Source organism: Phyllostomus discolor, chromosome 2, assembly GCF_004126475.2.
Source record: "Phyllostomus discolor isolate MPI-MPIP mPhyDis1 chromosome 2, mPhyDis1.pri.v3, whole genome shotgun sequence".
In the NCBI taxonomy this organism is placed as follows: domain Eukaryota; kingdom Metazoa; phylum Chordata; class Mammalia; order Chiroptera; family Phyllostomidae; genus Phyllostomus; species Phyllostomus discolor.
In genome coordinates this window covers 169,797,116-170,085,473 of record NC_040904.2, presented here as the reverse complement: position 1 = coordinate 170,085,473, position 288,358 = coordinate 169,797,116, and the positions used below count along the sequence as shown (strand labels likewise).

At 41.1% G+C, this 288,358-nt stretch overlaps 1 protein-coding gene and 1 pseudogene across 4 annotated transcripts; both read left to right on the top strand.

Moving 5' to 3' along the window:
- Positions 1 to 52,952: 52,952 nt before the first annotated feature.
- On the top strand, positions 52,953 to 243,539 carry ANO6 (anoctamin 6). Of its 4 annotated transcripts, XM_036019148.1 has the most exons (21): positions 52,953 to 53,164; positions 100,257 to 100,316; positions 131,547 to 131,626; positions 169,529 to 169,657; positions 187,283 to 187,348; positions 188,267 to 188,551; positions 188,760 to 188,873; positions 190,918 to 191,033; positions 194,191 to 194,325; positions 195,882 to 195,984; positions 200,468 to 200,528; positions 208,745 to 208,887; positions 211,055 to 211,132; positions 216,809 to 217,034; positions 218,006 to 218,175; positions 218,376 to 218,473; positions 222,156 to 222,286; positions 227,487 to 227,692; positions 231,733 to 231,935; positions 232,966 to 233,071; positions 240,701 to 243,539. In XM_036019148.1, exons 1-21 carry the CDS (start codon positions 53,098 to 53,100, stop codon positions 240,908 to 240,910), a joined length of 2,787 nt encoding a protein of 928 aa, XP_035875041.1. In that variant the 5' UTR covers positions 52,953 to 53,097; the 3' UTR covers positions 240,911 to 243,539. The 4 variants fall into 4 exon arrangements, with proteins under 4 accessions (XP_035875041.1, XP_035875042.1, XP_035875043.1 ...); XM_036019149.1 differs by lacking the exon at positions 100,257 to 100,316 and having other exon boundaries at positions 240,701 to 240,910; XM_036019150.1 differs by lacking the exons at positions 52,953 to 53,164; positions 100,257 to 100,316 and adding an exon at positions 115,082 to 115,791 and having other exon boundaries at positions 240,701 to 240,910.
- A 19,976-nt stretch (positions 243,540 to 263,515) lies between these two features.
- LOC114513804 lies at positions 263,516 to 264,805 on the top strand (annotated as a pseudogene).
- Positions 264,806 to 288,358: the final 23,553 nt, after the last annotated feature.

Below are 288,358 nucleotides of genomic sequence, written 5' to 3'. Positions count from 1 at the left end.
AATACCCAATACATTGTTTCATTTAATTCCTCACAGTAACACTATGGAAGGAAATGACTTCGCCACGTCTCGGGTCTCAGATGCAGAGGTGGGATTCAAATTCAGATCTACCTGGTTTAAAATCCCAGTCTTTCCACATTTAACAATGCAACAATGCAAAAATAAAAACTAAAAGTAAAAGAAAATGTAAGCCCCAGTAGAATCATTTTATGCCAGAAAAAGATGACTCAAGCACCTAACAGAGAAAATGTCCAGCTGAAAAACATTCCCACTTAACCCAACTCTTTTGTGTAGCTCTATAAAGTGTCATAGATTTGTGGGTATTTTCAGGAAATTGACAACTTGTAGACGGAGCATAACTTTTTGTTTATCTGTAGACTTCCCCTATTCCAGTGAGAAAACAATTTGAAATGCCTTCTATTTCTCTACCTCTGAATCGGAGGTCCTCTATTATTTTCTGTTGTCAAAACTCAGACAAACCTTATTACTTTATTAGGTCATTGGCTATGATTTATATGTCTCCTAAGAGGAGTGGTTATAGACAGGGAGAGTGATAGGACTTATCAGCCCCGCTTGGACTGAGGACTGAGATCACCCATTAAGTTAGCCTGTCTGCCCTGCTTGTGACAGTTATTAATGCTTCCACTTCCCGCTGCTCCCAGTGCTTTTTCTTCTGGGGCGTGAATTCCAGGTGCTGTTGTTACACTGTGGCCGCGCTGATAGCCCAGATGTGCCAGTGGTTCTGTGTCTTGGGCATGGTCCTGCTGTAACCGTTCCCTGGGTGGCCCCCTTCCTGGGCATTATCCAGGGAGCGCAAGATGACCAGCATGAGCCAGTCAGAGTCCCTGAAACAACCAGCATATCTTTGCTCAGGACACTTTCAAGTTGAAGTTGTTTCTCAGTAAAGAAAGCATTGCATGTTGCTAACTCCCCGGCCTTCATTGTGTTTATAACCTCAGTGGCTCAAGAGCCCTGCAAGCTGGCTCTTTGCTCACAGGAACAGCTGTTTCCTGTTGTAGGCTGGGTGAATAGGGACAGGGAGAGAGGCGATTGTCCTGTATTAGTCAGATATACTCAGTTATGCTGTGGTAACAAATGATCCCCAAATCTCAGTGGCTCATAATAATAATAAATAGCTCCATTCTGCATGTATAGTTATATCCATTGTGGGTTGGCCTCAGCCCCACTCTATGTTGTCTTCACTCCAGGACCCAGGCTAATGGAGCAGCCTCTCTGGGGAACAGTAAGTCTGTGGCAGAGACAAATGAAGCATGACAAAACCCAAGCTTGTTCCTAAAGCTCCTGTCCCTACTTCATCAACAAAGCAAGTCATATGGCCATTCCTGATACCAACAATGAAGCAACGTGAACTCCTTCTTCAGGGAGCAGTAGCCCCAGGGAGGGGCGGCCAACAGCTTGAGCATTAATACAGCCTACCACCCTCACTTCAGTGGACACCTCTCAATACATCGCCCAGTTGCCTTAAACAGAGCCCCATCTATGGAGCCCAAGTCTCAAGACCTCATAAGATTCTGCCAGGGGAGGGGAGACCTGCTCAGTTTCTCAGACATACCTGCCATGTTGCATTGAGCTTCTTGGGCATTGACAGATGGTGCTGGTGTCCGGAGACTCCCTGAGGTGAGTCAAGGTGTTGCTCCTGGTTTTTGCAATTCCTAGGCTGTGCGATCCCAATGCCTGAAGAAGCAGACCTCAGCCCTTGCCCAGCCCCTGGGGCAGGGCAGGGAGAGAAAGCCTTCCATCAGAGCCCACATATGTGTCAGTGAAGGACACTCTACTCTGAGTCACTTATTTTTACAGTCTGTCAGAGACCAAATTAGATCACTTTGAAGGAATACATTATGACCCATCTGCCCATTCAAATAAATCATTGACCTTCCTTTTTCTTTTGCCCTAGCAGTAGGGTGTTCAAAACAGTTGTCTCTGTGATAAATCTTTACCAGTTTCATAGTATAAATGTTGTTGTGCTTGATGTTTTATTCTATGATTATCTCTGTTTTGAAATATGTAGGACTTAGGGAGATAATGCAGTCTTCAACATTGTGAGATACACATGAAATAAATATGATTTAAAGATCTGAATTATGTTAATATGCATAAAATGCCTCACATGAAGTTCTTCTAAATACAGTTACTCAAAATCTAGTTGAAAGTAATTTCAAAAGTGTTAATAATAGCCGTGGCCAATTTGGATGGGTTGGTTGAAGGATCATTCCAGTTACCAGAAGGTTCCTGGTTCAATTCCTAGTCAGAGCACATACCTGGTTTGCAGGTTCAATCCCTAGTCAGGGCACATATGGTAGTCAACCAATCGATGCTTCTCTCTCAAATAAATCTCTCTCTCTCTCTCTCTCCCTCTCCCCCCCCCCAAAAAAAAATCAGTGAACATGATCTCGGAAGAGAATGTAAAAAAAAGTTTTTCATGTTAATAATACAGCAATTGGCAAATATATCATTTTGGGGCTAGGCATATGCAGGCACACAAACATATCTATCTTTATATATAAAATTTATTGAGTATCAAGCATTTATTATTCACATAAGTCAGGAAGACAAAGAGAACCAAGGTAAAAAGTGTCTCCCATGATGATATAAATAGCTTATAATTACTACACCACTGTTGGCTTCTTTAAACTCACATTAAAACGACTGATATTTCTTCACTCCCAAAAAACATTTTGATGGAGCACCAGTCATGAGCCAGGCACCTGGCACACAGAAGAGAATGAAGCAGATGAAAAGCCCCGCCCTTGTGGAATGTAGGTTTTAGCTGGAGGAGGAAGACGGCAAAGGGAACCCAGTGGCCATCTCCTGTATGCCCCTGACCCGCTCCCCAGCCTTCACCACCCAAGCAGTGCCTCTCTGTGGCCCACACCAACGAGCTCCCTTGGGTTCTTAACTCCAGTGGGGCTTGGCCCACGGGAGGCACTTGAGGCACAGGAGGAGAATCAGGCTGTGGTGTTTGTTAAAAGGCAGCCCTCTCCATGCCTCTATGCTCTCCAGGCTCCTCTCTCAATCCCAGCCACTGCTCTTTGACTCTTCTCCCGCAGGCCCGGGCTGTCGATGTTTCCCCACCATCACCGCCATTGCTGCTGCCCCCTGGGCACTGCGCTAGCCCCTGCGGGTCTCCCTAACCCTTGCCCACACCTTCATTAATCGTCTGTTTAGTGCATTGTCTTGAGATCACCCAGTTCAAGGATACTGTTTCCTCTTCTAACCTCCACCAACACAAAAATAAATAAATTACATGGTAACTTAGATCTTGGTAACTGCTAGTAGGAAAAACTGTCTCCTGTAGGAGACAGGGAAAGAGGGTAAAGCATGCTGGATCAGGGCAGGGAGCTGCTTTTTAAACACCGTGGTCAGAGAAGGCTTCATCTGTAAAAGTATGTAACACTAACATTTGCATACCTCCTAGCAGCACTTTGCTTTCAAAGGAAAGGAAAAGGAAGCAAGCCCAACATGTAAAACCTAGCATGGAGGAGCATCACTGGCTGAAGCAGAGGCAGGAGCAGAGGCGGAGGCTCAGGGGCCTCCCGCTCTGGCCGCTGAGTCCTCCTGCTGCCCCAGACGCTGCACGGTCGCCCTCCGCCCCACCCGTCGCTTCTGACGCACCCTTGCTGCCCGAGGGCTCTGCCACACACAGAGCCCAGGCTGGTACCCAATATTCAGTCGTAATCCCCTCCAAGTTCTGTGCCACATTGTTCCAGAGAAACATAAAACTCTTCCTCTCACCCTCAGAAACAGCTTTTATAGAACCATGATTTAATGCTATGTCCTCATCTTTCACCTACTGCTAAAAAAAAAAAAAAAGATGTGGCCCTATATATATTTGTCTTTTCATTGTTAGTTGTAAAATTGACATTAAGGATCGTCCCATTTTTTTTCAGTGTCTTCTTTACAAAGGTCCACATGATAAATGATCTCAGGTCCCAGGGCCAGGAAAATGTTTCCTTCTCCTGATGGACTTAGATGTTCCTTCTACTGGACAATGAGAAGTTTGTATTCCTTCATGTCTTCCTCTTGGCACTGACAAGCAGAAACTTGGAGCTACCACATTTTTTGGACCATAAGACACACCTAGGTTTTAGAGGAAGAAAATAGGGAAAAAAATTTTGAAGCAAAAAATGTGGTAAATATTTAATAACATAAATAACATAATACTTCACCAATGTAAATATAGAAAGAACTCAACAGCAGCATTAACAACCATTATTCCTCCCAAATTGGAGGTGGGGGAGTGTGTCTTATAGTCCAAAAAATACGGTAAGTGTCATGCTAAATGGCTGTGACTTTTCTCAAAAATGTTTTCTTAATGTAATTTTTTCTTTTCTAGTTTCTCTTCTATTTTTTTTTGTTATATGTCTTATTTTATTGTATGTATGATTTTCTTATAAAAGTAGGTAGACTAAATAAATATTATAATGGCCCTGACCACGTGGCTTAGTTGGTTGGATCATTATCCTGTAAACCAAAAAGTTTTGGGTGTGACCCCTGGTCAGGGCACATACAGGAGACAACCAGTCATTGTTTCTCTCTCATATCACTGTTTCTCTCTCCTTCTCTCAGGACTCCTCCCCCCTCCCTTTACCTCTCTCTAAAATCAACAGACATATCCTCAGGTGAGGATTAAGATAAACAAACAGATATTATAATGCAATTAAAATATTTTATTTTGATTTTGGTTAACTATTTTTCCTAACTATATCTATATCAAAATAATCTATAAATTATGAAAACTTTAGCCAATTAATAATTTTTGTTTGTATGCTAAACAAAATTACCAATTTGACTGAGTTTTTCTTTTCCAATCTAGAGACTGTGCTTCTTCATTCAAGAAAGGAAAAGCAAGACTTCTGGGTAATTTTTTATTTCCAGGATCAGTGCTCTGTCCTGAGGGCTCAAAGATGAACATGATACAGACCCTGTCCTCAGGGAATTTACTGTCTAGAATTAAAGTTATTTTTCTCAAACTTCCCATTTAGAACCAGTACTTATTTGTAATTAAAAACTAATTTGCAAAAGGTTGCACTTTTGAAAGCAACATTAGTTTTCCCACTTAGTTCTCTCATGCCAACAGAGAGGGAGGTAAAAGAAATAAAAATTCTAAACCTTCTGCAACTGTAGCTTGGCCCCACAGAAGCGTGAGACTGTGTTTAAAATACTTCCTGCACTAAGGATTTATGGAGGCCGGCCAAGGCTCCTGACAAGCCCCTGGGGGCCATGCCGCTTCTGCTCCTGATCCATCCTACTCCTTCAACATCAAATCCTCTTAAAACATTTAAAATCAATATTTGGCTTTGAAAGCCTGAAATGTATCTGCCTAACAAATCAAGCTACATTTTTATATCAATCATAATTCCTAGCAAGTTCTGTACCTTTCCAAGTTTGACAAATCACTTTATGCCATTAACAATGCAAAAACTAATGACCAAGGTACTTCACGACCTCCAGGTTACCCATATGATCAGCCCCAGCACGCCTCCAGTTTCTATACCATTCTTTCATTTGACGAATATTTGCTAAGCACCTACAGTGTTCCAGGCTCAACACTATATGCTGGGATAAAGACAATAAACAAGATGGGTGTGCCCTCTGCCCTCCTGGAGCTGCATTTACTAGAAAACACAAACAGTGAAGAAATAACTCCAAGTGCGATGAGGGCAAGGATTTTTGTCTGATGTCATCACTGCTGTATCTCTCACGCACATAAGAATGCCAGACTCATTAAGTGTTTGCTTGATGAACAGGGGAAAAGAAGAAGCAGAGGGATGCACAGGGACATGTGCTGGTGGGGCTGGGGGCCTCATCCAGTCTGGATTGCTGAGGCAGATCATCCTAAAGAAGTAGCATTTCATCCAATATTTAAATGATGAATGGAAGAGGCAAAGGAAGAGTGATGGAAGGTGGAAGAAGACTTTGTTCAAAGGTCCAGATGTAAAGGAACTGAAGTTTTATAAGTACATACAAACATACATACACAAAGTGGCTAATGTGGGAAGAACTTAGTCCAGAGTGACAAGAGATGGGCTTGAAAAGTTTTGTGGGGGGCTCTGCCAGAAGGGCCCCCACAGCTGCCACAGATGAGAATAAGTCTACCAAGACACAATCTGCTTGGGGAGGAGAGGCGGTCAATCTCTCAAAGGAGAAGGGCCGGGAGCCTGTTCCTCAATGGGCTTTTATTGGGTTTATTTGCATAGGAATACAGGGTGTACACATAAAGCTTATCAGTCATTGTCAGGCAGTAATGATGAAACAATAGATAACATTCAAAGAACTATGAGGGCTTATTTTGAGTCAGGGTCTGCTAGCTAAAGGGCCATAAAACTTTGGGGAAATAAATTCCCTTATCATTTAAATTGAGGGTATTGGCAAAGCAGGATTTTATTCATTCTTTCTTAGGCCTGATCACCCTGGAGAACCTGCCTTTTCCAGCACAGGGCTGCACCCACCTCCAGCATTGTTTCAGGCTTAAATCAGGCAGAAGAAGTCAGGCAGCCAAGAGATTAGGAGACTACTTGAAAATAGAATGAGGACTCAGGCTATGTCAAAGCCCAGGGGTGAGGGACCATCACCTCCTTTTTCTATAGCTCCCCAAGTCCTTCCCTGAGGAAGGACTTGTGACTGTGCCTGTCTTAGGTTGTCCCTCCTTTGAGGAATCTTACCCATCATTGGCTAACCAGTCATCCACCTGGGGCCAAGCAGGGTGAAGTAAAAGAGGGCAGAGGTGGTGCCCCTACAAGGAAGATAAGCTTTGTCTCCTTAATGGTTTATGGTCCCAAGGTCTTTTTACTCAGCCTTAGCCATGAGGGGTTATAGTTTCTGAAACCAGGCAGGGTGGTTCCCAACAAAGTTTCATGTAAGTGGCAGCTCAGACGATCTCACCAGGCAAGTTACAAATTCTGTACTTTATCTTATAGGCAATGGGAGGCTACTGAAGTGCTTCAAGTAGATGGGTGGTCAGATGTATTATTATTATTATTATTATTATTTTAAAGATTTTATTTATTTTTAGAGAGAGGGGAAGGGAGGGAGAAAGAGAGGGAGAGAAGCATTAATGCGTGGTTGCCTCTTTCATGCCCCCTACTGGGGACCTGGCCTGCAACGCAGGCATATGCCCTGACTGGGAATCCAATCTGCGACCCTTTGGTTTGCAGGGCGATGCTCAGTCCACTGAGCCACACCAGCCAGGGCAGATTTATTATTTTTAAAGATCCCACTATGTATAGAGAGAAGTCCTTGTAGTTGATGTTAGAAAGTTCTGTGATTATTCTTATCATCTCCCTGTTGATCTACAGTCTATTTCCCCTTACTTCCTGCTTTGTAGTGTTCAGTTTATAAAACATCTTGGTAGGATGACTGGTTAGCCAATGATGGGTTGTGTCCCCAGCTTCTCCCTCCAAGAGGGCAGCATCACTGTCTCCCAGACAGAGGCCTAGCTCACTCTTCCATGACTTTGTACTCCACGCACCCTTTCAATCATACATATCACATGTTGATCTCCAGTACCATACACCTGTAACTGTATCCCAAGGTTCTCCTTTCTTCTGTGAAGACTCAGTATCTATAATATACAAACCAGTAAGTTTGAACTCCTCTGCCTCAGAAAACATGGAGCCCTGAACAGCTATGAGAGTACCCAGAAAACACTCCCATTCTTCTGTTGTACTTTGTTCTCTCGTTCCAATCTGCTGCTCCCCAGATTTCCCTGATCATTTTTGGTGGCTATTCATCATTTTGAATGTTATCCCAAAATTCTTTCAGCTGCAGGGGCACATTTCCCCCAAACACAGACCTCTCTTCATCCCCCCAAAGCACAGCGGAAGACTCAGGGACAGAGGAGAGCTTCAGGGAAGAAAGACAGAGCCAGCACTTGGTAATCGGCTCACTGTCACCATGCCCTTGGAGTGGGGGCCCACCTTTGGCATTCTCCTTCACACTCCCAAGCTGGCTCTCTCCTGCTGGAACCACTGTCAGTTCAAATGAGTCTGGCTGTTGCCCAACCTCTCCCCATGTGTCTAAAGCCCAAACATTCTTTTTTCTTAACCACAACCAGTGGGGGCTAAACCAGGAAGCCTATAATAACCTGCAAGAGTTGCCAACCTATGCAGAATGACGATAGCTATTAACCTTGCTAAAGGAAGGAGTTCCACTCCTCTGAGACTCAACATTTCCCTTCCAGACTTGCCCTGGGATTTACTTAACTTGGCAAACCAAAGGCCTACCAAAGTGTTTCCTTCCAAACTGAGAGACAATCTTCCACTGACAGATGCCTCTGCTTACATCCCCCTACAACACAGACAGGGGCACTGTTAAAATAACATTTTTATTTACTTTATAGATGTACAAATATGTTTATATATCAAAGTATACATACCCCCATACAATGTTTCTCAAATTTTCCAAGCTAATTATTGCTAACAAGTGAAAATTCCCAGAGGAACAGGGAATGTTATCTCAAAGCAGCTTATGGCAAACATATTATTTATCTTTTAAAATTTACATTCTGCATGTTATTATAGTATGTTCATTTATATTTCAGTATATAACAATAGAAGGAAACACATTTAAACCCAGCCATAGTATTATAAGCAAGATCCACAAAATTATATTAAGAGTAACAAGGAGAAACCACACATTAGAGTAGTTGATGGGAGAGAGAAGAGAGAGAATTGGTCTGTTCCCTGTCTTACAGGTTTATTTCACAGGGATCTAACTCCTTCACCTCCATTGTCTGAGCAACTGCTCAGGACAATAGAGTCCATGCTCTATAGCGAGGGGCTTTTATGAAGTCCAAACTGGATGGAACCCCAGTGTATGTGGAATGCTGAGCAAGAAAAAGAAGGAAACTCTGAGAAGTGTCACAGGGTGTGTGTCCCCAACAAGCAAGTTATACAAAAAGGTCAAAGTTCTACCATATTCAGTGGGATGAAGAGGTAAGTTCTACCCTTATAAGATGTCCAACATAAACGATTATCATCTTGATCCTAAAATGAATGGACCTCACATCAAGCCCACATTGTTGTTTCTATAATTTGAATTCTCCAATTTATACAATTTTGTAGCAGTTTCTAGACTGCAACTCCCAAACTTAGTATTTAAATATGTTTTCCTATATAGTTTTCTGAGAGTTTGTGTAATACTTTCCCTTCCCATCATATTTTTGGATGTTCTATGTCAGAGACCAAAATAATACAGGGTCCGGCAGAAGTAACACCTGCTTGAGGGTGGTTGGCATGGTAATAATATAGGTGTGATCATTTATAGTTTTAATTTGAACATTTCACCTAAAATGTCATATGATGTGCTTGAGTGTGATATTGTTATGTCACAGAATTACATGCTTATAATTTTGTAATAAAAGATTTTATAATAAAAAGTGGGCATTATTTATGCTGGACCCTGTATAATAGTTAAGAAAATGGACACTGGACAATTTACTAACCATTACAAGTCTCAATTTCTTCATAAATCCCTTCTTTTATAATTAATAAATGAGATAATGCATTAAAAATGTCTTTTTGGCCCTGGCTCAGTGGATTGAACAGCAATCTGTGAACCAAAGGGTTACTGGTTCGATTCCCAGTCAGGGCACATGCCTGGGCTGCAGGCCAGGTCCCCAGTAGGGGTGCCTGAGAGGCAACCACACATTAATAGTCCTCTCCCTCTCTTTCTCTCTCCATTCACCTCTGTCTAAAAATAAATAAATAAATAAATAAATAAATAAATAATTTTTTTTGGTAAATGCCTGACACATAGCACTTAAGAAATATTTTATATTGTACTGTCATAATTGTTATTATTATTTATTCTTCATGCCACAAATCAATTAATAAAGTATGGGACATACCATAAATGTTTAATAAGAAATTTACTGAGTGATCCATATAGTCTGTGCTTTGGAAAATAATGCTTTATACATAAGGAATACTTCTCTGGGTCTTTTTTGATTTATTTGTCAACAAAAGGGATTTGACTCAATTATCTCAAAATTCATAATGTTATTTGCATTAAAGTTATTGTTTTGTTGAAAAATCTACGTGCAGCTCCTTCTAGTTACTAGCAGACATAAATACAACAGCACATACTATTATGGAGAAATTATGAAAATAAGCACTGGGTGTGTAAGATATGATTCACAGTCATGACACAGATGATGCTCGCGTAGCTATCTAACTGCGTAACTGCCTTACCAAAATTGTATAGACAAAACTAAATCATCCTCTTCCCCCATAAAACTTCTCTTTTTGTTTCTATCCCAGTGACTAGTACATCCATCCATGGCAAACACCAGGGTGTTGGTCTTATCATTTTTGTTAATCTCAATGCATCTTGTTATTTCTATCATATATGTGTATCAGAATCCATCTAATTAGTCTCCCTTAGTACCACCTAGCTCAAGCTACCATCATATTTGTCTTATAAGAACACAATAATCTCCTTACTTGTTTCCCTACAATTATTCTTGAACCCTTTAATCCATTTTCCAAACACCATGATATGCCCATTTTAAAACTAAATCTATCTCCCCCACTTCTGGGTTATAATCCCTCAGTGTCTTCTATGGTCCATTAGATTATGGAAGAAAGAGTGCTCCCTCCCTCCCCCACTTGCTCCGTGAGAAGATTATCCTTCTGTGCCCTCCCCGCATGCTGGGCACGGCCATGTGACTTGCTTTGATCAATGGGATGTTAGTTCATCTGACCCAAGCAGAAGCTGTGCCTGTTGCTTGCTATCAGGCTTGATCTTTTGTGCTCCTGCTATCAGAGTGAGAAGAGCTTCCTTGGACAGCCCCTGGCCCTTAGGCCTGTGCTCCAGGGTGGTACAGGTGGGGCAGATCCTCTTCAGCCCACCCTCAGACCTGCAGCCTGAAGCCAAGCCAATCCATTTGACTTGTGTAGCCAAGAAATAAATGCTCATTGTCTGGTGCTCTTGAGATTTGGTGGTTGCTTGTTATGCAGCAATAGCCAACTCATATAGTTTCATGTAAAGGCAACTTAAAAATTCCTAATGTGACCTAAAATCCCATGATGGGTTTCCAGCCTGACCAAGCAGCATGCTTTCTCTTCTTCGTCCCCATACGAGACTCTAACCACTCCCTCGGTTCTTAAATATGCAGAGCCCATTCCCAGCCTGGACTCTTTACATACATTGTTTTGTGGGCCTGGGGGTTATTTGTCTGTCTCTTGGCCTAGCCAACTTCCGATTCACATTCTACCTCTCCTTCTATGTCCCTGCCTCGGGGAAACCAGCCCTAAAACTTCCCTTCACCCAAATACCAGACAAGGAAACATCCCTATATTTCCTATTTCCACCTTCCTCTATATCTTTCTTTCATAGTGTTCATAAAAATTATAATTTACGAACTTGGGAAAACATAATACTTACTTAATGGTTCGTACACTAAATACTTCACTCCATCACGTCAGGACAGTGTCAATCTTATTTGCTTCTGCACCTTTATGACTAGCACATGCCTGACATGATAAGTGCTCAAATAAACAATTTGAGTCACTCATATTTCCTTGACTGGAACAGACTAAAATAGTTTTTACACACTGTTTATCTTATATCAAGTGATGCTGATAAAACTATTATATTTTAGAGCCCGTCAGCGTCAGGTTGTTTTGGTTGAGCAGACAATTTTCTTCTCTTTCTATAATCCAGTCTATTTCTCATATTCTTGTTATTACAATATGTTTAAGTATGCCACCAGTCTGAAATGACAGCTAACAATCTACCTTTTCCTTGTTCTACCGCTAGCAGAACATTTGACAAATTGAAGTGTGGTATCCCATATGTATACAAAAATAGTAAAAGAAATTATAACATGCCAGAACTTATTTTTTAATGTTAAGGGAATTTTCAAATTAAAATGTTGCTAAGGGAAAAGGGTAAAGTGAAAATATCTTGAGTCCAGAATTGTGATAGAGGAGAAAAGGGCATATCAGGTAACTTTTAAAAAAAATCAACCTGTTATCCCATATGTGCAAGAAATCATCATTGTGAGAAAAAGAAAGAAGGAGGTGGGAACAGAAAGAAGGAAGGTGGGAAGAAAGGGGGGAAAAGGAAGGGGGAAGGGAAGAGGAGGGAGAAAGAAAGAGGAAAAAAGGCAGGGAAAAAAAGAAGACGACTTTCAGTGTCATCGCGCCCACTGGTTAAAACTGAATCGGAACAGAAGCTCCTGTCTATAAAATAATATCCCGCACAGGCCTCTAAAATAGCTGTTAAGGGGTTAACAAACAGTCTGAAGGCTGGAACGCTGCCACCAGGGCCAGCCGGCTCTCTGCTAAAGCAGCTGTGTAAGCAACAGAGTCTGTAACCTTCAGAGCAGCTGCTAGGAGCAGCAGAGGATGAGGGTCAGCCCACATGGGGAGAAGAGGTCAGATCAGCATTTTTATGCAGAAAAAGCCAAGGTAAACCTTCTCACAGAGTTTTTTTGATAGGACCTTCTATAGTATCTAAAAATCTGTCTTCCTCTCACTATAAATAATTAGAAAACAAGACCAGGGAGGTAAATTTTATCAGGCTTCTTTTCAAGAATGACCCACTTAAATGTGCCCCAAAGCACCTGAGTTTCTATATGTGGGGACAAAGCCACTGGATGATAAACTAAGCTGAATCTTAAGGATTATTTGCATACTATGGCCAGATTTTTTTTAAGATTTTATTTTTAGAGAGAGGTAAAGGGAGGGAGAAACAGAGGGTAGAAATATCCACGTGTGGTTGTCTTTTGCACATCCCCTACCAAGGACGTGGCCCACATCCCAGGCACGTGCCCTGACTGGGAATTGAACCAGTGACCCTTTGGTTCGCAGGACTGCATTCAATCCATTGAGCTACACCAGCCAGGGCTGACCAGATTCTTTTAAGTAATACATGTAAGATACTTAACATTGCACCTATGTAGTGAACACTTATGGTCTGGTCCACCCAAAATAACATCTGTTCCTGGGATGTGTTATTGTCTCTCCTTAGCCATAAGATTAAAAGAGAAATTGCCATTTTCTTAAAATTCTCCACTAGTCATCACCACTGATTAGCCCAAAGTTGTTTATCCAACAGAAACAAGGTTAGTAAACATCCCACATCCTGTACTCAAGTTATTGGTCTGGGGTAGGGTGGCCTGACATCTGTTGAAGTCATTTAAAATTCACCTTAGGCTACAGTTTTTGTTTGTTTGTTTCTTTGTTAACTTGAGACAAGAGAGAGAGTTTTGGTCCCTCTTCAGTGGCACATTGAGAAGAGAAGAGGAGAGAAGCCACGACATCTGTTTCCTGTTACGCAGTGAAAGCCGGTGTGGGAGAATGAAAGCAGCACACCAAGGAAAGCCCAGAGAAGAAAGACGGACCGACCAGTGGCTTTCCAGTCCACGTCCCAGCTGCCTCTAACACCAGCTGGGTCCCGGTTTCTGTCCCTTGCAACCCGAAGCTCTGACTAACACACACTGATATCTAGTAATGACTCAGTAAATGATGAATACTCTTGTTGAGTCTACTGACCATATTTTATTTTTTTTAATGTTTTCAGTGTCAACATTTCATTAATTAACCACTTACTTATTTATTAATGTTTGTTGTCGATGCTATTATAGTTGTCCCAATTTTCCTCACTTTGCCCTCCTCCACCCAGCCCACCCCACTTCCATAGGCAATTCCTCACGCCTTTGTCCATGTCCATGGGTCCTTTATGTATGTTCCTTGACTAATCCCTTCACCTTCTCTCAAACAGTCCCCACCACCTCCGTCCTCCTCTCTTACACCTGTCAGTCTGTTCCGTGATTCTATGCCTCTGGTTCTATTTTGTTTGCCAGTTTATCTTGTTCTTTAGATTCCACATGTAAGTGAGATCATATGGTATTTGTCCCTCACTGACTGGCTTATTTCACTTAGCATAATAGTCTACAGTTCTATCCATGCTGTCTTGGGAAGAATTCCTTTTGTGTAAACATACCACAGTTTTTTAATCTGCTCATCTACTGATGGGCACTTAGGCTGTTTCCAAATCTTGGCTATTGTAAATTGTGCTGCTACGAACATTGGGGTGCATAAATTCTTTTGAATTGGTGTTTCAGGGTTCTTAGGGTATATTCTCAGCAGTGGAATTGCTGGGTCAAAAGGTAATTCCATTTTTCATTTTTTGAGGAAATTTCATACAGTATTCCAAAATTAAATGACAGAGACTAACAAAGCAATTCAATGGATCAATGAATCAAGGAGCTGGTGCTTTGAAGAGATAAACAAAATGGACAAACCTTTAACTGGGCTCATCAAGAAAAAAGAGAGGACCCAAATAAATAAAATGAGAAATAAAAAAGGACAAGTAACAACTGATACCACAGAAATATAAAGGGCTGTAAGAAATTACTATCTATATGCCAAGAAATTGGACAACCTGGGCAAAATGAGTAAGATTCTAGAAATGTACAATCTTCCAAAACTGAATTAGGAAGAAGCAGAAAACTCAAAAAGATGGGCAACAACTGGTGAAATTGAAGCAGTAATCAAAAAACTCCCAGCACACAAAAGCCCTGGACGAGATAGCTTCACAGGAGAATTTTACCAAAACATTCAAAGAACTAACACCTCTCCTTCTCAAACTATTCCAAAAATTCAAGAGAGGCAGGACTCTCAGACTTTTTTTATGACACCAGTATTATCCTAATTCCAAAACCAGGTAAAGACACAACAAGGAAAGAAAAGTACAGGCCAGTATCTCTGATGAACACAGAAGCTAAAATCCTCAACAAAACATTAGCAAACTGGATCCAGAAATACATGAAAAAGATCATACACCATGGTCAAGGGGGCTTTATTCCAGGGATGCAAGGATGGTACGATATTTGCAAACCAGTAAACGTGATACATCACATAAACAAAAGGAAATACGAAAATCATATGATCTTATCACGGGTGCAAAAAAGCATTTGATAAGGTACAGCACCCATTTATAATAAAAACACTCAGCAAAGGGGGAATCGAGGGAGCATTCCTCAACATAATAAAGGACAAGCATGAAAAACCTACTGACCTTAGAGAGCCCCCATCAAGACTCTTAGTTTGAAAAAGGTTTCCCACATTTGTGATTTTTCTATATTGAATTCTTACAAATGTATAAATGGCCAGTGATACTTCATGAAATATTTAATATAGCATCTTTTTTCAAAGGAATATATTTATATGCCTGGAATATCTAGTAAGTATGGGTACCATAATCTGGGGCGATTATAGACATAATATGAGAAGACACAAATTGGACTACTTCATAAATGACAACAATTCTGAATTGAAAAAAATGAGTTACAGTGCCTGAACTTTGGAGTGAGATTGTTATTATATCCCTACAAGTGCCAGGACAAGTTATTTATTATCTGATTATGCCTGTGGAGAATTTCACATACAGAACTGTGAAGAAAGAATATTTATATATGGCACATATGATATTAAAATGCATCTAAATGCTTTCAAGCTCTAAGCAAAATAGCTTTGGTAGCTAAGAGTCCAAAAGTGTTCCTCCACTGAGGCTGGGACTAATCAAAAGTGTGAAAGAGACAAAACTTATCTTTAGTGTTTTTCTCGTGAGTACTAACTAGATACATGCATCTCCCAGATCTAACTGTGAACGTATTTCTCAGGGAACTCTACTGTCAAAATTAATTGCTTCCTGCCCTGGACCCCTGTGAGACTGCATTCCCATCCTGCACAGGACTTGCACCTTCCCTGCTAGAGCACAAGCCTTTCAAGAGGAAAGATTTCTTTAAAAAACAATGTGTTAACCAAACTGATTGTTCTCCCCTCTAAAGAACTGAACTGAAACGAGTGAAAATTCAATAGCCAAAAAAAAAAATCACATTTAGATAAGCTCCTTGTATTTCTGTTCCCTGAGGACAAAAGCAGTTGCTGTTTTTGACCATGACCTAAAGTAAGAAACACATTTCACTTGATAACACAGTAACATGTACATAGACACATAAAACTGAAACAGAAATTTCACAAAAAATATTTATTCTTAAAACAAGTGACAAGCTCTAACATCTAGTCATTTTTAAATCTTTAATAATAATGGTTCTAATCCATTCAATTAAATTTATGGCCCCTAATGAGTCACGCCCCATAGTTTGAATACATTGTGCTAATGAGAACGTATGGCTTGGGGCATCTTTATCAGAGAAGGTGGGGCTATTGAATGGAATCCTCAAACCAGGAGAAGCCTCAAAAATGACCATTATGTCTCTTTGCTTACTTAACATACAGGTTGTGGGATCATAAAGTCATAGAGATATCAGCCCAGAAGCAAAATTTAGAGGAGTCAATTACTCCCTCTCAAAATATTTTTCTTCTACAGATTACAAGATCTGTGTAAGGTAAACAAAATCTTGAAGGATTTATTTATTTCTTCCATAGTTTATTGAGCACTGTGTTTAGGTGTTGGAGCTACAGAGGTAAGTAAAACATGCAAAGTCCTTGCTCTCATGGAGTTTACATTATAGTGAGGGGCAGTGAGAATAAACATAGACACATCTAACACAACTTCAGATAGTGGTAGGTGTTGTGAAAGAAAAACAAAACATGGGAGGGGGCAAGGAAGTAACGGGGAAGGGGAAGGGCTGTTTTAGGCAGGGGGTCCTGGGAGACTTCTCTGCAAAGGTGGTATCTGAACAGAATCTGAGTTTGCCACTTGAATGTCTAGAAAGATGTATGAAGCAGAGGGAGCAGCAAGTGCCATAAGTATTTTTACTAAAGTGAGGGGCTGTTAGGCAGGTGGCATGGTCAGTAGACTTAGAAATCATATTTATGATATGGATGAGCCCAAGCATAGCCCCTTCCAAGGGAAGCCACCTTGAACGTGATCACTGGCCATCTGGTGGACATAGGTGGCTATGAGTGTAATGTGTCCCACACTCCCCTTCCAGCACACCAGCCACAGCTATTTGGACCAGGTATGGTACATCAGGAATTGGTTTCAATAACTGAATAGAAAATAGGGGTAATCGTTTGTTATGGCTTGAACTGTGTCCCCTTCCAAATTCACATGTTGAAATCCTAACCTCCAATACCTCAGAATGTGACCTTATTTGGAAATAGTGTCGTTGAAAATGTAATTCATTTAGATGAGGACCTGCTGGAGTTGAGTGGGCCCCTAATCCAATATCAATGGTGTGCCTTTGACCAAGGGGGACATTTGGACAGGGTATGCATCCAAGGAAGACACCATGTGAACATGAAGACCATCAGCTGCAAACCAAGGAGGCAGACCTGGAACAATTCGTTCCCTCATAGCCTTTGGAAGGGACTCACTCTACCAACACCTTGATCTTGGCCTCCAGAACTGTGAGATAATAAATGTCTGTTGTTTAAGCCACCCAGCTGTGGTACTTCGTTACAGCAGGCCTAGCAAACTAATACTTCTCCCTTGGGGAGGAGTGGAGTGCATTCTGTGTGTAGTAGGATGGCTAACACGTAGATGAATTATGGACATGTGGCACTGCTAGTTCACCTACCTCTGTAACAATATAGCCCAACTTTTTAGCTGAGCCAAATAACATTGTTTACTCTAGTACAACTGTGTGTGGCTGAGTCACTGAGTTCTGGCTAATGAGCTGTAATCACATGTATCTGGTGGCAGCCTCCAGCAGCCTTCCCTAAAAGACAGCTGGCAGCTGTCTTTTGCCCCTTTTTTCTGCACCCTCTCCTCCTTCCTGGTGGCTATAGTACAGATGTGACACTGGGAGTGGGTGCCATGAGGGATGAAGAGCCAGAATGTAAGGGCTGTGGGTCATTGAAAGCTTTGTGGAGCCAAGACATCATACCAACACTAGACTGCCCACATCTGGACCTCAACAGGAGCAAGAAATGGCCTTGTCGCTTGTCCAAACCACATTTTTGTTTTTGTTTTGTTTTGTTTTGTTTTTGTGGGGGGCTTAATTTTTGGTTGCTGTAGAATCTAATCTTAACCAATACAAGCATGCAAAGTGTGCACAGAAGAAAAACAGAACCCAAGGAAGTATATTAGTATAGAGACAGAAAAATCAGATTGAGAAGGAGTAATCAAAGAGACAGGAGGAAACCAGGAGAAAATTGAATCTGGAGAGTGAAAGAAATATCTAAAAGAAGAGAGAAATAAAGCATTAGGTATTACTGATTTGACTGGTATAAGGACCAAGAAATATCTAACGGCAGGCCTTTGTTTCTCAAACCTTCATGTGCACCAGAATCTAGTGTCTCGTGAACACACAGAATGAGATTCGGGAGGTCCGGGGTGCGGCAGTCCGAGAAAGCTCTCAGGTGATGTCCATGCTGCTGGTACACATAGAGTGGCAAAGGTCTAGACTGGAGTGTGTCTCGATGTGTGGCTCTTGACCAGCAGCATCCATGTCACCACGGAACTCATCAGACGTTCATATTCTCTGCCCGACCCCAGACCCAGGGTATGAGAATTCCTGGGGGCCGGGCCCAGCCGTTTGCTCACCAACTGCGGGCCAGGCCCAATGACACTATTCTTAATGTTATTTTGTTTGGTCCTCACAACCATCTCTTTATCAATGAGGAAACTAAAACTAAGAAGAAGTTAATGCATTGTCAAGGTTACACAATGAGCAAGTGGTGGATCCAAGAATCCACGTTAGTCTGACACCTAGGTCCATTCTCCAGCCTCTTTGCCAACTCACCCTTGAAGGTCAACAGTGATATTGCCATAAACAATGTCAGCAGAGTGTGAAGACAGAAGCCAGGCTGCAGTGGCTTTGGAAGGGAAGAAGTGGGGAAAGTGAGTGCAAAGTCCTTTTTTAAAAACTGACTTTGAAAGAGGAAAGAAAATGAAAACTAGAAGGTAATGAAGAGAGAAAGTATTTGTTAGCTTGCTTGTTTTAAGAAGGGAAACAGAAGAAGAAAAGGGTTTGAGGATACAGGAACATGTTTGAGATTTCAAAAGATCACATTTGAGCACAATCAAGGGAGGATGAATGAGGGAGGAAAGGTTATTGATTATGTTGTGCATGCTTTGAGGAAATAGGCTATGTATCCAGGAAAGGAAAGAGACTTACTTGGGCAGAATATAAGAGTGAACTTTGAAGAGCTAGTAGGCTATTCGATAGAAAGGGAACAAATATCATTTTATGGCTCCAGAGAGTAGGCCAGGGGATGGAAGTTAGAGGGGATAGATTTCACCTTAAAATGAGAAAGAATAGTCTAATGATTCAAGTTATTTGAAAACAGAATTACTTGCCCTTTGAGATGGTGGTTTTCTTATTACTGAAAGCAGTTGGGGAAAAACTATTTGACACCCACAAGGCAAGTTGTATAAGGAATTCCTATGAATTCACCAGGGGGTATTAACTCTGCTAAAATTCTGTGCTATGTTCCTCCACTCCTGTTCCGTTAGTAAACCAATGAAGGATAGTGCTGCTTACGGTAAAGGAGATTGTTCTTTGAGAAGTTTGCATAATGGAGTCTTCCTGTTATAATTTTGAAGCAATGGAGATGGAAAAATAGGTGATTGCCTACATTTCTGACATTATCAAAACACTTCATGTATTTGAAGCCATTTAAGTCACCATTTAGACTTCAAATCAGGGATTCTAATTTTTCACATTTTTATAGACCCTGTTTTCAAGCCTCCATTCACTTTTCCTAGATACTTCTGACCATGTAAACAAGTAACTGGATTTTTCTCTGCTGTACTTGAGCCTCTTCCTCATATATTTTCAGCATTTCTGCCTTTAGCAGACTTTGTTCAGAGCATTCTGCGAATACCGCTGTGACTTACTAGGTAGGATGTCTCCTCTCCCATGTAGAAGACCATTATTTCCAAATCAGAGGAAAGCATATTTTGATGAATTCATGCAAAGAAAACCACAAAACCCACAGATCCTAAAATCGAACCTGCAGAGGCTTAATCTGTTCCTCTTTTCTGTCCCACAGGCTGAAGACAGTGGTGTGGACTGCAAACTTCCTGCTACTTTCACTATGGACAACCAAGCCACTGGAGAAGAGCCACATCTAAAGTCCCCCACCCTCCCAGAAGATGAACACAACTCATCAAAGTACGTGGCAGCTTTTGTGCCCACTTGCAAAAGAGCAAGACAAAGGCACCTGGGGCAGGGCTGGAGAGCGGCACCATGGGCTGCACCTGGCGTGAAGAACAGTTGGCCCCCAGACCACGCTGTAGATCGCAATCAGGGGTCGACATCTACAGAGCTGCTATTTCCTCTTGGGTTCCCATGCACTGCTGCAGTGAGAGCGCTCTGTGAAACCTGACTTAAACTTAGATTTTGCAAAATTTTAAGGGACCAGAAACTGCCATCTCTCAGGGTAAACTGAAGAAACAGGGCATCAACCCTTTGTTCTTGGCTTGTGGACTTGGAGAGATGGTTTCTAAGGTTACACTGGGGTTTTTAACTTGAATCACAATATGTGGGTTTCCTTTTGAGACGAAGCTCCTTGCTTGCACATACCTTCATGATATTTGTTAGAATACAGCATACTTAATTGCATATACAAGTATACGTGTATATGTATAAGTGTGAATGTATTATATATGTGGAAAATTTGGACACTTATCTCTGAAGCTTCAGGTTGAAAGTGGGAATTCCATTTCATATATTGTCATGATATTTGCATGCAGAATATTATTAGGGATGTAGGAGAGAATGACAAGAACATGTGCCAAGCGCAGTCCACTCCTCTGAAAGACTTCAAAGAGAAATAATATTTTTAAATGGCAGTAATATATTGCCAATATGTGAGTTTTTCTCACAGACTTGAAGGTCAATAAAATTTACAAATAATATAGTCTAGAAAGGCAGAATTCTAGGATGTCCCTTGAAAATAATTGGTCAGCGGACACATACTGCAGGGTTCTCAAATGCTACTACACTTACTTTTTCATCGTTGGAAGCACCAAATAATCTTCAAATGGGCCTTTTAAATTTAATGCCATCGTGGAATTTTAGCTAAGTTAGAAGAATTTTTGATAAGGTCATTATTCCTAAAACATTTCAAAAGAAACTAGTTTGAAAACTAGTGTAAACTATATACAAGATTTCTTTCTGATTCGACTACTGAGTTGTTCTGTGAATCAGTTAGTTTAGGCATCCTGTTTCTTCTTCCGAAGAAAGGGAGAGAAGGAAACATTTCTGTGTCCTGCCTTTGGAAGTAGGGCTATTAACAGGAGACCAGTAGGCGGCAGCACTGAACTAGGAATCAGGAGACTTGGGTGTGGGCTGGCTGGTCAGCAGCTGTGCCTCCTGGAGTGTCATCTAAATCAGGGGCCCCCAACCTCCAGGCCATGGACTGGTACCATCAGGCCTGTTGGGAACCGGGCCACACAGCAGGAGGTAAGCTTGAATGTAATGTGCTTGAATCACCTCGAAACCATCTCCCTCACCTCGGTCTATGGAAAAATTGTCTTCCACTAACTGGTCCCTGGTGCCATAAGGGTTCGGGACCGCTGATCAAAACATTGAGCTTGAGTTTCTTCCTCATGGCCATGACAGACTTTTCATATATCTATTATTGTTGTTTTTAGGATTTTGCTGTGATATGACCCACTTGGAGGGCCTGAAGTGCTGGGGGACACGGGGTGGGAATCCAAGGGTGGGCCACCCCAAGTCTGTTTGTTTGAGAGCAAGTGGAGCCTCCTGGGAACGCTCCATTCTAAGGCACAATGGTTTGGCCCAAGTGCAGTGAGAGGCTCGGGAATGGGAGGGACTTTAAGTGCAGTCAGGGGTGTGCTACTTCCCCTTACGTATAACGCAGGATGTCATATGTTCAATTCTTAGGGCAGAGCATGTGAAGATAAATATCAGTCTGTTAATTTGTAAGAAAGAAGATGTTACTCTGTCAGGGATCAGAATACTCCTATCTCTGCAGTCAGAGCATTCTCTCCCTTTGGGCAGCCTGACTCGAAAAGCCAAACGACAGTCAGAAGGCTGCTGGGTGACAACTGGTGAATGGCATCTGGGTGCACCTATCTCCCCCAGACACAGCCTTGTCGGGGGAGACTTTTGAAGTAGGATAGCGAAAGCCCCCTCTCTGTTCTTGGTGTGGTGCGCACACGCCCACCACTGCTGTTTTGCGACATTAGTTTCATTCACACACTTTGGAAACCAATGGTCATGTGTCGTTAAAAATAACTTGAATCAATGATCCCTAATTTCTCTTCTGAGCAATTAGCTGGGATCCAGGAGTATCACCAAGCAATCACATGGATTAACAGAGCCAGATAGCCTGGGTTCAGCCAGGCCAGATGGGCAAATTGCTCAATCGTTCTGTGGCTCCGCCTTCTTCATCTCTCAAATGGTGAGAATAATAGTGTGTGTGTTCCAAAGTCATCATGAAGATTAAACGAGTTAACACATGGAGCATTTGACAAACTTCTTGCCACGTGATGAATACTTAGATTTTAGCTATTTTGAAAAGGTACTTGCCATTTTCTTTGCAATTTGTTGTGATTTTAATGAACTTGATATAAGTAATTATTTATTGTGTTTCACAGCAAGGAAGTTTTATAACACAGTCAAGTAGTTACTATTACATGCCAGTTCATGAGTTGATGGAGGCAATTTTTAACAGGGGTATTATTACCATTATCATTGTAATGAATCATCGTACTAAAACAAAACTTGTTAAAAAATTAACAAGCATGCAATTCTTAGGCACAAGGAAAAAACAGTAGTTCCCCCCACCCGCCCTTATTTGTGGTTTCCTTTTCTACGTGTTCAGTTACCCACAGTCAACTGCAGTCTGAAAATGGTAAGTGAAACAATTGCACAAACGAAGAATTCACAAGATTTAAATTTTGGGTCATTCTGAGTACATGACAACATCTTGTGTTGTCCGCTCCAGCCCCCACCCCACCCCCAGTGGTGACTCGGCCCTTTGTCCAGCATCCCCACGCCATAGGCACTCCTGCCCATTAGTGGCCATCTTGGTTTTCTGATCAGTTGCACTATTGAGTGTTTGTGCTCAAATAGCTCTTATTTTACTTCATAAATGACCCTATGTGCAAGAATAGTGATGTTGACAATTTGGAAACGCCGAAGAAGAGCCATGAAGTGCTCCCTTCAACTGAAAAGGTGGGTACAGCACAATGAGAGATTTTGAGGAGACCACCCCCACATTCACGTAACTTTTATTACAGTCCATTGTTATAATTGTTCTGTTTGATTATTAGTTATTGTTGTTAATCTCTTACTATGCCTAATCTAACAAATAACATTCTATTATAGGTGTGTATGTTTAAGAAAAAACATAGTCTATATAGGGTTCAATATTATCAATAGTTTCAGGCGTCCACTGGGGGTCTTGGAACGTACCCCCATGGATAATGGAGGACTACTGTACCTACACCTGTGTTGAGTCTTTTTCAACAAGAGTCATGGTCTTCAAAGGGAGACAATATATCGGTCACTGCCAGAGCTCTGCTGAGGGAAAAAAGCCCTGAGGACACGTGTTGCATGCATCAGCAAAGGCCAGGGTGAGCTTTTGTGCATAGGTGTGTCCAGGTGTGTTTGTGCTATCTTATCCCTATCCCCATTGTAGGGTCAGAGTACTTAGGGAAAAGAAATAGTTCCAAAGTACTGGGTGGAATTTACAAAATAAAAAGGGGACAATTTTAAGCCCCATAAATGGAACTTATTTAGCAATTTTAAGTAGATGCCATTGAATTTGCCTCTTTTGCAGTTGTTTTTGAATCATTTAATTCATATAAAATATATTATTCCAAGCAATTTTTAATCTCATCTTTTAAGGGTTTAAGACTTAATAAGCAGAAAGCTAAAAATGTAGTTAAATGTGTAAATCACTGGTACAAATAATCGATAACAGGATTTATTAGAGAATATAATAGCCAGCGTAACACTTAATCTTGAGTAACCGAATAATTTGTGAAGGACTTCATGACTTTTAAAGAAATTTATAATCACATGGTTAGATTTAGAGCATTGCCTTGGGTAATTTCAGGATATAAACTAATAAAAATATTATAGAATGAATTCTTGGTATTTGGAATATAAAGAGCTTGATTGATGCTGCAAAATCATTGTTTTAATTACACTTTATTTAGCTGTTAGATTATATCCATTGCCTTTTCCTGCCAAGTTTTGTAATTTGAGAAATCCTCTCCGCATTCACCTCTGCTCCTAGCACCCTCTCCTCGCTGTCCTGCCCGCCCAGAGCTGCACACGCATACCGCAGGGTGTGTCAGGGGCGGGTCAAGGGGCACTGCCACTAGAAACAAAACCAAAAATCAACATTTGTTTTCCACATTTTTCAAAACAAGGGTGTTTGGACAATGGTAAGTACGAATGGGTATAAGAACCGCTCCTTCCTGGGGAAAGGAATGTGAACGGGCTCGAGTTCCCCGAGAAACATGCCGGCTGAGCACCCGGAGGCAACGCCCAGGGTCACCGCGCCTTCGGTGCATCGCCACAGCGGACGGTTTGGCTCTTGGCTTAGCAGGTTCAGAAACCCAGTTTGGCCCAAGGATCTTATCAGTCTCTTAGGGGCTCACGTGAACCAAAGCATTTCAGACTGTTCCGTAAATCAAAATCTCAATGAATTAGGTTTCGGTGAAGAATCTGTAGCCTTTCCCTGCTACCGTAATATCTAAGCCAGCACAGGGTCTCGTTTTGCTCCCTGTTGGTGACCAAGGTGTCTAGCACAGTATTTGGCATATAGGTATTAAATTTAAAAAGAGAGAGAGGGAGTAAGACTAAGGAAGGGGTATCGTTCTGAGTGAAAGGTCATGCAGGTCATAAAAACTTAGTATTCCATCTAGTATCCTCAGAAATCATCATTGTGATACACTCGTTTATACTAGTTTCTCAGATTCCATTTTTCCCCTTGAGAAAAATAAAATTATTGAATTATTTTAGCCATTTGGCCTTGATCTTCGGCCTTCCTCATTCTCTTTATAACTCAGTCTCTCTTCAGAGAGACATCATGATAACTGATGAAGTCTCATCTTTTCCAGCCCTCCCTCTCAGGGAGTCAACCCTGGCCAGCTTGCTAAGACTTCCCAAACCTTCCTGGGAACTTGCTAATAGATAGTTCCCGTGCTCTTCCAATTTCAGGGTCCCCTTCCTCCCCTGTTTGTATAATCCACAAAAAGCATCTGAAGGAGGAGCTAAAGCTCCACTAGCAAATAATATACTTCAGCACATCCCCCCACCACACAATGGCAGTGATGGTACCGGCCAAAAAAAAGGGGGAGTGGGGTTTATATCCAATTTGTAAATTTCTGTATTTGAAAGAAATTGCTACTTGTTATTTCAGAATTATACACATGTATTAACAATACAAATCTTATCCTATCTGATTTTGGGGGTTCAGGGATGTGTAACAGTTTTCTATGTGAAAAAGTTAAAATTCTAACAATTCCCTTATTCTGATTCTTGGTCCAAATCAGAACTTTGCATACTTGAAACAAAGAGCCTCTTAACTAAGATCTCACGGCTTCCATTGGCTGATCAGTTTCCTGAATAGCTTTGAATTCTGCTCAGAAAGTGTGCAGGAGGCACAGACCAGATGGTGCCCCTGGGTGAGGCCAAGGAACCCTGCAGGCCCTTCCCTGCCCTGGGTCACAGCCTCAATCACAGTATGCGCTGAATTGGCAGGGAGCGTGCACTGAGTCAGACTTCTTCTCTTACCTTTCCTTCCCAGCAAATGCCTAGGGAACTTTTCCCTGTAATGGCTGTGAGTATTATTGCTATTGTTAATGCTAAAAGTTAGAAGGTAATGATGAGGATTATAACCATTGAGATGACACTCATAATGACTCATACTAATCAAAAGTCTGTTCTGGCCAAGACTTTTTCTAGAATTTTACAGACATTGTCTCATTTAATCTTCAGAACAACTCTGTGAAGTCTTTTTTTCTCATTAAACAGATGAGGAAATCGAGGCCCAGAGGGCTCATAAACTTGCTTCAGATCACGTGACAATAAGTGGCATCACAAGTAGTGTCTGACTGCAGAGCCTACTTTCTTCACTGGAACTTTTGGCCTCTCCTATCTTAATCTCAGGAAGGTAATTAGTTGCATGACACATACCAACAGGAGAAATCTGATTTCTAAAAATCTCATTAGATTGCTTTTTACATTCACCCTTTGGTTAACCTTGACTTATCTAAGGGGATCTATATCTACGTCTATATCATCTATACCTATATCTAAGACACACACACACACACACATTCACATTCTACCTTTATGCTCTGCTAAACTTTATCCCTTTAGGATTTATGTCCCATCTTATTAAAGGGAAAGACGAAAACTAAGAGAGGTAGGAGATAGATCAGTTACTTGTGCTACCATAACAGCTTTGAGTGCAGCTGAGAGCCTTTGAAACTGATGTATAAAATTAAGCTTCAGGATTATCTACTTCTTTAGTACTTCATCCATCTGGATATAATGAGATGAGCCAGCCAGTAGCCAAATCCAACTTACAATTGTTTGTAAGTATTAGGAAGAAAATCTTCATATATCCTACTACTGCCAGTTGCCTTAAGAACATTTGCTTTATCTTTTCTTTTTATGGTTGGAATTCTGTAAATAGAATTTATGAATAGCATTTAATCACTAGGAAATCATAGCTTTCCAATTTCTTATTATTGACTCAGTTTTTATAAATATTTATAAAGGCCCTGGCAGGTATGGCTTGGTTGGTTGAAGCATCCCCCCATGTACCAAAATGCTGTGGGTTTGATTCCCAGTCAGGGCACATACCTAGGCTGCAGGTTCAGTCCCCAGCTGGGGCTCATACAGGAGGCAAGTGATTGATGTTTCTCTCTCACATAGATATTTCTCTCTCTCTCCCCGCTCCCTTCCTCTCTCTCTAAAATCAATAAATATGTCCTTGGGTGACATATGATATAATACTTGTATAATATTAATAGTATTACATACAATATATAATATATTAAATGTACAAATTCTGTTTATATAATAATTATATAAATGATGTATTTATACATAAATATCATATATAATAATGTTATATATATCACCCAAGGATATGTTTATTGATTTATATATGCATATATTTATTGATATATATATCACCTTGATATATCAAGGATATATTTTTTGATTTTAGAGAGAAAGGAAGGGAGAGGGGGCAAGAGAGAGAAATACATATCTCACCCAAGGATGGAGGATGGAGATGTGTGTGTGTGTGTGTGTGTGTGTATCTATGATCTATTTTCTCCTATTTTCTTTCATGATCTATTTTCTCCTATTTTGCTTTTGTATGATTTTTCAGAAATGGTCAATATTAACAGAAAAATATGCAGTCAAATGAGGGTCTATCTATTTTTAATGATGCCTAGAGAAGATGATATCTCTTTCCCAAAATTTTCAGTGTTCGTTGAAGAAATTACTCTTTAATATCTAATCCCTATTCCTGTGGGTAAGTCGTATTTCCTCCTGCTTCATCCTCTTGGAGACGGAGAATAATTTGTCATAGGAACAGGGAAGGGTTAACCTACATGCTATGAAATATTCTGAGTTTTAGACATATGGAGAAGACCCAGAGTTAAATTTTAATAGGCCTCCAGATTTGGACAGCAATCAAAGATTTTCTCTATGGTAACAATTACACACACCAATGATCTGAGATCAAATATTTATGTCTTCCCCTACATGCTAGAGAACCAGCGTTTTGCTAGTTACTGTTATTACCAGGGCAATTCAATGGATGGCAAAAGATTCTAAAAATGTCATTTCACAGTGGAAACTGTAAGAGAAAGCAATAACAAGCCTGGAACAGATTAAATACAATTGGAAATGAGTCTAAACTGAAATAAAATACTGTATTTGAGTGAATTTCTTTTAGGGCTGTGATTTCAACTTCTACTGAAGAACTGTCATCTTGCCTATCACTGAAACACAACAGAAAAGACAAAGAAGGCTGATGCTGGCAGGAGACAAAAGCTCTTCTTCATTTCCTAAAAGTACTTTCTTTTCCAGAAGTATAGTTTGAAGAAGACTCTTTCATTATGCCTTAGGAGAAATGTAAGCATTTTAAAAAATAAAGTATAAATCATACTTTCCTTTGGAAAAACTTTGTTTCCTTTGTTGTTGCAACCTAGAAAGCACTAACAGTGACTTCTGCTCATGCAGGACCCCACCAAACACCACCAGTGTCTCATCCACCTTCAAGGACTGGAGCTGTCTTCACACTGCCATCACTAATCACCACCACTGTGGTCACCACATTACTGATTGCTATACTGTAATGTCTTTGGGGGTACAATCCTGCAGCCAATTCCCCCAAACCAGGTCCCTTTCAGGAACTGTTATAGAGATGCCCATGTTTTAAAGACTTCCATTAAAGTATTGTATAACCATTCTTTCATGACTTCATTTCCTTTCTATTCACATGTCTGGTGATTTTGTTTGGTTCCATGGAAGCTGTGAAATTCTGTTATTTCTCCCCATTTGGCTCCAAATATACAACCCAACAGACCTCTCCAGGATCTCTTCGATCTCTACTGGGGCCTCTAAACTGAGGATGACTTCAGTGAAGACATGGTCCCTTGGAAAAGTGCTTGTATAGTACAGAAGGGTGCATGGGACCAAAGACAAGAAAAGATAACTAGTAATAGAAGTCAGTTTTGAATGAATAGTGTGCCTGGACAGAGTTCAAAAGAAGGAGAGAATGCTAGGTCTACTGGAGTCTGGGGAGGCTTTGTAGAGAAGGCTCTTGTAGGGATAAGGTTCCCTGGTAGCAGAGGCTGGAGGAAAGTTGACCTCTACATGATGTAAATAGCTAATGTGAAGGCTGGGGGGATGGATGCAATAAGGATGCTCATGGATCAGTAAATAGATCTGTCTGTCTATGATGGGGTGTTTTTGAAGACAAGAAGTAGGGCATAAGGATGAAAAAGTTTACGGCAGGCCTTGAATGACAGGTCGGAAATTTGAACTGGATTCTCCACTCCTGTGGGAGTTGTTAAGATTTCTGGAATAGGGAAGTGACAGGATGAAGGTGGAATTTTAGGAAAATTGATGTGGGAGAAATATGCAACACAGATGTGAGAGGAACAGGAATTCCCTCCCTAGAATGGGGAGATACATTAGGAATTCCTATAAAGTGTCAGGCACCGTTCATTCATTAGCAAGCATTTCTTGAGTATTTATTTGCTGGGCACTATCCCTAGGGCCCAGAAATACAGTAATTAACAAGGTGGGTCCAGATTTAGTAGGGCCTGAAATTCATACAATTTGGGGAGCCTTCTTTTAGAAAAAAATACAAACAAAATTAAATATGGGGTTTTAAATTTTACTTTGAAGATGAAAAAATACATAAAACAAAAATTGCCACATTATAGAGACGGTGGTTTTAAATGGACATGATAGTTTTTATCCCTTTTAAAAATAAATCAATCACTATTCCTTTCTTTGCCAAGAATATGCAAACATGATTTATTCCTTTTTTATCCTAAGATACAATTTCAAGAATCTCTGTTTATAGGAGTGATGAAGGAAAAGAAACCTTTTTTTTAAAGACATTTCACTCTGTCTTCCTGATGAACTCTTCCTGCATTAGCCAATTTTAACCAAACCTATAGTTTGCTGCACTCTGCTGCCTCTTAAATATCTCCTCTGAAGGATTTGGCAAGGAGGTGGCATTTTTTTTCGAAGTGGCTGAATCACAAGATCAGGCTGCTAGAAGGTTGAGATATTCCCAGAAAAACTGGTGTGGGGTAAATATTAGAATCTATAGGAAAAAAAGTTAAAAAATAATACCCCTGTGTTTCTGAAAAGTTGACACATAATTCAAATTGCTTACTCCTAAACTATTATAATAAAATATTGCTATTCTGTACTGCAGACAAATGGATGGAGAGCCAGAGCCAGAGTTCTTTATCTCTTGTGTCCAAGAGGCAGTGGCATGAAATTGGATTCAAGCAAATCTGAGTTTGAATTTCTGCTTCATCGTTTACTAGTTGTGCCAGAGACTACTAACTGCTCTACTCACTTATCACCAATTTATGGTTTAGCAGTGCACATGGCTGCCCAGGCATAGGCTACATTTATCAGCCTCCCTTGCAGCTAGATTTAGCCGCACAACCAGGTTCAGGTCAGTGAGATATAAGCAGAAAGGATTTCTGCATCTTCAAGCTGGAATATGCATATGGTAGTGACCAACCTTTGGCCATGCAGGGTATGTCAGTGGCAAGGTGAAGGGAACCTGGGTCCTGGAATGACTGCATGGAGTAGAGCTGCTCTGATAGCCTACAATGCTCACACTGGGATGGACACTAAGGGAAAAGCATCAATTTAATTAATTAAGCCACCATATTTCATGGTCTTGTTATTATCATAGTTTGAAACTATAACCTCAAAAATATGCTTGCTAAGTGCCCTCTTCATTTAACCCTTCTGGATCTCCATTTCTTTTCTTTTAAACTGAGCATAACATCTATTTCACATCCTTGTTGTGAGGGTTAAATGGGAAAATGCATGGGAGGACCACATGAGAAATCCATGATACATATTTATTGTCTTCCCTCCATTCATTTAGGAGTATGTGTTTTATGTTCCTTTTCAGTGGACATAGGAAATATAGAGATTTAATGTCAAGCTGCTGAATAATATGATTCACACTGTATAGGAGACACTCACTCTAAGACACTCCAAGTGTTCTTTGAATAAACTCAGGAGATAACCCATATTAATCAGATGAAATCCTGTTGATCCATCGGCAGTTTCTCAATTAAATCTGAAGTACATAGCACTGTGCCTGGTACAAAGTAGGTCTTTGATAAATATTTACTGAAAGAACTAGTTAACCATAAACCGTTGGGAGCGGAGGTTGGAACTGCTCAGGATTCTAAGTGATAACATTGCTATTGTGAGGGCTGGTTGACGTTAATCCACGTGAAAATACCTAACAAGTGCATGACATACATATAATGGCACTCAATAGTTTTGATGAGACTGCAAGGTTCTTATGGACAGTTCTATGTCTTGTTTCCTGCTATATTCCAAGTAACAGTACATCGTAAGACTAAGTGAGTATTTGTTGTGTGAGAAGAACATTAACATGAAATATGAGTTAGCCATTTTCACTTCCCCCTTCAACCCTTACCCCTGGCCCAGTGAATAAGGAACTGACATGCAAAAGTGAAGCAAGTTGCCCAAGATGGCCCAGTTAATAAGTAGCAGAATCAAGATCTGAAGCACACCCAGACTTTACTAGGTGCTCATTTTGAAGTCTTTCCACTTTAAACCTAGGTAGATACTCCTCTTAAGGGCAGACTTTGAAACTAGTAAGATATTTGTGTACCACTGGATGAAGAAAAGCAACTTGAAGGAGAAAGGGAAATTAGGTAGTTGGAATACTTTCTTTTCTTTCTTTCTTTCTTTCTTTCTTTCTTTCTTTCTTTCTTTCTTTCTTTCTTTCTTTCTTTTTCTTACAGATTTGCCTAGGTATTAGACAACATTGTAACAGTGGTCATTCTTTCATTCCTTGCCTCTTATTTAGTATAAACAGTTCTAAAGGACCCCCTCCCATTTTCTTCCACCAATCTATGGTATAACTAGAACTTTTGAATCCCTATTGGGAAAAAAAAACCCATTTCTGACAAGTGGCCAGATTAACAAGCCCCCAGCCTTCAGCCCTGGGTGGGATTTACGCTAGGGAGGAGAAAAAGGAGAAGCCACCAGCAGGGCTATCGTGTTCTAACTCTAGCTGATTTGCAGTGCCCTGGCTGCATTGCCACCAGCAGGGCTATCATGTTCTAACTCTAGCTGCATTGCATCACAGATATCAGAGCAACAGATGAGCCACTGATCCTGACAAGATAAGTCACTACTCTTCAGCAAGGGAATAAGCAGAACTAGTTCCCCTCTGCCTAAGTTGGCTGATGAGTTGATTATGAATGATTTGGTCAGGACTGACCTAAGATGAAATTCTAAAGAGGACAAGGTTTTTCTCCCCAGTGTACCTCCCCTCCCAATGTATTTACACTCCAACTGTTTTTAGAGACATATGTTTTTTAGCAACTATCTGATAAGATATTGGCCAACTAGGTTTTAGTTGGATGCTTTTGCAGGAACATTTGTATATTTAAAAAGCTGGTGAGGATAAAACATACCAGATGGGAGAGAAAGGGCCCTGTTATAGCCTTTTGTCTCTGTTTATATTCAGAAATGCTTCCTCCATGATATCTCTGGACTGTTGGCTAACTTGAAAAATAGAAATCTGTAATTGAGCATCCTTCCATATTTCTTCTCAGGACCTACTCACCCATAATAAGATAACTTAATAGTTATTTGTATTAAATTGTGCGTGTGTTCCCAGGTTTAGAAAATTTCTACAAGTATTTTGTATTTGTTTTAAGATATTCATGATGACATTTACTTAACTAATACTTTTTAAAATCCTCGCCTGAGGATCTATTAATTTTAGAGAAAGAAGATGTGGGGGGCAGGGAGAGAGAGAGAAAGAATGAAGTGAGAAACATTGATCGGCTGCCTCACATACACAATATGCACCCTGGCCAGGAAACCTGGGTATGTGCCCTGAATGGCAATAGAACTTACAGCCTTTTGGTATAGGGGATGATGCTCCAACCAAGTAAGCCACCTGGCCAGGGCTACTTAATTAATAATTTTAATTATTCATACATTTTTTCCTGACTTTATTCTTTCTTTTTAACCCCTTCTTTCTCCTGCCACTTGTTCTTCTTCTCTAACTTGAATCACAAAGGTGGACACTGTTCAGGGTTGGCATTTGGAAACCACATGAGTTCCCTTCCAATTCTGCCCCTGGATATGGAGAAGGAAGATGCTCTTAAGACTTTACTCCCCTGGGTCTAAACTTGTGGACACTGTTTTGTGAGAAGCTGTAGCCACAAAAGACAGTAGTAGAATCTGCCTTCAATCTAACTTGGTTCTCTGGGGCCATGATTATTCATGCACATGGGTGCTTTGCATCCACGTAGCAATCTAGGCCACCCCCACATCTTCCTCAGTGGTGGGGAAATGTACAAACAAGGAAGACTCTGCCCTTACTGAACTCTGTGTCTTTGAGGTTTGGATTAGATCCTGACAGGAAAAAAAAATGGTCTCAAATTAGAATTTATCAGGAAATATAATAAAGGAACACAAATGCATTTGGGGAGGGGGATAACTTGAGGTAGACTGAGGTTTATATTATTGACTTAGTGAACAAGGGAGAAAAATTATGAAGCCAGTGACATTTTGAAACTTGCAGGCCTTTGTTAAAAAGTGCTAAACCTCTTTTTTGTTTTCTTGCTGTCCTGTGTGTGGAAGACAGGAATGCGGGTAGCAGAGAAGGGTGGATTGGGCAGGTTGGCGGCATCTCAGGGGAAGGGAAGCAGACTTAGGTCACAGAAGTTGCTTGTAAAAAAGAAACTAGGTTACTTCTCTTCACACCCCATTTTAAAAACGTAGTCCACTTTCCATGTGGAGGGTGGAGTGGGTGTGGCAGCACCAAATGGCCACAGGGCCAGGCAAGGCTAAGTGCAGTACTCAACAGGTGTGCACGTCCCTAGTAAAATTATAACCACAGGTAGAAAGATAATGAACATTTGTGAAAGTTACTCAAAAGTATAAAAATAATGCATTTATAACTGTTTAGGAACACTATAACTTACATAAATTACTAGACACAAAACTTATTATTGATTTAAAACTCTTTATTATCATTATGGTGCTTAGCTGAGCTCTCATTTCCGGAATCCAAGAGATACCCAATAATCCTTTATTGACTACATTGTTCTTCCCCCAGTGTCAACAGCAGGTGGGAAGCCACAGCATGTCTCATGCCCCTCTGGCACAGCAGCCAGGGAGAGCTTCCCACGGGAGGGAGGGTCAGGTCATATCAAGAATGAGGCAGCTTCACTTTGCAATAAACACTGTCAGGCCAAACAGGAGAAAACACCTTCTGAGATATTTAGAGACTTTTTAATTGTTATGCATCTATATCTGTATATCTATAGAGATATAAATATATAGATACACACACATACAGATATCATAGTGTTTGTTTTATGCCTCTATTATTGGAGCATAGACTATAGAAAGATACTAGCACAGTGTTTTATATTCTCAAATTAAATGGAAAAGAGGATCCCATTTTCCAACACAGTTAAGGCATGCTTTGTGAAGTAAAGATAAGCAAAATTCATTTTAGGAGGGCTTCTGAGAGGCTTCGTGAATCTGCAGGAGGGAGCCCGGTATAGAACATCTCCCTAATGTATCTCACCACCACGCTCTATTCTCTTTTTCAATTTTTTTCTTTAATCAGGTCATAGCAAAGTCCTAAAACACTAAACTAAAAGACTTCCTTAGAGGCTGAATATGTCATTAATTGAACAAATATTTATGAAACCAGTCAAACAGCAATACTTAATAAGCACTTAATATGCACCATGCTCTGTCTTAGCTGTTGGGTGTATTGGGTTGAAAGACAAAACTCTTGTCTTCGGTAAGCTTACATTTACTGAAGAAAGACAGGCAACAAATGAGTGAACAAATAAGAAAGTATCGTACATGCAATGGAGAAAATAAAATAGCCCAATGTGACCCATTTGAGCTGAGAGCTGAATGAGAAGGAGGAGGGAGCCTTGTGAAGATTGGGTGGAATCGTTTGAGGAAGGAAGAAGAGCAAATGCAGATCTGGGTGTGGAAAACCATTTGGCTGTGTGATTCATAGAAGTGAGAGAAGATGGGAGGCTGGAGAGGCTCCGACAAGGGGATAGAATGGAGAGGGATGGAGGCAGGGGCCAGCAGAGCTGGAAGAAGGAGGACGCTTCCTCAAGCTACAGTCAGTGGTAAGCCACTGGAGCCTCTTGCTTGGTGTTTATATGTTTTCAATGTCTTGTTGTACTTTTTATTTTGAAGTACTTTCAAATTTAGAGAAGATGCAAGAATATAGAAAGAAGTCTCATATATCTTCTACCCAGGTTCCCCTACAAATCCATGGTACAAGCATATAAATTAGGAAATTAATATTGCTATCAGCTAAGAGATCCAATTCAACTTCTGCAATTACCCTAATAATATCCTTTATAGCAAGATGTTTTTTTTTTCTTTTGGCACAGGATCCAATATAGAATTATGGGTTACACAAATCCTATATCTTTTTAATCTACTTCAATCTGGAATAGTTCCTCAGTCTTTCCCTGTCTTCTGAGACCTAGACATTTCAAAAAATTGCAGGCGAATGATTTTGTAGAATGTCCTTCAGTTTGGGTTTCTTTGATGTCTCTTCATAATTAGATTTATTCTATGCCTTTTTGGTGGGAACTTCATGGGGGTTATGCTGTATTCTTCTTGGCATGACATCAAAAGTCACATGATATTAATTTGTCTCATTTGTGGTGATAGTAATTTTGACCTAGGCTATGTCTATGAGATTTCTCCACTATAAAGTTATTATTTTTTACCTTTGTAATAAGTTGTTTTGTGAGGGAGAAGCTTTGAGACTACATAAATACATAATTCCTCAATAAACTTTCACCCCTGGTTTCAGCATCCATGGATGCATCACATCTGAATCATTATCATGACGGTTGCCCAGTGGTGATTTCCTAGTTTCATCCTTCCCTCAACATTTATTAGTTCCATTCTAATGAAGGAAGCAGTTTTTCCCTTCTTCCCTATTCATTCATTCATTCATTCATTCACTCATTCATCTACTCATTCTTTCGTATCTGTGTGAACTCATGGATTCCTGTTATATTTAATGAGTTATAATTTGTTACTTCATTATTTCTTTGGATGCTCAAATTGCCCCAGGTCTGGCCAGTGGGAGCCCCTTCAGGACATGGCCTGAGTCCTTTTGACAGGTCTTCATCATTTTTAAGCTCTCCTTTACTTTATGCCCCCAAAGCTTTCCAGGTTTCTCTTGTGCTTCTTTCACTTCTACCCTGAATTCAGCCATTTCTCCCAGTATTTCTGGTTCCTTTTAGTGGGAAATGATACTTATAAACCAGGATCTTGGTGCTAAGTGTGATCATAGCTATTAGGACGTTATTGCTTCTAGACCCTCTCATTGGACTGAAGTAAAAACACACACACATGCACACTATATATATAACATATACATATAACATACACATATAACATATACCTTCATCTATTTCTATATCTAGCTAGCTGGGTATATACTTTAAAGTACTATGACTTCTCCGATATCTCCAATTCCAATCAAAACCACAAGATTCATTCTAGTCTTTCCTATTTCCACATTGTAACTTACTTACTCATTCCTCCTTTAGGTAGCCAATCTTTTGACCCCACCACCACCTTCTCAACTTGCAATGCTTCACCCACAGCCACCTCAGTTCTGATTGTCTCCTCAGTCCCACCTCTTCAGGCCCTGCCAGTCATGGCTACCACAAAGAAAAGGAAAAGGAAGAAAACCAATAAATATTTTTAAATAAAAAAATAAGGGAAAAGAAGGCAACAAAAGAGAGAGATACTTAAGCATTCTTTCCTGTTTTTTTTTTAAATAGCAACTAGTGCCAGTAGTTTTTTTTTAAGATTTTATTTATTTATTTTTTATAGAGGGAAAGGAGGGAGAAAGAGAGAGAGAGAGAAAAACATCAATATGTGGTTGCTGGGTTGGGGGTCATGGCCTGCAACCCAGGCATGTACCCTGACTGGGAATCGAACCTGCAACATTTTGATTCACAGCCCGCGCTCAATCCACTGAGCTACGCCAGCCAAGGCTTGCATCCTTTCCTTTTCAAAAAATGAAATTTAAAACATAAAAATAGAGAGAGAATAGTATACTGATCTCTCCCATCACCTAGCTTTGACAATCCTTAGTTCCTGACCAGCCTTGTTCAATCAATACCGCTATCATCATCTCCTTCTCCTCCTTCTTCTCCTTCTCCTTCTTCTTCTCCTCCTCTTCCTCCTCCTCCTCTTCTTTTTCTTCTCTCTCCTCTCTGGATTATTTTGAAACAATAATATTTGAAATCATAGTATTGCACTTACAAAGATTTCTATATGCATATCAAGAAAATTTTAACTACAATACTATTTATCATACTTTAAAAATTCACAATTACTTCTTAATATTTGAAACATCTAAGGAGTTTTCAAGTTTCCTTTAATCCTGAAAGGTTTTAAGCAGGAAAGGGACATATTCAGATAAAGACTTCTTTAAAATTTCTTCAGCCACTGATGGAGAACGGGCTTTAAAGGATAAAGAGGAAAGCCAGGAAGATCAGCTGGGAGTTTGCTGATTGCTTTAGCCATAGATAAAGGTTACTTGGATCAGGAGTATCATGGGAGATTTAAAAAAAGGGGAGGGGTATAAATGCATATGTGTTTTGGAGATAGGGTAAACCAGACTTCTTGAATAGACCAGATATTGATATGAGAGAAAAAGAGGAACAAAGAATGACTTTAAAATTTTTGACCTAAGCAAGTGATTAGTTGTTATCTAGTGCCATGTAACAAATTACCTCAAAACATAATCACTTATTATGTCTTGTGGTTCTTGTGAGTTAGGAATTCAGACAGGGTCACAGCAGAGATGACTTATTTCTGTCGCATGCCTGTAGTTTCCATTGGAAGGCTCAATGCTGGAGGGCTGAAACACACATGTGTAATGGTTAATGATGGCTGTCAGCTGATTACCTGTGGCAGTCAGCTGAAATGTACACATGGCCATTCCATGTGATCTGAGCCTTTTCATAACATGGTGTTTGGCTTCAAAAGGTGAGCATCTTGAGAGAGAGAGAGCCAAGCTCCACCCTTTCTATGGCTCAGTCTCAGAAGTCACATAGCATTGCTTCTTCTGTACTCTATTGAACATGGTGGTCACAAACCCTGGCCAGATGCAAGGAGGAAAAATGCAGAACCCACTTTTCAGTGGGAACATGTTAGCCACACTGTAAAAAGAGCATGGGAAGTGGGATAAGTATTTCAGTGCAACTATCTTTATAAAATACAATCTGCCCTAGGTGCCATACACTAAAAGAAGACAAAGTAGCTAATGGTGTTTGGATGGTGACAATAAGCCTGTTTTCACCAAAGTAAGAATGTAGGACTAGACATTTGGGTACTAAGGATCTGGAATCCCCATGAGATCTCCAGGTTAGGGATACGATTTAAAGATCATTAAGGTATAGATGATAGTTTTAAATCATGAGACTGGATAAACTAACCTTAAGAAAGGGTGTGGGACTGAACAGAGAGCTAGAGGGCTGGCAGAGGAGGGGTGCTGTAGAGCATGCAGGGAGTCAGCTGACTGAGATGTCCTGGAAGCTGAGAGAAGGGTTTCAAGAAGGAGGACATAGAATCATTTTTATGAAATACCTCCTATGCTAGATTTAAATTTTTTAATGAAATTTATTGTGGTGATATTAGGTTAATAAGATTATATAAGTTTCAGGTGTACAATTCTAGGATACTTCATCTGTAACTGCATTGTGTGCCCTCCACCCCAAGTCCCTCTGTCGCCATATATTTGACCCCCTTTACCTTTACTACCCACTACCCCTCTTCCCTCTGGTAACTGCCATACTGTTGTCTGTGCCTATGAGTTTTTTATTATTTTCTTGTTTGTTCATTTGTTGCTTTCAATTTTATATCCCACATGAGTAAAATCATATGGTTATTAACATTTCCTGTGACTTATTTTACTTAGTATGATAATCTCAAGGCCCATCCATGTTTTCAGAAATGGCAGTATCTCATCCATTCTCATGGCTGAGTAGTTTCCCACTGTGTATATACCACATCTTCTTTATCCAATCAGCTATAAAATGTCAGAGGCTTCATATATAGAGTAAGCTATCCATATAAGGTCCCTCTCCCAATAGAAAGTACAAATAATTAAAATATGACTAAATGATTAAACAAACATTAACAGTAAGGTATATTAAATGCTAGCATGGGAAAATACAGGATGCTTTGCAAGCATGCATCAGAGGCATTCAATATAGACTGGGGAACATCAAGGAAGCCTTCTGGGAGGAAGCAAAATTTAAGCTGACACCTGATGGATAAGTGAAAGCCAGTCTAATATGGGGGAGAAATGGTCCAAGCATGTGCAAAAGTCTGAAGGTATGATAGAGAGTGCAACCTCAACTGAAGGTCTGAAGATGTGAAGAAGTCTTGAGAATGAGGCTTAAGATATGAACAAGCTCAAGCGATTGATTTGAAAGGAGTCATTTCATCCACTTTCATGTCAACATCAGAGCAGGAAGAGTGGATTGGAAAGGATAAGAAAAGAAGTCAGGAGGCTTCAGTAGCAATCCAGGCGAGAAATAGCTCCAGTGAGCTCAGTAATTCCGCACCACCAGAATATACAGGCTTTCTGGTCTTACCACTTTTTTGAGTCATGTCCTACTGCTCTATCCTTGGATCTTGTTAAAAGCATCCTCTTGGCTTACACCATCAGCTCCCACCTTCTTCTTTCCCTCTGTTGAACTTACCTGATATAACTAGGGATACAACTTAGTTATAGCTATGCCTATCTCTTTAATATATGACCTGAGTAACAGAAGTGACTGGAAAAATATGTTACAATGCTGACAGGTTTCACTTTAAGTTCATTACCTCATATGGGTCCTTGGTGTGATCCTATATATTTCCCTAGAACCATTTACTTTCCAGCTGTCGTAGGTAACTATTCCAAACCTCCTTCTGCATAAACCTCCCTCCACATTCTCATCTCATACTAATGACCTTTGTTTTCTATTTTACTAACAAAATAGGAAATTATCCAAAGATAGTTTCTGGGCTTTGAGGACATTTTGTTAATAAAATAAGCCAGTCACAAAATACAAATACTGTATGATTTCACGTGTATGAGATATCTATCAACTCATAGAAACAGGAAGTAGGATGGTGGTCTTCCATGGGCTGAAGGGAGGGGAAATTGGCACTTGTTCAATGGGTAGAGAGTTTCAATTTTTCAAGATGAAAAAGTTCTAGAGTATCTAGTGCACAACAATGTGACTATATGTAACACTATGAACCATACATAGAAATAGTTAGAGGGTACATTTATGTTATATGTTTTTTGCCACAATTTAAAAAATAGTTTTCAGACTTCTGGCCAAATGGAGGCATAGGTAGATATGCTTTGCTTCCTTACACAACCAAAAGAAGGACAACAACAAATTAAAAACAAAAAACAAGTAGAACTGCCAGAAAATTGAGCTGTGTGGAAGCCTAAGAACCAAGGAGTTAAAGGAGAAACATTCATCCAGGCTGGTAGGGGGGCAGAGACAGGCAGCTAGGATGGAGAGGACCTGCTACAAGGTGGTCCAGGTGGTCCCACATTTGCATGCAGATAAGCCAGGAGGAACAATTGGGGAGCAAGACAGGACTGTGCAATTAAGGTTTCCAGTGTGGGACACTAAAGCCTCAGAACCTCTGGCTGTAAAAACCTGGGAGGGCTCAATTGCTTGTGGATAGCGGGGGAAGTGACTGAAAGTGGGTGAGAGCAAGCAAGTGGCATTGTTCCCTCTTTGACCCCTGCCCCACATACAGCACTATAAGACAGTCAAGTGGGTTGCCCTGCCCTGGTGAATACCTAAACTCTGCCCCTTACAATGTAAAAGGTGAGCTGATACAAAGAAATATGGCCCAAATGAAAGAACAGATAAAAACTCCAGAAAAAGAACTAAGAAACAAGGTGATAGACAACCTATCAGATGCAGAGTTCAAAACATTGGTAAGCAGGATGCTCACAGAAATTGAGTATGGCCACAAAATAAAGAAGTGAAGCTACACAAACTGAAATAATGAAAAATACACAGGAATCAACAGTGAGGGTAAGGAAACCAGGACTGAAATCAAAGGCTTGGAACAGAAGGAAGAAATAAACATTGAACCAGAAAGGATGAAGAACAGGAATTCAAAAAAAAATGAGGAGAGGCTTAGGAACCTCTGGGACAACTTTAAACATTCCAACATCCAAATCATAGGGGTGCCAGAAGGAGAAGAGGAAGAACAAGAAACTGAAAACTTATTCGAAAAATAATCAAAGAAAACTTCCCCATTTTGGTGAAGGAAATAGATTTGCAATCCAAGAAGTTCAGAGAGTCCCAAAGAAGTTGGACCCAAGGAGGAACACACCAAGGCACATCATAATTAAGCTACCCAAGATTAAAGATAAGGAGAGAATCTTAAAAGCAGCAAGAGAAAAGGAGATAGTTACCTTCAAAGGAGTTCCCATAAGACTATCAGCTGATTTCTCAAAAGAAACCTTACAGGCCAAGAAGGGAAAAGAAGTATTCAAAGTCATGAAAAGCAAGGACCTATATCCAAAGTTCCTCTATTCTGCAAACCTATCATTTAGAATGGAAGGACAGATAAAGTGCTTCCCAGATAAGGTGAAGTCAAAGGAGTTCATCAATCACCAAGCTCTTGTTATATGAAATGTTAAATGGGCTCCTCTAAGAAAAAGAGAAGATCAAGACTATGAATAGTAAATGACAACAAACTAACAACTATCAACAACTGAACCTAAAACACAAAACAAAAGCTAAGCAAACAACCAGGACAAGAACACAATTATAGAGATGGAGATCACATGGAGGGTTATCAGCAGGGATGGTGGGTCATGGGGGAAAAGGTACAGGGAATAAGAAGCATAACTGGTATGTACAAAATAGACAGGGGGAGGTTAAGAATAGTATAGGAAATGGAGAAGCCAAAGAACTTATATGTACAACCATGGCATGAACTAAGGGAGGGGGGAATGCTGGTTGGGGGGGCTGCAGGGCGGAGGGGGTAAGGGGAGAAAAAATGGGAGAACTGTAATAGCATAATTAATAAATATAGTTTAAATAAATAAATATATAAATAGCTTTCAATTTTTCAGTCTGTTCACCTTTAGCTAAGTGCACCATACCCTCCCCAGGTCCCCTGTCTCTGCTACTGCTTCCCCTGATGGTCATGGGGCCTGAAGCCCTTTCATATTCATGCAGAGGTGCCAATGAAAACAAGCCAGGGATTATGCTGATTTACTGCCCTAATAAAACCCCAAGCAGAAAAGAGTAGAGCATATCTAGTATAGAAAATTAGAGCTTCTAAAGTCTGCAGTCCAGAGCTGCAGAAGTTGCTATGTGAAGCCATCACCGATAGAAGCTGATGGTGTCCTGAACAAGGAGTGGTAGATACAGAACACACCGAAGGTGGACTGGCCCAACACTACATGCAGATAATGAAGATCAGTATCACCAGCCAGAATCTGTGCCAGGAAACTGAGTGAGTGGAGGAAAGGTGACATGCATGCTGCCAGGGTGGATAAGAACTGACCTGGTGGGACCCAATGCCCCAAGGCCTGAGGAAAGAGCAGAGACCAAGTACTTGGCCCTTTCACCTCAGAGTATTGAGTAGTCTCCGGGACAGTTTGGAAGAAAATTTTATGTTGAGCTGGACTCATAGCTCCATTCTCAGGCACCATTTTGTTTATGTTCTGACTCATCCAAAAGAATATGTCATAATTTGTAAAAAACATTCTGCCCTGGCCAGGTGGCTCAGTTGGTTGGAGCATTGTCCCAATATGCCAAGGTTGTGGCTTCAGTCCCCAGGCAGGGCACATACAGGAAGGAGTCAACCAAGAATGTGTGTAATAGCAGGTTGATGCTTCTCTTTCTTTCTCTCTCTCTCTCTCTCTCTCCAAATCAATGAATAAAACAGTTTTTCTTAATTTCAAAAAAACAAAAAATATTTCTATGAAACATTCACTTGGAGTGGACTGCTAATTCCATGAAATCTTTTGTGATTTCTCCCATGAAAATCTATAGGGGGGAAATGTGTAATTGCAGAAATAATGGATGAAAACCAACAATAAGTTATTCTTTATAAATACCCATTTGCACAGACGGTTTACCAGCTGAAACAGCTCCATCTCTGAAGTCTAATGTACTATTTAAAAGTTAGGTCAAGGGATAGTATTAACCCAGGGGTTGACAAACTTTTTTGGAAGGAGACAGACAGTAAATATTTTCATATTTTCAGGCCACACAACCTTATTAAATGAGACAAAATGTGCTAAGAGGGCCTCAATAACTTAGATAAAAGTTAGATAAGGCCTAAGATGACTACAGTCATAAAAACACCCTTCTTCTATTGATTAATCTACAATGTTCTAGAAAAGGAGATTTTATGTCACTTTGACTGACAAAGTTGTGAGTGAAATGCTAGGGAAACTGAAGACATTGTGGAGCATTAAAGCACAATGGGGAAGCAAGCCTGGATGTGGTTTGTCCACCTTCCCCAACCACTGCTTCTAGTTATTGCAGGGAGTTATTCTCATCTCTGGGTGGGTGTAAGACTTTGTGTCATTTTTCCCTGATAACTCACCTGCTTTGCAAAGTATATCTACTTTACAAATGGATTAAAATCAAAATAGTTTTGAGATTGTGTTATAGAAATCCACGCCGCTTTACCCACCAGTCTTAATCCCCAGCGATGACTCAGATTCCGTAATATAGAACAGGACACGTGAACATTGGAGGTTTTTGTTATTTCCTGTCTTGTATGGCAGTTCGAGGACCAGCTATTGGAAAAGCTGTGGCCTCCACTCAATTCTGTAAAAAGAATAAAAACAAACAAACAAACAAGATAGCCACGTAGGAAAGTCTCTTTATTAAAAGAACACTCTGCCCACAACAAACCTAGCTGTCCTGACACTGGTTCTAATCTAATCCAGCAGTATAGGTAGTTCTAATCCTAATTTTTCCATGATCTTTCTGCAAGAAAGTAAGGCAGCCATGCACCAGAGCATTGGAGACTGCTCTCAGAACAGGCACTTCATTTACTTGATTCCAAACTCTTCAACTGGAATTTGTTGCCAACCTTCCCTAACAAAGCAAAAAACAAAAACGAGAACAAAACACCTCTAACTCTGAAAATTTACTAACCAAAAAGTTATCTGGATTAGTTAATTGCTTTCAAACAGGGTTACAGGTAATCTGACCTAAATTCCTCTTTAAAAAGAAATTTTAATCTCAAATTTCTGCCGTCTCAATATTAGAACCCTCTTTCCTCAAAGCCCAGGTTATCACAGAATAAAATTGTTGAATGCCCACATCAAGGACCACTTTCCATTTCATTTATGCATTTTTCTGTGCATAAGAAAGAAAGATCTTGAGGAACTATCACGAATCAAAATGGGAACTGGAAAATCAACTATAATCTGGGTTATCTCCTTACTGTCCTTGGTACCAACTAATAAGGCAATAAATGCATTTTTCTCTTCCTCAATAAATAGATAACACAAGGAGTTTGCTGTCATCGGGAAGTGTAGCAAGTTCCAAGGGTCCTTTTTTATGATTCTGAACTGACAAGGAATCTTTATGTAGTGGGCAGAGCAATCAGCTTTTGAATTCTGGCAGTGGTGTTTGTGTATTGCTCTTGAGCCCTGTGCTCTTTCCCTGAGAGGGTATACAAGTGGTGAGAGGCACATTCCCAGGAGTCAGACTGCCCAGGTTCAAACCATAACCTAATGGAACGACCTGGTGCTCACCAGGGTAGCCTGGTGATCAAACTTAGCACCAGTAATGTGGGTACAGCCAGCCAGGGTACACTTCCTACTGTGATGCCACAGGAAAAACAGCATCTTCTATGATGGATTTTTTTTCTGTTCAAAATATTAACTTGAATCTGGCCTCTGGCTTAACATCCAGGTTACAGGAAATACTAGACATTGAACAACAACAGCATTATGGGAAAAATATCTCAGTGCATGAAATGTGGACTGTGGGCTTGTGTGAAAAGCCTTGGCCATTACAGACTCTGATTAGACATTAGTTGGTATGAGGGGAATATTATTGAATCTTTTTGATGTGAATATATTATTTATATAGGGATGACATGCCATGAGGTCTGCAACATTAACATTGGTCAATGAAATATGTACAGGGAACAAACAGATGAATCAAATATAGCAAAATATTCACAACTGTGAAGCTTGGTGATGGATGTGTAGGTTTCTGTTACATGTTCTTTCAATTTTTCTACATGTCTGAAAGCTTTTTAAAATAAACATTTGGGGGAAAAATTGTTTCCATAGCTCCTACCAATACATTTACCAATAGATCAGCATCTGTGCTATGTTTTCCCTACAGTTTTCATGATGGGAGATTTTGCCACCTTTTGATGGTCAGTATCTTCATGGTGTACTGGCGCTCATCCTTCCCCCGTAACTACCCAAGGACTTCCTGACGACGACATTCCCTTGTCTTTCCCTCATTGTAGCCTTTCCCTCTTTTGGCCCCCAACACCCTTCGATCTGCTATTTGCACTAACCTTTCTCCACTACCCTTAACCAAAAACCAAAATTCAAACAATAGTATTGAGTACCTACTGTGTGTTGGAGATGCCATTGTAAAGAAGACAGAAGCACTGCTCTCATGGAGCTCATCTTTTAGATGGTGAAAACAGATAATAAACAACGTAAACAAATGATGTCTTATGTAAAAGGGGCTAGATGATGAGGGAAAATAAGCAAAATAAGAGGGATGGGGGCTACATGAAGAGAGGTGGCCAGCCTTGCTAATGGCCTATAGGAGCCTTGTACAACAGAGCCATTGCCACAAGGTACATGGCTTGGGAAGAGGCGCCCAAGCTGGATTTCATGCCTCATTTCATTCCCCTGACCAGGCACCTGTGTAGAGTACAGGAGTATTAGGTGTTGGACACCTAATACAACAATGGGTTTGACTATGGTGATTGCACAACTTAAATAGGGTGGATTTGTACATACCTTAGATTTTCCTGTAGTTAAATAGGCAACTGTTTTAGTCAAGCAGAGAGTAGGATAATCTGACTTATGGTTGTAAAAAAATCACCTCGGTTGCTGTGGTGAGAATGAACTGTAAGGGGAACAAAGATGGAAGCAGGAAAACCAGATAAAAAATAATCCAAGTGAGAGAAGATGATTGTCACAGATGATGTGTTAGTGGTGAAGCTGGTGTATAGGGTCCACTTGTAGACACCCTGTTTAAACTGAGAAACGATCTGCTGATGATGTGGACTTGGAGGGTACACGAAAGAGAAAAGTCAAAGACAGCTCCAGGTTTGGGGCCTGAGCAATCATAAGGAAGGGGTTTGGATTACCCGAGATGAAAGGATCATGAGCAGACCCAGGTCTGGGAGGAAGATAAGCAGTTTGAATTTGGATGTTAAATTTTTGCTGCCCATTGGAATCTACATGGTGATGATCTAGTGGTCCAGAGTTCATGGGTCTCAGAGTTTTAGGTTTTCTCGGAAGAGTTATTTATAGTCATTGTCACCATTTCCTCCTCCTTCATTGTCCTGTGAACCTGTGGCCTAATAAGCAACATATTTGGCATTTGTCACCAGTTTCTGGCACAGACTCTTAGAATTTTCTGAGTGATAAGGAGTGTTTTTGTTTTCCATTAGGAATGCCTTTGAGCTTCTGCTAATAAGGTGACCTAAGTGGTACTGCTAGTTAGGCCCAGGATGAAGCTGGCCACCAGAGAGACCAAGTGATTAGAGGGTTGGAATTTCCAGCCCACTGACCTCTGAGAAGGGGAAGGGCAGGGAGTGCTGCAGGTTCGGCACTATAAAGGACTCTTGACTAGCAAGGTTTGATGAGTTTCTGACTGGTGAACATATCCACATGCTGGAAGGGGGGTGCACCCCAGTTCCATGGAGACAGAAGCTTCTGTACTCAGCATCCTTCCAGATCTCCCCCTATGTACCTCGTCATCTCAGTGTTCATCTGCATCCTTTATAATAAACTGGTCAGTTTAAGTAAAATGTTTCTTTGAACTCTGAATTCTTTGAATTCTGTGAAACTTATCTAGCAAATTAATCAAACCTGAGCTGAAGGTCATGGAATTCTCCAGTCTGTACTCAGTTGGTCGGAAGCACAGATGACAACCCAGATTTGTGATTGGTGTCTACAGTGGCGGAACGGGTACAGTTTTGTGAGACTGAGCCCTTAACTTGTGGGATCTGATGCTGGTCTGCTGGTGGATAGTGTCAGAACTGAGTTCAATGTAGGACACTCAGTCAGTGTCCACTAGGAACTGGAGAGTAGCTGGGTCATGTTGGGAAAAAACACGTTAGAGAACCCATTTCAGACTTCTGTCACCTACTACTCCTCTGAAACTGCTGATGTCAGCAATGACCTTCCATCGCTAAGTCCAGTGCCTAATTCTCTTCCTACTTGAAGAAAACTACTCAAGCTACAAGAAAATTTGAGGTCTTTACAAAGTCACCTTATTGGATTCATTTAACACAGGACATCATTTTCCTCCTTTTCTGAAAAATGTTTACTTAATCTCACCCTTTTCTGTTGTTTTTCATTCCTCACTGAAACACTCCTTCCTCCTCAGTTTCCTTTGCTGGTTTTTCCTTATTTCCCAATGCAAGTGTTGGAGTGGAGAGTCCTAGAGCTCAGCCTTTGTGCCTTATCGTTTTATACAGATCAAACTTTTCAAGGAATCTTATCCAGTCCTAAGTTTATATCTCCAGTGCTGATCTTCCCCCCAAACTCCAGACTCAGGACTACTGGACATCTGCACATGGATGTCTAATCTTGAATTCAAATGTATGGGTCCAAAAGCCAAAATCCCCTACTCCCTTACTCTCTTGTGTGCTTCCACATTTCAAAAATAGCAACTCTATTCTCCCAATTACTCAGGTCAAAGCCTTGGAGTCATTTTCAGCTCCCCTTTTTTCTCATTTTTCATACCCAGAACATCAGAAACTTTTTTCAGGTTATACTTCAAAACATAACAGATGCACATCTACCAATAGCACTCTGGTTCAAGTCCATCATCCCTTGTCTGAATGAAAAAAAATGAGTCTCTCAACTGGCCCCCTTCCTTCTACACTTGCTGTTCTACAGTCTAGTGTATTTATCATAAAATAGACAGACCATTTTAAAAAATGTTAAATTATGTCACCCACTTATTCAAAACTTTCCAAAGGCTTTCCATGTCATTCAGAGTAAAAGCCCAAGTCCTTCTGGTGGCCCACAGTGATGAGCAACACTCACCCTCCCTACCAACCCTGACCTCCTACCACTCTTCTCCTCCGTCTCAGGGCCGCACTAACCATGACCTCTCTGCTTTTCTTGAAGACCCCACACATGCTTGTTCTTGAGGCTTTTGCACTGTACTTCCCTCTTCTCAAAATTCTGTTCCCTCAAGGATTCCCTGTACTTGTCTTATTCCCTTACTTCTTTCAGATCTCCACTAAAATGTCACCTTATCAGAAAGGCTTTCCCTAACTACTCCCTATAAAGCCCCCCTGCCCCAACCACTGTTCTCTATTGCTCTCGCCCTGCTTCATTTTTCTCACTAGTACCTCCCATCATATCATGACATGCATTTATTTATTTGTCTCTCTCCACTAGAATAGAAAGTCATAAGGGCAGTATTTTCTATCTTTGTTCTTTGATTACTATTGAGTCCCCAACACCCAGAAAAGTGGCCAGTATAGTTTGTTTTTAGTAACTAAGAACAAAGAATGATGGTAGTGTTCAAGAGCAAAATTTAATCAAGTAGATTTGAAGATACAATTGGCTTTATTAAATAATTCACGAATTAGGGAACATCCTGATTCACCTTGCCAACAAGGAAAGTGCCCCAAAGGGTCGTACAAGACGAAGATTCTTACATGCAGGAAGAAGAAGGATACGAAGTTAAAAGAGTGGGTTATTTCAGGCAAGGACACCTTTTGTTAGAAGTCAGGGACTCTAATCAGGCAGGCTGCCTCACTAGTGTTGATCAGGAAATTACAAACTGGTTTAAAATTTCACTCCTAGAAGAGGCTAAAACTGCATTTGGGTTAGTTACTAAGTTTTGGTTTGGTGGTATGGCTTACCAAAGGTGACTCCATTCTGGCCTGTTGTTTACCAGTGCTGTGTATGGGAACAGTGATAGAGGAGACGTGAGGCAGCCAGCCTCCAAGACAGCTCCCAGTGATGTCTGCCTCTGGTATTCACATTCCTGTATAAGCCCCTCCCGCAGTGAATAGAGTTGCCTGACCTAGTAACCAAAGGCAGAAATGACAGTGTGTGACTTCCAAATCTAGGTCATAAAGAATGCTGTGGCTTCCACCTCACCCACTCTCCTGGATTGCTCCTTGTGGGGAAAGTCAGCACGGTGTCATGAGGATGCTCAAGCAGCCTGCAGACAGGAGCATGTAGAAGGAACCATGCTCCTGCTAACAAGAAGCACCACTTAAGAGTGAACTGACTTGAGAGTGAACTATCTCAGGAGCAGATTTCAAACCTATCAAGCTTTCAGCCAGAACCCCTTGACTATGCTGCTCCCAAATTCCTGACCCACAGAAACTGTGTGATATTTATGTTTACTATTGCTCCAAGCTGCTAAATTCTGAGGTAGCCTATTATGCTGCAGTTGCTATGACCTCTGCTTGTTCTCCTTGGGACTTTTGCATTTGCTTTCTCTTCTGCCTAAAACTCCATTCCTTCAGATAGTTGCATGTAACAATCTCTTCCTTCAGGTCTCCGCTAAAATGTCATGCTATGCAGTCTTACAGCAATGCAATAATAGATAACAAATACAGGATGTGTTTGAGATATCCAGGACCTAGACATAGCCAAATTTAGCAACTGATTTGATCTAAAAGATAAGAGAGAGCAGAAGGAGTCAAATGATTCTCAAATTATTGGTGTGGGCAACTAGTTCCTACCATTCCTGGATTTAGGGAAACAGGTTTTCTGAAGAGATAGATTATAAGCAAAGCTTGAAATGTCTAACAAATATCCAAGTGGAGGTGTCTAACATGCAGACAGATATACCATTTATTAACATGGAAGACAGATCTGGACTAGAAATAAAAATCTTTGAATCAGGGTCAGTTATACAATTTGCAGGGCCCAATGCAAAATGACAATGGGGGGTCCCTTGTTCAAAGACTGCATGATGTCCACCAGCTGCCAGGCCCCCTCCCACCATTTCATAGGACTGACAGACCATGCTCTGGTTAAGGGTGGGGAAGGTGAGCCAGGTATCTCCTTTCCCCATGGACTTCATGCTCCAGGCTACACTGGAGGGGCCAAGTCCAAGAGATTGCAACTTGGTCCCTGCCAGGGTGCACTGTAATAGGGGATGGGCAAGAGACTCATCCCCAGGGTCACCCACTGGGTGCACTGTGGCACTGCCAGTCTAGGGCAGGGACAATTGCCACCACGCCCTACCCTAAGATATCATGGGCACATACACATGATCCTGACCTTCCCTGTGCCCTTGTCCAGGTCCCCCAGGTCCTGGTCCTGAGGGGGACAGGGGGAAGATGGGCAGGGCTGAGATTCCAGGGAATGGGGGAGTTGGCACCAAGAACCTACCTACCCCAAGGAGGCAGGACTGCGTGTGAACTCAGACAAGCTCCACTGCCTCTTTGAACTTCACTTACAAAAGTTTGAAGGTAACATTATTAAGAATTTCAAGCCAGCAACCACAGAATGTTAAGACCTCAAGCACCCTGTGTGAATTAACTGTTTGAATGCCTATGAATCTGACCCTGTTTGGAACAGTTCGTGTAGTTATATGGGAGACGAAAGGAAGAGGCCCACAGACCGGAGTCAGAGAAGCACCCAGATTTAAGGGGTGGGCAGAGGAAGAACATCCTGTGGCCAGTCAAAGGTTGTAACTAATCAGAAGACAAATGAAGGGGAGAATACTTGGTCTGTGATCTCTGACTTGCTCACATGTTGTTAAGCACATTTTATTTCACAAACTATTCATGACATCAATGATAATTTTTCAGGGTCATAGGTGTGGTCCTTACAAAAGCCTATTTTCTTGATTTTTTTTTTGAAGCATATATTACGTAGTTGGGAAAAAATGCATGAGAGAAGCTGCAAGAAATAAAGTGGGTTAAATGAAATAATGGAGTTTACTAATAATAGACTCACAGCTACCAAAGTAAATAATTCATTTCCCTTCCAGCCACAGTCACCTTTTCACAAGGCCAGCAGTGTCTTTCTGCAACATTTATCAAGCAAGAAAAATGTAAGCTGTAAGATCTGTGAAGAATTTTAGATGACTCATTGAAACATTTTGCAAAATCAACCACAAAACTTTTCTAACTACTAATTAACTTTGAGCAAAGTCTTAGGCCATAAAAATCAGAACACTTGGTGAGAGAACTGTGGCAGGGAGTTGATGAGACTTGGAGAATTTAGAATTGGTAGGGGGGGGAGGTGTTTTTTTGTTGTTGTTGCTTTTAATGGATTCAGAAATGTCTCTCGAGGTGGTTTATCACGTGACTAAAAATACAGATTCTGGAACAAGCTGTTTGGGTTTGAATCCCAGCCCTGCCACTTACTTCCTGTGATTCTGGGTGTCACTCAACTGCCCATGCATGAGTAAAAGAGTGGTAATGACTCCTAGGGTTTTTATGAGAATTAAACAACTAAATGTAAAACATTTAAAACTGTGCCTGGCACATAAAAAGCACTGTGTACTTACTTGTTAAATGAAAATTGGGAAAAACGGGTCACATTACCAAAACAGCTCTGCAATTCTATTACAGTAGGTCCCATAAGCACTGGGGAGAGAGTTCACTGAAAGTTTTTTTCTCCCCTCATTTTTTTCTTCTGTATTATTCCATCTCCAGCCACACCCCCCACCTATCTTCAGAGCTCTGTGTTTTCTCTGTATATTAGAAGCAATATTCTTTATTCAGAAAGGTTCCTTAAGAAGTACATATAGTGTTTCCTGGATATTTTCTTAAAAGTAACTTCCTCAGGTTTTAAAATGCATATTCATGGCTGTTTCCCACTTATAATAAATCTCAATGTGTTATTTCTTTCACATAAAAACATCAAAAATATGTGTATGGGAAAATAAAATGCACAGCACCTTTAGTGTCATCTTAATTATCATAATAATTCTGGTACTTCAGTGGAAAATATATAAAAAGTTTCCATGAGAAGTGTTAGACAATGAATACAACAAGAATCTCAAATATACCTCTATCCCTTTTGAGGAGTAAAAACTGACCCATCTAAATTCACCAGCCTCTTTGAGAAAAGCTCTGCAGATGCACAATCCCAGGAGCCTGCAGTTCAAACTATCCCAAGTCTGTTGAATTTGTCCTATTGTTCCTTTTGGTCTTCAGGAATGCATTCTTTTACTCTGGGCCTCAATTTTATTTCAGTACTTTCTTTGTTTCGGTTTTATAGTTCTTCACAGAGGTTACACGGTGGAGGTCTTCGGTTTCTTTTGCCCTTCCGTAGCGTAGAACTAGGCTTTAGGAGGTCCGAACCGGCTGCGCACTCGGTGACCCTGATCGACCACTCCCTGTGCGCGCTCAGCCGCGGAGGGTAGGGGGCGCCTCTCTCTCTCTCTAACCTCACTTGATGCGGAAATCCTCCTGCCTTTTGTGAACGTGTTTCTTTAGATCTCGCTTTTTCTTTTATAAAAACTACATACGAGTTTTGCTTCATTTCTCTGTAATCTCCCTCCCCCTTTTCCCTACAGAATACTCGGTTCGCCCCTTAGAGTCAGAGAAATTGATATTTTTAATGTTCTACTTTGGCTCCCCGTCGCCTTTAAGCACGGTTCCGATGGGTCGTCCTCAGGGTTGTTAACGTGAGCCAGAGCAGCGTTTTCTCCTCTCCAGTAACAGATTTCAAAGAAAGCAAGCCTCATACATGTGTCTACACTGGTAGTGTAACAGGAAGCTGCCTCGGCCGGGGGCAGCACTTGGGGAGCCCCGTCCACTCCCACCCTCCCCTGCTCGCGCCTCGCCCTTCTGCGAGGTCACTCGCGTGCAGAAGGCGAGCGCCAAGCCCTGTCTTCACTCTCCCGACTTCCTTCGGAGCGGCCCGCGAGCCGGGGGAAGTCCATCGTTCCGCTGCCAGCCTCGCTGCGCACTGGGCATGCTCAGTGGCTAGTGGTAGCCCCGGGCGCCGGGTTTGGGTCCGCGGCTGCCTCGCCTGGGCTTCCCCGGACCCCGAACGCAGGCCGGGCCCAGCGGCCCCTAAGCCGGGAGCGAGACCCGCCCCGCGGTTCCCACCCGGCCGGCCGGCAGGCCCGCGAGAGCCGCGCCGTTCCGGACCCCGGGAGCCCCAACTTCGCGCCAAGTTCGAAGCCGCCTCCGGGAGAGCCGTGCAAATGATGACCAGGGACGTTCTGTTGGACATGGATCAGGAGGAGGAGGACGACGAGGATGGAGACATCGGTGAGCAAGGGGACCCCTGGGTTGGGCCGGCGCGGGTCCCCGCGTCCACACCCAAAGCCCCAGCCTTCGCGGGAGGAAGTTGGGGACTGCGCGTGGGTGCCGCCCTGGCCGCGGGGCAGGTTTGCGGGGACCCTCGGCCGCGCGAGGGCTCCCGGACCGGGAGGAGGAAGCCCCCGCCACGGTCCGGAGGCCGCAATGCGGACGCTGCGGGCGCGGACCCGCGCCGCCTCCCGGGCGGGGCTCGCCCCCGGGAAGGCCAGGGAGGCGCGGGGCGCGCGCGGGGGCGCGAGGACAGTGTCTGGACAGGGAGGGACGCAGACCCTGAACACTCTCTGCGGACAACTGGGTCGCCACCGCGGGGGAAGTCTTGACTCAGGCTACTCTTGGGTCATTTTCTCCCCCTCGAACCAGGGCTGGGGATGCCGGAGAGCGGGCGTGGGCGGCACGCCCGCGGGCTGGGTTGGGGGAGCCCGCAGAGGTGGAGAGCGGGGGTGCGACCCACCTGAATCCTCCCCAGGTGAAAGCGGCTCTGGGCGGCGCAGGATTGGGACCGGGTGGGGCGGCCCGGGGAACTGATTTGCGGCCGCGGGCCGGCAGCCTTTTTTCTTCCGCAGAGCCCGCGAGGTGGTGAGCGGAGGAGGAAGCCCTTAGGTAGGGTGGACCGCAGGCATTTCCTACGAGTCCAGAGGCCTCTGGAGCTTGGGGGTGGGGCAAGCCCACTCCTAATGAGAGTTAAAAAGACACAGAAATTGTAAAAGGAACGGAGGGAGAGATGTTTCACAGTAAAAAAGCAAACCAAAAAGGTGGGAGGGGGCCAGGAAAGGGAAAACAATTACAGGAGTAGTGAGAAAATTGGGCACTAAAGAGAACACTCTAAGGAGGAACAGAGGACATTGGGCCCTCCGCAAGACTGAAAATTAAATTACCACGCTGGTCTGTTTCACAGACTCCGCCTCAGTTTCCTGGGTGACAGAGCACTTTAAAATGTAACAGTTCCTGTCCATGTTCTAAAGCCCTATTCTTCTCTAATAACATTAGAAAGTAACTTACTTTTAGGGGTTAGGTGTGGTTTTTGTTCCTTTCACAGCCTAGGCACTGCTTATTTATTTAGTTACTTTTTCCTATCTCTGCTGAGATAGCGTTGACGTGCAACACTGTATAAGTTTCAAGTGTACAATGTGTTGATTGCTACTCTGATGTATCGCAAAGTGATTACTTCCGTAGCTTTAGCTATGTAGCCGTCTGTGTGTGGTGAGAACATTTAAGATCTGTTCTCTTAGCATCTTTAAAGTGTATGTGACACAGTTATTATAATCACTGTCCTGTGCATTAGATCCCCCAAACTTACTCATAACTAAAAGTTTGACCAACATTTCCCAATCCCCTCGTTCTATTTTTATGAGTTCATCTCTCTTACATTTCACATGTGAGATCATGCAGGATTTGTATTTCTATGTCTGAGTTATTTCACTTATCATAATGGCCTCAAGTCTCATCCATGGTGTCACAAATGGCAGGATTTCCTTCTTTGTTGTAGCTAAATACTGTTACACCAAATGTGTGTGTGTGTGTGTGTGTACACCAAATGTGTGTGTGTGTGTACATACATACATACATCTCATCTCATATCATATCTCTATCCATTCATCTGTAGCCAGACAATTAAGTTGTTTTTATATCTTTGCTATTATAGTTACGGCTCATTTAAATTCCTAGTACTTGATAACTTCTTTGTTGACCAGGGACAAATTGAATAGAGGGGATTTTACTCCATGATTCAGCTGTACTTGTCACTCGGTTAAGAATGACTTACTAGGTATCCATCCCTATGGAGGAAGCAAATACTGTTTTTATTTTGTATAGGAAGGAAAACTTAAGCTCACAGGTTGATCTGCCAGCTTCTCACACAGCTAGTTAAGGTTCAAACTCAGGTTTTCTGATTTGCAAGACCTGCACAGATTAATGCCCCTTCCACCCAGTGACTCCAGCTGTCAGGTAGTGCAAAATGCTATTGACAGGCTTTAGTAGGAAATCACAATTACATCAAAATAGAAATCATAGGAGCAAACTTAAAAAAGTTATGATAAAATTAGCAGTCTGTCTCATTTGAAAATAGTCTTGTCGGTGATGGTGAGGTGTCACTATTTATATTCAGTATGGTAAATAAATAATGGTAAAAACCCAAATGGAAATGTAACAGTCTGAGCTTTGTCTGTCTCCCTGTGCCTTCCATAGACCTCAGTTTAGAAAGAAAACTAGCTTGGTCTGGTCTGTGCTGACATGATGACGCATCATAAAAATTTTCTTAAGTGTGTGGCAATAGGCTCTTTTTGTTTATAATTACAGGTGTAATCTGTGGTGGTTCTATGAAGTCAAACAGTGTAGACATATTTAAGAAAAAATGAAATATCTCTGCTCCCCCTTTATCCTACACTTCATCGGCTACTGATATGAATGTTTTAGTGTGTCTAGGGGTCAGTTCAACATATTTTCTATCAGGCAACAAATATCTATGTTCAGCAATTTTTGGTTGTTGCATAAATTTAATGTGGGTTGCAGTGATTTTATATCAAGAGAAAATGTTTCCAATGCCAATGGAAAGTTCATGTCATTGTAACATTTTTGTAAAACCTTTTAAAAGGTTACCAGAAGTAGGCTGATGCTATATAGCCTTTTATGAAGTAATTATAATTTCCAACTATGGGAGAGGAAACTCTGGTGAAATGAAGATTATGATTTTAACCTCTGCCTCTAGTTTTGCAAGGCAGGGCTGTGTTAAAGCTGTTGACTAACATATTTCTCCTAGTACTTGGTGCTCACTACGAATAGTTGTGTAATCATTTAAAACCCACTCAGGTACTGAAGATTTCTATGAAATTTCTCTATAAATATTAACTTTATAATTCAGAGCAGGAGAGTTATTTTGACGTAAGTTCCAGGATAAAACATCTGTTACCAGCTAATTTGCAAGAGATAGAAAAGAAAAACCTTTTAAAGTAGACGTGGTTCCTGGTTGCATCATAGAGATGTTTTACATGCACATATGGAAGTGTGCCCTCTACTAGACTGGGATTTGGGGCTTTTTTTTTTTAACCTAGTGAGTTTCTGCCTACGTGTGAAGAACTGTTTAGTACTTTGAGCAAAAAGATTGCCTCCTTGTTTGGCACGAACCAGCCTAGAGAATCAAAGATGGTAAATCTCACCATGGGCATCTTTTCCATATTTGCTTAACTCAATGGCCACCAGAAATTATGCCCAAAGGTTTGTGAATGAGGCAACCTGTTGGCCTGAGAGCATTTTTGCAAAAGGCCGCTTATTTTCTCCATGAGCTTCAACAACCGACCACAGATGTATTTGCGGGAACTATTTGGCCTGCAGCCCTGTTGCAGTGGCGCTGGTGGAGATCTCATGCCCAGGCAGGTGCTGTGTGCCTGGTGTGCGAAAGAGGGTCCTTAGCTGCCTCCAGGAGCACACTCGGTCTCCCCCAAATTAATCAGTGCATTGCATTCAACATCTCTTCCTATTGAGGTACAAAGTGATGGAAACATCTTTTGTAGCCAGAATGTAGCTGTTATATTTAGTATGTTGTTTTATTTTGTTTCTTTCATTTCTATGTTCAGGCTTTAGTGAGTGAGGAAAAGTGTTCTTACAAAGAAGAGGGTTACAGAAACAAGTCAGTTCAGGCAAATAGCTTTTGGTTTAGGTGGTTGGTTGTTGCATTCCCAGCCTGTTTAGGAAAGAATTTATTGTCTGGTCCCCACAGCTCTTGGTCATATCACTGGGGTGGGGGAGTAAGAGTAGTCAGAAGCCTATTATCTCTTGAGAGATAACGGTTCAGCTGTACCTCTCAGTTGCTTTAATTTGCTCTCTTTCCACTGTCTTCCTGCACAGTCTCTATCACCTTACTACCTGCTTTATGTTTAATCACCTGCAAATCTTCTCCTAGCCCCAGCTTTGCTTTATCAACATTAATTGAGCAAATGTGCTGTGCCTGGTACAGGATTACGTGCTGGGCTGAGTGTTGGGTGACTGAGAATGAGTAAGATGCAGCTCTTGGCCATGGAGAGGTGGGTTCCATGGAACCAGGTGTTTGCAGTAAGCGCCATTATTGAGGTATGCACACAACCGTGGGCGGAGAATGGCAGGCAGCTTCTCAGAAGGGATTGAGTGGGCCAGATGTTGGAGGGCCAGACAAATGCAGTGAGATCAGGAGAATCTGGAATTCATCTGTGGTGGAAGGGCTGGGAAGGCAGGGAGGGCTTGTGCCGTGAAGACTGTTAGCATGATTTAAGGATTTTGGATTTTACTGCATAGTTGATTGGGAGCTCCTGAAAGATTTCAAGGAAAAGAGTGATAGGATTGAATTTGCTTTTGGAAGGATCTCCCTGACAGCATGTTGGAAAATAGGTTGAAGAGAGGAGATGGTGGAGGCGAGCCTTTCCAGTAGTCAGGCTCCGAAATGCCTGTAGTGGTCGGGGCTTAGAGATGCGTGAGTCTGAGAGCTTCTGAAAGAGTCAGCATCTGTGAGCTCCGAAGAGACTGACTGCTTCCAGGAAGCAAAGAGGAGTTCTGGGTGAGTCTGGAACTTGAACTGGGCGATTATTAGGTGGAAAGTGGTGGCTCAAGGAGAGCAGGTTTGCAGGAGGGGAGAATTTTCTGTTCTTCCAACAAGCCTTACACATTTCTCCTCTGCTTTGGCTCAGACCATTCCCCTTCCTTGTAATTCCAGACTCACTTCCTCTTTTCCCTAGCTTGTGCCAAACTCAGAAAGTTGTTCCTGATCTTCCGAGCCCAAAGTGCCCACCGATGAATTCTCTCGCCCCTTCTTTTCCTCTTCTACCCAATTAGCATTCACCTTGTATTTTGTCTTTGTTGTTCATTACCTTTGCATTAATTATCCCCACAACTAGAGTGTAAGTTTCTTGGGAACTGGAACTAGGCCATTTGGATCTTCTAGAAAACATGCAAAATAGCCCTAATGTTGTAGACATTTCATTGCTATAATTAAAAAACAAAACAAAACACCTCTCTTCCTCACTGTCCTCTAAAATGTCAGTTCCCTGCAGGCAGATGTCTTGTGTGCTTCCTATTCTGTGTCCCTTGTGCCTAGAATGGTGCCTGATACTCAGTAGCAGCCAAGCAAATCATTGTTGAAAGAATGAATAAACGAATTACTCTTTCTAAATTTTTTAAATTATATTTTACTGATTATGATATTACAGTTGTCCTGATTTTTCTCCATTTGCCCCCCTTCACCCAGCCCTCCCTATTCCATCTGGCAATCCCCCCACCATTGATCATGGCCATGGGTCATGCGTGTAAGTTCTTTGGCTACCCCATTAGCTATCCTGTACTTTACATCCCCATGGCTATTCTGTAACTACCTATTTGTACTTCTTAATCCCCTCACCTCTTCACCCATTCTCCCCTACCCCCTTCCATCTGGCAACCTTCCAGTAACTAACTTCTTTTCTCTTGCTTTTAAGAGTCTCTCTTTATCTTTAATCTTTGGCCTTTTAAAAATGATATGTCTTGGAGTGGGTCTCTTTTCATCCATCATAATTGGGATTCTCTGTGCTTCCTGGACTTGCATGTCTATTTCCTTCACCATTTTAGGGAAGTTTTCTTTCACTTTTTTCAAATAAATTTCCAGTTCCTTGTTCTTTCTCTTCTTCTGGTACCCCTATGATGTGAATGTTGGACTTTTTAAAGTTGTCCCAGAGGCTATTTATACTGTCCTCATTTTTTTTTGGATTCTTTTTTCTTCTTGTTGTTCTGAATGGTTGTTTTTGGTTCCTTGTGTTCCAAATAATTGACTTGATTGTTGGTTTCATCCACTCTACTGTTGTTGCTCTGTAAACTGTTCTTTATTTCAATTAATATATCCTTTGTTTCTGACTGGATGTTTTCTATGCTGCTGAGGTCCTTACTAGGTTCCTTGAACATCCTTATAACCAGTGTTTTGACCTCTGCATCTGATAGATTATTTCCATTTCATTTAGCTCTTTCTTTGGAGTTTTGATCTGTTATTTCATTTGGGCCATGTTTCTTTCTCTCTTCATTTTGGCAGCCCCTCTGTGCTTGTTTATATGTTTTAGGTAGAGCTGCTTTGACTACCTGTCTTGGTAGTGTGGCCTAATATAGTAGGTGTCCTGTAGGGTCCAGTGGCATAACCTCCCCTATCACCCAAGCTGGGTACTTGAGGTGTGCCCTTTGTGTGGGCTGAGTACACCCTTCTCTTGCAGTTGAGCCAGAGTTGCTGTTGGCAAATCAATGGGATGAGTTTACCCAGGCCACTCAGCAGCACCAACCTCTGCCCTCCATGGAGGGTCAGCTGTGCAGGGGCAGAGTGGTGGTGCTCTGACGTGGTCTGTAGCTGTCCAGTGGGTGTGCTAGCCCTGGGGTTTCCTGGGTGGTGCAGGCCAAGGTCAGCCCCCCACCTATGTTTTGCCCAGGGAACCCTGCCTGAGCTGTAAAGCAATCTTAGATGGCTGCTACTTGTGCTGGGCTTGGAGATTCCCAGGTGAAGCCAAGCTGTGACTCTAATCTGGCTGCTGCTAGGGCTCACTGAAGCCGGCTGTTTCTTTTTTGTTAAGATTTAGGAGACCAGCCATTCTTATGGAAAAGCAGCTTGGGTGGGCCCCTAAGTTGGGTGGGGTTGAGGCTCTGTGGGTTTTCAAGATGGGTCACACATTGTTATTCAGGTTGATGGAGTCTCAGACCTGGCATCAGACTACTGGCTCTCTGGGGGAGATGGCGCAGCAGAGGGACAAGGGCCTGCACTTGCCCCAGTGACACACACTTCATTTTCTCCCTGTACATCACTGGTGCCCTTCAAGATGCCAGCCTGGTGCTGGAGCTCAGACAGAGGGAGTCTGGGTTCCCCAAGAGGAACTGATTAGGGCTCTAGCAGCTTCCTCCACCAATCTATCTCTAGAAGTTGCCAGCCGGAAGTTGTGGGGACTTATCTTCCCAGCACTGGAATCCTGGGCTGGGGGGCCTGGTGTGGGGCTGGGACTCCTCACTCCTGAGATATCCCTCCTGGATTTTTATCCATGGGGTTGTGAGTCCAGCCTGTTCCACCTCTGCGCCCCTCCTACCAGTCTGGATGGATGTGGTTTCTTCAATTCTGTAGTTGTCAGACTTCCGTTCAACTCGATTTCTGATGTTCCTGAGTGATGGTTGTTCTACATTTTAGTTGTAATTTTGATGTGTTTGTGCAAAGAGGTGAACCATATCTGCCTACATTGCCATCTTGGCCAGAAGCCGAATTACTCTGTTAAAATAATTTGATTAACATAACGCTTAGTGGTTTTATGGCCCTAGCAGAATTCCCTTTTATGGCTTTTGAAATTCCCTCAGTTACTTGTTATAAAAATGTTGACTGTACTTACTCTATGAGGCACTCAGCTAGGTTCCAGTCCTAGCTGACCTCCAGTATCTTACTATCTAGGAAGGAGGCAGTAAATAGGGAATTGCAGTGATCTGTGATTAATGCTGTAATCAAGATGTGACCAGGGCCGGTCCTGGTACCAAGGGGAGTGCCTGTAACCTTGCTTTGGGGAGTCCAGCATGGTTCTAAAGAGGCAGTTCCTGAGCCAGCCTTGAAAGGGGTGAGGAGATAAGTGAAGGAATGGGGCTAGGACAAGGGAGTGTCCTGCACATATCAAAATGTGCCAGGGTTTCTCAGGGGATAAACCTTGATGCTGTCCTTGCCTTATTTGCTATGGCATGAGATATGGCATTCATATACATATCTCTATTCTATATCTATATTTATATCTATATCTAATCTATTTTTCTATGAGGGTGATGACAACTGAAAAACCAAGCAAACTGTCCTTAAAGTGTTTCTTTTTGAGCATAGTCAGTTTGGCCCTTTCCCAGAAACCTTCTGTTTTCAGTTTGAAATCCACAGGCACAATTTGTTTCCCAGATTCTAACTCACAGGTCAAATAATTACTTTCCAAAGGGTCCCCCAGTCTCCTCTTACAGTTCTCATCATTCTGTGGATCTAACACAAACTCAGCTTCGAAAGAGTAAGCAAGTTCCACACCCCTCTTTCTCTTTTCTTTTTTCTCAAATGGATGAAACAGTCACGTATGTTAATTGCTATACATTTTATTTGTCTTTTAGAAACCAAGAAATTCACATCAAGACCTCCTGTGAAGATTTACATCAGAGATATTACTTAAATTCTGAAATTATTGAGGGGAGATTAAATTACTAAGAATCCCACAATCTAGCTTTAAAGGAAGGTCTTGAACGCTCAAAGTGTTATTTGTAGCACGTTGAATTAAAATGATTGTATTTTAATAAAAGTTTTCACTCCAGCTGGTGATACTTTAGACTTTCTCCTGTTATCCTACTTCTCAGTTGTATTTCGTATTGTAGCCGATTGAAGACGTCTTGGAGTGTCAGTAGGCTTCTCATTGACCTCTGGACCCTCAGCCTGCATACGGCAATGCTTTCCACGCAGTAGATACTCAACAAACATTTGTTAAGGGACTGTGTTTTTAAATGTACGTAATTTTATTAAGAATTTTCTAAAAAACAAAATGCAACATTCCAAAAACACCCCAGAATTCACTGTTGGTGGTACTAATTCCTGTGAGTTGGCTGTGCTTCCACATGCAAGTCAAGAAATTAAGGAAACTGTGAAATATTCAGAATCATTTGACATCAGAAGCCTTAACATCTAACTGTAGTTACCCCTCAAAAAGCTACAACCTGCATTTTTTAAAAAGCACTTCCTCTCCCAAGAGTCTTATCAGCTGTACAACAATCTGTACAGTTTTTGTGCTGAAGCTAATCTGGAGCCGCACTTGAACTCACGTTCTAAGCAGAAACAACTGCCCGGGCGCACGTGCTACTCCACACACATCTTCCCAGGATGCCATTTAGTCTTCATTTTTATTCCCTTTCTGCTCCTCACCATCTTTGTATTCTCCCTCCTCTTCATCTTACATTGTAATGGAGGCTTTGCATGCTAGGACATTTAAGCTTCTTGATCTGCTTTTGATACAGTGCCTTCGGGGCTGGGTCTGTGGAAAAATCACTAGTTTTAGAACAGAAAAGCATCTTTCCCAGTTCCTTTCAACCAAGGAAATGTACTTCTTGGCTGATTGGTAACGCCTATGAAAAGATAGAGACTCTGAGAATTTAATACAATCCAGTGATTGTCTTAAGTCATTGTCACTACTCCCTTTCTTGTATAGTTTCCTCTTGCTTTTTAATACAGCAAGTAAAATTAATTAGCATCCATTTTAAGAAGCAGCCAGTGTAAAGAATACTAGCTGAAAAAGTCAACAATAAAATATTTTGGATATGTACCAAAGAGCAATTCAAATACTATTCAGCTGAAGCGTCAGATGGAATGTTTGCACAGAAGACGAATCGAAGGGTTAATAGGCACCTTTCTCTGCCATGGTACTTATTACTGCCCTGGCTACATCACTGAATGCTAATTGGAAAAACTTGCTGCAGTAAGTTATTCAGTAGCCAAAAATACAAATGAAAGAAAATATATTCTTTTGTGAAGTCCAGATGTTGCTTTTATATTTAATGCTTTCAATCTAGGACATTGAAACTCTACTATTTCCCACATTTTAAAATACAAATACTTGAAATTGGGGGAAAAAGGATATTGGTTTTTGAAATTCTCTTTTCTATAATTTTTATTTTAACTTTGGCAGAACTTTAGCCTTGGGTCAAAGTCATGTATATAGATGTTCTTTCACAAAGTATAATTATGCAAATTGTAGGATTGTTTATAAAGCTTGTTTTATATAAACTAAGATTGTGTTTACATAATTGAATTTGTTATGATTTCTCCAGACACTATTATATCTAGATGTTTGAAAAACAGTCTTTGGACAGACAACATGATGCTGGTCTGGCTTGTGGCATCGCACACACACCTTAAGCCTGTTTCCCGCCACCCAGCTTGTGCTAAGTTTTTAGGAGAAACTACTTCCCACTAAATTCTAGACAAAAATGATGCACCCTTCCCACATTTAAAACTCAACATTATTTTAAGTTTTGTTATTTATATTATGATTGGAAACAGTTGCGTTCATTTGTTATTTCCTTCTGTTACTTGTTAAGCTCTGAGTGCTTAATTTATATAAAACATAAAAGACTCTTTTTCAAAAAAAAAGAAAGAAAAACCAACAAAGGAAATCCACCATTGTTTCTAAGTGATACAAATAGTAAAGAAACAGTACAAATTTATTAATCTTAGATGCTACCTAGGAAAAGAGATTTTAAACAGAGCTTCTTGGTTTCTTAGGGGAAAGTTAATCCCTAAGAGGACAGCAAAAAAAAAAAAAAATTAAAAGGAAGAAAGCATGGGTGAAGGCTGTTTGTTGATGGAGAGTGGTGAGGAGGGAAAAGGAACGTCTTGCTGTCAGAAGGCCTGAGTTTGCATTGGCTTTGTCACCTAGAATCTCACCTGGGGCGAGTTTCTGGGCTTCTCTGAGCCTGTTTCTTCAGCCCTGTGGGAATGTTATGAGGAGGTGAGGTGGGACCTACAGTGCTGGGTGGAGCTTTTTCACCCACGTTGCACAGGGGGTGGTTACAATGTACCGTCCTAATAAATTCCTGTATTTAACAGCATTCACCGGAGCCCTGGCTGGGCTGCTTAGTTGGTTAGAACATCATCCCTATACACCAAGGTTGTGGGTTTGACCCATGACCAGGGCACATATGAGAATCAACCAATGAATGCATAAATAAGTGAAACAACAGATCTGTTTCTCTCTCTCTCCCCTCTCCCTAAAACAAGTCAATAAATAAAAATTAAAAGCAGTCATGGGAACTGCTACTCTTAACCTCAGAGAGCTCTAAGTCCTTCCCGCTGCCATGCAGTGTTGCTCTGTGTCACGCCGTGTGCAGGGACTCTCAGGGTGGGGGGATAGTGACAGCAGCTGTGCCGCAGACACATGTATTTAAAGATAAAGGAGTTGAAAAACATCATGCCATTTCTGCAAAGATATCATGACTGTGTGTGCATTTTTTTCTCTACTATCACAGATCTTCAGAGTGACTGAGCTCTCCAGATTCCAGGAAACCTATTTCAGGGGAATCTCAGGAAATCTTAGCAAAAGGACCTAGGGTTGAACTTAGTTGGCCAACCAATAAGTGGCTCAGGAATATAAGGATTGTAGTTCACATTCTTCCAATTGCTGCCAGGCCATTGTAACCAGCCTGTGTGCTTGTGTGTGTGTGTGTGTGTGTGTGTGTGTGTGTAACTGTAGCAGTGTGTGCTCAAGAAGTGAGCAAGGAGACAAGTAAGCACTAAATAGCTTTTATTACAAATTGAGCCTTTAGAACATGACAGGAGCACAGAGGAAGGAAAGAGTAATGATGATTGTCCCAGTGCTCAGGGTTGTACATGACTCCATAGTCACTACCGGGCTGCGGAAGCACGGGGGGTCACTCAGAGAGTTCACCATTCACCCGAGGGGAGGCAGTCCCAAGGCAGGTGAGGTGATGGCTGACCTGCTTCGAAAAACCCACTTAACTTTGATGTCCTTCCCACCAGCCCCTTCCCAGTTTTTGACCATTGTGAATGCTAGCAGCTCAGTTTTTGGCACCTCATTGTCTGCATGTCTTTGGAATTGGAGATTAGCCTGGATCTCTAAGAGAGGACCTTCTCAGCTACCTCATTACCCTGTACACCCAAACTCCACTCTCAGAGGGCTGTGGATGCTTTGGGAATCTGCATACACTTGGGTCTGGAGAGGTGGAGGAGAGACAAGGTCCTTTGTCTCTCTCCCTGAGGGGATCTACCTGCCCTGCCCCCTCCCCGAGAGCCCTGAGTAAGTGTAGGTGCCAGGGATCAGGTGAAATCAATCTTAAGGTTTGGCTTTGCAAATGAAAACCTGAGTATGATTAGCAGCGCTTTCAGTGGAACCTGAAATAAAAGGGTGACTCCTCCCTGCGTTGAAGATGACTCTGCGCCCTGTTACAGACAGCTTCGCCTTCTCGACTGGGCCAGGGGTGCGGACCAGCGTCCCGAGGTACTGCGGCCGACTGTGGTGTGGAGGAAGTGGGCCCCTCCGCTGGCCTGTGGTCCTTTTTATTTATCCCCCACCAGCTCCTTTTCCTGCCCTTCACTTGCCCATCATTCTCAGAGTCCTTTATCCTTCCTCGTCCCAACTATTTTCATCAGACACTTAGCCTGGTTCTTCACAGAGACAGAGGCCAGCACTATTGAAGCTTTGTTTCCAGTCCAGTCACTAGCTGTGTGACCTTGAATGGTTAATACTAACTTTCTCTTATGGGTAAAATGCAGCTAATATTAGATTCTACTTCAAGGGTGATTGTATAAAAAATGATACAATTTTTAAAAATCTTACTTTGCAGGATTATATGCCCAATACACTAAAAGCTTTTGGTAATTATGAGCTAATGTTATTAATAGGATGAGTAGCTGTTTTTGCCTATGTCTTAACCAAGACTTACCCTTTTTAAAAAAAAATTTGTCTTCACCTGAGGACATTTTTTTTCATTGCTTTTTGAGAGAGAGGAAGGGAGAGAGAGAGAGAAACATCAGTGCAAGAGCAAAGCATCTGTTGGTTGTCTCCTGCATGTGCCTGGGCAAGGGGTTGTGTGCACCTGGGCCGGGGACCAAACCCGCAGCCTAGGTGTGTGCCTTGACCAGCAATCCCACCCATAACCCCTTGGTTATGGGATGATGCTCCAGCCAACCGAGCCACATCAGCCAGGGCCAGACTTACTGCTGTTCTTTTTTATTAGAAATGTTGCCTTTCTTCCACACAGCTATATCTTTCATTTATATGGCTCATTGTAATTGTTTTCTTTTTTATTAAATTGAGCATCTGAGGGGAACTATCACCTCAGTGAGTGTCTGGCATGTAGAAGGTGATCAATAAATCTGTGTTGAATGAGTGAATGAAAGACATTGATTATTGAAAAGCTGTGTGGTGTGCTTGGAAAGATAGGACTTTGGATGTAGATCAACCCTCAGGCAGGTTATTATAACTTTGGATCATTGTTTTCCATATCAAAAATGTAGTCAGGGTAATACAGAAATACAGAAGGGGTAATGATATGTTACAGGGTGGTTATAAGTTTACCATGTTAATATATAAAAGGATGAGGGACAGTTCCTGGCACACAGTCTACCAATGAATAAATAGTGGCAGTCATTAAAACAACTAAAATGGAGAAATGAAAATCCAATAATTAAATTGGACTTTCCAGTGGATGCATTTTACAATAGAATTGTACCATCTCTTGAAGTTTTGAAAGAAAGGCAAGAGAATGTAGTGTAAAGATATATAATAAAAGTGAAATGATACTTTGGTAGCTTTTACACTGAAGAAATGTGTAAGAAATAACATTAATCTAGACAATATAAGATTTTAAACGTAGCTTATGTTAAAGTCTAAAGAGTAGTATTTTTGGTATTGATCATGTAAATTTTTAGTAAAATATGTAGTTTTTAAATATGTACCTTTTGTCATTTGAATGAGCAGTTATTTTAAACAGAAAAATTTTCAGATATTCAATTTGCCCACAAGAATAAAATTTGTTCATGGAATATTATCTAGAAGTTTGAAGTCAAGTAAAATCTCTGTTAAAAGAAATGGCTGTGTTACAGAGAAAAATGATAGAACTGAAACATGAACACAAAAACATCACTACCGTTATGGTTTGAATTGTTTTGAATTTAGTGGCATAAAAATAACAGTCTCTACCAAATTTGTACAATAGGTATATGAAATAACATTTCTCACTTTGTGTGCTTGGGAGTGATTCAACCTCCATCCAGTTGCTTAAACTCAACCCTGCCAGACCCCCTTCAGGAACAGCAGACCTAAGAAAACTCACCCTTCCCATTGGGTAGATGACAGCAAAATGAGAGGAAGGAGGTGGGTTTTATCCCCAAATCAGGTAGACTTTAAGACATTTGCTCTCTGTTTAAGCCTTTCATTGAAGAGAACTTCAGTAAAAGCCCAAATTCCGTTCTCCAGTTACTGCACTTAGAACTGCAGTTCTTGTCATCCATGGTTTCAGCCTGCACGCCATTCCGAAGATTGCCAGCCAGACTGTCTCACATCTGCTGCCTCCATTTAAATTTAAATAGTATTTAGTACCCACTGGGTACATGCTTCTACCACACTGCAGCTTACAAAACATAAAGGAGACATGAACATTTCTAACAGGCCTTGTTATCTACTCTAAAGGTAAGCAACACAGCAAATGGTTTTTGGGCAATGTGGTAATCATGGTTTTCCTGAGAGTTACAGTTTCCTAACCTGTGGCTAGTGGCTTGCTTTATCCTCCAAAATACTTATTTTGAAACATTCAATCACAATCTTAACTTGTTTGGCACACACAGAAACATCCCTTGGAAAGCTGACTGTGGAATTTGCTAGCAGTGGCCTTCATAAATCAGGTCTATTGCCCTTTTAAAAAGTCATGTGCATAGAGATTTAATTTAGTTCAGAGCCCTGGGTTTTTCTTGTCTCACAATCTTTGCTAATTCAGTAAGCATTTACTGAAGACCTCATGTGGGTCATTTAAGGTCTGAGGATACAAAACCAAGTGTAGAGGATCCCATCTTCCTTGGAGCTTGTATTCTAATAAGTGACAAAATAAAAATGCATGCAGAAATTCATTCAATTTCCCAGTGTCTATTTAGCATCTTCTATGTGCCAGGCATTGTGCTCAGCACTAGGGGTTGAGCAATACATGAAACAGAAACAGCCTCTGCCTTTGATGAGTAGGCAGACTGGCAGGGAAGACAAACATGCTAACGTTATATTTAAAGGTTGTGAAAAAAAAGAGAGACTGAACCAGGAGGATAGCACTGCTGAGAATGGAACTTGGGTGTATCCAAAGCCAGGATGGGCCCTCACCAGAGGATGGCTAACAAGTGCAGCTGTTATTTTCATAATTCTAAAAATAGCATGGCCTCAGACTCTTGAAAAATGTCTATGAGAAGGCTCAAGGTGTATGTTAGATTAGTGTGTAAAACACCACAGATGTTTATAGGCCTGCACTTCCAGCTGTATTGGGGGAATCCTCCCTGGGAGCTTTGCTTACATTAATTTCTACAGCCATTAATGCACTTTGTGAAGGTGAGCAAGTGGCATTGTTCCTGTATGGTCCTGTGCCCCTTTATTTCTTGCTAGATGGGCCAAAATATTAGTACTGGATTGGAAAGGACCAAAACTTGGTAGGTCACTCCCAGTTCCCTTTCTTCTTCCTTTGTAGCTCAGATTAGTGCAGTCTTCTCCCTTCCTTAAGTTAAAGGAGAAGGAGCTGGGAGGCTGGGCCTCAGCAGTCTGTGCAGTGTCCTTGAGTTGGCAGAGGAGGAGGAAAGAGGAGTGGAACAGGTACCCCTGTGCCCTGCAGTCCATCTTTTCCCCCTGCTAACTTGACAGGGGCAGGGACCTAGTAAGGAGCCTATTTCCTAGTCTTCCTGTCATGCTCACTGAGGGACGTGACTCATTCCTGTCCGGAAGTGACTGACTCTGGCTGGGAGTCATAACCAAGCCCCTGAGGCATGAATCAGAATGTGTGTGTGGGTGGAAAAGCACCATGGGGGCTCTGACATGCTCCATCAAGGGTTTTCCCTTTGAGAAATCCTGATATTAAGTTAATACCCCCCCACCACCCCTTATCTGCGGTTTTGCTTTCCATGTTTTTTACTTACCCACCATCAACCAAGGTCTAAAAATATTAAATGGAAAATTCCAGAAAAAAATAATTCATCAGTTTTAAATTGTGCACCCTTCTGAGTCATGTGATACCGTGCTCCATCCCCCCCAGGATGGGAATCATCCCTTCGTCCAGCATCTGCACACTGTATGTGCTCCCTGCTCTTCAGTCTCTCAGTAGCCGTCTTGGTTATCGGTCAGGCATCAGAGAGAGAACATACACATACTTTTTATGACAGTATATTGTTATAATTTTTAAATTTTATTACTGTTGTTAATCTCATACTGTGCCTAACTTATAAATTAAACTGCTATAGATACGTGTATGTAGGGAGAAGATGGTGTACAGGTGTCTAGGGTTCGGTGCTGTCTGTGGTTTCAGGCATCCACTGGGGGTCTTAGAACATGTCTCTCGTGGAACAAGGGGCTGGGGCAGGGGCTGCTGCCCTAGGCAGTCACCCTCTGGAGTTCCTTCCCTGTGTATAGCCAAGGTGCCCTGGTGATAGAGTAATGCAGATGAGGCAGATTAAAACTTGTTTTGTTTTCAGTTGATAGGGCAGAAGGAAACGGATACAAATTCTGATTTTATTACTATTTTAAAGTCCCATAATTTTTCCATGTGAGGGTCTTTGATGCGTTACTGAAATCTATTACGCAATAGGACTATGTTATTGAACTTCTTGTCATAGCCATTACGTTAGATTCCTTCCAATTTGGAAATATTTTCTCTATAAATGCTGTTGGGATCAAGTATATAATATACTACCATTAACCCTTTGCCATGATTTTATCTGAACAGTCTATTCCTAATAATATTTTTTAGTCCAGTGGTATATTTTACTATTGAAAAGTCACATTTTACATACAGTGAAATAGTTCATTGTTCAGTTTGGTGAGCTCTGACGGTAGCATCACTGCCACCCCAAACAAGATGGAAGACACTTCCATCGGCCTCTCAAGCCAGGCCTTCTCCTTACAGGCCAGATGTCACATAACGACTTCTACTCTCGTAAGTTGGCATGGCCTGTTCTTGAATTCATATAAATGGAATCATATAAAATGTCGCCTTTTCGTGCTTAAGCTTCTTTCACGCAGTGTGATATTTTTGGAGATCCGTCCATGTTGATGTAATTGTGCCTAGTAGTTCAGGCTATTTTATCTGTAAGAATATCTGGAAAAATATTTTGAATTAAATCTTGAAGTATTACGCCTCTCATAAATAAATAGTTAACCTTTCAATTCTATTTTTACTTGAAAGTCAAGTGTTCTTTTGGCCTTAGTTATTTTGGTAATCCCTCTAGCAGCTTACACAATGCCTTGCCTATAATAGGAAGTTAGCAAATGTTTTCTTAAGTCGAAAGAAGTGTGGGAGAAATGAACTCATCTCACTTCACAGAGATTCAGATTTTAATTGCCCAGCCGTGATTGTGAAACCAAACCGCACGTTCACTCTGAGCGTTAGTCCTCCGACGATTTTTCTGGTGTGTGTGATACAGCGCAGGGTGGATGGTTTGTGGGTGCCTTCCTTCAGTGTGAGGAGTTCAAGTGTAGTAATTCGTTTTTCCCAAAGGTCCGCTCTCATTGCTGGTTTTTACTGGTAAAAACATTCTAGACGGATATTATTAGCCTTATACGGAACCTGAAGAGCTCTGAGGACAGCAAACAGGGACAACGACCGATCCAGGACGAAGGAGCAACTCTGTGTTGATACAGGAATGTTAGCGTCCAAAATATTTGCTCAAGCCTTCCACGTTCCCAGAGAAGTTACTGACGCTGACCATGGTTTCCTTGAAGGGTGACTCATGATTTCTTGAGTTTGCTTTCCACTACGTGTTAGTCATCTTCCCTGCTTGGGTTAAAGCAGGCTTTAGACTCTGCCGGGATTCCAGCCTTCCCAGACCGGCCCCCTTCCCCGACCCCAACCCGTTTCTTGATTCCCACTTCTTGGCTTAGTCACACGGCAGTCTCTGGAACCAATTCTGACTCCAGGCAAGAAGGACTCTAAAATTCAGCATTTAGTTATCAGTTCAGCATTAACCTTGTGTTGTTTCAGTTTTGACAATTTGGCTTGTCCCTTTTTTCTGCCAAGTTGCCCAGACTGCTTTCTCAGAAACACACTTAGGGCCCCAGTCTCTTTATTCTCCAGGTCCTCTCTCACTCCTGTGAACGCCTCCTGGTTGCTCTCATGCTCTGGACATTGAGTCCTCCCCTGGGTGGTGCTACCTGCCCCTGCCTGTGGCAGACCCAGGTAGTGGTCAGCTTGTGCCCCCAGATGTAATACCATGAACTGTACTCTCTTTCCTTCTTTAGCTGTTACACCAGTGTTACCCTAAATCTGGGGCCCTGTGTTGTGATCAGAGTGTCGCATTTATTTTCACTCCACTTCATTAGTCATGCCCTGCTGGCTGCTGTGAGTGCGTCTGTGAGTAAGAGCGGGATTCAGTTTCCTTGCAGTAAAGGAAGGAGACTTAACTTCAGCCTGGCCCCCAAGAAGGATCAAGTGTTTACTGGAATGTGGGAAAACCACCTCGTGGGCACAGTAGGAATTGGTGCCTGGCAGTAAACATTCTGTCCTAAATCAGCTCCCCGATACTGAGAAGTAACCTATTCGAGCGGCAGGATATCTGAGCAGAGCTGGCATTCAGCAGCGCTTGTAACACTTAACGGCTGTAGCTGTCATCCGCCCCTCCCTGTTTTTTTGCTATGGAAACTGGATATTGTCCTCAGTCTTGTGCACATACAGCTTTAAGAAAGGTTCCCTAGTCAGAATTTCCAGCGTTTAAAAATGTGTTGGGAATCCAGAAAGTTGAGAACCACTCTTGGCTTTTTCCTTCCCTTGCTGACGCTGATGGCATTTCTGAACTAGCCTGCCCATCTGCCCCTACGTTTCCTGGTGACCACGTCCTCTTCCAGGTGGCCTTCCTCCTGGCTCGCGCCCTGCATTTTTTCCCAGGCACTTGACCCACTCTGGAGGCAGGCCTCATTCCTCCCAGGCAGCCTCCAAAGCCCCGTCCTGGCCCAGGATCCTTACCCAGCCAGGCTTGACTGTATTTGGAAATGGAAGAGGTTATATTGAAGAGAAGGAGGGAAGGAGGCTCTTGTTTGCCTTATGAGAGAGAAATTAGCTGTGGTGAATAAGCAGACAAAAACAGACCTAATCTTGGTGTGACAGAACTTAGAAGACATCTGGTTCAAGGTTTAACTTGGAAAAATTAAAAGCAATAAATGCTGTGAATGGGTTAAATGTAAGGTTTATTGTCCGGGTTCTGATAGAGCTATGTGTGCCACCGAAATTCGTTTTGTTAAGCTTTTGAGCTCTCACATACGAAGTTCAATGTGGATTGAAAAAGGTTCCCTTCTGAACTTTTTATTTTATAAAACAAGTAAGGTTATAGTGTTTCACATGCCTTTTTAAAAGTTTGTGATTTCTGACTTTTATTCTGCAAAGGGAATAGGAAAGTATATATTAGTCACTGTTTCACAAATGTAGTCGACCCTTGAGCAACGCAGGGCTTTGGGACTTGACTCTTGGCACGATTGAAAATCCACGTGCAACTTTTGACTCCTACCAAATTTAAGTACTAATAGCCTGCTGTTGGCTAGAAGCCTTACTGATAACATAAACAGTTAACATATTTTGTTATATATTATGTACTATAATCTTACAGTGAAGTAAGCTAGAGGAAAGGAAACATTTAAAAAATTATAAGGAAGATAAGAAAAAACTCTCCACGTAGTTCAAACCTATTTTGTTGCAGAGCCGACTGTATGTGTAGAAAAGCCGTTATCTGTGATTCCTGCTGTATCCCGTGGTAGTTTATTTGTCACTTAATTTGTCCACGATTAGTGAGGGATTGTTTGAATCATAAAATAACAGTTGTAGTAATAAATTGCTTTGTAGCTTTTTGAAGTGTAAATGTATTTATTGTGCATAGGAATCACCTTGGCCATGCATTCTGAACTTTTAAAAGCACCATTTTCTTAATATTATTCAGCTATGACAACCTGGAATAAAGCATTTAATTTTTCTTCATATCTCTCTTTCCTTATATCAATGATTGAATTTACCTGCTTCTTGGTCATATTAGAGATGTTTATAGATACATTTTTTAGTGTAATTAATTACTACAGATTAAATGGGAGAGGTTCAGGTATAGTACTGATTGCCTTCTCTTAGAGCAAGTTGCCTCCTGGAAGTGTACATGACAGAGAAAATAAATTGAAGCTCATTTCCTCAAAGGAATAGTGTAGAAAGGGAGATTATACTAAGGGCTTTTTATCCTGTGTTTTATAGAAATAATTACAAATACTTTAATGTGCTTACATAAAGCTTTCCCAGTAACTTAAAAATCAATTGGACAGGGAAATATAGTAGTAACAAAAAAAATCATATTTGATTTTTGATGACAGAATATGAAAAGTTTCTTTTCATGTTTTTCATGATTCCTGCCTTGTTTTATTGTAATCATTAGAAGATGAGTAAATGAAACCTTCACAGTTTAGTGGGGTTAAGCATGGCTCTTTGAGGGAGAGCGTCTGTCAGGCCTCTTTGAGGGGGTGTGTGGGCGTCTCCTGCTTGGAGGATAATCTCTCTGAGAAACTGACCAGGAAGATGCTGGCTGCTCCATTTCTACTTATCAGATTGCCCAAGCATTTGACACTGTATGAGTTTTTACCTTGAGGTCTTTGGATCTGTGGGTCTGGGCTTGAGGTGGGGGAATTCTTTAGTCCCTTAAACTGTCTGGGAAATGGGTATATTTGCATATTTTCAGATCTCTGGTGAAAGGAATCCATAACTTCCATCAGATTCTGAAGGAGATCCTTGATCCAGAAGGACTGAAATGCCAACTCAGTAAAAGTGGGGTAATTTGATACGGAACTCGTAAGTTAAGGTTTGTCAGCCGCACAGTGCTGTAAGATTGTTAATCAACACTGCTACTTTTTGAAACTGAACATCTCTGTTTTCCTGTGCTGTCATCATTAGCTCCCACACTGACATTTCTTAAGGTCCACCTGTTTAAAATATGTGTACTACAATGGTGGTTTTAGTGGCAGAAGACCAGAGAAGGAATACGTGATATTTTAAAAATATATTTCTTCACTTCCGACTGCCTGTTTTAATTAGGAATCTTCGGTCACAGAGGGCGGGAAACCAAACAAATGTCCTGACTAATAAAGGGGACTTAGTTAGGTGCCTAAACTGAAAGGGTCAGAGGTAGTTCTACCTGCAGAAGCCAGCCTTGCCCTCAGGTCTCGTAGAGGGATGCCCAGCAGCTGCAGCCCCTCCCTGGCAGTGGAGGGGCAGTGGCAGTTTCCCGTCTGTCTGCCCCCCTTCGCCCTGTCATCCACAGGAGGAGTTCTGGTAACCTCTTCCCTAGAACTTACAGCAGATGGCTCTGATGGGGTTGCACACTCATCCCTGAAACCCCCACTGTGGACACGAGTTGTAGGGCATGTGGATCAGCCCTCGATGTGAGTGGCGTTACTTAAGCCACATAAAGGAAACTGGGGAATGTGTACACTTCCTTTGAACTTTTATGTTATTACCTTCCAAACCTAAAACCGCAGAGAAATCATTAATTCAATGTACTGAAATACAATGTTTATTATTCATAATTTATGTTTGCTTTTCTTAATATAAAACCTAGAGACAAGATATTTTTATTGCTCTGCATTAAAGTAAAAGCAAAAAAATTAAAACTGATTTTACTGGGGGCTTTCATTAGAGCTCCTTTTTCTCCCCTCTGGGTTGGTGGTATGACAGTGCTTCACAGAAAAGGTACTTCCCTCTTCACTGCTTTTTCACTGTGTCACCACAAGTGTTGTTCAAATACCTTTGCAGCATAAAGCAGTAGAAAAGGCTCATTGGGAAGTGTTTTCTGATGTCCGAATGACTGAATTAAAATTTTTACTCTGTTACTTGCTGGTAGTACAACCTGAAGTTGTTAATCTCTAAGCTGTTTTTTTTCTCATTATAAAGATAAAATGAGATAAAATACATAAAGGACTTAGTGTAGTCCCTGGACTGGTAGTTGTGTACATTAGCCAAATTATGCAAATCTCATCATTTCAAATAAAATTATTATAATATGTGCAAGAACTTAATTACAGGCATTCATGAGTGGGCCCATGGCTAAATACTACGTCTACACAATCAGTCTGTTCTTTGTAATTTTGCATAGATTCTCCTGGGTAGGAGTCTAGAAGTTAGATTGACATTTTAGTAAAAAAAAAAAAAAACCCAAGAAGATTAAGTTGACAGAGATAGAATATGGTATATTAATATTATTAATAAGCATTACTTGTGTTACTGAATTAAATCTGAAAATATCAAGAGGGAAATTAGCTTAAAGCACTGAATTTCTGTGTCGGCCTGAGTGTAAGTGTACGGTACATCTTTAATTGATTTTATTCCTTGGGTGACTTTTTTTCAGTTTACTCAGGGGCTCATGTTCCATCATATTATAATAGGAATGAATAAAAATGAATATATTCATTTACCTTCTACAGCAAATTGTTCCTATGAGAATTGTTGAATTAGTGACATTCTTTGGAGCCAATGAGCACAAGACTGAAACCTACAGCAAGTTTGCTCTGTGGTTTTTGGTTTTCTCACACTTCCCAGTGTAATCCTTTTTGAGCTCGTCGGGGTTTTTATAACCTGGGTCAGTATGGTGCCTGAAATTTTTCTACACTTGGGAATTCAAGTCAAAGTAAACATTGCTAGCTGCGAGGAAGGAGTAATGAGGCCAAGGTTGCTGGGCTTTGGAAGAGAACGCTGACCAGTAACCTGTAATAACGTGGAGAGGCCCACTGTGGGAATGGATATAGAGAGAATCCTACTGGATTTAAGGAATTCATCCTTGTAATTAACCTAATGGCGCAGATTGTTAAACACTTAATGAGGTCCAAATATAGACTTTCCCCTGGAAAATGTTCAAAAATAGACAAGGTGAGGGTTGGCCGGATTGTTTCAATATAGCCTTGCTTCCAGTCAAGTCATCTGGGAGCAGACCAGACCAGACCAGACGACTTCCCGAGTCATTTCCATCCTCCTTTCTAATGAATTCCATCAACCCAGGATTTATTAAGTTAGTGTCTGCTGTATGCCTATCAGTACTAAATGCTGGGAAGGTGCATTAAAAGAGTAATGTTTTAAGTGCCAGTATGAATACTTTATATGTATTAATACATTTAATAGTTATAACAATGCTATTAGGTAGGTAGGTGCTATTATAATGCCCATTGTGTGGATGATAAAATTGAGGGTCAGGAAAGTTAAGTAATTCCCTGAAGTCACACAGCAAGTAAATGGTGAAGGCAGGATCGGAACGTAGGCACGGTTATTAAGCTGATTCAGTCTAATGATGGGTACAAGAATGAAAAATAAAATAAAAACAGTATATGCATTTGATTTGCTAATATACTGGGGAATTATGAATATTTTTCATGATCTATAGAACCTCATTGCTATTCATTTTGTTTCATACACTTGAAAATCCTGCTAGTTTCCACTTAGGGGGAAGGTTGATCTGGACATGAGAGTGAGTCCTTGAAATTAATGGAAGGAAAAATATGATAATTATTTCTGTAGTTAATTTTTTCCTGGTATGTGTATATAATGGTAATAGCTTCCTTTTGTGTAGCTGTGGCACTCTGCAGTTAACAAAGCACTTGTGTCTCGCTTGGTTCTCACAACAGACATGTGAAGTCGGCAGGGCGCCCGTTTTATGGATGAGCAAACTGAAGCGCCGAGTCACCCTGAACTTTGGCCAGGATACTGTTCTGTTACCCAGTTTGGAACGCTTCCACCGAGTAACATGGCTGGTTTTTTCTATGTGTGTCTATAGGGAATATACATGAGATTGTAAAGAAAATGTATTTAATGGCAAGTAAACTTAGAAAAAGAAATGAAACTAGGTATTTGGAGTTAGTCGACCTGAGGGAACATGGAGTTGAGACACTGGCCAAAGTCACTGAAACCAAGGGTTGGTTGTCTCACTGACTAGGAGATGTTGGCCTCACTGAGTCAGCCTTAGAATAATTCTCCGATTCAAGGGTACCAGGCCTGGGCCCCTGTGGTCAGCCTTAGCTCCAAGGAAGACCTGCTGACTTACACTTCCCTGCTGGAGGGTGGGTCCGCTGTGGAAATGGGAGGTGTTAGTTACTCCGAGTCAGGATTCCAGCCCAGTGACATAGCTCAAACTCTCTGGTTGTCCTCATTGTCTGTTCTGTTCTTTTCTTTCCCTCCCTCTGTCCCTCCCTCCCTCCCTATTTCTTTCTTTCATCAAGGGAGGGATAGTATTCTTAATTTATTTTATTTAAGTTTAATGACAGTCTAAAGTTTTATGCCAGGTGCTTAATCTGTTCAAACAGAGGGCTTGAAGATATTTGTTCTTAAGGCCTACAGGTTTTCTAGGGGATTATTGGGTTATTTTTTAAAAAAACAGTTGGTAGTTTTCTCTCTTCAATTATAGTTGACATTAAATATTTCATTAGTTGCAGGTGTACAGTGTAGTGGTTAGATATTTATATAATTAATGAAGTAATACTCCCCCTAGTACATCTGGTACCCAATGACACCATACATAGTTTTTATAATATTATTGACTGTGCACCCTAGGCCATACTTTACATACATACATGCCTGTCACTGTGTTGTAACTGCCCAAGCATTCTTCTTAATCCTTCATTTTTTCCACCCAGCTACCCAACTTCCCTCTCATTTGGCAACCACCAGTTTGGTCTCTGTATCTATGAGTGTGTTTCTATTTGTTCATTTATTTTGGTTTTTAGATTCCATATATAAGTGAACTCATGTAGTATTTGTCTTTCTCTGTCCCATGTATTTCACTTAGCATAATACCCTCTAGGCCTGTCCATGATGTTGCACATGAAAAGATTTAATTCTTTTTTATGGCCAAGTAATTTTTATTTATACACACACACACACACACATACACACACACTACTTATACATATTTATATATATGTAAATGTATACCACATCTTCTTCATTCATTTTTCTATGGATGGACACTTAGGTTGCTTTCATGTCTTGGCTATTGTAAATAATACTGCAGTGAACGTTGGGGTATGTATATCTTTTTGAATTAGTGTTTTGGTTTTCTTTGGATAAGTACCCAGAAGTGAAATTACTGGGTCATAAGGTAGTTTTAGTTTTAAGTTTTTGAGAAACCTTCATACTGTTTTCCATAGTGGCTGCCCCAATTTGCAGTTGTACTAACAGTGTATGAGGGCTCCCTTTTCCCCACATCCTCACCAACACTTGTTCTTTGTTGACCTATTGATGATGGCCATTCTGACAGGTGTAAGGTGATATCTCATTGTGTTTTTAATCTGCATTTTTCTGATGGTTAGTGCCATGGAGCACCTTTTTAATATGTCTATTGCCCATCTATATGTCCCCTTTGGAGAGATGTCTATTCATATCCTCTCCATATATTTTAATTGAATTGTTTTCTTTTGGGGGGCACTGCTGTTGTATTAGTTCTTTATAAATTTTGAATATAACCCCTAATTGAATATATCATTGGCCAATATTTTTTCCCATTCAGTAGGTTGTCTTTTTGTTTTGTTGTTGGTTTTCTTTGCTGTGCAAATACTTTTTAGTTTGATGTAGTCTCATTTGTTTATTTTTTCTTTTGTTCCCCTTGCCTGAGGAGATAATCCAAAAGGATATCACTCAGAGCAGTGCCAAAAGTTTACTGCCTGCCTTTTCTTCTAGGAGTTTTGTGACTTTGGGTCTTACATGTAAGTCTTTAATCCACTTTGAGTTTATTTTCTGTATCATGTAAGAAAGTGGTCTAGTTTCTTTTTTTTTTTTTTTGCATGTACCTGTTCAGTTTTTGTATCACCATTTATTTAAGAGACTGTTTTTATCCTGTTGTGTATTCTTGCCTCCTTTGTCATAGATTAATTGACCATAATATAGGTGTGGGTTTATTTCCAGGCTCTCTATTCTGTTCCATTGATCATATGTCTGTTATTATGCTAGTACCAGGCTGTTATAATTACTGTAGCCTTGTAGTATAGTTTGATATTGATAATGTTATATGTCCAACTTTGTTTTTTCTCAAGATTGCTGTGAGGTTTTCTTGGAGGTTTTCTGTGATCCCACATAAATTTTTGGATTATTCGTTCTAGTTCTGTGAAAGATGCTATTGGTGTTTTGATATGGATTGCATTGAATCTATAGGTTAATTTGGGTAGTCTCCAGTTGTTTTAAAATCAGCATAATATTTATCAGTGGTACCATGTCAGACTTTTTGTGAGAATGAAATGATAGAGTAGATGTTAAAGTGATTTGAAAGATTTTGGATTGCAAGCTGGCGTGAGGCCTTGTTCCGACTGCTGCAATGTCCTGGACCAGGAATGCCTCATAAAGGCAATAACTTAGTTTGAACTGAAGCTGCAATTTTCACATCCAAGAAGCAGAACAGGAAAATGCATAGTTAAAAAAAACTATTATTTGATAATTGGGAAGAGTATATTCATAGGAAAAGGTCCTAGTTTATTTCATGTTCATTAGATTTCACAAATATTTTTAAATTGTGATTAGCATTTCACTTTGACTAATTCTTCTGAGATGTTTATTCCTTTGTATTACAATCTGCCATTTGGAATTTGGTTTATTATATATCTCACAAGTTTATAAAGGTTTTCAAATTTGGAGAAACCTGATAGAACTTTTCTGATTTTTGAGGTGAAGTCTTGCATTTGAAAATCTGTGTTTTTCTGAGGACAAATTAATTGGCAGGGCAAGGAAGGCATTCCCATTTTAAGGCATTTGAGGAATCTCTTTTTTTGTGTTGAGGATAGTATATGGAGAATATGAGGGAAGAAAAGGACATATACCAGGTATTAAACTTGATTTTCAAAAATCTTGATAATATTTCATGTAAATTTAGAGTAAAGCTTCTTCGGGAGAAGAATGTTAGATGCTGATGATTCTCAGGGTCATTCGGCCGCTTACAGCCACATAATCTCTAGGGACTGACGTGGGTGCCAGCGGCTTGCATGCCAGCATCTTACCTGCTTTTCTTTTAAAGGGCTGCCAGAGCGTGTGTATCTTTGGAATTCTTTTCCTTACTAATTAACAGTTTAATGAAAACAGTATCTAAAAAAACTAAAATACTTAATGAAATAACTTACTGAGTAGATCATTAGTCTGCAATTTCAGGTTCGTATGGAGCCCAAAGGACACCTGAAATACCTGACATGTTTCCTGTAAACTGCTCATACAGAAAAAGCTAACCTTGGTATTAAAAAAAAAAAGTGCTAACCTGCAGAAGCTCAGTGTTGCTGTCTGATATGTGTTCAGATAACTGAAGAAATAAACTTATGAACTGTATTACTAGATCTGATAAAAGGTCACAATTATCTTAACAAGTTGGAGCAAAACAGTAACTGTTTACCTATAGTTTACCTGACGGTATTTCATGTGAAATGGGAACAAAGAGGCAAAATTGTATGTGTACTATTTAGAATTAGCTCTACTGCCCATATACTGAAGCAAATTTTTGTCAGAGGTTTTATGCCATATTCTCCAAATAGTAATTCTTCCCCATTTTCACCCAAGGTAAATATTTTTAAGATAAAGGCATAAGAAAGAAAATATGTCAGAATTATTCTTAACTTTTAAAGAAAGGTAGAAGATACAACGTCTGAGATCGTGGCCTGATACTTTTGGAGTTCGCACAGTAACGGAGTGAAAAGGTGGAGGTAGGATGTGATGAAACAGAGATGAGCACAGCTGGGAGCTGGGAGATCTGGCTTCTGGTTTTAGCTAGTGACCTCGGACACTTAACCGGTCTGGGTCTCAGTTTCCTCAAAAGCTGTGTTTCAGCAGCAGACCTTTCAAGTCCCCTCCAAATTCTGTGATTCTCTGTGCTGCGCAGCAAATTATCCTAAAGCTTAGTGACTTAACGTAGCAACATTTTTATTATATCCTGTGTTTCTTCTCAGAGATTCAGCCAGGGCTCGGCCGAGTAGTGTTAAGCTGTCAGACGGTCTTACCCAGTTCTCCCCTCCTGTTTCTCTGACCTTGGCAGGGGTGTCTGAAAAGCCAGGCCCACTTGGGGCTGTTCATCAGAGTGACTACATGTGGCCCCAGGGTAGTGGGAGTTGTTACAGGGCAAACAGGCTCAGAGACTAGTTAGTGTTCCAGTGGATGAGACAGAAGCTGCGTGGTCTCTTGGGGCTTAGCCCTCAAAGTCACAAGGAGCGTTTCCATCCTACTCTATTAGAGGAAGCAGTACAAGCCTGCCCAGATTCAAGAGGCGGGGATATAGCCTCCACTCTCCAGTGAGAGGAGTTTCAGAGAATTGATGGCTGTATTTTGAAGTTGCTGTAATCCCATTCACCATGTATGGTAAAAGTATGTTCAAGTGTGGTAAAACTTGCTGTTTTAAATTTAGCTTTCTTGAACTCTTGACAAGGTGGCGAAGTCATCCTGATGCCGTAGGAGAGCGTGCCGGTGACCAAAATTAACACCCTGTTCTCCATTTCTTCTTTCTTCTTCATTCTCTGGTAATAACTGCTTATTCATATGATTTTTTCTAAACTTAGGTTTTGCTGGTTCAGCCTATACCTCAACCAGTGCTTCAGCTTTTTAATTGATTATTGTTATTTAATCTTAAGAATACTGATTCCTTGAAAAGTAGAGTCGGAGAGTATCTTCTGTGGCTCGACTGGGGGTGAAGCTCACAGGGCGTTGCTCGACCTTTCTGTTTCCAATAAGTGATCAATCAGCTCAAGTGAAGCAGCTGGCGATAGTGCTGTCCTCCGTGGGCAGAGCACACAGACACTCACACAAAAAATCAGTCCAGCAGTTGGAAAATATAATTTGTGATTAAACGACCAAGCTGCCTGATTTCTCTTTAAACGTAATAGCAGAGTATTTTTGACTAGTAAGTACAAAATGATATATACATCCTCTTAAAGGCAGAGCACATCTTAGCAAAGGAAGGGCAGCCTTGCAGACGACCTTCATCCCTGCCTGGGCTTTCCCTTTGGAAGTCCGTGGGAGTCTGCTTCTCATCCCTTTCCGAGCCCCTCACCACTGATTCATTCACTGAGAAGAAAAAAAAAATTCTGAAATCTTTATCATATATTAAGTTGTTCAAAAATAATTTATGAGAGGCATGTTGATGTCATTAATAACAACCACATGTGGAATTGGGGTCCATGGAAGAAGCACGCGATTTAAATAGTTTAAGTATTACTTGAAATCTGCACATGATTATAAGTGAAGAGAGATCCAGTATCATTAACATCCTGGGTTTAGATGATTAACCTCTTACAACACTGAAACATAAAAATGTATAATTAAAGTGCGCCTTAATGAATGTTTTAGGGGTTATATGAATGCGTTGGATAACTTGGAGTTAGTTGTTATTTTGTTTACAGGTGAACACCGGTATCATAGTTTCCTTATCTGTAAAATGGGGGGTTTAGACTAAAATATATCCCAAGATTCCTCCCAGCTTGCTGATTTCAAGTTGTATATTAATAGCCCCTATAATGAAGTTAGTAGTGTTTGGTTTATACTTTAGATTTTCAAAAGCTTCTCAGAACTCTCCATGTGGTAGTTCCAGAAAGTTCACCAATCTCAGGAGGAGGTTGATGGGTGCTGAGAGGTACAGAGAGGAGAAGGCAGAAGGGAGACGCATAGGAGTTATAGTTGGGTTAGCCAGAGGAAGGTTGCTCCAGGATTCTGGAAACCCAAATGTGTCACAACTTTTTAACACATTCGAGGAAGACGCGGGGGGTGAGGGGGAGAGGACGACGGGGGTGTTGGTGATTACTGCCTGGGAGGCAGCACCTGCTAGGTCATGGCTTCAGCCCAGTGATGGTCAGCTTTCCTGTCATATTTTCACACACCGTCACATGTGGCCAGAAAACTGTGCAACTCGGTGTTTTGGTTATATCTCCTTTGTTTTTACGGTATTCTGTGGGCAAATATTTAACTTGGTACAATATTTATTTATGGTCTTATTTTTGTACCTGGTGCTGTAGTTTACTGAAAACCTACCGAGGTCAGAGGCAGCTGTGGGCAGGAGCATCACCCTGAGTCCAAATACCTGCTCCAGTCCTATGGCCTCCCCACACCAGCCATTGATGAATGATTGTCTTTTATATTTCGCCAAATCATGGACAGATCTTAAATTTTAATTACGGTGTGCTAAAAGTAATGATATTCTATCAATTTAGGAACAACCACCCCAAAGTTCTTATTGGTTTATTAAATTAGTTTTATTTGTCTCTACTACTTGTGACTCCCAGTCTAGGTGGCTGTTAAGAGGGGAAATTATGACTTTATCAGCTCCTCTTGGATGGGTTGGTCTTGCAGCTCCTTCTGACGCCGGATCTCCCCACAATGATCCTGCAGTTCTTACGGTCAGGGGGCCATCAGTCTGAGTGTGTACATTGTGTGCACATGTGTGTACACACACACACACGGTTGATGAAGATGACAAAAGATATAGAATCCCCATTATTTTGCCTTTTCTGGCTCTGTCAAACACTGCCAAAGTAGTCATTTCAGATTCTGGTGCTTTCCTGGCTTTCTAAACCACATTTACCCAAGACAGTGAAGGTAATTTATTTTCATATCTGTCTGTTGGTACCTTGGAAGGGCTTGTGTTTTTTATTTATTTGGTTGTTACTACTGTTAATCATTACAAAAATCTTATTACTGCCTGCATATAAATCAGGAAAAACAAATTTGATTTTTAGCATTCTAACACGGTTAAAAAATTCATGAATAAAAAAACTTTTTATGCAAATGTAAGCAACTGACAGAGGATAAATATGGGCATAAACTCTTGCTATTATAATAATCTTTTGACCTCACCACCCTTTGTATAGCCTAAGTAATGACTGTTTGATATTTATTATAAAGCATATTAAATCTCTTCATTAACTGAACCTTTCATTTCTCTTTTTTTGTTTCATGTAGCAGTGAAAATAGATTGTTCTATTATCATTCTTGCCAGGACATTTATAAAATATATAAAATTATTCATAAATGTATTTTAAACTGGAGATATATTAATGCATTATTGGGTGTACTGAGCAGAAAACATTTCTTTTCACATTTGAATGGCAGGCACATGATTATAAATTCACTTCCTACTGAATAGTAATCATCAACTCCAAATGGCTGGTAGATAAAGCCCAGAGAGGCAGCCAGGAGATGTAAATTCTTACCCTCACCATGGACTTTTTATGTGATTTTGTTTAATATTTAAAATTGAGTGACCTTTGAATTTAAAAAGAAAAAAAAATTCTTCCTGAGAAGTCGAAGGGAGCAGAATGGTGCCGAGATGGTTGCTCTTCCTTCTGCTCCCCCTTGGCCGACTGCTCGGTCCTTGCTTCCTCTGCTCAACCTCAAACACTGGTGTTACTCAGAGTGCCAGCCTCGGGCCACTTCAGTTCTCACCCCACTGTGCATGTTTTCTGAGGACATGCTCATTCCCACTTGCAGTTTACAGATTCGGGCCTGTCCGTGGACTTCAGACACCTCCCCAGGACAACCCTTCTCCATGCTTCCCTCACATTCACCTTGTTACCCTCATTCCACTGTGCTGTGACCTCCTCAGTCCGGTTCAGCACTGACTCCCAGCACTCAGCAAGGGCCCTGGCATGGAGTAGGCACACGGAATGTGTCCGCTGTTTTAATGCTCATAACTGAACTCATTCTTTTCCCCACTCCCAGCTCTGACACACATAGACTCACCCACACACTCTTGAACAAGGCGTCTCTTTCCTGAATCCTCTCTCTCTCAATGAATGAAATCCACCATCTAGTCTCTCCTACTTCTTCTCTTTGCCAGCACCACCCAGCTGCTGCTTTTTGCCCCATATCCAGTCTTTTAAAGTCTGTCTTCTGTCTGAAGTCCCTACCCTTCATCCCAAATTTCACTGCCTTGGTCCTAGGCTTCCAAGTCTCCACCTGGATTGTGGCCACATCTCTCAGGGTGCACTTCAGCCTTCCAATCTGGTTTTCTCAGATTCATCCTTCTTCATCCTGGTGCTAGATCAACCTGCCCAAAGTACCCATCTGAACATGTCATCCTCCTAAATGTACAAGGAAACTGCAAACATTACCAGGACTGCAAAAAGACTGAAATAAGTGCCAGGGGTCTTCTGTACTCCCTGTATGGGAAGACAAAACAGTGACCAGTGACATGTTCATGCTTTCCAAGTTTATTTTTTTTTTGGTTTATTATAATGCTAATCAAGATCACAAAGCATTTTTTTCTGAGAAAATTGGATGAAATGGTTTACTCATAAATTAAATGAATGAGAATAAATAAAACTTGAAGTGTAAGAGTCTGGTCTTCACAGTAAGAAAACTTGGTGTTGAATCTCAGCTCAGCTGTGTAGCCCTGCACAGTAGTACCAGCCCTGCCCCACCCTTCCCTGTGTCTATGTCTCTTTACAACGGGATTACAACAGGAACTTTCTCTTAAGAATTTCTGTGAGGATTAAATAACAGGACAGGATGCCTGTGTATTTATATATTTAGCGCAATGTCTAATACCTAGGAAATGCTTAATAAATGTTAGCAGAATTAAAATAACATGAAAATCATAGTCACATACATACATGTTTACTTAACACATGAAGGAGTAGTAATAGTGGTTGTCACTGTATGGTAAAATTATGTTTTCTCATTTGTGCCTTTTTTCCTTTTTCAGTAGAAATTTTTAAAAAATCTTTCAATAACTTCCCACCTTTACACAATAAATTCTAGCTCCCTTATACCTCATTCAGTGCCCTCCATAACCTCATCTCTCTCTTCAAAACAACTTTCTGCCTACCTGTGTAGTCATCACGAATCCTGAATCATTTACCTTGTCCCCTGCTCACACTCTTTCCTGCCTGCTTGCTCACCATCCCCTTTGCCTGTCGTGTCCACTCCTCACTGTCTGACTTATTGTCATTCCTCTGTATAAGATTTAGCTTAAAAATCACTCATCCATTCAGATTCAGCAGTAGGATTTTTGTGTTAAAATTATTTGATTTTGTACCTATGTCCCTCAATAGAATGTTTCCCTCCAGAATGAAGGCTTAACTAGAAACCGGAAATAAAGTATGATTAAGTTTGAGTCCATGAGCTCAGTTTGCTTCTAGCAGAAGGAGAGAGGCAGGTAAATACAAGAAGGTAATAAATATTATAGCATCTCTGGTGCTGGCACCTGTAGAGTAGGGCAGAAGGAAGAGCGCAGTCCATTCTTCTGGGGGATGAACTAGGGTAAAGGCTCAGGATGTTTTTATTCAAGAGGTGAGAAGCTGCTGAATAGGTGTTTCCTGGGCAGAAAACGGATGAGTGTTCCCTGCAGCATGGGGGAAAATGCGCCAACATTCAGCATGGTGAGATGAGTTTGAGGAGGGGCCTCCACGCTGCTTGACACGCAGTAGAAGCTCATACCCAAACGAACAGTATCCCTTCTTGGTACCTGTGTATGGACCACAGGGGCTCCTGTGTATGGGCGCCAGAAGTTATGTTCAGTACTTCATGTTTATGTGCTTCTGAGAATTTTTCTAGGAGAGGATCCTTCAGTTTCACCAGATTTTCCCAAAGTGTTGCATGGCCTATGAAAGGTTAAAACCACTCATTTGATGGATATAATTCCACTAGAAATGGGTGAGGTGAGGGGTGAAGGATAGAAAATGGTTTGAAGATAAACTGTCCCCAGCTGTACCTGGGTTCTTACCTGCTGGAGCCACCGAGGCCCTGGTCACAATGGGCAGTTCTGTTCATGGTTCCATGCCCCATTTTCTAGCTCCTTGCTGCAAGCAGGCTCATTTATGCATCTTTTGTTTGCTCCAGCTAAGCCAATTACAATGTTCTTTCCCTGATGGTCAAAGCAACTCTCCAGGGCAGGAAATGTTGTGGGGTTGAAAGACTCGGTAGAGAATGGAAGCACCATGTGTTTTATTCTGAAATAAAGTGGGGAGGTGAATGTGTGAGGAGAAGAAAGCAAATACAGTGGCCAAAGCAAGTCAGTGGCAATGGTATTAAATAGACTGCATTGAAAGCTGGAAACAGCATTAACCCAGAGACTCTATAGGTCAGCTCATTCATTCCTCAGCCCCTGCTACAGAGACGTGTGAAGTATCCAGCTCTTAGACTCCTGCCCAGGCAGATCCTCTGCCCTGCTGTGCTGCTGTAATCATACTCTGTGCATAATATCTTTGTTCTAGAACATAGTGCACTGTGGTGTGACTGTCGATATGCTTTTCTTCCATAAAGTAAGACTGGCTTATTTTTGAGTGTTGAGCATTTAGTGCTGGGTTCAGTATATGTTTATCAAAATAATGAACTCAAGCTTTGTAGCCTGGAGGTAGTGGAATTCATAGATCAGCCTGCACAAAGGAAACCCCAATCTACGGAAGATTTCCATTATCCCTTGCCCAGTGAGGCACTCAAGTAAAAGAGCCAATCAAGGAAGGGAGCAGATCTTCTGCAAAGATAGGGACTGCTCTTTTGAAGAGAAGGATTTGGCACTGTGTGGAATCTTGATGCAATCAGACACTGTCAGCTTGCTAAACAAATGTCGATAACCACAAGGCAAAGCAGAGGACAGAGATTGCAGGGGCAGAAGTGGAGGGTGATATTGGTCACACTTGGATCTAGCATCTGGCTCAGAAGCACCCACCCACCCCTCCATCTATCACCCAAAGGCAAGTACCCTTCAGAACCATAACGATGAGCTGCATTTTCCAAAGCCCTGCTCTGAGATGCATGACTCGGGCCCCTGGCTGGCAGGATGCTCAGCTCTCACAGGACTGTCTGACCTGCGGCCAACAGGCCACATGTGCCTCAGGATGGTTATGAATGTGGCCCAAGACGCAGTCATAAATTCACTTAAAACATTATGAGATTTTTTTTTGTGACTGCGTGTCGTAATGTATTTAATGTGTGGCCCAAGACAAGTCTTCTTTTTCCAGTGTTGTGCAGAGATGCCAAAAGGTTGGACACCCCTGGTAGAGGAAATCAGAGGACCCCCAGCTAACTGAATGCTGGGAGAGCTTGCAGAGGGCTCACAGGAGCCACGAACATAAAGATTTAAAAATGGGAAAGTCAAAGAAGAAACTGAAGGGCAGCTTCATGATCTCAGGTACATGAAATACACAGAGAGTAGTGATTAGTCTTTTTTAATTATTGAAGAACAGGAAACAGGGAAATTGGTTTTGAACTGTATCATAAAGGCTTCTGAATTGATGGAGTGAATTATAAGATTGTTGAAAATATCTTCCTATACTCCTGTCATGTTAACTGTTAGTGACATAGTTGCTCGCTCGAAGCGCTCAAGTCCTCTACACTGTTGTTTTCCCAGATTAGACACTTGATCTAAAGAAGGAAGGGGAAGGAAACGAGAGATACTGACGGAACACCTACTGATGGCAGGCTCTGGGTTTTCTTACGTCATCCTGTTTGACACCCAAGGGGTTGGTTCTGGTATCCCCACTTATTTGTGGGGAAACAGACCAGGAGCACTCAGGTTGGCAGTCATAGGTGGTAATCCTAGGTCTGCATTAAATCCTAGGTCTGCACTGTTACTTCTGTCCTGAGTCTGTGTGACTGCAAAGGTCTTGCTTCTAATTTAGCTGTAAATGTAATGAACCTCGTGTTTACTGAGGCCATCTGGGTGCCCCATTCTCTACGAGGCCCATCAGATTGGCCTGTCCCAGACCCTGAAAGCCTTCACCTCTAGAACAAGTGCACATTTGAGCCAGTGTGGCACTTGTATGTCCAAAACAACCGTCTATTACTTCTCCGTCTCCACGCAACATACTTATGAGGCAGCACATCTGTGCTTTCTGGTGTAGTAAGAAGGAAAAGAAGAAAAATACATTCTAACATAATGAAGATAACACTTTGAACTCCAGTGGCATGCCTTCGGATTGTCTCCACGGCGAAGGCAAGCACAGACGGTAGGTAGTGTGCCAGCACCTCAGGGCCAGAGTGAGGGGGTCATGTGCCAGCACATCAGGGCCAGAGCGAGGGGGTCGGTCCCTGTCTAAATCAAACCCATTGGCCTTCCTGTCCCTGACGTCTGCTGTGTCTCATCTTTTTCTGATTATAAGTATTAAACACGGGCCACTGTGGATATTTTGGAAAATACAGAAATCACAAATAAAACAAAAATTAGCCCTGATGCTACTGCTCCAACACGAACCAAACATGACAGATGACCTTAGTGTGCCACTTTCCAACCTTGTGAAAATGCAGATCTAATTTTATGTAGTTCAGACATAGAGTCTCCTGCCTTTTCACTTACTTGCCTCATAAGCAGTCCCGAATACTTATTTTATTTTTTCATTGGGGTAAAATATACGCAACACAAAATGGACCATTTTACCCATTTTCACCGTTCACAGTGCTGTTACAACCATCACCGTTCTCCACCTCCAGAACTTTTTCATCACCCACACCGCCCACATTTAAAAATGCTTCACAAACCACACTTCATAGTGGCGTAACATTTCCCCATATAGTATTGATCTGAAAGTATTTCTCACAGACATTCAGCAGATAACTTATTTTCTGTTCACTGTGACATAGACTTTATGGCTAAGGCACTGAACAAAACATGGTTTTTTGCCTTCCAGGACCTTAAATCTGGTGGAGAAAGTGGCCGTGAGCCGGCAGTTCGGGTCTTGTAGAGCTGTAGGAGAATCTTGAGGTATAACTTACATGGTCGTTTCTTGATTATTGCACATCCAGTGCATTGCAGACTTTTTTTCCTGTTATAAGTAATATTGTGAGATATTTGTAGGTATAAAATAACTGTTCACATTTCACATTATTTTACGAAGATTTTGAAACGTGGAATTACTGGACTAATTGTAAAGGGGAGTAAGAGATGTTCGTTTAGAATGCCAATTGTTGCTTTCCACTGTGCCATCGTCCAGATTAGGGGCTGCCCCCAAACATTCTCATTGCCCATTACACCTTAGGAGCCCTACTGACTTCTTTTTATAAGTGTATGTTTAACTTGCATTTGGAAGGACTGTGTGAAGAGTTGGGGCTGAGAAGTGAGTATATGCAACTGGGGAGAGCTAGGGAGGGAAGAGACAAAGGGACCACGGCTGAGGCTGACACCATGCCGCAGGTGTCATGCACACTGTCTGACCGTTGGTACTTAACGCAGAAGCTGTGGTTTGACTCATGCTGTAGGGCTGTGCTTCAAGTGCATGCTGACAGAGCTTGGCTCCCTTCTGTGAAATTCCATACTTGGGAACTTGAAGCCCATTGTGAACTGAAAGTAACCTTTAAAAAAAAAGTATGTTTGGCCCCGGGCAGACAGCTCAATTGGTTAGAGTATCATTCTGATATGCCAAGGTTGTGGGTTCAGTCCCCCATCAGGGCACAGACAAGAATCAACCAATGAGTACCTAAGTAAGTAGAACAACAAATCTCTCTTTCAGTCTCTCTGTTTCTCTCTCTCTCCCCTCCCTCCCTCCCCCTCTCCCTTTCTGTCCCTATCCCTTCCTTTCTCCCTCTAAAAACCAATAAATAAATTTACTTATCTAAATAGAAACCCCTGATCTAGTCTCAGAGCAGCAAGAGACCTTTGAATATTATATAATCTAAGTTAAGAAATATTCTGAAAACAGCCCTGGCCAGTGTGACTCAGTGGATTGTGTGCTGGCCTATGAACGAAAGGTTGCAGGTTCAATTCCCAGTCAGGGCACATGCCTGGGTTGTGGGCCAGGTCCCCAGTAGGGGGCCTGCCAGGGGCAACCACACATTGATGTTTCTCTCCCTTTCACCCTCCCTTCCATGCTCTCTAAAAATAAATAAATAAAATTAAAAGAAAAAAAGAAAAAAATATTCTGAAAACCAGTTGGATAAACATTGAAGAGGGATTAAAACTCCTGTCTCTTGATTTATCTGGTGGTCACCCCATGGCCTGGCCAAGGTTGTCTTAGCCTTTGTTCTTCTCCGTACGGGAATTCTTCCCTTCCTTTAACTTTTAAATTCCCAATTTTATAGTCTGTTGTTGGGTTCTAAGATATTGTTCATTTTCAGTTTGGAATACCTTGCTTGTGCTGGCTGATATCTGTGAGTAGTCACTGTGTTATGCTGGTGTGTTTGCGTGCCTTATTTTACCTTGCTCCTTCTTGGTCCGTAGCCTGCCAGTTTGTTTGACTGCTGACTGCTCTCTTTTTCTTGGCCTCATAGATGACTGGAAAGTTTCCGTCGACTCTGGCAGAAGTAATCAGCTGTATATTTTGCTTTCTTTGAATTAATCAGTACTGTCTTATTTTTCTCCCTTTGCCCTCTTTGTGTTAGTCCCTTTGGGTAATTTTGTTGGGTTTTGTTTTTTTTATTAATTTTAAGAAATAATATGCCTTTCTGTGATATAGTAAATGTGGAAACCTGGTCCAGGGCCAGAGAGGAAATAGTCTTTATTTATTTAAGCATTTATTTTTAATTTTTAATTATATTTTTCCATTACCATTTAACCTATTTGTACCACCGGACGCCCTGCAGTCACCACACTATTGTCCATGTACATGAGTCTTTTTTCCTTTTTGCTCAATCCCTCCATTCCCTAACCTCCACTCTCCCACCCCCCCAACCAATAGCTGTCATCCTGCTCTCTATGCAAGAGTCTGGCTGTATTTTGGTTGTTAGTTCAGTTTGTTCAGTAGATTCCATATATAAGTGGAATCATATGGTATTTGTCTCTCTCTGCCTGGCTTATTTCACTTAGCATAATATGCAGGTCCATCCATACTGCCGCAAAGGGTACAATTTTCTTCTTTTTATGGCTGAGTAGTATTCCATTGTGTAAATGTCCCACAGTCATTTTATCTACTCATCTACTGATGGACACTTGGGCTGCTCCCATATCTTAGTGATTGTAAGTAACACTGCAGTGAATATTGGGGTGTTTATGTTCTTTTAAATTAGTGTTTTGGGGTTTTTCAGATATGTTCCTGGAAGTGGAATCACTGGGTCACAAGGTAGATCCGTTTTTAATTTTTTGAGGTTTCTTTATACTGCTTTCCATAGTGGCTGTACCAGTCTGCATTCCTACCAACAATGCAAAAGGGTTCCCTTTTCTCCACATCCTTGCCAATGCTCATTGTTTGTTGATTATTGGTGATAGCCATTCTGATAGGTATGAGGTGATAATCTTATTTGGTTTTAACTTCTATCTCTCTCATGATTAGTGATGTTGAACACTTTTTCATATGTCTCTTGGCCATCTGTATGTCCTCTTTGGAGAAGTGTCTGTTCAGGTCCTTTGCCCATTTTTTAATTGGGTTGTTGGTTTTTTGGTGTTGAGTTTTGTAGGTTCTTTATACATTCTGGATATTAACACCTTATCAGATGTATTGGCAAATATGTCCTCCCATTCTGTGGGTTGTCTTTTTATTTTGTTGATGGTCTCCTTTGCTATGCAAAAACTTTTTGCATATAAAGTTTAGTTTGATATAGATTGATATAGTCCCATTTGTTTATATTTTCTTCTGTTTCCCTTGCCTGAGGAGATATATCCAATAAAATATTACTACAAGCAGTGTCTGAAATTTTACTGCCTATGTTTTCTCCTAGGATTTTTATGGTTTCATTTGGGTCTAATATTTAAGTCTCTAATCCATTTTAAATTTGTTCTTGTGTCGGTGTAAGAAATTGGTCTAGTTTCATCTTTTTTGCATGTGTCTGTCCAATTTTCCCAACACCATTTATTGAATAAACTGTCTTTAGCCCATCGTATGTGCTTGCTTTCTGTCGAGTATCAATTGGTTATAAATATGTGGGTTTCCTTCTGGGCTCTCTGTTCTGTTCCATTGACCTATGTGTCTGTTTTATGCCAGTACCATACTATTTTGATTACTGCGGCCTTATAGTGTAGTTTCATATTAGGTAGCATGATACTTTGTTGTTCTTTCTCAGGATCTCTGTTGCTATCCTGGGCCTTTTGTGGTTTCATATAAATTTTTGAAATACTCTAGTTCTGTGAAACATGTCATTGGTATCTTGATAGAAATTGCACTGAATCTGTAGATTGCTTTGGGTAGCATGGACACTTTAATGATGTTAATTCTTCCAATCCATGAACATGGTATGTGCTTCCACTTATTTCTATTTTCTTTCATTTCTTTCTTCAGTGTCTTAGAATTGTCCGAGTATGGGTCTTTTACATCCTTGGTTAGATTTATTCCTAGTTATTTTATTCCATTTGAAGCAATTGTGAATGGGATTGTTTTCTTAATTTCCCTTTCTGTTAGTTCATTATTGGCATATAAAAATGCAACTAATTTCTGAGGGAAAGCTCCCAAGCTCATTTTACAAGGCCAGCATTATCCTAATTATAAAACCAGATAAAGACACTACAGAAAAAGAAAATTACAGGCCAATATCCCTGATGAACATAGATGCTAAAATCTTCAACAAAATATTAGCAAACTGAACACAGCAATACGTCAAAAAGATCATACACCATGATCAAGTGGGATTTATTCCAGGAACGCAAGGTTGGTAGAACATTTGCAAATTAATAAATGTCATTTACCACATAAACAAAATGAAGGGTAAAAACTACATTAGGTGCAGAAAAGCATTTGTTAAAATTCAGCACCCATTTATGATAAAAACTCTTAGCAAAGTGAGAATACAGGGAACATACCTAAATATAATAAAGGCCATATATGACAAACACACTACCAACATCATACTCAACAGGCAAAAACTACGAGCATTCCCCTTTAAAATTGGGTACAAGACAGCGATGTCCACTTTCACCTTTTTTATTCAACATAGTGCTGGAAGTCCTAGCCACAGCAGTCAGATAAGAAGAAATAAAAGGCATCCAAATTGGGAAGAAAGAAGTAAAACCATTTTTGTTTGCAGGTGACATGATACTCTACTTAGAAAACCCCAGAGATTCCACCAAGAAACTACTGGAACTGATCAATGAATGCAGTGAAGAACCAGGAAACTTTTTATGTAGATCATTGATGTTAAGAATAGGAATAGTATCTCAGATTTCTGATATATTAATTTCACTGTGGCTGGTAGATAACAGTTAGTTGGTACAGCTTTACCATGTGTACACATGTATATAGTTATGTAAATGTGCATAAACTTTTTTATATATAATAATAACTCTTCCAAAGTCAAATTTACAAAAGGGAAAGAGTTAACATTACTTTGTGTTAGGCAAAGTGCTATTTCCTTCAGTAATCTTTATATCTACACAATGACTCTAAATATAGGGCCTTGGCTCCGCTGATAATAACTGGATAAAGGAACTTAAAAAGCAGAGCACCAAATTTGTTCTGAGGCTGTCAGCCCCAGTATGAAGTAACTATTAGGCAGTTGAAAAATCCTATAGCTTAGATAGTATATAAATTTCTGGTAATCAGTATCTTGAAATACTTTACAGATTTTTCAGGACCTTTCATTTATGAGAGGAATTAACGATTCTTCGTTTACCTTAAATCTTTTATGTTCACGATTTTATCCTTAATTAACAAGGCATTGGCATTTTCACTGTGAAAATGATTTTCCTGGATTTATAGCTTAGTCCATTAATGTAGTGTTTTAAAACTGACTAGTATTAGCCTGGATAGTTATATTTATACAAAATCAACTTAAAAATTGATTTTGGAGTATCTTAATTTTAAAGATCGTATCAGACATCTGTTCTTCCTGTGTTGGGTCTACTCTATTAAAGTATTAACTTCTGGAGATTTAACGAATAAATGTAGCACACTCCACTTCCAAGACCGATGGCTAGCCATTGCCATTCCCTGGTTGGGACCCGAGGAAAGCCCAGAGAGGCACACCCTGGCTGTTATAATAATAATGGTTGTATTTTCTTAAGCACTACCTATTAGGCCGTATGTAAAGTCCCATTTAGTATTCATAACAGCCCTACTAAGATAGGTTAGGGTGATGTCCATTTTGCAGATTAGGAAACTGAGATTTTCCTCAAATAAACATTAATCTGATTCACCTCCTGATGCCCTTTGATTGACTGATTTTTGTCATTCCTGTCACCTCTGATCTATTCTGTACATCACTACTGGTCCCACCTGTGTTCTTTACAACATTCTCCTTCAGAAGCACTTTAGAAGACTCCGTCTGCATAGGGCTAAAGCCCACACTTCAGTACTCACAGATTGGCCCCCTTTCTTTAACCCTACATCCACAACCTCCTTACCAGAACTTGCTGTGTATCTGTACATACCTACCCCACGGTGATCCAGCCTGGTCCCCTGCCCCAACTTTGGCAAATGCCTGCTCTTTGCCAGGCGCTCGGTTGGAATGTGAAGTACACAGTTCCTGCCTTCGGAACTTTATAGTTAGTGGCAAGACAGACCTGGGCACAAATCACTTCTCTTTACATTGTTATTACGGTATTATTGACTGTATTTTGTATGCTGGGCTTTACATGACCTCAACTATTTTGTAACTACCAATCTGTACTTCTCAATCCCTTCACCTTTTCACCCAGTCCCCCTCCCTCTCCCCTTCAGCAACTGTCAATCTGATCTCTATATGTATGAGTCTCTTTCTGTTTTGTTTGCTTGTTTATAGTATTCTTTAGATTCCATAGGTAACTGAAATCATATGGTATTTGTCTCTTGACTTACTTCACTTAGCATAATATCCTCTAGGTCCATCCATGCTGTAACAAATGGTAAGCTTTTGTTCCTTTTTTATAGCCAAGTAATATTCCATTGTATATATGTACCACACCTTTTTTTATCCACTCCTCTATCAATGGGCATTTGGGTTGCTTCCACAGCGTGGTTATTGCAAGTAATGCTGCAATGAATATAGGATAAGGGTGCATATATTCTTTTGAATTAGTGTTTTGGTTTTCTTTGGGCATATACACAAAATTGGAATTACTAGGTTATAAGGCAGTTCCAGTTTTAACTTTTTGAGGAAATGTTATCCTGTTTTCCACACTGGCTGTACCAGTTTGCATTCCCACCAGCAGTACATTAGGGTTCCCTCCTCTCCACATCCTTGCCAATGCTCGTTGTTTGTTGATTATTGATGATAGCCATCCTGACAGGTGTGAGGTGATACCTGATTGTGGTTTTAGTTTGCATTTCTCTGATTAACATATTAAACATGTTAATATGTCTTCTCTAATAGACATTAAAAGATGTCTGTTGGCCATCTTTAATGTTCTTTGGAGAAGTGTCTGCTTAGGTTTTTCCTCATATTTTTAATTGGGGGTTTTTTGTTATTTTCTTTCTTTTTTTTTTGGTGTTGAGTTATATGAGTTCTTTATAAATTGTGGATATTAACCCCTTATCAGATGTATCAATGATGAATATGTTTTCCCATTCAGCAGATTGCCTTTTCATTTTGTTGATGGTTGCCTTTGGTGCAAAAACTTTCTGGGGGAACACTTCGTAAAGTATATAATTTTCTAACCACTATGCTGGATACCTGAAACTAACACAAAATAATATTGAATGTAAGCTGTAATGGAAAAAAAATTAATTAATAAAACTTTAATTAAAAATCGAATGGGATATTAAGTAAAAATGAGTTAAAAAAGAAAAGGAATGGTACAAAAAATTTCTATTAAAATAATCTTATTTACATATTTTTAAAAAATCACTTCTTTACATTTATGACCCAATTCCAGATTGGCTTAGAGCTCTTGCCCTTGGTGAGACTGTCTCAAATCATTCAAGGCCCAAATGACTCTGCCTTCCTCTGGATGCAGCCTGAGCTGACTATCAAATATCTATCTTCAGGTTTTGACCTTCTTTTCCTGTGATTGGATCTTAACCCAATTTTAGGTTACAGATTTCATAGGCAGAGTCAGTATTTTAATGTGTCTTTCATCTCTAAACTCTAATATTTAAGGGGAAGGTTGATTAATTGGCAAAAATCTATAAAATTTTATAAAGAAAGTTTTGGTGTGGGACTACCATACTTTTAATATATTGTATTATGTTCTGAAACCAACATGTATTAAAGTATAAAAATTAGTTTGGCACACAAATATGGCATATCATTTGTTATTCTGAATTTTTAAACCTTGGTGCCAAGTCTTTTTTTTAATCAAATCAATAATATTATGGTGACACCTTCCTTTCCATTAGTTATCAGCACAGGAAGAAAGCCTTTTGCATACGAGCCAAGCCTTAAAAAGACACCAATAAATAAAATATCCCGGGCTCTAGTCCTTTGAGTTGGGTGATCTGTTAAAATTGCCATGAAAGATAAATGGTGTGAGCAGGAACAGGCCTGAGTCAGGACGTAGGAAACCTGGTTTCATCCTGGCTCCAGTCACCCAGTGGGTGACCCTGATGCAGTCAGAAGCACCGTGAGCTCCAGTTTGGCCTCCCTCGCCCGATGACGCCGTCCGCATCATAGCAGGCGTAGTGGGGTTTGGACCCACCAAAGGGTGGGTGCCTCTCTTTGTGCTGTTAGATGAATTTTATCTATGTCCTTACTTATATTAATTTGCTAGGACTACCGTAACAAAACACTCATAGACTGGGCGGCTTAAACAACAGAAATTTATTCTCCCATTATTCTTGAGGCGTAAAATCCAAGGTGTTGGCACATTTGGTTTCTTCTGAGCCCTCTTTCCTTGGCTCACACGAGCCACCTTCCTGCCATGTCCTCACAGGGTTTTTCCTGTGTGTGCACATCCCTGGCATCGTTCCGTGTGTCTGTGTTTCACATTCTTATAAGGACACCAGTCTGACTGGATTAAGGCCCACGCTAATGGTTTTATTTTAATATCATCACCTCTTTGAAGGCCTTAGCTTCAAATATAGTTGCATTCTGAGGTACTGGCAGTTAGGGCTTCAACTTTTGAATTCTGAGGTGACACAGTTCAGCCTATAACATCTATTTAAAATAATACTCTTTGTTTTAAATTATATGTAGAAAAACTGGTATAAAGGAGAAACTAAAAATAGCCTTCTACACACTTACTGCCTGTTATTAAGAAGGGGAGGATATAAGTACATAAAAAGGGAATTCAAACTGTATAAAAGGGAAAATAATACTCTCCTGGCCCCTTCTTTCTGCACTAAGGGAACTTCTTTCAATACAGTTACATAGATGTTTGCTAGATAGACACCAGGTGCCTTTTTTTTCATGTTAATGTATCGGACAGAATACAGATACCTCGGTATCTGTGCACACTCTGTGTTGGCCTTCTTTCAAAAGACAACCTAGTATACTATTGTGTATGTACCAGATTTTAATTTAATTAGACACTTGTTAATGGGCATTTAGGTTGTTTCCAGGGTTCCTCATCTGCCCCCTATTTTCCTTACCCCCATTGCAAGCAATAGAGTTGAACGCCTTTTAAAAACCCATGATGGAAAAAAAAAACAGTGACAAGCCACCTAACAAAAATCACTAGCACCCAATGTTGATGAAGACAGCCTTTGCTTTTCCCCCTTCTGTTTACTGGTCCTGACTAGAGGGGCTGTGAAAGGTGTTTTGGTCTGTCTCACCTTCCTGAACCCGACCAGATGCCAGTACCTCTCCTTCCTCTCTTCCGTGGACAGCGTCAGCTCGTCTCCGTACGGCAGTTCTTTCTCAGGAAGAAGTCTGTTCAAATCATTAACAGGCATAGACTATTGTTAGTTGAATTAAACAGTTTTTCTTCTAAGAATATCTGTTTCCACGCCTATGGGTGCACAGATCCACTGTTTGAAGAGGGACCAGCTTTCTCATGGACCGTGAGCAGCCTTACTGCTAATCAAGATGTACAGTTGAGACCGGGGTGCCCGGTGCTGTTGGGTTCTCGGATCCCCCAAGCTAGGGGTGCCGCTCTAAGACGGATTGCCAGGAGGAGGCCCCCATGCTGTCATTCTGCAGGCCCAGCCACGTAGCCACAGGTTTCATCTGGCGTCATTCTGCAAGCTGTGCCACGGTGCAGATGTTCTTCGTGAGAAATTACCTTCATTTCTGACTCATTTTAGGAAATGAGGCAGTCTGTCAGAGGTGTTTCTTCATTTCCATACCCCTGGAGAGTTCATTTTCTCCTGGGCTTTCTAACTGCATGTGGGCAGTGCTTTCCTTACCCAGATGTGAGAAAGATGAATAGTCCTCTTCTAAAGCAGCCCTTGCTTCCCTGCAGAATCCAATGTGCACTTATTGACATAAGTATTTCGGAGGCTTTGGTCTCATGATGCTTGTGGACGTGCTGTGTGTGTGGGCTTTGGTGCAGGAAAAATGTAATTTAGTAACAGATTTAAAAGGTTGTCTGGAGTGTTTCTAATTACTGTTTGTTTAGTTCACCATTGCCTAATAAGTGGACTTAAGTAATCTTGGGGGCAGGGAATGTAATGTTCATATTATAGTCAACCATGCAAATCAGATCCTAACTCAGCATTGCATAGAACGCACCATGGAGTCAGTTCATAGACTTGTGCCATTGAATTTAAAATTTAGAACAGAGAGCACTTTGGAATGGGCACTTCCCACCTGTCATTCACCACCATGAATTACACAAATGTCCAAAATCAACCTTACTGTGAGGTACAACCTCATTTAAAATGCATCAGTGGCCTTTGGCATTCAGTTCATTAAAATATATGTTAAGGATAAAACTATTTCCTTTACCATATTGCATATATAACTCTAAGCAGCCACATTTCATTAGCATAGTTGAATTAAATCCTTGGGCTTCTCTGGATTAATATGTTAAAGTCTTTTCAATTGGTTAAAAAAACTATTAATTTAAGATAAGAAGGAAAGAGGTAGAACTTATGAGCTTCCGTTTGCTTTTGGTATTCCTCTTCCCTTAGTGGCTGTAATAGGAAACTGAAGTATCCAAAGGGCCTAGAACAGTGGTTCTCAGCCTTGGCTGAACCTTGGAATCAGCCTGGGAGCTTTAAAAAATGCTGATGCCTGGGTCCCAACCCCAGAGATTCTGGTTTAATCGTCTAGAATGCAGCCTACACTGGGATTTTTAAAAGCTCTGCCGAGGATGTTATTGTGCACTGTGAGTTGAGAACCACAGACCTGAGATATCTGGGACCCAAGAGGTCATCACCTTCGGCAGCGCTCAGTCTTGGTTGCAGACTGGTTTTACCTTAAAAGCTTCTCAAATAAACACTGATTCCCTTACCAATTGAAACCATGTTTCCAGGGGAGGGAGCCAGTATTTTTAGAAAGCTTCTAGATGATTCTTATGCACAGCAAGGGTAGTGGTCAACTGACATAACCTAACCATCCCACATCACAAGTATGGGCAAATGTGAGCTAGAAGGGTCAGATGTTGCGGAGGCCAGTCTGGGAGTCAGGTCTGACGCCTCCGACCAGTGTCTCTGCTGCCTGACACTGCCTCCTTATAGTACATGCCTGTTGTATTTATGAGTGCCTCCTCATCCTTCAGGTGATGCTCCTGCCTCCAAGAGGCCTTTACTGAGAACTCCCAGTCTCCCATCCGGTCTGGGTAAGATGCCCTTTGTATCTGAGCAGCAGCCGTACTTATCTTTCCCCTCTGTCAGCTCCAGCAGGACAGAGCCCATATCTTTCTTGTCCTTTCTGTAACTGGCTGGCATGCCCCTGAGTCACAGACACTATTTATTGTATTGAAATTCCCTAACTTTTTATTTATCAATTAGTTCACATGGATTGCTAAATTTAAAAAGATCCATTCCCATATGCTATCTTCTGAAAATAGTTTCTAAAAGCAAAAGTTATTTCTTACCTGTCAACAGCCAAGGTCTCACACAAGGGCTTCCTATCCCTGCCTTCCAGAAGAGGGCTTTTGGGCTGAACAGAAAAAAAAATGTTTATCAAGGGTTTTGATGACAAAATAATGAAAATAAAATTTTAGTGACTATACTTGTTGCTCAAGATACTTACAACACCCAGGATCTTTTGAATAACATATTTAAAGTATGTATGTCATACACGAAAGGGAGGCAGTATGTAGCAGTACCGTAGGGTAAAAATTTGAAGAAAAGTAGTGCTATTTCATGAAAATAGGTGTTAAGGACTAAATTATTTCCTTTACCACATTGCATATATAACTCTGAGCAGCCATAGTTGAATTACATCCTTTTCAGTTGATTTAAAAAACTATTAGTGTGTCATCCCAGTTTGCTTAACGTTTTGCTTGGCCAGGGTCTTATTTTTATTTGAAAGTATAGTCTTATGTTTACTCTTGTAGCTGTGACAGCAAGCGGATTGCAGCCAGTGCCTCTTCACTTTACAGGTGGCCATGAGGCTCCCCAAGGAGTAACAGAAAATACCTGTTTTCTTGTTTGGAGAATTCAGAGTTCAAAGTTTTTGGAGTGAACACTGTAAACTCGGCAGTGTTGTAGGGTGGATATTAAGATGTGGTAGACAGGAGAGAATAATGACCAGCGTGTGTGAAAGCATTACAAAGTCTTAAAAGGCTTTGTAGGTTCATGCTTTATAATAGGGGAATCTTCATGTACAGGTAAGTGGTCAAAGTGGCAGCGTATAAGTAAAGCTACCATTTACCAGGGGAAATCTTCCTAAAAGAAGTATTCTTAAAAATTTCAGGGAAAGCTAAGTCATTGGCCTGGAGGTCCATGCACAATATTTTTATATCAAAATAACTTTCAACCTGAAAGTAAGACCTGAAATTGTAAAATTCCTGGAAGGAAAAAGGTGGTAAGTTCCTTGATAGACATCTTGGCAATGCTTTTTTGAACGTGACGTGAAAAGCAAAAGCAACAAAAGCAAAAATAAATAAGTGGGACTGCTTCATACTATATAAGACTTCCGCACAGCAAACAAAACCAACCTACCAAATGGGAGAAAATATTCACAAATTATGTGGCTGATAAGGGGCTAATCTCTGAAATATATAAAGAACTCATACGGCTCAATAGCAAAAAATGCAGTTAAAAATCTGAAGAGACACTCTTTCAAAGAAGACATGCAGGTGGCCAGCAGATACATGGGAAAATGCTCAGCATCACTAATCATCAGGGAGATGCAAATCAAAACCACAGTGAGCTATCACCTCACACCTGACAGGATGGCTGTTATCAAAAAAACAAGACATAGGAGTTGACACAGATGTGGAGAAAAGCGAACCTTTGTGTACTGTTGGTGGGATTGTAATTTGGTGCAGCCACAATGGAAAAAAAAACATGGAGATTCCTCAGAAAGTTAAAAGTAGAATTACCGTATGACCTAGCAATTCTGCTTTTGGGTATTTATTGAAGAAAGCGAAAATGCTAACTACAGAAGATATATGAGGTCTGTCCAGAAAAAAGTCCAACCATTGTTAATATGAGAACGGTTTGTGCAACATTGATATAACCTGGCAGCCAAGGAGGGTGAACTGGAATGTGCATGTGTGAACAATGACGACTTCACTGTACTAGTCAGTGGGGGTGGCAGATGCTGTTGAGTGAGCATGTGTACTGTGTGGCTATCACATTGAAAATGACTGAGTGAGTCATTGCTGCATTATTTACATTATTTAAAAAGCTAAGTGTCTATTAATGGATGAATGAATAAAGAAAAAATATATAATGGAATATTACTCAGTCATAAAAAAGAATGAAATCTTGCCATTTGTGACAACATGGATGGAACTCGAAGGCATTATCCTAAGTGAAATAAGTCAGAGGAAGACTGATATTGTATGTCTCTTACAATGCGAAAGCTAAGCAACAAACCAAGCTTATAGATACAGGGAACAGATTGGTGGTGGCTAGAGGCAGGGGGTGGAGTGTTGGGAGGAGTGGATGAAGGGGATATAAATTTCTTTTAAAAATCTGTTACAGGTGTATGGCATACAAAAATAACTAATTATATTATAAAATAAGGTACAAAGTGTTCATGATTTTTTTAAAGATAAAGTAGGAAATTTTAAAGAAGCACCTCCTTCCAGTGTCTCCTTTGCTGCTACTTGGATGAAAAACTAACAAACCAATAAAAGTTTTTGTTGAATAACCATTTCTCTTATACTAATTTGAGAGGCTTGGGAGTACATTCTGGAAGCGAAGGAGGAGGGAAAGGAAGAGAGTTGATTAACTAAGTAAGGCCCAGTGTTCAGTGGCTTCATTCGTGCTGTGCCGTGGAGCCTTTGTGACTGCCCTGCACGTTAGGCTTCCTTCACAGCAATTTTAACATGAGAGGAGGTATACGAGGTCTGTCCTGAAAATGTCCAGCCATTGATAATAAAATGAGAATGGTTTGCTTGACGTTGGTGTAACCTGGAAGCCAAGGGGAGTAGACTGGAACATGCATGCATGAACATTGATAATTTCACTGTATCAGCCAGTAGCGGTGGTAGACGCCATTGAGTGAGCATGCATACTGTGTGGCCATCACATTCAAAATGAGTGTAGAGCAATGAATTTGCATCAACTTTTGCATTAAGCTGAACATTCCTCCACGGAAACTGTTTGCATGGTTCAGAAGACTGCAGCTATGGGCAGCTGGTGATTGGCGGCTTCATCATGACAATACATGCGCCCAGTCATGCATCACATCTCATGCAGAGTTTTTGGCCAAATATCAAATGGCCCAGGTGACTCAACCTCCAGGTGACTCAACCTCTCTACAGCCCAGATTTGGCACCCTGTGACTTCTGGCTTTTCCCAAAACTAAAACCTCCTTTGAAAGAAGATATTTTAGACTGTCAGTGAGATTCAGGAAAATATGACCAGGCAGCTAGCTGATGGCGATTGGGAGAACTATGTGAGGTTCAAAGGTGCCCACTATGAAGGAGACTGAGGCGTCATTGTTCTGTGTACAGTGTTTCTTGTATCTCCTTCCATAGATGTCTCTCTTTTTCATATTACATGGCCAGATACCTTCTGGACAGACCTTGTATATGCACCTGTCCACTAGGGAGCAGAACTAAAATTTGAATACACATAGATCTGTCTCATTCCAGAATCTTTGTATTTTCCACCAAACTTGACCTCTCCTGTCATGAGAGTAGGGTGGTCTCTAAAAGAGGTTGTTATTAACTATGAGTATTTACCATGCTGATAGAAGAGAGATGACTCTTGCCTCCCTCAGAGTTGTTATTTAACACCAGTAAATTAACATTTATAAGCTTCTGTCAAACAGTTAAAAGCATTTCTGCATAATGTCCTATAAAGTTCTGACTTTAAAAATGACATGTTGTTATTGCAGTGGTCCTCCGAGTCCTAGGGATACAGTTGTTGTCATGACTTGAAAAGAAGGAAAGGGATAATCAGCAATGTCCACTTATGTTCAAAACACAGAGAGCATCATGTAGGATCTTGTGCTCTCTCCGACATCAGGCATTTGACATGGGGGAGACAGCAAAGCAAAATGCTTGGTAATTGCACTTTGCCGTGCAGTTGCTGGGTTTGAGAATCTTGACTGTGCTGCCCGTACTAGCTGTGTGATCTCAGGCAAAAGACCTGAGCTCTTTGTGCATCTATAGTTCCTTTTTAGTAAGATGGGAACAGTAATAACTTGATTGTCATTTTAAGAATTGGAATACCATAAAGTGTGCCAAGAGTTAACATTGTGTGCCACAAAGTAAGTGCTCAGTAAATGTTTACCTGTTCTTGGTGGACAAAAGCTAGATGCCACATGGCCGGGTGATCCCACTACCAGGTATTGAGTGAAGAAAAATGAAAACCTGTGTTCATCTAAGCCCTTTTAGCAAAAGTTTATAGAAGTTTTCTTCATAATAGCTAAAACCTGGAAAGAACTCAAACATTCATCGAATGGAGAGTGGATAAACTGTGGTACATTCATACTACAGAATACTATTCAGGAGCAAAAAGGAACAAATTACTGATCCAGGCAACACCGTGGATAAATTCAAAAGCATTATGCTGAGTAAAAGAAGCCAGATACAAAGGCTGTGTACTCTTCTATTCCATTTATATGACATTCTGAAAAGGCAAAACTGTAGGATGGAAATCCCGTTGTCGCTTGCCAAAGACTGCAGTCGGGTGGGAGAGTGACTGCAAGAGGAAACTCCGGGGAGTGACAGGAATAGATGGAGCCGGTGTCTTCATTGTCGTGGACCTCACACGATTGTGTTCATTGGTCAAACGCACCAAACTGAACACGGGTAAATTTTCACTGCATATAAGTTAGACCCCAGTGAATATGATTTTTTTTAAGTCAGGTGCTACAGCACGAACAAGGACTAGTGGAAGAAAGTGCGGTTAGAGACAATGAACAGCCAGAAGTTTCCGAAACTGCAGCTGTTCTTTGTTTTCTGTGATTGTCTAAGACAGAAGGAATGAATTCGCTCATTTTCTCTCACAGGCTGTGACTTAGAAAAATGTAGCGACCTGTGAAATAGTTCTGTCCCGCCCTGCCATATCTGATTCTCTGCTGCGAGCGTTGGTCTGCCTCCCGTTTCCTGAGCCCACGTGTTGGGAGCTGTTTCTGTTTTGCAGACCCAGGGCCCTCCTGGGTTGCTTCCTGGGAGAATCCTGCAGGAGGGCTCGCTGTGTGGTGAGGTATTCATGGAAACAGCACGCCGGTGTTCTAGCTGAACTGAGGGTTACTTCTCCAGATTACTAAGTAGTCTGAGCACACTTACGAGTAAGGAATGGTATCTCAGAGCATTGTTCTTTCATCACGAGTCACAGAGACCCCTGGTGTTTTCTCCCGCAGTTCCTGTCTATCTCAGCAGCATGGGGCACAGTTGACCACTCCCTCCTTCCTGAAATTCTTTCTTCACTTGGCACTTGTGATGTTACTCCATCTTGCTTCTGCTTAAAACTCACTCGTTCTTTCTCAATCTCCCCTTCTGGATCCTTCTCCTCCTATTCCTGCCCCTAAACTTTAGACTGCCAAGGGCTTTGTTCTCTGACCACTTCCCCATCTCCACTCATTCCTGAGACGATCTCATTCATTTCCAGGGCCTTAAATACTGTGTATGTTGATGACTTCCACATACTTATCTTCAGCCCCTATCCCTCCCTTGCTTTTCAGATGCCTGTTTTAATAGACATCTCAGACGTAACATGTCCAAAATCAATTTCTTGATTTATTTTCTGAACCTGCACATCTTTCATGGTTCCTTATCTCAGCAGTGACTCCAACAGTTGCTCAGTCCAAAAACCTGAAGCCATCCTTGATTCTTGCCTTTCTCTCATGCCTCATATTTGATCCATTAGCATCCATCTGCAATCCAAGCACTTCTAATCTCCCACTCCTGCACCTAAATCCCAGCCCTGGCCACCCCCTGGTCTTCCTGGAGTTTCTGCAGTGGCTTCCTAAGCCGTCTTCCTGTGTCCACCTGTGTACCTCATGGTCTGAGTTCACACAGCAGCCACGGTGATTCTTCTGCTTTTACTTCTATATACTACTTGCAATGGCTTCTCTACAAACAGTGTAAAGTCCAAGCTCTTAGCCACGTACTGTAAGGCCCCTGCTACCTCTCTGTCCCCATCTCTTCCTTCTCTGCCTATCTCTGTAGGTGCTCCAGCCACACCGGTGTCTCACTGTCCCTTGACATGCCATCCTCCCACCTGGAACACTGTTCTCTTCCTCTTCTCCGCCTCCCAGCCCTTCCTGTCTAGAATTCTTGTGCCTGCACTTCACTCAGTTCTCTTTCAAATGCCACCCTGTCGGAACTGGCATCCCTGACTCACCCATCTGAAATATCACTGTTATTCTCCATCCCCTTCACATGCTTTATTTGAATTCAGAGCATATATCTCCACTTGAAATTAGTATATGTGTATTTGTTTATTGCCTCTGTCCCCTGGTAGATTGTAAGCTCCACAAGGACATTGGTTTGGTGCTCAATAAGTATTTGTTCAACAACTGAAAGAATACATGAGTTAATGCTCTGGTACCCTAACATTAAAAATCAAAGAACCACACACCCTCCTGGACCCTGACATACCCCTCCATGTGTCACACAATTTCATTGTCTCTTTTAAAAATTAAGTTTATTTTATATTTTTTAAAGATTTTATTTGTTTATTTTTAGAGAAAGGGAAAGAAACATCAATGTGTGGTTGTCTCTTGCACAATCTCTACTGGGGACCTGGTCCACAGCCCAAGGCATGTGCCCTGACTGGGAATCAAACCTGTGACCCTTTGGTTCACAGGCTGGCACTCAGTCCACTGAGCCACACCAGCCAGGACTCATTGTCCCTTTTTAAGGCAGAATTTCTAAAATGTTATGTAGGTGTGCTCTAGCTATTTATTACTCCTTTACTCTTTACTCTGTTACAATTTGGTGTCTTTTGCTATCACTCTTGTGAAATTTCTCAGGGTCATTCAAGATCTGTGTTGCTGCTCCTGATAACTACATTCTCATCCTGTCTTACTGGGTCTCTGAGTAGCTTTAAGAACAGTTTTCTGTTACATTTGAAATTCCCTCCTAACTTGGCTTCCCCCTTCCCAGCTAGTCATTTCTTGGTCCTTGCCTGACATTCCCTTCTTTTTGGAACTCAGAATACTGAGAAGTGCGTGGGGTATGGCTTGGGCCCTCTTCTCTCTCTGTGTTCTCACCTGTTCCCTGCGCTTTAAATACCAGCGGTGAGCTGATGGCTCCCCAGTGTGTACGTACAGCACTCACCTCTTCTGAGCTCCAGACCCTACATCTGCTGCCTCCTTGATGTCTCTTCGGATGCCTCATGCCCAAGGAAGGACTCTTTTTAACAAATTAAAAAAATTTTCCAACTACAGTTGACACACAATGTTATATTAGTTTCAGGTGTACAACATAGCAATTAGGCATTTATATAACCTACGAAGTGATTACTGTGATAAATCTACTAGTAGATTTAGTACCAGTCTGACACCATCCATAATTATGATATCATTGACCATATTCCTTACACTGTACTTTACATGCTTGTGACTATTTTATTTATTTATTTACTTATTTATTTTCATTGTTGTTCAAGTTCAGTTGTCTGCATTTTCCCGCCACAGCCTTCCCCCACCCCACCTGCCCCCACCTCCCACCTTCAATCCTGTCCCACTTTGGCTTTGTCCATGGGTCCTTTATACATGTTTCTTGATGACCCTTTCTTTCCCTTCTTTGTCCTATTATCCCCTCTTTCCTCTCCCCTCTGATTACTGTTAGTTTGTTCTTATTTCAGTGTTTCTGGTTATATTTTGCTTGCTTGTTTGTTTTGTTGATTAGGTTCCACTTCTAGATGAGATCATATGGTATTTGTCTTTCACCACCTGGCTTATTTCACTTAGCATAATGCTCTCCAGTTCCATCCATGCTGTCCCAAAAGGTAGGAGCTCCTTTCTTCTTTCTACTACATAGTATTTGTACAAACTGATAATTTGTATATCACAATTCCCAAGGAGGAACTCTTGGCTCGCTTCTCTATCCCATCTACCCAAACCTGCCTTTCCACACTCTGTCTTGGCTCTCTCAGTCTGTGGTACCACCATCCTCCCAATTTCCAACATCAGAAACCTGGGTGTCATTCATCTCTAGTTTCTTCCTCATTGTCACCCCTTCCCCAGCACTTTCAGTTCTACCTTCAAAATATATTTTGTATTTGTCTTCTCTGTCTCCACAACAACTATCTTAGGCCAACATGGTTGCTCGGACCTCAACGATATCTAATAACAGGTCTGTTGTCACTGCTCTTGCCACAGCAGAGTACCCTGCCATGCTCTGATGCCACACGCTGCTTTCCTGTCAGCACGTGGTGGCCTATGGCACCTGCCTCCTCTTCTGCCTCGTTTTGTTCCCAGCCTCTCCTCTCTTCACTCCTTTTCAGTCCCCTGACCTCTTTTGGTCATAGCAGTAGTTTGGTCCTTGAGCACAACGAGGTATTTTCTGCTTCCATTGGCTTGCTTTTCCCCCTTCCTAGAGCATTCTTTCTGTAGTCCTGCATGGCCAGCTCCTTCTTGTCTTTCAGGTCTCGAGTTAAATATCGCCCCTTAGGGAGCCTCCTCAGACCACACTGCCCAAAATACTCCCTTCTCTCATGCTGTGTCATAGGAACCTATTTATTTCCCTCTTATCTACTAAGCACAGTCAGTTATTTTTAAAGTATTTATAAATCATCTTTATTAGAGAATATGAGCTCCCCGAAAGGGGACTTTTTCTGTTTTGCTCACTGTCCTCTGCACACAGCACAGTGCTTGGCCGTCGTAGCTGCCGCAGCAGCTATGCATGCGTGTTTGTGCGTGTCACGTGGTGATGTGTTTGACATGAGTCCTCGTCTCCATTGTATTAAATAGGGAAAATTATTTTTATTTTACCAAAGTTTTGTGTAGTTAATACATTTTGCATAATTAAAAAATTAAGTAGTGCTATGTGTGTCACAAAAATAGCATCTCTCCATTTTCTGTTTGCCAGAGGCAAGTGTTTTCAACCTTAGCTGATTATTTTAGTAATAACTTCTATATTTTTAATTAATATACTTGTATTGTTACCTACCTACTTTTTAGTTTTGGGAATTACCTGTTGATGAAACAATGTGTACTTAGCTCACTTTCACCCACCCTACCCCTCTCCCCTTCGCACACAGACTTTCCCAACCCTCATCGTCCGGCTGCGGTTGTACTGGGATTCTGGCAAGGTCAACAACACACAGTGTTTACTTTATTATCACCGTGTAACACTCTCCACTATGTTAGCTCCCTAACATAGTTTGATTACTTTTCCTATTAAGACTACTCAGCAGATATTAATTTTCTTTTAATTTTTGATGTTCTTACTAATATTCAGCCTCAGATTTGACCCCAGTTTTAAGTCTCTTAATATAGCCAACTACACAGAGAATCTATCCAATTCATCCTTTTTGAGGAAATTTCTCCTGGAGCCTACTGACCCTCACTCTGTCTGGGCTGCTTTCTCAGCCCCTAAAAACCTAGGGCTCCCCCTTCTGCCCTGCCCCTGAGGACTCTGCTCGCTGTCCGTGTTGGGGCTGTCAATAGCTGGAATGTAAGGTTCACTCTGTGCCAGTTCACTGCTTCATTTTGGTGGAGCGCATTCTTCGGTTTCTCACAGAGAAACAATATAAGAGAGGTGGTTTGGGAGGGCTTACAAATCTGACAGTTCCTTTGTTCACTCTGGCCTTTAAAAATTATTTTAAATCCACATGAGGATTTATTTATTGATTTTAGAGAGAGAGGGAGGGAGAGGAAGGGGGAGATAGAGAGAGAATGAGAGAGAGAAAGAGAGAGAGAAAGAAATGGGTGTGAAAGAGAAACATCAGTCAGCCGCCTCCTATACATGCCCCGCCCGGGGATCAAACCCACAACCCAGATATGTGTCCTGACTGGGAATTGAGCCTGCTCCAACCGATTGGGCCACCTGGCCAGGGCTCACTCTGGCTTTCAATTGATGGCTTTGATGAAGTTTGTAATTCTAAGGTAGTCATCATCTGTTCTCAGAATTTTGAAGCCTCTGCCTTTTAGACTTGTTCTTGATACGTTTCTGCCATTCTGACTACAAATCATTTGTATGAAACTATTTTTCTCTCTGGAAATTCCACAATGATAAACCTTGGTATAGGTCCATGTGCACTTAATATGTTAGAAACTTGATTAGCCTTTTCACTGTGGAAACTCTGTTCACTCCTCCTGTAGCCTCACCTCTGTCCTTTCTTTAAGCAGAAAGAGTGTCCCTCCAGTCTCAGGGAAAGATCTCCTTCAATTCTAGGAAATTTCTTTCCTTGACAATTACATCTCCATTTTCTTTGATAATGGACACCCTATTATAATGGCTGTCCTGAATTGGCCCCTAAACTCTTCATCTTTGCTGTTTTATTTCTCTGTCTGTCTGTTCAACTTTCTTAGACATTTTCTAAATTGTATCTTACATTGAATTTTTAACCTGCCATCATTTTATTCTAAGAGCTCCTTTTTATTCTCTGAATATTCCCCTCTCCAATAACATCTTGTCCTTATTTCATGAATGTACTTTTCTCAGATCTCTGAAGCTGCTAGAATTTTTATTTTTGTTTCTTTAAATTTCTTCTTCCTGTGATTTTTTTCTCTCCTCTAATTTGCTTTGCTGTTTCTCTGTTAGACACTTTCTTTAATATTGGAAAGCCTTGCTGTTCCCTCCTGTTTTAGAGTAGCTATCTAAAAAGAGGATGGGAAGTTCTTTAAATAGTGGATGGGTTTGGCAATTCTGGGCTTTTCATTCTAGGGTGAGCTGGCTGTTTTGTTTAGGAAACCCTGATATTATTATTTTTAGGTTCCTTTTTAAAAATTTTTTTAGCTGATCAGACTCCCCAGAAAAAATATAAAAATATGACTAGTCAGAAACCTATGTAGAAGGCTGGGGGTTCTCAACATTCAGTGGCAATCTTTTGTGTATTCTCTCTTCAGCGTGGAGTCCTCTAGTCCAAAGATCCTTTGTTGACTCTCTTCGGAGAGTACCTGGCCAGTCTCCTCCCAGTGGGGCCTGGGGCTTCGGAGGCAGCTACTTGCCCATAAGAAGTGAGGGAGAGATGCTGGGGGTCTAACTAGTTAAAAAGCCTTTCAGCTAGTTCTCCAACCCACATTCACCCCCATGTCCAGAGGCACCTGGTGCTGCCAGTCCTGCAACCTTTTGGGGGTTTTATAATTGAAATGAAGTTGCTTCTACATGGTCCTAGTTTTGGACTGAGTTTTCTCCAGTCTGCTCAGCCACTTGCCACTCATCTATTTGCTCTCCATCTTCCAAAATTGTGTTACTGTCTCTTCTGTTCTTTTTGTCTTTATCTGTTTATGTTCTAGTAGTATTTGAGGGGGGAGCAGAATTAAATGCATGTGTTCAGTGCTCCATCTTCAAATTAAAGTTTCTCTTGACCTGAGGGGTTTTTTTTTTGTTAAATCGTCACCTGAGGATATATTTATTGATTATAGAGAGAGAGGAGGGGCGGGGTGTGGGGTGGGAGAGAGAGAAATATCGAACTGTTGCCTCCCATACAGCCCCAACCAAGGATCGAACCCACAACCTAGGCATGTGCCCTGACAAGGAGTCAAACCTGCAACTTTTTGGCGTACTCAATGCTCCAACCCAACTGAGCCACCCAGCCAGGGCTCAACGTGAGTTTTTAGTTGTTATTTATGAAGCATGTGATCACTTGTGTTACATGGATTTCTGTGTAAGCTGCGTGAGAATCTCCATTTCCCTTACTACCTTTCTTTTCTTACCTACAGTAGGCCAGGGTATGGTAGAAAATTCTCTGCTACAAAGCAATATGGACATTCCCTTCTTCTCATTCTTTCCTTGTGTATAAGGCCATGGAATTAGAGTGTTTAAAGTCTCTTTGTATCCACAGGTTGATTTCACTTCCTAGAAAGATGCCCATGTGTCACCCATCTAGGAAATAGAGTCGCAGCAGCCGACTGAAGAAGTGCAGAATGTAGACTTCTCCTTGTGTTCGTCTGTCAGGCTCTGTAATAACTCTCACATCTTGGAAGTCCCAAGTAAAATTGTAACCCACATTCCATGAACAAAAACTGTTAACAGGTTAAAACTTCTGATTTTTTTGCCTCTGGGCTATTTTCAACTGTTAATAGTTCAGCTTCCAAGCATAATTAGATTCACATTTTCAATAGCTCAAGTGATAGTTTTGAGCCAGAAAAACAGGAGAGATAATAGAGAATGAGTCTCTTTTATCCCCTCCCACCCTCTGGCAGGGATGGCCATCCCAGTAGCTGTCCACCAGGAAATGTGTCCTTCCCATCCAAGCCGTGCGTGAGGAGATAACAGCCCCTCTGTATTTTCTCTTTCCTCCACGTCGCTGTCTCTCAGTTGGATGGGAAGACAGTGGGCATTGCATGTCACTGTGGTTTTGACTGGTGGGTTTGATCACCAGCCCAGTGTGCTTAGTAATGGTTTGTGTAATGACTGAGGAGAAAATGTGATCTGTGAAGCCAGTGACCTTGCAGCTCAGAGACCAAGGTGAGGTTCCTCGGGGTGGTGCTTCACAAGTGGAGTTGAACTAGAGCCGCCCCCACCCCGCTCCCAGCTGCTCAAACAATCTCCACAGGTTGGGGTGGGGAACCAATTTGTCAAAGTTCCCTGGGTTATTATGATACTGACTGGGGAACTATTGTCATAGGGACTGGAGGTCAAGAAGAAAAATCTGAGTCTGGAGCACTTGCAGAGCTCAGGAAAAAAAATAGTAGAACAGAAACTGCACCTGGCACTACTAGCCAGCTGATGCTTCTGCCAGTCACAGAAGCTATTTCAAACTCCCGCAGCTTTTCTCGTATCTCCACACTACACCCTTTCTCCTCATTCTTAGATAATCTTGCTTCTGAAACCAGAGAGGAAACAGAAACCTCAGGAGGTACTGCCCCAACTTCTTTTCTTTCCTTCAAAAAAAGTGTGTGGGTGATAAGTGTGTGCGTGTATAATGCATATGTGAACGTATGTTTGCACTCATCTTTGCTTTTCTAATTAAGGTCAACCTTTTTACCTTGCCTCCCTTTAGCAAGGGCCCCTCCCATGATTTTTTCACCCTGGAGTCAGGAGGCGACATCTCAACTAGAGTGAATGCATCTGGAACCCTTAGCCCAAAGGCGTGAGCAGACACAATGGGATGGGTTACAGAGGAGCAGGCCCCGGCTGGGGCCCCGAATACCAGAAGGAAAGGTCTAGTCAGGGTAGAGGCACCAGCAAGGGAGACCAGAGAAGCAGAAGAACCTCTGAGAGAAGGAAAGCAAAAGAAGAGAGTCTTCAAAAGAAGTCATGGTCAGCTGCGTCAAAGACTGTTGAGATGTCAAATAAGGCGACCATGTGACATGGACATTAGGTTTGACAGTGTGCAAGTAAGTCATGGATGCCCTGAGCCAGAGCTGGGTGCTAGAGGGTGAGGCTGAACCCTCTAGAGAGGCGCCGGCTCCCCTGGAGCCCTGTGGCAGCCGTGGGGTTGGTCTGTGCAGTGGACAGGGCTGAGCAGGTCTTCATTTTTCCTTCTTGTGATAGCCTGTTGTGTTCGTTACTTTATTCTGATTACCAAAGCAGTATGTACCCATTGTAAAACTTTTAAACATTAAAAAATTTGACTGAAGGTCATCTTCATAATCATATTCCCTCATACATAACCACTGTTAATCATTTAACGTATACCCTTCAAGATTTTTCTGTGCACACGCCACCACATACACACACTTTTACACGTCCACTTTACAAAAATTGGTTTATTGCCAGATAGTCCGTTAAAGCTTATATTTTGATGTGTATGTTTCAGACATCTCACTGCATAAGCAGAGGTCTTCTGTGCTACAGGATACTCTCTGCACATTTGAGATTCATTTAGACATTTTTGCTGTCCCACACAGAGCTGCGCTGAACATGCTTGTGCATATTTACTTATGCATCTCTTTCATACAAGGACAGGGATTTCTATGCGACAAGTTCCTAAAGTGGAATTGTGGGGTCAAAGGGCACGCACATTTAACATTTTGTTACTGCTACAGTGCCCGAAGAATAGGACTTTTCTTTTCTTTCTTTCTTTTTTTTTAGGATGGAAGAACTTTGAGCCTGGAAAATGTCAATGAGGGGCAAGTAAAGAGTAGGTTGAAGTCACAGGAAAAGTGCTGAATGTTCCATAGTGAGAAGGCCCTTGGCAATGGAAACCAAGACATGGGAGGAGCGTTTAGGCTGAGGGGGTGGATAGGATGAGAGGGGGCAGGGTCCTCAGTCACTGCTGCATCCCTGAACCTTGCCCAGCGCTGGCACCTGGCAGGCACTCAACAAATGCTGGTTGGTTGAATGAATCAACGAATGTTTGGTTAATTCAGCAGTGGAACTTCATGATGTTTCCATCAGAAAGCATCCAGTTTCCCACTTTCTCTACACAAAGAAGGTTAAGATTTCCTACTGAAACTGGTGAAAGAGAAGTTCGAGATTGAAAAGGCCCTTCTTATGTAGTGAATCCAGTTGCACAGGTCAGACAGGACTCCAAGTCTAGGCATCTCTTACCTTCCTCCCCAATCAGCCTGCAAGTCCTGTTGATTCTAAGGCCTTAATATCACTGGGTTCCATCTAATTCCGTTCATCCTCACTATTGCGACCATTATGTTAGTTTCAGCCTGGATTTTCTTGCAGCCTCTTGGTCTCCTATTTCCTTTTGTGCATGGCTCAGGACTCTCTTTCAGCTCCCAGCCCTGTGCAGCCGGGCTTCTGTTCTCCCTGGAGGGTCACATGAATGTTGATTTACCTAAAGCCTTCATGAGTAAACGCCTTGGTGGTCACTTTTATATTTCTAAGACCTACTGTATTGCTTAGATCGCTTTGCATGCTCAATAAATGATAGATACTATTTTCTGTAGGAAAGTCTGATGCTTATCTAAACTTGGTACATGAAAAGGACTAGGACAAAAGCAGGCATGATGAGATGAACTTACAAAGACCAAAAATTTAAGGCATTTAATGCTTGAACAAGTTTCAGGATTATTACTCTCTCCCTAGGGAGAGGCAATCTGATTTAAGTGTCATTTGTATTATTATTTTGTAATTAGCATGTTAAATGCATATTTTGAGAAAATCTAAATGCCTTGCATATCTCAGGTGATTTGACTGTATTCAGGTGGTGTGTTTATTTTTTAAAAACTTCATTTAAAGAACTATACTTTGTGGTATTTTCTAGAGTAGAAATGCCTGAACCTTCTTAGCTGCATCTGGCTAGCTAGAGAATAATCACATGATTGAAATCCCTGATGGGATTCTAAAAGAAATGGCCTTCCAATCCATTAAATAAAGAGCTCCCAAATTGGCCTGGAGCGTTTCCATTTGAATCTGCCTTGCATCATCAGGCCCCGCCCCCGTCTCCTGGGAGCGTCGTAGCAGGTCCTTACCTGCTAGCAACTGAACTAGAATTTCAAGTTTCGGAATCGAAGTGGAGTGAAAGAAGAGACAGGAGGAGTTGCTTTTTTCCTTTTTGGAGCAAACGGCAGGGTTCAAACCTTCTAAAGCAGTCTGTTCACAGCTGAGAAGAGCTATGGTCCGAAGACTACGAGAATCATTTACATCCATGGGACCTTCTAGAGCGGTGCGTGGTCCTGGTGGGAGGGTTGCAGTCTTGTGGCACGTGGCACGGGGTCAGAGGTTGCTTGCTCTGGCTGCCCCCTCCCCAGCAGGATCTAAGCTTCCCTCAAACAGCCACCTGTACACAGCACTGTCAATGTGTCCTCGGCAGTTAGCGTGGGCGTCACTCTGGCCACTTCTTCAGCAGAAAGGACTAACTAGTGTCGGATCTGGGCTACCCACTTCAGAACACTTCCCTGAGGCTATTGGGCTCTTAAAGGATGAGTGGAAGAGAGGGCCTTGCTGCCAAGGTGGAAATTGACTCGTGGAGTTTCTGCTGAGTAGCACCAGAACAAAGGGTAATGGCTGAATATATAGGCATTCAGTAATATTTAGCCTAAAATAATACTCTGAACTACTCAAACTGATTCATTTGGAAGGGCTTTTCATCATATCAGTCTTTTACTTAACTGGTGGCTTAAAAAAGTGTGCCAATACATTCAAAATGTAAGGAATGGGAGTGATTTAGAAATATCTAAGTAATACAGTAGAAAATGCATAAAAATAGGATTTACATGTTTCTTGAGTTTTAATGTTAGACTAAATTTATATGCACTTTCCTAATTTCTGTCGTTACACAACATTAATAAACTGCTATTAGCATCTTTGTTATTTGACATACTCCAAAGGCTAAATGCATACCCCTTTAAAAAAGAAAGCCTTTTAGGAGGGGGCAAAAACAACATTTTTTCTCTCACTACATAATACTTGTAGCTAATATTTAGTGTTTACTGTGTGCAAGGTTCCATGCTAAACACATTTGCCACAGCTCATTTCATCTTCAAAACAACCCCGAGGGGGTGCGCTATTTTTCCGGTGCAGACACTGAGTAGTATAAGCTGCCCAAGGTCACGGTGGGTCTGGGGTTTGAATTCAGGTCTGTCTGGTGCCAGCAGCTGGCCTTGTAGAAAGAAGGCATTTTCTCAGCAGGTAATTTTGGAGTGCCTAACATGGCCCAGGCACTATTCTAGGTGCTTGGGATTCAACTGCAAACAAGGTGAAATCCCTGCCCTCCTGGGACTCAAATGGTATAAAACAAGTAATTATTAATTGTGTGCTAAAGAAAACTGCGGCAGGGCAAGGTGACAGAATGGTGGCTCTATTCTGAGGCTACATTAGGATTTCAAGGATGTTCTTGCCGGAGGCAGGAATAATGAACAGAAACCTGAATAATGCAAGAGAGCAAAAGGCCTGAGACCAAGAAGCAGTACCACATAGTGGTTACAAACATAGCCAGCATATGGGCTGCCAGGGCAAATCCCCATCCTCCTGCTCGATACTGTGTGGTCTTGACTTCTCTGTGCCTCTTCGCTGGTGATGCAAAGCTAACAATAATACTTATCTTTATAGGGCTGTCGTAAGGATGAAATGGGTTCACATATGAAAAGAACTTAAGATATAAAACAGGCACTAGAATTTGTTAAGCACTCTTAACATATTAGTGTTAAGTGCTAGTTATTATCTAAGCCCTATGGAGTGGTGAGAAATAAGTTGCTGGTTTCTGAGTAGATTTGAAAATCCAGCTGCCTGGATTTACTGAGGAATTGGGGGTCAGTCCGTATGTGAGGGAAAGGAGTCAAGGATGACGCTGGGGATTTTGGTCTGGTTAATCTGGTGGATTTGAAGGCTATTTATCAAAACGGGGAAGACCTGGGGTGTAGTACAGTTCAGTGTCTGTAGGAACACTCTGATTGTTGTGCAACCACTGCCATCAACCATCTCCCGAACATTTTTGTCTTGCAGACTAAAACTGCATCCATTAAACAAGAACACTCCATTCTTCCTTCGCTCTAATTTTAGCAACCACCGTTCCACATTCTGTCTCTGAATGTGACTACTCTAAGGGCCTCATATTAGTGAACTCACACAGAATTTGTCCTTTTTTGACTCGTTTATTTCACTTAGCATAATGCCCTCAGGATCCATCCACATTAAACCATGGGTCCGTCAGACTTTCCTTTTTAAGGCTAAATAATACTCCATTGTATGTTTTGTTTATCCATTCACCAGTTGATAGAAACCCGGATTCCTCCCATCTTTTGGCTTTCAAGAATAATATTGCTATGAATATGGGCATGCAAATATTTGTTCAAGTTCTTCCTTTTCCTTCTTTTAGTGTATACTGCATGATTTCCTAATCTACTTTTCATTTTGAATCTATTGTTAGAATTCTCAAGGTCATAAATATTCTGCAAAATGATTTTTAAGTATTTTCATTATATAGTGCCTTATAGTTGAATTTAAGCAAGCAACTATTTCTATTTCCTAGAGATAAAATTCATAAGATGAAACGATATGACTGGTAGTAGAGCTTTAGCTACATTTGCCAAGTTGCCACCCAGAAAGCTCCTACTGCCTGGCCCTGGGGATCTCTGTGTGTGTTCCATGAATCTCTGCTAGTTAAACAGTGTTAACTGTTTTCTGTCTGGCTGATAACTAAAAATGGTGTATCAATTCTGGCTTTCCTTTGTGCAAATGTAGGGTTCACTTTCTGGGTTAGAGAGGGTTTGTAGCTGGTTACTAGGGGAAATACTGATTTGGTAAACACTCAGCTTGTGAGACGACGAGAAAATGGCAGTCCCTGGGGTTCTTCTTTCTTAGACTTTCATTGCAAGGCAATCGCAGACCTTCTTCTCTGTGTGCATGTGGCCAGCTTCTATGATAGGGTTTTCAGTTTTTCTGCTGTCGTGTGCCGAATATATTTTCAGTTACTTTCACAATTTCTTACGTCAAGTTCAAAAATCCAAAAAGTGTTAGAAAACAGTAGTTTCTGATCATTCATTTGGTGATAGAGCCTGACAAATCTGAACTCATTCAATGGAAAAACCTGACCTCAACCATCGCGAAACTATATTTCTTTATTTATCCTGCTTAAAGTGACCTCACATTTTTTGGCTGCAAAATAGAAAGGTATTTGAGTAAGGGGTGCTCTTCCAGACCTTACTAGGAGTGCACAGTAATACATAATATGTACATGTAAGAGGTTTTTTAAAGTAATTTTTTATTTTTCAATTGCAGTTGGCATACAGTATTATATTTGTTTCAGGTGAACAACACAGTGATTGCACATTTCTGTAACTGACTTAGTGATTGCCCGACAGCCCTAGCGCCCAGCTGGCGCCACACACAGTTCCTACAACAGTATCGACTGTGTTCCCTGTGCTGTGCTGTACCTCCCAGGACTGCTTTGTGACAAGCGGCTTGTACTTACCAATCTCTTCACCTTTGTCACCCGTCCCTCAACCCCCCTCCCATCTGACAACTGTCAAAAAATGTTCTCTGTTGATGAGTTTGTTTCTGCTTTGTTGTTGTTGTTGTTTTAGTGTTCCACATAAAAGTGAAATCAGCTGGCATTCGTCTTTCTCTGTCTGACTTATTTCATTCAACGCAGTACCTTCTGGGCCCACCCACGTTGTCGCAGGTGTCAAGTTTTCATTTTTCTGGATTGCTGAGTCATATTCCATTGTACACATGCACCACTTCTTCTTTATCCGTTTATGTACTGATGGGCCTTGGGTTGTTCCCATGTCTTGGCTATTGTAAATAATGCTGCAGTGGATATGTGGATGCACATGTCTTTTTGAATTAGTAATTTGGGTTTCTTCAGATAAATACCCAGAGGTGAAATTCCTGGGTCCTGTTCGTCTCTTGTTATAGCCTTTGTTTTAAAGACTATTTTGCTTAGTATAAGTTTGGCTACCCCAGCTTTTTGTTTGTTTGTTTTTCTGAACTACTTTTTCCATCCTTTCACTTTTAGTTTGTGTGTGTCTTTTGATTTGAAGTGAGTCTCTTGCAGACAGCATATGTAAGGAAGGGTCTTGTTTTGTTATCCATTCAGTCACTGTATATCTTTTTTGTTGGAGCATTTAATCCATTTACACTTAAAGTAATTGCAGATAGATGTTTAGTTATTGCTACTTCATTACTCATATTTTTTACCATTTTTTCTTCTACTTAAAGAAGACTCTTGAACGTTTCTTGTAATATTGGTTTGGTGGTGATGAACTCCTTTAGCTTTTTCTTGTCTGGCATTCTGTCCTTTGATTCTAAAAGATAGCTTTGCTAGGTAGAGTAATCTTGGTTTTTGCCATTTTAAGTGTTTGTTGCCAGTCCCTCAGCCTACAAAGTTTCTGTATCAACTGAAATCAACTGACAGCCTTATGGGAGCTCCATTGTAGGTAACTAACTGCTTTTCTTTTACTGCTTTTAAGATTCTCTCATTGTCTTTAATCTTTTGCATCTTAGTTATGTGACTTGGTGTGGGCCCCTTTGGGTTCATCTTGTTTGAGACTCTCTGTGCTTCCTGGGTTTGTATGTGTGTTCCCTTCACCAGGTTATGGAAGTATTCCTCATTATTTCTTCACTTCCTTGCTGTCTCCTCCTTCTGGTACCCCTATGATGCAAATGTTGGCATGTTAGATATTGTCCCAGAGACCCCTTAAACTATCCTCATTATGTTAAATTCTTTTCTTCTTTTTGTTGTTGTGATTGAGTATGCTCTGCTACCTTGCCATCCAAATTGCAGATTCAGTCCTCTGCTTCATCTACTCTACTGTTGATTCCCTTGACTGTATTCCTTCATGTCAGTTATTACATTCTTTATATCTGACTGGTTCTTTATTATAGTTTCTATGTCCTTTTTATGCTGTTGAAGTTCTCACTAAGTTCCTTAATATCCTATAAGCATTGTTTTGAACTCTATATGTGATAGGTTGCACGCTTCCATTTCATTTAGTTTTTTTTGGGGGGGGGTTGGGGAGATTTCTCCTGTTCTTTTATTTGGGGCATGTTCCTTTTTGGCTGGTCCCCTGTGTGTTTCCATGTATTGGGTAAAGCTGTTACATCTCCCAGTCTTGGTAGAGTGGCCTTATGTAGTAGATGCCCTGTGGGGCCCAGTGGTGGACTTTTCCTTCTCACCTGACCTGGGTGCTCCTGGTGTGTTCCTTGTGTGGGTTGTATGTACCCTCCTGTTGCGGTTAGCCTTGATTGCTGTTTGGAGGGACTGACCCTTAGGCTGACCAATTGTCAGCACTGGCCATAACTACAGTGGAGGAATTGTTGTGTGTGTGCTGACCATCTATACCACAGTTCACTTTAGTAGGGTTCTGGTTCCTCCCTAATTATCCCTTTGAGTGTGTCATTGGTGGAGGTGGTTGGGTGGTAGTCTGGTGTGGTTTGAAGCTGCCCTCCATTAGGGTATATTGGCTCAGGCGGAGGTGAACTGCTGCCTGTGCCCTGACGCTTGTGCCCTGACCAGGGCCAGTGGGTATGAGTTACAAAGTGATCTGCAAATGGCTGCTACTTGTGCTAGTCTTGGAGGTGCCCAGGAGAGGCTAATCTGAGAACTAGGCCGACTGCTGCTAGTCCTGGAGTTAGGGTTGCTTAGCAAGAGGCACAGAACATGCTGAGGTCAGATATCTCTTGTTCGGGGTTTATAAATCTTTTAGAGATTTTAGAAGAGTCTGTAGCATGAGCCAAGACAGAGTGTTTGTATGGAAAAGCCACTAGACAGGGCTTGGGTGGGCAGGAAACTGGGCGGGGTAGGGTCTCAGAGAATTACTTGGGTGAAGCTAACAGTGTTAGCCAGGTTGATGGAAACTCAGAAATGTTGCCAGACTGGGCCTGCAGGGGCAGGGTGGGGGTTGCTCAGCAAAGGTCGATGGCTTCTGTCAATACTTATTTCTGGGAGAAAACTACCCTTCCTGTCCTCTTCCTGAAGCCATATAATTCAGTTCCTCCCAGTAGGTCCCTGCTGTCTTTCAAGCTGCTGCCCCAGCCCTGGAGCTCAGAGAGAGTCCATCAGAAGGTAAATCCATGTGGGCCCTTCAAGAGGATGGGCACCTCCAGAAACCCTCAGTCTTACTCAGCCACTTTTCCTGCTGGTTTTCAAACCAGGAATTATGGCTACTTCCTGTCCTGGCACTGGAACCCTGGGCTGGGCACCTCATTATTCTTTGCAGCTGAGCTACCTCTCCCTATTTTCAACCTGCCCATTGAAAATAGGGAGAGTGCACACATGTGTGTGTACATGTGCATGGGTATGCACGTGTGTGGCACCAATCCATTCCATACCTCTGCCCCTCCTACCAGTCTCAGTGTGGCTTCTTCTGTATTTCCTTAGTTACAGGACCTTGGTTCAGCCAGACTGCAGGTGGTTCTCAATGATGGTTATTCTGTCATTTAGTGTAATTTCGAAGTGGTCATGGGAGTAGGCAAGTACAATGTTTACCTGCTCTGCCATCTTGACCAGAAGCCTCTCAGGATTTTCTTTTGAATTCTGAAAAATGCTGAGTTCTGAAACACAGAAGGCTTGGTTGGCATCAGAGGTGTTGGAAAAGGGAATGTGGACTTACGGTTTTTTCCCCTCTTGCATTTCTATGTCCTCATCCCTCCCAGGTTTCAGAAACTGACTTTGAAATCAGGCCTGCTTTTATAGTTAAGCATGACTCACATGTGCTCTGAATTTAAAGACAATAGAAATTTAAGAGTGGTGTCTTTTTTCACCCCCAGAACACGTATAATCAGTATAATCTGGGAACTGGCAGGTCAGTAACTGGAACCAGTTTCGACTGTGCCGTAGCCAGCTGCAGGTTTGGGGTAGTGTTCAAGAGGGAACCCTGAGGGTCTTAGGAGACCTGAACCAGTTGAACTGTGAAGTGAGAGTGATAGCTTTCCAAGTCGTTTTTGGGACATATTTCTATAATTAATACCACTTGTCCTTTTTAGAACATCAGCTGCCTTAGCCAAGCTTTTAAAAAGCAACACTAAATTAAATGAAATGAAATCACTATTTAATCATATAATTGGTTATCACTAATGTTATTAAATTTAAATAAGTACTGTTTATTAAAATAATAATGGAAATGGAAAAGTTGACTCAAACTCATGTGGAATTGCAGGGGGGCCCTCAGTAGCCAAAACGACTTTGGAAAAGATGAATAAATTCAGAGGACTCAGATTTCCTGATTTCAAAACTTCTATAAAACCACAGACTTCAAAACACTGTAGTGCTGGTGTGTGGACACACATATAGACCAAGAGAATAGAACTGAGAGTCCAGGAGTAAATCTGCATACCTATAGCCTTTAGATTTTTGAAAGGGTGCCTGGTACATTCAGTGAAGCAATGAGTCTTTTTGACAAATGGTGCTCTGACCACTGCATTTGCACGTGCTATAAAGAATGACACTGGGCCTCTGTCTCACATTACGTACAAAAGTTAACTCAAAATGAATCAACAACCTAACTATAAGAGTTTACCATAAAACTTGTAGAAGAAAACTTAGAGGTAAATCTTCATGACCCTGACTTTGGCAATGATTTTTAGATATAACACCAAAAGCATGAGCAACAACAATAGATAAGTTGGACTTTATCAAAATTAAAAACTTTTGTTCATCAAAGGACATTCTCAAGAAAATGTCTGAAAAGACAGCAGAGTGGGGAAAATATTTGAAAATTATATATCTGTAGGGCTTTAATATCTAGAATATAAAGAACTCATGCAACTCAACAAAAAAGACATCCTCATTGAAAACTGGACTAAGGATTTGATTAGACATTTCTCCAGGAAGATACACAAATGGCCAGTAGCACCTGAAAAGTTGCTTAACATCATTTGAGGTTATGGAAATGCAAATCAGAACCAAAACACCACATCATACCTGCTACAATAGCTTAAAAAATTTTTAAATCGAAAACAAGTGTCAACAAGGATCTTAAGAAATTGGAATCCTCATACCTCGCTGATGGGATTGTAAAATGGTGCAGCCATTATGGAAAGTAATTTGACAGCTCCTCAAAAACTAAACCTAAAATTACTATATGACTCAGCAATTCTGTTCCTTGGTTTATACCCCCCAAAACTGAAAACAGTACCTCAGATATCTGCATGCCATTGTTCGTTGCAGCATTATTCACAGTAGCCAAAAGGTGAAAACTGCCTGAGTGTCCTACCAGTAGATGAATGAATAAACAAAATGTGGTATATGCATGCAGTGGAATATTATGCAGCCCTAAGGAATGAAGGAATGATATTCCATAAGGAATGATACATGCTACAACATGAATGAATCTTGATACCATCATGCTATGTAAAATAAGCCAGAAACAAAAGGACAAATATTGTATCATTCTACTTACATGAAATATCTAGTATAGGCAAATTCATAGAGACAGAAAGTAGGCTAATGGATTGAGGGGTGGGGAATTTGGGGAGTTATTGCTTAATGGGTTACAGAGTCTCCGAGGTGATACAAAAACTTAGAAGTAGTGGTGGTGGTTGCACAACAGCATGAGCGGAACTAATACCACCAAATTGCACATAATTATTGAGGAAGGGCGAGGGTTAAGGGAAAAGGGAAGAACAGTGCATTAAAGGAGTTAAACACACTAAACATCCCTGGAAATGTAATAAGATGGAGAAAAGTATACTTACCAGAGATCTTCTCGGGGGTGTTTATATTATTTGTGGATGGAAGAAACCCTTCGATTAATCACTTAGGGTGGGCCTGGGAAGGTGAGATGCTGAAGGGACTCACTGTGCCCCTTCGGTTCTGCTGTGGAGTCTTTTGTGCTTGGGTGGGAGACTGTGTCTGTTTGATGTGCTGCTGGAGGAGTAGTGGGCAGGGTGGGGGAGAGACCGAGTCCCTTCTTTTTGTAAACGTTGTCCAAGTATTTGAAGGATACAATCATGAAGGGCTACTGTATTACTAGCCTGCTTTGTGTGTGGACGTTATCTCATTGTGGCCCAGTGCAGGAGGTTTCTAGAAACATAAAAGTTCTCATCATTATGTAGGTAATTAAATTGCATTCTGAGGAAATGAAGAGCACTAGTAGCTTTTCAAGAGTGACAAAGAGCACTTTTGTCTTTTCTCAGCATGGGAAAAACAGAATTCTAATGGAAACCATCAACTTGAATTTGGAGTTTGCACTCCAGAAATGATTGGAGGGGAATGCCTCATTTTTTTCAGTTAAGTGTTATGGTCACTTAGTTTATATGCCAGTAACAAGCTGGGGTCAGGAACTGGTCCATCCAGATTCAGAAAAGAGGAAACGTTTTCTGATTCACGTCTGTTTTTATTGAAAGTAGTAGCCAAGAGTGCTTAGGACATTGAGGTCATTCAAAAATATTGGCTGGGTAAATGTTATCGTTTTCTGTGTTTTAATTTATTTAATTATTGGAAAAGGGGTGAATGACAAAGATAGTCAAAGTAAAAAAGTAGCACAGAAAAATTGGTGCCTAGCAGTAACTATTAAGGATGCCAAAATATATTCAAGATTGAAGTAAAAAGTAATATTAGCTAATACTTATATAGTATGTATCAGTTTTGAAGTCATTTTTACATATGTATTCACAATGTATTCTCCACAATGACTTTCTGATGTAGGTATTATAACATCCAATTTATTGATGAGGTGACTGAAACTCAGGGTTAAGTGATCTGTCTGAAGCCACAGGGTTAGACTATGTAGAGGTCCTGTAACTCAGATCCACTGCCCTGTGTGGTAAAATACAGCCATCTCAGCCTCGACAGAAAGTCTCCTGTCCTTGTGTGTTATGTTTCATTATTAACTTTCTTGTTGTTAATAATGACTCTTTGGCCCCATTTTAGAATTTAGCATCCCATTTAATGTTTTAGTACCTGTAGACTTACAACCTCTCTATGATAGACTTTTCCCTACCTGTCACCAAAATCCCATAGATTGTGTTAAACTGAGGCCAGAGAAAGAGATGTTGGAACCTGGAAACTGAACATGACTACCACAGGCCTTGGCCGGATAGCTCACTTGGTTAGGGTGTCATCCAATACACCAGGGTTGCGGGTTTGGTCCCTAGTCAGGGTGCATGCAAGAAGCAACCAATAAATGCATAAATAAGTGGAACAACAAATTGGTATTTCTCTCTCATTCTCTCTCTCAAATCAATAAATTAAAAATTTTTAAAAATTAAATTAGACTACTGCAGTATGATGTGAGGCCTTGAGGGACAGGCTCAGCTGTAAGTAATGCGGGGAGTGAAACTGGACAGACCTATATAACATCTGGCAAGTATGGAGTGATGGGGAATGGTGGCTCAAGTGCATGGCTGTTTTTAGAGTAGTGGTTGGAAGTGTTGGCATTCGAGCCAAACATTGCACGTACTCTGAGACCAGTTTTCAGAGTCTTCTAGTCACGTGGGGAAAGAGAGTTTCAGGTACAGGACTGTTTGGCAGATCATTAGACATCCTGCCCAATCTGGATGTGTGAGTACATCCTTATTCCCAAGGTGATGTGGGCCGTTCCTTTGATATTTCTTCAGTTGTGCATTCACTGGACCGTGGAAGTCCTGAGAACAGTTTTCTACACTTTCTTCATCTTGGTATTTGTACTCATATCACCTAGCTCATATCCATTTATATATCTTGAAAACTTTTTCATTAGTTCTAATTGTGAACAGTATATCAAATTTCACTGCTTTGTACTATCATTATTTGTTTTTTAAGATATGTTAGTCCATTACTTGTTATTTTTTTTTTACTTATACTTACAGTACTATCTTAATTCTTTATCAGCTTCGATTTAGCATTGGAGGCCCCTTAGAATTATTCACAGCAGCTGAAGAGACAAATTGTTGTATTCAAAAAGTTTATAATCTGACAGATTCAGGTTCCTATTGTGTCAGTTCTTGTGTTTGACTTCAGGCAACTAATAATCTTGAATTTTTATCATTTATGAAAACAAGGATGCAAACAGGGTTAGATAATATCAGACATTTGGAAGTGCCAGGCACACACACACAAAAAAATACTCAGGAAATTACTCTTTTTCCTATCTCTGGGTCTGTGTACATTAATTTATATTTATATAGTGTTTTATGTTTTTACAACATGTTTTTGAGTTGTAATTTGTATCGTTTACACAACCCTGTCAGATAAACTGGGAGAGTAATTTTATTACCAGCTTCAGATAAATAAACTGAGAATAAGTTATTGCCTAGGATCATGCAGCTCAGTTGCAGAATCAGGACTTGAAGCCAGCCAGTCCCTTTAACCCATGCCCCGGTCTGTTTTCCACATATGTTCCTCATATGTTCACCACATCTCTGATCTTGCCAGTGGCCACCAGCCACCAGGATAGTTGTGTCAGTCGGACCCAACCACCGCCATGCCAGTGCTGTCGGTCAGGTGACATGCGGATGTATAATTCTGATCACTTTTATTGCTAGGGCACTGCTTATCAGGCACCTTGGTTTTTACTCATGAATTTTGAAAGGTCATTTTGTGTTTCCTGGTAGATAATATATTGTCTTTGCTATAAAACTGTAGATAGTGGATTTTTTAAATAGGCTGTTTCCTGACATACACTAGGCATTGAGTGTTTGTCAAACCTGACTTTGAACTGTGCTCTCATTGTGCATGCATACAAAATTCCAGTGACATGTCAGCACCAAAGCTTTCTTATATCACATTAGAGCAGCTAGTTTTCAGTTCTCTAGTCAGTTTCTTGATGATCAGATAACATAGAGATCCCAAATATTTTTTATATTCCAAGTGCCCAAATTAAATGAACTAATCATGATGCCATTCAGGGTGGTACCTCTGTTGTATAAAGCAAGGCATTGCGACAGTATTAAAATACATTAAAAAACATTTTTAAATATGTTTATTGATTTTAGAGAGAGAGGGAGAGAGAAACATCGATGTGAGAAACATCAATTTGGTTGCTCCCATACATGCCCCAACCAGGGACCAAACCCGCACAACCTGGGCCTGTGCTCTGACTGGGGATCGAACCTGCCACCTCTTGGTGTGTGGGCTGATGCAATAACTAACAAGCCACACCAGCCAGGGCTCTAAAAGTATCCTCTAAGGTAGTACATTAAAAAAGGATTTATGTGAAGAAATAACATGTTTGCCTTCTTTAAATTTTTTCCCTTGATTCTGTCTCTCTTTTAATAAAAAGCCTTTAAAGTATCACCTTGATTTTGACTATTTTATTTTTGCTTAGACATGAACTTTGCGGCTGTGCTAGATTACCAGAAATGAGAGTGTCTGAAAGTAACTGGAGCCCTTCGGTGGTGGGAGTATGATGATCACGTTGGCATTGTAAATCACGCGGGTCTCCATTCTATATTAGGTCATGAGAGCAACAGCTACAGCTTTTTTCTGCCTAGATGATGTTTCGATTAAGCTGTTTCTGTTTTTATTCACAAATTTACAGTTTCTCCTCTGTGTTGACATTAACCAGTAAATCTATTAGTTCCCATTACCAGCAGAGTAACTAACACTATGGTTTTATATTTTCTCTCACAAATTCTTTCAAGCTGCATATATGCCTTTAATTTGATAGACTATCTGAGTGATAGATCTTGTTTCTCAACTTTGTCTTTAGGCAAAATGTATACTTTTAAAAGCTGTCCTTTCATTAAAAAAATAATAAAATAAAACAATGGCAGGTTTGTTTTATCGATTGACCCTAAATACATAATACATAGATTGGCCATCTAATTATAAAATGAAACAAAGGTAAAATGCAAAAGTCAAGTCAGTCTATCAGATTTACAATACTCATTAAAAAAAATAATCGGAATTATAGTATTGTTTCATTGACTTGCCAGTTCTGCCAGAAAACCTCGCTGTATCATAAACACCACAGATATAATTTTTTCAATATATTAAGTGCTATAAAATGGTTAGGTCTTTTCTTCTTAATGTAAACCAAGCTGCAAAACACCAATTTAAAACACATTTTCATAGCCACTAATATAAACACATGTTAGCACGTTTTAAAGGTGGTCTGCAAGGACATAATTACCGTGGACAACTGTTGCTCCAGTGCTGGAAACAGCCAGCCTGGGACATTGCAGCTCTCTCAGTGTAACAGACTGTGCAGTAATTGCTGCCTCCCTCCTGGGGTTCTCAGAGGCAAGCACCTCAATTCTGGCTTTGGTTGCTGCTCTGCAAGGCTTGGCTCCAGGGACCATCTTCCTGTTTCTGCGTTGGTTCACTTGTTGGGGAAACTGAGTTCCTGTGATGAACTCAGTTTTTCAAAGGACTTAGAATCACTTGGTTGTGTTGTACTTGATAATGAGTATAGTGGACAAAACTCTTGAGTGAACCTAAAATCTAATCCAGATACTGCGAGGTTTCATAGTGATATGTCAAATCTGAGCATTCAGTAGCTGAATTGTTGGCGGATATTTTGGTTTTCTTAAACAATCACTTCGAGGTCTCTTGTGAATCTGCCCTATATATGTCCAGCTTTCTTTTGGGCCACTCTAGGAAATTTTTCTGGATCAATAGGAACCCAGCCTTTTCTTTTACAAAGCCTTTAATAGGTTAAAAAATAATTTGCATTAAAAGAAGTCACTACAAAGCCTATAATAACACCATATTTCATAAAATTAAAAGTAATTTCTTAGCATAATTTAATTTGTATTCTATGCTCAATCTTCCTGGTTTTGATAAATATGTTCTTCATGCCAGGTTTGTTCAAGTAAGATCCAGCTGAGTGCCATATATTGTTAATAACTGCTTTGGTATTATGATTTATAATGAGAAATATAAGAGCAATAAATATGCCCTTTGTTTTGTTAATGAGGTGACTTTTGGAAAACCCTTTGGTAACCAAATTTGGGAACTGGTTGCCAGAAGAACCCACCAGGTGATTAGAGGGTTGAAACTTTCAGTCCTGCCCCCTGACCTGGAGGGGTGTGGTGAGGGGTGAGGTTAAATCCATTGCCAGTGGCCTATGACCATCAATCAATCATCTTCTGTAATGAAGCCTCCTCAAAAACTAGAAGGACAGAGTTTGGAGGGCTTCAGTTGGTGAACATGTAGAGATGTGGGGTGAGTGGCACCCTCCCAAGGATATGGGGAGAGTGGCACCCTCCCAAGGCTGTGGAAGCTCTGTTCCCCTTCCCGTACACGTTGTGTTACGTACCTCCATCCAGCTCTTCATCTGTGTCTTTGTACTACCTTGTTGGGGAGGAATAATTTTTCCTCCTCCTTACAAAGGTTTTTTTGGTTAGCCTAATAATCAAACCAATATTAAACAGATTCACAGGAGAAAAGCAAATTTAACTTTGTGTACACTGGAATCCCACCTATGTGAGAGGTTCAAAAACACAAAGGTAAAATGGGTATAAGTGTAACAAGGTAATTTTGACTGCATAGGAAAATGTTCTTAACTGAGTAAACTTCAACAAATATTCTTAAATATTTAAGCTTAAATAGCCATTATTAAATATTTAAATAAGTTTAAATAAATATTATTTAGCAACAGGTTCACCTCTTTAAATCAGTGATGTGACAAAGGCAGATGGAAATTTAAAGAGCCCTGAGGAACATAACCCCGGTGTGTGTTTTTCCCACACCTCTAAACAATTCACTCAGTTCTGACGCTCTCCGAAGAGAGTGTCAGATTCCACAGGCTAAGGGCTCAGTCCCACAAGACTGGCCCTGTTGAGCCCAGGAATGGGGGTAGGGGTTTGGGGCTTCACAGGGGAAGACGGTCATTCACAGGATGATAAGGAGAGCAGATGTTCAGCGACTAGATATTTGCCCTGCCGTACAGATAGGTCGTAAAAATTTATTTCTGGTGATAGTGCTTATTATGGGCAAGGCTTCTAATTTAAATTTTTTAAGGAAGAGAGAAAAGTTACTCTGAGCCCACTGGGTTTTGAATACCTATAGCTCAAAATAGTCCACATGCACATCTTGGGGATGCCTGTCCTGAACTCCTTCAAACCGTTTATAATAAACTGGTAAATGTAAGCAAACATTTCTATGACTTCTGTGAGCTGCTCTAACAAATTATTGAAACCCAAGGAGTGGGTGGTGGGAACCCCCGATTTATAGCCAGTGGTGACAGCCTGGATTTTCTACCAGCGAAACCACACTGCAAATGGTGGCTTTGTTCTCTCAGTGTCTTTTAATCTTGAACAATACCTTGTATTCATGTCAGGACCTTGTTGATTGGAATAATACCTTGCATAGTGGCACATCTTCTGGCTTTCATTCCCTTACCCCTCCAACACTGTGCTGTTCAGTACAGTAACCACTAATCACACATGGCTGTTGAGCTTTTGAAATATAATTAGTCCAAATTGAGGTGTGTTGTGAGTATAACACATCTCTAAGACTTCGTGCCAAAAAAAGGTAAAATATTTCACTAATAATTTTTATATTGAATACATATTCAAATGATAATCTGAGCATATATTATCAGTAGGTCATGCTACTGAAATTAATTTTCTTTTTCATTTTCTTAATGTATCTAATAGAAAAATTTATTTGTTTTCCAGGATATTTCTACCAGATAGTGCTATTCAACAGAGTTTAAAACAAAATTGCTACCCCAGAATAACTTCACATCAGTTCTCTGAGTTGTAGTAGAAGGAGAACATCAGTAGACTAAAATGTTTTTTTAGCTACAGTTTTATAACATATAGTTGCTCTGACCTTCTATGTAGAAGCCAAAGGACTTTCCACGGTGGATCTAGCCTAGAGCATCTTGAAAACTAACATTCTCCGAGCATGGCATTGTCCAGTAGATGCAGCAGCTGCTGCGGACTGAGTGCCCTGATAGCTGAAAGTGTTAAATAATGTAAACCTGTAAGTGTGCCACAAATGCTAAATATAGTTGGTAAGACAGTGCTGCTGATTTAAAAGCAAAAAAAGTATGTGAACCGATGAAACCTCATGCTTTATTTATTTGTGTGTCTGTTGTTTATTTTTAGCCTTGGAGAACCTTGACCAGATGAATGCCTCCGGTTTTGGAACCCTGGGAAGTCAGCATGATTTCCAGTCCCCGGAGTTTGTGAGTATTACTGTCCTGTCTTAAATTTGTAATGGTCGGCCAGAGATTTCTCACAAAGCAGAGAAAAAAAAGGTGGCTTTTCTTTTTAATGGATTCTTTCCTTCAGTGGCGCTACATCTAGCAGAAGTCTCGCTGGCAGTGACCGTGTGTTCAGAGCTGTGGTTTTTGGGGAACAGGTTACTATAGAACTATAGTGTCTTGGCATCATGCTCTGTGGGCTTGTTCTTCATGCTGTTTGTAATCATCAGCAGGAGCTCATTCTGCAGTAAAGTAGCATCATGTTTCCATGCTCCCCCATTGATACCTTTGCTTTCAGTTTCTGCTGTTAGTAACTCTGGAAACCACTCTTTACCGAGCATGTACAGGTCCATTAACCAGTCTGATTCCCATTGTATTCTGGAGCCTTCAGTGACACAGCCTATATAGGTATATCTTGTTGGGCTACGAATATTCTATTGGTTATTCCTGCCAACAGGGGAACTAAATGCTTTTACTGAATTGGACTCATTAAAGGTTAGTCATGATTCCTAAACGTAAGGAATTAAAAATCTTACTGGATGCTACTGTGATTGTATTAACACCTTGTTTAAAGAAAATTAAGCACATAGGATGCCGTATGCAGAATGTCCTCACTAACTAGGTTTTATATTGGACTCATTTGGAGAGAGGGATGGAAGAAGTGTTTCTGGCTCCTGTACCATATTATTTCACCAGATGTGTAGAAAAGCCAGGGTCCACCTACACTTACTGATTTTTCCCCCACGACAAATGGCTTGTCTACCACTTTAGCAATGCAAAAATCTTCTTTTGATTTGTTTTCAAACCACTCTGGCAATTGGCAGAGCACCATTATATTATTGATAAAGACAAAAAAAAAGAAGAATCCATTATGTGTTTTCCTCTTCTCACTCACTCTTTATGGATTTGCCACTCAATGCAGCCAAGAGGAAGGAAACTAGGCAGTGCTCTGGATTGAAAAGAGTTCGCACATAAAACTGTATCCACAATGCCATTTCATTTCCAAGTGTGGACTCCTGTGGTGTACTAGCAGATTGCCTACTGTGAAAATCACTTGGCTATAATAGAAAGACATGGTATTCGATGACTTCCCTATTATATTCAATGAGATTTTCAGTGAGGGAAAATTGTGAGTGCTCACCAATATTCCTGCATCTTAAAGTAGCAGAGCAGTTTTGTGCTTTTCTAATTTCTGCAGTCAGAGCCCCCGAAGCAGAACTGACACAGATATTTTGCATTTGAGTATGATGTTGGCACAGACTTGTGGGATGGTGGCCCTTTTTGGCTTTGTTATTTTCTAACTGCTTTTTTCCTGATAACCTGTAAGCAACATATCTAATCTAAGAAGAGCTCTCTGCAATAAGGTTGTGTTGTGCTTGGTAACAACATGCAGTTCGTACCAATTTCCTGTGTGAAAACAAAAGTATTTTTCTCAAGAACAGACCTGAGTAGACTACGACATTCGCGATCGACATGCCTCAGTGTTGTCTGTGCCACAGTCTACACTGGCAGCGACACTGGTAATCTTCTTCTGCCTTTAGTGTTAGCTTCTCAACCAGCACATGTCCCTTTTCAAAGTGTGGGGACTGGCCAGTCCAAGCTAGAATGACCAGGGGTGGAACTCGAGGACCACAGAGTATATTCACTGTGACTTGTCTTAACAATGAGTCTGAGAACCTCCAGGCTCGAAGGACATTGTTAGGCTCAATCCCCTGGTTTTTATTTCCCACTCAAGACTGTGGAGTCACTTCTTCAGACCACATCAGTGGAGTTGAGGTTGTTAATCACAGTTGCCTTAGATGTGTGGTTGTTATCGATGTCTGTAGATGGGCTATTATCTTTCTCTAATTGTGTGTTCACACCATTTTCAAGAAAGGATCTGTGATTTTTCTTGTGCTTTATAGATTTTCACACATCCGACGCTCACCACATGCCACATCTTCATGTGCTGTGTATGTAGCTGCTTATATTTTCTCCTCAGTGTCATTGTAGCCTGTGTGCTTCCCCCTCCATAGTAAACATCTATTTCCCCAACTGCTGTCTCCATGGTAAACAAACAGGAGGTGTACAAGGTGCCTTGAGAATAAGGCACTCGAGGGAATTGGGCGTGATGTTTGGTGTAGCCTTTTTGTAGGCAGAATGTCACACGGCATCAGTGAAAACAGAGAGCTCAGGTGGTGTGGACAGACGGATTGGGCAAATGCCCTGGCAAAAGCAGGTAAGTCGATCCAGCCCCAAATTTAAAATCAGAAACAGGTGATAATATGAACCTGGGAGCAAAGAGAACCCAACAGCAAAGCAGAATTTGAAAACAGGAAGGAGAAGACAGAGGAGTCCAAGGAGCTGTGAAATCAGTGTTCTGTCTCCATCTGGCAGTTTGCTGAGCTGAACTGAAATAAGGCACAGACCATGTTTACTCAGGCCTTATCCTCAAATAGTTCAGATTTTAGAAGGATCAAGAGCCTAGTGTTTTTATACAACAGAGTGTATTTATATAGTTTGGCCAACAGGGAGAACAAAAATGCTTATCATTATTCATTCCTTTGGAATTTCTGTTCTTCTTTCCTTTGAAACAAGGCCTCAGAGGGTGGTGCTGGTTGAATAGCCCTGTTTACTGGTGGGATAAGCACGTGGAAGGGTTCCTTCCCAGCTCAGGTGTCTCTAGTGGGACTAGGTGGGCAAAGCCTATATTGCCAGCTAGTCTGTGTAAATGACCAGTAAACAAGTGTTGTGGTGAAAGCCCCTCACCCCGTACTGTGTGGCGGCCTGCAGATAGCAGCCCACCCCGTGCGCAGCAGGGTCCCCTGGTTCTCCTCACTAGCTGCAGAGTGTCCACTCCTGACCTGTCACCTGTGTACCTGCACTGCTGCTCTCTACCTCACGCTCCACTTTGCAGACTGAGGCAAGTATAGCCAGTCCGTGCTAAAATGGAAAGGGAAGAATGGAGAGGTGGACACAAGGTGTGCATGTGTTTGCTACTCCGAAGCTTGTGAGGAGCTGGGAACATGTGGAAACCAGGCATGGACCCACTCTGAGAAGAGGTGGGCGTGTGAGTGCGGTGGAGGGGACCTGCTGAACACCGGCCTTACGGAGAGGAGCTCGGTGATCTCACTATGCTGGGAAACCCTCGGTCCAGTTCAGACTGTGTAACCACAATGCAGTTTGGTTTTGTAACGTGCTTTATTAACTTACTGTTTTATTCTGAATGTTTCCCATATTTTTTCCCAGTTTTATTGAGATAATTGACATATAACACTGTCCATTTAAGGTTCACAGTACCATGCTGGGTTTTTTTTAACATTATTATGCCACTAACATTATTCCCTCTAATACTGTTCCCTTTTGTCAATAAACTGTAATCACATCATAATTTTCAAAACAGTCAATTCAAGGGGGATCTAGTCAAGGAAATAGTGGTATGGCTAGGTGCTCTGGAACCAGGTGGTTGGTGACCATCGTTTTTGGGACATGGACCCCCAAAATAGACTAGCTACATGATGACAGGTCTCAGACTCAGTTGACCAGAATGAGGCAGGGGATTGAATATCCCCGATAACCTTGTAGTATTCAGACTCTGAAGTAGAGATGGCCCAACTAGGCAGTCTCTTTGGAGCTGGGGATGGAAGCCATCTGCCTGGCTGTGGAGCAGGTAAAGGTCGTTCTGTAGTATGATAACATGGAGATGTGGGGTGCCCATGCTCCCCCGAGTGCTGTCAATTTCAGGTTTGGTTAGGAGCAAAGGTGTTCTGAGGGTTCAGTCCAGGGCCTCGGCAGTCATGGCTGACCCAGCAGACCTCAGGTTTATTCTAAGCCTCAAGGAGTGGAGGGGTTAGTAGAGGGAAAGTTTTGCATAATGCAGGAGCTGCAAGCTGGGGAGCTGCACTTTTGTTTGTGATATTCTGGCAAAAACCACCTGGAGGACCAGCAGATATGGACATGCCATTTATTACTCATTTTGCAGGGGTGTGCACCGATGGGCAGTGGGTTGGATGAAAAACCATGCCCCACCTGTGACCTTGGCACTATTTATCAGTTGAGGGAGGGACCAGCAGTGGGGAGGGAGCCACAGTAGTGTGTGAAAATGCTACAGGGTTGTGATAAACACGGGGGCCTTGAGAAGGCTGGATGCCAGATACACACTGGTTTCCTCACTCCTTATGGCTGCTGGCCAGGTGGCCACCTGCTCTCTGAGGTCATGGGAGGGCCATGTCTTGAGCTACCCCACAGTTGGGTAGTGGTCAAGTGTCTTTCTAGAAACCCTGCCTCTCTTGGTATTGGCCCTGGCCTGAGTGCCTGTGTGCTAGAGTGAGGGGTGCAGGGTGGGGAAGAACTCTGAACAAGCAGTGGTGAATCTGCTTGCAGCAAGCCAGGTGGAAACCAGGCTGGGGTCAACAGGAAAACACATGGAAGAAAAGGGAAGGCTAAGACATTATGCTTTATGATTTGTGTCTCACTAGTAATATCCCCATTTCCGGTCTTTTTTACTTAAGATTTATGTACAATTCTTCTGGCTTTTTGGAGGCAGGAAGATTCTTATCACCTCTTATCTCATGCTCCTAGGGATTTTTTCCTTTGTTTAGCTTCTACCAGATTTGGAGTAAATAATGATGAGTGTGGGCTGGCAAAGAGTATTAGGATTACAATAGGATAAACCAGGGAAGACAATAAGAATCCAGGATTTAGAGAGACTAAACTAGAAAAATGGACTCAGGAAGACGATGATTGTAGTGGAGGAAATGTGTGACCGCTGGTCACGGCTCCGCAGAGAGACGGAGGCCTGAAGAGTGTCCCATTTGGGATTTTGTGTAACTGGCTCCCTTTTTGAGGGAAGATACTACTTTCTAGAAAACACTGTTGATTCTCTGCAATTCAAATTCAGTTGTCTTTAACTAGATGAAAATACATGTGATCCCAAAGAAAGAGTTAAAATATTAATTCATTGAACAAATATGTATTTAAAGTCTACTATTTTAGGCACTGTAGTGAACAGACAACAAATATCCCTTCACTGGTAGAGCCTACATTTTGGTGGGGGAGACACAAAATAAAATACATCAGCGTGTCAAATGATGGTAAACCCTTCAGGAAAAAAATAAAGCAAGGATTGTATGTGGGTACTGTGGGGGAAGGGTGGCAGTTTTAAATAGTGTTTGGGGCATGTCTCACCGAAGGAGGTGACAAGTGGGAAGACCTGAGAGCAGGGACGCAAACTATTTGGAAATCTGGAGGAAGCGCTTTCCAGGCAGATGGAATAGCACAGACAAAAGTCTTGAGGTGGGAATCCATGATATGTTTGAGGAAATGGCAGGAACTCAGTCTGATTAGAATAGAGTGAAGGATGGTGAGAATGGTGGACAGTGGGACTTCACAGGCCATTCTGAACACTTTGGTTTTGCCCCAAGTGAGTTGGGAAGTTATTGGAACATAAACTGGGGGGTTTTGAGCAGAGATCAGGTTTAACCTGACCTGTGTTTTAACAGGATCACTTTGCCTGTGTTGAGTATAGACTGGAGGAACAACAGTGGAAGCTGAGACCTGTCGGACTTTCCAGGACTCTAAGTGAGAGATGATGGTGGCTTGGTCCTGAGTGTTAATTATGGCAGTAGTGAGACATATGCTAATTTGTGGTGTGTTTTGAAGATAGAACCAAGAGGATTTGTTGACAGATCAGATGTGAGGTGTGCAAGAAAGAGCAGTCAAGGATGACTTTAAGGTGTTTGACCTGGACAACTGCGGAAGGAGCAGTTGGAGGGAAGGGTACAAAGAGGAAAGTCCCATTTCAGTTTTGTATACGTAAAGTTTGAAACAATGAAGTATAGGTGTTGATATACAGTTGGATATATGAGGCAGGAGTTAGAGGGGGTCAGGCTAGAGATGTTGTCAGCACAAAAATGGTGTTTAAATCTATGGGAGTGAGTGAGAGCAACAAGGGGAAGAGTGAGATAGAGTGAAAGAGGGATGCTGGAGTGAGCCCTGGCGGCTCCGGTGCCTGCCTGTCAGGGTGATAAATGGAATCAGCAGAGGAGACTGAGAAGGAAGAGCCAGTGAGGCAGGAGAACAGGGAGAGTTCTGGAAGCCAGTGAAGACAGAGCAGATAGGAGGGAGGGACCAAACGGTGCTCCTGAGGATGGGACACTGGAGGTAGCGCCATGAAAGAGACCTGGACAAGAGAAGTCTTAGCTAAGTGGGGGGATCCACAATGTCATTAGAGAGATTTCAAAATGGAATGGAGGAAGAGGAATTGGATACAGGGAATTTAGATAACACTTTCCAACAGAATTTGCTGGGTAAGATTGCAGAGATAGGAAGTATTATCTGGAATGGGATTAGGAAGAAAAGAGTTTTTTTCCTCATTTAGATAGTTCTAAAATGGCAGGAATTACCTTTGTAAGATAATAGAAATAATTCTGAAAGGAAAGAAAATCTGATGATGAAGGAGTGAAAGGGAAGAATTCCTGGAATGCCCTCTGAGAGGGAGGGAGGGGGTGGAATTCCCTTCATCAGTAGAAGAGTTGGCCTCCCCCCAAAGCTTCATTTTTAGAATGGGAGGGAAGCCAGTGTGGGGGCTCAGGTGGAAGGAATGACTTCATTAGACTTGCTAGTAGAAGCTTATTGAAGTTTTTTATTGATTGATTTTTATTTACCAATGACATGGGAAACAAGGATAGTTAAGACTGAGAAAGGAAAAGAGACAAGAGACCTGAAGAGAGGAGAAGGATAAGATCGCCTGAGAGTGAAGTGAGACAACTGCCTGGCGGCCCTAAGAGCCCGCGTGGAGTGGGTGTGATGGTTGTATGCTTTTCCCACTCAAGTCCAGCTTTGGGGAGCAGGTGTGAAATAGGCAAAGAGTTTGATTTAACTTACTTGGGGTTTCATCAAGTCAGTTCAGTGAAGCCAGACAAGGCTAAGAGAGTTACCAGGTATTTGCAAGACAGTATAGGACCGGGGATAAGAGGAGAGTGAGGCAGTAGGCTCAATAGGTTTAGACCCTAGAGGGGTGTGGTCATTTTTGGAATTGGGGTATTGGAGAAAGTGAACTGGAGTAATAATAGGCAGTAGTTGGAGAATCAGACATTTGTAACTGAGGGAGGAGTTACAGTAACTAGTACAGACAGGGTCTGGTCTGGAATTTGAATATGGGAATGAACTCCCAAGGCAGGATGGAGTTGCACGGACAGGGTGTTGGGATGATCACATATGTGGATTTGAAAATCCCCAAGAATTATATCAGGAGTAATGCATTAAAAAAAGTAACAGTGAGCCAAAGTTTAAATCTCCAAGGAATGAGGGGCAATGACTCAGAGGTCAGTATATGGCAGCAAAAGGAAATGACCAGAAAGACAGGAAGAAAATCTGGAGGATGGCAGGACAGCAGCTGAGAAGCAGCTGAAGGAGTAGTTCTGGATGTAGTATAAGGAGGGGCTCAGTCATATCAGGATTGCCCAGCCTCAGCACCACTGGCATGTTGGGCTGGACTACTCTTTGCTGTGGGGAGCTGTCCTGTGCATCGTAGGATGGTTAGCTGCATTCCTGGACCCCACACAAGATACAAAGGACCCTCTCTCCCGAGCTGTGACAACCAAATATCTCCAGACATTGCCAAATGTCTCCTAGGGGGGCAAAACAATTCCTATTTGAGAGCCACTGAGTTAGATGAATATGGAGAAGGTATTGAGGTCACTGGTGTGCTTCCATAGAGTTGTTTCTAGGGATTGTTGGGGAGTCATGGGACCTCTGAGGATTAGGGAATGAGCAGGAGGAAAGAAAAGAGAAAATGTTGACCCGTCTTTCAAGGAGTTCGACTATGAAGAGCTGGAGGATGAGAGGAGAATACGAGAGCCAAGGATGATCTCCTTCTTCTGATCTCCTTCTTCTTCTGTCAGATGGAGAGACTTGCACAAGTTCAAAGACAGATAAGAAGGATCCCTGTGAGAGGAACAGCCAGATCTAAAGAGTGGCTCTGAAAGGCTGTGGGTGGTGAGCACAGCACTGTGGAGCGGTCCGCACTATGTAGGAGGGGCAGTGTCTCTGAAGGAACAGGGATAAGAGGGCCCATGCTGTTTGTTTGTGGGTTTGATGGAGAGAAGTTGAGGGACTTCCCACCTGACTGCTTCAGTTTTCAGCTGCTGAGAGGGAGGAGTTGGCACTTTGAAGTCATTGTGGAGAGCAAGGGAGCAGGCTGACCTGGAAAAACCTAGAACCAGTCTAGGTTGTCTGGGCTGTGGTGAGGGCCCATGTGGGCCAGTGAGCCTGAACTTACAGTGATACCCAAAAGCCCTGCTGTGGTTTCTCCAGCACCACTCAGACAGCAAGGAAGCACATAGCAAGCTTCAGCCTCAGAGCTTTGCTAAATGTACATGGTAGGAAGAGGTACTGAACTGATGAGTTGGAAAGTGTAACCTTAAACAAGGAAGGAGGGAGAAAAAGGATTTGCAGATTGATTAAAAAATATCATGAGCCCTGGCTGGGTAGTGAAGTTGATTGTAGTGTCTCCCCCAATATGCCAAGGTTGAGGGTTCGATACCTGGCCAGGGCACAAGAATCAACCAATGAATGCATAACTAAGTAGAACAACAGATCAATGTTTCTCTCTTTCTCTCTCTCTCTCAATCTAAACCAATCAGTCAGTCAGTAAATAAAAATCATGGGGCTTCTGAAGTCACTGTGAAATTAGAAGGGGAGATGCAAGTTGTGGTCAGAAAGAGGGCTTCTTGAATAAGTGCTTTTGGAAAGAGAATTTTTCAAGTGATGACGAAGTCCAGGGTGAGACTCGGGCAGTTAGTGCACAAAAGGGAGGAGATCATTGGTGGTGAGAAGTCAGTTGCCTAGATGCTACTGTACGTCTGTCATGGCTGGACATGATGTCCTTATGGTACGATGGACGACTCAGAATGGAAAGGAAATGGCAGCCAGGGGCCCGTTTCAGTGAGCCGGGAGTAGCAGCTGAGATCAGGAGATGGTAGACTCTGGAAAACTCGAAGTGTACTCTACCTGCACAGACCTAAAAGTTTTTCCCCCTAAGAACATTGGGAGTAACAGTCTGAATGTGATGCATGGAACAAAGAGAATGTCAGTCCTAACTCCCCGCTGTGCTGTGTGAAAGGTGTGAGAGGAACATCCCAACCAGCTGCCCACTGAGCTGCAGGTTTTTGTTTGCAGGTTTTGTTTCAAGGTGGATTCAATTTAATCATTTTCCCCCTAGAAATCTAGCAGTCTAAGTAGCCCCAAGGCAAGTAAACCAGTGCTGAGGCTATCGAGAGAGATTATGGTTTATTTTATGGTCTGTCCAAGGTCTTCTGGCCAATCCCAGAAACCCAACGTAAGTCCCAGGCTTGCCTCAAGCTCCCAGGCTCTTCAGGATCTGGATGGCTGGGCGTAAGGCAGGACTCTTCCATTCGGGCACTTCCTTACGTGGACTTACACTCTCGGGCCTGCCCTGAACAGAGAAATAGGGTGGTTTGCCTCATAGCTTTTGGCACAATTTCACCAAACTAAAAAAGAAAAGAAACTCAACTACAGAAGGAAGCCAGACAAAAGAACATTATTTTCACAAAAACGACTCTCAAAAGGAAAAATGAGATCAAAGATAAACTAGCTAGTAAGGACAGCTAAATTGGCCCATTTGCTGTGAGAGATAGTCACCTGGCATTCCAACATTGAGAGCTTTTTGTGCATTCAAGAGCAAGATACTGGAATGTGTACTTTACCCGAATGGAGGAAAGGGGACCTACTTATTTGCTTTCTGTGGCTGATTGAGGAGCTACATTTGTTAGGGTTGGAGGGAGGAGCAAAAGTAAACAGTCCAACATGCACAGATCTGGGTCAGAAATTTCTTTCTGAGTCACTTCTTTGGAATGCAGAATGGATTTTCCCAGAGAAACAGTCGTAAATGGTGATTAGGCTTTTGGGCCCAGCCAGGACAGGCCTGCTAAAGCCAATTTAACTCAGAGAGCTAGCTAGCACATTATCATTCTGTGCTAATAATTTTGTGTAACACCCCAATCTTATTTTTTCTGTTGTGACTAAAAAGTGTGAGTAAACCTCAAGTCCAGAGTGACTGAGTAAGTTGAGGCTTGTTAAAAAAAAGTGCTTAATGTGCCCTAGCCAGGTAGCTCAGTTGGTTAGGGTGTCCCAATATGCCTAGGTTGCAGGTTTGATCCCCAGTCAGGGCACATTACAGGAATCAGCCAAAGAATGCATAAACAAGTGGGACAACAAATCCATGTTTCTCCCCCACCCCTTCCTCCCTCTCTCTCAAGTCAATAAATAAAAATTTTTAAAAAATTTTTAAATGCTTAACATGATCAGAGAGAGATTGATTTTGAGTTGTGTTAGGCCCTGAAGAGGCCATGATGGTCGAAAATTTAAGGAAGACAATGAGTGTTTCAAGACGACAGACGGAAGAGCTCATCAGCTTCTGGAGTACTCTTGTCTCTTCTGCTGCTGAAGGTGAGCTGTAGATCGAAATGGTCCAAGCCCTTTCCAGGAGGGGCTGCAGAAGCCCATGCTGCACAAGACCATTTTAGAAAGGAATATAATCATCCCAAGTGAGTCTGAGTATCCTGACTAGAAAAATTATGTATCGACCAGGGTGTTGAAAGAGCTCGTAGATTTGCTCACGGAATCACAATGAGTACTCTGGGAGTGATATGGAGACTAGGGCAAGTTCCACAATAGTAAGTGGACAAACGTGACAATTTTCCCAAAGGGGTGGGGTTAGGGTGAAAGCTGGGCATAGATTACACTCTGATCAGTGGGGACATTGAAGCTGGAGCATTAGTCTCCAGGAATATTGGAGAGTAAGGCTTTTGAACACATGGTTTGTGAAGGTTGGAAGAAGAAGGGGTCATCAGGAGCCAACATGAGTTCAGTGAGAATAAGTCATGTCAAAGGGAGCACATCACCCCTGCCTTTTAAAACGGGTGTGGGGGGTTATTAGATGGGGGAGAAGGAGAAAACCACATACATTTTTGTGTGTTTCAATTTTAGCAAGGTGTGTGGGAAAAAAATGCATTTAAATACAGAATAAAGAAATGCAGGGCTGCTGAGTGTGTGCTTATCTAGACAATTGATCTTACGGAGACTGGGTTAGTGGATGGAAACCAATGTCTAGGGGAGACGAAAATCAATATGAATTAAAGTAAGCTCTTGCTCCTAATTCATAAATATCAGCTGACTAAGGAAACATCCTAAGGGCCGAGCCTAATGACTGACCACATGAAAAGGTTTGGTATTTGGCTAATTAAACAAAGTATGAATTGAGCATGTAGTGATACCTCTAGGTTTTATCCATGCCTATGTACCCAGAACAAAGAAAATCCCAGGCTTCTCCCATTCAGTATTGGTAAATCTACCTCCTATTGTGGGTGCTCCATTTCAAAAGGAAGCCTGTTGAACCAAGAAGGGTCAACATGGTGGTGGCAAAAACATGATGACAAGTGTAAATATTTGACAACAGTAATTGGTGGTAACACAAAATACAGTATTAAGACCCATGAATGGGAAGTACATGTAGGCAGGCAGATTTTATTTCAGCAAAATATTCCCATGAATGAAACACCTCAGTTCCTTGGAGTAGTTCCAACACAGACAGACAGGGCGACAGTGTAGGCAGGAGATGGTGAGTGCTTGACCAGGACGTGTCGGCAGTGATGGAGCAGAAGGGTGTGCCTGTTGTCCGTGCAGCCGGACTTGGTGGTCGATGGAAGGTGGGGAATGAGGGAGAGAGAGGATGTTTCTGGGACTGTACTACTCCAGTAAGATATGTGTGGCTCACTGATGTTTGAGTTGCTTTCTTTTTTATTTTTACCTTCATTCAACCTATTAGCAGCTGCCGCCAGATTATGTAATTGATTAAAACCCTTTCCCCCATGCAGCAGTATTCATTCAACCTGGTTTTATTCCCCAGTTTTAAGAAACCCTTGACTGTAAAGTGCTTTGTGAATTCCTGCCCCACAAAGCAGCCCATTTGGAATTCAGCAAGCTCTCTATTATCTGGTGAATGTCAAAATTAATTTGACAGAAACATGCATGAGGAAAGCAGGGAGCCCTGGGCATTCTGGGGGCATTCTGAACAAAGATGTGATACCACATTTACCATAGAGCTCATTTGATTATAAGTCATCTAGAAGCATATCACAATAATGGCCAAAAAAGCCCACAGAGGCAAAAGAATTGAGTTAAATTTGAGAGTCTGCTGGTAAATAACCTGACCGTGCCATGACCTTAAAAAAAAAACCCACATTAAATTAAAATTTAAAGAGAATACAGAACTTGGAAGAGATGTATATACAACATGAATTCACAGGATTGATTCCTGGAAAATCGGAAAGGGAAACCAGTGGGATTTCAGCTACAGCTGTCCATCCCGTATTCTGAACTCTTAATTTGGAAGTATTAAGGGTTTTGGAAAGATAATTTAAAATCCTTTTATTTCTGAACTTCAAATAGTTAACTGTAGTTTTTCTTATTTCAACAAATAATAATAAAAAGTACATTTTTACTGTAAGTCTCAAATGTATTCCTTAAGTGAGTTTCTGGCCAAAAAAAAATAAATAAGTATAAATATGCTTTTACCCAGAAAACCCTAATAGCTCCTTCAAAAAGGAAAAAATGCCTTTAAAGTTTCTTCTCCCAAGTCACTTTTTGAAATGTAGATGAATGTGACCTGACAGATTGTAATAACTACCAAAGAGCATTTTCATTCATTGTAACAGGCTGTCCGATCATATGGACGTTTATACGATGTTAATATGCTTTAGACTATATACAGTCAGGAACATACTTGTAGCTGGAGTAAAAATTTGGCTGCTAAGTCCAAATTCCTTTAAATGAAAGCACATCGTGGAAATTTGGACAGGCCATTCAGTGAAACTAACGGTATCGCCACCATTCATGTACTTTTGTTATCTTCAGTGTGTTTGGACGGGAAGTAGGCCGAAGTGGCGCTCCGGGAGGAGCGTGGAGAAACCACGTGCCCTTTCTTCATGCCTTGCCCTGTGCCTCCCTTCCGTTTGGCTTTTCCTGAGTCATATATCCTTTTATAATGAACTGGTGATTCCCAGTTCAAATGATCTTCAGTCCATTTCTTTTACCACTCTTTTTTTTTTTTCGGGCTAAGACCTATCGACAATAAAGGCCCAGGGAATTTAAATAACTTGCCCAATACGCACTGGTCACAAACATCAGGTGACAGTTGTTCTACTTCCGCAGCATTTTCCAACGAGCAGTGGGCACACCAGTGGCTGGGCAGAATCTGCCAGGAGGTTGATCAACACAGCAAAGAAGCCATCTAGAGAATGTGTGTTTATTTTTGGTAGTCAACGTCACATTTTAAAGTATTTGTATTTTATTATAAAGGCAATTCGTATGTGTTTCAGAAATGTTAGAAAGTTTTAAAACCGTAAATAAGAAAATTAAGAAAATAAATCACTTCCATTTCCACTAAAAACAAAAACAGAAAAGTAAATACACTGTCTTGTGAAATAGAAAGTAAGAAGGCTGAAGAGAGAGGTGAATGAGATGAGATACTTCTGAGACTTTCCGAAGTGTTTTTACTTTTTAAAAAATATGTTTTCTTTTCAGTAAGGGAAGTTGTTCTAAAATAGTTACTCCCCCAGGTGTCTGCCCCGGGCTGAGTGGGAGCTGGAGTTGCAGGGAATTGCAAGCCCGCTGTCCCTGCACAGCTCCGCTCTCTGTCCCCTGTGGGCAAGTTGCTTTTCCTTTCCGAACCTCAGTCTCCTCCTGTATAAAAAGCAGAAAAATCAGCCATAGATTTACTCACCAGGGTGTCACTCTGTGACTGCACTGTCATTGAAAAGCATTTTATCTATCTTAAAAGCATGTTCATAAAATAATAATACAGTGAGAAGTCTTATCTAACATTTATAGTTGGCAGTGCACCGTGCAGGACAGGGCGAGCCAGTCTTGAAACTGCCACAGCCCTGCCTTGCCCAGCCTAGCCCCCTGCTCACTTCCTTTCACATGAAATCAAATTGTGTTGGCTTCAGAGATTGGTTCTTATGAGCACACAGGAGCATTTGGGACTTATGCTCCTGAAAAAGTGGTTACGGGCCCGTGGGTGCCTACCAAATCATCAGTGGGTTGAGAATTAATCATATCCAGTGATATTATACAATACCAACAGTAAAGTCTATCAATAAATAAATGTCAAGCACTTACTAACACTTGCTAATATAATTTTCAATTGAAATAGAAATGAGAGCTATTTAAGTTATGCACTATTTTGCACAAACCATTATCAGCTTCATTAAAATTTGCAGTAAATTTTTCATTTATTCAACCACATTGTCTTATTATCTGACAAACAGTAGTCATGCAACTGATGTGGGTTGGTGGCTGGTTACATGAACACTGCCAGGCAGCGTGCAGCGCTGGGTTAGTGCCAGCAGCGCTTACAAGGGCCAGAGGAGTCCAGTTAGGGCTGCAGTTCTCAGCCCCCGCTGTGCGTCAGAATTGCCTGGCCAGCTCTCTGAAAAAGCAAAGGCCCACCCTCCACCTTCATGAGCCAGTCTTGCTCTTTGTTAGAACCCTTATGTGTTTGTAGAAAGTTTACAAAGGTGACTGGATAGTGCAGCCAGGTTTAAGAAACACTGTTTTCAAAAACACAGGTGTGTATTTTTGAAAGACAGGTATATATCTCAACTTCGAAGGGTACATTTCGGTAAGTGCAGAAGTCTGTACCAAAATCTGTACCAATCAAGGTTTTGCCAGAAAACAGAAGCAGTGCGAGATATATTCATATACACACTTGTGTGTACATGTATGTAGATATGTATGTGTATACTCATGTGTGTGGGTATGTGTATATTTATACCTATTATCCACACATGGCACAGAGAGAAAGAGTTTGGTTAAAGAATTTATCTCAAAGAACCGGCTCCTGCAGCTGTGGGGTCTAATCCATAGGGTGCTCCGGGAGGAAGGGAAGGCTAGAAACTCTCAGGCAGGGGCTGGCACTGCAGTCTATAGGTGGAATTTTTCTCGGAGAAGCTTCAGTTTTTCTCTTAAGGTCATTCAACTGACTGGCTGAGTCCCACCCATATCATTGAGAACAATCTCCTGATGGTAGATATTAACCTCATCTACAAAAAACATTCACAGCAACACCTAAATTAGTGTTTTGTTGCATAAATGGGAGTGCCAAGCCAAGGTGACATGTACCTGGTCTCCTCATAGCATTCCATTAGTGTGCCCAGTTTGCAGACTTGATGTAGGGGAGTGGGAAGAGACACAGTTGGAAAGACAGCTAGGGCCCGATGTAGAAGCCTTGAACTCTGGGTTTGGACTTTTGAGCGGAAACGACAAAGCGGTGCTATGGCAGCACTGTCCAACAGAACTTTCTCAGATCCTGGAAATGTTCTGACCCCGGGCTGTCCACCACGATTGTCACTTAGCCACATGTGGCTGCAGAGACCCTTGAAGTACAGCTAATAAGACAGAGGAACTGAATTTTTAATTTTGTTTAATTCAAATACGTTAAACAGACACGTGGAGAGTGCAGATATAGAGAGATCAGTCTGGCAGGAGTATACAGGATTCAGTGGAAGGGAAAACCAAGCAAGCAGTCCAGTTAGACTGCTCGTACAGTCACCCCCTCACCCCCACCACCATGTAGGGTGGGGCAGAAGCAGGGAGTGTAGAAAGGAAGAGAGAGATGAGAAGTGAGGAAGAAAAGAATAAAAAATAATCCTGTGGTTGGCCACTTCTCTGTCTTTCCAGCCATTCTGTATCTTCTTGCTTGCCCTCTCCTCCCACCCAAGCCCTTCCTGTCCGTCAGATGCCCTCAGAGCCCATGCCAGCTGTCTCTTCTGACTGGCTCTTCTCACACTCACTTCTGTAGTTTCAGCTACGAGCTCTGTGTTCACAACTCCCAGGTTCATCCTTGCAGTCTTAGATCTTTCCTTTCCACCCCACACCCTCGGTATCTCCACTTGGAGATCTCACAAACCCTTAGTCTTCCCCTCCTACTCGTATTTCTCTTTCACTTTTCTGAGTTCACGTAATGATATAATCATCATCCTCTCAGCTGCTCAAGCCAGTCCCCGAGAATTTTCCGGACACCTTGTTTCTGAACTGCTGATGCTGAGTGGGAGTCACAACCTCAGCCTGCCCCTTGCTGCCCTCTCCTACCCCTGGCAGGTTGCCTCCATCCTTGTCCAGGCCCTCACAGTCTCCCCATGGTCGCTTTTGTTATCCCACTAGCCTCTAAATAATTTCTTTTAAAAAGAGAAACCAGACTATTTTATTTTATTTTATTTTTTTGTGATGTGTAATGGAATTTCCCCCTGTGGCTTTATCTGTTATACCATAGTGTCACAGGACAAAGGGTTAATTAATTTCAGTTGATTTATTTAATAATATTTATCCATTTAATATTTCTATGACCCTGTTGAGCTGGGACAGTTGGGAAATGCAACTGAAATATTCCTTGGGGCATAGGTTCTATTGAGAAAGACAGACATTAATCAAATAATTACACCGATAGCTAGAGAGTGAAAATTGTGAGACCTGACATTTAAGAGGAGTATGTGGTGATCTGAGAGTCTCTAAGGAGGAGACCTAAGGCCCCCAGGGAGGTGAGGAGAGTGCTCCATGAAGAGGAGTTAGCCAGGGAAAGGGAGAGGAGATTCTAGGAAGTGGGAACTGCATGTGCAGAGACAGCTGGGAAACACTTTCCTTGGATGGGACACAGTGCAGTCATTAGAGACGTTAAATGGGATACAGAGACTGACAACTGCATGGGGATGAAATGTGGTCCTAAGTTCTCCAAGCCATCTGGAGCATTTGGAAACTAATGACACTGAACCTTTATCAGGCTCGAAGATGTTTCCAGTAAACACCTTGACTTGAATGTGTTATCTCAAAATCATCCAGTAAGTTTCTCTCTTGGCTTACTTTCCTAAAAACGAAAGGTAGGGTTTTTTTTCCTTTGCTGTTATAATCCAATTAGAATGATAGTATGTGTGCATAGAAAGAGCTGACATTATACTCTATATGTATTGTATCTTGCTACTATAATTTGTGTAACACAAAATTAAGAGCCAAGTGAATGGTATAGAACAATGGTCCTACAGTTTATGCTCTCAAAGTATTGATACCAGAGAACTTTTTTATGAGTGTAGCTGTCAAGATTTACTGCATTAGAACTTACAGCTGAAATGTTTAGATATTTATTAATTCATTTAAACATAACCAATAATAAACTCAGTACACATTAACATAATTACAGTATTTTGTGAAAAATAATTATTTTCTAAAACAAAATTTAGTAAGAAAGAAGGCATTATTTTGTATATTTTACAGGTCTCTTTAAGAGAAGACAGCTGGATTCTTTTTTTGTTGTTTTTTTATTGAGCTAACATTGGTTAATAACGTTATATAAGTTTTAGGTGCAAAGCTTTATAATTCACTTTCTGTGTACACTATAGTGTGGTCACCCCCAGAAGTCCAGAGTCCACCCATCACCATACATTCAACCCCTTTTACCCATTTTACATCCCCCCACTCCTTTCCTCTGACAACTACCCATCTGTTGTCTGTGTCTATGAGCTTTATTTATTTATTTATTTATTTATTTATTCATTTGCTAAATTTATTTGGGTAACATGGGTTAATAAAGTTGTATAGGTTTCAAGTGTACATCTCTATGATACATCAGCTGTATGTTGCAATGTGTGCTCCCCACCTGAAGTCCTATCCTCTTCTGTCACCATGTATTTAACCCCCTTTGCCCTTTACTGCCCCCTCATTCCTTTCTTCTGGTCACCACTGCACCGTGGTCTGTGTCTGTGAGTTTGTTTTGTATCCCACATGTGCGTATCTGTCTCTTTTTTGTTTTGTATTTCATATATGAGTGAAATCATACAGTTTTTGTTTTTCCACCTGACTTATTTCATTTAGCACAATACCTCAGAGTCCATCCATGTTGTCACAAATAGCAAGATGCCTTTGTTTTATGGCTGAATGGTGTTCCACTGTATCTTCTTTACTCACGTGTTAGTCAGTAACTACTTAGGTGGTTTCCATGTCCTGACTATTAAAAATAATGACAGAATGAACTTCAGGGTGCATATATCTTTTTAAATTAGTGTTTTTATTCTCTTTGGATAAATAACCAGAAGTAGAGTTGCTGATTCATGTGGTAATTCTGTTTTTAGATTTTTGAGGAGCCTCCATACTGTTTTCCACAGTGGTTTCACCACTTTGCAATCCCACTGACAGTACAGTACACAGGGTTTCTCTTTTCTCTACATACCCACGAGCACTGGCTTTGCTGACTTTTTGAGAACAGCCATCCTGACAGGTATGAGGTGATATCTCATTGTGGTTGTCAAGGGCATTTTCCAGTGGTTAGTGATGTTGAGCATCTTTTCACGTGTCTGTTGGCCATCAACATGTCTTCTCAGGGGACATGTCTGTTGAGGACCTCTACCTATTTTCTAATCTGAACTGTTTTTTGTTGTTGTTGTTGGGTTGTATGAGGTTTTTTTTGTATTTTGAATATTAACCCCTTATCAGATACATCATTTGTAAATATTTTCTTCCATTCAGTACATTGTATTTTCATTTTCTTGTTGGTTTCCTTTGAAGAGTTGGATTCTTATATCTGCTTCTGCAGTTAAGAGTTGGAATATGTTGTTTTGGTTGAAGTATGTAATGTGAATTGGCCAAAAATTCTGTTCAGTTTTTTCCATAAAATAAAAGACACATTTTTCATTTTCCCCAATAACTTTATTGATTTGCATATTCTGAGTATGTTGGCTCTCTCCTGCTATTGGCTTCTAGTGGGCAGAGGCCAGAGGTGCTGCTGAACACCTTCCAATGCGTAAGACAGCCCCACAGCAAAGAATTATTTGGCCAAAATGTCAGTAGCACCAAGAAACTTCACAAACTACTTTTGACATGTTCAGTCAGTCACAGCACCTCCTCCATACACTGCACAAATCTTTTTGCATTTTTCAGTTGCATTTTTACCTTTCTTGAAATAATAAAGCAAAATACAATGAAAATGTTGCATATCTTCTTCTATCTTCAATATTAAAATGGTGCAGAAAAATTCACCAGTTGCAATAAGATTTTTTTTAAAAAATGCATTTTTTAAAAAAAATGCATATCTTGCTGATATGACAACTGTCAACAATATAATCTAACAAAATTGTTTCAAATGAAGTTAAAGACAACTAAGCACTACTAGAGCCATGGTATGGAAAAACTAAATGAACTTTCTGGCCAACCTCATAGATCCAGCCTTACACAGGTAGACAGAAAAGAGAGGAGTATTTTCAAGCTTTTTTAGGTAATGTGGATATTCTTCTTTGATACCACATTAAAACTCAATAAGTGGTAGTTTCTTAAAGGTTGATTGCAATGTAGATTGTAAAACCATATAAATGGCCCTTGCGTTTATTACAAATCTATATTCTGTTTTGAAGCCCAAGCATGACTTTTATCACCATGCATGGAGCAGTTGGAAAATGTAGGCTCACCAAGTTAGGTAGCTGTTATAAATATTGACCTACTTTATTATACAATGTGAAAAAAATACATTTGTTAACATACATCCAACCTCACCAGAAAGCCATTGAATATTGAGAAACTGTCAAGTTCATAGTGGTTGACTACAAATTGTCCTAAATTCTAATACTTGCTTGAAACCTCAGATTTTATCATTAGCAATAAATATTGTCAGTTATTTTCCCTGAATGATAGTTTCACTGTTCATTTCCAGGAAAATATCTGCCAAATACCCAAGACTGTACAACTGAATTTTGTTTCAGTCATCTGTCAAGTAAAAGTAGTGTCTGTGAAAAAAACTTGGCAACTCAGAAATTGTACATTTTTCCTCAAGACAACCATCATACTCACTGTGCGACTGAAGTGCTTCATGGGTACTTCCATTTCTGCTCACAATCATGTACTCAGGATCAAGATTTAATAGAGCTAGCAACTGCTACAGCTTTGTCAAGAGCATCCTTACATGCAGTGACTTTCTTTTTTGACTGTATAGTAACGACTCAGAGTTTGGTACCACTGCTGAATTGTGCCAAGGCGCTGGCACAGTTGCTTTTACACTATCAGTGCAGATGTTAACACAATGAGAAAGACAGATTACATCTTAGTATTATTATGAAAATGCTTGTGACCGCATGTGCCCCCAGAAAGGGTCTCGGGAATCTCCAGAAGTCCACGGACACATTGATTGATGCAAACAGTGGTATGGTGAGGGAGGAAGAAACACGAACCCAAGTTGTTAAGAAGGCTTCATGGAAGGAGGACTGAGCTGGTCCTTGAGCAATTAAGGTTTGGATACATGGGAAGGAGAAGGAAAAGGGATTTCAAGAGGGCAAATCATGTGAACAAAGAACAGGGGGCAGGAAGCAGCATGACATGGCCAAATACTGATTGGAAAGGATGGTTGGACTCGGGCTATAGTCAGATTATGAGAGATATTGAATACCCATTTGAAAAGTTGGCACTTTCTCCATAAGTCACCAGGAATAGCTGCAGGGGTTTGAATCCTGTGACTTGGCTGAGGTGGTAGTGTGGGAACACCCACGCCGTGACAGTGCATAAGGCGTATTGGCACACAGGACGACTGGAGGCAAGGAGGCCAGTTGGGGTAGTAATTGTGACCTGGACAGTGAGAGTTAAGTGTGCAGACTGCAGTGATGGCAGTAGGTGGGACAGAGCAAAACGTCGACCACTTGCTTCAAGGGTAGAAATAATATGAGAACTAAAGACAAAAATATCAGAGGTCAATAGTTTATTACATTTTATGACCCTAAGTCCAGGCCAAGGATATTGTTAGGGAAGTAGATGAAAACTGGGTGTTTCCATATAAGGTCTACCATGAGACTTTTTCCTTCCCCTCCAAATCAGAATGCTTTCTTTTTTTTCTTTTTTCTTTTTCTGATAACAAGGACAGAATCATGGAACACATTTCCTTTCTGCCCTGCCTCCAGAAGGCTTTGTGCCAAATGTCATGTTAAAATCACAACAATTACAATTGTCCTGATGGTTAGTACATTTTCCTCCTCCTCCTTACTCTGGCTCTGATTCTCTATCTCTATTTATAATTCATTAATCTTACTTGTTTCCATTCTGTTTAGTGCCAGATGCCAGAAGACCTCTTTTGAAACAGACTGAGGGGATAAGAAAATATAATATAATGCTAATAACCTTTAACATATTTTATTCATTTGTGGGATGGGGCCCTATGCTTCAATCACATTTTACTCAGAACTTTAAAAAAAAGCAAAAATCCTCTGGTGTCCAAAACCAAAATACTAAGGCTTAATTTCAAAAAATTCAACAAATTTAACTAATGTGACAATCTAGTTCAAAGCAGCAAATGAAAAGGTAGTGGAATACCTACCAAAAACAGGTAAAGTGGTAGCAAAAGAAGTGACCCTCATACTTTGATTATGACAGAGAGGAAAACACAAGATGCAGGCGGAAGCTCCTAGAGGTTATAAAGTATGTGAATATACCCAGCCAAGCTAGAAGTCAATAAAGAACTGTTACATGTTAAAATAGCAAACACCAGCAGCTCACATTTGGGCTTTTACTATATTTCAGGATTTGTATTATTGTGTTGCATGCATCATCTCACTCTTCACTGTAACCCTGCATTTCTTTCCATGGTTTTCCCCCTTTTACAGAAGAATAAATTTGGTTATAAAGAGATAAAAGATATACACCAATGCAGGTGGCCAGTTGTATGTGGCAGAGTTATGATTTGAATCCAGCTCTGCCAGATGCCAAAGCCCATGTTTTGTTTTTTAAATGTCTTTCTATCACAGCTGACATACCATATTATATTGGTTCCAGGTGTGCAACATAGTGATTAGACATTTGTGTAACTCACAGAGTGCTCACCCCAGTGAATCTAGTGCCTCTCTGACACTGCGTGTTGTTATTACAGCATTATTGACTACATTCCCTTAAATGCTGTGCTTCATAACCTTGTGACTGTTTTGGTAACTGGCGATTTATACTTCTTAATCCCTTCACCTTTTCACCCATCTCCCCAAATCCCCCAAACCTCCCAACCCCCTGCCCATCTGGCAATGAACAGTTTGTTCTCTAATTCTGTTTAGTTTGTTCAATTTATTTTGTTTTTTTAGATTCCGAATATAAGTGAAGTCATATGGTATTTGTCTTTCTCTAACTTGCTTCACTTAGCATAATACCCTATAGGTCCATCCATGTTGTCACAAATAGCAAGATTTTATTCTTTTAATGTGCAATTGCACATATGCACCACGTCTTCCCTAGCTAGTTGTCTGTCCATGGACAGAGGTTGCTTCCACGTCTTGACCATTGTACATAATGCTGCAGTGAACATAGGGGCACATACCTCTTTTTTTAATTAGTGTTTTAGACTTCTAAAAATATATACCTGGAAATGGAATGTATCAGTACCAGGCTGGGTTATAAGGTAGTTCCATTATTAGTTTTTGAGCACCATTCATACTGTTTTTGATCATGGCTGCACTGGCTTGCAATCCCACCAACAGTACATGAAGGTTCCCTTTCACCACATCCTTGCCAACATATATTTGTTGATTTATTGATCATAGCTTTTCTGACAGGTGTGAGGTTGATATTTCATGGTTTTAATTTCCATTTCCCTGATGATTAGTGACATTGAGCATCTTTGCATGTGTCTGTTGGCCATCTGTATGTCCTCTTTGAAGAAATGTCCATCCAGTTCCTCTGCCCATTTTTAAAAGTGTTGTTTGTCTTTTTGGTGTTAAGTTGTGTGAGTTCTTTATGTGGTTTGGATAGTAAGCCCTTATGGAGTGTATCATTGGCCAATATATTCTCATATTCAGTAGGTTGTCTTTTCATTTTGTTGGTGATTTCCTTTGCTGTGCAAACAATTTTTAGTTTGATATAGATTGATTGATTGATTGATTGATTTTTGTTTTCCTTGCCCAGGGAGACACAGACAAATAATACTACATGCAGTGTTAAAAAAAATTACTGGCTATGTTTTCTTCTAGGAGTTTGATGGTTTTGGGTCTTTAATACATTTATTTTTGTATATGGTGAAAGAAAGTGGCCTAGTTTCTTTTTGCATGTAACTATTTAGTTTTTTCAACACCATTTATTAAAGAGACTGTCTTTACCCTATTGTATATTCTTACCTCCTCTGTCAGAGATGAATTGACCATATAGGTGTAAGTTTATTTCTGGGCTCTCTGGTTTGTTCTGTTGATCTGTGTGTCTGTTTTTATGCCAGTACCAGGCTGTTTTAATTACCACAGTCTTGAGTGTAGTTTGGTGGTAGGTGGCATGATACCTCCAGCTTTGTTGTTGTTCTTTCTCAAGATAGCTTTGGCTATTTGAAATCTTATTTTTAAATTTAAAAATTTTTAATTTTAAAAATTAAAATTACTTTTTTAAAATTTTAAAATTTATATGGCTTCATATAAATTTTAGGGTTATTCTAGTTCTGTGAAAATGCATTAGTATTTTGATAGGGATTGCATCGAATCTATAGATTGCTTTGGGTAGTATGAACATTTTCACAATGTTAGCTCTTCCTTGAGTATGGTATATACTTCCATTTATTTGTATCTTCCTCAGTTTCTTTCTTCACTGTCTTATAATTTTCTGAGCATTGGTCTTTTACCTTCTTGGATAAATTTATTCCTGGGTATTTTATATTTTTTGATGCAATTGTAAATTGGACTCTTTCCTTAATTTCCTTTTCTGATATTTCATAATTGGTATATAAAAATACAAATGATTTCTGAATATTAATTTTTCATCTTGTTATTTTATTGAATTAATTGATCAGATCTGATAGTTTTATGGTAGAATCTTTAGGATTGTCACCACATAGTATCCCGTCATCTGCAAAAATTGACAATCTTACTTCTTTTTTCCCAATCAAGTGCCTTTTGTTTCTTTTTCTCATCTGATTGCTGTGGCTAGGACTTTCAGTGCCATGTTGAATAAGAGTGGTGACTCTGGACATCCTTCTCCTGTTTCTGATCTTAACATCATATGTTGGGTTTGTCATAAATGGCCTTTATTATGTTGGTGTATGTTCCCTCCCTTCCCACTTTGCTGAAAGTTTTCATCTTAAATGGATGCTGGAATTTATCAGATGTTTTTTTCTGCATCTACTGATATGATCAGATGCTTCATTTTGTTCAGATGGTGTATCATGTTAATTGATTTTCAGATATTGAACCAGCCTTGCATCCCAGGAGTAAATCTTACTTGATTATGAGGCATGATCTTTATTTTGTGTATTGCTGAATTCAGTTTACTAACATTTTGTTGAGGATTTTTGCATCTATGTTCATCAGGGATATTGGCCCACAATTTTCTTTTTTGGTTCTCTCTTTGTCTGGCTTTAGAATTAGGGTCATGGTGGCCTCATAAAATGATCTTGGGAGTCTTTACTCCACTTGAATTTTTTGGAATAGTTTGCAAAGGATAGGTGTTAATTCTTCTTTAAATATTTAGTAAAATTTACCTGTGAAGCCCATGCTTTTGTCTGTTAAGAGTTTTGGGGGTTTTGTTTTCTATTTTTTATTATTGATTCAATTTTGTAGTGGTTGTCCATTCAGATTTTGTGTTTCTTTCTTATTCAGCCTTGGAAGATTGTATGTTTCTAGGAAGTTACTCATTTCTTCCAGGTTGTCCAATTTGTTAGCATATAGTTGTTCATTGTTTCTTCTTACAGTCCTCTGTCTTTCTGTGAGATTCGTTGTTACTCCTCTTTTGTATATGATTATATTTATTTGGGTGTTCTGTCTCTCTTTTTTTTTTCTTAATGAACCTTGCTAATGGTTTATTAATTTTTCTTTTTTAAAGATCCAGCTTTTGGTTTCCTTGATCTTTTGTATCAGTTTTTTTTAGACTCTTTTGTGTTTTTCTGATCTTTATTACTTCCTTCTACTCACTTTGGGCTTTCTTTGTTCTTTTTCTAGGTCCTTTAGGTGTAAGGTTAGCTTATTCATTTGAGATTTTTCTTATTTCTTGAGGCAGATCTGTATTGCTGTGACTTTCCTTCTTAACTGCTCTGGCTGTGTCCCACAGGTTTTGGCATTATGTTCTCATTTTTATTTGTTTCAAGGCATCTTTTTATTTATTTCTTAATCTTGTTAATGCACTCATTGTGTGTTTTTCAATTTTCTTTTTGTAACTGAATTCTTGTTTCATACCATTGTGATTGGAGTTGATGCTTGGTCTGATTTCAGTCTTCTCAAATTTATTGAGACTTGTTTTGTGTCCTAATATGTGGTATGTTCTGGAACATGTTCCATGTGCACTTGAAAAGAATATATACTGCTGCTTTGGGGTGGAATGTTTTAAAAGTAACCATTGAAGCATCTGGTTGTATGTGTCATTTAAGGTGTTTCCTTGCTGATTTGCTGTCTAAAGATTTATCCATTAATTTCAGTTGGGTGTTCAACTCTCCTGTTGGGACTGTATTACTGTTGACCTCTCTTTACATGTCTGTCAATATTTGCTTTATATATTTAGGTGCTTCTGTGTTGGTTACATAAATGTATACTAGAGTTATATCCTCTTTTTGGATTAATCCCTTTATTATGAAATCACTTATTTGTCTCTTTTTACAGCCCCTTTTCAAGTCTGTTTTGTTTGCTACTCCAAATTCATTTTCCATTTTCAGTTGCATGAAATATCTTCTTCTATTCTTATACTTTCAGTCTATGAGTGTCTTCAGATCTGAAGTGAGTCTGCTGTAGGCAGCTTATGTATGGGTCTTGTTTTTAAATTGATGATTCAGCCACTCTTTGTCTTTTGATTGGAGCATTTCATCCATTTACATTTAAAGTAATTACTAATAGATATGTCATTCTTGCCATTAATTCTTTTTCTAATAGTTTTTGCAGTTCTTCTCTTTTCCTTTCTTACTCTCTTGTTCTCTGCTCTTCTATGTTGATGACTTTCTATAATGTTGTGTTTGGATTCCTTTCTTTTTATTTCTTGTGTATTTTTGCTTTGTAGTTACCGCATGCTTCATGTATACTAAGCTATGTTTATATCAGTTGATATGTTTATATTAAGTTGATGGTTGTGTAAGTTGGAACACAGTCTAAAATCACTGCAACTTTTACGAATCCCTCCATGTTTATGTTTTGTCTGTGTATATGCTTTAGTTTATAATTTTAATTACATGATTTTTGTACTTTTGTCTTTTAAACTTTGTACTGAATTTATAGTTGGTTAATCCTCCACTTTACTGTTTGCCTTTGTCAGTGAGCATCTTTTCCTTCCTATATTTCCTTTTGTATATTTTTTATTTTTTCCTTTCTGTTTAAAGAAGTCCTTTTAACATTTCCTGTAATACTGGCTTAGTGGTAATGACTTTCTTTAGCTTTTTCTTGTTTGGGAAACTCTTTACCTCTCATAAATTCTAAATGATAGCCTTGCTGGGTAGCCTTGGTTGTAGGTCTTTGCATTTCATCCCTTTGAATATCTAGTGCCAGTCATTTCTGTCATGCTGAGTTCCTGTGAGAAATCATCTGACAGTATTATGGAAGCTCACTTATATGTAACTAACTGCTTTTTCCTTGTTACTTATAACATTCTCTCTTTGTCTTTAACTTTTGGTGTTTTAATTATGATGTGTCTTAGTGTGTGATTCTTTGGATTTGTCTTTTTTGAGATTCTCTGTGCTTCCTGGGCTTGTTCCTTCACCAGGTTAATAAGTTTTCTGTCATTGCTTCTTCAAATAGGTTTTCAGTCCCTTGGTGTCTTCTCTTTCTGGTATCCAGTGATGCAAATGTTGCTACACTTGATGTCCCAAAGGTCTCTTAAACTATCCTCATTTTTTGAAAATTCTGTTTTCTTTTTATTTTTCCATGTAGATGTTTTCTGCCACCTCGTCTTCCAGATTGGTTATTCATTCATTTGCTTCATCTAATCCGATGTTGATTCCCTCTAACATATTCATCATTTTCATTTTTATATTCTTCATTTCTGGATTTTTTTATGGTTACTTTCCCATTTTTAGGTTCTCACTGAGTTCATTTATTCTTCCCATAAGTTTATTCAACATTGTCATAATCAGTGGTTTGAACTCTGTATCTGTTAGATTGCTTGTTTCCATTTTGTTTAGTTATTTTTCTGGGGTCTTGTTCTGTTCTTTTGTTTGGGGCATGTTTCTTTGTCTCCTCATTTTGCCTGCCTCCCTGTGTTTGTTTCTATGTATTAGATAGATCCGTTATGTCTTTCAGTCTGAGCAGAGAGGCCTTATGAAGTAGGTGTCCTGTGGGGCCCAGTGACACAGTCTCCCTGGTCACCTGAGCTGGGTGCTCCAGGGGTGTCCTTTGTGTGGGCTGTATGCCCTCCTATTGTAGTTGAACTTTGATTGCTGTTGGCACATCAGTAGATGGGATTGACCTCAGGCTGTCCACCTGTGAGGGCTAGCTGTGACTATGGCAGATAAGCTGTTGAGTGTGGGCTGATCCCACAGAGCAGATGTCTCTTTAGCAGAGCCCTGGTGCTAACTGAGTCAGGTGTGTCATTTATAGAGTGGGTTGGATGGTGCTCTTGTGTTCTGAAGGTGTGTTAGTTCTGTGACGTTCTAGGAGATGCTCAAATGTAGGATAAGTTCAGCTTCTGTTTATGGCCAGCGTTGGGCCACCTGGTGGGAACTACAAAATGATCTGCAGTTGGTTGCTGCTTGTGTTGTGCTTGGAGGGACTTGGGAGAGGCTGTGCTGTGAACCAAAGCCAGTTTCCCTAGTGACAGGGATTGGGACCCTTAGATGGGCACCACAATGTGAGCTGAGGCCAGCTACCTCTTGTGCTGGGCTTGTGGCTATTAGGTAAAGCAACATTTGAAGCCAACATAGGCCTCAGCTCATACCAGGCTCAGGGCCACCTAATGAGAGTTACAATGCAAGTTGAGACTAGTCACTGCTTGTGCCAGACTTGGGGTTTCCTAGCAGGAGGTACAGGGCATGCCGAGGCCAGCCATGCTTGTGTGGGGTTTGCAGATCTTTGAGAGTTTGGGGGAAGATTGCATCACAAGGCAACACAGGCTGCTTATGTGGAAAAGTTGCAGGAAGTAGCTTGAGGCAGGTGCGCAAGTTGGGCCGGGAAAAATTTCAGGGATTCACCGAGGTGGGGCAAATTTGTTAGATTGATGGAGAGCTCCACTTCCATTTGTCAACAGCCTGTGCCAGGGTGACTGGGTGAGGAAGGAACATTGGTGCCTGCCTGTGCATCCTTCCCAGGAGGGAACTACCTTAGCCCCTGCCCTCCAGCCCTTGCCCTAAAGCTAGTCAATTCACTTCTCTCTCTGTACAGTATTTCCCTGGTGCTTTAGGAGCTATGGTCCCTGTGAGGTTAGAGCAAGTGAATCTGTGAGTGAGCAAATCCATGCTCATTCTTCTCAAGAGGGATGCCTGGCACTCCAGCAGCCTTTCATCTCTTGGAGGCAATCCCCGCTGGTTTTCACAGACAGATGTTGTGGGGACTCCTCTTCCCAGCACTCGTGCCCCTGACTGGTGAGCCTGATGTGAGGCTATGACCCCTCATTCCTCAGCTGGGACCTCCACAGCCAACAGGTCCTTCCTGATTTTAATCACCATATGTGGGTGTGGGGTCAGTCCCTACCACATATCTGCTGCTCCTACCAGGGTTCTCCTACTGGGTTCTTCTGTGTAGCCCTTCTGTCCAGCTAGTCTTTAGGTGTTTCTCAGTGATGGGTGTTCGGTTCCTCAGTTGCAGTTTTGATGTGGTTGGAGGAGGTGAGCACAGTGTTTACCTCTTCTTCCATTTTTGACTTTTTTTATTTGGGGGGTGCCCTTCATTTTAATCTCCATAGTAATGATAATAACAGGGAGACGAAGAACAGTAGTAGCAATGGTAGTAGAATAACTATGTTCAATATCCACTTTGAGAAATCAAAAAAATCCTATGTACCATATTTGAGAAAATGTTGAGCACAGAAAGGTTAAAGTAACCATTTTTTTAATTTTAATTGTTGTTCAAGTACAATTTTCTGCCTTTTACTCCCAGCCCAGCCCACTCCCCCACCTCCCCCCTATTTCCAGCCCCCCCCCCCCCCAGCTTTTGTCCATGTGCCCTTTATACCTGTTCCTGTAAACCCTTCCCCTTTTCCCCTGAAATTCCCTCCCCTCTCCCTTCTGGTCACTGTCAGCCTGTTCTCTACTTCAGTATTTTTGGTTATATTTTGCTTGTTTGTTTGTTTTGTTGTTTAGGTTCCTGTTAAAGGTGAGATAATACACTATTTGTCTTTCACCGCCTGGCTTATTTCACTTAGCACAATGCTTTCCAGTTCCATCCATGCTGTCACTAAAGTAACCTTTTTAAAATTGGTATAGTTTATTGGAAAACTCATTCCTCAGAGAACTTTATTTCTTGAAAATTTCTAATAATTGATGGGAAGAATATTTTTGTAAGGTTATTTATTACCTATAGTCAGTTTTAAACATTTCTGTGCCATTGTTTTAAATGAGTCATTTGGTTTTCTTAAATTTTGTTTTGGAAACCTATCTGCACCATCTTTTTCATACCACAAAGAACAGCCATTCCTGTATACTACTTCTTTAGTTAAAGGACAGAAAGTGTTACCTATAAAAAACATTAAGCAGCTGATAGGAGTTGTCCCAGTCCTTTGCTTTGCTGGGCACAGGATGCTCTGATTTGTTTTCCTTCCTCTTGCACTGACTGAGGTTGCAGCCGTCAGTTCCCAGGGAAGCGGCCTGAGGAGACTGTGGCCGAGGGGCACACGTGACAGAACAGTTGACGAGGGAGTTACAGTCGATGACAGGGCCCTTGTGTTGTAAACCCTGAGCGGCTGAAAAGCTAAAAATAACTCAGGGTAGTTCTTAAACTGGAAATGGAAACCTCCTGGGAAAGACGAAGAGCTTTCCGGCCATGACGGGCTGGAATTGCAAGGCCGTCTGCGGAAGAAGAATTATACAGGACCCTGGTGAAGGCACGAGGCCTGCTGCCTCGCACCCTCAGCTGCAGCTTATGTATCTCTTCAGCTCGTCGGTCCGAACAGCTGTAGCTTGAAAAACTCCCTTCTCTGTTTTTTCTCAGATTATAGTCACCGTCTATGAGATTGGCTGTCCGCTCAAAAGCATAAAATTTCAGGTACTACAGCTATGGATTTGGTGAATGGGAACTACCAGTAAATATTTGTGAGTCATAATAAGTTACTTTTTCAGGAATTGAACATAGGTATGCAGAGATAGTTGAAGTATGATTAAGAAGAACAGGATAGGTGGAGGGGAACCTGCAGTTCTGAAGTCAAGCTAAAATTATTGTTTAAGTCTTAAAGTTGTGGATGGAATATTGTGAAAGTCTATTAAGTCACGGAGGATCTTCTTGCAGCAATATTATTTTGGTTCTAACAAATTCCAGAATATAAAATTGGGAGCTATTTCTTCAAGGTCCAAACAATGTAATTTAGGACAACCATCTCATGTGGGTAGAAACCTACAAATCGTTCTTCCCCAGGAGGGGGTGCAACCTGAAAATACTAATAGGTTGAAACAAGTTTTAGGTAAATGGTTGGATATTAAATGGTTTATGAGACGATTAAAGCAAGGCATTTTGAAACCTTAAGAGGTTAGCCCCCAGGCGGGTACTCATTCTCACGTTTGCTGCATCATCCTAAGACTTTGGTGGGACTATCGGAAAGCTTAGTCTCACCCCCGTGTCTTCCAGCAGCGGTAGCACTGCCGAGGAGAGCCGTGCAAACCCGTGGTGGCGTCTCCGAGAAAAGTACAAACATAACCACCAGAGGCATTTCTACACTCTTTTCTTTTCTTCTCCTTTTTGGACTTTTCTTTACTTGTTCCCCTTTTCTACAGATCATCTTTATGGAAGGCTACACTGAGGTTTTTATATATAGACTGAGGTTTTAAAATGGTGAAAAGCCACTTTATGTGTTTAAAATGGTGAAAAGAAGAAGCATTTTTTATGGCATAATCTAATTGTAAATGAACTGCATCTGTCCCTGATGAGAAATGACTGAGAATAACAAGTTGAGCTATTTGAGAACTAGTTGTAGCCATTTCCCAATATAAAATAGCAAGACTGTTCTTCTAAGAATTCATACATCGGTTTTTAATTTGCAACAGGAGTTATTTATAAACTAAATACTAGTAGGTTCTGAATCTAATATACTGTATATATATGTGTGTGTGTGTGTGTGTATCTATATATATAAATGAGATACATGAGTCAAAAGATGTGACTGACATTTGGTAGTTGCACAGGTGCCACATAAACTGTAAGGGAAAGTTCATCCTGGGCGGGTGGAAGGCAGGGGTGCTAATGTCCAGCACTGGCACGGCACAGTCCAGTTAAATGGCACATTTTTGGGAGCATGTCGACATTGTGCAACCCAGGGCTGGCTGTCAGTGCCCTAGCCTGTTTCTTGCTTTTTCTCTGGGGACTGACTGGGCATTTCTGTGGGCTTCTTTATTGCCATTTGCCCACATGCCCCTTCTGCCTATCTGGTCTTTGAGATCTCATCAGTAAAACTCAAGAAAATCTACTGGGAAGTGATTACATAACAAGAGAGTTCAATTAAGTCAAGAATAGTAGTAGGCACTTCACAAGAATAGTAATTCAATTGGGCTCTCGAGTTAATGTTAGAGCTCTCTAGTTAAAAAGTACAAATGAGACATAAATTGAGTATCGTGGGAAAAGCACAAAAGATTGAGATCTAGTGATGGTGAGCAAAGAAGCTTTCATACTCCACTGGTGGAAGTGTTCGTTTTTATAAATATTTTGAATGACAGTTTTGCAACATCTGTATCAAAAGCTTTTAAAAAGGCCACACTAGTTAAAATCTGCTTCTAGAACCCAGCCTGAGGGAATTGTAACTGAACGTGTGCACAGATGCACATGTACAGAGATGCTCGTTGCAGCAGTGTTTATGAAAGCTGCAAATTGGAAACAACTTATGTGCTCATCAGTGGAGGAACTGTTTAAATTACATGGCATCTATTAAACAGGATGATGCAGAACTCTGTATCAAGCTAGAAAAATGTCTATGATGGATGTTTTTAAAACAGCATAGTATGTATAGTATGGTACCATTTTGGTTAGAATGTGTGTGTGAGAAAACCTAAAAAGACGTACTCCAGAACAAGTTCTGCTCATCTCTGGGAAATGGGATTACATATGACTTTTCGTATTTGCTTTATACTTTTCTCTGTCTGCAGACTTTTTTTTTGTATTAAGTATATATCATTTTTATTATCGGGGTAAAAAAGCTATTTTTATTCTGAGATGAAAGTAAAACAGGCTCCAGCTACATGTAAAGGGTCAGCAGAGAACTCAGGGTTAGGGAGGAGAACGTGTGATTTGTACAAAAATCATTCTGGGTCATTCCTGAGTGCATCTTGATCGTCAGGGGACTTTCTTGGAACATCCTGAACTTGACCCCAAGAGATCTGGAGCCTTCACTTCTTGATGCAGCTTCCTCCTCGAATGGGCCCCTTTCCCACCACACTTGGCTTCCATCAGCACTGCCCTCGAAGCCTGGGTCCCGTCAAAAACATGCTCTCTCCCCCCCCACAGCATGCCATGTACTGAGCTGCTTTCCTGTGTGCCCCCCTCCCCAGTGTGGCCCCAAACTTCTCCTTATCCCTGCCATTAACATCTGACTTCCTTTTCTCTCAGCCCTGCTTCTCATGGTGCTTGTCTTCCCACCTTCAGCATCTGGCCTTTCCTACCTGTGGTTCTTGGCACTTTTCTTTGTGTTTTGCATTTTCTCACTATCAGGCATTCTTAGTCTGAGGAGGTGGTCTAGGTGTAAGGAATAAAATTTAACCCACAGTAATTTTGCACAATTGTGTCAAGGGAAAAAAGTTTTTACCAAGACTTATGCCTTGAGTCTGCCTGAACTGTGCTGCACTTGGAGGAAACATTTCAGAATATGTCTCATCCATAACTGCATGGCATGTAAATAAAATTTCATTATGTTTCATACTTTGTGAGACCTAAATATTTACCTAAAGGCTTTTGCCTCTAAATATTTGTTCGCCTAGAACTTGCCAAATGCATGGATTGGGGTTTAATTAGAAATAGAAGATCCTGTATTTTTACTTTCATTCTCTGCTCTGATTAAAGCTTGTTTTTCTTTCTGTTGCGTTCTTCTTGGAATTAATTATTTTGTTTTGCTAGTCTTAAAGACTGCAGACAGCCACATGTTTTTTCCACATTCACCTATCAGTTGCTCTTTAATTGTGTTTTGATATTGTTTTCCATAATGTAATCCCCAACTGTTCCTGTTACACAATAAACCATTCTCTTGCATGCTGCTTTGTGTAGAGGTTGAGACCATTAACCCAAATAATCCTGGAAGGCTCTCCAAGCTCACAGTCAATGACAGCCATATCAGGGCAGAAACAGGCTGTTTGGAAATTCGAGAGATACAATCAAATAATATCACATGCTGCCCAAGGCAAGTTTCCAATACCCTTATGCCAAAACAAAAGGCTGAGCAAAGATCCTAGTCTGACTGCTTTTTATCCAGATCTTGGACAGATAACTTAAACTCAGCATTTTAAACTCTAGGACTAGAGGTCTCTATCGTGAAATGGGGTTATAGGAGACACTTGAGAAATGCTGGACAAATGTTAAGCACCAGGTTATTTCACGGATTCACCAAGTGTCGATGATGCCAGGGATTTCAGGAGGGTGTTTCACCTGTAACCGGCCTCCACGCCCCAGTGCAAGGGCATTCAGGCAGCAGTTTCCCCAGGTTCTCCCTTCCACCCTTCCTTCCCTGCCCAGAAGACAAAGCTCACCATCATGTAATCCTGTGACCCTTCATATGTCTGAAGAATACCCTCCTATTCGAGAAATTGTCCAGTGCTTTATTTCATTCAGAGACTGCTTAGGAGAAATTTTCCTATCCAGTAACTACTGGAAAATGCTCATCTTTGGACTTGCCTATGTGTCCTCTAGGACATTCTTTCTCGCCCACTTGTCTTATAGTATAAAGCTTTTAACCGCTCCCGGGACAAGACCAGTACCCACACATAGTTCCTAGCCAGTGTTACAGAACAGAGAGCTCTTCCACCAGTGTCAGCAGAGCCAAATGCTGGACACCAAGAACTGCAGTGGAGAAATATCGCCTATTTTATTATGAATGGTGCCACCCAGGATCACTGGAAGCTACTGCTCAAAAGCCCGAACTCCCTGACGGCATGTAGGTGTCAGATTATGTAGGGCAAAATCATGAGACACTGTAGGCTAGGGTTTTGGGTCGTGTTGGGAGCTGAGTGGTTCAAGGTGAGTTCAGGGTGGTGAACAACTTTTTCACATCTTGGGGACAGCTTTGAAATCTGTTTTGATGCCCCTCGTCTGGTTTTATGGGATAGTAGCTAGGAGGTCATTTCACCTTAGCACTCAGGAATGAAAACATACTAGGTTAAGTTGTTATTTTTAGCCTTCCAAAGGGGGTGGGAGTAAGAGGAGGGAGAAAAAGAGAGGAGGAGAGGGAGAGAGATTATTCCTAGAGCTAGGATTTAAAGCTAAATTTAATCAAAGTCATAAGGCCCCTTGGTTTTACCAATAGCAAAAAAAAAAATCATATTTTTTTCATGTCCTCAAACTCACAACTCTAGCTTGAAAGCACTGGGCAGAGTACTTTTGTTACTTGCATTTTTTATCCTGATTTGGTTAAGGAGGATCCTGCCCTTTCAGCTCTTTTGTTGAAGTAGCTGCCCACAACTGAAAGGCGGCTAGAAGCCAGCTGAGAGGAGGGAGGCCTGGAAAACATCACTTGAGTAAAGCACATGAGACCTCCTTTCTTACTCTTGCCTGCCTTGCTTGGCTAAGCTCCTACTTCTCACATCCCTCCTTGCCGCACAGACCAAGTGTGTCTCCTCTTTATCCCAAGCATGAAATAAATGTCAATGCCAACAGCCATTGTTTTGCTTTGTTTTGATGTAATGCCAAGTGAACACAGGTAATGCCTTTTAACCACTGTAGCCTTTAACTTTAGTACAGTGTTAGGTCAGCTCACTGCAAATGAGTAAATGAAGGCTGGGTTGGTGGGATTGCGTATCCTTGGGACCAGGAGAGAGCAATGGGTGTGATCAGATGTAATGTCTAATGGAATCCAAACTGTAGTTAGAAATTTGCTTGATATTTTTTCCAAGAAGGAAGAAGTATTAGCAGCTAGAGACTCTGTTGACTTCTTTGGCATTGAAGACATCTGTCTGAGACCCCCAGGGTGACAGTAAGTAAGTTACTCTGATGAGGAGAAGAACTGATGTATTTCCCAGTTGGAAAGTCAGTAACCATACGTAAACTCTGATCTCTAAAATGATTTTACCTGATACATTTTAAGTCGTCTCTTCAAGTATTCTTTAAATTTAAGCTGTTGAACAGGAAAAGCTGGGTTTCAGGGCTTTTCATATTTCATCTCGGTGCCATTTGGCTTGTTAGAAAAGACTAAAGATTAGGTTTTGAGTAGACTCCAGGACACGGTGCAGAAGCCAAGACTTGAATAACCTCCCTCTGAATAACCAGTCACTTAAAGAAAACTCTTTGTATTTACCCCGAGAAATTATTAAAATTTTACTTCATACAAAGCAAATACCTCAGGGGATGACTTAATTTTTTAGTTTTTTGTCTTTTCACTCCCATTGGGTGGGTTAGTTAGGCCTGTAATAGAACTTATTACTGGAAAATCCGGCTTTTTTATTTTCTCTCTTTCTTTCTTCCTTCCTTTCTTTCTTTCTTTTTTTTTTTTTTTTTTTTTTTTTGATAGCACAGTTTTGTTCATAAATCAGTCGTCTTTATTTAGGCCAGTTCCCTTGTTTTTTTACACATTCTTTCCAGGCCAGCATTTAGTTTCTCTCTTCTTTCCACTTGTCCAGTAGAATGTCTTCTGCCAAGAGATGGGAGACCTGGATTGCACAGCCGCAGAAAACTGGCACCCTTTTCCCTGGCAGTGCATTCTAATAGCACTGTATCGGAATTTGACCTAGTTACTTCTCACAGACAACTGTCGCCAAGTCCATAGGGGTTTTCCTCCAAACAAAGGCTCATAGTCTTCTAAAACGTGAAGAGAGACCTGTGTGCAGACCAGGTTACCTGGGACCTAGCTGCCCACCTGTGCATCCAGTGACCGTGCAGGGAAGAGTGCCTGAGTCGTGTGCAGTGACTCCACTTCAGAACTTAACTTCAGTGAGCTCCTGCAGGGCACCTCCAAAAGCAACATACGTGGACCACAGAGAGCAAGTTGCTTTCGTGCGCTTTGCAGACGTCTGCAGGTTTTCGTGACCAGGTTTTCGTGACTCTGGTCCACCCCACCTCACCCCCTCTTTGCCATTCTGAGAAACTATTCATTTCTTTTTTCTCTACATAAAATTATTCTCTCACAGCTGCCCTGGTTGTCACCAATGGTAACATCTTCATTGAAAGGGCCTCAAGGACTCTGTGACTGGGATGAAAAAGACAGGGCCTAGCATTTTTGTGTAGCATTAAATACTCTTAAAGTTTATTGGTTTTAAATAGCTGAAATTGCAAATAAAAGAATGAGATAGTGGCCTAAGGCACTGATGTGTCCGTTTTTCTGGCCCTTCAATGCCCCGGCCAGGAGAGGGCTGAAGGCCAGTCACTCTGTTCAGTTAAATGAGGCTGAGACGAGGGTGCTTTGAGCTGGGTCACCTCAGCGGCAGCATGCATTCTGCAGGTGAAATAACCTGCTGAATGGAGGCACTGTGGATACTCATAAACCTTCACATGCTCCCTGGTGGAAAAGGGGAGAGGAATCAGAAGTGTCAGGTTGGATATGTTTAGCACAAAACACATCTCAGAAGTGTGAAGAAAAGGAGGAAGTGTTGATAAAATTAGGTGGTTTTTGTACTAATTGATGCTGAATGCAGAGGAGAATTAATCACATTTAATGATTAAGTGGTTCTACCAAATAACTACAAAATGCAATCGCCCCAGGAGTTTCTAATTTAAAAAACTGAAAAATTTAAAAATGTTACTCAGTTAAAGGCAGTCCCATTCTCAACAACAAAACTAACGTGGGCATCCTGACAAGCTGTGAGAGAACACAAATTCAAGCCTTTTAAAACAATTCTATTCAAATCCATATGTCATAGATTCTGCTTTAAATTGTATCAGGTCTGTGTTTTGCCATTTTTATTTGTTTTTTTTAACCCATAAGGCTTTTAAGTTTTCAATTAAAAGCTCATTTATTTTGTTATTGTTGGCTGGTTTTCGGTTTTGTTTGTTTTTCCCTAGGAGTGAGACAGTATCTTTTGCAGGTTTGGGAACAAATAATGGAAGACTGTTGTAGCTTTTGTGTATATTGAAGCATCTATATATATTTTTAATTGAATTTATTAATGTTATAAAATGATACCTTCTATAATGTGGTATGGTCAAGAGGGGTCAGGAAAACTATGGAAAAGTTAAAAGAGATGACATAGGAAGGATGAGGCTTTCATCCACAGTGCCTTGTCTTCGATTTTTCTCCTCATTCAACGAATTTGAGTGCTTCAGATAAGCATCTCTGGTTACTGTGTTCATACACGAACTTGATACTCCTTTTCCTGTTTGAAGTGGGAATAATTCTGGGATGAGTGTGTTACATACACAATGCTGATATTCTCCCGTGCATTTGTAGAATAATGCTAAACTGCACAACTCAGGGACTGACTTTCATCAAGAATAAACTATGCTTGCGAAGGTCGAGGTGACCATGACCTTTGTCAAGTAACGAGTAATAGATGTATTTTTCTTTCTCTCAAAATGTCAGTGTGCTCATTGAAACTGGGAAATAAACATGTAAAAATTAGTAATTTTTCAAAAATTTAAATTAAAATTTGTTTTTTATTCCACATAGGAAGAATTTAATGGAAAAGCTGACTCACTCTTTTTTCATGATGGCCAGCGAAGAATCGACTTTGTGTTAGTGTATGAAGATGAAAGTAAAAAAGAGAACAGTAAAAAGGGTTCAAATGAAAAACAAAGGGTAAGTTTTTTTATGCAATTTCCTTTCTTTTTATTTCTGATAATATTGTGAAATGACAGTTAAGTATTATTTTTGTGTAAACAATAAAGTGAAACTGGTGTTTAAAAGATCATACACCTGCCCTGGATGGTGCAGCTCAGTAGATTGAGTGCTAGCCTGTGAACCAAAGGGTGCTGGTTCGATTCCCAGTCCAGGCACATGCCTGGGTCACGGGCCAAGTCCCTAGTAGGGGCTATGCGAGAGGCAACCACATATTAATGTTTTTCTCCCTCTCTTCCCTTCTCTCTAAGCTTTAAAAAAAATCATATACCATACATACCTTCATATATTCTCTGCTCATCATTTCCTCAAGGCATGTTAACACATTGTTTATTTTTAATTTGAAATAGAAGTTTCCACAGGCTCTTAATGTCAGTTGGTTTCACAGCTGAAGGCAGACCTCTCCTATGGAATTATACCTTCCATCTGTAGAAAAGATTTTCATTAAAAGCACACTTGGCTATTTGCAATTAGGTGGGAAAAGATGCTAATGGTTAATGACAGCAAGTATAATAATGACTAGTATTAAGTGTGTACTCTCTCACAAATAATACATGCCTTTGCATGTATGCTTCTCATTTAACTCTCATAACCTATGAAGTGTGTTCTGTTACCTTACCATCAGAGAGGAACACATTGACCCTTGGAAAGGTTACATGATTGGCCAAAGTCACAAACTGAAGTATAAGAAATAGTAGAACCAAGGTTCAAAATCTTATCTTGAATCTAGAACTTGTGCTCTTGACCTCACCCATATTCTGTCACCTCCCTTCCTTCCCTTTCATTCTTTGCCAGCTGCTCTGCTTCTTCCTCCCTGTCCTCAGCTAACAGGGCCATAGTTATATTGAGATCTTAAAGCATCAAGTAGGCTAGGGTTGTAACACCTGCCTGGATCCTCATTACCTAACCCCAAGCTGGATTAAACTAAACCAAGACAAAAAAACAGCATACATGTTAGTGTTGCTTTTACCCACTTTGAAAATCACTCCCTCTTTGTTTATTTTTTCTTACATTGGTGCTATCACACATCCAACTGTAATTGTCCCCGTCTGGGCACTATCTCTGAAATACATCATCCTTAAATCTATTTATGTCTGCCAATTCTTTCAAACCACGTGATGAGGCCTGCTCAAAATGTCGCAGTCAGTCCTGTTTTATTTGGGAATTTTGTTTGTTTGTTTGTTTGTTTGGGAGGTTTGTGTTTGCGCGGTGTCACAGGATGAGCCCAGGCTTTGGAACCTGACATCCAAATTCTAATTCTGCTACTATATTATCAGAGCGATCCTAGTTGATGTAAGAAACTAGCCCCAAATGACAGTGACTTAACAAATGTGTATTTATTGCTCAGGTCAAGTCAGGTGTGGCATCCCTGTGTGGCACAATGACTGGAGGGTACAGGCAGGGCTTTGTCCCTGCAGTCACTCAGGAACCCGCAGTGACACAAAGGCTTTGCCCATATTCAAGAGGTGGTCTCTAACATCACCATGGGCATCAATATAAATGGTAGATGGGAGAAGGGATAGAGGCAGTTGCTCATGCTGCTTTACCTCTTTGGCCTGCAAGTGACTACCTCAGTTGTGTTCCAATTCAGTTGATCAGAATTCAGAAAGGTGGAAAGTATAGTTCCTGGCTGGACTGCCATTTCTCAGTAGGAGCACCGCACTATGGAAGTTGCCACAGCAACGAACTAGCTGTGTAACATCGGTGAATTTCCTTGTCAGTCTCTTCCTTTGAGATGTCTGTTATTTTTTAAATTTTGACATCTCTGAAATCAGGGTACATATTACAAATGGAGCATCATAAAATTTCATTGGCTGAATGTTTTCTTGTTGGTACATAGAGTATTGGCCCACTGTGTAACTGCTGGCATCTTAGATTCAGGAAAATGAGAATTCCAGCACCTAGTCCGTAGGGTTATGGGTAGGGTTAAAATAGTATATAGAGATGTTATGTAAATTTTTAGCACATACTAGATAACATGTTAATTCCTATCCCTTTACTTTTATTTGGGGTTTTCTTTTTTATATAAAATTTTAGTTTTCACTTTCAAATTACTGTTTACATTCAATATTATTTTGTTTCCATTTTAAATAAACAGTGTAGTGAGTAGACAGTCAGGTACTTGACAGAGTGTTCTCCCAATATTTTCAGTACCCACCTGGCACCATACAGAGTTATTACAATATTATTGACTGTATTTCCTATGCTGTGTTTTACATCCCCATGACTGTTTTGGAACTACCAATTTGTACTTCACAGTCCCTTTACCTTTTTCATATTTGGGGTTTTCTTAAAACGGTGCACTAATATAAAAAGGCATGATTCTCCTTTTGTTATTATATGATTTTATTGCTAGAGTTAAATAAGTTACAGGAGTTTATCATGTTCCTGTGGACACTTAAGATATCTTCTCTGCAGTCATCGTCACCATCATCAAATACTCATTAAGCATCCATATGCCAGTGGAATGGGGCTGAGTTCTACATGAAGTAAGTTAAACAAATCTAATCCATTAAAGTAGAAAGGAAACAGTCCTGGTTTTAGACAAGAGCTTCACAGCCATGGAGAAGCAGCCCCAGAGCTGCTTGCATTATTAATAAGTTATGCATTTGCTTTACATAGAAACAGAAGCCCCAGGGTAACTCTTATAAATCAGGAGGAAAAAAGTTATCATTAATCTTGGCGATCCTTGAACTCATGGATTGATATCCAGTGATGTGGTTTTAATAAGCTGTGCTTTGAAGCGTTTTGAGTTTCTGTTTGTACACATTACTTAATTTAGACTCCACCAGAATGCAGAGGTCAGCTTCAGAATCACATTTTCATTAATTTGAACAACATTTGCGAGTTCTGTCATGCTCCCTGTCAGGCCTTATTCGGGATTTAGGACAACACCAAGGAAAATATTTTCAAAATCCTGTTTTCTTCGAGAGGAAAAAAAGATGTCTAAATCATACTGGTTTCCTAAAACAACACCAAGGCTGACTTTGCCAGGGGCTGATCTGAAGAGTACTGTTAAATACTTTCTTAGTGATGATGGAGAAAGATCGACGTAATAGGGCCACAAAGACAAAAAAACACAGAGGAGTGCAAGACTGCATTTCCCATCAGCAAAAGAGAAATTATTTTTCTATCCAAATCTCCAAATAGCATGTTACTTTGTCCCCTCACATTAGTGGAAATACCTCACACCTTCCTTTTAAAAGCATAAAAAATTTACATTTAGATTTTGCAAGGGGATGATTTTAAGTGGTTTTGATAATAAATATTCATTTAGCCAGTACAGTTCTTAGCATAGAATCAGTTGGAATTTCTTTTTTACTGCAAGTAACAGGAAAATCAAACTCAAAATGGCTTAAATGCTAACAGAAAATAATAATTTTCTCATTTAAGAAGTAGCCTGGAGGTAGGACCATGTCTGGTTTAGTTCATTTATTGGCTGAACAAGGTCATCATTCTGTCCCTCTGTCCGGCTTTTCCTAAACTGGCTTCACTTTCTTACAAGACGGCTGCTGCAGTTCCCAGCATCCAGAGGCAGGAGCTGGAGATGCTCTTTCTCGAGGCCCTTTTGTAAGGGGGAAGAAAGCTCCCCAGCTTTCTCCCTCCCCTAGGAGAGCCTTAAGCAGACTTCCTACTACAGTTTATTGTCTATTACAAATCTATTCCTAAACCAACTACTGGCAAGGTAAATGGAAGTACCATCAGTAGCATAGACTAATCAAGATGAGTCATCTCTTGAATCACCTGATTACCCACATATCTGAAAAACCAGTTGACTCTTCCTAGTAACGAAGAAGGGGAGAATGACTGTTCAGTGGGCAGCCAGCAGCCTCTGGCACAATAAATGATTAAGTATATCTAAATATATTTGATCCAGACTGTAAAGAGCAAAAATGTTTCAAATAAAACAAGTTTCCATATATTTTTCCCACACTCCTTGCTCATTTTTGTTAGTAATGCTTCTTCCATTTCATTTTTAGAGCACTTGAACAAGTGGCAGCATCAGTCTATTTTGTATTTATTTGGTCTGACACCTGACCTCCCTTCAGACAGGTGTGTTCATGACAAGTACTAGTAGAATTCAAATGATGGGAAGGAGGGTGGAGGGGTCTAGATGCTGCAAAAACAGCATGAGCAATACTGAGTATGTGTTTTACGTATTTATCTTTTTTACCAGTGGAATTCATTTCTAAAGTTAATGGAAAATTTATTTCTTTAAAGTTGATGAAAAGTTTATATATGGAAGTAAAAATTTGTATTTCCTATTGGACCTTAAAAATTCTCTATTGTATGGTAGAAGAATCTGTCCAATAGAAACCATAGAAAGAGATTTTGAAAATGAGTGGTCAAACTAAATCATATCCAAAACTTCAAGTAATGTGAGACAACTAATTGGTTAGAGATTCTGTAAGCTTTTAAAACTGTTACACATTGCTTTAGATGAGTTGTTATGAGTCTGCAGTGGTTGGCTAGAAGCTGGATGAGATCCGGGCGTTTCAAAGTTCATCAGAGAGTTCTAGTACGATAAAAATAGTACATCATTCCATTTATTGAAGTCTTACATTCTTTAGAAAAGTTTTATAACAATGTCCATGAATATCTTGTACATTTTTACTATTTTAAATTTTTGTTGCTGTTGTCAGAAGGATTTAAAATACAGTTTGTGATTTATTGTTGTGTGTTTAAAAAATCTATTGTAAGTTCTATGTAGGGACCTTGCTAAGCTCTTTTTAGTTCTAGTACTTTTTAATACTTGTTTTAAGTTTTCTCAGAAGACCATATTCTCTTCAACTGATAGTTTTGCTCTATTTCCATCTTTATGTGTCTTTCTTTTTCTTGTCCAAGTGCAATGGCTAAGACATAGAACCAGTAACACACAGGGATTACCATTGTATTGCCCCTTATTTCAGTGAGAATATTTCTGAAATTTCACCATTAAATATCAGACTTGCTATAAATCTTTGGTAGTTTTCTTTTAAAAAGTTAAAAGAGCTCCCTTTTAGTTCTAGATTGCTAAAAGATTTTATAATTGAGTCAAGTTTTATCAAATGCTTTTTAATTTTCTTGTATCTATTGAAGTGATGATATAGCTTGATTTCTCATGTACATTAAATATATAGTTATTTATGGCTAATGAGATGGTAATTCAAAAATCACTTGTTACTGGCCTCAACATGCAATGTAAAATTTCTGTAGACATTAGCTCTCTGCTTATTCTAATACTATATTAACATCATTTACTTATAATTCATTAAAAAGTATTTGAGATCAATTACAGAAATATATCAAGAATGAAAGTAATTAATATGTAAATCAGTGTAACAGAATTATGAAAGCTAGAAAATAAAATAAAGCCACATGTCAGAGTAATAAACACAATGATTTGTTATTAACCATAAAATCCTGTTCAAAAGTTAGAGTTCAGGTGCAAATCTGCCTGGGATTCCTCATAGCCAAAGAGAATAGGGATGTTATCAATAATATGGTCTAATGTTTGAACCCAGTGAAAACCAAACTGGTTGAACCCAGTGAAAACCAAACTGGTTGATCAAATATAATGTTCTGGTGTGAGGATGCCCCAGGGTCCTCATAAAGAAGAGGCCTGACTGAACAGACTTAACATTGGCATGCCTTCTCCAAATTGAAATTAAGCGGTGGCAGAGGGGAATTGTGAAGAGTCAGAACATTTCCTCGAAGTGACATATTTGCCACAGATTGTCCAGGCACTGGAAACTTGACACTCATATTAGGACAGATTAAAAAGAGATGGTGACAGCCAGTGTTGGGTGGTGTCACCTTCGCATGTAACTTTGGGTGGGTGTTCTCTCTTGTTTGAGGAAGCGAAATCAGTCTAGTTTCAACTCCTCAGTATTTAGACTGAGGCAGAGACCTCCTCTTTATATTTTTATCTCCTTCCTTCACACCCTACTTGCTTATCATAAGATTGTAGGTTAAAAGGAATAAATTAAATTAGAATCAGCAGTGTCAAATTACAGCTACAAAATGTGTTGTTGGTATAAGTACATTTGGCTTTATTTTTGAGTACTCAGCGCAAGAGCAGTGAATCCAAATCTTGATTTTTATTTCCTAAATGGGAAGTATGCTTGGACCCACTCCTTAAAAACAAACAGAGAGGAGAGTGCAATCCTGAAAAGAAAAATCTGATTATTCCATTTCCTCTCACAAAGATGTGGAGAAGAGAAAACCCTTTTCCTGATTGGTCCTTTTGGGGTCTGGCCTTAGATTTGAATGAGGAAGCTCTCATTTGCTTCTTCATTTGGGAACACTCGTCCCCAAAGTCACCAGTGTCTTCCTTTTTAAAGGGTCATCTGTAAAAGAGTAAGGGGTTTGGAAAAATTAACTATCCTAATTCTCACATAGGATAGGCTAAATAATCAAAAAATAGCTGCTTGGACACACAGAAAAGATGTGTCCTAAAAACAAATATTTCATAAGCTTAACAGATGGTAAGAGTCATCCACTTTGCTTATTAACACTAGATTATTTCAGGCCCCGTCCTATATCCTGCAGAGTCAGAAGCTTCAGGAGAGGGGCCCAAGAATCTGCCTTTGAAGCAGTGCTCCAGGTTGTTTATATAAGAAGATAACTTGGGAAAACACTGCCCTAAAATGCTTACAGTAGCTAGCTATCTCGGCAGTGGATGACAGGTGATTTTTTTTTCCTTCTTGGACAATTTCTTTTACCTAAGTTACCATTTATGTATTTATTTTTGTAATTATACCAGAAGTGTGCATTTGAAAGAAAAGTTGAAGGTGAACATAATGTGAATGTTCATTTCCATTCTGGCTCACCCCCTGGATGCCCACCTGTTTTGTGTCCTGTACTGAGCACACGTCACCGGCTTGAGTGGGTCCCTCACCAGATCCATCCATTCACGTTGAACGGTTTGCCTTCAGCATGTGAGTTTAAATCAAGTCCCGATTAAATAATTTATTCTGCTCACCAAACCTTCTTGAGCACATGATTATTATAAGCCAAATTTATAACTAATAAATAGCACTTAGAGTAATTAGACTAATTTTTTTGCACAAATTAAGTACCTTTGACTTTTTCCTCCTCCATCTTTGTAGGTTTAACAGAGATTGGCAAGTTGAAAAATACAGTGACAGCATCATCCTACTTTGCCTAAAAAAGCTGTAAAATATTTGAAATTAATCTGTGTGTGTATTTCATTAATCCCAAATGGTTTGTGCTTTATTATCATCACAGTAAAATTCGGTAAATGTTACTTCCCAGACATCACAACCCCTGCTCTTTATGCTGAAAAAGCTGGGTGGTGGCATAGAGAAAAGGGTAGATGGGTGTTTGTCGTCAGTATCATTACTGTGTCATTCACAAGCAAGTCCTGCCCAACAATGACTTTATTAAGCCAAATGAGATGTGTAATCTAAGGTGCTTAGGGACAGAAAGCTTCCTTAATTAAGCCAGTCTGCCCTTTGTGATTTTGATTTTGTTATTCTTTATTTCTCTGACAGCTTTACTAACCTCTAAAAGGAGTTATGAATAAAATATCAGTGGCTGGAGTTGAGATGGGTGCTCTTGTCTTTTTTCACCCTGAACCCCCAGCACTGTCCTCCACCAGCAGTAATAGAGCACCCTGCATCTTTTTGTGACGTGCGTAGCTCCTCGAAGGTTCTAGTCACTTTGGCTTTACTAGAAGTAGGTTAAAAAAAAAATCCAGGTTGCAATGCCAATAAATCTGCTTCCCTAGAAAAAGAGTAATTTATTGCACAATTTAATGTACAACTGGCTTCTTTTTTTCAGAGCCAGTAGTCTAGTTTAATCATTTTGTGCTGCCAAATATAGATCATAGACTATAGAAAATAGTTTAGTTTTTTTATATGTAAGGTTTTCCAACAAGGCATGTAGATAATGTTTAGTGAAAGATTGTATGGCCTCCGATATTCATTTACTCAACAAATATTTATTGAACAATGGCTGTGTCAGGCAATATACAATATTAATTTTCTGTCATTTTTAACATGAAAGGCAGCTCTAACCAATTCTTTTGAAATGTCAAGAACACAGTTACTTATCTAAGTGTAAATTCTACAGAGAAGTAAAGATAATGATTTCATATTAAACATGCCTGAGCAATCTTTTCTTAAGTAAGCACTCATTTCCCGTTATGCGCCTGTTTGACAAATATAGCGTGTATGCTAATTTACTGTAGCTACCTGACAAACCAAGAAAACTGGTTTGGTCAACTTTTAAAGTATTCCACTAGTTCTTTGTGACTTGCCTTGCCAACGTAAAATAACAAGAACTGTTTGTGGCAATGTGAGCTCTCCGTTATTGACTTCATGCAAGGAAGATTTCACATGAGTCCAGGCGATTTTAAGAATATGTTTATTGAAGATGAGGACAGGAAAACAAAGGAAGGTCTTAAGATAAAGGATGCATCATCATAGCAGAAGGAGTGAGCCTGGGTGGAGCTGTCTTGGCCCTTTGAAAACATGAGGAAGAGTGAAACCTAAGAAATGCAACCATGGCTCTCTAGAAAGAAAGTCACGGAGGCAGAAGAAGTGAGCCAGCTGGGCTGTGTGGACTCAGAAAACAAGTTACTGAGGCAGAAGGAGGGTCCTTGGAAAAAGAAAGTAAAGATATGCACCTTAGGAAGAAGGCAGGGAAGGGCTCAGGCGTACTCCCTAGTGATTTTCTTTCTTTTTATTTTTTATTATATTTTTTCCATTACCAATTATCCCCCTTACACCCCTCTCCCTGCCTGCAATCACCACACTGTTGTCCATGCCTATGAGTCCTTTTTCCTTTTTGCTCGATCCCCCCTCTCCCCAGCCTCCCTCCCACCCCAGAGCTGTCAGCCTGCTCTCTATGTATCAGTCTCTCTATTTTGCATGTTAGTTCAGTTTATTCATTAGATTTGACATATGAGTGAAATCACATGGTATGTGTCTTTCTCTGACTGGCTTATTTCACTTAGCATAATGTTCTCCAGACCCATCCATGCTGTCACAAAGGGTAATTTTTTTTTCTCTTTTTATAGCCAAGTAGTATTCCATTGTGTAAATGTCCCATAGTTGTTTTATCCATTCATCTACTGAAGGACACTTGGGCTGCTTCCATATCTTGGCAATTGTAAATAACACTGCAATGAACACAGGGGTACTTATGTTCTTACGAACTAGTGTTTCTTTGGATAAATTCACAGAAGTGGAATTGCTGGGTCATAAGGAAGTTCCATTTTTAATTTTTTGAGGCATCTCCATACTGCTTTCCACAGTGGCTGCACCAATCTGTATTCTCACCCACAGTGCAAAAGGGTCCCCTTTCTCCACATCCTCACCAGCACTTGTTTGTTCACTTATTGCTGATCAGCCATTCTGACAGGTATAAGATGATGTTTCATTGGGGTTTTAATTTGCATTTCTCTCATGATTAGTGATGTTCATATGTCTAATGGCCATCTGTATGTCCTCTTTGGAGAAGTGTCTATTCAGGTCCTTTGCCCATTTTTTAATTGGATTGTTTGTTTTTCTGGTGTTGAGTTTTGTAAGTTCTTTATAAATCTTGGATATTACCCTTTTTCAGATGTATCAGTGTATATGTTCTCCCATTCAGTGAGTTGTCTTTTTATTTCATTGATGGTCTCTTTAATGTACAAAAACTTTTTTAAATTTGATGTAGTCCAAGTTGTTTATTTTTTCTTTTGTCTCCCTTGACTGAGGAGATATATCAAAAGAAATATTGCTACAAGTGATATCCAAGATTTTATTGCCTAGGTTTCCTTCTAGGATTTTTATGGCTTTAGGTCTAACATTTAAGTCCCTAATCCATTTTGAATTTATTCCTACGTGTGTGGCATTAGAAGGTTGTCTAGTTTACAAAGCCCAAAGTAAGTAGAAGGAAGGACATAATAAATATCAGACCACAGATAAACCAAATAGAGTCTAAAGAAACAATGCAAAAGATCAGTTAATCCAAGAGCTGGTTCTTTGAAAAGATAAACAGGATTGATAAAATTTTAACCAGACTCATCAAGATAAAAAGAGAGAGGACCCAAATAAATGAAATCAGAAATGAAACAGGAGAAATAATAACTGACACCAAAGAAACACAAAGGACTGTAAGAAGATATTATGAACAACTATATGCCAACAAATTGGACAACCTGGACAAAATGGGTAAATTCCTAGAAATATACAGCCTTCCAAAACTAAATCAGAAAGAATCAGAGAATCTGAACAGACATTTCACCTATGAAATTGCAGCAATAATCAAGAAAACTGACAACAAACAAAAGCCCTGGACCAGATGGCTTCACATGTTTTACCAAACATTCCAAGAAGAACTAATACCCCTCCTTCTCAAACTATTTCATAAAATTCAAGAGGAGGGAAGACTCCCAAAGTCATTTTATGAGGGCAGCATTACCCTAATTCCAAAGCCAGGAAAAGACACTACAAAAAAAGAAAATTACAGGTCAATATCCCTGTTGAACATAGATGCTAAAATCCTCAATAAATTATTAGCAAACTGAATACAGCAATGCAAAAACATCATACACCATGATCAAGTGGGATTTATTCTGGGAATGCAAGATTGGTACAACACTTACAAATCAGTAAATGTGATTTACCACATAAACAGAATGAAGGATAAAAACTACATGATCATATCAACAGATGCAGAAAAAAGCTTTAGATAAAGTCCAGCACTCATTTATGATAGGAACTCTCAGCCAGGTGGGAATAGAGGGAACATACCTCAACATAACGAAGGCCATATATGACAAACCCACTGCCAGCATCATACTCAACAGGCAAAAACTAAAAGCATTCCCCTTAAGATTGAAAACAAGACAAGGATGTCTGCTTTCACCTCTCTTATTCAACATAGTACTAGAAGTCCTAGCCATAGCAATCAGATAAGAAGAAAAAATAAAATGTATACAAAGTGGAAAGGAAAACGTAAAACTGTCTTTATTTGCAAATGCATGATACTGTACATAGACTCCTAAAGATTCCACCAAGAAACTACTAGAACTGATAAATGCATTCAGTAAAATACCAGAATACAAAATTAATATCCAGAAATCAGTTACATTTTTGTATGTGAATAATGAATGATCAGAAGGGGAAATTAAGAAAACAGTCCCATTCACAGTTACTTCAAAAAGAATAAAGTACCTAGGAATAAACCTAACCAAGGATGTAAAAGAGCTATACTTGGAAAATTACGAGACACTGAAAAAAGAAACTAAAGAAGATACAAATAAGTGGAAGCATGTACTGTATTCATGGATAGGGAGGATTAACATCATTAAAGTGCCCGTGCTACCCAAAGCAATCTGTAGATTCCTATCAAGATACCAATGATGTGTTTCACAGAATTAGACCAAATATTTGAAAAGTTTATATGAAACCATAAATGGCCCCAAATAGCAACAGCAATCTTGAAAAGGAAGTACATTGGAGGAATCACGCTACCTAATATCAAACTGTACTATAAGGCCATAGTCATCAAAACAGCATGGTACTGAACTAAAAACAGACAACAGACACACAGATTGATGGACCAGAATAGAGAGCCCAGAAATAAATTTACCTTTATAGTAAATATTTGACAAAAGAAGCAAGCACATATAGTAGACTAGGGATAGTTTATTCAGTAAATGGTATTGGGAAAATTGGGCAGAAGAATAACTTTTTTTATCTGATCTATATTTTATTTTTAAATATATGTTATTGATTATGCTATTATAGTCATCCCATTTCCTCCCTTTATTCCCATCCACCCTGCACACCCTTTCCCACCCACATTCCCCCCTTTAGTTCATGTCCATGGGTCATATGTATAAGTTCTTTGGCTTCTACATTTCCTTCACTATTCTTAACCTCCCCCTGTTTATTTCTACCTACCATTTATGTTACTTATTCTCTGTAACTTTCCCCCTCTCTCCCCTTCCCATTCCCCTGCCAATAAACCTCCATGTTATCTCCATTTCTGTGATTCTGTTCCTGTAACTAGTTGTTTATTTAGTTTTTGTTTTAGGTGTGGTTGTTGATAACTGTGAGTTTGCTGACATTTTACTGTTCATATTTTTTATCTTCTTTTTCTTAGATAAGTCCCTTTAACATTTCACATAATAAGGGTTTGGCAGTGATGAACTCCTTTAATTTAACCTTATCTGAGAAGCACTTTATTTGCCCTTCCAGAATGTAACTTTTTTTTAAAGGGCCAAGGCACCTTGCCTAGGCTCACTCCTGTTGCCATGATCTTGCCTCTTCTATCTTAAGACCTTCCTTTGTTCACTGTTCCCAGCTTTAATAATTATACTCTCAAAATCACTTGGATCCTTGTTGCAAAATCTTTCCTGCATGAATTCAAGAACTGAGAGCCCACATCACTACCAACATAACTTTCTTACTAAAGTAAAATCAAACTGATATGTTAACATATTTAAGCAAATAAAAATGTCCTATCCTTGATTCAGCCTGTGTAAGTATTTATAGTTAGTGGTAAAATACAGAGTATTATAGAAACCAGCTCCAGGGTCTACGAATTATCTTGAGAAAAATCAGGCAAATATCTCAGAAGTTCTTTGTAAAGAACTAGATAAAAACTAAATAAGATACACTAGTATAACCTCTCTGGAGGGCAGTATGGCAACACATATTAAAGAACTTAAAGTTGTGTACACTCTGATTAACAATTCTGCTTCTAGGACTTTATCCTGAGGAAGTAATAATGGATACACAAAGACTATTCTACAAAGTTTTTCGTAGTAGTGAAAATTGGAAACAACCTAAATATCCAACAATTTGAGATTGGTTAATAAATAAAAACGTCCACCTGTCAGCATGTTATGCCATGACAATGAGGTGGAAGAGAAATGTGCCTCATTTTTCTGCATCTGTGATATCCACATGTTCTATGTGCTCTTATTAGTGACTCTCCTCAATGGGGCAAAAGAGAGGCAATGTAAAGGCGTGTATGTTCTTTGGAGAATGAAAAGGCTGTACATCCATCGGACGGCAGAGAAGACAGTCCAGGAACCGGGGTGACCGAGTGGTCTGGAAGAGTCGAGAAGACGGGCACTGAGTGGCTCAGCCTCGAGATGCGTCTCCTGGCGTTCTGGCAGAATGGCATCACTGCTGTCCCACTGGAGGGACTCAGATGTCACTGGGTGCCCAGTGTAAAGGCCCAGTGGGAATTACCTATTCTTGCCCAGACGTTTGACTTTAAAAAGTACAGCTGAGACTGTAAGACCTATAGAATAAACAAGTTTTTTTTTTTTAAGAAATAAGGTAAATTGAGCATGTTTGAAGGGCATGATGCTGGGTACTTTATACCCATGATCACACTTAACCCTTAAGAAAACCCAAAGATGAAACCATTTCTTTTCCCACTTTTGGGATGAAGCCACGGATGCTTGCGGAATTCATCTGCCCATCACAGAGCTAGCAAATTGCAGAACCAGGACTTGAGTTTTGACTCCTAATCTAACCTCAATGCCCCAGAGTAAAAAAGCAAACCGAAACTGCAAGGGCTAAAGAAACAATGTAGCATACTGAAATCTGAGAGGAGAGAATCCCATGAAAAGGATGAGAAGCCCCAGCCGCAGTTCAGAAATCCTGTAGAGGAGGAGCCCTGTCTAACCAACGTCACCATGCAGCCTGTTGCAGTCTCGGCGATGCGGCAGGTACGACCAAGGCGGGAGTGGTCTGTGTTTGGTATGTGTGATGACACCTGCCCACCAGTAGAGCTGGTTCATCACCAGCTCTCCAAACATTCCCCCTTTTGTCATGTAGTCATTCAGCATCCATGGGGTCTGAAAATCACTTCATGCTCTCTCTGGATGCCCTGAGCTATCTGGTGGCCATATACCTCAGAATTAAACCGAATCTCTCCTTCTTCGTCATGTTCTGTAATGCCCATCAGTCAAGGGTTGTGGAACATTTTGCAGGCTCATGACAGGGGAGCTCAGTTGTTACACTGCAGGAATTTGTTTTCCTCAGACCAGTCCATTTCCACAAACAGCCATCGATCCACCATCCACTCAATTTATTCATTCATTCATTAGACATTTAATGCATGTTTCTTCTGTTAGAGGCCTCAGTGCCAAGGATATCAAGATTAAAAGACAAACATCTCTAGGGGCGGGATGGTAATTGAAGAGCAGGCAGGGCTGGGGAAGGGTTGAATATTCTTAAAGATGTGAAGCATTTGAGGGTGCGTGTCAGCTGAGGAAGAGCAATGAAGAACACGGAGTGAAGGGGAGGGACTGCCGAACCCAGCTGAAGGTGAGACAAGAAAAGGATACGATCCTCGGACACCGAGAAGAGGCCTGGCCGGCGGTTGATGGGTATAAAGACACCTGCAGGAGGTCACTGCAGGTGAGCGGCTGCCATTTCCCCTGTGACAAAGGAGGCAAGGTCACTCGCAGAGCCTGCTGGTCTGGGAGATAGGTGTGGAGTCTGTCGGTCTGGAACAGCTCCCTGGTGGGTGAGTGAAGGCCCGCAAGGAGACAGCTGAGCATCTCGGAGACCCTAACTGTGACTGGAGCGCAACTTTCTAATAAGGCCAGTTAACAGAATTATGTGATTTCTTTGTTCCAGCACTCAGTTGTTAACATACCCATTCTGCCCCTGGAGAAGCTCCTCTGACTGATTTTTCTACTCTTCTAACTAGAAAGACATTTGCCCACAAGAGCTAAAGTCCTTGAGTCTGAGCTTTCCCATCCTAATTGAAATTAGTCCTCGTTCATATAGAGGATACAGAAGACACAGTTGTGGATCCTGTGTATGACCTGCTAGTGAGACAGTCTGAGTGGCCCCTTGCACAGACTCGGGGTGAGTTGTCATCTCTGAAGGGACGGAAGTCAGAGTGTCTGTTCTACTCAGAACACCTGCCGCCTTCCCTGTGCAGTGTTTTAGGTTTTAGGCTAACAAGTTGTCCCTAGTTTGTGGCTTCTCTGCCGAGGTTCTTGCTGGCAAGTAACAGAAATGAGCTCTAATTTCAGCAGTCGAGGACTTTTATCAGAAGAACGTTAGAGAGCTCACAGGTTCTCCTGAAGGATTGGGCAGACAAGCCTGGAGACGAGGTAGCCAGAAGCAGTGCCCCAAATCCCATGCAGAGCCAGTGTGAGAGAGAAAGCGCGGTTGCCAGCCTGGGCCCAGAGCGACTGCTGGCGCCACTGACCTGCCGTGGTCCCCAAAAGCTCTACTGTCTCTGGAACTGGCATTTGCTCTCGCAACCACCAGAATGGTTTCTGCTTGGCCAGACTTCTTTCCATTGCTAGCTTCTGATATGCAGAGTGGGCGGTCTGATTAAGTACAGCCTATCTCATGTGCCCATTACGGAACTTCACAGGAGACAAGAACAGGAGTGTCCGAGTTTTTATCTGTCATGGATGTGGGCTCTGGCAGGAGTTGAAATGTGGGGTGGCCATAACGAGTGACCAATGTCCATTTCACTGCCACGGAACACATGAATAAATGTTCTAGTCCTGCATTGGGAGCCTCCGAGATCACTAGACACTGAGTTTCTCTGTAGTTCCTCTACAGTACACCATTTCAAATTCTTTGAATCATCAGCACTTTGTAGCATGCTCCCAGACAGTGTTTGTAGAATGAATCAATAACTTGCTGAGTATATTCTTTCAACAACCATGCATGGGGCATGCACTCTGTGCCAACTGTACTGGACATTACTTGCAGGATCCACAATGCTTGTATGCAATAGCAAAGAAAGAAGCAATCTGGAACTAGGAGTGGGCTACTATGCAAGGATCAAAATAGGAGAATTAGGATCCAGTGAAGAAATACTGCCTAGGTATGAAGCAGGATGAGTCTGAATCAACTTTCCTGGTTGAGGTTGGGGATATGGTGGACTAGGGGTGGAAAACTGGGCAGGGTGGATTGCAGAGATGCCAGGGGTGGGAGGCTGGCAGGGTGGGCAGTCGCCTGCTGGGAGCAGAGTGCGAAAGCTGCACCTCGAGCTCTCACTGTCACCGGACTGGCATCTCTAGGCAAGTTGCTTACTTATTAATAGGGGAGCTGTAGTACGTGCTGGTTTTTCTCTGAGTGATTATTGTATGCTCAAATTGTAACAAGCAATTAAATCTGTTATATTTGCAAAGCTCTGGTACAGTGTGTGGCATGTTGTAAGGACTATATAACCATTTACTAAATATAAAAATAAAGCAATGTTCTGTTTCTGATAATTCCATGAAATGTTAGGGATTCTACTTGGACTGACATTTGGCCAAGTGCCAGGTGCATTCTTTCCACCTGTTACTGTTGGCCTTTTTCATACAGTATCTGCTGTACCTTCATTAGGTGCTTCACATGTCTAGGCACCCCCTGTAGCACAGCTGGCAAATCGTGCTGGTGTTGCCTGGGCCGTGTGGCCTGACCGCCAGGCCCACTGGTTACCTTGGCCAGGGCTCAGTAATTTTTCTCCGTCTTAGCAATGAAAGTTAAAAAGAATTTTTTTTAATCTAGATTTCTCAGTTTTCCCCAGTGGGAGAATTGGTCCAGTTTATCTCCTGTGATTACTAGAGATGCAAGTTCTCATTCGTGTGCTTTCCGTGGTTTAAATCATATAAATCCTCATGAGAACCTCAGAAGAAAACTGGTAAGGGTTTCTCCGTTGCACAGATGAGAAGAATGAGGCAAGAGAGTAGTTTGTTTCCCGCCAAGGGTCAGGGAGCTGCCAGGTCACGGCCACAGAACCTGAGCACCGGAGTCTGTTTTCAGAGCTTGTGCGCCTTACCCCAGTGCACGCTCCTTTCCCTCCGTCTGTCGGGCAGCACTACCACTTCATCCTCCGGAGCATTCTTTTAAAAATCAAACAAATCTCTGCCTTTAGCCGCTTCCCTTATAACTTAGGACACAGTTGGCTAAAACTCTAGCCAAAAACATAATTTAATGTCAGTAAATACAGGACTATATTCTGTGTCTTTTCACATGGCCGTGTAACCTGGACAGATATATTATTAATTGTTCTCTATTTTTGTAGAGTTCGATGTTTTTTACAGCTTCAGAAACATTTCACTCTTGCAGAGAGAAAAATTCCTTTGTTTTGCCAAAATTTTCTGTGTTGTTTTATTGAATTTGGTCGAGGCATGCAGAGATGAAATACACGTGTCCAAATTGAACCATTTGAATATTTAGTATGGAAATAAAATTTTGAAAATTTAGGATGTTAGCTCTGGGCTATCACTGGTATATGACATCAGTGGATGGTGTTGAAAATGTGTGTGAAACTTCTTATAAGCCCAAATTTTGGGAATTGTGCCCAAAGTAGGGGTGTTTGTGTACTCCAATGGCTGAAAACCCACGGGGATGCCCGAGGGCTTTCCAGAGTGCAAAGACAGAAATCCAGGTGTCCTCTGCGACACTCCCTCGAGGGACCGGCACCCACTGGTCGCCAGCAGCCAGGGCACCTCCACTGCTTCTGTGCCATTTTGAGCAAATGTCTCCATCGGGTTCAAACTAATTTGTTGTTTCTATTTTTTTTCAGTCAGGGGCAAGGGCCAGTAACCTTTTCTGCCTTTAGTAAAACTAAAGGTCTAACATATTTTCCCATTTCTTTTGACAGAGGAAAAGACAAGCATATGAATCTAACCTCATCCATGATGGCCTGCAGCTAGAAGCAACAAGATCGGTGAGCGGTCGTCCCTTTACAACCCTTGGCTGACCGTGGTCCCTGGGAACCTGTGTGCCGCTGGGAATGCTGGGATGGCATTTCCAACGAGCAGCCCCAGCTGCACCTCAGTTGTAGGCTGGGAGGGGAGTCTCTGCATTATGGGATGCGTTTGCTCCTGATTGAAGCCAGCAGATATTTCATAGTAACTGACGAATGAAGCAATAGACCAATGTCTTCTAAGAATCTGTTTAAAGATTTCTCTTATTATATAAGTAATAGTGTACCAAAAAATAGAAACTGTAGGAATAGTGAAAATAAAAATGATCTGTATCTTAATTATCTATAAATAAACTTGTAGTCCTTCTAAACTTTTTGCTCAAATTTATACATTTTCTCTTCCAAAAAGGGAAATTATTATATCATAGGGATTTAATTTACTTTTTTCCCTTTAATATATCATAAATGCATTTCTATGTTAAACATTCTTTTACATGCTTTATAATTACTATATAACATGACATTGAACAGATATGCAATTAAATAGCTCTAAGTTTAAGAAATTAAAAAATTGTTATTACAATACCATTGCAATGAATATTCTGGTGTTTTTATTCACTAATTTGGATGAAATAATGGGCAAGCTAACAAATTTGCTGTCCTTCATTTTAAATATTAGTAATTTTATGACAGAATTGGGATAAAAACTTAAAATACTTTCTTAGTAATTCCAACCAAGAAATAATCTCTAACACAAGGAGTTTACAATGGTTTGCAAGTCTATTTTTTATTGTATCTTCACTTTTACTAGCATCTATGTATGTGTTCGTGTACACATGTGTTTTAACTACCAGCAACATAAGAAAGATCTGTGTGTTTTAAAATTGTGAAAATAGTTGGTTTGGTTTCCTCTGTTGTGTTTTTGTTCTTCCAAAATAGGTTTTGGATGACAGGCTTGTATTTGTGAAGGTGCATGCCCCCTGGGAGGTGTTATGTACTTACGCTGAGATAATGCACATCAAATTGCCTCTGAAACCCAGTGATCTGAAAACCCGGACACCCTTCGGGAATTTCAACTGGTTTACGAAAGTCCTCCAAGTGGACGAAAGTATCATCAAGCCAGAGCAAGAGTTTTTCACTGCCCCGTTTGAGAAGAACCGGATGGAAGATTTTTACATTCATGATAGAGATACCTTCTTTAATCCAGCCACCAGAAGCCGCATCGTAAGTCTAAACAATTTGGTGGCTGCCTTGGGGTGATTTGCAACCTGTTGAAAAATTACTGGTTTGGTTTGGTTGGCTTGGTTTTGATTTTAGAAGCTGCCACACACAGGAAAGAAAAGAAATGCGCCTACAGAAATGCGCCAATAGTAAACAATGACTGGTTAGTTACACTGTATAAACCATACACTCTATTTTGGAATCCTTTTAGGTTTACTTCATCCTCTCTCGGATCAAGTATCAAGTAAGAGACAACGTCAAAAAGTTTGGGATTAACAAACTTGTAAACTCCGGGATCTACAAGGCAGCTTTCCCTCTCCATGATGTAAGTCAAATGGCAAAAACGAAATAAAAGGCCTAATGTATACTCCAGTGTTAATAGAGAAGAGCTAATCTTATTGATCTCACTTACATTTTTTTTTTTGGTAAAACAAAAATAGTATGTCAAAAGATTACAAGCTTTATCCAGAATAGGAACCAGGTTGCATTGTTCACTGCTAAATCTAACGTAGCCAGAAGGCCCTCAGTTTAAAGGAGGGAATGAAGGAACTAACAGTCGTGAGCTCTCTCGTAGCTCACATGTGAAGCAGTGCAGACCAGTAGTTAAGAGCATGGGCCCGGGGCCCAAAATGCCTGCTCCACCATTTTCTAGCTGACAACCTTGCGAAAGTCATTTAGTTTCTCCTTTCCTCAATTTCTTCATCAATAAAATGGGATTAATAATAGTTCCTACCTCAGCATTGCAACGTGGCTTAATTAATCCATGTCAAATGTTAGAACAGTTCCTGGTTCCTGGCATGTATTAAGTATTATGTATGTATTAGCTATTTTCATAATTACCAACAAATGTTATTGTCAACCAGAAGAACATTAGTTCTCTGTAACCAAAAATAACATATTAGAACTTTTCATTTATCATTTTCTGTAACATAGTTTTTTTTTAATTTCCCGCCGACATACCATTTCAGATTGGGCCCTGAAACATCACAGGACTTTTTAAAAAGCATCTGCTGGGTTCCTTTCGTCATGGCAGTGTGTCGGGGTGCCGACATTTTTTAAGGACTACGTTCTGAGATGGTAGCACCTCCTCACATTCAAGAGCCCTTCTCTAGCTGATAACATCTCACATGAAACGAAAATTTTTAAATGTGACTGCTTCAGACCCTTAGTGATTCCATACATGCAAGGAAATGCTATCTGAGCGCTTTAAATAAATTCTGCCATTGAAATAAGTGAACTACTATATCATATTGTACTGTTACTTTGTTATACTCACCAGCAATTTTTCTGAGTCTCTAAGACCAAAGAAAGCAAACACTGAGACTGATAATTGCTACTGTGCAGTACATGTATTTGTGGATGAGGGCTGCATTGAAATGTACAGTATGAAATGATAAAACTGGGGCACTGAACAGCTACTTGATATTCGTGCTCACACAGAAAACAGAAAGGTGGAGAAGCAGATGCTGAGCTTCCTGTTTAAGAGACCCACACAGCAGCCCAGCCATGTGTTTTATATTTGTGCCCCAGCAAAGTGAGCAGTAACGGCATAACATGAGCTTTGGGGAAACTCGCAGAGAGCCCACATGAATATGATCTGGGATGCCAAGGTTCTGTAGTATTCATTTGGTGTCTGGCCATGCCCAGTTCTGTTGTTTTTAAAGCCTCATGTCATTGCAGAGGTGCCATATCCAGGCTGAGGAGTGACCTCAGGTGGCATTTAGAAGGGAGGCGGGCAGGGGTCGGGACCCAGGTTAAGGCTTGGCTGGGTGGTAATCAGGCTGTAGCTGTGGGGAGAAGGAAAACCAGTCAGGTGGAGAGAAGAGCGACTGAATTTAAGCAGAGGCAGGGGGTGTCATTTCTTGAATAAACTAAGCTTATATAACATGGCATCAAGCTTTTTTGTTATTTGTATTCTCGTGTTGTCACTGAATGACTGTTGAATTGGGGGGAAAGAAGTCTGGGTTTTAGGAGCCCTGCATCCTCTGGGTGTCCAGGGCGTGGGCGGTGCTGTCAGGTGTCCCTCTGTGGTGGCAGCTTTGGCACTTGAGTGGCCCAGTTTTCCTGTTGTTTAGGACTGAGCCCCTGGTGGGACATCAGCATCTCTGAGGCTCCCACCAAGCACCTGCTGCATTCCTTAGGGTTGTGACAACCCAGCACTCCTCCCCACCCACATTTGCAAATGGCCCTCCTGGGGTTACTAATGCCTATGGTTGAGAATCAGTGAAAATTACATGGCATTTCCATCCGCTTTAGCAAATAAGGTCCCTTTATTCACCAATGATGTGGAGTACTAGCACCACATTTAATAAACAAACTTGTGAACAGGGGAGGGCTGTGATGCTCACCTGTTGGATTTTGTTCCCCAGTGCAACTTCAGCCACCCGTCGGCGGACTCCAGCTGCCCGAACGAGCGGTATCTTCTGTACAGGGAGTGGGCTCATCCCCGAAGCATTTACAAGAAGCAGCCCTTGGATCTTATCAGGTAAGGCAGCGACTTTCAATCGGTGCGCCACAATGATTTTTAAAACACGCAGTACCTGACTATTTAGTCAGGGGCGCTGACCTCTTTTCCCTTAGATTGTCAAATTTAAAATATAACAGCAGCCAGCACAACAAAACCATCCATTGTGATGGAACTGGAAAGCATTATGCTAAGTGAAATAAGTGAAATAAGCCAGGTGGTGAAAGATGAATACCATGTGATCTCACCGTTAACAGGAATCTAATCAACAGAATAAACAAACAAGCAAAATATAACTAAAGACACTGAAATAGAGAACAGGCTGACAGTGACCAGAGGGAAGAGGGGAGGGAATTTCAGGAGGAAAAGGGGAAGGGTTTGCAGGAACAAGTATAAAGGACATATGGACAGTAACAACAGGGGTGAAGATGGGAGGGAGGTGAGGAGGGCTGGGGGGGGGTGGGCCGGGATGGGAGTAAAAGGCAAAAGGCAGAAAACTGTACTTGAACAATAATTAAAATAAAAATTAAAAAAGAAAAGAAAAAAAAACATCCATTGTGAATGCCCTGTCTTGAATTATAAATATTACCTTAGGTCATATAATAGAGTTGCATTGTTGGTCATGTGGCATAATAATGTTGCATCTGATTGATTAATTCTTGGTACCAGAAATCCTTACATGCAAGTATAGGCACCTAATTTTTTTAAGAAGTCACTTTGGAGCAAAAAGGGTAAATAATTACTATTATTACTTTCTTTTTGTAAATCAATCAAAATTATAGCTCTTTTTGTCACATCAGCCAAAAATGTATATTTTTGGTGTGCTGCAGAATTTCAGTAATCAGTCTGTGTGTGCCAGGACATGGCAAAGGTTGGCAGTCACTGAAGTAAGGTGTTGGGGACTCAGGGTCGCCCTCATGGCAGAGATCTCAGAGTGGGACAGAACTCAGAGCACTGCCAACCAGGCAGCCTCCCCTGGGCCTCTGAGCTTTGCTGTCCAGAGTTTTTACTAAGGTTTCAATATGTAGGCATGCTTGATCGAGCCATTACCCACGTGGCTCAGTCTCCAGCCCTCTGTCACCCCGGAGGCCGGACCAGTAGCACGCGGCTCAAAGCCCCAGTCTTCTGCTCACATGGTTGGTCTCTCTGGCAGATGGCCAGCACGCTTCCTGAGTCAGGGCATTCGTGCAAACTCTCCACGGGGCCACCGTGAATAGCAAAGATACTCAGCCTGATCTCAGAAACTTCCAAGGGTTTAGAAGTGACCTCCCAGGAACTGGGAATAAAGACCCACCAATGTTGTTAGATACTGTTTTTACTTTATCACGTGAATATAATGTCTAGCTCAACATTTGTCTTCTCAAAGCACCAGTGTTACCTGATCTCCAGAAGCTTATGTCTCTTGGGAAAAGCTGCTGGAAAGAGATAAACCAAAAACAAACAAATGCAATTTCTGGTAGAAATGAAGAAAATAACAGTGATGAGATGGGGGTAGTGTGAAGGGGAATAAAGGTATCTTTAAATAAATGGCATTTGAGTTGAGACCCAGATGGTAAAAAGGACCCAGGACTTTGAAGAATGAGAAGAAGTCATTCCAGGCACAGGGGCAGCTGGCACAGTGGCCCTGAGGTGCAGACACACTTGTCAAATATGAGGAAATACGGAGGCCAGTACCAGTGAGAAGGAGAATGATCAGGCACAAGTTAGCAGGGCAGCGGAAGGAGTTTAGACTAAGTGTTGTTGTGATATTTTAAGCATTCAAGTCATTTTATCTTGTTCACATTTTGCAGAGATAGTGAGGACAATGCGGGGGGCGGGGGGGCACAGGAAGCAGGGAGACAGGAGAGGAGCAGCAGAGTAGGCCCGATGAGAGATTATGGGAACAAATTTGAACCATATTTTAGGAGTGGAGTTGACAGGGCCTGGTGATAGATTGGATGGGGAGGGTGAGGAGAAGAGGAGAGCCTCACGGTATAAAACACTGAACAGTTGTTCTTTTGTTTTATTTTACATTTTGTTATGAGAAATTTCAGTCATAAAAATGGAGAAGGGTACAGCAAACCTGCATGTACCCCATCACCCAGCTCCAAAGACCTCTAACCCCAGAGCCAGGCCTGTTCATTTTTATCTCCGCCGTCTTCCCACGCCCCTCCACAGGATTATTTCGAAGAAAATTCCAAATATCATTTCATAAGTAACATGAGAAGATCTCTTTTAAATGTAACCAGAGTACTCTTTAATCAGTGTTCACATTTCCCTGGTTGTCACAAAAATTACTTAATACTTTTTTGGTTCAAAAAAACTATTTTGGTTCTATTCACCAATACTGAGAGTGACATGAATCCGTCTAGAAAGTATCAACAACAGCAATGATTACTTACACAGTCTTTTCATTATTTTCTCCTTATCCCTAAACCTTAGTAGTTGTTTTCTGCCCAACTGTACTTACCTCCCTTTCAGGAACAGTCTCCCGATTCCCAGCCCTGCTTCTTCCAGTCTGGACTACCTGGCCTCTCCGTTTTACCCCAGAGCACGCCATCGATAGTTTCTCAAACCTAGCGGGGAAACTGAAGTGCTAGAAGGAAGGAGTACAACAGGGCAGTGGACTTCTCAGCCCTCTCCGCCCTGACCTCTCCCTCTCTCACAATGAGTTTTATAAATATTTTGATCAGAGGCACATTCCACTACCAACTATTATTTGTATCAGTCATTGTTATTACTTGTGATTTACATTTTGTTTGCTCCAAGGAAGTTCCCTAGAGAAGCAGAAACAGGTAACCATGAGCAGATTGTTCAGGTTCACTTGTTCCATGCTTATTAAGAATCACCTTTGGAGAAAATGTGTCAAATGTGCTGGTCTTTACAAAGAATGGTGGTGATTCTCTCTCTCTCTCTCTCTCTCTCTGCTTCATATGCAGCATTTTTCCTTCCTTTGCTCGATCCTGGTTTACTTTGCTCCAACAGGCTAACCAGTGACCAGTACTTCCATGTTATGTAAAACACTTTTTTGGTGTAGAGTGGAAATTTGGGTCTGCTATGAGCACGAGTAGGTTTTAATGTGAATTGAGTCAGAGTTTAAGCGCAAAGGCTTCTGTATTTAAAATCAGAAATTAATATTCAGATGAAGCTGCGAGTGATTATTTGTATCTTCTAAAAATAATTTCTGTCTTTTTTTCAGGAAATACTATGGAGAGAAGATCGGAATCTATTTTGCTTGGCTGGGCTATTACACTCAGATGCTCCTCCTGGCAGCAGTAGTGGGCGTGGCGTGCTTTCTCTACGGCTTTCTTAACCGAAATAACTGCACCTGGAGGTAACCCCTGCTTTTTTTTCCCCTTATTACCACACACACAGAAAGTCGATGAGACATAAAATTATTCTCCGGGCCTTAGACTTTTGTACTAAAAGAAGACTCATCACAGCACACTTACTGCTTTGGATGATGCGTCCCTTCTGTTTGGAGTACATTAATTAAGTGGAGTGGAAAATTTTTTTCTTAGATAATGCAGCCCAGTCTCTCTGACAGGATTATTATCCTTAAGAAACACTTCAATATTTTAAGACAATACTTTGTTTGAAAAGGAACTGAGGTCTAGAGAGAGGATCATCCTTGAACTTCTGGCCTCCAGAGGAATGCTTTCCTTAGCCCTAAAGATGTGGGCCAGGAGCAGCTATAGTTTCTTCAAAGTTTCAGTGGCAAAACTGGTAAAATTGGTGTTTTTATGCATGCATGTTTAAGAACTTAAAGAAAACAATACTTTCATTTTTGCTTTACTTTAAAAAATTGAGCCCTTACAAAGTGGGAGGGAAAAATAAGCAATAGAGAGTGAGTTTGTGCTGGCTGTTGGACCTCGGACACCCGCTGCACTGTGTGAAGAGGAGTCCGTGGGTGCCGGAGCGCTGAGCTTCGTCAGTGCTGCTAGGAAGCTGCTAGGAACCAGGTTGCTACGGCGTTGTGGCGGCCTCGCTTGTGCTGTGTCAGTTCTCACCTGGCTGACTTGCCTGGCCGGCGTGCTCTTGAGGCAGCTCTTGCATATGTAGATGTCGCTTCTGAACTCTATTTTGTTATCTTGGCCTGTTTTTCTCAACCTGTGCCAACAGCACCTTGTTTTTTTAGAGGTGTCTTGAATGTTCTGAGCCCTTTGGTCTTCTAATTCAGTTTACAGCTTATTTGGGGGAGAAGTGACATCTTTAGATATTGATTCTTCCACATTGTGCTCATGATAACTTATCCACTTATGTAAGATTCACTATGTGTATTTCACTCTTTCAGAACATTTTTATAATTTCCTTTATATAAATCTTATACTTTGAGTGAGATTTATTCTTTGGCTCTTTATACCTTTTAGGCTATTGAAAAATGGTATTTTAAAAAATTAATTCCTAATTGTTGTAGGTTGGTAGTGACCCTCGATATATTTTGCATATTAATTTTATGTCCTGCAAACTTATCCTCATAATTTATCTGCAGGTTCTATTGAGTTGCTTATATTGCTTATATAGGCAATCATGTAATCTATTAGAATAACAGTTTTTTTTTTCCTTCCTTATCAATCCTCCCATTTTGGCTTTTCTTGATTTACCGCACTGTGAGTGACCTCCACTGAGAAGAAGTGAGAGAAAGGCCCATTGTCTTGTTCCAGATCTAAGGAAATACTTTCAGCATTTTACCATTAAGTACAGTTTTTTATAGGCTTTGTGGAGCAAGCCTTTATCAGTCAGGTTGATGAAGTACATTTCCATTCCTAGCCTTACAAGAATTTAGCTTTGTTTTCATATGATAAATGGATGTTGGATTTTGTCATCCTGCTAGAAAGTCCTATTCATTAAATGTTTAAAATTAAATTAAAATTTTCTTTTTTTCTCTAGCAAAGAAGTTTGTGACCCTAACATCGGTGGCAAAATCATAATGTGTCCTCAGTGTAACATTTGTCCATTCTGGGAACTCAGTATTACTTGCGAGTCCTCACAGGTAATTTTTGTTTTTCCAAGTAATGAAAGATATTTTTTCTTCTAATAATGTTAGTACAACATAGAAATTATATTTTCTCTCTGAGGAATTCAGAAAGGTAATTTTGAACTAACCCTTCATTCTGAAAGGTGGATATGGAATGCACATGTTTGTTCTCCTTTTACAGATAATAAATTGAGATTAAAAGCCTTATCTAAAAATCTCCTGGAGAGTCAGCGAGGAACTGTGGAATTGAAACCACTTGAGTGTTTCCAGTAATCAAAGCAGAAATCTCAAACTCAGCTTATCTCATGAATACTATTTGTTAGGTTTACTTTTATAAGTATTTTTCCTTAATTCAAGTGAGTGGAAACCTGAAATTTGTACTTGTGTTTTCCCAGTTTTAAAGTGTGCTGAAACTCTGTTTGAATTTTTAAAGACTGCTGGTCAGATTTAGACTGTCTCTGTAAATATGCATGAAAAAGGTTTTGTATACAATATAAATGACAACAGATACTCACTTTGTCTCAAAACATTCCCACAAAACATGTCTGGTTCCCCTGATACATGCAGATGGTCTGGAGCTCTGTGACATCTCAAAATCCAGGAGATTTAGGATGGGCACTGGGGCTGAACGGAGCTTACTGACAGGCATGCCAGAAGCTGCAGATAGGAAGGGAGAAACTCAGCGTGCTTTGCAGAGTTTTCCTAACAGCACTGACACATTCTCTCCCTCGTGTGTGTGATCCTTCCTCTCTTCCCTTGTCCCACTCCAAAAGTTTAGGGACACTTATATGACCACAGAATACTTTGACTCCTCCACGTGAGTCTTGTTTTTTGTTTTGTTTTGTTTTGTTTTTAAGATTTAATTTATTCATTTTTAGAGAGAGGGGAAGAGAAAAAGAGGGAGAGAAATATCAATGTGTGGTTGCCTCCCACATGCCCCTTACTGGGGACCTGGCCCACAACCCAGCTATGTGCCCTGACTGGGAATCGAACTGGCAACCCTTTGGTTTGCAGCCGAGCTCAGTCTGCTGAGCTATACCAGTCAGGGCTGTATGTCTTGTTTTAACTGAATGCAGTACCACTCTAGTGATGTCACTTTATATTTTGTACTTTGCATAGTCTTGGGCTTATCACTTTTGACACAACAACTCCGTGGGACAGAACAGATATTATGCCAGTTTTACAGCTTGAAACATGGATGATCCAAGAGATTAAATAGTTTGCTCAAGGTGACCCACCTGTTAACTGATCAAGCTGGAAACTGACAGCGGCTCTGCGAGTCCTGCCATTACCCTGCTCCTCGCAGCTGACGGTGGTACCAGGCTTCACTCTCAAACTGAGCTCTGTGTTTGAAAAATCACTCCGCTGCGTAATTAGGATGATTGCAGGGTATTGTCAACACATGGATTTTTACACTTAATTTATGCATTAGAGTAAATTTCATTGCCCACCCCCGAAACCGACACCAATTCTAGGCTACAAATATCTGTCATAGATAACGCAAAACAGAAGACTTGAAGCGAGTATGAGGAAAGCTGCGTTCAGTGATGTTAACTCACAAAGGTCAGGAGTCAGTGTGCGTCCCCAGGCTCTGGGTGTAAGGCCGCGGTCAGCAACAATACCAGCGGCAAAGTGTGCTCTGAAGTGTGACTGTAAATTCCATTTTCCTGGAGAAATTCTCTTTCACACACCCCACCCCAATCTCTCTTCTCGTTTCTCCTGCTCCACCTACCCATCCTTAACCATGTGACTTTCAAATGTGTCCCCTGTGGATGTATTTTTCCTTGTTTCGGAAAAAATGAGTCATTCTGTTCCAGTTTCCTGAAAGATCCCTTGAGCCTGTCAGAGTGATTTATAAAGGGGAGGAAATATATTAAAAATGAGCAAAAGAATGAATAAAAAATGTGTAGAGAGCCTTTTTATGCTTCTCTTTGTTGGTTACTTCAGTTATTTCATTATTTACACATTTACTTATATATTTATTTCTGCCTTTCTTTTGGGAAGAGATGGAGTGTTCACTAATGGACATGTGTGCTAAAAGGGTTAGCGGATTACAAGTAGAAATGTGAAATCAGGATCAGGGACATGAAGAAACGGTTATGGAAATAATCAGGATTGATATTTTGTGTGTGTCATTGAGCGCTGAATAAAGTTCTTAGCTTTTTGGCTGGCAAAATACAAGGGAAACATGGTAAATCATAATATTCTGTCCTTAGAAATACATTAAGCTATACAATTTTGATTTTTTTTTTTGTAGGAAGAAAGCATAGCAAATGGTCGCTTTTCTAGATTCTGATTGGGTCCTCTATAAACATTATCAGGCCTACGTACACAGCGCTCTCTTTCTTCCCCACCCCACGTGACTGCAGCAGAGTGCTGACTCGGGGCTGCTGGTCACGCTGCTGGCTCTCCCTCTCTGTGCCCTCTGCCAAGCGGGCCAAGCCAGCTTCTTACTGAGAAAGCCTCGTGCTTACCTTGTTTCCTGCTTCCTGTTTCCATGTCACTGTGGGTCACATAGAGCAGAGAGGCCAGCCATCTCACTCTGTCTCTAGGGTCCTTGATTCTTACCCATGTGCAAGAATGGTAAGTGTGTCTAAGCCACCTACCTACAACTCATAGGAGCACAAGGTACATTCCCTGCCTTGAACCAGGCAACTGGTGCAATCTTGGCATCAGCAGTAAACCTGCTTTTTCAAGCTTTTCCTATTTGTTTTTCCCTCACACTGACAGATGTGCTTCCACTGGCTTTTTTTTTCCCCCAGTATGGTAGGGTGAAGAATTCACAGGATTTTTTCTTTTTAAAGTGGGTGGGTGGCGGTATCAAGACCAGGACGGAGGTACCAGACAGAAAGGGGTGCGCACTGACTCCCAAAGGAGCAGTAACACTGGACAGAATTGTCAATGACAACAGGATAACACACAAAACTATCTTCCATAAAACTTTTCAATAAGGGATAAGACATCACATTAAAAGACAACTTGGAGAAGATGGTCCTGAAAGAGTCAAAGCTAAAAGATTTGACATGGGTGTGGAGTCCCAGGGCCCAAGGAGTAGGTGGAGAGCCTGCATCGCCAGGGCACACGCTCATCTATTAATTGTCTCCCTTGTGCGGGAGTTGTCGAGAGGAATGATTGGATGGCAGCAACTGGGGGTTGTGCCTTCTGACCAGGGTACAGGGGTGTCCAGCCTGTGGCTCATGGGCTGCATGCAGCTCAGGATGGCTGTGAATGCCGCCCAACACAAAACTGTAACTTTACTTAAAACATTACGAGATTTTGTGTGTGTGTGATTATGTATCACAATGTATTGACTGTGTGGCCCAAGACAACTCTTCTTCTTCCAATGTGGCCCAGAGACGCCAAGAGGTTGGACACCCCTGAGGATGACTGAGGTGCATCTGCCTTGGAAAATAGATGTATGAGTAGAGGATTAGGTGGATAATGTCTTATGAAAGTAATGTTTTTAGTTTGATGAAGGTTTACCCACTTTACAGCAGTATAAAGGGCAACCAAAAAAGTTTCCGGAAACCAAGTCGAGATTTCCTTAGAAGCAGCTTAGAAGTTTCTTTAGCATTTAAAAAGCTTTCTTTTTTGTTTTGTTTTGCTTTCCTATAGCTTCTTTTTCTACTCTGTGGTCTCTGCTTTTCATATGATCTATTGGGAAGTCAATATGATATATGTTTGCCACTGTTTCCATTAACCTTACAGATATTTTTAGGAGATGTAAAAAAAAAGCTCACTAATGAAAAATTAGTAACTAACTGAATAATTTTCCAGGAATTCATAGAGGGAGATGAGCTATTTATATACTAGCAAAAAGATGAAACTTAGCAGAACTAGTAAATAGAGCTTTCTTGGTGCAGGTATGCCATTTATTCATTCATGGTCATTGTACCCTTTGCCATGTCAGCAAAAGCTCCCGTGCATCCTTATTCTACCAGAAGCCTCTGTCAGCGAGGGCAGAAAGGCATCACTGGGTTTGGGGAAGCAGAGGTGTTCTTGGGGAGAGCCATCTCAGAATAAACCAGCTTTGTACTTCTCTTATCAAGAAAGGCAGGAATTCAGGAACTCTTCCTCTGACGGAGGTGGGATGATGATGAGATGCAAATCATAATCTAAAAGTTGCTTGGAACTCATTGTATTCTCAGGGTCATGCTACTTCCTCAAATTGTTTTTATAAAACCTCATGGATGAGGCCATTATTCAAAAGCCTGAGAGAAGCTTTAGACAGTGGAATTGTAGCAGCTATGCCAATTTCATTGTCATGACATGGAAGGATTCCATTGCAAAGTGCACCTGTAAATACAGCAAAGGCTGTTTGTTTCCAAAAGAATGAGAAATTCCATTTGTAAGTACTTAGTAAATACAGTGCCTATTAAGCTAGGTATCAACTTTAAAGAGAAATTCAGACTGTACAATACACAAAGCATTGAATAGTTGATGAATTCTATTAAGTTGGGAGCAGGATTAATTTATATGTCATTTTTGTATTTTCCAGAAATTGTGCATCTTTGACAGTTTTGGAACCCTAGTCTTCGCAGTATTTATGGGTTTATGGGGTAAGTTTTCTTTTCTTTTCTTTTTTTTTCAGTTTATTTTTGCCTCCTAACAAAAAAACCCTAAGATCATACAAGCACCCAGTTTAGGAGCATTATACGGTTTTGCGCAGGCTATCAAAGCAACGCACTTTTAGGAGTGTGGATTGCCTATCTTCCGCTCCCCCAGAACTCCTTTTAGAACTCTTAAAGGCCATTGTGTCGGTTACTGGATAAGAGACAGCTTCAAAACACAGTAGCTTAAAACACACAGCCATCATTCTCGTGATCCTCCAGGTCACCTGGGAGGATGTGCAGGCGTGGGCTGGCCCAGCTGGGTTCTGTGTGGGGCCGGCAGCCCTACTGGGCCAGGTGCTCTGGCCGTTGCCCTGCTGATTGGTGTGTGGGGCTCAGCTGGGCAAGCCCAGGTTCTTCACACGGTGGTTTTAGGGTTCCAAAAAGGACAAGCCTTAATGTGTACACACTTTTTAAGCCTGTGGTTGCATCAAGTTTGTAAATGTCCCATCAGCCAAAGCAAGTCATGGCCAAGCCAACAGCAGAGTGAGGAGGTTTTGGCTTGGATAGAGGGAGGCTTGGTTCACTGGGAGCTGTTACTGTAACAGCCTCACAGCTGTGGGGTTGGGCTCGGGGGAAGCACCGACACTGGGATCCCAGGTAAGCTTTCGTCTTTATGCATTTCTATATGAGTGTGTATTTAATAAGTATGTGCTATTCTTATAATAATATTGTCACATCCTATTTAATACATTGAACAAATATAATCCTAAAGAGCATAGTTTTATACAGAAGCTCTAACATTACATTCATGTATTTACTTTGAACAGCATTGTTAACAAGGCAGTTATTTTCTTTAAATGCAGACTTTTACATGTTTAATTGATGTAAATGTTCTACCATAGAAGAAATAGTTTCATTTTCAGCGATAAACACGTGTCCAGTCTCACTGTGTAAGGCAGTGGAAAACAGAGTTCAGGTCGTAGGTAGGTGGGGGAAGACACGGAACCACGTCTCTTACTCTTCAACAACACTTGAACACATGTGTCTTCGCGTGTTCTCTGGGGACGTCCTCAGCCATGTTTCTCCATCACAGTGGTCATGCCTGCAAAGTGTCTCCAAGTGGATCTGAGAGCAGACCATTGTCTTGAACACTTTTTAGAGATACCAGCTACCACTCTATGATTAACTAGACCCTAAGGTAGCCAAATGTATCAGAAAATTACATCGTCATTCAGACCCTTAGGGTGTTTTGGCTGAAAACCAAACACTGGCCACTAGCTGATGCATAGAAGAATAAAGATCAGATTCATGTAGTAAGACCCTCTGCACTCCTCCACTGTACACTACACGGTCATTTCCCCCAGTAAGAGCACAGGTGCCAGATGCATGGACGGTGGGTGGTTTTAACTCTTGTCTACACCTTAGTCTCAGCACTGATTCCTAATATATAAAATTATGACACTTCTGTTGAACTCCACGTACTAATGGATGCTGACAACCCCAGTTTAAAAAGGCATTGGAAGTAAAGCAAAAACATATATATGAATTTTGGCAGTGGAAAGACAAACCTCAGAGATTGCCTAGCTCGCCTTGGTGTCCGTGATCATGAACTACACTGTGTTTATAGAACTGACTTAAGCATATGGAGCCTCTGATTTTCTTTCATCAGATTTTAGAATACCCTGCTTGTAGCACCACGTGTGTGTGTCTCTAAGGGTGTGTATGTATGCTGCAGTCTTAATTTAAGTGCCTTATATTGCTTTTCTTCTTACCTCTGCCTTATGAGGATGCTGCTGTGAACCTCTTTACAGAAAGCCTGAAATTGTAGAACTGAAGAGGCAGGAGGAGCCTGTGAAGTTTTTCATATCACCATCATCATATTCCTGCACATCGTTTTTGTGCCCAGGTGTATGTGGCACTTAGAGGGTTATACTCTTAGTGTGGCACTTAGGAGTTATACAATTCAATGGTGGAAAGCCTTTTATAATAAATATAGCACAAATCATGTACTTGTCTTCGCCCTCCCAGGCCAGCCCAGCCCACCCATTCATACTGACTCACAGAGTCCTGACACCAACCCATGGTTGAAGTCAAGGTTCTTAACACTTCCCCCACTCCCCTTTTCTTGTTGCTTCTTACCTGCTTCTGTCTGATTCTCCCTGGCTCCAGGCCCTTGGCTGCACGACTGTAAGTTTTCATTTTCACCTTTGAGTTCTAGTCTAGGCCTAGTGGTTTCAGAGAAACACTGGACACCTGGCTTATAAGGGTCCAGGGAACTGAGGACCCTTATAAGGGCCATGGCCCTAACCAGCTGTGCTTGGGGGCCTCAGGAAATGGCTGTAGCAGTGGCGTTCCAGAGCCGCGCTGCCCCTGCCGGGTCTGCGTGCAAAGCAGCACAGCTCTTGCAACCACCTGGGCTTCCGTTCGCCTGTTTCTGATTTAAGTGACACACAAATGCATGTCATGGGCATTTTGAAAATTGCATCTGGAATTCTAGCTGCAAGAGAGTCTATGAGACACGAAGTTTTCACCTTGCAGTCTTCCAGTTAAGAAGTTGAAGTAAAGGCTAAGCAAGCTCATCTACCTTATCTGCTTCTGTGAGCAAAGTAATCTGAATAGTTTCAAGGCCTGTTAAAATGTCCCAACCCTTCAGCAGCAAATTTTTTTAACCTTCTGTTTTTAATTTAAAAAAATTAAAAATGTGATATTAGTTTCAGCCTTGCAACATAGTGATTAGACATTTATTTAAATTACACAGTGATCACCCCATCTGACACCATACATAGTTATTACAATACTATTGACACTATTCCCTTCAGCAGCAAATTCTTACAGCAGCTGAACATTCCCATCTCCCAAGGGTGTGCCCCTTGTCCTCAGATATTGCTGGATGTAACACCACCAACGCTTTTGGGATCTGAACACCGTACTTCCTTATGGGATCTGAACACCTTCCTTCCATCTTTTTCATCTGATGCATACTCTATCTAAATGCACTAGTATTGTGAGTAAGAGGACAAGCTGTTCTTGGTTCTTAGGGTCCTAGGCAGCCTTCTCTCTTCTCTTATTTGTTGATGAAGGAGTTCTAACTATGTCTCTCTAATTAGCTAGAGCAAGGGTGTCAAACTCATTTTCACTGGGGGCCACATCTGCCTCATTGTTGCCTTCTAAGGGCTGATAAATGTAACTATTCTTTAACTAGGGCCAAGGAACTCGGTGCTGCCACCAGGTAGAAACAAGGTGCCGGGCCGGATAAAACAAGGTGGAGGGCTGGATTCAGCCCGCAGGCCTTGTGTTTGCCACCTGGTAACTAGAGCTGCGTGGTGTGTTTTGCCAGAGAACATAAGTACAGTGCCTCCCACTGGTGTTCCGCCAGTTGTTTTCCTGCAGGGAGAGAACTAAAGGAACAGAACAGGAAATTCCTGTGTGACATCATGCACGGTCACGCCAGGTCCTGGTGCTCCCAGTCAGGGACACCCAGTCAGAGTCAGCAAAGATGCGGCCCAGCAGTACTCCAAAACATCATGTGGTTCTACCAGGCTATCACTGTCTTCCATGAACCCTGAGAATACTTGACTAGGTGGAATGAAGAACTGAGAAACTCCCACCCAGTCCTGCAACGCTCTAGTTTTTTGCTTTCAGGGCTCAGGATTTGCTACCAGCTACTATTTTTAACCAGGTCATTTCTTGCTTGCAAGGCAGCCCTGTCACCTCCTAGGCAGGACTCCTAAAGTTCAGGATCTGGTAAACACCAGCCTTTTTACCCTTTATGTTCAAGTTCAGGGAGGACAAGGAACAGTATCCACTCTTCCTTTGTAGTGCTGATTAGGATTTTTTATATTGCTTTTCGTAAGAAAGATAAGTTTCCTTTTTGTAAATCACCTCTTGTTGATACCATGCTAGAGAGTGAGTAAATGGATGGCTATTACACTCCCATTTTAAAGATGAAGAAAGTGACACTCCGGGAGATGAAGCAAATGACTCAAATCCCCTGAGACAGAAAGTGACAAACACAGAATAAAAGCTCTGCAAATAATCCGGCTGTCATCAGCCTTTACATCAGTGACAAAATACAGCGTAATAAAGTTGTAGGAAACTTTTAGAAAGATGCATAAATATTTACATGATTGATATAATAGCACTGTTCTGTCTGGGGCTTTGAATCATAGGAATGGGTTAGAAAACGTCAGTTCCCTATCTGTGGTTCTTTCCCACCTGACACAGGTGTACCAGGAAGGAGAATGCACGAGACTTCCAGCTTCATTTTACCAGCCTCGTGAGATAAGACAGGCTCATTCCATCCATGCCTGGCTCTGGGAGACAACGTGAGCAGGAGTTTAATGTTTTAATCACAATTCAATTATATGAATTGAATTATAAATTCATATAAGTAAGCTGCTTTTTTGTAAAATGAAAAATAACTTTCTTTGCAAGGAAGGAAATTGGGGATTTTCTCCATTTTTTAAAAAGAATTTCAAAAACATCTGCATTTCTAATAGGTTAAAATTGCAAAATTTGGAGGAACTACAGTAACACAAGGAAGATATTTAGAGTGGCTGTTCAGAGGGCTTTTTCCAGCAGGCTGTGTTCATATCAGTGTGGGCGCACTGTCCACCCACCTGCAGTGTGTTTCCTTAGGTCGGACGGGGCCGGAGTTTCCACCACTGTGTGGCCACAGTGCTTCAAGTGAGTTGCAAGGTAGGACAGGACACATGATGATTCCTTCGGTCCGTCTCCCCTGAAATCCTCCCAGCGGTCAGGGTGCTGGAGCCACCATGACCTCCCCAATCAGCTGTCATGTTCTCTCCGGCTTGTTCTCCACTGCAGCGTGTCCAGACCTGCTGCTGGGTATGAGGTGGACTGAGGGCCCAGGGGACTGGTAGAACAGAGAATGGTGGAGAGGGATGGTCATGCACAGAGAGGAGCAGGTGGGGCCATCCGGGCCCTCTGAGCAGATGTCCATCCTTCAGGGGTCCCAAATGGTGGGGGTCCTCCAGTTTCTGGGTGGGCTCCTTATAAGCAGTTCATTCAGTTCATTCATTCAGCTAGTATTTATTCTGTGCCCGCCATGTGCTAGTGCTTCAGCATGAACAGAACAAGGTTCCTGCCCTCAAGAAGGTGGCATTCTAGTGGGCATGACAAATGATAAGTGTAGAAGCACATGCCAGGTGGGATCGGGAGTGTTCCCTGTTTTGAAGGGTGGAAGTTGAGGTCAGCATAAGGAATACAGTGTGCCCTTTCTGAGAGAATGCACACCACCACAGGAGGGGTTGACTAGTTTAGGGGGGAGACAGAGTTGAGAGGATATGCAATCCCGGCAGTAGAACTCTCAAGTAAACTGAAAAGTAACATTCTCCTATTTGATGGGCTGCATGAGTGTTTATCAGGGAGATGTTAGCCTAGGGAACTTTGGTAAGGGGGTGGCATACACTGTGCTACTTCAGATGAAGCCCAAGGAGGGTCGACTCATGGGTGACTCACTTGCCCCACTAGGCGTGTGTTTTGGGAGTTTCTGTCACATGAGGCTAGCATGGATAGGGAGGGAAGGAGTCACATGTGACAGGCCCAACGAGTTACAGCTTGGTCCACAGACTGACTTAGTGCCCTCCAGACTTTCATCCCATTAATACCTCATTCTGTGCTGTTTGGAGACAAGGACACAAATGGCTTGGCAGTTTCTCAGGGGTGGAGGCATCAGTCAACAGCACGGGCCCCTTACCTTGGCTTTGACCTTAGGTAGATGAGACGGCGGGGTAGCTGAGTTACTGAGAAGTAGACACCACACTTCCGTTCTCACATAGAGGTCTGTTTTTGAAAGTTCTGACCAGGGAGCACGGACGCTGTCTTAACTGCAAACAAGGAACAGGTTCTTTCAGACTGGGAATTAAGTAGTAAGTGCGAGCACACGAGAGACACAACAGAAAAGAGGGCCTTCCTGAGAGCAGATGCAGCCAAATCAGTCCTGCTGCCCCACATCTGATGGGTGAACCAGCTGAATTTCACTCACAGGTTATTCACTTACGGAATTTGGGGCATTTGAGCAACTGCAGAGTGTCAGGAAATACTACCCGAGGGCTTTGTAGATTTTGCCCTCCAATGTTAACTCATCCAGTGTAGCTGTTGTGCAAGGAGATGGAATTTGGTGGACTATTGGCCCCTTGCCTGTGCTCCCTGATGGGGCCAATGGATTACAAGGTAGACTACAACTTGGTGGCAGGGGAAAGGGAGATGTCATTCCTACTTAAAGAAGCTAGAAGGCCTTACATAACTCCTGCCCTGGGTTTCAAAGCTTCATAAGAAAAACTAGCTTCCTTCCAGCTCCCCAGCCAAGTAGGAGACAAGAAGTGGTCTTCTCTATTGACTGAGCTCTATGCCTCCATTAACAATAGCACCCAGAGCAAAGAGCTGGACCACCACCTCTATTCCCTTGTGAACCTTCCAGTAGCCACAGCAGTGGCTGCTGAGGGTTGGTGTGTCCATGGAGGCCTGTGTGAGAACAGGAGAGTTACTGGCGTATGTCCTAGAGGGGTGCCAGAGTCAGAAGCTGGAAAAGCAAGCAGTGATAACACCTAAGCAAAGAGTAGGTGCCAGGCCCTGACCAAAGCAGCTCAGTGGGTTGGGCATCCTCCCACAAACTGAAAGGTTGCTGGTTCGATTCCTGGTCAGGACACATGCCTGGTTCGCAGGCCAGGTCCCCGGTTGGGTCCACGTGAGAGGCAGCCCATTGATGTTTCTCTTGCACATCAATGTTTCTCTCCCTCTCTTTGTCCCTCCCTTTCCCCCTCTCTAAAAGTAAATAAATAAAATCTTTTAAAAATTATTTTTTAATTTTTAAAAAATTAAAAATTGGCCCAGTGCCAAAGGGAGGCGGGCTATAGAGCAGGAGAGCTGAAGAGCAAAGTTTGGGCTCTGGAGCCAAGAATGCCTGGGTTTGATCCTGGCTCCAACACGGTGATCACAGGCAACTAGCTGGACTTTCTGTGCCTGCTTCTTGGTGCCTAAAATGGGGATAGCAGTAACTATGACCTCAGAGGGCTCTGAAGGCCTTTACAGAGATTGTGTCAAGAAGTTCACAGTAGCCTGTAAGGTAGGTTCTGTTTCCCCCATTTTCCTGCCATCCCCACCTGGCTGCCCCACCCTGCTTATCACACTGAGTGCCCACTTCCAGACTAGTTGCAGTTTCTGGGAAGTACCTGGCTCTCTCGTCTCCTTGCCTTTGTATGCACAGCTCCCTGGGGGAAATGACCTCAACCGGATTAGTTCTAAGTCATCTCAAAACTCACTGTAGTGGTCCCCTCCTCAAGGAGAGCCGTGGTCACATATGCTGGCTCTGTGTGCCTAGAGCAACCTGCGCTTACCTTCCTCAAAGACCTTCTAATAGTCCGCAGTTACTATCACTTCACTACAATCCCTATATGCCAAGGAGCCCCTTACAGGGAGATTGTACCTTTTTTTTCCTCTTCTCAGTACATAGTAGACTCTCAAAAAATGTTTATGGATGGAGTAGTAGTAACTCCGGAATTTCTGTACAGGAAGGGCTGACTGGTCGCTGTCTGGAAGAGGGGCCTAGGGGACTCACCCTGAAACCACTTTTTTAATTAATGTTTAATGTTGCCTTTATTTAGTATTTTAAGTTACAAATCTTAAAAAGTAATAAAGATCTCTAAAAAATTTTTATTTATATTTTGTGCAAGATAAAGAAAAATATCAGTTTTCTGTATTAAGAATATTAGTTTAATTTGGGGTGGCTTGGGTGACAGTAAACAGATTCGTGAACTCCTAAAGCAACCCCCTCCCTCCTCACCACCAGGCCCTTAGGAAGGAAGCAAGGGGGGAGGGGGTTAGGGTTAGTGAGGAGGAGCAGCCTGAAGGATGGAACGTGAACTGCTTTGAACTACACTAGTTATTTGTGCTGCTTAGTTGGCAACAAAGTGCTAATAGCAGATGCTTTAGCCTTAGACACACTCACACGCCTTCTGCTCATCACAGTATTACCTATCTCAGAAGCCATAGTCCACTTTCACAAGTTGAAGTATCAGTGTTTTCTAAAACAAAGAGCATTAGCTTTTTGTTTTGCTCTCAAATATTAATATTGTCTATACACTAGATTCTGTTGATCATATACAGAGGCGTTATGGATAATTAATATTATGTAGTACAGATTTCATCTGAGACATCAACCATCACTGACAACCCACATCATCCTGTTCTCTCTTTGTTAGTCACCTTGTTTCTGGAGTTTTGGAAGCGGCGCCAGGCAGAACTTGAGTATGAATGGGACACCGTCGAGTTGCAGCAGGAAGAACAACCGCGGCCCGAATATGAGGCACGGTGTACTCACATGGTAATAAACGAGATCACTCAGGTACGGAGGATGTTACTAGATGCAGGGGTCGCTGATTGCAGGGGTTCTCAGCCTTGGCTGCTCATTGGGATCCCTGGGGACCTTAGAAAATGGTGGTGCCTGGTCCCATCACTACATCCTCTGATGGTGCTTGGTAGCCTGCAGTGCATTCTGGGCACGGAATTTTTAAAGCTCCTCTGGTAATTCTAATGTGCACCCAAGGTAAAGAAGCTATGCCTAAACAGTGGACATGGGAGGTAAATGTAGTCCTTTAAAAAAAAAATGGACTCTGACATAAATGTACAGTAAGTCTTCACTTGATGTCGTCAATAGTTTCTGCAACTTTAAGCAAAATGGTGTATAACGGAACTAATTCTACCATAGGCTAAATGGTTCCTACATCATCTCGTCAACATTGTAACAAAATGACATTGAACAAAACGATGTTATTTGAGGACCTGCTGTATAAGAAAAAGATGCATTGGTTTGTGTAAAAATGTACCAAAAAAAATAAACTGTGTGACCAAGGAAAGGCACATAGGTTATTACACTTGATTCTCAATTTTTCACATGTACTTTCATTATTTCAGTCCCTTTCATCCTAGATTTAGCTGTCCCTTTGTCCTGCATTAAAGCCTCAGTCACTGCTCCCCCTACTGGTTGGGATGTGCACAAAATAATGTGGCTCGTACCCTAGAGTTGGGGGAAGGATGGAGGAAAAAAACATTTGTTGAGGTCCAGCTATATTCAGTCACTGTAGGAAACATTTTATATAATTGGAAAGGTAAATTTGCTGCTGCTACTGCTGCTGCAAAATAAAAACAACTTACATCTCTCTGTAAAGTATTCCAAAGCCAGTGAAAGATGATTTTTGAATTGTCTGCATTATTGCTTCTTTCCATCAACACAGAAAATTTGGAGCTGATTGTCCTTGCAGCCATCAGCATAAGGACAGTAGCTCCTGCATATGAGTAATTCTTGAGAAAAAATGCTTTTACCAAGAGCGTCTGAAAATGTCCTCAACTCCAGATTTCCTAAATTGAAGCACAGATTTACGGAATGTCAGCTCTGAAAGGGACTGGAGGGAGCACTTCCACCTCCTCGTTTTATAAATGGGACAAAGAGCCGGTTCAGTCATTACAAGAAGGTGACGTTTTTGAGTACTGAAAATCAAAAGCTTATGTTGGCAACGTAAAGAAAATACCAAAGAAAAGAACAATTTGGTGATTTAAACCTGCCAATTTTAAATTTAAGATTGCTAACTAATAGATTTAAATTTCCACTGACATGTTGCTTGTATGAAGATGAAAGTTCATTTGATTGTACCTTTTTCATGTTTACTTCTGTTGCCAACACATCGCCATTGGTTTAGAGAAGCACACCGTGTGATGATCAGGTCTCGGGAATGAGGCTGCCTGAGTTCAAATCCAAACACAGCAATGTAACAGCTGAGTGATTCTGGACACATTATTTAACTTCTCTGTGCCATTGTTTCCACAATTAAGGAATGGAAGCAAATTTAGTTGCTTCCTCATATGACTGTAGTATTAATCTACTTAATGTATAGAACCTACTTATATAGTACTTGGCACAGAGTAAATCGCATAAAGTATTTGCACCTATTGTTATACCGTAGCTGCTTTTGCTAGCCAGGCAAATCTAGAGAAGTCTTGATTTCTTCTCAAGTTTTTAAATATAGTTATATAAAATAAAAAGTAAAAACTTTAAAAATTCAGTTATGACAAATGAATGTGTAAAGCTCAACCAAGAAACACGTACTGGACACCTAGTATTTGCAGACACCTGTGAAACATTTTGTCTAGCGTGGGCTCTGTACTCTTGTCGCTTCACCTCTAAAATCTAAGGCAGGAAATGCAGCTTTACAGCCTCTGCCATTGTCGGATACCTGGCTCCTGAGCCCAGGTTATGGCGGATGAGTTTTCATTCATACTTGCATTTTCGAAAAATATTATTAAAATGAACACTGCACATGTTTTGTTGTATGTACATTTGAAATTGTTAACAAAAACATGCAGTTATGAGTAAGGAAGCAATATTTGAAAACTAATTTTTAGAAAAATTATCTTAAGCCTAGGAGTTAGTGACTGACTGATCAAAAGAAAAATCATTTCATTGGAGTAATCTCTTGATTGTCTAAATTTCTTCTTCATTTTTTTTTTTTAATCAGGAAGAAGAGCGTGTTCCCTTTACTGCCTGTGGGAAGTGTATACGTGTACTCCTATGTACAAGTGCTGTCTTATTCTGGGTAAGAGTCACAAAGTTTAATATTGAATATTAAATGTTGAGCAAACTAAAATCTCAGCTGGAAACTAGGTAATCCCATTTGTTTAAATCTGATCAGTGGTCCAGGACTTTGCAGTTCCTGGTGAAGAAACCAAATTGGAGGCATTAGAATTCTAAAATTTTTCAGTAGTAACAACTAAAAATGTCTAGAAATAGTCTTAACAAAAAAATAGGAACTACCAAAGAAAAGGCATAAAAGCAACTGAAAGATGTAAAAGCCTTAAACAAATGATTCTAGATCAAAAGACAATATTTCTAAAATAGTTTAACTTAAACTAATTTTGAGTATATTATTACTAAAATCATAATAGTATTGTAATAATTATGAAGTTTTATTGGCTCCAAAAGAGCCAGGTAGGACCTAAAGCCCAGCGTGGGCCCCAATATCAGCAGTAAAGCAACATGTGCGAAGGGAGACCTGAGTCAGTGGCATGAGTCCAAGTTGTTCAGCAGACAGTCATGGAACACTTGTTAGCTGTTGGGTAAAAAACTAAAGATTGAAACAAATTATGAACCACGTACTATAATAAATTCCAGAAACCTTAAAAATAAGTAACACCAAAGATAACTAGAAGTAACTATTGATGGATATAGGATCTCTAGCTGTAAAAAGATTTTCTAAACTTACTAACAATGGGAGAAGTTTTAAAAGAAAATATTTAAAGATTTCCACACATCAAAAGCATCCTAAGTTTAAACAAAACACTATAAGTAATGTTGTTAACAAATAGGGCAAAGAGTTAATAACTTCAATACATAAGAAGTCGAGATCACTTCTAAGAAACACCCAAGATCTCAGGACCTAGAAGGCAGAGGATGTGAGTGCACATTCACAAAAGAAATAGTATCATGGAAGATGTCAAACCTCAGCAGTAGTTACGTCAGTGTGTGTTAAAATGAGGTCCAGTTTTGCACCTCTCAGTTGGTGAGACTGAGTGTCTGAGCGGATGAGATGCAGGGATCAGTACTGTCATGCCTGGTCTGTTAGACTTTTCACATTGCTCTGGCCTTCTTAGAAAGCAGTGTGGCAGTATGGGTCAAGAGTCAAATATATTCATATGCTTTTATCTACTAATTCAGATTTTTAAAACTTTTAATCAGGAAGTATTTCAAAATGGTAAGTAAAAGTCAGTAAGGAATTAGTCACAGACATAAATATATCAGCCAAAATATTCTACTTCCAACTCTTTTTTTAGTGTTCAATTTTTATTGTTTATTTTATTACAGTTGTCCCAATTTTTTTCCTTTTGTCCTTCTCCTCCAAGCCCACCCCTCTTGCCCACAGTCACACCCCTCTGTTGTTCATGCCCGTGGGTCATTCATACATGTTCTTTGACTAATCCCTTCCCCTCCCTCCACCATTCCCCACTCCCTCCACCATTCCCCCCTTCCACCTCCCCTCCTGCTGCTATCAGTCTCTTCCCTGTTTCCATGTCTCAGGTTCTATTTTTGTCATTAGTTCATTTAGTTCATTAGATTCTAGTTATAATTGAGGTCATATGGTATTTGTCTTTCATCACCTGGATTATTCCACCTAGCATAAAACTCTCCAGTTCCATCCATGCTATCACAAAAGGTAGGACTTCCTTCTTTCTTTCTGTTGCATAATATTCCATCATGTAAATGTACCACAGTTTTTTAATCCATTCATCTACTGATGGGCACTTGGGCTGTTTCCAGCACTTGGCTATTGTAAAGAGCACTGCTATGAACATAGGGGTACCTAAGTTCTTTTGAATTGCTGTTTCAGGATTCTTAAGGTATGTTCCCAGCCATGGAATTGCTGGATTATAAGGCAATTCCATGTTTATTTTTGGAGGAAATTTCGTACTGCTTTCCACAGAGATTACACCAGTCTGCATTCCCACCAACAGTGCACTAGGGTTCCCTTTTCTCCACATCCTCACCAGCACTCATTGTTTGTTGATTTATTAGTGGTGGCCATTCTGGCAGGTGTGGGGTGATATCTCATTGTGGTTTTAATTTGCATCTTTCTGATGGCTAGTGATGTTGAGCATATTTTTTCATATGTCTATGAACCATCTGTATGTCCTCCTTGGAGAAGTGTCTATTCAGGTCCTTTGCCCATTTTTAAATTGGCTTTTTGTCTTCCTGGTGTTGAATCGTGTGAGTTCTTTATGTATTTTGGAGATTAAACTCTTGTCTGAGTTTAACTCTTGTCTGAGTTAACTCATGTCTTGACATGTATCATTGGCAAGTAGGTTCTCCCACACAGTCGGTTCCCTTTTAATTTTGATGATGGTTTCTTTAGTTGAGCAGAAACTTTTTAATTTGATGTAGTCCCATTTGTTTGTTTTTTCCTTTGTTTCCTTTGCCCTAGAAGATATATCAGCAAAGATATTGCTGCATGAGACATCTGAAATTTAACTGCCTGAGTTTTCCCCTAGGACTTTTATGGTATCACAACTTACCATGTATTTAAGTCTTTTATCCATTTTGAGTTTATTCTGGTGTATGGTGTAAGTTGGTGGTCCAGTTTCATTTTTTGCATGTACCAGTCCAGTTCTCCCAACACCACTTACTGAAGAAATTGTCTTAACTCCATTGTAGGCTCGTGCCCTGCTTCCAGCTCTTCATGCAGTAAAATATTGTGTGTCCATGAAGATATGTTTTGGTGTGTAAAAATCTTATAGTTATGATAGGTTTAAAGAAAAAATGCAATTATTAAAATGATTTTAATATACAAACTATATAGTTCTGAAAGAATTGTTGCCTATATTAGATGATAGATACATTTTTTTCCTATTCTTCTGTATTTTTAGTCTTTATTTTTATAGTTAGGAGTCTTTCGATTACGGGCAACAGAAAATCAATCTCCAACAACAACAACAAAAAAGTGGGGGTGGGTGGAATTTATTGGTTCCTGTAACTGAAAACCCCAGTCTGAGGCATGGCGTGGGTCCAGGATAGACACTGCAGACCGAATGACGGCAAGGGCCGTGTCTTGTTCTGTCCTCATTCTGCATCCGGCGGTCTCCCTGCGTGGGGGTTCCAGCCGTGCTCCCTTACGGTTGCAGCAGTCCCGATCTCAGAGCCCAGGAAGCCAAGCCTGGTCTCTTTTAGCGGCTTCCTGTAAAAGAAGCTTCTCTTTTCCGTGGGCACTAGGAAGCATCTCTTCATATCTCAGTAGCTCTTAGTAGGTTATTTGTCAATCCTTGAGTCAGTTGCTGAGGCCAACAGGATGAGAGACCTATGAATCTCAAATGAATCAGGATCTACCACTGGAGCCCAGAGCAGGGAGGGCAATCTAGCCCAAACCACAGGACTGAAAATAAAGAGGTTGTTCCCTCAAAGGCAAAATCCAGGTCCTTTTCTAAGACTAGAAACAGATCTGGGCAGCAAAAGCAACTTTTGTTCACTACAGGGTACTTTCAAATTTTCTATGGTGAGCATATATTAAAAGTTATAAGAAAAATATATTAAAGTTATAGAGAGAAAAAGATATGCAAGAATCTTGAGGAAGGAGAATGAAAAGCTTCCCTGACTCCTGTGAAGAAATATTGAACCTATCGAGTGCCCTGAAGAAGCATGGAAACGTTGAGTTTGTAAAAATTCTGGGATGAATTAGAATTCATTTCAGAAACCCCATGTGAGGCAGCACCATGTAGAGGGCAGTATGTCTTTGGGGTCCTTGAGTACCTCAGTTCTTTCACTTACTAGTTGCTTAATTTGGGCCAAATCGCTTAATCTCTGTGGCTCTGTCTCCTCATCTGTAAAAGGCATCTAATCCGCCCTACCCCACAGGGCTGTAGATACATGTGTGCTGAGGTGAATAGTATGCATTTCAGGAATCTTAACTCTTATTAATAGCTTTAAAAATTATTATGGAGATAGCTTTTTAAAATACTATTTAAATGGTCTATATGTGTTATATTGAGAGAGAAATACACATTTCTCAGCCTTGTCTAACATTCTCACATACTCCACATATTTTTTTAAGAAGTCTTCCTTTCCCAAGTGTTAAACCTTAACTGTGAAGGAAAGGAGATAATGAGAGAGATTAGAGGAGGAAGTGTAATGCCTTTTCTACCACTGATGGCTTAAAAAATAAGAAAAACATCTTGTTAACACTGTAGTTGCCATAGCCATAGCTAATGCTCATATAATACTTTTCACGGGCCTGGGCTCAGTGTTCTGAGTGTTTGCACTTAGAGCAGCTCACTGGGTCCTACCACGGCCCTGTTAGTTAGTTAGTTGCTGTTATCAACCCCCTCCGCCCCGGCTCCCCCCGCATTCTATGAGTGAGGAAGTTGAAGCTCCCAAAGGCTGAATGACTTGTACCAGGCCCCACCGCTGGTGGCAGAGCTGGGCTCCAGTGCAGGAGTCTGTGCTGCTCACCCCTCCCTGCACTGCTTTCCCAGGCAAACACCAGCCTCCTTCTGTTACTGCAGACAGCACGACGTGATTGGTTCAGCCCTGAAATCCACATTCTTGGTAGCTTTTTCTCTCATGGCACACACGCAGTCAGACACACTGAGTGCCTGCTTCTGGAGGGTGTCCACAAGGTAGATGTAGGTAAAACACCTTTAAAGTGGGACCTTGAATGTGTATTGTTCAGTGGCAGAGAAAACCTGCCTAGTGAGGAAGTGAAATCCTGCCAACCACATGCAGACCGTTGCCTCAGACACCCCTGCCAGCACTGGGTCTGTGCAGTCAAAAGTGCAGTGGATTCATGAAATGAATCTTGTGCAAATGCAGGTTATGAATAACTGCCAATTTAAGGTCTTAAGATATGAGTATGAAAAACCCATGAAGCTTTTATAAGCAGAGACCTGCTGCCATTCCCAGTAGTTGCCTTGGGGTATCTGTGCAGCTTCTGAACACTGGTTTCATTTAACATCTCCCTTGGTACAGTAACTAAGACAGGCTGGCACCTGCCAACCCCTGAACCCATGATAGGTTCTCTGGTCGAAGGAGAACCCCCTTAATGGAGCAAAAACACTAATAATTCATAACTGAAATAATTTCATAATTGTAGAAGGATGTTTTCTCTGGTTCTGCTCTCACAAAGGCTTTTTCTTTCTACCAGAACAGCTACCTACCAATTACCCCATTTTTATCCCGTCTGATGATGTTCTCTCTCTCTTTTGTTCCTTTTTTTCTTTTTCATGGAACATGCATTTTCACTGTCTTGCAAGTCATTAATACTTTTCCGTAGCAGTACAAATTTTCTTTCTCTATTTGTATTGTTGATGCTATTACAGATGTCCCCATTGCCCCCCACCACCTTTACCCACTTCTATCCCCTCGCCCTGGCCATCACCACACTGTTGTCTGTGTCTGCAAGTGATACATGCATGTTCTTTGTAGACCTTTCCTTGGAGCCGTTTCACACTCACAGAAAACAGTTCCCATACTCCCCTCACTCCCCACACACAGCTTCTCCTACTGTTACCATCTCACTCTGGTGGACATGCACCCCCTTGTGACTTCCGCCTTTCCTTTTCCTCTCTTTGACATTGAACGTGCTTGATTTCCACCTCTCTTGTGGCCCTTGTGTGAGATTTAACGTCACTTCACCCGTGTACCTTGTCCATTTAAAGCATGGGGCCAATTTTTCAGTGTAAAGGCGTGATTATTGGTGAGTCTCGCGCTGCTGTGCTTGTGGTGTTTTCAGATCCTGCTGATCATCGCCTCAGTCATCGGGATCATCGTGTACAGAGTGTCGGTGTTCTTCACCCTGTCTAAGGAAATGCGCCCGAGCGAGAACGGCACCGACCCGATCCAGAAGTACCTGACCCCGCACTTGGCCACGTCCATCACTGCCTCCCTCATCAACTTCATCATCATTATGATCCTGAACATCATCTATGAAAAAGTGGCCATCATGATTACTGATTTTGGTAAGTTCCTACCAGAGCTGAGGTCATTCCTAGGACATCCGAGAACCTGGTAAAGTTGGAGGCTGTATCTTTCATGCATTTCAATCCCAGCATGTTACAGTTGTTAGAAAATGTTAAGTGTAAACATATTCTCTCTAGCCTGTATGGGAAATGAATTATCTACAGCTCTGCATTAGCACAAGGGACAAAGCAAAGACAGTCATTAGAATACCCAAGCTTTGTATAAACAGATCAGTGCTGAATAATATTGTCAATTACATGACATCATGTACCCTATTGTTGAAAGAAAATAGTCTCTTTATTGCAAATAAGTGGAGTGGGGTCATGGTTCTAGTGGCCAACATGTCCCTCTGTTGCTGAGAGGACAGGCAGTCTTGCTGTTACATGTCCTCCCCCATTCCGTTCATATTAATAAAGCTCCGTCCTCATCGGCTCTGGCTTTTGTAACAAATGTTGCTTCTCTCTGGCTTGTATCCCAGGCAGCTGCTTTGTGGCCAAAGAGGTGCCTCCCACATGCTGCATATGCCTGGGTCGTTCTCCAAACGGCCTGCTCAGTGGTCATGTTCTGAGAATGGTCAGCCCAGTCTGAACTCTCAATCAGGAGGATGGCCTGTTTTGTCTTCCCCAAATGCTTCTAGCAAGGTGCCCCTCGTTCTGTGTGTTCTCTTCAACATCTGCCCTCAAGAAGATAGGAGAAAATCATTCTTGCCCATTTGATAACATTGTGCTTGTAAATTTTCAGGAGCAGTGACTATTTTTGCCATGTGGGACAGTATTTATGGAGGAGAAGCTCTTATAGCAATGTGTAAACTTGAATTAACACAGTAGCTATATTAAGGAGCTCAAAACAACTTAAATGGAAACTGCAAATTGTATTTTTAAGCATTTTAACTCATGTATCAGTGTCTTTGATTAGGGTCTCATAGCTGTTCACAGTGTCTAAAACTTCATTTTCTTTGCTTTAACTACAGAACTCCCAAGGACCCAGACTGATTATGAGAACAGCCTAACCATGAAGATGTTCTTATTCCAATTTGTGAACTACTACTCTTCGTGTTTCTACATCGCATTCTTTAAGGGCAAATTTGTAGGTCATCCCGGAGACCTAGTTTATTGGCTAGGAAAATACAGAAATGAAGAGGTATGAATACAGACTTGAATTCTCTTGACAATTTAAACTACTTTGTGTTTTCTCCCAGTTGCCCAGTGAACAGTTACTTACCGTGCTTTCTTAGATTGTTTTTTAGCCTAAAAAGAATGTCAGGTAAATTAAAATTAGTGATTCTGTTTCATGTTAGAGCCATCTAAAATTTAAATGAGATTTCCTCTTTGATATTCCAGTGTGACCCAGGTGGCTGTCTCCTTGAACTGACAACACAGCTGATAATAATCATGAGCGGAAAAGCAATCTGGAATAACATACAAGAGGTGCTACTTCCGTGAGTACCAGTTGTGTGATCTGGGAGATAGGACAGAGGGTAACACTGCCCACCCATCCAAGTCATTTGCCTCCATGTCCATGTGGCCACATGTCTACCTCTCAGGTGGAGTAGGCTCCATGCTTGTGCAAGGCTCCATAAAAGGCCGTCCCACCAACAATGTAAACATGGCTGTGTTTGCACCAAGGGAGCCATGGCTGCAAACTGTAGTAGCCTGAGCTTTGCCTTCCGGTATGTCTGCTCCTGGTCTAAAATAGTTAAGCAGCGTTTTGAATGATCTTTCCCTTGTTTGAAAACTGGGAATGCGCAGCGTTGGCCGAATTAGAGAGTGACTCAGGTTCTCCATGCGGCTGCTGCCCTGTGTGTAGGGGACAGTTCCCCTCTCACTCTTCATGCAAACCTCTAGCATGCCAAAGGCACATTCCTTATTCTTGCTACCCAAGACTGCACCCATCCCAAAAGTATGTAGAAAGGGAGAGAAGAGCCTTATAAGTTGGCAGCTGTGTTTGGGCCATTTAAGTATGTCCAAAGGAACATAGTGGAATGAATTCCACTGTAAATGTACCTTCTTCCACCCCAGCCCCACTCCCGGTCTGGGCGTGGATTTTTGGAGTCAGTGAAGCAGCATGCCTGGCACTGGGTCTCGGTCCCATGGGGCCTGTCCCGCACCCAGATCAGCACATGGCATTCAATAGGCCCTCTCAGCGCCAGTTGGGTGAATGCATGTCTCATATGCTGCAAATCCATAACGTTAGTAAATTAACAGCATGTTTGTTGGATTTGGACGACAAGCTCAGAGGTCTTGGGCCTTCCTAGCCTCATTTAGTATTTGAAGCCTTCCTGGGGATTTTATTCTATACGTACTTGACAAAAGGCTAGCACAATTTCTGCATGAAGCAACTCACTCTGGAGAAATTTTAAGGCAAAATGTTAAAGAAAATAATTAAAATTAAATATCCAACATGCCAACAGCATTGTCCTTTGGTCAAAATGTGGATAATGGATGGCTGTCATTTTCTTCCTTTATGTGTTTTCTGTATTTTCCACAATGGGCATGCAGTACTTGCAAGAGAAGTGAACTGTTATCTTGAGAAGGGATATTTTATATGATTTGGTGAGAGGATGAAGCCGAGACTGCACTACTGGTCATGCTTGCTTTTCAAATTCAGGAACAGTAAACTCAGGAATGAAACAGATCCAGGTAGTAGAAGATGGCTTGTGTTTAAAATTAGCACATGGGAATACTGTAGAATGTTCTAGCAGAAATTGAGGTTATCTACAGTATGTGGATCAAATACAATAATGAAGATACAAAGAGAAGACGAGGTGTAAAGTACTTCACACCATGCTTCCAGGGGTGTCCAGCCCGTGGCCCAGGATGGCTCTGAATATGGCCCAACACAAAATCGTGAATTGACTTAAAACCTTTTTTTCACTTGTCAGTTTTCATTAGTGTTTGTGTATTTAATGTGTGGCCTAAGACAACTCTTTTCTCAGTGTGGCCCGAAAGGATGGATACCCCTGCTATACCTAATAAAGACTTAGTAAAGGGCAACTCATTATGGTGCTGTTTTGCTAATATGCATGGTAAATCGCTAAGACAATTATTTTGTAAGACCAGCTAGAGGGAAGGAGCTTTCAGCCTTGCCCAGGAGGTGTGGTGTCTGGTGTCTGTATTTTAAAAAATTTCTCTAGGCAGTTCTCATGTGCAGGTAAGATTGCTGTCCTTGCACTAGAGTCATAGCCCAGTAGAAAACCCTAAAGACCAAAGATAATGACCGATGGACTACAACCTAAGATTTCCTTTTACAGATCAGTGGTTCCATTCAGAAAGACTGAGCAGAAGGCTTAGAGTCTGTAGCTCAGGAAGGAAAGCTTTCTGTAGTCCAGAAAGACTTCCACGTGACCTGTTTGGGGTCAGGGAAGCCAGCACAGTACTTGAGGGAGGGGCAAGTGGCTGCCAGGATGGAAGTTTCCACCTGAATCCAAATTGTGATGGACTTGGGGCCCTGAAAGGAAAAGGCCTGCTTCTCTGGGCCACGGAGAGGATTCAGCAAGAGGCTGAGGCTGGGAGTGTGAGGCAGAGCAAAATACAAACCAGTTGAAACCAGTAGTCTCGAACTTGGAGATCATGAGGGTGATGGACATGTTTGGTCCTCGATGCCACATGTGTCACAAGACCCCTGTAATATCCCTAAAACTGCAGATTCCTGGACTTGACTGACTGCAGAGCTTTGGGTTGAAGCCTAGGAGGTAGCACTAACAGCCAGCGTTTTGTGGTGTTCTTGCAAGTCCTGGAGTAAGACCCACTGATACAGATGGTCTTGTGTCCCCGAGCCAAGGTTCTAAATAACGTAGGCCAGGGTCAGTCAATAATCTCAAAAAAATCTCAAAAAAATAATCTCATGCAGTGGTGTTCAGTGTGTCAGAAAGTGTGCTAAATAAGTGTGCTTCCCCTGTTTTAAGTCATTTAATCCTGACAGCAACCCTGGGCAGTGTAGGTTTCATCACCCCATTGTATTTGAAGCTGACCCGAGTCAAACAGTGAGTAAGCAATGAAGTGTGAATTCAGATTCAAGAGGTACCGGAGTCCATATCCCTCTGCTTTCCACAGCTTCCTGCTATGTCCCTAATGTCGTAGAAGAGATGGAAGTGGGGAAAGAGTGTGAAGCCAGCGGCATGTTGTGTTTAGAGAAATCTCCCCTTAGTAGACCTTGGGGAGCAGTCACCATAAAGTTAATACTGCGGCCAGTCGCAGTGGGAAACCCAGCCTGGCGAGCCAGCTGTGAGCTGGTCACGTCTGACACTGCGTGTGTCTGTGCACACACAACACCTACAAGTGTCCGCACCCCAGTGTGAGGCCTTCTCATTGTCCAGATGGGAAATCCAGGCAAGCCTGCTGTTCAGTCAGCCCCAGTCCTGTCAGGTGTTCGTGTCTGTATTTAAACTTGTTTGTTGTTGTGGCACCTCCTCTGATGGGCTCCACAAGGAAACCACAGCCACTGCTGCCCTAGGGACAACGGTCCTCCGGGCTGCAGGTGCACGCCTCCCCTCAGTCACTGCCAACTCCAACTTCTTCTCAGGACAAGTTGCCATAAAAGTGGGGGAAGCATTTATCTGGGCCACAGGGCTTTGAGAAAGACAAAAACGTAACAGAGGAGAAGAGACAACAGACAGCCCTGTGGGCACGGGGCCCAGTCGGTGGTGAGGTAAAGTGTTTCACGTCTCTGGCCCTCGGCCTGCGCAGCTTAGAACAGGGTGTCAGACCTGTTACCACTCTGACGAACCAAGGTACTTCTTCAGTACTGTTCTTCAAAATAGGGTCCAGCACAAATAACACCCCTTTTTAATTACAAAATCTTTTATTACAAAATCATAAGCATGTAATTCTGTAACGTAACAATACCACACCCAAGCACACCATATGACATTGTAGGTGAAATGTTCAAATTAAAACGCTAAATCATCACACCCATATTATTACCCTAACAACCACGCTCAAGCAGGTGTTTCTTCTCCCGGACCCTGTGTTTCGGGGCAGGGAGTCAGAAGTGAACAGTTTAGTGTGAGAATACAAAATGAATTTATTGGGAAGATTATGTATTCAGCTTGAGATATCACTAAATACTTTTATGACCTTGGTCTGATAATGTTCTAATGTATAATTTGATCTTTTTGGCAGCTGGGTCAAGAATCTATTTGGACGCTATTGCTCAGCTTCAAGCTCAGAAAAGATAACCCCGCGATGGGAGCAGGACTACCATCTGCAGCCCATGGGCAGACTGGGATTATTTTATGAGTATCTGGAAATGAGTAAGTTGTAAATGAAATTGTAGGTGGTATACATTACCTTGGAGCATGTTATGGGGTCCCAAAAGTCATGATTATCAAGCCAAATAATTAGTTAGCATATTGAAATGGGGCATGTTTTTCTCCACTAGATAATATGACACAATCAGGCTTTCAAATAAGGTGACTGTGTGTATCTTTGTCAGTGTTTATGTTGTCCACAGCTAAAGGTTTACTGCTGATAAAATGGAATAGTCATTGAAGTGCATCTTCACCGTTGAGTCTCAGAGCATTCTAACCATGCCGTCTGAGAATTAACTCAGGACTATTATTAGAGGTGACTCAGCGTGGGCTGGAGGCCACGCAGGCACAGCTGTTGGCCAGCACACTTGCGAACCAACTCCTGTAAGCAAGCCTGAACAGAGAGCCTGTAGGAGGAGCATGTTGCTTCTAGTCACGGGGGTGATCACAGGGCCCCCCACCTCCCACACCTGCCTTTGACAGCATCTCTCTTTCTTCTGGCCTGTGGTCTCTGCCTGGCTCCTTGAGTGACCTCATGACTAATCACTGGCTTGCATTCAGAACCATTTTGCTGCTCTGGAATTAAGATGTAGCACAGGTCTCCTCCTTCTTGATCGTCTTTGTTCATTTGTGAAGTGTTTGCTTGGGTTCTGTTTCTCTTTTTAGTTGAACTTGAACTTGATTTTGAGCTCTCAGTTGCCTTTAAGTTGAATCTACTTTAAGATGTATCTCAAAGTAGATTTCCCTGGGAAACACCATCTTTTCTATTATGGGTGGCACGCTTATATCTAATAGAAGGCTAACGATGTGCATGTTTGTATCTGTGCCCTTCCAGTAACCATTGCATTGAATTACAGTTTTTTTAAGCTTAGCAGATTAGAAAAGGAGGCACAACATTTGGTTGACAGACCTTGCATTTATGCAAAGGGGTTCGTGTGTTTGCAGAGACACCCTTTTGTGTTTCCTGTTTACAAGTCTGCAGAGAGAGAGAGGGCAGTTTGTATTAAATCACATTCTATATATAAAATGATTGCTTTTAAAAATGTACATTATACATGGAAACACATCTGCTTCCTTTGGTGACTGAAAGGTCCATCTTGTAGCTTCTTCAGTCAACAGTGCTTTGCAGCCTGGAGTCGGATTTGAATTTCCCTTTTGCTTGTGCTATGTTTTATGACCAGGTTCAATTAACAGTGTAGCTGCCATACATAGTGCAGAGGTTGTATGTATTGTTTATTTTCAAAAGGACTTTCAAGATAATTGCCTGTTAGCCTAAAATAGTCATAATTATAAATATTTCTTACGGAGCTATTATCAGCATTAGTAATAGCATTCTGGGGCATAATATCATTTGTTGTTTTAGCACCAAAAAAACTTGGAAAGAGAAGTTGTTTTCCTGTAGTTGATTAGTCAAAACAGTGACATTGAGAGGAAAAGTTATATGGTTGTGTTTTGGGGAGAAATTGATCTTTTAGAGGCTCCTAGTCTCATTAAAATAATTTCCAACTAAATAATTCAGCCTCACCCTACTTTATAAGAAGAGATAGACTAACAACTGTTATAAACAGATCTTTTTAGATTTATTGTTATTTTCCTATTATCCAAATAATGAATTAGAAAAATCAATCAACTTCTAAGAGTAGGCATTCTGTTATCCTGTATCAACTCTAGAATGAAATCTTTTTGTTGTTGTTTTAATTTGTGATAGATAAAATTTCCGAGTGCCTTTTGAATTATTTTTGTTTTCTGAGATAAATACAGGGTGTCTTTGGGGGTGGTCCACCCCCAGTTACTCCTCTCTTTCCATTTTCCCACATTCATTTCGATATCACCATCTACCTTTTTAATTATGAAGAGAAACCTCTTCTGAAAAATACCCTGGCACTGCGCCCCTCCCTCTGCTTAGGCCCTGCTCCTGGCCACCCGCTCTGTTCCCCTCTGCCAGAAATGCCTCTTTCTTCTTTTCTGTTTGAGGAATTCCTGCCAGGCCTCAGCAGTAACCCTCACCTTTTCACGCAGATGAGCAGCTCTTTTCTCTGGGGTTCACCCGACTCCTGTGTCGGTGCTGTGTGATCGTGTGTGCGCCTCTCTCCCTGGCTGCACTGGTCCTGTTGGGGGGAGCTGGCGGCGCCTTTGCATCTTCCAGTCCTCCACTGGAGCTCCACCGCCTGGACCTACCCCTCAGAAATATTTATTTAAGTGACTCCAGCTTGGAGTTTCAACACACACATACCACTGTGAGTTGAATTTACATTAAGATTGCCCTGCCCACCCCCACCAAGTTCCGTATGGCATATGTGGCATATGTGTGGGGGGAGAATTTTTTTTGAGTGAGATTTCTTTTTATTTAGAACATTCCCCGCCATCCTTTGAGATTGTTAGAGAAACCCTGGAGTGTTAACCAAAGCTGCCTTCCCACATGTATGGTCCTGACTTCGGAAATCTCAGACATGAGGCATAAGAGAAATAGTCCATCAGTCTTAAAATCCAGAGGCCGTAAGATAGCATTTTGTACATGGAGCAGTGCACAGCACAGATACCAGTGTCTAGGGGACTCGGACAGGCCTCCCAGTGGGCACGCGCGCCAGATGACATGCAGGAAAGTAACAAAGTGGCCCTCCTCGACCTTACCTTCCTCTATCCCTTAGTTCTTAAAAATCTAGTAAAACAATGACCTCTATCTGTTATTTTCTCCACTTAATTTCCTGTAAGGAATATAGAGCCTCTTCACTGTCCACTTGCACCCCCCTCTTTCGTCCCCTCTGTCTGCAGGACTGCCTCCCCCACTCCCTCTTCTCTGCTCCGTTCCCACCCTCCACCTGCACTGACGCCTCCTCGTCTTTGCAGGATGGGCTTTCCCAAGTGGAAAGAACACTACAGCTAGGGAGCCATGTTTTTAAAAAACCTTGTGTGTATATAAGTGTATTTTTATTTTTATGTTTATATATATACATACACACACACACGGATATACACAGAGATATGCACATACCCGTTGGCTTTTTAAAATTTAAGGCAAACAAAAAGCAAAGGGAAAAACATTCCACAGAGAAGGAAATGTTTGGCTGCATCAAAAGCTGCCTCGTGATCAAACAAATAAGAACTGAAATGTCCGGTGGCTCCGCACTACACAGCCACGGGCAGAGTGAGCAAGGGGAGTCTCCGCGAGGTGCGAGGGCTGCAGCAGAACGAGGGTGGAGAGACAGCCCCTGGAGGTTCCTCAGGGAACCCCACTTTCGACTTTCGGGGGAAGAAGCAGGCACAGCAAGTGTCAGCAGTGTTGGTCATGAAGGCGTTCCGGCGAGGGTTATTTTTGTTTTTCTGATGGGTGCTTTTTGCCTTGCTGAATTGAATTCATAGGTCCTTTCTTGTGTCCTTGCTTGTTTTCAAAAGTTGTTTAGAAAGTTCTTCTTGACTACCAGAACAGATTGTACCATCTGGAATTTATTTCAATGTCAAAAGTGAGGGCTCCATACTTGACTACTGATTTGAAGTGTCACTGTTATAATGCATGAAAATCCCATGAATATCAGCATCTCTTCTTGAAATCTGTTCTGTTTAATTCATACTCTCTACTAATGCACCTGCTGTAAACTGTGTCAATTATCACAGCATAATAATATACATTAATATATGATAGAGCTGGTCCCATTTTATCGCTTTTCAGAATGTCCCCAATACTGTCAGTTCAAACATCCCTTGTCATTATTGTATTTGTGTATATTTCTTGAAGAATTTTAGCATCACCTTTTAGCTTTTTTTCCTTAAATTCATTTGGGATTATTAACTATATTTGCCTTAAAAATATAAATTAAAATTTGAGAGAAAAAATTTGATACCTCCCCAAACTTGAGTCTGCTCAAACCATCCACCATTTATTCATTCAGCATTATTTGTTTTACTTTATTTTTTAAGTCATCATTAACAATCTTAACATCTCTCACTAATGTATTTCTAAATAGTCTGTGCCTTTGGTGTCATTATAAATGGTATCTTTCCTTTTTTGGATTTTTAGCTGAGTTTATTGCTAATATAGTCCTAATTTCTGGCTTCTCTTGAATAGTGAGGTCTGGCCATGGCAAGTGGCCCCTCTAATTAAGACACACACTCACCAGCCCACCACAGTGGGCTGCACCCACCCCACGCATTCCTGCTCTGCCCCTGGCCCTGGAGGTGGATGAGCTCATGCAAGGTTGGATGAGTCATAGATACAGATAGAGATGTCACTGCTTGATGCTATGCTGCTGACTCGATGACATCATCAACTCTGGTCCTTGCTTATCTGATTTTCCCGAATATGACTACACCTGCCTGCTCTTCTACAACACACCCTGGCCTCTGAGACCAGAAGCAATTTCCAGCTCCTCCTACCCAGCCACCCCTCCACAGGCTTGCTTTTCCTGGCTGGAGTGGGCCTGCCCCCCATCTAAGCAGTGGCCCTAAAAGAACTGTACATTTTCCTCTCATCCACAGCCTTAGTTATGTACCTGCACTTGTTTAAAGGTCTGCCAGTTTGGAGGGAAGGGTCTCAGACTGAAAAGTATCATATAGTGCATATCACGTATACTAGGAGAAGAGAATTGCTAAGCCACCATTCGAGTGTTGACTTAGCGTGACCACACGGACTACAACAAGTTCAAGATCCAGGCTCCTAGACACTTCTGTCACATGCATGTCTGTGACGTGTAGTAACGCCTCCAGTTCTCTGCATGTGCTGACTTGCTCGTGTGCCCCTTGTCAGTGCATTTCCTCCACATTCTCTACAGCACAGTCTTCCCAAAGGTGCACGTCTTACCTCTGTTTAACTTGTTAGATACTTCCACAGTATTTTCTCTTTTTAATCCTAAATCACAAATCACCTTCCAATATTCTATTATTTCAACATGGAGAATGAATATATACTTAGATTATTCCAAGATCATTTACCAGCAAATAACTTTGGCTAATTATTTTTAAACATATTATCTCTATTAAGTGTATATATGTAAAAAATAGTCATAATTCATCTTTTTCCTAGAGATTTCAGGGTATTTGTGTTTTGTTTGAATTCTTCCACTGTTGAACATTATTAGTGCCATAGATGTCTGTTCTCTTTGGGGGTTTGCTGTTTGTTTGCCTTCCTCTTCCTCTGTGAGAGCGAAGGAAAATATGTTGTCCTCCCATCCACCCACCACTCCATGATGTGTGTCCATTTCATTGACAGTTATTCAGTTTGGGTTTGTCACCTTATTTGTGGCCTCTTTCCCACTGGCCCCTCTGTTGGCCCTGGTGAACAATATATTGGAAATAAGAGTGGACGCATGGAAAATGACTACCCAGTATAGACGCATGGTGCCAGAAAAAGCCCAGGACATCGGAGCGTGGCAGCCCATCATGCAAGGAATAGCGATTCTGGCTGTGGTGACCAATGTGAGTAGAACTGAGGCTTCCCAGGGTCAACACCTGGAACAGGCCAACGGTGCGTTAGCCTTGCTACCTGAGGAATCAAATGTTTGGGGTTCCTTAAAACGGGAGAAAGGTGCCAAGACTACCATCTGTATAAACAACACAGTTGTACTACTTATAATTGTTATTTTTAAATGTATTTTGTTTGTTTATAATCATTGTTCATGACTTACAAAGTCAAGACCCCTTACAGAGGCAGTTGCTGAGAAGGGTAACCATTGTATTATTGTTGCATGTTTGCCCAGGTTTTTACTCAATAGCCTGGTCATAGTGATAAGAGTAAGTCCTGACGCTTAATCCTCCCATGACTGTAAAAGGAGTTATCCTAGAGTGCTTTTATACTGGAAACAGAAATCTATCCCTTTAGGGTGTGAGGACCTAAAAGAACAGCTGTCATTCCACCATGTTTTAGCGTCCATACCAAACTATCAGCTTAGCGTATTAACTATTTGGTGATAAGGTATGAACATTTTATGCATTCGCAGTCAGTATTACCTTCCTTGTCTCCTGGGGCAGGGGTTCTTTAAGAAGGTGGGTTTAGGGAGGGTCTCATCTCTCTTCCCCACCCCTCCCCCCACCCCTTAGTGGCAGCCTCATGCCCTGGGTGCATCCCAGCTATGAGGGAACGGAACCCAGTTGTCCACCACCTGTACTGATTGTGGACCTGTCCGAACAGTCATTCTCTTTTTCTCCCCCAGCCAACAGGGGGCTAGCTCTCAGGCAGACCAGCTCCCGTGCCAGCTCATCAGCGGGCCTCCTGCCCTAGCAGTACCGTTACAACCAGGGATGTTTCTTCCCTTATTTCACTCCCAGGCCACAGTCCCCAACAGAATCATATCCCAGTTTTAATTTCTTCATCAAGCCCTGAGTCCCTAGCCTTTTCCCACAAGCATGTGCCAAAACAGAACAGAATCTGGCAGAGCCCAGGGGTCAGGTTCTGGGACGGGGAAGCTGCTGAGCGCTACACGACCGTGTCCAGGCCTTAACACGCAGAGCCCATTTCATCGTTTGTGCATTGATGAATTCTCCATCACACACTTTGAGAATATTATGTACCACAAAGGGTGGCTAGGGAATTCAGTGGGCTAACGCGTGGAAGGCACAGAGCCTGGCCCTCATGGGACGTTAGCTGCCGCTGCTCATCCTCTTGGTCGGTCGTCATCGTCAGCAGTGGCTCTGTGTCGGCTTTGACAGGTGTCTGAACTAAGGCACAAGAATTTCACAGTGTGTCACTGTCTGGATGCTGGTTGGTTACAGTTTTACACAGTAAAGCAAGTTATCTGGAACCCAGCTGTCACCCCAAGAACCCTCAATTTATCTGAATCCCATGTTATTCCTCCCTTTTTGGAGAAAGTTCCAAATCACACACAAAAAGCAACTATCAGGTTCTATCAGTTTCCATTCATCCAGATAGCCCACACCCTCAACATCCACTGTGCTGCGAAGCGAAGACTGATGTTTAGAAATATGTCAGTGAGGCCTTTCAAGTTCCACAGGCATAAGAGAATGAGTCTGTCATGTTCAATATGCTGTACAACAGTAAGCGTGGCAGGAACGTGGACTTGGGCACTGTGGGGAGATTTTCAGCAACAAGGTTTGAAACTGAAGGAGTTTTTGTCTGACCTTCAGCTAACCAGAAAATTCAATTGAGTCATACTCCCCATTCCTCAAGCGTCTGGTTTGATTGTGTTAGGCACCTTTTCCTAGTATCCACAGCCTGGCTCCACTCCATTAGCACAGATGGAGTGTCGGCAGTGTTGCCAGGGCTGCTGTGTGTGTGTGTCTGAGGGTGTGCACACACAGGCGCACACGCTCCCACTCGCTGATGCCGCTGCCTCTTACCCAAGTAACCGAGGCCTCGTTTTCTTATACATGGACATTGTCCCCTCACCTGCCTACTGTGTGCCTCCCCCGTCTGATGCACGCTGCAGAGGCTACCTTTCCGCAGTGGGAGCACTTCGAACCGTAGGGCGAAGGGAATAGCAACCGGGGAGATGAGAATGGACACTAAGCAGGAGTCTGGTTTATAATCATTCATTTTAAAGCTGCTAGTTCAATAATAAGCTGAATTGACATTATTGTACCATGCCAGAGCATCAGCTATTGAAGACCAATTTTAATTTATTTTGATATAAATGGAAAATAGTGTTTGGAACAGCATGGGAAATGAAGCGCACTGAATTTATTTGTACTCTTGCAGCATGTCTCAGAGCAGCTCAATTCAGGAGGAAAGAGTATCTTGTCAGAAGATAATAGAATTAACTTCCTTGTCAGAATTTTTGTAGCTTCCTAAAGCACATCTGGTGATTCTATAAAAAGCTATCATTGAGTAAATTAACAAAAAATGTTAATCTGTTGAAATCTGGGAAAAATATTCTTGTATTACAGCACCCCTCACCCCACACCACTGACAGGCAGGCACACACACACACACACACACAGAAATACTTCGTGGCAGAGGAAATGGCAAAGCTGGTTCCATAGGGGACGTGTTGCAATAGAAAAGCCTCTTGGTCGTTGTTCTTGCTCTGCCTGAGATATTGTTTGTTGGCTTGTGGTCTCACTGTGTCTAAACCATATGTTCAGAAGAATACTACTAAAACCCATATTGTGCCAAAAAGATGTCTGTTCTTCTGCTTCAGTAAATGACTAAATCAGTGAGCTTTGTTTATTCACATAGAATTTGGATTGAAATATACTTTGTCCTTTTTTTTTCCTTTAAATCAGTTTTATGCATTGGAAAGAGTAAAGCCAAACTTAAAAATTTTTAGAGAAAATTCACGTGATGCATAATAACATACAGCTGAAGAGACATCTGCGTAGTTTAGACCCAGGTTTAAGTTTGACCCGTATTTATTTCTTTAATCTGGAAACACATTAAACATTGTTACTTGATAATTTATAATGTTCATAATTTATCCATTTAAACTTTTGGCAGTGTAGAGGCTTAGATACTAGATCTAACAATATAGACATCATTGCTTGACTATGTGAATGGAGCAACCCCAAATATTTTTTATTGCTATGTACATTTTAACAAAATTTACAGGTTATTGCTCTTTAATCAAACAGCATACATAAGTATATACTGACATTTTAAAATAAATCAGACTATAGGCTGACTTGTGTAAACAAGGGCTCAGCTCTACTTGTGTAGAGCCCTGGCTGGTGTGGCTCAGTGGATTGAGCCCTGCAAACCAAAGGGTCGCCGGTTCAATTCCCAGTCAGGGCACATGCCTGAGTTGTGGTCCAGGTCCCCATTAGGGGGCGTGCAAGAGGCAGCCACACACTGATGTTTCTCCCTCTTTTCCCCTTTCTCTAAAAATAAATCTTAAAAAAAAGTGTATACATTCTATAAAGAAAAAAGTATGAATTTATAGGCTATTATTAACTTAGATCAAGAAAAATGTATTTTATGCAGTTTATATTCTATTTTTAAGTGGCAAATGATTAAAAATCAGCTTTGTATTAACTATTTAAAAAGGAATTATATAAAGCCAAATTATATAAAGCCAAATTATTTTTGGCATATTGATTTTAGTGTTACATATACAATAGAGTCTTCTACATCGAAATCATAAAAGATTTAAATTATACTGACTAGAGCTCTAAGGTTGATTGAATTTTATTATATTCTAATTTTTGAAAATGAAATTATATACATTATATGCAAGCAACTCTTGAATTATCTACAATAGCAGAGTCCACAGTTATTCTTACTGAAGAAACATAACAGGTTGCTTTTGAACTGCAGAAAGACCACTGGGCATTTCTTAGAATTGAAGACCAAATGGAAAGGATTCTACTTTAAAGCAGCTGCTCAAAGATTCTAGAATATTCACAGTCTGTATCCACTTGTTATAGATATAGTTAGGAAAGAATTAAGATTTCTGAATCGTTAATTTTAAAAACAATCAACTGACAAAAATGTGATTCTGGCCTGTTTGTTAACACAGCTGTAAAGGCTCTAACTCGATGCCCCTCTCATTTTCCTCCCGACACAGGCCATGATCATTGCTTTCACGTCGGACATGATCCCCCGCCTGGTGTATTACTGGTCTTTCTCCGTCCCTCCCTATGGGACCCACGCCCACCATACCATGGAGGGGTACATCAACAACTCTCTCTCCGTCTTCAACGTCGCAGACTTCCAAAACAGAAGCTTGGAAAATCCATACTCTAGGAGTGGTAACTATACCACATGCAGGCAAGTTCCACTTATGTGTTTAGGAGAAAAGTCTTAGAAATGAGGAGACTCTAAGAGTTCCAAAAAGCAAGATAATTCACTTGTTAAGGCTGTGTTATTCAAGCAGAACCTCACAACACTGAGTGATGACAAACTAGCACCCTCACTTAACAAAGAAATGCAAAGACAAGAAATGTGAATACCTCTGCCTGGCCAGCGAAGCATTCTGCATGGATTTTTATGTCTGGTTATGTCAGCTGTGGACAGTATACTCGAACTAAATTACCAGTTGATGAAGTTTGTTGACTAAGTTGAGTGTTTTTGTTCACTCAGAGTCTTAAACCTAAAGGAGGATTTAAAATTTATTTAGTTCCACTCTTCAAAGCATTCTTTGATTCAGATTCTTAACATAACCAAGAAACCAGAAATAAGCCCCAAATAAATGTTTCAAAGTTACACATTGTAGAGCCTCTTCAGAATTCCATATTGAATCTGCTTTATATAACTCCCAAGAGTAATTACACTCTTCTAGGTCTAATAGGTTACAGGAAGAAAATTGGAGATATGCTACCTGAGGGAGAGACACTAACAGCAGTAGCTCATGACATCTGACAACAAGGAAATTAGCAAGAAAATTTTATCAAGTAGATAGTACTCTCCATAGGGAAGAGAGCCCCATAGGTAAGTGAGCCCTGATGACACCATTATATAAATTTATAAACATGTTTCTGAAAATACACTCAAGTGTTTTAGTTATACTCTTTTGAGAAAGCAAGGATAAAACTCTGGCAAAAAAAATTTAAGATTCTTTTGTTTTCTTTTTACAAAGATGAAATCTGTCATTACCATCATTTTCCTATTGCATGTTAAGTTTTACTGGAATAGTATTTCAGGGTTTTGTTACCCTGAATTAAACTCTTGGAGATCATTTATGTGGTGTCCAATTTTTAAAAATCATTGTATTAAATAAGACCTGTCTTTCAATGAGCTCTTTTTTACAGAATTTAATCAAAAAGAATTATCTCCTGATCCGCCTCTGTTTCATTTCCAGGTATCGTGATTTCCGGAACCCTCCTGGACACCCGCAGGAGTATAAACACAACATCTACTATTGGCATGTGATCGCCGCCAAGCTGGCTTTTATCATTGTCATGGAGGTAGGAGAAGTGTTCGTGCTTCAAAATGGTTTGTAAGGCAGTATATTTGCATACCTTTTATCAGCTGTATGCGTTGCCAGCGCTGACTTAAAGTGTACAATACGTTCTTATCTCATGTTAGTAATTACTTTAGGGCATTTATTAATCAAATTTGACCTGAGAATACCCATAAAGCTTCCATTAATTAAACAGAGTTGCTTATCCGCTTTAAAAGTTAAAAGCATGTTATATGCTAAAGGGATTCTGTTCTTTCCAATTCTGTATGAATTGTTGGTAGTGGGGGCACTGGGCTACAGGATAGGCAGAGAAGGACCTTATTCAAAATGAGTAAGTTGTGATCTCTGCCCTTGAGAAACTTACTGATCTCATAGTATTATTTGTATTACTTTTATTTGTATTATTTTTATTGATTTTCATAAACCTTTTTATATTTTTTATATTGCTAAAATATGTAAAAGTATTCCTGAAGTACAGTATCTGGTACACAGCAAGAGTGACTGGTTATATTCAGGTAGATAGTTACCAATGTGCTTGGACTCCTGCTTGGAGGTCATGCTGGACTAGGTCCTGTGAGGGCCATCTCACTATAAAACATTTAGAATCAGCTTAAAACAGTTTCCTTTGCATTTTTGAGCTCACTGGAAGGGAGGGAAATCTACAAAGAGGAAAGAGAAAAAACAGGTGATGAGCCAAAATGAAGTGGTGGGCCGCAGGCACCCCTGAGTTCCAGAGCGCTTGGCGAACAAGCGCTGTTCACAGCGTCTCCAGCTAAAAGCTCAGGGAGGCCAAGGTGGGGTGGGAGCTAGCGGAAGGGCTGAGCTTGAGACTCTGGGATTCACCTGGGGGTCCCAAAAGAACATCGCAAGCAGAAGTAAACGTATCTCTTCTTTGGAGAAGGGTGTCCTCAATGTAGATCCCAGATTTTTCTCAAATTGAAATTATCAAAAACAAGCAGGCATTCCAGTCACTATGGCAACAGACGTAAATGCAGTGGTCTCCTCCCCACAACCACTTCAAAACTACAACTAAAAGTACAGAACAGCCAGCACTGGGGACCACCTGAAGTCTAGCTGAACAGAAGTCCTGTAACTAGAGATAACAGAGAAAAAGCCTTGATGAGACTGGTAGGAAGGGGCAGAGACATGGAATCGGCTGGTCCTGCGCCCATGTGCAGCAGATAAAAATAAAGAGTGCTACCTCAGCTGTGAAACCCTGAGGAGGCAGGGATGGCAGCCCCACACTGGGCCCCCCAGTCCAGGGTTCCAGTGCCAGGTAGAGAAGGCCCCAAAACTTCTGGCTATAAAAACCAGCAGGGATTGTGGCTGAGTGACATGGAGGGCTGCTCGTCTCAAGTGTTTCTCTTAAAGGACGAACATGGACTCACTTGCTTTGAGATCCAGCGCTGGGGAAACAGCTTAAAGGCATCAAAGACATACCCAGAGAAACTGAATTGTCTAGCATCAGGGCAAGAGCTGAAAGGCAGCTTTCCCCCAAACTGAACCATTAACAAAAGCCACCATGCCTGTGTTGAGCCCACCCCGCCTCAGGTGCCGACTGATGACTGATGCCATGGGTTTCCATCAACCTGGCTAACACTGTTCTGCTCTGCTGACTCTCTGAGACCTACCCCCACCCCATTTTCAACCCCACCGTGCCCCCAATCTGAGTCTAGTGGTTTTTCCATACAAGTGGCCTGTTTCAGTTCATGCTGCAAACTTTCCTAAAATCTCTCAAAGTTTCACAAATCCCAAATAAGTAGCACCTGGCCTCAGTGTGCCCCATACATCATGCTAAGTGGCCCTGGGCACAGGCAGCAGCTGACTTTGCCTTCCACCCTCCCAAGAGACCCCAGAAGCAGAACACCCCATAGCCAGCCTCAGATGACACCAGAGCACCACCCAACCACCTCCACAAATGACACACTTAAATGTCAGACCCTGCAGGCACCAGAGCCCTGCTAAAGTGAATCTTGGCACGTAGGACCGGCCCACACACAACAGCTCCTCTCTGTAGTCACAGCCAGTCCTTACAAACAGTCAGTCTGCAGGTTAGTCCATCCAAAGAGCAGACAGGGCTCAACAACAACAGGAGGGTACACACAGCCCCACAAGGAACATACCCAGGTCAGGTGACAAGGGAGACTTTGCCCCATAGGACCCCAGCTACATAAGGCCACTCTACCAATATGGGGAGATATAACAGCGCTACCTAATACATAGAAAAGAAAAAAAACACAGGGAGTCAGCCAAAATGAGGAAACAAACATGCCCCAAATGATAGAACAGGAGACAGCTCCAGAACAAGAACTAAAGGAAATGGAGGCAAGCAATCTACCTTACACAGAATTTAAAACAATGGCTACAAGAATGCTCAAGGAATGTAGTGAGAACTTACACAGCATAAAAGAGGACATAGAAACCACCAAAAACAACCAGTCAGAAATGAAGAATATAATAACTAAAATGAAGAATACATTAGAGGGAATCAAAAATAGAATACATAAAGCAGAGGTTCGAATCAGTGATTTGGAAGATAAGGTAGCAGAAAACACCCAGTCAGAACAGCAAAAAGAAAAAAGCATCTAAACAATGAGGATAGTGTAAGGAGCCTCTGTGACAACATCAAGCACACCAACTTCCATATCAGGGTGCCAGAAGAAGAGAAAGAGCAAGGAATTGAAAACCCACTTGAGGTAATAATGACAGAAAACTCCCCTAACCTGGTGAAGAAAATAGACAAACAAGCCCAGGAAGCACAGAGAGTCTCAACAAGATGAACCCGAAGAGGCCCACACCAAGACACATCATAATTAAAATGCCAGTGGTCAAAGACAGAGAAAGAATCTTAAAATGAGCAAGAGAAAAGCAGTTCATTACCTAAGAGGGAGCTTCCAGAAGGTTGTCAGCTGATTTCTCAACAGACACTGTGGGCTGTAGGGATGGCAAGCGATATTCAAAATATCAGAGATGTTCATGAGATATTCAAGACGTCCTTGCATGAGGAAAAGCAAGGCCCTGCCACCAAAATTACACAGCAAAGCTGTCATTTGAATTGAAGGACAAATAAAGAGCTTCCTAGACAAGGAAACACTAAAGGAGTTTACCATTAATGAATCATTATTTAAAAGAAAAAAAACTTAAAGTGATTTCTTTAAGTGAAGGAAGAAAACAAGATAAAAAATATGAGTAATAGAATGGTACTAACTACATATCTATCAACAATTACTTTAAACATAAATGGATTGAATGCTCCAATCAAAAGACATACAGTGGCTGAACAAATAACAAAATAAGACCCTCACATATGCTGCCTACAAGAGACTCACTTCAGTTCATAAGACACACACAAAGCCTGAAAATACAGGGATGGAAAAAGATACTTCATGACAATGGAAACATAAAATGCTGGGGTAGCAATGCTTATACCAGACAAATTAGACTTTAAAACAGAGGCTATAACAAGAGAGAAAGAAGGACCCAGCAATTTCATTTCTGGGTACTTATCTGAAGAAACCCAAAACACTGAATTGAAAAAACATATGCACTCATGTTTATTGCAGCCTTATTTACAATAGCCAAGGTATGGAAGCAACCTAAGGGTCCATCAATAGATGAGTGGATAAAGAAGTGGTACATACATACAATGGAATATGAGTCAGCCATAAAAAAGGAAGTCTTGCCATCTGCAAAAATATGGATGGAGCTAGAGCACAGTTGGCAAGCACAAGGCCTGTGGGCCGAATCCGGCCCTCCACCTTGTTTCTACTTGGCGGCAGCACTGAGCTCTCACTTAACTGTTAAGGAGCAGTTACATGTATACAGTCCTAAAATTATTTTGGCCCTTTGAAGGCAACTGTGAGGCCGATGTGGCCCCCGGTGAAAATGAGTTTGACACCCCTGACCTAGAGGCTGTTTTGCTGAGTGAAGTAAGTCACATAGAGGAAGATACATGCCATATGATTTCACTTATATGTGGGATCTAAAAAACAAAACAAACAAATAGAACAGAAAGACTCATAGATACAGAGAATATTTTGATGTTTGCAGATGGGGGAAGGGTGAAAAAGGTGAAGGGATTAAATAGAGACTGGTGGCTACCAGTAGTTATGGGGATGTAAAGTATGGCATTGGGAATATAGCAAATAATATTGTGAAACTATGTATGGTGTCAGGTGGGTACTAGATTTATTAGGGTGATTATAAGTTATATAAATGTCTAATCAATGTTGTATGCCTGAAACTGATATAATATTGTATGTCGATTATAATTGAAAATTTTTAAAAAAATAAAATAATGCATCTCTAATGAGAAGAAAAAAAAGAAAAACAAAAAATTAACAATAATTATTAGAATAGAAAAAGACATGAGTAAGATTCAGCCAAAAAACCTGATTTAAACAATAAGTTAAAAGTTTGAATTATCAGATAAGGAATATAAGTTAATTGTATATAAAAATGTTTAAACAAATAAATGACATAGTCAAAAATGATCAAACACTAAGAAACTAAAAAGTCACAATGCATTTTTGAAAAATAATTTTGTAAAACTTTGAGAAATAAAAATATATATTTGTTGAAATCAAAAATTAACATAAGGATTAAATAGAAGTTTAGGCAAATCAGAAGAAAGGATTAGTGAACTGAAAGATAGATCTGAAAAATATTACCCCTAACACATGACAGGGAGATCAGAAAATGGAAACTATGAAAGAGAGGTTAAGCAGCATGGAAAATAAGATGTGAAAAACAAACTTTCGAAAAATTATAGGAGGAAAAACAATGGATAGTGGAGGATAGGCAATATTTGAAGAGTTAATGACCAAAATTGGTTTAGTACAAATGAAAGACATCTGTTCACAGAACAGAAGGCACAAAAATTACCGAGCAGAACAGATAAAGAAATCCACACTGACACACATTGTAAGGAAAACACAGTGCACCAAATTTAAGATCTTAAATTAACAACAGATAGATGACTGATGAATAAAATTAGAATGAGAACACACTTTTTAACGGCAACATGGAAGCTATAAAATAATCTAATATCTTCAAAATGCTAATGGTCACTATAAATCTAGAATTAAATGAAAGTTTGAGTAATTGAAAAATCTTTCTGCAATGAAAACACCAGGCCATATGGTTTTATAGGAGAGTGATACCAAACTTTCTAGAACAAATTACTTCAACCTTATACAAACTCCTGCAGAGATCACTAAAGGGAAATACTCTCCGACTCCTTTTAGATCCTAAAATCAGACATGAAAAAGGAAGATTGTAAGCCAGTCTCGCTCATTACATAGACACAAAGAGTCAGAATCTTTTTAAAATGTACAGACTGACTCAAGCAATGTATTTTTAAAAGATGACATCAAACCACATTGACTTTATCACAGGAATGCAAGGGTGGCGTGACAGAAAACCCACGTCTCTGTGAATATCACCTACCTCGGAAACAGATGGGAAAAGAACCTCTTTTCTGCAACATCAGCTTTTGCCTCTTATTGTATAATTTCCAGCACTCTGATCTCTCTCTCATCTCAAAATATTCTCCACCCTCCCATTAGCTAACTGATCAGAAGCATTGGGCACTGCCACTCACTCTCTCCTCCTTGAAATTCTTCCTTACTTGGCTCCCAGGAAAATATTTTTTGGCCTTTCCTCCTACCCCACTAAACAGTCTCTTCTTAATTTCTTTACGAACCCCTTCCTTCTCTTCTCCTTAGTGATCCTGGGGCTCACTCCTTGTCTGCTTTTCTCTCTACTCACAGCCTTGGTGACCTCACATAGCCCGTTGGCTTTAAACGCCACATACGTACCAGTTCCTCACAAGTAGGTTTCTCCAAAACGCCTCTCTCCCGCACTCAAGCTATGACTCCAACTGCCTGCTTGGCTGTCTAACAGATACCTTAAATATACTGCCCCAATGCCTCTATTTGCTTAAATTTGTTTCTAATGTTCCCCTCACTACCCTGCCCTAAATCTGTTCTGTCCACAGAACAGTGACATTATGCCATGAATTATGGCAGTTCTGTCTCACCAGTTGCTGGGGCCAGAATTCTTGGAATCCCCTTTACTGTTTCTTCCCTATTTACCCCACATCCATTGCTGTTGGCTTTTCCTTTGAAAAGATACCACAGGTATGACCACTTCTTACCAACTCTGCTTACCAACTCTACCACCCAAGTCAAAGCCACCATTATCTTTTTGCCTGAGTTAGCCCAGCAGTCTCCTGACTGGGCTCCTTACTGTCGTCATGTCTCACTCAGAATGAAAACCAAAGGCCTTACCCAGAGTGTAGCCACACTCTGTTCCTTCCCTATTGTCACTCCTGTCCTCCTTGCTCATTCACTTCAGCCTTGCCCTTCCTGGACCACATCTCGTGGGCTCCACTGTGCAGTTCTGCACTAGCTGTTCCCTTTGCCCACAGGTCTTTCCTCCTGACATCTGTAGGGCTCGTCCCCTCCCTCATTAAAGTCTTTGCTCAGTGAGGCATATCCAGCTAGTCTACATAATATCTACATAAAATATGCCTCCCACCATTACACTCAGATTCACTCTTACCCCGCTTTACTCTTTACCCATAGCTCTTACTACTCTTTAATATCATGTATAATTTGTTTGTCTTTAATTATGTTTATTGTACATTATCTCTGTGCCCTTACTAGGTCAGAGATTTTTGAATAGTGATTAAATAAAATGGTGTTCAACCTCATTAGTCATTAGGGAAATGCAAAGACAGACAGACCAAAGTGAAACTCCATTCCATAATCACTGTGCTGGTTAAAGAAAACAGAGGCCTGATAACAAGTGCAGACAAGATGTGGAGCAACGGAAGCCACCATGCGGGGTGTAAGCTGGGGCAGACAGCCGCTTTGGGAAGGCCCTGCAGCCCTCTTGTGGTGTGGAGTGAGCACGTGCCGTGGGGTCTCGGCAGCCCCACTCCCAGGCGCACGCCCTCAGGAAGCTTCCCCAGTTATGCTCCAGGGTCCAAGCACATTCCCAACACCAGTGTTTCTGATACAAAGTCTAGAAACAAGCCCAACACCTTTGTAGGGAAACAAATAATCTATAGTGTATCCAAACAGTGGAATATTATACAGAAGTGAAAACGGAGCATAGGTTATACACTGTAACATGGATGAATCTTAGAAATGAGTTTTGAATGAAAACAATAATTTTCAAAGCACTGTATACAATATCATATTATGAGATTTATAAAGCTCAAATCAAGCAAGACTAAACAATGTATTATTTGGGTATATATGTATCTGTTAAATTTTCAAAAGTAAAAAAATGATACACTTGCACAGATAGTGTTTACCTTTGGGGAAGAGGCTTGGAAGCGAGACAAGAAAGGAACGCACTACAGCAACACTACTGCAGCTCTGTTAGTGTTGTGGTGCGTGTTACAGATACTAGACACATTCTTTTCTGCACATCCAACAGTATTCTGAAACAGGTAAAGTGACAACACACAGCCCCCTCACAGGGGCGAGACCGGATGTACATGTGGAATGCCCACCACCTGGTCCAGGTGTCCTGCTGTAGTGACCTGCGGAAAGAAATGTAGCAGATTCTGTGTTCCCCTCCGTGCCTTTGTGGTTGACTTTTTCCTTCTTCTCTCCTTCAGCATATCATCTACTCTGTGAAATTTTTCATTTCGTATGCAATTCCAGACGTATCGAAAAGCACGCAGAGCAAGATCAAGAGAGAAAAATACCTGACCCAAAAGCTTCTTCATGAGAACCACCTCAAAAACGTGACCTGGTCACATATAGGGGACCTGGCTAAGAACATAACAGAAACTGTAGATAACAATTTACGACCAAAATTAGAATAAGAGCCTTATGTTCTGAGAAGCACTTTAAAGAACTTTGCTCTGTCAAAAAATATTAATCTCTAATGAAAATGCTTAAAACCACCCTCCTAAAGCAAAATGGATTCTTTTTCTTTGATGATTTTTAGGGAGTGTTTCATTTCTTCACTTTGCCAACTCTGTTCCAGAATCATCTTTCCCTTCCATGTCATCATTAAAGACAAGATATGCTAGATTTTGCATGATTAAAAAATGCTAACATAGAATTCAGCTAGTAAGTGTCAAACAGACTCAAGAATTCATGCTATGTAGGTGTATTATCATCACATCCCCACAGGAAAGGAAACCTCAGTCTACAGGAAACACTGTTGTCTCCATTTCGGCCTCTCTTTCCATGTCGAAGAAGCGCCCTGAACGGAGTGCAGTGAAGACAGCGAGTTTCTGGAGTGCGTTGTGCTGATCCACAGTGACACTTGTATCTCCCAGGAGCAGTCCTAGAATGTTCTGTGCCAATCAATGTTGGCTGCTCCCCAGCTCTGCAGGGAGTAGGATGACGAAAGGGGGGAAGTTACAGATTCAATAGAATTGTGACTCCTATTGATCAGGATAATTCATTTACCTCTTGTAAAGATGTGTAGTTTCTTGAAAAAGAAATGAAATCAAGTAATTAAAATTGCATTTCTATCAACATAATGGTCTGGAAGATAAGCCTATCCGTTTCCCTCCAGTTGCCCTTTACTCCTGAGCCACAGTGTGCACAGCATTGCAGTGGGCGTGTGGCCCACTGCACAGCCACTGTGACACCACAGTCAAGGGAACACCAAGTCCCCTGACGGGGAGCCACACTTCGTCCCTGTATGGGGTCCACCTTTTGGCAGGCATTCTGCATGTCCTTGCGGTCAGCATACCAATGCATCTGCCCTGCTAGCTAGCTCCTTGCACCCCCCACTCTCCTAGTCCCGACCCAGCAGCTTGTTTGTGATTGCATGTTTGCCCCTGAAGCGTTGTAGGGAGGGCAGGGAAAGATGGGAGTGGACCCTGATCATTCCCAATCAAGACAAGAATGGATGTGATTTACGCTTCCCGCCTCCCTAATTCCAATCAGGCATTTAGGGTAAGAAAAAATGTGGTTTGGTCACAAACCGTGCCATCAGCTGGAGGTCACTTCCTGCTGAGCTCCTGACCACACCCATCTTGCCCTCGATTTGTTCAGCTGAGCAGCCTTTACAGTGCTTTACTGCCTTTCCGGTGCTAGGCCCTCAGGGAAACTCGAAGAAGATGAGGGGCCCTCACTCCTCACCCTTGACTGGTGATAGGAGTGCTGGGTGCAGGAAAGGGCGTCTGGCACAGGGCTTTTGCTGGACGGGCCACCACCCACTGGGGTGCTGCTGAATGCCCAGGTGCCATAGGAGCCAAGCTGCTCCGAATCCCAGCAGCAAAAGACAAGGTAGCATGCTTAGTGTTTAAGGCTTGTTATAACAGAGCAGTCTAACTCCAGTATTTGTGTACAGTTCATCAGAGCAGTATCTGTGCTTTTGGATTGTCCCAATGGAGCAAGAACATTTCACTAAGTTTCGTGATAGTGGTGACGATGTCATCAGAAAGTGTTCATGACAGGCTGTGTGAGGTCTGACTGCTAACCTGTGACACTGCTGCTCCTGGAAGTGGCGTTGCTTCCTCTAGAATTACCTCTGCTCTTCCCTGAACTCAGTGACTGTCTCCTACTGTTGAACTTGGCAATTACTCATTGCATATGGAAGCATGGGAAAGGAAATGTTTTTGCCTTATCTCCTTGTATATAAAACTTTAAAAGAATTGTGCACTTATGTTTTCATAAACCATGTTTCATATATTGTCTTCATGGTCTAAAATGAGCAGCTGTGGACAGGAGGGAAAAACCTACACTTGTCAAGGCAGCAGATGATGTATGACGCTGCCTGTATTCCCCGAGGGGCTAAGCGGCGGTGGGGCCGAGCGTCACCCATGACACAGCACTGTTCACGTCAGCCTAGTGCTGACCTGTCGGTGGTGAAAGGGTGGGGCCTCATCTGCAGCAGTCAGGGCCGGCCCTGTCACCGCGCATGCGGGCTGTGCCCAGGGGAAAAGGACGATGTGGCCGATGAAGGGATAATCGGGCCCCACACCTGCCCAGCGCCAACCACTAGAGACATTTTTATGTTATACCCTTTTGTAATGCCTGTGAATTTTAATAGAGTGAAGCCTTAGACCAAAACACTCAGGGGATTTTTTTCTTTAAATACCCCTCATATTTTAATTATGTCAGTAGAAGGGGAAAGCTGTCATTTTTTGTTTGAAAACTAAACAAAGCCATTTTGTACACGGTTGTCACCAGAGCCTTCCCTTTTGGTTGCATATGCATCTTGAATTTCAGAAAACATTAATTCACAGTAGGGGAGCAGAATGTGCTGTTTCTGAAACACTTCTTGTACCATTTTGTCATGTTTCTATTGTATTTGAAGATGTGTAATAAGTTAAAATGTATGAGTAGCTTAACTAAAGTAGAACTGAAATATTAATAGCGCTCTTCATTTACTGTGGCAAAGGATGTAAAGTTTGTAATGTTTTGTGATCTCTGTGCATTTTAATATCCTTTTATAATAATGAGCATTTTAATAAAATCATTTTAAAAACAATACTGTGGTTTACTCTCTTTAATTGTCTTAATGTTTGAAGAGAGCCAGTATATACCTGCTACTTACCAATTATCACTCAGATAACAAATATGCACTTTTATATAGATTGCATCTAAAATTCTGTATTTTTCACGGCCTACACTTCCTTTAAAAAAACATGGTTTTCCTAGAAAAGTTGGGGGTGGGGACTCAGCCGGGCTGCTGCATGCAGTTATTGGGACCGAACCCCGCACCGGGCACCGAGCCTGGAGACCAGGCGGGAGTGAGAACCAGCCCACCTCAGCCCCCCATGCCCCGGGTGCACTGGTGTGCAGCTGCACTGGCTGTGGGGGGTGGGCGTGCTCCCTCTAACTGCATCCAGAGGCCTTCTGGTCACTCAGCCATGGTCGCAGGGTCAGTGTCACCAGAGAGGGCCAGTCTCTGCACATCTCAGAAAGGTTCTGTTCAGATCAGCCATGGCCCTGGGTGCAGAGAGGGGAATTGTGGAGAATATAGAATATAAAGGATGATCTCATTACAAAAATTAAGTTTTTAAAAAAATTCTAGACAGTACAAAATCCAGATTTTAACTCACTTTATCCTTTGATTTTTTTTTTTTTACCAACTTGAATTCTATTAGGCTTCCAATGAAACCATGAGTCCAATATAGTCCATAACTGAGTAAGCAGGAAGAAGCCATTTCTGATCCCTAAATAATGCTTTTGGGACTGGTACTAATAATGTTATTCTTCCTTTCAAGCATTTTAAGTCCAGCAGGGGGACAACTAGTAGTTCAATTCTTAAGCAGAGTGCTCCCTTCTCATGCGGGGGAATGATGCAATCTTAAATACAGTGGTTCCCCTTTATCCACGGTTTTATTTTCCGTGGTTTCAGTTACCCACAGCCAACTGTGGTCTGAAAACATTAAATGGGAAACTCCAGAAATAAACAATTCATAAGACTTAAATCATGTGCCCCAGACATGAATCATTCCTCTGTCCAGTGTCTCCATGCCTCACACGCCGCCCACCCATCAGTCACTAAGTAGCCATCGTGGTTACCAGATCGAATGCCGAGGCATCATGGTGCCTGAGCTCGGCTCAGCCTTGTTTTACTGAAAGCCCAAGCCGAGTGATGCTGGCGATTCACATTTGCCAAAGAGAATCCTTAAAGTGCTTCTTTTCAATGCGAAGGGGAAGGTTCTCAATAAAGAAAGGAAAAAATGTACACTGAGGTTACTCAAATCTATGGTAAAAATGAATCTTCTATCCAATTGTGAGCAAGGAAAACCAAACTTGTGCTAGTTTGCTGAGAGAGAGAGACCATAGCCACATTACTTGTTACAGTACTTTATTGTTCTATTTGATTCTTTGTTATTGTTGTTCATCTCTTACTGTGCCTAATTTATACATTAAACTTTACCATAGATATGTATAGGAAAAAACATTGGGTTCAGTACTAAAAACATAACATATATGCACAGGGTTTGATACAACCCAAGGTTTCATGTGCCCACTGGGGTTTTGGAACGTACCCCTTGCAGATGAGGGGGAACAACTGTAATTGGTATTATCTGCCCCCGCCCTAGTACCATGTTAGATGGTTCCTTACACAGTATCTCACTGTTAACATGATTTTTTTTGTAGAGAAATGTTGTCGCTTTTTAAAAAAAAAGGGGGGGTTATAAAAGAAGTGTATGATTATAAAAGAAATGCAACAGGTTAAAAAGTCCCAAGCTGCACAAAAAACCTGTGCGGGAACCCTAGGTCCTGTCCCCGCCCCGCCCCCTTCAGTCCAGGCCAGCCACTGCTGGGGGTCCCCGGAGGTGTGAGATGGGTCTGTGAAGGGCTGTCTTTGCCCCAGGCAACTCCAGAGATTTGCTTGGGTTTTGAGAAATTACATTCAGTGTATTAAAGGTGCAGATCAGAAAACCTAGTTCTTTCCTTCAGCTTTTCAGTTGAGCCCAAATCCTATTCTTTTCATAAATTTAGCAAATTTTCTCACTTTTTAAGGAAACTTTGTTTCTACTTGCAAACTTAAAGAAATGCTTTACAATATCTGAAATAGCAATTATACATTTTTCTGTTCCTTTTCCTTTCTAAGTACTCCAGTTTTCCAACCAACTGTGGCCAAGAAGCTGGAAGTAAGGAGACTGCAAACGTTTCTCCTGCGCCTCTCTTTAGGGGACAGGGACAGCTTTCACAAAGCCATGTAGCCCATGTTCTCCATTGTCACCCTGTCACCGGGAGACTGAATATACACGACGGTAATGGCCAGATCATATAGAAAAATAAGACTCTGACCCACAACCTGTAGCAACCATACCAGGAAACCAACCCCTTGTCTACAATAATCAGGCCAGGAAGACAGACAGCCAGACTTATAGGAGGTCAGACTGTTCTATCTTTAGTGACAGCCTAGGAAGCCAAACAACCCAAAACAAGCAGCTCCGAATGGCCAGGACCGGGTTAATACCGCTTTCCTAATTTTTAACCCTACTTCAACTTCAGACCAAGCGGGGATTGCCAAATGTGCCCCCTACACAGTTCCACAGGACACGCCACCTGGAGGCAGCCCACCCCCCCCCCTTGCCCGTGCCCACCCCTCCCATCAGGAAGCTTTCCTTTTTCCACTGTAAAGCTTTCCTGCTTCTATTTCTGCCTTTGAGTCTCTGCCAAAATGCAATTGATGGCGGCTGACTCTGTTGCTATAGGGAGCTCAAAATAAATAGCCTTTAGTGGTTCTCCTTTAGTTGCTCTTCACTTATTTCACATTACTGTTGAAACAAGGTGGAGGGGGTTGCTGGGCGGGTAGGGCAAACACTGAGAGTTGGTAACTATGGCACATGAATCTTCTGGAAGCATAGATTGGACCATCAGGAGAGAAGCTGTGAACACAGAGTTTTGCCTTTGATAGGCAATGGAAAACCTGTGAAAGACATCAGAAGGGAAAACTGGAAGCAAGAATCTCATCTTCGTCCCTGGTGAAGATTCATTGCCCTTCTGTCTAAACTCTTGTTCCTCTGAGATGTTCAGAAGGTGCCTGGACACCTTCAGAGTCAAGAAGGAGTTTGCCTCAGTTCTCAGACAGGGAGGCTGCTCTGCAGCGTGCCTGGGGCCAGTGCTCTGCCTCACTTCGAACCCTGTTCATTGCACGGGGCGTTCAAGCACAAATTGGAGGCGATCCTGGGATAACCAACTGTGACCATGACCCTTTCACTTTATTGGGGAGATGTTTTCTTTTGTGTATGAAGCAGAAGATTTTGCAAATGTTCTTTTAAAAAAAACAGCATTTCATGCCCTGGCCGGCGTAGCTCAGTGGATTGAGCACGGGCTGCAAACCAAAGCATCGCAGGTTCGATTCCCAGTCAGGGCACATGCCTGGGTTGCAGGCCACGGCCCCCAGCAACCACACATTGATGTTTCTCTCTCTCTCTTTCTCCCTCCCTTCCCTCTCTGAAAATAAATACATAAAATCTTTTAAAAAAACAGCATTTCTGTTTCCTACCAGAAAACATAAAGTACATGGCCCTTTAAACCCCTTGCCTCATTTTTTAAAACTGTTCAGCACATGGGATCTTTTGCAATGCTGGAGTGATTTGATTTTATTTTTGTCATTTAACCTATTAGAAGCCCACCCCCACCCTGCCAAAGCCCTGGCCCTACACTTCATTTTTCATTCATTCACTCTGGGTTGACCACACCTAGGTTCTTGCAGTTAGAACCAATCCACACGAGAACTCTGATCAGAGTAGACCATGATCCCTAACATTGGTCAGCATGGATAAGCATGTTTATGGTTCCAAAGTACCTGGCCCTCTACTTCCTCTTCCCTCAGTGTCGCTTGTGGTGGCTCAGAGGGATGAGCCTCTATGACCAACAAGAAAACCACAGAGACGTTTACAGGGTGGACCTCACCACTGGGCCCTTTCACTTCTACTTTGTTTTTGAATAGACGAATCAAATTTTACCTTCAAGTGTGTGGTTCCTTTGGTACAATCAGTGTCTGCTAACTCAGTGCTCTGGCTTCAAATGAAAGTGATAGATCAACCCTGTCTTAAAGACTGGCTAGAAAAGGAAGGTGAGAAGCAGTATAGAGTCCAGGGAAAGAGACAATCAGGAAAAAGAACAAATCTCTTAGCAGGCTCAGCAAAGAGTAGGAGGTTCCAGGTGCCTCCGTTCTGCTATGAACTGTAACTACCAGAGCGTACTTCATTTTGGTTGCACCCCCAAAATACTTAAAAGGGAACACTATAAGGAGCAGCTCCCAGAAAGTTGTCTCAACTGCCCCTGTCATGGGTGGCAGTGGGTCTCCTACAGCCCCGGAGCCCCACTAAAGCCCAGAGGGAGCCATCGTGCTAATGCTTGCCCTCCACGGATAATGAGGCGGGGCGATGCATTTTGGGAACTCTCTTTGCAAGGAATAAATCACCTCATTACCTTTATTGTTTAGGAGATTGTACTGAAAACCTTAAATAAAATTCTTCCCAGATAACATTCTTTTACATCACCGTTTGAAGTTCCAGCACCCAATCAATGGGAACTGTGTAACTCCAAACATTCGGTGGTGTCGCTCAACATGAGAAAAGAGACAGTCCCCTCCCTGGCTCTTTAGGGCTCTCTCCCCAGGGTTTCCTGGGCTCCAACCCTTTGCAGGCGTGAGCCCTGATAATTACCACAGTATCATTGTTTTCCAAACCTTGTCCTAATTAACATCTCCATTCATTCATGGCCAACTAATTACTTAATATTCATACTCCTGCTTTCCGCCACCTGCTGCACCTAAAGGTAAGAAAGAGCTCACCAGCATCCTGCTCACAGACCATTGCTGATGCCCCAGCCCACAGATGCCTCCTGGATGACTGGTCTGGTACGAACACCTGTATTCTTCAGCCCTCCATCTTCTTAGGAATTTTCTGGCCATGCTGCACCATCCCAACTAATTCAAATCTTTATATTCTGTGAACCACGCCTGGGGCCAATGTACTCCACCTCCCTGTCTGCCATCCTATGCATTGTAAGTGATGAGAGGAAAGGAACAGAAACTTTGCCTGAGGTACAGACTGAGGATTTTAATCTGTCTACCTAAGAATCTCAAGGTAGTTGGCCTCACCAAAAATGTATCCTGTTTCAGTTAGGGTTAGTCAACAGGTACATTTAAAATATAACAGAAAGTCACTGAAAAAAATGAGGGCAATGTTTGGGTAGAAGACAGTGTTGATAATTATTTTATTGGGATTCCAGGCAGTCTGTCTGGAGGATGGGAAAGCAAATAAAACTTAGGAATGGAAAATCTTGGTTCAAGTCCTGAATCTTCCGCTGACTGACCCCATAACCTGTAGCGAGCTGAGACAGTGAATATACAGAGACAATGACCAGACCATACATGAAAACATAACTGATCCACAACCTACAGCAACCTGCCCAGGAAACCAACACTTTACGGCAGTCAGACCAGGAAGCCAGTCTGCTCTGAGTCAGGCTTGTAGGAAGTCATCACACTGGTATCCTGAGTGACAGTCCAAGAAGCCAAACCCTAACCCCTGAAACAGTCAGCTCCAAAAGGCTGAGACTTGATGAACAATGGATCTAATTGCCCTAATTTCTGTACCTGTTTCCAACTTAGGACCAACCAGAGAAAGTCAAATGTGTACCCCTAACCAGTCACATTGGACGCCCTACTTTTTGGAGGTTAGCCCACCTCCAGCTTCCCCGTGCCAGCGCTCTCCACTCAGGGCAAACAGAAAGCCTCTTTCTTTACTATAAAGCTTTCTCACGCCTCTGCCTGCCATTGAGTCTCTGCCAAAATGCATGTGATGATGGCCAACTCCTTTGCTACATCAAGCTCACAATAAATAGCCTCTGCTTGTTCTCACTCAGTGGATCTTTGCTTATTTCCACAAAGCTGTTAACCTCTCTAGGCTCTAGCTTTCTCATCCATAAAATGGGGCTAAATAGTTCCCAGAGCGCAATGTCATTCAATGTCCCTGATGTCTCACACTGGATTCGGTGTGCCAAGAAGTATAGGAAACCCCAGGACGAACACAAGGCATCCTCTGGGAGGTGTTTCAATGATTAAAGAAGAAATGGCCAAATTAAAATAAACATGTATATATTGTGGAATTAAATTTTAATACAAAATAACATTCAAAGCAATTGCCTGCTATGGTGAGCTGCTGCATCCAGAACCCTGCTTTTCCATTCCTCTCTTCAACTGGAACTTGGGTAGAACATTTAAAGACATATTAACACAGGCTGAAAACACTCTGTCAGCCATGAGATTCTAGGACAGTTGTCGTCAGAGTGTGATCTAAGTTCCCTGAGGGGGTCTGGGACCTTCTCAAGATGCCCACAAAGGCAAAACTGTGTTCATAATCATATGAAGACATTATTTGCCTTATTCACTTTCTTCCCCTTGTGAGCACACAGGGGAGTTTCAGAGGCTACAAACACTGAATATGGCCACAGACTGATAACTGCTGCTGTGTTCAGCATCCAGCTGTTTTCTATTAAGCTGACATTAAAACAAAATGCCCTCTTCTAACATTCTGAAAAATGCAATTGCTTTTTCATTAAACAGTTTATGTTTCGCATGCAATGGATTTATTGTTATTTTAAATTAATTTATAAGTAAATTTTTTAAATGTCTCAGTTTTAGTTTCTATTACACTAAATATTAGTAGATATTATTCACATAAATGAAAATGTTTTGGGGGTTCTCAATGCTTCAAGAGTATAAAGGGGGGTTGGTGACCAAAAACCATGAGAACCACTGCTTTAATAATAATGGAAATTTAAACCAGAGCCAACTATGGCATTCACATTTGATTTGACAATGAAACTTCATGTGTGAGAGTAACAGAAAAGACTGATACTGCCGGTCCACTCTCAATGCAGGTGAAATCCATCTTCTGGTTAATGACAATGACCTCTGTTGAAACTCAGGCTCCTACTACAGGGGGCTGCATTTGAGCTTCCACTCAGACATGCCCGTCATCCTAGCCGATGCTCTTCATTTCCCAGGTGTCTCTCCTGGGCTGCATGGTCTGACGAGCCCTGCTGCAGTTTATTTCGTGTTTCTGTTGACATACTTGGCACATGTTTGTGTATATATTTTGGACTCTAGGCTCTGTTTTGCTTGGAAATCTTGGGGCTCCAGGGAAGGAAATGTGATCAGCAATATCAGCAGACTAGCACGCAAAAAGTGGTCAGAACTACCAATCCAGGCGCCATGTAAAAGCCCAGTGCAAAAGCATGGATGCACACTGACGCTGCAGATCAGAGGCAGGAAGTAATCCTATTAAAGATATTTCTTTCAAACAAGGAAGACAGTGTGTTTTGTGTCCAGAGCAGACCTGGCAGCAAGTAGATGTTCAATAAATACTTGTTGAATGAATGAATGAATGAATGACACTAAGGGATTTAGGAAGCATACCCAGGAAAGTAGAATAGGTTAAAATGGGAATGACAGCTTATTGCTCAGGACACCAAATCAAGATCAGTAAAGCCAGAGGTGCTGGCGTGGAACAATGCTGAGTGGTCAGGAGCCCTGTTGTGGTCTGTGAGGGAGTGTCCTGTGCGTCTTTACTACAAATGCTGCTGCTTCTCCAGACACTGCTGACAATTCTCTGCTGGCCACCACCCAGCCGCCAGCCACCAAAGTGAGTCTCATTGCAAAGTGCAGATACAACAGCCTTCTGAGGTGGGCTGACCACAATGACTTTGTTACAGGACATATAAAGGCCAACGTAAAAGACAAACAAAGTGGGTCTGGGACTCTGAAGCCCTCAATCCCCACCTCCAAATGCTGCATCAATAAACTCATGGACATATCTGCTCTGTGCTCATGACGGATTCCCACATGGTGTGTCCTATTGGAGACAGACCAGCTGGGAGGTGGTCCAAGTAGCCTATCATGATATTCAAATTCTGTGACTCCTCTTCCATCGAATGGTAAACTGGAGTCTGTCTGAGCATATGAGCATTTGAATTTGGGCATTTAAACAAACATTCCAAGGTAAATGCTGACTCTCATTTTCATTCAGCCTACCAGGAAACAATAAGTAATATTTATATAATTTGACTGCCATATTTCACACAGGTTTGTCTATGAAATTAGACTTTTAAAAGAACCAACTATTGACTTTGTTGACTTATATTATAGTTTATTTTTTATTCAATACATCTGTTTCATTCTTTGCTATTTTCTTCTGGTTTATTCTGTATTCTTTTCTAATTCTTTTAAATTAGATTCATTCAACAAGTATTTGCACAGCTATTGTATAATGGGCATTGCTTAACTTGCTGGAGTGGATTTAAAGTACTGTTGCTTGGCTCATTAATTTTCTAATATTGACATTTAAGACCATTATTTCCCTTTAAATCCCATTTTATCTATAATTCACAAGCTTTTATGTGTACAGTCCTTTGTTGTGGTGGTGGTGGTGATTAAATTCTAAATATTTTTAATTGTTTATTTTGTTTCGCTTTTTATTTTTAAATATCTTTTTTTAAAGACTTTATTTATTTTTAGAGAGAGGAGAAGAAAAGGAGAAAGAGAGAGAGAAACATTGATATGGAGTGAAACATCAATCTGTTCCCACTCTCACAGCCCCAGCTGGGCACCAGGCCCACAACCCAGGCATGTGCCCGGCCACAAATGCAAGGAGAACCTTTTGGCTTGTGGGACAACGCCCAACCCAGAGCCACCCCAGTCAGGTCTTGTTTTGTTTTTTATATTGAAATGCCTTTATTGCACTTTCATTCTTTTTTAATGCAGATTTGATTTATTTATTCTTAGAGAAAGGGGAAGGAAGGGGGAAAGAGAGGGAGAAAAACATCAGTGTGTGAAAGATACACTGATCAGTTGCCTCTTGCAACCCAGGCATGTGCCCTAACCAAGAATCAAGCCAGTGAACTTTTGCTTTGCAGGACAACACCCAACTAACTGAGCCACACCAGTCAGGGCACAGCTTTCACTCTTAAAGTAAGTTTAATTTCTTTTTCCCCAAGATACAGTGTTGTGAGATTTGAAATTTGTAATAGTTCCTTTATATGATTAAGTCTAACCTTAATTGAATTATAGCAAGAACCATATCTATAATACTTACTTTTTTACATTTGTTGAAACCTGATTTTTGAACTGTTACATAACCCATTTTTATAACTATTTCACATATGCTTAAAAATCTACTTCTCAACTGATGTCAGCAAGATGGTGGAATAGGAAGCTCCAAATCCTTATTTCCCCAAGGAAACAATTACAGACCGACTCATATAGCTTTGGCAGGGCTCTGGAAACTAGTCAAGGATCTGCGGCAACCAAGTGCACATCTGAATCATGAAAAAGCCACATTCAAAATGGCAGGTGATTTGGAGGTGTTTTTATTCAACCTCATCTGATGTGGCATGGCATGGTCAGGAAGAGGTATGCAATTCCTGGTTCCCTCTCACTGAGTGGCAGGAAAGGGAAAACTGTTTGCAACATTCTAGCCTGTTGGCTGCCCAAGGGACTAGTTCCAGTTGTACCTGACCCAGAGCTCAGATGTGAATGGCAGCATAGGTTGGATATTAGGTTGAAAGTCATGGGTGGCAGGGGTAGGTACCTGGGCATGTGAACAACTACAAAGGCACTGCAGACCATGAACACCTGGTAAGAGAGAGTGGGTGAAAGAATACAACAGAGCATCTAGGGCACCAAAGAGAAGCATGTATGAGACTCAGGGAAATTAAGACAACTAAAAGCAGTTGTGTATACGAGACAAGACTACTGGGAAGAAAGCACACCCAGAGAACACCTTGACCCTTCACATTGGCCTGATTTAGGGGCACCTTCCCCCTGATGGGCCCAGGCAATACAGCCTGGAAGAAGTAGATGTCTTTTTCAAAATGCCCAATTTTCAATAAAAGATCACAAGACATACAAAGAAATAGGGAGGTGACATCACCATGATGGTGACATAGGAGAACGCAGCCTCCCTCTATCCCCACAACTGAGATCAACAATTAGACAGCTCTCGGTGGTCAAAACCAGCTCTGGGTCTGCAGTCCACTCAAGGAATTGCAGCAACACAGTAGAACCAAAAAACTGAGAATGACTTCACAAACGGTGCTGGGAAAACTGGATAACCACAAGTGTAAGAATGAAATTAGCCCCCCATCCCACCATTTTACAACCACCCACAAAAATTAACTTCAGCTGAATTAGAGACTTAAGCATAAGAACCAAAACTAGAAATTTGTTAGGAGAAAAACAGAGAAAACACTCCTAGATATTAATCTTAGCAATGATTTTTGTATATGAAAGCAAAAGCACAAGCAACAAAAGCAAAAATTAGTAAGTGGGACTGCATCAGACTAAAAGGCTTTGTACAACAAAATAAACTAGCAACAAAATAAAAAGACAACCTATGGAATGAAAGGAAATATCTGTAAATCATAACTGAATAAAGGGTTAATATCCAAGTGTATAAAGAACTCATACGACTCAATGGAAAAGAAATAAATAATCTGATTTTAAAATGGACAGATGATCTGAATAGATATTTTTCCAGAGAAGACATACAAATGGTCAACAGGTACATGAAAAGGTTAGAAAAATATAAAATTTTCTTTTAAGTACATGAACAAATATAGAAAAGAGTATTATCATAATTTTGTTTTATACCCCATTTTTATTATTCTACAGATTTAAAAGAAAATGCACAAAAATAAGCATAAATCTATGTTAATGGGCACACATTATATAAATATTTAATTTCCAACATAAATAATAAAGCAAGGCAGAGATACAAAGGAATAGAGTTTTATGTTGGTAACAGCTTCAAATAAATTGTTGTAACATTAGGATGTTATAAATAATCCTCATGGTAAACAAAAAGAAAGTACCTATAAAATACAAAAGAAAGTGAGAAGGAAATCAAAATATGTCACTAAAAAAAGATCAACTAAACACAAAGGAAGACGGAGACAAAAAAAGCAGTAAGATACAGAAAACAAGAAAATGGCAATAACAAATCCTTATCAGTAGTTACTTTAAAACTAAATGGATTGAATTCCCCAACCAAAAGACATACATCATAAATATAGGCCCCAGGCAGGTGGCACTGGCCTCAGTGTACCCTGAGACTCTCGCTGAGTGGCCTCAGACCCAGCACTGGCACCAAGTTTGAATCTGTATTTACCTGGTGAACACCACTCACCCTTACCTGCTGACTCCCTGAGAACCTGCCTCATACAACTCATATACTGCCAAGGCTCTTTCGGTGCCTGAGCCTATCAGACAGGTGGCAGTGGCTACTGGGGTGCCTTGGGCCTTTTGCTGACCTGCCTCAGGCCAAGTACTGGTGGTAACCAGCCTCAGTACACAGCTTGGCCACTCCCACATGCATCCAAACCCAGCACAAGCAGCCACTAACTGTGGGTCATTTTGTACATACTAATAGGTAGCCCAGAGTGGATCACAGTATTGTCGGTCATTGACCTGAACAGAAGTCCCTCCCAAGAGGCCATAAACCAACACACCCAGTGGCTGGCTTCACATCACAGCAGAATATGACATGCTTTGCTTTCTAAGCAACATACCCAAAAGGCAGGTCTCAGCTGGCACCAGACCCTGCTGGAGTCATACCCCTCCTCTAGCAACTCATACTTTGTGGTTGTGGCCAATCATCCCAGCAAACTAGTCTGAGGGTCAACCCCCCACCCCACAAACATGGCAACAGCAATCAGGGCTCAAATACAACAGAAGGACAGACATAACCCACACAAGGGACATTCCTGGAGCACCCAGTTCATGGGATAAGGGAGATTGCACCATTGGGCCCAACAGGACACCAACTACAACAGGCAATCCTATCAAAACTGAATAATAGAAGATCTACCTAATACATAAAAACACAAAGTCAGCAAATGTGGTGACAGATGACATGGAGGCAAGCCATCTACCTGGTGCACGGTAAAACAGTGGTTATAAGGATGCTCAAGGAACTTAGTGAGAACTTCGACAGCATATAAAAGGACATTTAAAGAAGACCATTATAAAGAATGAATCAGAAATAAAGAATACAGTAACTAAAATGAACAACACACAGGACGGAATCAACAGCAGATTAGATGATGCAGAGAATCAAATCAGGAATTTGAAAGACAAGGTAGCAGAAAACACCTACTGAGAATTGCAGAAATATTTTTAAAAACCAAACCTATGGGAATAGAATAAGGGACCCCTGGGACAATATCAAATGCAACAGTATCCACACCATAAGGGTACCAGAAAGAGAAAAGAATGAGAAAGAAGAGATTGAGAACTTATTTTAAGAAATAATAATTGCAAACTTTCATCAACTGATGAAGGAAAAAGACACACAAGTCCAGAAAGCACAGAGAGTCCCAAACAAGGTGACCCCAAAGAAGTCCACACCAAGACACATCATAATTAAAACAGCAAAAGTTAAAGACAAAGAGAATCTTAAAAGCAGCAAGAGAAAGACAGTTACCTACAAGGGAGCATCCATAAGATTGTCATCTGATTTCTCAACAGAAACTATTCAGACCAGAAGGGACTGGCACAAAATATTCAAAGTAATGAAAAGCAAGTGTCTATAACCACAACTACTTTATTTGCAAGGCTATCATTTAAAATTAAAATAGAAAGAGCTTCCCAGACCAAAAAAAAAGTTAAAAACATTTATTACTACCAAACCAGGATTAGAAATAATGTTAAAGAAAACTCTTTAAGGGGAGAAAAAAGGACCATAAATATGAAAATTAAACTGGCAATAGATATATGCCTATCAATAATCACTTTTTTGTCTTATACCACACACAAGAATAAATTTAAAATGGATTAAAGACTTCATGGTAGACCCTAAACCATAAAAATTGTAGAAGAAAACATAGGCAGCAAAATCTTGAACATTCCTCATAGCAATATTTTATCAGATATAACTCCTCAGGAAAGGGAGACAAAAGAAAAAATAAATACCTGGGACTACATCAAACTAAAAGATGTTTTCACAGCAAAGGAAAATATCAACAAATAAAAAGACAACTCACAGAATAGGAGAACATATTCACCAATACATCTGGTAGGGAGTTAATGCCCAAAATTTATAAATAACTTTCAAAATTCAACACCAAAAAAAGGAAACAATCCAATTAAAAACGTGGGCGAAGGACTTGAATAGACACTTCTCCAAAGATGACACACAGATGGCCAATAGACATATGAACAGATGTTCCATGTCACTAACCATCACAGAAATGCAAATTAAAACCACAGTGAGATATTACCTCATACCTTTCAGAATGGCTATCATCAATAACTCAACAAACAGCTAGTGTTGGCAAGGATGTGGAGAAAGGGGAACGCTTTGGCACTGTTGGTGGGAATGTAGATTGGTAAACAGTATGGAGATACCTCAAAAAATTAAAAATGGATCTGCCTCTTGACCCAATGATCCCACTTCTGGGAATATATCTGAAGGTACCCAAAACACTAATTCAAAAGAATGTAAGCACCCTTAAGTTCATTGCAGCGTTCTTTACAATAGCCAAGGTATGAAAGCAGCCCAAGTGTCCCTCAGTAGATGAGTGGATAAAACAGCTATGGTGCATTTACAGAATAGAATACTACTCAGCCATAAAAATGAAGAAACTGTTACCCTTTGCAACAGTATGGATGGACGTGGAGAACATTATGCTAAGTGAAATAAGCCAGTCAAAGACAGACAAATAGCATATGATTTCACTCATATGTGAAATCTAATGAAAGTTTGAAGTAATAAGCAAAATAGGATAAACTCATAGATGGAGAGCAGCATGACAGTTAATGGTGGTGTGGGCAAGAGGTTAGGGAATGGAGAGATTGAGCAAAAAGGGAAAAGGATTCATGGACATGGACAACAGTGTGGGGTAGTGGCTATAAGAGGACTAAATAATGATGGAGAAAAGTACAATAAGGAAATCTATAATCACTTTACATATAAATGAATTAAATGTTCCAATCAAAAGACATAGGGTAGTAATTGGATAATAAAACAAGATCCCCACACATACATGTGCTGTCCACAAGGGACCCACTTTAGACATACACACAGACTAAAAGTAAAGGGATAGCAAAGATATTTTATGCAAATGGAAACTAAAAGAAAAGCTATAATAGCAATACTTATATCAAAGAAAATAGACTTTTAAAATAGGCTATACTAAGACACTACAAGGATATTACATAATTATAAATGATCAATATAAGAAGAGGAAATAACCCTTGTACACATTTATAAATCCAACATAGGAACAACTAAATACATAAAACAATTATTGATGAGAATAAAGGGTGAGACCTACAGTAATATAGTTAGAGTAGGGGACTTTAACACCCCACTGACATCAATGGATAGATCTTCTAGACAGAAAGTGAACAAGGAATCAGCAGTCTAAAATGAAACATTCAATCAAGTGGATTTGATTGTTATTTTTAGAGCATTTCGCCCAAAGCTGCAGAAGTGCACATGGAATATATTTCAGGAGAGACAACAGGTTAGATCACAAAACAAGTCTCAACAAATGTAAAAACATTGAAATCATACCAATCATTCTCTGACCACAATGGTATGAAACTAAAAAATCAATTACAAGAAAAAACAAAACACACAAATATGGGGGCTTAGTAACATGTTACTGAACAATAAATGGGTTAACGATGAGATCTAAGAAGAAATAAAAAGATACCTTGAGACATATGAAAATGAAAACACAACAACCCAAAATCTGTGGGACACAGTGAAAACTATCCTAAGAGGAAAATTCATAGCAATACTGGTCTACCTCAAGAAATGAGAAAAATCTCAAATAAACCATCTAACCTTACACCTAAAGGAACTACAAAAAGAAAAAAGAGCAAGTGAATAGAAGGAAGAAAATAATAAAGATCAGAACAGAAATTTTTTGAAAATAGAGTTTAAAAAAATACAAAAGATCAATGAAACCAAGAGCTGGTTCTTTGATAAGATAAACAATATTGATAGACCTTTAACTGGGCTCATAATTAAAAAAGAGAGAGAGGGCCAAAATAAATAAAATCAGAAATGACAGAAAAGTGACAGCAGTAACAACTGACACCACAGAAATACAAAGGATTATAAGAAAACACTATGAACAACTACATGCCAACAAGTTGGACAACCTGAAAAAAAATGGATAAATTCCTAGAAACACACAATCTTCTAAGACTGAATCAAGAAGAAAGAGCAACACTGAACAGATTAATTACAACCGATGAAATTGAAGCAGGAAGCAAAATACTCCCAACCAACAAGTCCTGGACTAGATGGCTACACAGGTCAATTTTACCAAACATTCTGAGAATAATTAACACCAATTCTTCTCAGGTTATTTCAAAAAATTCAAGGAGAGAAGATGCTCATGGTCGTTTTATAAGGCTAACATTATCCTGATTCCAAAACCAGATAAAGATACTACAAAGAGAGAAAATTATAGGTCAATATCCTTGATGAACATAGATGCTAAAATTCTCAACAAAATATTACCAAACTGAATTCAGCAATACATTAAAAAGATCACACATCATGATTAAGTAGAACTTGTTCCTGGAATGCAAAGTTGGTTCAATATCTGAAAGTCAATTAACATAGCCACCAAATAAAATAAAGGATAGAAAGTATATAATCATGCAATTGATGCTGAAAAGGCAATTGACAAAATTCAGCACCCATTTATAATTAAAAAAAGAAAACCTCTCAGCTAAATGAGAATAAAAAACATACCTACACATAATAAAGGCTATATATGACAAACCCACTCCCAGCATCACACTCATTGGGCAAAAATTACAAGGGTTCCCCTTAAGATCAAGAATAAGATAGATATGTCCACTTTCCCCTCTCGGATTCAACATAGTACTGGAAGTCATAGCCACAGCAATCAAACAAGAAGAAATAATAGGCATCAAATTGGAAAGAAGTAAAACTGTCATTATTTGCTAATGGCATGACACTATAAAGAGAACCCTAAAGATTCCACCAAAAACTACTAAAACTAATAAGTTCAGTAAAGTAGAATATAAGATAACATTCAGAAATGAGTTGTATTTTTTACATCAATAAAGAACTATTAGAAAGAGAAACTAAGAAAATGATCCCACTACAATTACATTAAAAATACCTAACAACGAATTTAACCAAAGAGGTATTCTTCTAGACTTGAGAAAACTATAAGATATTGAAAAATAATTGTAGAATATACAAATAAATGGAAGCATATACAATGGCTCATGGAGAGGAAGAATTAACATCATTAAATGACCATGCTACCCAAAGCAATCTATAGATTCAACACAATAGGTAACAAAATATCAATGGCATTTTTCACAGAACTAGAGCAAATAATGCAAAAGATTTTATATGGATCCACAAAAGACCACAAACAGTCACAGCAATCTTGTAAAAGAAAAACAGAGTGGGTGGTATCATGCTACCTGATATCAAACTATACTACAAGTCTACAGTAATCCAAACAGCATGGTACTGGCATAAAAAGGACACATAAATCAATGAGACAGAATAGAGAGCCCAGAAACAACTCCATGCCTATATGGTTAATTAAAATATAACAAAGGAGGCAAGAAAATACAGTGGGATACAGAAAGTCTATTCAATAAATGGTGTTGAGAAAATTGGACAGTTACATGCAAAAAATGAAACTAGACCACTTTCTTATATGGTCAATACGAATAAATTCAAAATGGATTAAATACTTACATATAAGACTTGAAACCATAAAACTTCTAGAAGAAAACATAAGCAGTACAATCTCTGACATTGCTCTTAGTAATATTTTTCTGATATACCTCTTCAAACAAGGAAAACAAAAGAAAATAGAAACAAATGCAACTACATTAAACTAAAAGATTTTTTGCAGCAAAGGAAACCACCAACAAAACAAAAAGACAACCTATTGAATGGGAGAAGATATTCAGCAATGATACATTTGATAAGAGGTTAATATTCAAAATTCACAAAGAACTCATACAACTCAAACCAAAAAAACCCAAACAATTTATTTTAAAAATGGGCAGAGAATTTGAATAGACATTCCTCCAAAGACGACATACAGATGGCCTCTTTGTCCAGTAAGCATATGAAAAGATGCTAAACACCACTAATCATCAGAAAAATGCAAATTAAAACCACAGTGAGAGACCACGTCACACCTGTCAGAATGGATAGCATCAATAGATCAACAAAAACAAGTGTTGTCGTGCACTGTTGGTGGGACTGCAAATGGTTACAGCCACTATCAAAAACAGTATCAACATTTCTAAAAAAATTAAAAAATAGAACTACTTTATAACCCAGCTATTCCACTTTTGAGTATATATTTTTAGAAACTGAAAACACTAATTCAAAAAGACATGTGCAAACTTATGTTAATTGTACTATTGTTTACAATAAGCAAGATATGGAAGCAACCCAAATGCCCATCAATAGATGGTTCAATAAAGCGGTGCATATATCCAATGAAATGTTACCAGGCCATAAGAAAGAATGAACTTGTACCATTTGCAACAGCATGGTTAACCTGGGGGTATTATGCTAAGTGAAATAAGTCATACAGAGAAGGAGAAATAACACATGACATTACTTACATGTGGAATTGAATGAACAAAACAGGCAACACAGAAACAGAGTCATAGATACAGAGAACAAACTGAGGGTTGCCAGATGGGAGCAAGGTTGGTAGGGGAGGGTGCTGGGAGAAGAAGGTGAAGGGATTCCAAAGCATGAATTAGTAGTTACAAAAAAGTCATGGGAATGTAAAGTACAGCTTGGGATTATAATCAATAATATTGTAATGATTATATGTAGTGCCAGGTGGGTACTAGAATTATTAGGAAGATCACTTTGTAGATTACAGAATTGTGTAACGACTATGCTGTACACCTGAAACTAATGTAAAATAATATTAAATGTCAACTGTAATTGAAAAACAAAAAGTAAAATAAAATATACTACATTTTTAACAATAACAAAATATATGGTATTTATATACAATAGAAAATTACCAGCCATAAAAAAGACTGAAATCTTGCCATTTGTAAAAACATGAGTGGACCTAAAATGTATTATGCTAAGACATAAGACAGAAAAAGAAAAATGCTATATGATTTCACTTACATGTGAAATCTAAAACAAAACAAATGAATATGCAAAACGAACCAGAAAGAGAACCATAGATCAAGAGAACAAGCTGATGGTTGCCAAAGAGGAAAAAGGTGGGGATAGGTGAAACAAAATCCTCGTAAAAACAGTGCTTTGTGTGCTATAATACAATGCTAAATAAGTATGTAGAAAGAAATAATAATAGACCACCCACAAAGAAGATAAAAAACAAATAGAGGACCTGCATAATATTATATACTATATTAACATACAGCAGAATACAATTTTCCTCAAGTGCACATGGTATAGTCTCCAGGACACACCATATATTAGGCCAAAAAACAAGTCTTAACGAACTTCAGACTGAAATTATACAAAGTATCTATTCTGATAACAAAGAAATAAAATTTGAAGTCAATAGAAGGAAATCTAAAAAATCCCGAAACATGTGGAAATTAAACAACGTACTCTTAACCTTTGGATCAATGATGAAATCAAGGAGAATTGGAAAATATTATGAAACAAATGAAAATGAAAATACATGCCCACATCTATGGGGTTCAGTAAAAGCAATGCTGAGTGGGTAATTCGTAGCAGCAAATGCTTATATTTACAAAAAAGAACAATCTCAAAACAACAATCTAAGCACCTTAAGGAACTTTAAAAGAAGAAGAAAGTAAACCCAAAGTTAGTGGGGGGATAAAATGATAAAAATTAGAACTGAGATAAACAAAATTGATAATAAAAAACTAATAGAGAAAAATCAATGAAATAAAGAGTTGGTTATTCAAAAATATTAACAAACTTGACAAAACATTAGCTAGAGTAACTAAAAAAGGTTAACATCAGAAATGAAAGAAGGGACATTACAATAAACTTTACAAATATAAAAAGGATAAGAGAGGACGATAAGCAAATTGTACATAAAATTCCTAGAAACACAGAATTAACACCAGTCCCCCTCGAATGCTTCCAAAAAATTGAAGAGGAGAGGATATTTCCAAACTCATTGTATGACATCAGCATCACTCTGCTACCAAACCCTGACAAGCACACTGCAAAAGAGGAAAACAACAGACAAATATCCCTGAAAAAAGTTGCAGCTAAAATCCTCAAGGAAATACTAGCTGACAGAATTTAACAGCACATTAAAAAGATTATACACCACGACCAAGGGGGAGTTATTTCTGGAATGCAAGGATGGTTCAACACACAAATGGTAATCAGTGTAACAGAACGAACAGAATGAAGGTGGGAGGACCCTCATCATCTCAACTGATGCATAAAAGGCATTTGGCAAAATGTAACACCTTTCAATGACATAAACACTCAACAGACAGGAAATAAAAGTTAACTACCTCAACATAATAAAGGCTGTCTGTGACAAGCCCACAGCTAACATCATACTCGTTAGTGAAAAACAAAGGTTTCCCTCTAAGCTCAGTAACAAGACAAGGGGGGCTACTTTCATCACTTCCATTCAACATGGTTCTGGAAGTCCTAGTTAGAGTAGGCAAGAAAAAAGAAATAAAATACATTCAAGGTGGAAAGGGAGAAGTGAAATTATATCTGTTCACAGACAATATTTTATATGTAGAAAATGCTAAGTATTCCAGACCAAAATATCTTAGAACTGATAATTTAGTGAAGTTTCAGGATACAAAATCAACACACAAAAATAAGTTGCCTCTTTATTCATTCACAATGAAAAATTCAAAAGGAAATAAAGAAAACAATTTCATTTACAATAGCATCAAAATGAAGCAAATACTTAGGAATAAACTTAGCTGAGGAGGTAAAAGACTTGTACACCGAGCTCTACCGGCGGTGTTTGGTGGTGGGATGTCTCATGGAAGTTCCCCACTCCCAGGCATGGGTCCCTGGCTTCTTGCCTCGGAAGCGCAGCAGCCATCACCGCGGGAAGGTGAAGGGCTTCCCCAAAAGGATGACTCCTCCAAGCCTGTCCGCCTCACAGCCTTCCTGGGCTACAAGGCTGGCACGACCCACATCATGCCTGAGGTGGAGAGGCCAGGATCCAAAGTGAACAAGGAGGAAGTTGTGGAGGCTGTGACCATTGTGGAGACATCGCCCATGGTGATCGTGGGTCTTGTGGGCTACGTGGAAGCCCCTCGTGGCCTCTGCACCTTCAAAACCATCTTTGCCGAGCACATCAGTGATGAATGCAACAGGTGCTTCTATAAGAACTGGCATAAATCTAAGAAGAAGGCCTCCACCAAGTACTGCAAGAAGTGGGAGGGTGACGATGGCAAGAAGCAGCTGGAGAAGGACTTCAGCAGCACGAAGAAGTACTGCCAGGTCATCCGCGTCATCACCCACACCCAGATGCGCTTGTTTCCTCTGCGCCAGAAGAAGGCTCCCCTCATGGAGATCCAGGTGGATGGAGGCACGGTGGCTGAAAAATTGGACTGGGCCCGTGAGAAGCTGGAGCAGCAGGTCTCTGTGAGCCAGGTGTGTGGACAGGTCAAGATGGTCGATGTCACTGGGGTAACCAAGGGCAAAGGCTACAAAGGAGTCACCAGCTGCTGGCACACCAAGAAGCTGCCCTGCAAGATCCACCGAGGGCTGCACCAGGTGGCCTGTATCAGGGTGTGGCATCCTGCCCAGGGGGCCTTCTCCATGGCCTGGGCTGGGCAGAAGGGCTACCACCACCACACTGAGATCAACAAGAAGATCTACAACATTGGCCAGGGCTGCCTCATCAAGGATGGCAAACTGATCAAGAATGCCTCCACCAATTACGATCTGTCTGACAAGGACATCAGCCCTCTGGGTGGCTTTGTCCACTACAATGAAGTGACCAACGACTTCGTCACGCTGAAAGGCTGTGTGGTGGGAACTGAGAAGCGAGTGCTCACTCTCCGCTAGTCCTTGCTGGTGTAGACCAAACGGTGGGCCCTGGAGAAGATCGACCTGATGTTTATCCACACCATTTCCCAGTTTGGCCAGGGTTGCTTCCAGACGATGGAGGAAAAGGAAGCATTCATGGGACCACTTAAGAAAGACAGAATCACAAAGAAAGAAGGAGCCTAATGTCAGGAGCAGATTGTGCAGCTGGTGGGATCTCAATAAAATTATTTTCCAGTGTGTGTGTGGAGGGGAACTTGTACACAGAAAACCAGAAATCATGGCTACAAAATTTTTTAAAAGACACCAACACATGAAAAGGCATCCTGTGCTCTTGGGTTCAAAGACTAAATGTTAAAATGTCAATGCTACCTAAAGCAACCTACAGGTTTAATACAATGTCTAACATAATCTCAATGACATTTTTGGCAGATTTAGGAAATTTATCCCAAATTCATAAGAATCTCAAGGAACCCAAAATAGCCAAAACAATCTTGAGAAAGAACAAAGTTAGACTTCAAAACTTAACTGTAAGTGTATAGTAATCCATGTGGTACTGACAAAAAGACATAAAACTATTTATATTACATCCTGAGTCAGATAATTCAACATCAGAACACCCTCCGCATCTAATTTTGTTTTTTATTGCTTTGGCTAACATTGCCACACACAATGATTTGTTCCCACTGTGTTTTGAAATTTTGAACTGTGAAGTCGTATTTGGAGATTAACGTATAAGAATCTTGCAGAACCTGAGTAAGGACATAAATCTCCTGGAGGAGGTGTGTTTGCTTTTGCCAGGGCCTCTCCTTTCTGCCCTGAGGGGTTGGGGGTCGGGGTCCTCTTAAACAAGACCCACTTTAATTCCTCAGACAAAGGTTTCCTAGACGCTCAGGTCCTACAGGCTCAAATCCCAAGCCCACTCATAGGAAGGCCTTGTTTACAACAGGGAAGACTTTTTTTTTCACCCTGGAGCTAAAGCCATGATATAAGCAGGTGTCCTTGTCCTTTCTCTTTGACAGCAGGTGGATTTCTTTTCTAGTATATTTCTTTATTCACAGTGACCCCTTGAGGTCCTGGCTGTGGAGGAGTCTCTAAGGTCCATTCCCCATTCTGTGTGAGTCTAAAGCCTCATCTTCTATCTCCTGTTCAACATTAAAATGAAAGCCCCTTGGTTTTAGAAGTGACAGATGTTCCCTGGGAAGTCAGTGCATCAGGATGAATGGCCACACAGGTTTCCAGCTCACTCTTGGTTTATGGTCCCCAGAGATTTCTCTTATATTCTTAGATTCGGCTATATATTTAAAGGATGTTTGCTATATTTTATCTAGCATTTGTAGGGGTTTTATATTAGGATATTTTTTGGATATTTAGGCTTTTTAGGATATTTAGTCTGCCACATTGCAAAATGTATGTGTTACTGTTGGAATAAGGAAAAAAATAATTTTCTTTCTCTTTAAAGTCTCAGATCAGGGTTCAGTCTTGCAAAACCTTTATCAGGTGTCTAACTCCCAGGTTCATTTCTGTTGTCACTTGTTCCCAAGTTGCTTTCATAGTGAACCGCTTAAAATGAGATTCAGGTCCATGGGGCCCCACTTTGGGGCATGGAAGGCAGGGTAGATGGGGAGCTCCATCTGACTCAGAGTCTAGATGTTAAAAAAGAAAAACTCCAAGGACTAGATCAGGGCAGGGGCAGATTGTGAGAAGAGAAAAAAAAAAATCACACTGAGCCCTTAAGGCCCGTAATCAGGAAAAAAATACAAGAAACTCACGAGGTGTGGCATTCTTGTGTAGGGCCTTCTTCACTGGACCATCGTAAGATGTAAAGGAGACAGGAGAAGGCGCCACATGGAGCCCTTGGCACGTTGTAAACATTCAGTGAATGGCGGCTGTGACTAACATGCAGCCATTCTTGTAGAACAGGGACTCACAACTTGAAAATATATAAATATTTAGGCAACAGGGGAGAGTTCTTCAGCACCCTACCTCAGGTTACTCTTACCCTGCCTATTTATGAATTATATGTGCCCAGATTACCTCTAAGGTTTACTAAGAACAATATTCGTAGATGAACAAGATTTGTTTTGTAATCTAACCAGGAAAGAAAACAACTCACAGAGAATTGAAATAATTGGCACCAAAGCCACCCGTTTGTCCATCCCTCAGCCAGACATGAAACTCAGGTTTGTTAGGCTTTGCACCTCTGTCCCTTTACTTCTCCACTGTCCGCATAGCTCTCCCGCACCATCACCGGGAAATCAGTTGACACTGTCACAGGAGGTGTCGAAGACTTTCCTGGGGGAGAGAACATGACAGAGGACATTTGTGGACTTTCCCGGGTTTGGGGTGGTTTACAACAACCCTCTCTAACAGAGGGAAGTAAATGCTGTGCATCTCAAAGACAGCAGGTCAACACAGTTTTTTAAAGTTCATACCATTAATTCACATTAAGGAAAACCACAAGAAAGAAAATGAAAGAGAAAATTTCCTTAAACAAGGCTTTAACAGTCTGTGGCCTCTGGGCCAAATCTGGGGAACCACCGGCTTTTGTAAATAAAGTTTTATTTGGGACACAACCACAGTCATTTATTTGTGTATTGTCTATGGCTGCTTCATCCTACAAGGGCAGAGTTGAGTAGTTGTGACAGAAATCGTGCTACTCAAAAACCTAAAATAAGTGTTCTACAGAAATGAGTTTGCTAACCTCTGTCAAAACTCTCTATTTCAGTCTTCTTGTCTGATGATGATCCAGTGTGACAAAGATAATGAAGATGCCCATTTTCCTCACTATTTTTAGGGAGACATTCCTGCCTTTATTTTCTTCCTTCCCTCCACTATCCTGTTATACTGCTCACTATATCTCTAGCTATGGTTTTCTTATTTCTAAAAGAGAATATATGTAGCATTATTGTGAGAATTTCAGGAGGCAGTAAAGTGCTTCATGTAGATGGTAACTATGATTAAAACCCATCCATTCATTTTGTACATACTTATTGAGTTTGTTATGGATCGAATTGTGCCCTCTTCCCAATTCCTATGTTGAATTAGCAACCCTTAGTACCTGAGAACATGACCTTATTTGGAGATTGGGTCTTCACAGAAGTAATCAAGTTAAAATGAGGTCATTAGGGTAAAATTTAGATACAGACACATACACAAAGCAAAGATGAGTGGAGACACAGGGAGAAGGTGACCATCTGTAAGCCAAGGAGAGAGGCCTGGAACAGCTCCTTCCTTTACAGCCCTGGGAAGGTGCCAGTCCTTGTTTCAGACTCCAAAATAGGAAACAGTAAGTTTCTGTTGTTTAAGGGTTATGGCCTGAATATGCCCACCTCCCAATTTGTATGCTGAGCCCCTATACCCCAAGGTGACAGTATTTGGAGATGGGACCTTTGGGAGGTGATCAGGTCATGAGAGTAGAGCTCCTGTGATGGAATCAGTGCTCTCATAAAAAGAGCACAGAGAGTTTGCTTCCTTCCCCTCTCTGTCATGTGAGGACACAGCAAGAAGGTGACCATCCACAAACCAGAAAGAAGGGTCTCACCAGGAACTGAATAAACAGGCACCTAGACCTTGGACTTCCCAGCCTCCTGAACAGTGAGAAATAGATTTCTGTTGCTTCAGCCACTCACTGTATGGTATTTGTGTTATGGCAGCCTGAAATGACCCAGACATTAAGCCACCAAGTCTGTGCTACTTTGTGGCAGCATCCCTAGCACCATGATACAGATTTCTATGAGAAAAAAAAAGAACAAGTATATAGCGAGAGTGAACAACTAGGAAATGCCACTGGGATAAGTACCTCATCTCTGATATATAACATTTGTGCTGAGACCCAAATAGTTACAGGGAGCAAACCATATGGAAATCTGAGGAAAATTCATTCCTAGAAGAAGTGATCAATGCAAAGACCTTGGAGCAGGAATAATCTTGCTTTTACAGCTCTCACCTCTTCTACCTTTCTCTTATCTTGCACACAGATGATACTGACGTCATGCCTGTAGCTGTAAGCGCCTTCTCAGGACCACGAGGCATCAAACTTAAGGTCACATGCCCACATACAAAGGACGGCAGAGAAAAAGAAAAGCATCTGAGCGCTTCATGGAATCATTTCAAAACTGCACCAATACCACCAACTGCTACTCAGGATTTCTCGTTCTGTGAGAAAAATTAGTCCCTTTTGCCTAAGGCACCATTAGTTTTTCCATTACTTGGTGCCAAAAATACTCTTAACAGACATAACATTTCACAGTGTGGTAAGAATTACTAGACTTTGAAGGTTTTTAATCTAAGGAATTACAAAATCTGATTTAAGTTTTTAAAAGAACATTCTGTAGAATTAAGAATTGTGGGAAATGTGGCCACAGAATTCAGGAACAGATCTTTTAAGGATCTGCAGGTCATGATAAGCTCAAATTTTATTCTAAGTAAGAGGAAGCTACTACAGGATGTGTCAAATCTCATTTGTATTTTCACAGGACTCTTTGGTTGCAGAGTTAGGGCATCCATTAAAAGGCAAATGTAGAAGCCAGGAAAAATGTGATGGTGGATTGATGAGGTAACATCAGTCAAGACAGAGAAAATTGGGGGAAAGAATGTTCCGCTACGACTAGGAAAGGGCCTGTCAGACAGCTCTCAGTCATCCAGGTGAAGGATAATGGCTGATGGCCCCTGGTGGATTTGGGAAACATTCGGGTTGGATGTAGGATGAAGAGAGGGAAAGACAGGAGTTGAAAATAACATATTTTTTGACTGAGTAAACTAGGTAGGTGGAGATGACATTGTTTAGAAGAGGTCTGTATAAAGTGCAGAGATCTGTGTTTGCCATAATAAGTTTCAGATCTTCCAAGTCAGGATATCAAGTCAGCGTTGGGTATATAAATGTGCAGTTCGGGAATGCCTTCAGACTTAGATATATAAGTTTAGATTCATTTGCATGCATGTGTAAGACTGCATATGAGCTTCTGGAGAGAGAAAAGCTGATCTTATAAACCAGACTCTGGCATTTGTCAATCCTGTAAACGTTGAACAGGGAGGAAGAGGAGGAGACTCAGAAGACATTGTCATGAGAAAGGAGGAAAAGTGGAACACTGTATTATTGTAAAAGGCAAGGGAAGATGTTTCCAGTAGAAAGCAGGTAGGGAAGGATCCTCAATTCCAAAAGCTGAAAAATCAAGAAAGATAAGGAAGCCCTGGCTGGTGTGGCTCCGTGTATTGAGTGCTGGTTGGCAAATCAAAGGGTCACCAGTTCAATTCCCAGTCAGGGCACATGCTTGGTTTGCGGGCCAGATCCCCAGTGGGGGGCACGCAAGAGGCAACCACACATTGATATTTCTCTCCCTCTCTTTCTCCTTCCTTCCCCTCTCTCTAAAAATAAATAAAATCTTAAAAAAAAAAGAAAATAAAGGTAAGGAAGGCAGGCACATTTGGATTTGAAATGATGATAAACCTGAAAACAATTTCAGTGGATTGATGGGGGCAGAATCCCCATTCACATGGGCTGTAGAAATCATTAGCCATAGGGGGAAAAATAAAGAGGAGACAGAATCCATAATGGCAGAACTGGGAAAAACACATGTATTCCCCCTAAAGACTACATTCCTTCCACTTGCCCTTTTTTTCCTTCTCAGTGTTTGCCTTTGCACTCCATGATCCTCTGTGCTAGTACCCGGAGCCCAGGGAGGAGGAGGCCCAGGTGCAGTGGTCCAGGGCCGGAAAGAGACACTTTCCTTCCTTTTGCTGCCTTTCTAACTACACACCAGCACTGAAAGTCCCTTGATCAGAGTCCAACGCAAAATTCTAAATTCCTTGACTCTATTGTATGGCAAATTTTTAGCCAAGTATCACCTTCATTTTGTTCTCTCATTTAATTTACTTGGTTTCTCAAAAGCAGCTGAGAACGAGTTGTGTTTGTGTCAGTTTATTTTAATGTATAATGAGTGATTCAAATGATTGCACCTCACACATTCAAATTTCATTGAATGTGTAATCACCTAAATGAACACAGGTGCCAAGTGCCTGTGTGCCTGGCGAACCACCCTCTGTGCTTCGTGTGGAAAAATGATGATGTACTTGGCCGTACAAAGCTCATATCTTAATTTCTTTTTAATTTCATTCTTCCTCAACTGCCTTTTTTTCCCATCCAATAAAATGTGCTGAGCCCTGGGTGCTATAAGGGAGATTCTTGGCCCAACAGCAAACTAAAACCATTCTTAAACACGTATGAAACAGCAAGCTTGCAAGTGTGGAGAGTGTTTTTAACTTTGGGGATGAAAAATTATAAATTTTTCTGTACACTTTAAAATTAGCATTTTTAGGAAGACATGGAACCCTGGAAACAAGGATGAAAGAAGTTAAGTTATCCTCCCTGACGATGCTCCGGTGAGGTAGGAGCAATGGCACTGCGACTTCTTTCATGTCACTCCTGACGGCTGAGTTTCAGTCCTCCCCGGCCAGTGAACACAATCAACTCCGGCATGTTTTACTGCAGCACCGCCTGGTATGTCATTATTAATACGACCATGTTATCTCATAATTAAAGTACATCTAATAAAATGAAAGCACTTGGGGTTTTTGTAAATAGGCTCCCAAACTGTTTAATACACACACATCACTAAATCCCAGTCGAAGCTTAGATATAGGATGCAATTCATTCTCACTACCTAACCTGTTCCAGTCGGGGTCGGGGCAGAGTCCAAAATCCCTGTACACTACCATAACTAAGTGTCACCAGTGAAGTTCTTCACCACGAATTACTTGTTATCCCTGAACACACATTAAGAAGCAGCTGAGAAACCGGGGCTTTTCAAAATGAATACGCGGACCACTTTTATCCAACTCACCTGAAGTGCTTATTAACAAGCACTGATTCCTGTTTGCCACCCACTCAATCAGGATCTCTGAAGGAGACCCCTGCTGTCATCTGCATATTCAATAAGCCCCGTGAGGGTATTTATGCCCTCTAATATTTAAGAAGCACTGAATTAGACTATTTTCACATATGATACCACTTGCTGTCATGAAGCCATTTTGTGTGTGTGTGTGTGTGTGTGTGTGTGTGTGTAACCCTGGGTCTTATTATATCACAGTTGGCCTGGGTGCCCTGCCAACACCCTCTTCTTTAGCAATACTACTGTCGTAGACTCCGCAAAAGTCACAATCTATTGTTCATGGTGCCATCATACCTATCAAAACTGATTAGGCCTGGGCTAGACATGGGCTCATGCTGATAAAAAAAACTCAAGCTGGAAGCAACCTAAGTGCCCATCAGTAAATGAGTGGATCAACAAACTGTGGTACATTTACACAATGGAATACTACACAGGAGAAAGAAGAAAGGAGCTCCTACCTTTTGTGACAGCATGGGTGGAACTGGAGAGCATTATGCTAAGTGAAATAAACCAGGTGATGAGGAACAAATACTATATTATCTCACCTATAAGTGGAACCTAATCAACAAAACAAACAAACAAAATATAAGTAGAGACATTGAAATTAAGAACAAATTGACAGTGACCAGAGGGGAAGTGGAGGGGATAATGGGGTTAAAAGAGGGAAAGGGTCGTCAAGGAACATGTATGAAGGACACATGGATAAAGCCAGAGGGGGGTAGATCGAGGGTGGGAGGTGGGGATGGCTGGGGTGGGGGGGAGTGGTGATGGGGGGAATGGAGACAACTGTACTTGAACAACAATACAAAAGATAAAATAAAATTACAGGTATTTTTTAAAACACTAAAAAAAAAAAATCAAGCCTCTCTCAATAATTGAAACTGAGATAGCAAAACTATAGCAGCAGCAGTTGTCACTGGAACTGGAGAGTGATATAGACCCCGCCGGCTGGGAGCTTGGGGGCTGTGTGGATGGATGAGCAAGAAGAGAGGACCAGACCACAGTGAGAAGCATGTGTCTAAAAGAGGTGCAAATGAAATACACAGTGGGGAGAAAGAGAAGCTGAATGTGGGCAAGAGAGAGAGAAATGGGAGGAGTGGCAATCTTTGTCCCTGAAGACTTCCCAGTTTACAATTCCAGTCTTGCATGAGGTTCAGCTGTACGTCCAGCTCTCAGATGCCATTTACTGAAACTGGAGTTCACGGTTTCTGCTCCTTGTGACCAATGGCCCTGAATTCAACAGGGATAATGTGCTTTTTAATGTCCACGATCAGCTAAAGGAGTTCCTAGTCTACTGCCATGAACTTCCTGGTAAACGAGTGAAAAAAAACCCCAAAAATAGGTAAAACTCTTTCATTTTTACTTTGGAAAACTGTTTTTCCATGCTCCTAGGCCGAGTTCAATTAAACCCACAAAGCAGAAAGCTGAACACACGGGTCGCAAGGTCACAGGCCATTGTCACCGTCTTATGGTTCCCTGTGCCCCCTTCGGAAAAGTCAAGGGACAAGCTGGCCAGAAGAAGTCCAGTTGTCTTCAAGGGTCATCCATCTGCTTCTTAGCCAACAAACACATCCTTGAAAAGCCACATCTGAAATCTACTAAAAACAAACCAAAAGCCCTGCAATCTTTGCTTAAAATAATAACAACGGGAAAAAGCTGCCAGTGCTGACAGCAGCCAACATCTGGCTGGCTTGCTAACGGAGTGAGGGAAACTCAGGGCTCCGCCCACTTACTGTGTGCATTAGGCAGAAAAGAATGCTCATTTCCCCTCCAGACAGGTTCCAGGGGCTGGCGGGAAAGCTCTGAGAAAGGGACGACATTTCCCTCTGCCCCATCCATCCTCCTTTTACCTCCCCCTCTTTCACTCCTCACTCCACTCCCCTGTCATCTGGCCCAGAAAAAGGAGCTGGGAGCTGGAGGGGGGCCCCCAGGCTGGTCGGTATAAGAACAGCCTGTGCCAGGTTTTCAACTGCAATTAATTTTCCAGATAAGCTCCAAACCTCTGAAACACATTTGAAATTGAAATGCTGATACAGTCATCAACCACCACAGTGCACAACCATAAATCTTGAGTACAGCTAGTTGTTTGTTGGTAATAATGAAGTACAATATGCATTTAATTAGTGTGAGATTTAGAAAATGTGCAGAGTAATAAAACAATATTCTAATTAGGGCTAGAGAAACTTGTTTGATTATGATTTGTGCAGTACCGCCAAAGAAGTTCTTACCGAATACACGGAAATCTGCTTTCATTAAGAAAAAAAAATTCCAACAGAAAACACGGTTTTGATGCCGCTCACTGTTATCCCAGGGACAGCTCCACACTGAAAACAGGCACTTGGTGGAAGAGAGCGGTCCACTTAGGGGACAAACGGAATCTCTGTGTGAAAGCCCCGCTGGACTGTTAGTAACAATCCAGGCTCTCCTCACACCTTAATCTCTTTTCTTGTGAATTTATCCTCTGAGCTCCCCAACTTCCCATTCAAAACCCATCAGTCTTTACCTGGAATGCCACCTGCGTCCACATCCAAGGATGCAGTGATTATTAATGATGCATTCCCAAAGCGGCCCCAAGTCCTGCGGAGGAATCTGTAACCTCAAGTGACTCTGTGAGGGAACCACAGCCTAATGGAAGAAGAGCACTGGGGTCATGAAATTAAAGATTCTAATCCGGCCTTGATTGAAACTTTCTGTGTGACCTAGAGAAAGCCAATTAACACCTCTGGGCTGTAATCTTATCTGAAAACTGAGGCCAGCAGGGTCTCACCTGGGCAATTGTTTCACAGATCGCAGCTAATTCTTACATAATAATAAATCGGAGTAAAAAGTGATAGGAGCCCAGGCTGGTGTAGCTCAGTGGATTGAGTGCGGGCTCAACCTGTGAAATAAAGTGTCGCAGCTTCGATTCCCAGTCAGGGCACATGCCTGGGTTGCAGGCCACAGCCCCCAGCAACCGCACATTGATGTTTCTCTCTCTCTCTCTCTCTTTTTCCCTCCCTTCCCTCTCTAAAAAATAAATAAAATCTTTTTAAAAATTATTTTAAAAATAGAAATAAAAAGTGATAGGAAGAAAATAAGATTGTAATAACCTCTCCCTCCCTATCGTATGTACATGCACACATGCACACACATGTATGTGTGATAACGATTGGGATAAAAGGAGTAGTTTCTTAGCTCATTGAATTGGTTTTTATTTCTCTTTTATAGGCAAGACATAAAGACCTTTTAAAGTCAGAGCACTTAGTATTTAGAAGTACTTCATTTTAATTGCAAATCAGAACATTTCTCCTCAATCTAACAGTCCACTTTAAAGGAGTAAAATAATTTTATTATCTGCCTAAAGTAAAATCTAGATAATAGGCATTTTTTTAAAACTCCTCTTTTGGAAAACAATAGAGCTACACATATTTTAAAGCTCTGGATTCAAAAGATCATATGCAAAGTTTTTGTGTGATTTAGAACAAGTTACTTAACCCTTGTATGGGTCTGCTTCCTCATTTGCAAAAACAGAGCCTTGCTAAGAAAGTTGTGAGGAACAACTTGGCCAAACCAACCTTATTTTTTCTCTTCACTTGGGAATGTTACTATACAAATATAAATAATAGCATAGAGTTTTGTAGCTGGTAGAGTCCTTAAAAAAACATCTAACCTAACCCCTTCCTTTTGTAGGTAAACTGAGGCCCAGAAAGACTGAATGAGTTGTCCCAGGTCACACAGGTGGCCCGGTCTTGCTGTCCCTGTGCAGCGTGTTTCTGCCACCTCACAGCTGCCTTGTGGGTCTGAAGGAGCTCCTGCCCCCCCTGACAATTAACAGGTTCACGGCCAGCTGGGACAATTTGTCTCAATTCTGCAGTTGTGCTATTTGTAAAGATGTTGCCAATCTTTGTTTTTTTTAATATTGAAAATATATCAGGTGATGTTGCCATTATTCTGACAGCCAGCTAGACATCCCAGAAAGAGAAATTAACACCTTATCATTTTAGAACACCTCATAACGCTATTAGGAAGAGTGATTTTGACATTTTTATATGCTTAGGTGTGGTTTATTATAAAGTCTGAATCTGCTTAGCTAACATCTATTTTACCCATCCCCAGTTTCCACGGAGCATCTTCATGAATTAAGATGAAGTTAAAAAAAAAACCTGATGGCAAAATATGGCCCTAAGGTATAGCACCTAATTATATAGTATGGGTTTATTTATGGCATATTTTGCTTGTCCTATCAGCCACTGGGAAGGACCCTCAACTGCAGATTGGTTTAATCCTCAGCTAATATTCTTCTTCTCCCAAGTTTATTTATTCTCACTGAGTGAAATTAGTGGGCTGTAAGGTAGTTTCCTAGCTTTGGATTTATATGTCATGAAGGTTCTGCACCCCATCAAAATTAGGGACATACACAAGATCTCAAACTTTCAATTTCCAACTTTTTATTTTGCTAAGAAAGCATAGCTAACCAATTATCACCATCATTTCATAAAAGAAAATGTGTTTTAAAGACATTTTCATTTGTTTTTAGAGAGAGAGGAAGGGAGGAAGAGAGAGAGGGAGGGAAACATCCATTGGTTGCCTCTCTCACACCCCCAACCCAGGACCTGGCCTGCAACCCAGGCATGTGCCCTGACTGGGAATTGAACTGGTAATCTTTTGGTTTGTGGGCTGATACCCAGCCCACTGAGCCATACCAGTCAGGGTGATAAAAGAAATCACTTAAACAAAAAAGAGAAAATATCATATTCTCAAAATAAGGTATTTAAATGGACCCTTTGACTCTATGAAATACTAACCATTGTGTCCTTAATTTCCAATTAAACAGTGACAACTCCATCACAGAAATAATCATATGAGGTATATTTCACATATTTAATTGATTGCAAGGACTTAAATGTATTGAACAGAATGCATCTACATTATCTGTTTTACTTTCTAGTCCCTTAAACCAGGAGGTCAGCAAACTACCTGCATTTAATATGGAACAAATGCAGATGCTGGAGCTGCATACCAGATCTTTGGGGGGTAAGTCAGAGCCTCTGCTGCCCTTGGTGTGAGCTCATTGAAGAACGGCAGTGGTGACAAGCAAAAATCACTCAAGAACATTTAATGTCTCAGCATCGTGACATTCCATGGACCCAGCCCAACACCAGTGAGACAAGAAAATGTGCTCTCCCTGTTCCGGTGGGAGGCACTGAAAAGTCACATAGCAAGAAAATGGGTGTCTCATAATTTCATAACAAGGGAGGGAATAAAGGACTGGAACGTAACCCAAGATACCACAGCTTAACATCTGCAAATGTGCCATATGACACAAATTATGATCGTCTAGGCAGGTCGGTGAGAGTTCTATCCTTCCAGATTACTTCCTTAGGAGTGTTTCCAGGACAGGGCCACAGAGTAGCAGGACTACTCTTTGGTTTCCGTCTTAAGCAGTAGGTGGTCTGTCATATTTTATATCAAAAACAAGGTTTACTTTTCATTTTTTCCTTTTAATAGTTTTAATGTTAAATCCTAATTAATATGCATTGTGTCATCTTATCATTTAAATGAAAAACTTCTCAAGGGCAAACATTTCATAGGTCCGCTCTGTGGAACACAACAGCAATTTATGCAACTGTTTCACTTCATCGTCTAGGGCCGGAGGTCATTAGAGCCAATCTCAGAGCATACAGCCTGGGCACTCATATTTTTTTTAAAAGCACATCCAGGTGACGCAGAAGTGCAGCCGGGGTTGAGAACTGTTGGCCAGGCCCTTTGACCCATGCATGAATACAAATGCCACAAAGGAGTTGTACCTCATACTAAATCTCCCCATGCCAGAAGCAGCTACAAAGCCAGTTTGCAAGATGATAGGTCATTTGTGAAATTTTCTCTGGAGACCACTCACACCAGCAGCATCAGCACCACCTGGGAGCTTGTGCAACACGCAGACTCTTGAGCTCCTCCGAAGACCCACTGACTCAGGAATCTACAGGTTGGAAAGATCCCAGGTGACTCATATTCCTGTTGAAGTCTTAGAGGCACTGCTAAAAATCCTAAATCCCAACTGGGAAAGACAAATCAGTCACACCTTAAAACACATTCTTCTCATCAGGTTCCTGAGACCTGAGTCCAGGATTCATTACTGAGACTGTTGCAGGTGAATTAATTACTATAGTGAAATATATACACATGACAATATAGTATAATTAATGCACAATGTAACCTAACCTATACTATATTCAGATAAATTTATTTGCAGAGGAGGAAATCTTAAATTGTGTTGTGAGTAGAAGAGGCAGCATCGATATCCACAACCACACAGTAGTTCACTGCCCCTTTATTTCACTGTGATGGAAATAAAATAAATAAGATTGGGTTCTTGTCTCCAGGCTACTTACATTCTAATAAGGGATACTGAGAACTAGAACATAATGCTGTCTCAGGTAAAATTAAAAATCCCAAACCAGCCCTGGCTGGCGTAGCTCAGTGGATTGAGCGTGGGCTGCAAACCAAAGTGTCGCAGGTTCAACTCCCAGTCAGGGCACATGCCTGGGTTGCAGGCCATGACCCCCAGCAACTGCACACTGATGTTTCTCGTTCCTCTCTCTCTCTCTCTCTCTCTCTCTCTCTCTCTCTGTCTCCCTCCCTTCCCTCTCTAAAAATAAATAAATAAAATCTTTAAAAAAATCCCAAACCAGAAATACAGCAATGTGCTCCTTAAGTGACTCAAATATTAATGTGGTTTAGAATCACCTAGAAGGCTTGTCAACCACAGATTATCCCACCCCCAGTTTTTCAGTACATCTTTGGTGAGACCTGAGATTTTTCCTGTCTACCAAGTCTGCTGCTGGTCAGCGACCACACCTTGAGAATCACTGGACTATGGAAACAGAATGAAAAAAACAGAATGCTGGGATCCAGGTGGGTGGCAACATTGGATGAGCCAAATGTTGCCAGGCAGACAAGAGAGAGAGATGGGCCTTCCTGCCTGGCACAGACACCAGAGTGGGGCATGTCTGAGCATCTGATGTGCTGGGGAAAGCTGCTCGATTGGAGCTCAGGGTATGTGAAATGAGGAATGGGTGAGACTGGAAAGGTAAGTTGAAGCCAGTTCATGGAGGGTCTAAGACAGCAGCAAAGAAGTTGGCATTTTGTTTTGTGGACGATGAGGAATGATGGAGGGTATCTGAGAGTAAAAAAAAAAATATTTCTAAAGACATGATCCAAATTCTACTTTAGGATAGTAGTTTAGGCAATAGTGAGGAGAATGGACTGGAGAGGCAAGAGAATGGAAGTCGGGAGAGTGGGTGAGAGGCTATCCCAGTGATCAAAGAGAAGGTCCCGCAAATAAGGCCACTGCCAGAACATCTGGTCACCATCATACTTCTGGGAAACATTAGGAGAGCCCATGATTAGACAATAACAGAAAATAAAAAGGGTCATTCATTTATTCAACATGTGTATATGGAGCCCTTATATTACCAGCACAGTTCTAGGCACAGAGGAAACAGGGATGAAGGAGACAGACAAGGTTCTTGCCCTCATGCCCTTGGACTAGCAGGGGAAACAGACAAGGCAATGTGGCCAGCAGAAGAGAGGCTATGGAATGATGTGTGTGTGATGTCAGAGCTAGGGAGGGGAGCTGGTTCCCTCCTGTTTGGAGAAAGAAGGAAGGCTTCTTGGAGGAAGGGACACTTAAGCCTAAATTTCTCAATGGCCAAAATGCTTAATAGGGATGAGACCCTGTATAATCTAGGACATCCTTTTTTTAGATTATTATAAGTCATTTTCTCTCTTATTCTTCATGCTCTGGAACTGGACCTCTTTCAATTCTTTTTAGCCTCAGGACCTTTGTACATGCTTTGCCCTTGGCTTTGAATTCTCTTATCTCCCTTACCTAGACAATTATGACTCATTCTCTGAAGTTCACAGTAAATACTACTTCCACAAAGTTTTCCCTATGTCCCCAATACCCATTTTACTCTCTAAAATATTCCTGTATTTCAGCTTCCTAGCACTTATTACAATTGTAATTAACTCATATTTGAGGACTATTTGCTTCATGCCAGTATCCCCTGTTGGAATACAAAGTCTGTGGGATAGGATTCTGTTTTCTCCATACCTGTATTCTGAGCTCTTCCACAGTATCAGGAACATACTAGGTACTCAGTACTTCATTTCATAAACAAAAACTGAGAACTGAAGAATAAAAAGGAATAGGTAGGCAAAGGGGGTAGAGAAGGCAAGAAATTGCAGGCATGCAGGGCCTGAGGTAGAACAGAACACTACCCCGTGAAGGAGCTGAAGGGAGACCAAGGAGGCTGGGTCCTAGGCAGGGGAGGTGAGAGATGGGCCTGAAAGGCAGCCAATGGGAAGACACAGCAAGATTTGAAATCACAGAATCTCGCAACAGAACTGTTTGTCAAAGCCAATTCTGGCCGTCTATGGAGAGTGGTGAGAGGCGAGCAAGAGTGAATAACATCACTGGAGGCTTTTCCAGGAGTCCCGGTGCCAGTCCCATTGGGCAGGGCGGTGGAAGAAAGTAAAAGGACACTTGGGCAAGACATGTAGGAGACAGACCTGATGGAGTTTGGTGATGGAATGAATGTGGGGATAAAGGAGGAGAAAGACTGTTAACAGTTGACGTGCAGGTTTTTGATTTATAGGGATGATCAGCACCATTTACTGAGTTGAGAACAGTGAAGCTTCTGGGTCATGCAGAGCCCCTCCCAGCAACGAAGCAGAGTCCTTCTCACGGGGAGCACGGAGGCACAGACTGTGAGGGGTGCGGGGGGACTGCAGAGGCCAACTTAGAGCCTCACAACATTAGAGACGACTAGGGGGACCTCAGGGACCAATTCAGAACATGTGTTCAGATATTATTTATATATTATATATATTTGTATCTATGACTATGTCTCTATCTTTCTGTCTAGTTCCACATTGAATTAATAAATTAAATAAACATTGAGAAACCAGTTCTGCTGCTACAAATGCCTGGCCACCATGTGCTGTGTGATGGTGCCAATGCCCCTACGCCTCGGTTGACTGACAGGTGATACACAATCCCAATCTAGTAGTGCAGTATATTACTGTGATTATAGGTCTCTTTTCTATGTCCGGAGGTGGAAGTTTCCTTCTAATTCAGGGGTTGGTGAAGTTTTCTGTAGAAGGTCAGACAGTAAATGTATTAGGCTTCACAGATGCTAGAGACAGTCTCTGTTGCAACCGTTCTACCCTCCATGCGGCTCAAAGCAGCCGCAGGCAGCAGGCAAACAAGTGAGCATGGTGGCGTTTCCTTTCAAGTCCATTTGTGGACACTGGCTTTTGAATTTCATGTAATTTTCACACACACCCCCCAAAGTCCTCCTTTTGAGTTTTTCAACGAATTAAAAGTGTAAAAACCATTCTCAATTCAGACTACACAACTACAGTATTTGTTCCCTGGGCTGGAGTTTGTGGACTTCTTTCTAAATGACGGACTTTTGCACAGAGACATAGAGTCACAAAGCAGGTAAAGAAAAGCAAGCCTCAATGCCATCTCCTGGCCTCCTGTAATCCACTGGGGGAAAAGGGAGATGATTCCCAGCCAGGAAGAGGAATGAAAGTGTCTTATGATCCCGGGCAGTTGTGAGCTGCCGACAGCAGAGACATGGAGGGGGAATCATTTCATGTCGTCCGATTTAGAGCAGCGGATCTCAGCGGCCCTGAAACAAAGTGCCTCGGGCTGCCCAGTGCAGTTCTGATTCATATTCCTGCTCTTACTCCGGGCCCAGCACATCAAGTGAATCAGACACAGTTAATGCACCAATTCTTTTTAGATATAAAGCTAAATGCCAATCACATTCTTAGCTTTCAAGTATAGCACTAGTACCCAAATTCAAACCGCTGTGTTGTCATCAGGTTGGGTAAGCTAGCCTTCTATAAAAGACCCACAGGCTTCAACGACTTCAGGGACAATATAAAGATTAAATAAAGTTAGCACCATTACAAAGTGACATTTGCTTAAGAAACTTCAAGGTATCTATAAACTGATCTTATTGGATCTCCCAGCAAAACTGGCAAATTCGAAAGATTATCCATAAAGAATATGTGTGTCATCAGAACTGGATGTACAATCACTATATAGGTGCATCGATACTCTTTTGATAAATACATCATAATTTTGTCTATATAATTGTTTACACCAAATGTTGGCTGAACATGTTAATAAAAGTCAGAATATTGTTAATAGTGAAAAAAGTAATGTCTGCTTTCTTCTAAAATATAAAACCTCATCTAAAAATAGATACTGAGGAATACACTTTGAGTATGTACCTCTCCATCAGAATACTCTAGAGAGACTAAGAAAGTTTGTGATAAAATAAAGTCATAGAATTTCTTGCTTATTTACTTGAGGACCAAGTGGGATTTTTGCTCATCAAATACCCCTGGGGAGACACGGCTGAACTTGCTCACCCAACAGCCATTCCCACCCCCTGCTCTCTTGTGACCTTCCACAGTGCAAGCTGAAAATGTAAAGACTCACTTTCTCAGCCTCTTCTGCAGCAAAGAAGGCCATGTAACAATGTTATGGCCAGTGAACTGTAACCTGAAGTCTCCCAGGGATTCCTGAGAAGTATGTGCTTTCCAAATGTTACCTGGTAACTAGCACCAACCTTGAGCCTTCACACTGAACTGCGCCATTACTTGAAGCAAAGTAGCGTAGAGAGAACTATAGCAGCAGCTGGAAGGAAATCTATCTCAAGGCAGCAAAAGGGGCCTACAGAGGATCTACGAGACCAGATGGTCAGCTAAAGAGACAAACCAGGATCTATTTATTGATGAAACATGTAAGCATAAGATTATTCTCAAAGATAAGGAAGGAAGGGAGGGAGGGAGGAAGGAAGGAAGGAAGGAAGGAGGGAAGGAAGGAAGGAAGGAAGGAAGGAAGGAAGGAAGGAAGGAAGGAAGGAAGGAAGGGGGGAGGGTAAGAAAGAAAAAAAGGAAAGAATTTTTATTAAAAAAATGGAAAGGGATACAGACTGTTGAAAGCTGGGCATGAAAGGCAAATGAAATATGGGACATTTGAATTATATAAACATCAACTAACACATGACATGAAAATAAACTTGAAGTTTCCCTGTTCTTCAAATTTCAAAAATTTCTTAATAAAGTGACTAGTTTTCACAATGAAGTTTACAAAATACCATTAGAACAAGATAATATTCAAGATTCTTTATATCTCCTGACAGAACAAAACACTTGTCCCAGGAACACAGTAAGAAAGAGACCGTGGTTGAACACAGTGATGAACTATAGTGGACAGGTGACTATGTTGTATGGTAGAAAATATTTAGAAATGTTACATAAAATTTATATTAATCAATAGATACATATATCATGAAACAGAATAGAGAACCCAGAAATAATCCTACACAAGGTCATCAAACTGTTTTTTTACAATGGTGCAAAAGCAATTCAAGGGAGATAGACAGTCAACAGGATGTGTCTAGAAAAAAATGAACCTTAACCTAAGTCTCATACTTTATGGAAAAATTAACTAAAAATGAATCAGGAACTTATATTTTAAACAAACTAAAATTTTTAGAAGCTACCATACAAGAAATCTCTGAGACCTGTGATTTAGTGATAACCTTTTACGCATGATACCAAAATCATGACCCATAAAGGAAAAAAATAGATAAATTGGACTTTACCAAACCAAAAAACTTTGCCATGTGAAAGAGTCTGTTAAGAGGGTGAAGAGACAAGCAAGAACCTGGACAAATATATCTGTGAACCACGCATATGACAAAGGACTTATATCTTAATATATGAAGAACTCTCAAAATTCCACAGGGGAAAGGGGAAATCCTATCAAATCAGAAAATGGGCAAAAGACATGAAGAAACATTTCACTGATGAGAGGATATGAGGGGAGTGGGGGGGAGGGGACAAAAGTAAGTTTACAGTTGTTTGTATGGAAAATAATACAATAATTAATAAATAGTAATACAAAAATAAACTCATGTTTAACTTACAACTGCAAACCTACTTTTTCTTCACCCAGTATGGATAGGAAATAAGTACATGAAGACATGCCTGACATTTTGAGTCATTTATGCATTTATGGAGGAAGTAAACCTAAAGCCTGGCCTTAGAAGATTAGTATTTTATAAATTAATAGGAAGGGTGTAAAACATAAGCTCAAGAGTCTCTTTGGATCCCAACAATATTCTTTGGTCTCACATATTTCTTTAAGTTTTTCTGCAAGTTCTATGTACCATGTCAAGTTCTGTTTTTATTAAAAAAAGAAAGAAAGAAACCTGACAAGTATACAGTTAGCCTTCCATAATCGCAGGTCCCACATCTGTGGTTTCAACCACACAGGGACTGAGAATATTAGTTACATTGTTGCCATGTAGTTAGGTCTATAATGGCTGCATCTGACCTGTAGATGATACCGGCCAGCAGTATCCATCTCGGCTGCAGATGTTCATCAACACGCGAGAAAAACATACACAGAGACAACCAGGTCCTATGGGGGAATAGGAACAGCAGGCCCACTCCTCAGGTGGGGAGCGCGCCGCTTGGCCACCCTCCCTGGTGGGGAGAGCACCCCATTCCCCTCCGGAAAAGCTTTTTATTGGTTTCGTTTGAATCAGAATTCAGGTAAAAGCTCATTACTCATTGCTAAGAAGTAAGGATCAAACAATAGATAACAAGGAAGTCTGAGGGCCTATTTTGAGTCAGGGTCAAAGAGCTGTAAGACTTTAAGGAACACACTTACTTCTTCCTAGGACCCTTATCATTCAACTTAGAGCATTCTAAACAAAGCAGTTTTCACAGGATTTTACATATTCTTTCTTAGGCCTGATCACTGGGGAACCCGCCCTTTTCAGCACAGAGCTACACCACCCTGTCATTGTTTCAGGCTTAGGTGGAGCAAGGGAACTAAGGCAACGAAGAGATAAGGAGATTTTCTCCTAGACGATGAGGACTCAGGCTATGCCAAAGCTGAGGAGCGAGGGTCCATCACCCGCTTTTGCTGTAGCCCCCAAAGTCCTTTCTTGAGGGCCTCCCACGTGATCGTGCCTGTCTTAGATCGTTCCCCCCTTGGGGAATCTTACCCATCATTGGCTAACCAACCAAGCTTTGGGGTTCGGTTATGAATGAAGCAGCAGAAGCAGCACTCCTGCCAGGGAGATAAGCTTTTGTCTCCTTGCTGGCTTATGGTCCAAGGCCATTCCCTCAGCCTTAGCTTTGGCGGGGTTACAGCTTCTGATACCAGGCAGGGCAGTTCCCAACACTGAACTGCACAGGTAGGACTTTTTTTCTTGTCATACTCCCTAAACAATACAGTATAACAATCATTTTACATGGCATTCATATTATATTAGGTATTATAAGCAATCTAAAACGATTTAAAGCATACAGGAGGATGTGCATAGGTTATATGCAAATACTATGCCATGTAACTTTGCACAAAGGACTTGAGCATCCTTGGATTTTGGTTTCCTGGAGAGATCCTAGAACCAATTCCCCTCAGACACCAGGAGATAACCATATAAAATTGGGAAAATTTGAACAGCAGGTAGCTGATGTTATCTAGGGTCATTTACTTAGAAAATTTAGGGTATAGTAATGGTTTTTAAAAGTCCTTATCCTTTAGAGATAAATAATAAAGTAAAATATATTTATATATTTCTGTATTCATAGGAAACAAAATCTGAATGGATATATATCAAACCATCAAAAATGAGTATCTGTGGAACACAGAACTGGAGTGAAAGAAAAGGAAATTTCTATTCTTTATACAGTTTGAGATTTTTACAATGAACATGCATTATACTTAATTAGGAAGAACAATTAAAATTTAATTGTATAAGGTTGCTTTTATACAGTTAATTTATTTTAATTATCTGATTACATACTATAGAAAATGTTCAAATGTATAAAACTTTAAGGAATCTCATTTATTGCAAGAAACTGACAGAAGGAGGAGATAAAAAGTATTTTGAAGCTAAACTTGAAAAGCTTCTTATACACAACTTGATCCAGATCTTATGGATTTTTTAAAAGATTTTATTTATTTTTAGGAAGATAAAGAGAGGGAGAAAAACACTGATGTGTGAGAGAAACAATTGGTTGCCTCTTGCACGCACCCTACTGGGGACCTGGCCCACAAACCAGGTATGTGCCAGACGAGGAATTGAACCAGTGACGTTTTTGTTTGCAGACTGGCACTCAATCCACTGAGCCTCACCACCCAGGGAAGATCTTATGGCTTTTTTAAAAAAATAAAATAATCCAAGCACATGGGGTCATCCACTAGATTTACATTTATTCCTTTAAGGCATCAGAATAGAGCTGGGGAAATTACCTGTTGGAACTACTAAACAATGATCCAGAAGAGTACATTTATCTCAGGCTCAGTTCTTGAAGTTTGTCTTTGAAAAATACACTTAATTCTATTCGTAGCCACTAGGGCTCAGTGTCTTCTTTCAAATGTGAAATTAATGCACTTTAGAAAACAAAATAATTATAAAACTTAGTCCAAATTCATGCTGAATGGAAAAAGTGACTGTCTTTGTGGTCATCATATTTAAAACAAAGTTCCAGGGAAGTCTGTGAAAGGTGGAGGTGGGTCCTCATTAAGACCCTCTTATGCCCCATTCACCTGGGATGATTGAGGGGAATCTTGTTTGTGTATTAAAATGAAGACTATATAGTAGTCCTTGTGATAGATTTCAATCTTAGTCATAATTTAAATTTCTCCTTCTAGAGTGTTTTTCTATATTGTGATGGGAGAACTCATTGAGAAGAACTAAGCAGGATTGAGCCCCCCATGGTATGACTGAGGGTAAACTGAGGCATGGAGTTCGGGGCCCTGCATCTGCATGGCTGGCACCCCTTCTTCCTTACTGATGGTCAGACTTTCAACATTTTTTAGATTTCCAAGGGATGTCAAGGTAAACACAACTATTGGATATGGTTTATGGAGCGTTCAAACAATTCTGCTGCCCAGTGGGAACATTTTGGTTCTCACAGTGCCTCTCTCATGTTAGCAGGTTTAAAGGTTGCTTACAGCTGTCAATAGTACTGACAACCCGGTCCTATAAATACCCGCTTCCCCTGCAGTAAAGTAATTCTGTTCCTCTTTCCATGTTCCTTCCTTGACCCCCACCCCGCAAACAGGGAACATCCACAAGCACTTTGTTACAAGGAAGTCTAGAGAAGGAGTGTCCACCTGGCTCCCCTCCCCCTCCCCCCGACTCCTCTCCCCACAGGAGGAGTTCTGGCTGCTCCGACTGGACAGCTCTCAGGCCACACTCTCTGCTGAGTGGACTCAGCCTGCTAACAGCCGCTGTGCACATGACCCATGGCTTCTTGCCCTCACCACACAGGGAAGCTCATCTGGTCTCTGTGTCAGCACAGCGAGCAGGGCCTGCCCTGCGGGGCCGCAGGTCTCCATTCTCCCCCTCAGCAAGGACCCATGGGGCCTGTGGTCTGCAGGGCTGCGTCTGCCTTTGGGATGGGTGCTGTGAGGCCCCAGTCTCCAAGCTGGCCACAACCCAAAAGCCCTAGTGCTACTCCATCCCCTTTGTCAATTCCTGTTTTGTCTGTTTATCAGCCAGGATCTGGGGGATTATAAGGAGGTAGGGGGTGAGCCAAAGGATGCATGGGCAAAATCTCATCACAAACTCTCCAAAAGTACTTTATACAGGGAATGGAAACGTATCCTAGGTACTCATACAGCCTCCACAGAAGTAACCAGTGCCACCACTTGGATCAAGCTACCCCTGTTCTGGCGTGTCTCTCAAGGACACACCACCAGGCTGGTGTTCGCACTGCAGGGGCCTGTCTGTCCTGTGGGATGTGTCAATAAGCACGTCTTCTCTAGTTTTCCTTCACAGAGAGAAGGAGAAACTTACTGATATGTGTGCAGTTCTAAGATTTTGAAAAATAATTACATGAGAAAAGGTTTTCAAAGGAATTTTTTTTTTTAGTTTAGCCCCTCATCTCCGGAGAGGACAATGATCTTGGTTTATGAAAGAGAGCTGCAGTGTTCTACAATCTACAGATTTGTGAAAACAAAACAAAACATGATGCCCAGCTAGATTCTAATTTTGAATTTGATTGATGAATAATTTTTAGTATAAATATTTGGTGGGACACATTTATTTTGTGAGATATACTTATACTAAAAATTATTTGTTTATCTGAAATTCATATGTAACTGAGAGGCCTGTATTTTATTTATAGAATTGTAGATAGGCGACCCTATCTATAAAAGATAATCATCATAGGAGCTAAAGGTCTTTCAAAAGTCCAGCTGTTTATTAAATTCTTTATCACCAGGCATTTAGTAGTATTCTTTCCTTCTTTTATTCCTCCCTTTAACAAATATTCAGTGAACCTCTGCTGCATGCCGGATTCTGTCCTATGTGCTAAAATGAGATAATAAGTCAAAGAAAACAATAAATATGCATTTTTAATGATGAAGAAAATAAAACAGATGATGTGATAAAGAGTGTCTGACTGGACCTGGCCACCTTAGTTCCAATGGTCAGGGAAGTCCTTCCGGAGGAGGTGGCATTGCAATTGAGTCTCAAGGAACAAGAAAGAGGCAGATATTAAAAGGTCTTATAGAAATAAGCTACAAGCGGAAGAAACCATAACAACTTCACAATGTCCTAATTTCCAGCGGCTGCTGTAACACGTTACCACAAACCTCATGGTTTCAAACAACAGACACTCATTCTCTCACAGTTCTGGAGTCCAGAGTTCTGAAAACCAGAGGCTCACAGGGCTACTGCCAGCATTTCTTGACTTTTGTCTAAATCATTCCAGTCTTCGAGGCCAGCACCTTCGAACCTTCTCTGTGTGTCTGAATGATCTCCTTCTGCCTTGTTCTTGCTCTTATAAGGACACTTGTGATGGCATT

What these genes read in the sequence shown, in the direction of transcription:
- ANO6 (XM_036019148.1), top strand. Translation starts at nt 53,098, where the DNA reads ATGATGACCAGGGACGTTCTGTTGGACATGGATCAGGAGGAGGAGGAC. An exon ending in CGACGAGGATGGAGACATCG is followed by an intron (nt 53,165 to 100,256) that starts GTGAGCAAGGGG and finishes CTCATCCTTCAG; the next exon opens with GTGATGCTCCTGCCTCCAAG. An exon ending in AGCTAGAAGCAACAAGATCG is followed by an intron (nt 187,349 to 188,266) that starts GTGAGCGGTCGT and finishes CTTCCAAAATAG; the next exon opens with GTTTTGGATGACAGGCTTGT.